General features: G+C 37.4%; 2 protein-coding genes across 5 annotated transcripts in view; both read left to right on the top strand.

Moving 5' to 3' along the window:
* The window catches only part of SALL3 (spalt like transcription factor 3), a gene marked incomplete at both ends in the record, with an annotated part of 19,643 nt that extends 17,703 nt beyond the window's left edge, over positions 1-1,940 (top strand). Inside the window, 2 exons of one of the 2 annotated variants that reach the window (XM_082282242.1) lie at positions 179-519; positions 1,509-1,940. In XM_082282242.1, coding sequence (XP_082138368.1) covers positions 179-519; positions 1,509-1,940 — 773 coding nt within the window. Of the gene's footprint in view, positions 520-1,508 lie in introns of both variants that reach the window. The other variant, XM_082282241.1, reaches the window with a different exon arrangement.
* A 41,979-nt stretch (positions 1,941-43,919) lies between these two features.
* Positions 43,920-198,393, top strand: ATP9B (ATPase phospholipid transporting 9B (putative)). Of its 3 annotated transcripts, XM_082288842.1 has the most exons (30): positions 43,920-44,039; positions 59,538-59,711; positions 68,547-68,697; positions 72,101-72,214; positions 75,774-75,882; positions 86,104-86,162; positions 92,455-92,506; positions 108,140-108,234; positions 116,294-116,374; positions 122,704-122,779; positions 129,043-129,119; positions 148,952-149,112; positions 160,403-160,545; positions 168,894-169,006; positions 172,593-172,841; positions 180,827-180,988; positions 181,592-181,684; positions 182,840-182,923; positions 183,479-183,649; positions 185,045-185,143; positions 187,677-187,766; positions 188,227-188,371; positions 188,697-188,761; positions 189,139-189,294; positions 189,448-189,512; positions 190,692-190,800; positions 192,414-192,471; positions 193,155-193,358; positions 195,784-195,816; positions 196,622-198,393. In XM_082288842.1, the coding sequence occupies exons 1-30, from the start codon at positions 43,945-43,947 to the stop codon at positions 196,756-196,758; spliced, it is 3,420 nt and encodes a 1,139-aa protein (XP_082144968.1). In that variant the 5' UTR covers positions 43,920-43,944; the 3' UTR covers positions 196,759-198,393. The 3 variants fall into 3 exon arrangements, with proteins under 3 accessions (XP_082144968.1, XP_082144970.1, XP_082144969.1); XM_082288844.1 differs by lacking the exon at positions 181,592-181,684; XM_082288843.1 differs by lacking the exon at positions 195,784-195,816.
* The last annotated feature ends 17,981 nt before the right edge of the window (positions 198,394-216,374 follow it).

Raw genomic sequence — 216,374 nt, 5'->3', positions numbered from 1 at the left:
CCTTTTGCTTGTAAGAGTGCATTGGAAATTCACTACCGCAGCCATACTAAAGAACGTCCATTTGTTTGTACAGTCTGCAGTCGTGGGTGTTCCACTATGGGTAATTTAAAACAGCACTTACTGACGCACAAATTAAAAGAGCTGCCTTCTCAGTTATTTGAACCCAACTTTACTCTAGGTCCCAGCCAAAGTACTCCTAGCCTGGTCACCAGTACAGCACCTACCATGATCAAAATGGAAGTGAATGGTCACAGCAAGCCGATCTCTTTGGGTGAGGTTCCCTCGCTTCCAGCTGGAATCCAGGTTCCTGCTGCACCACAGACAGTGATGAGTCCGGGGATCACCCCTATGCTGGCACCCCCCCCTCGCCGGACTCCCAAGCAGCACAACTGTCAGTCGTGCGGGAAGACCTTCTCCTCAGCAAGTGCACTGCAGATACACGAGCGCACCCATACCGGTGAAAAACCGTTTGGTTGCACAATCTGTGGTAGAGCTTTTACCACAAAGGGGAATCTTAAGGTAAGAGGCCACATGAAACTGTAAAGGCTTGGGGAGGGGGGTTAAAGAGCACCGCTCTTGAACTCAGCAGGTTTTAGTGCTAAGCGTTTGTCCCAAAGACAGGTGAGAAGCGAGCTTCAAGGAAATGTTTGCTGTATGGTGGCGGTCATTACGCTTCCACTGTGTGGAAGATAGGGACTGGAAAGTGGCTGTGCAATGATGCGAACTTTAAAACTGGTTCCAGGTATACGTGCAGGCATGTTGCAGCTCTCTTGACAGATGTGATGGCACACCCAGTCAGCTGATGGACATGTTCTGAGAGTTCTTATGGACCATCAATGCAAAATAACCTTGCTATAAACCAGAAACACAGAGCTTGCTTGGCTCCTTTGGTGCCTCCCCAATTTCTATTTTCTATTCCGCTTTGCAGCCATTGCAGAGTAGAAAGCTGCTTCTCCCAGATTTACAGTGGGTTACTACAGGAGTGATGGCTCCTATTCCTACAGTCTGGTTAGCCATTAGAACGCAGCCTGGGAAAGACATTTTAAATGTCATTTTTAATAATACTAAACTTAGCAGAGTAATCAGTGCTTCTGACATGAGATAAAATATGAAAACAGACAAGATGAAAAAAGGGAACGGGCAGAAAAAAACACCCATTTCCTAGTATGAGTAATGCCCTTGGTAATCTTCAGTATGTGAGGACTTCCAGCTTGCATGTGAAATTGCCTAACCCAAGAGAGTATGTACCCTTTAGTTTTGCAGTGCTGTTTGTTTTCACTGAGAAGAAGCAAATGCACATTGAAAAACTGCTATGGAACTGGGTTTTCTTTGTGTGGGCTGACTGGACCTTAGAACTGTGTCTTAACTGGAACTGATTTTTTTTCAATACGAATTAAAAGGCTTTTTTTAAAAAAAGCGAGCACTACTGTAAGTAACAGCATTTCAGGCTAGACACCTCAGCAGAATGTGCTAACTTGGGGGTGCTTCTTGTCCTGTTCACTCTGCAGGTTCACATGGGGACTCACATGTGGAATAACGCCCCTGCACGCCGTGGCCGACGCCTCTCTGTGGAAAACCCCATGGCTTTGCTCGGTGGCGATGCGCTCAAGTTCTCCGAGATGTTCCAGAAGGATTTGGCAGCTCGGGCCATGAATGTTGACCCCAGTTTTTGGAACCAATATGCTGCAGCTATCACTAACGGACTTGCTATGAAGAACAATGAGATTTCTGTCATACAGAACGGAGGCATTCCTCAGCTCCCAGTAAGTCTAGGCGGGGGCGCCATCCCGCCTCTAAGTAACCTTACCGGTGGCATGGACAAAGCTCGCACAGGCAGCAGCCCTCCCATTGTCAGTCTGGACAAAGCAAGTTCTGAAACGGGAGCCAGTCGTCCATTCACCAGATTTATTGAGGATAATAAAGAGATTGGCATAAATTAAAAGCATTCATTCCGAATAACTGTTGGACCTCTACTCGACACAACTTGTCCTGTTCCATGTACAGCTTTTGAAGCTAAGCATTAGTTTCCTGACCTAAATGCATAGGTTCCCTTTAAAGTTTTACCCATAGCAGAAATACATAACTTTGTGGCTGCTGAAAAGTTGTCTTGCAAGATCTGCATGGTACTTCTTTCAACAGTGAGTTTGACTGTTACTGAGAACTTTGAAACCTTTTAATTTAACAGAAAACAAACAAACAAACCAGTCATGGGATAACTTCATTAGAAACAGAAAGAGGCTAGTCTACATTCACTTTGCTTCTTACAAAACTTACTATCACCTGAGAAAGGGGGGCTTCATTATGGCATTCTGTCACACTTATTTGCTGGTTTTGTTCAAATTAGTTAGCAACTTGGACTATGTTTTTAGGAATCTTAATCTTAAATAAGTGATTTAGTACCCCAATGCTGTGTATTATTACAGTATCCTTGTCTGTAGTATTTATAATGTTAAGATTATGCGGGTAACAGACAATATACTAGCCCCAAACTTAAATGAAGCTTTTGTACTGCAAAATACATCTGGCTATGTGATTTTTCTTTTTTCTTTTTCCTTTTTTTTTTTTTTTTTTTTTGTTAAGCAAGTTTTGTTTTACTATGAGTAAGTGGTTTCTTTCAATGCAGGCAAAATTGTGAAGTTTTATTGGGAAAGATAGCATGCTTTTCATGTGCAAGTACCTGTCAGTAACAAACCTTTTTTATTTAAATATTTGTAGCTGCTATGTGGACAGTTGTTCTATTAAATGAAAAAAAAATGTAGTGTGGATTTTAGCTCAATGATTGGAAAACAAGTTACAGACAAACCTTAGCACCATAAATTATTCACAACATTATAAACAGTTGTGAGTAAATACTCCGTGTTATCAAAGTTGTACAATAAAAAGGTAATGTTTGTATAATGTGGTTGCAAACTCTTAATTTATACTACTGCACTTTTAGTATTTTGTATTAGGGAGGTTTGTCTATAATTTGAAACTGAACAAAGATGTAAACTATTTTATAAATAGTACTTTGACTTAAGGAGTAAGGAGGAGGACCCTGATGCAGTTTCTTGTTTTAAGGTCAAACAATGAGAGATCTCTATCAACTAAGCAGAAAATTGCAGAGAACTGTCAGATCCTTAAGAAATATGGGGACTGCCATTTCTTAAATGGAAATGATTCATTTAACTTTTCTACTAAACCCACTCAAAAGTGTGACCACCCCCGACAGAATTCTGATACATTTATCTTAGGAGTGTGATATTAATACAAGTCTAGGATAGAGGAAGAAGTACATTATGTAGGTTTAATTTTCCTGTAATCTGTTCTGTCTCTTTCACACATAACCATGAGAAAGATGCTGGCTGCCTAATAATAGTGGGAACAAAAAAAGAACTTTTGAGCAGCGTGAGCAGTAGTAACACACAAATGTTCTGTATTTATTTCCAACTCTGATTATCTTTTCAGATTGCTCCAAAGCACAATGTACTCTGATTAATCAAATATAATTTTATGGTGATTGCATTGTTGGAATTACACTGAGTAAACAAAGGGAATGGTTCCACTCATAAGTTAGGCTGGGGATGCTGAGGAGACTGGGGCTTAATCAAAACTTGAACAGTAAATGTTTTGTGTACTACCTCATTTTTGTGCATTACAACATGGTGGAGTTGACACTCTGAACTTCCGTCCAGCAGAATTGCTTGAGGGACATTATGGGTAGCTGGGTAACAGCGCAAGGAGTTTTATGCCCCTGAAGAATGAATCAGACAGTGAGGTCTTCTCAGTTGAGACTGAAAAATAGGACAATCTTTCTTATACAACAGAAACCATTACTGTAAGAGGATGGACTATTTCTGCCATCATATAATGGAGTGAAAAGAAGTTCAAAGACTTATTAGCTGTTTGTTTCTATTGGAAATGAACAATGAACTCTACAGCTCCATTTTCTACAATGATGAGATAGAGATATATAGATATAAATATATATCTATATCTGAGCAAAATTATATATCTGTAACACCTCTACAATATAACACAATTTTTTTGCCACAGTGTGTGGGTGGTTAGGGGTGTTTCCAAGTGTTAAAAAAAGAAAACTGAGGTGGCTTAATGTTGCTGTATTTCAGCAATTGAATGTTTTTATTTATCTGTGTAATTTTTGGTGTGACTTTTTTTTTGTTAGTATTTGGTACCATGTAGTGTTATCTCTATTCCCTAAAGGATGTGTATAACTTAAAAAACAAACAAACAATAAAAAACAAACAAAAAAAAAAGAAAGAAAAAGAAGAAAAAAGGAAAAAGGAAAAAGAGAAAAAATATGTAAAGTGTTGTAAATAAGATGGTTGACGATGGTACAGTAAGATTGACCCCATTTTGTATTCAGGGTTAGGCCATTCCTCTCTGCATGGTGAAGAGAGACACTATTTTTATACTGTGATACCATGTAGGGCTAGGAGCCTCCCTGAAACAGCTGGGAATTGTTACCTAGATCCAATATTTTTTATTATTAAATCTTGTTGGCTTGACACATCTACTGATTGAAATGGATGTCTTAGTCTAGGTTACTATTTTTGTCATATGGAATTGAATAAAATGCAGGATGTAATATTATTTCTGAATTGCGTTCCTTGATTAATAACAGAATAAGATATGAGACTAAGGTCACTTGTGGTAGATTGGTGTCAATGACTTCTAATTGTTGCTTCTGAAAATCGGAATAAGGTCGACACCGTATATTCAAATGCTTTTCTAATTTATAGTAGCAGTGCAAAGGGATAGAATTATTAAAATCTGTTTTCCAATGAAAATAAATTTTAAGAGCATTTATCCCAAGGCAGTAGAACAAAAAAAGACAAAAAAAATATTTTGGAGGGGAGAAAACAGACTTTGGAATGACTACTGTTTGAAATTGACTGCTTTCTGAACACTTATCATGTACTGTCTACTGAAAAAGCCTCCTTTCCAGGTTGTTTAAACATTTGCCTAATATTCATGATACACTGAATGATAACATTTGGGAACAAATTTATCAGGAGCAGTTCAAATTCTAAAATTAGGAAAAAAAAAAAAAAGAAAAGGAAAACAATTGACAACTCGCATCCGTTCATTCCAAATGACATAATCTATACATTTAAACCCATGGTTTTGTTTTGTCTTTTTTTCCAATACCCTCAATTATCAAAGCATGTCTAACTTAACCAAATTATTTTTTCACATTGATTTAAATGAAAGTATTTACATTCTTAAGGTTAGGCATGTGGTTAAGAGTCTCCTGCAAAAAAGCTGTATGTTCAAGTAACCTCCAAGCTGTTATATTCCAGTGGTGAATGCCTGCTGCATTTAAAACAGACAAAAGATAAATAAAAGAGAAAAATCTGTATTAATCATCTTTCAGTGGCCTTGTTATGCAGATACTGTGTTTTATAAGATGAACCCAAAGAAGGTATGAGTTTCCTCAGGCGACTCAACAACAACGATAGGTTTGTGCTTTTCTTCCTCCATGCACGTCCCTGAGTCTTGCTGAGAGAAAACATGATATGCAAAAGAGAAGAAAAGCAAAGGAGCGCTGATAGCTATGGTTCTGTTCAAAACACAAGAGGAAAATCACCTGCTTTCCCCTCCTCCCCCCCCAGGAAAGGATGAAAGCAGAATGGTATCTAGTTTTAAATATGTATGGGGGGGGGGGTTTATCATATGAAGACAAGACATTAAATAATAAAATATGCTACACAGATGAAAATGGTCAGAGTCTGTTGAATTACAGATGTCTAAAAATGGAGCCATTGTAGGAACTCTATATATGATCAGAAAAATTGCCCATTATGATTTTTTAAGGGGAGGGTTCCAGCAAGGCTTTCAAACTTTTTGCTTCCATTTTTCCCATGAGTTATTAGAAAGAGAGCATTTATGACAAATGATTGCATAACTAAATTTTTACCCAGGTGGTTTTTTTATTTTGTATATATTAGCCCTCAATATATTATCTGTTCCTTTACCTGTTTTGTCTTTTCTCTCTTGGAAAACACTTTGTTTTTCTAAAGCTTCATTTGTGCTGTATTTGTGTTGCCTTTAATTTACTTCTCTGCATGTACTCTGTCATTTGGAAGATACTGTGGTTTATTTTTTCCTTTTTCTCTAATTCTGCAGAGGTCAAAAGAGCTGCCTGTTTTTTACGTCTATGTGTAACACTAGCATAATGAGTGATGAAGTCTTCAGTGATGTGATCAGGTATGTGCATAGCTCACAGGATTTTCTGACAAACATGCCATTCACACTCCTTCCTGCAGATGAAGGCATGAAGCTCATTAGTGTTGCTGATTGAGGGCAGCCGCAGATGGGCAGGAGGATGGAAGTCCTGATCCTAACTCCACTCCGCCTGCTTTTACACCACTGAAGCTCTACAGCCTTTAGCGGAGATACTCCAGGTTTATTCTGGTGCAAGAGGGACTGCTTCCACGTTCAGATGTCTTGCTTTACTTTAAACATTTTCAAAACAATGGCTATCTATACAATATTTTAAAGTATGTCTAAGCAAAAGCACTCTGGACTTTATTTTTAAAAAGAGGGAAAAGAGAATACGTATATTTTAGTACATTCCACAGGATTATCCCAGTTTTAAAGGAAGTCCTGAAATCTGAATCTAAAATATATATGGCTGTGCCCCTTAAAATATAATTTGATGTCATCATACTAATATTCAGCATATTCACATAAATGAGTAAAAGAACCTGTAATTTTTATGCATAAAAGAATGGGAGACTCTTGCTACAGTTCTGCTACACAAGGTATGCATTCAGAGGGACATACCTTCCCTTTGCAGATATGAAAGTTATCATCAGATTTATGAAAAGAAAAATACGTGTTTGTGCATGTCACAGGACCAATATATAGTACTTTATTTTTTCAAAGGGAGAAAGTCTCAATCAATTGACAAAGCAACTAATATGAAAGCCAAGAGCTTTGGGCCGTGACACTTAGGTTATTTTGAGGATGTGGGCAAGTTCTATATTAGGCTAATATTTTGCTTAAGAATGACATACTTCTGGGGCCTCTGGGAATCAGGGAATCAGGCCTCTGGGAATCCCCCTGCAGCATCAGCTAGCACCTTGTAGTATTGGGATGAGTTGCCCCATTAGTAAGATGGGGTAACACTTTCATACCTACCTCACAGGGGTGTTGTGAGGAATAGTTTTATGTTTGTACAGTGTTTCAAAGATGGAAAATGTTTAATATTATCACTGATTTTAGAGACTTTATAGTATATGTACTATTATTTATTATTTGTACTCCAGTAGTACCTATGAGCTCCAGTCAGGACTGAGAGGCCTTACCCTACATGTTGTACACTCACCTAGTTGGGACTGACATAAAATTTTACTTAGTAACATTTTTCAATGGAGATATGTCATTATCAAATACCTATTTGATTACTATAGTGTTTAATTCAATTATTTAGGTATTCAAATTGATTATCAGTTTTAGGCTATGGCAGAGAATTATCTGGTATCACGTTTTGTTTTGAGCTTGTATTGATTTTCAGAAAAAGTGCACCAATTTTTTATGGATACTCTACAATCAAATCTTGCTATCAGTGGAATTCTACTGTACTTTTTGCTATTAAAGCTAAACATTAAAATACATCTGTGTGTATACATTATTATACACCAATATATAATATATATACCTATAAGCATGTAAGTTTTAAATTCCTTTAGCAGCTTAGATTAATTTCAAACTGTGTGTGACATATTTTGCACAAGCATTGCCGATTTCAGATGCGACTTAAACATCGTTAAGTGGTGTTGGCTCTCAGTAAAGATATAAAAACTGGAAAACACGACAACAAAAGACATATTGTCACTATCATATTTATGAAGGCTTGTAAGGAAAGTGTCTAAGTCTCAAATGTATTAAAAACCTTCAGTAAGTCATAGAAGTCTTTACTTAGATTATGTTGGAATAAACTACTATATCAAAATGAAATCACTGTATATAAGTATGTTAAAATGAATAAATAATTCCAAAGGTAATGCCTGCTATCATTTGGATGCTGAACAGAAAGTAATTTCTTTCCCAGATTGGCAAACTATAGTTAATATTTTTTTACAGGTATCTGGCTTACAATACTGTGTTAAACAGCCTCTTTAGCATCTGGCCATGTGCTAAATATATTGGCTCAATTAATTCTATTGATACTCCTGTGTTTTTTCTTTGATTGTAAGGAAAGTTTTTTGTTTAGTTTTGATTGAGCTGGCACCAGTGATGTTAGTCTCACTGATTTCACTCAGGCACATCATGGAGTAAAGGTATAAGCAATGGTAGGTGAATCTAGTCTAAAGAATGTCTCTTTCTTTTCCTTCTGGGTATTTCTGACATCTCTCCATCACCCCACTCCATGCTGGTTACCAGCCAACATGTCGTAGGTTGTTGTCTTCCTTGTGTGTTGATTAGCACTCGTGGCTCAGCCCATTTTATGGAACACTTGGCACTTGTTCAGCTACAATGCACACTTCACATGGGACCTATAGATACACCAACATGAGTATCATATTTAATGCAGGCTGCTGGTGGGGGCTGCAAGTAAACACCTATGCTGGAAGTCGTATGTCATTACCTGCGGTGTGCAGCGAACAAAATGGGCACATAAAAGGATGTGGTCATCAGGAGGTTTCTATCACTTTATATTCTCAATAATGTGCCTGATATAGGAGGATTGGTTTTGGTTTTGCTTTTTTAAACAATCCTTACTTACTAAAACCAATGGGCTTTATACTAAGACATTAGCTAATGCATCTACTGGGTAACAGAATCAATTTCCCTGTGCACTTCCGAAATTCTCTTAAAAGAAAATTCAATTAAATCTTCAAACAGTTTCTTATGTACCTTGTGTCCTTGAATGTGATATCTATTCCAATATTTGGCAAGAGTTTGGGACAGTCCATAGTATTTTCCCATACACTGGGCAGCCCAGATCTCCACAAATTACCCCAGGTAACGTAATGACATATGCCAACCAGTACTACTCATTACATGGAATTTTTTCAATGTCTTATCGTGCAACTTATTACAATAGCTGAAACTCCAGCCTCACATAAAGTAGCTTAAATGAGCCTGGTAATCTCTGCAGTTTACATATTTCCTCTTCTTCAAGCACTACTATCTTCATGAAGCAGTTTGCCACTGTTTCCTCTGTGACAATGTGTCTTCTGATTCTTTTCTGCAAAATAGTGCTGCTATGTTCATTTCTCTGGCTTCATTGTCTCTCTGTACACGGCCATGTACTTTACATGTTTTCTTTTAAGTTGTGTTAGATTTGCTCAGTACACACATCTGTCCTTGTATCATGTTGAGATTAATTTCTTTTTTAATTTTTGGGCCAGGTCGTATTGTCCCTACTCACACCTCCATCCAATTCCAATTAATTTCTTTCATTGGGACTATGAGTAGAAGATGCTGCACAATGAAGTAAAATTCAGCACCCTGAAACTTTGAAGAATTTTAAGATGTTTATCCAGCTGGGATTACTGCGCCCTCACATGTTGAATACTCGAGTTTATTAACCTCAGCTCTTGGGCCTGTTATACGTACAACTAGTTCCACTCTTAGTTCCTTTATGTCTGGAGACTCATTCAGGCTGATCTTGGTTTTCCACACTTTTTAAAAAATAGCAGTATATTACCAGTTGTTAAGGTTGGGGAGCTCCTGAAACCAGAAATATAATCTAGTCAATGTTGGTCTGTATGAATGTCCCAAACAGATTTTCAGCTTAACCCTACTCCATGGTCTTAGAAAAAAAAAGAATATTTTATTACTTCTAAAGCTTACCATAGGGCTCCAAAAGAGAAATGAAAATGACCCTTAGCACATCCTGGTAAGTGCAGCTGTAAAAGGACTCATGTTTTTTACTGAGCACAGAATTTCTGGTTTCTACAGAATCATTCCTGATTTACACTGGTATGGGCAAAATCAAAAGGTTGTAGTGACTGTATCATCCCTTTTTCATCAGAGCAAGACACTTGTCTCTTTTCTTAAACTACAAATTTTTCAGTGCACTTTTTGTGGCACAAGTCACAGTACATACTGGAACAAGCATGAGATAATCAAAGTATATCTATACTTCTGTATGTCTCAGACCTGTTCCCGTTCTAGAGGCCACCTGTACCAGCAGAAGCTGCATCTGTACCATTTCAAACACTGGTTCTCTTGGCAAGTTACATTCAAAGGGAATATTGGGATTGGCCCTTGCCCCCAAATCCTGCCTGGATGTTGAATGGGATTGTGTCTCTCAGCCCGTGTCAAAGCTTCCCGTGAAGATGTTGCAGTCTGATGGGGCAGTTCCTGGCTGCCTGCCCTGGTCCTGGTCAGCTCGAGGAGACCATCAAAGCCTATGAGGACAAACATTTCTCTCCTGAGGAGCAAAGTGCACTTTTAGATGGAGTAATTTGCTATCCTGCCTTTATGTAGTCATACTTTTAAAGTATCTGGAATGGACTCTTTATCAGAGTGCTCCATTCAGCATCTTTCTCTCTTGCCATTAGAAATTTGACTCAACTTATGTGATTTCATAGGTCCCATCTCATGCTCCTGGGAAGCTGGGCTTCCTCCACAAGCTGTCATGTGCGAAAAGAGAATCTCTCCTTATAGATTTTCTGAGGGGGTTCTCTGGACTCAGTGAAGCTGCCAGAACATCTTTTAGCACCTGCTTATTCATTATTTTATCTAGGTATGTTATCTAGCCCACTCTTGTTCCAGCATAAGAATGTTATTCATGGTTATTCAGGAATAATATTTCCTGAATACTTATGTAGACAGAGTAGTCCCTTAAGTAATGAGGTCAATTAGGCTAAGATACACTATGTAGCAATTCAATAACAAAAGTCCTGGGAGGCAGAGGGACAAGAGGCTTGCCAATTGCTAACACACAGTATGCTGGATGACAGCTAAAGACACCATGCTGTGGCATATTTGGCACATGCTGGCCTTCAGTTATGCCTAGCAACTCCCAAGGTTTGAGCAGTTCCTTGCTAAGGTTTTAATCAAGGGAAAAAGTAGTATGGTGTGCAAATTAGTAAGACAACAGGCTCCATTCGAAATCTCTTTGGGGATGTTCAATCTTACAGAATACCAGCATCCAAGAAAATCAATTTATCTTCCATTTTTGCCTAAAAAAATGTCAATAGACAGTTTAATTTAGCAATTCACTACCCTGAACACAGGGTATTGGATTCAGAACTGTAACTTAAAGAAAACACTCTCAAAACTTGAAACGCATAAAATTTGACAGATTTGAATTAGGAATCACAACGAATTCAGCATTTGGTCTGTATTTCTCATTTCTATTGTTAAAATATGGAAATATTTATTCTAAGAAGTTCGGTTATCTGCATTTTAAATGGGCTAAACATTCTACCATGTTCTTGAAAAAACCTGCCTCCACTATATATTCTTTTGAGAGAATAATACATTGCAAAAATGCCTAGAAATCTTCTTTGGCTTCTCCTGTAGTTTAGTGAGATTACTATTCTCAGTTTTCGTTTCAAATTCCTTTTGAGGAACCTGTCCTGTAAAATGTTGTTCATTTTTTAGAGAAAATTCCTTCAAGATTCAAACCCTACTTCAAGTCATTATAATGACTATTCAAATGAAAACAAAACCCAGAACCTAGCAACACTACACTAAAATATGGAATTGAAAGATTGTTATGCCAATTCCTCTGAGTCATCTGCTTTTCAAGCTCCTGGTTTTGTGATACCAATGGGATGCTGCCTGGCTGAGCATTGAGGATTCTTCTGCAGTTTCTGAGGAGGTGGCTGCCAGTCAAACCTCTTGACTGCTGCTGGGGTTAAGTCTTCAGAGGCTTGAGATATAGAAACACATTTCTTAGCATTGATTTTTATGGAGAATGTTAAAATGTAAAGTTTCACTCAAATGCTTCAAATGAATTACCTTATTATAATTGTCTTGGGCCACAGAAGCAAAGGAAAACTTTGGGAAATTAAATAAGAGCCAAAACCAGATTTCAGCTGCTGCAATCATGCCACAGCTTTGGAATCTGTGTTGATATGCCGTTCACAGTCTACAAAGGTTAGAACTTGCCCACTGAGTTAGGATCCTTGAGCCATACCATACCTGATTGCTGAACAAAGCACCCAGTAAAAGCAAGACCCTAACAGGGTATCAGAAAACAGAAAAAAGCCCCTGTTTCTCCACTGCAAGACAGAGATTTGACTGTTCTCCTGAGCACTTAAAGTTGATGTACTATAGTTTTCATGATTAGAGCATTACAGTAGAGCTGAAACTCTGCCAGTGATTTCAATATGGATTTTTTGTGCTTTGTTTTTAACTCATCTATATGCCAGTTCATTAACTTGAGGTAAGCTTTTCTCAGCTTGTATTTGACTTCTGCTATCATTATTCTTATAATTGGCTTCTGTCCATGCTATTTTGTACACTGGCAAGTTGTAGTGTTCTGTTCACAGGATGTATTACTGAATAACTAGTTGTAATGTAAGTGAAAGCATTCAGAGAAATCACAAACACCCATCACATTGCTGGTTTTATATGTTAAGATGTCAGATATTGTACTCCTTTAAATTCTTAGCTTTGGTTGAATAGGATATATTTGTCTCCATTTTTTTCTTTCCATGTGCACCCATAAGTAGGGCACAGCCACTAAAATGACCATGTACTCGGTAGATGATTCTCTGTTCTAAAACCAAGCTCCCACTAGCTTGTGCCCCAGCCTGAAGTTTGTATTTCTCCCAGAGTGATATAACCACATTATATAGTCCTCCATGAGTTATTTTGTGGTTAATATGTAGGAACTGGGACAGCAGGTTTTTTCCTCTCAGAATGATTTGGAGATTTTAGTCACTTATTAAAACATTGCTACCAAAATGACCAGAAAAGGTTGTTTTAAGTTGCAGCAAAAGCTGGAGGCAATACTTGGCATGTAGGCAGCCTTACCACAGCACAGGAGTAAGTGAGCAGAAGACAAGAACCTTGCTCGGGGGGGGAGGGAGGGAGGGATGGAGGGAGGGAGGGAGGGATGGAGGGAGGGAGGGAGGAAGGAAAGAAGGAAGGAAGGAAGGAAAGAAGGAAGGAAGGAAAGAAGGAAGGAAAGAAGGAAGGAAAGAAGGAAGGAAAGAAGGTGGGTGTAGAGTGACAGAGCTAACTGGACTGTTGTGCATTTAGTAAAAAATCTGTTTGTATATAATGTTTTCAAAGAATACAAGACAGAGGTAATACACATATTGTATTGCATATATTATATATATGTGCATATATATTTTGTGCAGACTGCAGGCTTTTCATTAACTGTTTGATTTTGATCATATGCCTCCAGACAAATATTATTTACAATTTATTCCTTGTCTTCAGTATTTCAAGCTCTGAAAATCACTCATTTTTAATTATCAGCCCTGTTTTTTCCTCATTGTCAAACTTAAAAGCTATAATTGCTCCACTGACTGCTATAAATGTTGTCCTATTGCAAGTTACAGTAGTACAGTAACAAATTACCTGGGCCCATTCTTAATACATAAGGTGTATCTCAGCTAAACAAAGCTCTTATCTAGGATAATCACCATCACTTCAGGACTCATTGCCTGCGTTCTGATATCATAAAATTGGCCCTTCAGCCCTACTGGAGGCTCAGTTGTTGCTTCAACTGTAGTATTTGATGGATGTGTTGTAATTTGTCTTTATTTTCTTTGAAGAAGCTGGATGGACTTACTGAGGAAAATTCTTGAAACACTACTGAACACAATCAGGGAGAGACAGAGGATGGGCAGACCAGTGGAGTCCAGCAGAGCCTTTGCAGATCTGCTCCGTTTGTATCTTCCACAGACTAAAAGGCTGAATGAAAGGCTTGAAAGCAGACAGCCATGCCTGAGGGTGATGGAAAAAATGTCATAGGGGTGTGGGAAACTCAGCAGACCTTTCTGCTTCTCAGTTAGTGAATTGTCTGGGATGATGGTCACACCTAAAAGGCTGCTGTAGGTAGAGAATTGAATGTAACACAGCTGATTTTGTTCCTTCAAGCTCATTTAAGGGTATTTTTCTACTTAAAAGGTTGTTGTTCAAATAAAAGCTTTTGTTCAAATAAAAATTCGCTTTCCTGAGCTGGGGTGGGGAAGAGACTTAGGAGGAGGTAGGTCTGCCCCAAAGCCGTAGTTGAAACAGATCCTCGTGACCTTCTGCATATGCTCAACACAGCAGCTTTCTGAGGCCACTGCCAGCTCTAATAAATGCTCTCTTCCCTCATTCATTCAGCCAGGGTACAAACACACCCAGAACTGTTTCTGAACTGTTTTGAGCTTCTGCAGTTCCTAGTGTCTGCACAGGTAGGGTAAGAAGGTGATGAGGAAGGCTTGCATCTGTCCTAGAGAACAGGGCAGTAAAGGAGATCTGAGGTAGGGAAGCAAACATTAAGGAATATCTATCCCTATTAGTTGGCATGGCCCATTTTTGGGCAGGAGGTGAAGGCATTTCTTCCAACATACAGCTCATTGCTGTTAACTGCCTCTAGGCTGATTTCTGACTTTCTGACAGTATTTGAAACTAATCAGGAAATACCACTGATGGAGAGCAAGGCTTTCCACTCCTGTAGATCTTCTTCCCATGAGGAATGGACTGTAACTGAGCCTGTAGTTGCATTTGGTTTTATATGGTGCTAAATACACTTTAAAATAGTGACCACATACATAGCTGAGAAGCGGGGAGCAGGATGTTGGGAGAAACTCATACCTGTCACCTCTAAGTCTCCCTGGGTCTGGGTTAGTTTGCTTTAGAGGCATAATTCACATTGCTGTTGCTCCCTGCTGGATGAAGTAGTTGGGAATTTTAAAAAAGGTTGAAGTTGGATGAAATGAAAATACTCATTCTGGACAGATGGAATAGATTTACTTATGGAAATTGGTCAACCCTGTTCTTGCACATGTGCAAGCGTATTTTTTACCTGTACTCAAATCACACTGATAGATTTTAAAACTGTATTTAAAGAAAGAGCAAATAACTGTTTAACTACCCCATTTCTGAAACACCTGTATTTTCTACAATGACGACTTGTTTTCCTATGCCAACAACATCTGAATTCAGCTGTCTGGGTTATGCTTTCTTCTGTGTGCCTTGTTTATGCCAGTTTTAGAATCGATTTGCCTATCTAATCCTACTGAGCTCCTGAATTTGTGCACATTTTCAACTCTCCTCCCCCACCCTTTCTTCCCCCTTTAGTTACTACCTGGTTTGTGCACCATTATAACTCCACTTCTGCTGGTTTAATTAAACTTACCTATGGAAAACAAAGACATGAGATCTGGCAGTCAGGGAGCTCAGGGACACAAGGTGGTCTGTTACTGAATAAAGTGATGCTTGAGAGGTGCTATTCTTTATGCATCATCGTGATCATCAGATAAGGAAGAATCATATGACACATTGCAAGAATGCTTTGAGGAAAGTGAAATTCTAATCCTTTCCCAACATAATCATAATGATGTAAATGTATCCTTTTATGTGGTGTAAAATTGATTTTTCCTTCCTGTTAACAGCTGCACAATTTCTGTTCTGCACACATTTTTCTTCAAAACTGCCTAGCTCCCTCTGAGTACATTGTTGTTCTTTCCGTCATCCCTTCTTTAAACTCATTCATTTTTTATTTATTTTATTTGCCGTCCTGACCCTTGGTAAGGTTAAAATGATTATTCAGCAGTTGTGCACTGTTGAATTACTCATCTTTTGTTCCATGGTCTATTTTGTTGTTAGTGTACTCCATAGACGCCTTTGACTCAATTATCGCTGATATTGTTAATCTCTGGGCTACTGAGATGAATTCCCAAACTGTATAAAGATGGCATTGGTCTTTTCTATTCTTAAAAGACTAATTCTTTTGACAGGAATCCAGGAAACTTCAATCTGTGAATGAATAAGGTAAAAAGGACAGAGCAATGATGTGATACTTTTTATCACACTGACATTGTAACTTGATTCTATTATAACTTCTCTTAGGAATCTGATATCCTAGTCCAATAAAAAGTATGGCAGTCTTTATTTTATGTAACAAAAATCTAGCCTGTTCATGTACACTGCTGGACCTTAGCTGTCAGAATGTGGTCAAAGGAGTGCAAAGGGTTGTGCTCTGTTCTCAGAAATAACTCATGTGCTTGGAAGCATGAGGAGTCCCAGAGATGTCCCATGATATGAAGAAATTTTACTGATTTACCATCTTGATAGGGGAGGGGGCAAACTATTGTGCTGTTGAGTTCTCACGGGAAGGCAGGTGTGCTAAAATAGAAGTGTCTCACAAACTCACTGCACTTTTACAGCACTTGAACTGAGGTAAAGCCTATGGTTTGCTTTAGAGGCTCAGTGAAAGGCCTCAACATACATTTGAGCATATGTGCTTGGATCAAAAATGCCAAGAGCAGCACCCATCAGCACCTCAAGGGGGTGATCACCCATAAATACCACCTGCTTTCAGCACCAAATGCACTCCAGTAATTTAACACTGTAAAGCTAAAGCACATGAAAAGTAAGTAAAAGGAGGATTTTTCCATTTAGTCCCTGACCTAGTTGTGGATTTAATATCATAATTTTAATGCTAATGTGAATGTTAATTGTTTAAGCCCACCTCTCACTTTTCTCCTACTTTTCTGGCCTTCCACTCCTCAACCTCCCCATAGATCTGATTCATGCCTATTCTATGTTTACCTGCCACATCTCTCCCTAATCCTTGCTCGTCTCTCACATCCCCCCTAAGATCTGACACTATACTCAAACCTCACACCTGCCCTTGTACTGGAATGTCTCACTCCCTTGCCTCCACTCACACTAGTCCAGGAGAAGTCAGTCCCTTAAACCAAGATTCACTCCAGTTGCAGAACTTCCAACTGGATCTTCTGAGCAAACTTGTTATGGCTTTAGCCTGATTGGGTGGCTCAGATAGGACTTAGATACATGGCATGAAGGAGATTATTCAAAAAGGAGGATTAGACAGATAATAGCTAAATTGGCAGGGAGGCTAATCCTGTGCATGTGCAAGAGGGACAACTTAGCTGTTAAGGGACTTTTCCCTCTCTCATCTGTGGGGCTGCTGGGATAAGATAGGTGGGGAGGCCTGCAAGGCAAGGTGGGTGTGTGGAAGCAAGTGGGGTTTAGGTGTAGCTTCAGCAGCTCTGAGTCCCACTGTTGGCCTTCACAGCACTCCTAAAATGGGGGTGGGCCTAACCATTTAGAGAAGGATACAGATCCTGGACTAAGAGCCATCAGTCAACTCTTAGTATTTAAAAAAATACACATGGATAGGTTTGTCTGTAATGTAGATATGCATCCATTTGACTTTCTAAGGTACTTGATGTCTGCACGGCTGTTCCATCTCTCTGAAACAAATTTACTGGGCTACTATAAAGTAGCTATTTCCAGTGCAAGTGCAAAACCAGCCAGGAATGTTCTTTTTATTTCTTTTTTTACTTTTTTTTTTCTTATTTTTTCTTTTTTTTTCAGTGGGGTGGCAGCAACAGAGGTGGTAATCACAACAATAATATGGAAAAGTTTCCTATTTAGTCATAGGTACCTCAATCACTTAGGACATTCAGTAGGGCTAGAACATTGAGACTTGTATAGACTTTTCAACTGTCTGTCTTTGACCATAGCCTCTTTTTATTTAGTGTGACTTCTTTACCAGTAGTACTGATCAGAGAAGATTTTATTTGTCTAATACTCTTTGTTTGTAGTTTTAGGAATTATCATGATTTGTTTCTCATTGTTTCATATTGACTCTAGTTCTCTTTTCCCCATCTCATTTTATTTCCCTTCAAAGGATGCAGTGTCTTTTGTTTTGCCATATTCTCTACATTATTCAACCCTACTTTCCTTCAAATACTCTTGAACTATCACACAAAATCATATTTGTTTCTTTTTTTTTTTTTGTATTTGGCTATTATCTAACTTGTGAGTGCAGAGGTCCCAGGTATCAGCTGTGGTATTTTTTTTAGTGGCAACTCTTTTTGCCTTTCAGATAGCTGACCAGCTTGCATAAGAAAAGAACTAAAAACAACTCAGATTTCACTCTAAATTTTTAGTTTATTCTAACTGAAAAAATATGTGCATTTTAGCTTACACACTTCCATATGAGAAGCTGTCAGAGATCCTGAAAAATTAATATTTTAATAATTTTTATTATTATTATAATTATTATTCATTTCAGGGCAATGGATCTAATCTTCCAGAGTATTTTAACATTTCAGCTGACTTCAAATCAAGTTTATCTTTCCAAATTCATACCCCATAGATCAAAACATTGCCTTTAATTTGCAAGGCCTTGCCCTGTTTGACTACATTCAGCTTTTGTGAGCTAACCAGTTGCACTGGAAATGCAGTCATGAAGTCAGGTATGTTTATGCACTGTTTACAGCATTGTGTGGTGCTATTTGCAGTTAAACTGGGGTTTTGAATTTTTAATACCTGGAAGAAGGACCAAAACCATGATCTTCAGAGAGAGACAGAGATGATCCAGACACAGGCTCATAAGCTGATAGTGAACTGCCTCAGCCAAAAGATGCATGACCAAAGTCGACTAGAGCAACAAAATTACTTTCCATGCATTTGAGCTTAAAGATATAATTGCATCAAAAAGCATAATTAAGCTCTTGTCACTTACAAGAAAGCCTGCGAAGAATAGGACCCCATGTTAAGTTAGGCTGTCATCTCAGAACTCTGTGCTTCTTGTTTCTAAAAAACAGAAGGGCTCAGTATCTCCATCCACTTACTTGTGGCCTTACTTTTGTGCTGTCTTCAAGGGAAGTCAACGACTTGATAAATCATCAGAACCATTTCCTAGATCACCTTTTTTTGTCCTGATCAGGTTGAATTGTCTTTCAATTATGACAGAACTGCAAACTGGAGTGAGGTGCTTGCATAAAGATAGTTTTTAAAATGTAAACATGATGGTTTCAAATTTAAAATATGTGCCAAATGAAGCATATTAGGTTGTACTCCTTATGAGTCTCATTTACTTCTTTGCTATTTTTTTCCTAAGTCACCGGCTCTTTGCTCATTCAAGAAATAAATACATCTAATTATTGTGATGTGGAGAAAAGAGTTTCCATTTTTGAAGTTATCCTGACTGACAATAAAACAGCAGTTCTGCTCAGAGAAAATAGCCAAAAGCATTGTAATTATTCTGCTATTGCATTTTCTATGTGCTTGTTTTTGAACTGTAATTATTTACTTCATTTTTAGACTTGCCTACATTTACCCATGGTCAAAGTTTTCTGCTTTTGTTTGAGTCACGTCACATTTAAACATTACTGAAAATATAAACACAACTTCGCTTCAATTACTATTTTCCTTCTTTCCTAATAAGGCTTTTTACTTCTTCATTTTGTGGCTATTATTTGCTCCCCTTTACCTGCTCTAGACTGTTTCAGAATTTCCTCTTTGTCCCCGTGCAGCCCTGTCTCTTTTTTTGCTGTGTCCTCTTCCACATAACTGTGGGCTGCAAACTGTCTTTCTTCACGTCTTCCTGCTTTTATCTTAGAGCCACTGAGCTGGCAAAATCACCGGAGCCCACCCACTGGTGGCAGAGAGAAGCTCCACTCTCCATGCCTTGATCCTGTATGAGAGGAAAGAAGGAAAAAAGCTCCAATGAGTTGCTTCTTTGTGTGTCTTCTGTGTCCTCTGTTCTCTGTCTGCCTCAGTTTTGTGGCCTCCTTGAAGTATAGATTTGTTTGGGTCATTGAGATAGGAAAAATCCTATTAATGTATTGGCACATTTCAGTGAGATGATTAGTCTTGGGGTGGGCTGTTTTGGGATTTTCCCTACAGTTTCTAAACTGGCATTTAAGTAATATATTATGAGGCAAGTTAGAGACTTCACTGCTAATCAGAAAGCTTAAGGCATTCCCGTCCACATGCAAAAATATTAAACTTGCAGTTCTTTTATTAAAAGCCAGAGATACATCTATGATGGTGCTGAACAACTCAGCCCAAGGGAAAAAATAAGATTAATCAATACATTGTTCAAAACTGACCAACTCCACAGGGTACAGGATTGAAATCAAAAATATTTTCTGATCTCAATACTCAGTATACAGGAGATAAAGCAATAATGAACAGCAGTTATGAAAGATAAAGCTTTTGGGGGAAAAAGTGGATGAACTAGTACAGTTAAGCTGCACACGAAGTGTTGGAGTGATTGGTGTGCCTGAATGTGCTTAGGGCATAGCTGAGGGCTTAGACCCAGAAGGATTTTTTACAAGCTGGCTGAAAGAGTTATTGATACAAGCCAATTTAGCTGCCCCAGTTGTGCTGGCATCTGTCAGGAGCCTTCTTGCTAAATAAACTTCTACTTCTCCCTTTCCATGTACTGTGCTGGTGGGTTGTGAAATTGTTTTTGTAATAAAGAGGCTCCTTAAAACATCAAGAATTGCTTCTAATCTGAATTACCAAAGTTCCACTCTGGGAATATATATCCAGATTACACTATGTTACTTTTGAAGAGGAGACAGATGTTCATGGCTGTGAAACAGATATTTCAATATATTGGTTTTCTCCTTGTGCAGTTCACTACTCAGCCAGACTTTGGGTACAAGGCAAGAGGCATATGGACAGATTTTAACTCCTGATGAAGCAAGTACGTTTACACAGGATCAGTGAAATTGAGATTTCTGTATTTTCAGGAACACATAAATGAATAAATAAAAAAAGATCCTCTTAGAATGCTTCATGATGAAGCAGCAAAATATGGAATTAAAACATCCTGTAACACAGTGGTTCTATTTCTTTATGTGTTACCTTTATTTAATTATTAAAGTAAGATTCAGAGGAAAGATGCATGCCAAAAACGTCATTCAAGGATGAAAAGAAGGAAAAAAAATACATGCTCTGGGAGTCACTTCCCATATCATCATGTCACAGCTGAATTTTAGTTACCTGAGACAGATTTCAGCAAGCAAATTAACAAGCAAGACCTCCTAAACCATATATTCCAACCATAACTGCTGTTTGCAGTCCTTTTTTTTATTGGATATTCTCATGTGCACATGGAAATTTATAGGTAGTCCAGTTGACTATAGGCTTTTTTCACTTGAATATGACCTCTGTGTTAGGGGTATGGAAACCTCCTGAGGTACCTGCCAAAGGAATTAGCACAGGGACAAGGCCAGTCATCTTACTTTTTTCTTTTTATTTCATAGGGTGTCTCCTCAATCTTGTATTGCAGCTTAGTAATAAGGAGTAACTGACATAATGATATTATGATAATTACATCGTGTCACCTCCTATTCATCTGCCTCATAAATAAACCTAATCTCTCCTGGCATCTGATCACTTGCCTGTAAGTCCTTCCAGTTTATTGTATTTTTGCCCTGTTTTGTGAGAAGTGCTGACAGACAGTAAGCAGGATCAACATTGAAGGGCAACTACTGATTTGTAGGATCATATGATGGGTGTCTTCTAGAACGTGTCTTCTATTCCATCTCTTAATACTTCCTAAAACACTGTGGTTTTGTTGGTGGTGGTTTTATGTTCATTTTTAACTTATGGCTGCATGTTGAGCAGATGGCTTCATCTGAGCCACACACAAGAATGTCAAGGTCTTTTTCCTGAATGTTTACAGTTAATTTAGAAAAGTCCAAAGCTCCCACTGAAGTCAATGGGGAAAATCAACAAGAACTGCTGAGGAAGTCTCAGAGGCTGTCAGGATGCTACAATCTAACAGTCTTCAGGATAATTTGGAAAAAAAAGAAGGCAGCTTCTTTTTCTGAGGTACAAGCTTATTAGAATGAGAGTTTTGGTAAAGCTGGTTGTATGGGATGTAGCTATCCATTTCTTGGGAAAGGGATAATGTAATTAGAGAATTAAGCATTATAAATAGGTCACAAAACTATGTTTCCTCATTCCACAGACCAGAAGGACGTAGGACAAAACTTCCACAGCTGGATATTTCAGCATTCTTCAGGAGGCACATGGAGCCATTGGTGTTAAGCATTACTGAGAATCACACTTTATTTAGATGACTCTGCATGGAATCAGGATCCATTTTAATTATTTGGCTTTTGAGGTGTTTTCCCCTGGGTCTAATGGTATTGTTGCTGAGACAATGATTCCTTCATACAAACCAAGGAAAAGTAACAGAGGGCAGCCCAGCAGTAGGACCAGGACCATGAATAGGGCTGTTCCCATTACTCACCTCTTTCTCCAGAAAACCACACATGGAAGATGTACAACAGCATAGGATATATTTTGCTTAAATCTAGAAGTACGAGGTGTAAACAGCTAAATCTCAGCTCAGCTTCAGTTGTGGGAAGCAGGTACTAATTGGGTGCAGTGACTGATGTTTGGTACCTGTGTGGTCTTGGCTCAACTAGATGAGCAAAGGCATCTACAATACGGGACTTAACAATCCTGCCCTAAGTTAATTAATGACCAACAGTATGTGAAGAGCTCTAGATATACCCATGTCTTTGTCATTGCTGACCACATATGCAGCTGAAACTCCTGTAAGATGTCAGTAATACTTCAGTAGCTCATGCAGTCCTTATGGGAACTCTCTTTAGAGTTTGAATAGAAAGCATATCATCCTCTATTAAACTCCTTTTTTTTTTTTTATTGTATTACGGTGTTTGGTCCCTACATCTCATTACACTACTCCAGAACTATTTCTTTCTGTAATGCTTTTCCATGGCAATATAAATCTATTCCAAGTGGTAAGTGGAATTTGCATGAACCTAAAATTTTGTGAAATTAATCTAATCTATGCAGTTAAAATACTACTTTTATGTGTTGTTGCAGTTTTTGTTGTGCAGGTACAAACTGAGGTTGTTCGTTGGAAATAATTTGGCATTGCAAAAAAGGCCTATTGTTTCTCTAGCTACCTTACCAGTAATTTATGCAGATTGCTTTAAAAACAACTACTTACATGCATTATGTGCTAGAACAGATCTTTTCTGAAAAGTCCATTAGGGAATTAGAGAAAACCATATTCAGTTACCGACTCTGTTGTGCGAGTCGATGAATAATTTGACAGTTTTCTTTTTGCAAGCTTCTATGTTCGTAGATAACCATTCATCTCTAGTGTGGGTATTCTTCCTGTCAAAATGTTTCTTTTGCAATAGGAGTTTACTTAGGGAAAAACAGGGAATTCTATGTCCAGCTGTCATAGGTCAGTAAACACTGAAAGAAAAGAAAGAAAATTTCTAAGAGGCTTTTGATTTCTTATATTGACATAGCTAGATTGGGAGAAATCCTTTAAAATCTTACTAAGGGTAAGAAAAAAACCCAACATGTCAACTTTTCAGACCAAAGGATAAAAGAAATCTCATCAATAATTAAAACATATATGAACCAACAGTAGCTCAATGACAAAACCTCTGGTTTATGAGGGGCAAAGTTAAATGATAAAGCTAAGTTCCAAATAATCAGGAGGCTACTGAGGAAGGTTTGTCTGGTTCCTCTGGTCATCTCTCGAGTAAGAGCCTTACACAGTAGTCTGTCCATTTCCTTACACATACTAGGATTGTCTAAACTAAGAAGAACAAGAAGCATCAAGAAATGTTAAATAACAGATTGAAGTCACAATAACTTTTTTTTGAATGCTGGCACCTGAAGAACCCAGATGGAAAAATCTGATCTGGCTGTGGTCAGTCCAAGAGGTAATGAACATGTTTGTGTTGATTCATCCTTCTGGCCAAGAGGACAAGAAGTGGCATTTTACTAGTACATGAGAGGCTTGATTCTGTGTCCCATACATATAAATTTAGCGCCATCTGAGATTCCCTCAGGTATCCCACCTAATACCTTTGGCCCACCACTTCAGCAAAGTTTAGATCTCTCCTAGTCCTGCACCATGTTTGCTGGGCCCATGTAGAGGTCTTGGCAATCTTAGGCACCACTTGTCTGTTTTTAGGAAAGTGAACCATACACAAGGTGATGGCTGGAGCAGCTCTTTTTCTCATCCAGTTTTACATATACATAAACTATACGCAGTTTTTATGTGTGTGTTTTCCAGTGTGTTTTATGCAAAGGACTGAAGGCGACATGTAGCTGAGGAAAGTGCTGGGTGATGATAACCTGAACTGCCACAGCTGGTTTTGCAGGGAAGAATTCAGAGCTTCCTCTGCTGCTAATTAGGAAGGGGAATGTGGTGCCATTCGTGGGGGTTTTTTAATTATTTTAATGAACTGTTGGATAGTAACAGCTTAGACCATTACATCATAATGTTGCAACACTCAAACATTGTTTTCAACAAGGGGTCAAAGTATTAATTTTTATTTAGGGAAGACAAAGACAGGTTGACAGTTTACAATATTCCTATGCGTTCTTCATTTGGCTAGGTCCTTAGTTAATTATAACCCTAGGGGAAAAACAATATCCCTCTCCCAAAGACCCTACCATTACCCCTAACTATTAGCATATTTTATACTATCTATATTCAGGGGAGATAGAGGACTAAACTGAAACATGGATTCAGTACAAACAAATATTAGCTTTATTTGAAGAGATAATATTCTCCAATGGCTAGACTCAATCCTATTGACTACTTCCTGCTCTTTTGCCAAAACTCTGATGTCTCCCAAGAATCTCAAGCTTGAATTTCTAGTCAAGGTATTAATTAAGCTGGATTGACTTTAAATGTCTATTGAATACAAACTTATATCTGCCTCACGTAACAGCTTTGAAAGGACTGGTCCTGTGATCCTCTACCTTCATCAGTTCTTTGGACCTATTACCTGTTCAGAAAAGTATACAAAACTTAGAAGGCACAGGTGGATGGTGTTGATGAGTAAGTATCCCAGTTGTCAGGACTCTGCTTCCTGGCAGCTCCTCCAGCACAGGTGCTTCCTGATCTATGCTGCTGATGGTCAGGCTGGGCTGGGGATTGCTGCTTGGCATATTTGAACCCCTGATTCTGGGTATTCTTTTTTCTTTTTTAGCCTCCAACAATCTTGTTCTGTATCTAAATGTTTACTATCCAATCATCTGATTTTTGGTCAGGACTTCAATGGTTCCTTGCTGACAATTTCCAAGGCTGCAGAAAGCTGACAAGGGGGTCATTAGCACAAATCCATAAACATCTGCTGTGATAGGCAGTTTTTGCCGAAGATAGTAAAATTGGGAAGGAGATAAAGCTGCCCCAAAGAAGTCAAGAGAAGCAGCACTTCATCTGTAAAAGAAATCAAGCCCTGCTGGGAACAAGGACTTTTCCTTCTGTGTTCAGATTGATGGTTCAGCAGTCTGGTGCCTGAGCAATCTCCTGGAAACTGAAGCTGAAGCAGGAGGGATTTGCCTCTGGAAGAAGAAAGATCAGAACTTAATATCTTTTCTGCAAGATGTTTGAGGAAATACAAGAGCATACATACATGCATACTTTACATACCAATCAAGGTGCAGTCATTTATATATGTTGAGGTTTATACAGCTCATCTGCCCATTGCATGCTGCTAAATGTTAGGTGATGATAGTACATAGTGGTCTGGTACAGTGAATTTGATATCCTTCCTTTTCCTCCTACCTGATAAATCTGTGTGTGCTGAATGCATAGAGATGCTTTTGTCTAATCCATGAACTATGTGCTAGGGAAGAAAAGGAAGGATTAGACTAATTTCTAAGTAACTGGGATGTCACTCAACTGAGTACCAGATCAGTGCTCAAGTCATCTCCCCCAGGTGAAAGACAAAGCTTTTTATCCACCCATGTAGCACTCAGTGACTTACTGGAAAAGGAAGTGAATTGGGAGAAAATTCTCTGCAGGTTAAGTTTATTCCCTTAGAGATTAATGAAAAAATTAAAGATCATGGATATCTGAACATGTCCCATGCCCCTCAAATCAGCCTTCTAACTGCACAAGAGATCCTACTCACCTCAGAAATGCGGAGATCATGGAGGAGGTAAGACAGGACGAGATAAAAATATGATGGACCACTTTGCAGGCACACTGAACAATTGCCTCATTCAGTACAAGTGGATGTAACTTCAAGCACAAAGTAATGAGAAATTAAGTGATGTGATCTAGGGGAAAGTTAGCTGGCAAATAATTAAAAAAAAAAAACTTGTTTCAGAAGACAGCATATTAAAATATTTACCTCTATGGATTACCATTGCTGCTGTTTTCTTTCTGTGTTAAATAAGTATGATAGGAAACCTAGAAAACAGCATCACCTATTTAAAGATACAGTACTTATAGCTGGAATTCTCCATGCAAGATCACTATACTGGAATGGAGGACAGCCCAAATGAAACTTTCCACTCACCTCCAAGTGAGGACATATGAAATAATTCTTTTGGACTCTCGTGTTATTTTTTGCCAAAGATTATATAGAATAATCTATGTAATTACATAGGATATAATTATATAAGCAAAAATATATTCATTCTATAATAATATAGAATACAGAAAAATACATAAGAAGAACTTGGCCCTAAAAAATTATGAGAACATTACAGAATCCTTTAAGTTAGTCTCTAGTGAGGGATGGCCTCTCCCTGTGGTATAAAGAATCTACTGTCAGTTGTGTACTATTTTGCAGAACTTTTAATCAAAGATTTCCACCATGGAGAATTGTGAGGAGGTGGGATTTTTTTGCTTGCTCACTGCAAAAACATTTCTGTTGCTTCTAAAAATGGGATTAGGGAAAACACATCACTTTGCCCATTTTAACTGTGAGTAGGATTCTTTCACTAAGATGTCCTTATGCTCTCATGGCGGGAAACAGCGATTTGAGGCTCGATGTGGCATTGCAGCATTTTCTTTCAGGGATGTTTCTTTTGTCATTATGGTACATTAACTGCCCAGATATGACCATATTACAAGTTCCTAGAAAATGTCTGTCCTCATATGCTCTTCTCAGAGTTGTCAGGCTGGCTGCTGCCTTTGTGGAAGGGCATGTTTACAGTGAGTATGCTCTAGCTTTTTACAGATGTTCTTCCTGGGTCCTTTGGTACCAAAAATGAGATCAGACACATCCCCTCTTGCCCTTTCATATCCTTCTCATGTACAAAGGAAAAAAAATGCCTCAGTGGAATAAGAGGGAGAAAGAACAAGTCCTAGACTAGGATGGTAAAGACAAAATGAAGTGGGGTAAGGATCTGAAAGGTTAAACTGTCAGGCCTTGGGGAGACGCTGACTGAGAGAGTAGGGGGGGTCTGGCATTGAGGACAGAAAGGATGCCTGAGACTTAGTAATGAATTCAGAGGCAGGACGCAGGAGGATATTCCATCCACGTAACCTGGGAGACTAGAACTAGCATGTCAGAGGTGAAGGTTAGCTGGGAAGAAGAAGTGTGGAGAGTCTAGTAGAGTTGCCTGACCATTAGCTAACCCAGGAGTTTTAAGAAAAAATAGTCTGTGTTCTGTGTAACTAAACATCATCATAACTTGTATAGAGCTGCATTAAGACTGTGGGAATTTGGAGGTCAAATGATGATGCCATTTTTTTGCTTTATTAGACTAATAGAGAAAGGCTGAGATTTTGGTTGGTTCAGTTGGTTTTTTCTTTGTGCAACTGTGAAAGGGAATTTGTCTTTTTTTTTTTTTCCTGACAAGCATAAAAAGAATTCTACTCCTCAAATTGCAAGCATTTATGAGGACTCAATGAAAACAAGAGCCTGAAAAGCCTAGGAACACTTACAGTGCTTGCCTTGGAGCATGTGTTACACCCTGCATGATACTCACCACCTAGAGGACTGGTGTACCACAGCACACACAGATACCCTGCAGTGTGGTTGCTTCTGATATTTATACAGCCTAGAAAACACGGAGACTCGAGGGAGAAATGATCACAGAATATAAATACTTTCTGGTAGAATACGGAGCAATGGCCTGAAACTAAGAGAGGAAACATTTAGACTTGCTATTAGAAAAATGTCCTTAATGGTGAGAGCAATTGGGCAGAAGAGCAGATTATAATGAGAAGAGATCAAGGAACTGCTGCTATTTTAGATTACATTAGGCTGAGAATAACAGCAAAAGCCAACAATACCTGTGCAAGCTCACTTTAAGTGTTTAATACTTATAAAAGGTAGGACTTTTAAATACCAACATACAGTTATTATGGATTCTTTTTCTTCTGATTATTTTTCAAAGCAGTGGATACACTACATAATGTTTGTAACCAAAGAAAATGGATTGGGGGAAAACCATAGGAAACTGAAAAAATGCCTGATGAGGTTCTGAAATCTCTTCACCAGAATGAAGATACAGCACATATACTCATGGTATCTCTTGGTTACCACTTCTGGAAAACTTAGAACAATGTTAAGTACTGTGAACTGAACTACCTGGGAGAGCTAAGCCAGTTAGTGACAGGAGGGATGTGTTCAGCAGTAGCCAAATCATGTGCAATCTCGCTTTTCCACTAGGGTGAAGCTTTGCAGCTCTGAAACCTGACTAATCTATCATGATGGATGCCTGGAGGAGTGGTCCTATGGGGCAAAAAAAAGACTAGGTGTGTTGTAGCACCAAAGAATATGTTCAACAACTTTGTCATTTGAAGAAGGCAGACCTCAGAAACCTTTGCAACACTAATAGGTTTTCTCCTGTTTTGTGTGCAGTTTATTGCCTCTTGCATATGCCTTTGTGTTGAGTCAGAATCTTGGTCATGCACTAACACTAAATTATGACAGTAGTAGTAATAAAAATACTACATAGTTATTACAGTTTTGGCTTACAACATGATCTAAGAGGACTAATTACATTATTTGAAACAAAGAGAGGCAAACATAATACACAGTGCAAGATGTTGCAGAAATAAAATAATAATCTCATAATGTTGCTTTGTTTCTGATTTTTAATAGCAGGCAACATCTGGAATAAGTAAATGTTATCTAGTTTCATGAAGAATTGGAAAGGCTACATACCAAACCCTTTAACAATTGAAAATAATGAATGCCTGTGGAAATATTTTTGAGTTATGACAGAAAGGAAATTTTTATTGTCCTTAGCTACTCATTTGCACTGTTGATACTAAAATTTAAACCATCTTAGCACAAAGTCTCTGAACCAAAAATAAATAATCACTGACTGAGATAAACAGTGAGATGCCTGATTGAATCTAACACCTGATAATGGTATTGGGATGCTTCAAAACCCCAGCAGATGTTATGGTTCAAAGAGGATGTTCATAAAAATATGTACCTATATATCCTTTGCAAAGTATTTGTGTCTTTAGGCAGCATCTTATATCAATTACTATCCTCTAAAAGAATGATGAGGGGAAAGTAACTATGGAAGTTAATAAGCTGCAAAGGTAGTTCTTGAGCTCAGAATGTATTTTTCAAGAGTAATGTTTCACTGAAGATGTGATGATCCAAAGTGCCTCAACTTTTTGTTACATGAAATATATGACGGCACAGGTACTTCAACTGTGTGTCACACCAAGCACAGGAGACTTTTATTTAACCTTCACCATCCATTGATTACCTGCCATATGTTCTGTGGCGCGAGCTGACCTATTCATTTTTATAGTTTAAAAATACATTTAGGGCACACATTTTAAAAAATATTTTGTTATTGTTAAGACTCTATGCTTAATTATGCTATCACAAGTGATACAACAAACCCAGTGAGGATTTCAGCATCACCACACAAAAATAAACCTATACCTGTGTCATGTAGTCTTGGAAGATTAATTGATAAAGAAGCAAAATTAGCTTCTTCTTATCTAGACTGCCCCTATTTTTATTTTGAGGAGTAGGGTGTTTTTAAAAGCCATTCAAAAGATCTGCTCCATTACGCTGTGGCTTTGCAATAAAATCCTCAGTGTGGGACACAGGAACAGCTGTGCTATCTCAGAAGTATCTTAGTAAACCTAAAATTGCCTCACACAATTTTTTTTCCCTTTGTCAGAAACTTGGATAATGTTTCTGAAAGCTGTTTGATTTTTCTTTTTGTTTTCTGAAAGCTCTTAGAAAAATACTTCATCTCTTCGTTTTTATCTGTGGGATAAACTTCAAAATATGTACTTAAGTATCCAATTTTCCATCAAAACAATTTTATCTGTACACTTCTGATAAACCTAGTTTAGAACCACAAACAATCATATTTTCCATGAACCAGAAGGGGACCAAGGTAGTATTTCTATTTGCAAGGGCAGAACTCTGCTAATGAGGAGTCAAACCTTTCTTTCAGCTTCTCCCTTCTTGCCTTTTCTTTGTAACTGGGAATCTGTATGCAGCACTGGTCTGCACAGGAAGCAAAATACTTTGGTTTGTGCCATTGTGAAAAAAGCACAAGGAAAAAATGGTAAATCAACACCTCATCTTTTGATTCCTTCTTAATAAATAAGCACTCTTACCCCTCAGAAGTAAGGTTTAGACACATCACAAATGTAGATAGAAGATGATGAGAGATTTCCCTGGCTCAGTTACTGGAGCCAGATGCAGCTCTCAGAAGAGAGCCGGTAAGTAGCAGATTTTCTAACGAAGTAAGTCCACAAAATGTGCCAGACCACAGGACAGGCTTTGGGTATAGATAAGAGGGCACAGACTGGGTAATATCTGCCTTAACTCTTGAATGGGAGGGACAGAATTAGTTGAAATACTGGCAGTGGTGCATCAGCTACAGGGACTGAATCCTATTGGCTCTGCTTAACCAACAGAATTCAAGGAGGGGTGTCTTGGCCACACATCTGAGAAGGGAGGAAGGGTGTAACCTTGTGCTCTACAGAGTTGTGTGCAGCATAAAATTGAATTATGATAACATAAACCATAAGAACAAATAATTCTTGCAAAATAGTGTCTTCAGGATAGCAGGACTGCAACTGCAACAAGGCGGGTACAGTCCACAGTGTCTTGTGAATGTTACATCGACTTCATCTAAAACAAGATATTTTAAAAATTTTTCCTCATAAAATGCGTATGTAGTTTTAAACAAGTTCATTCACAGGGCAAATTTAAGAAGAATATAAGCAAATGTCTGCAGTACACTGAAACTCTAAAAATAATAATAATACAAAATTCAGCACTGCAAAGCTGTTTCCTGCCTCCTGGGACCCAAACACTGAAGAATCGTTGATTGCCAGATCTGTGCAGCAACATGATGAGACTGGCGCTTTGGGGCTACATCTCTTTGTAGAACTGCATTAAAAAGAGCAAGGGGGTTATTTTGTCTTTTAGAGCAATTACTATTTTTGTCGTGGCTTTATAAGATCAAGATTAACACTTAGAGAGCGTATACATGTGTGTTCATTACTACCACCATAACAAAAAATGTTTCTGAAATATGCAGTTGAAAAACCCCTTTTTTGATTATTTGTGGCATTTTTACATTACTTGGGAAAAAACCCTACTCTTAGAAAATAAAACCTTAGTTTACAAAAGAAGATGTTTGCACATCATGGAAGAAATCTGCTTTGAACATCCTCAATCATTTTGTAAGTGACAAAGAGAAGCCATAATCTTTGAGCAAATGAAATGCAGGAGGCTCTTCTGGTGATGGTTTCTCAGAGCAGCCTAAATTTGCAAGAGCAGCATTCTTCATCTTCAGTTTCTTAAATCATCAAGGAAGACCTCAGCACTGTCCTGAAACAGACAAGAATGCAATATGTTTGGGTTCTTTCTACTTTTTGCCATTTATTTACTACCAAATCATCAGTTCATGGGAACCTGTTGTTAAGAGATGGGATTGCATGAATGGAAGGCTAGAATCCTCGTGTCCTCTTTCCCTTCTTGAGAGTGTGCAGCCCTGCAGGATTCGAACCTACTCATGGGTCCCATTTGCCCTGAATGCACAGCACACTTGCTCCAGAGTATGATTTCAAGACTCCATGTCTTTTGGTCAATCAGTAGTGTAGCATTTCTAGTCTTGTGGCTGACTGGATAAGACAAATGTCACATGAGTTTAGCTCAGTCTTAACTATTTGTTGAGTGAAGGAAGTATGGACAATTTTCCCTGTTTGCTACTTCTTCAATGCAGTACAGAATGGGCATTACCTATGCCAAAGTTCTCCATGAATCAGAGGCAGGAAAGAAATGAAAATACCATAATCACCCCTTTGGAAATGCTGGAAGATTTAGACAGAATAATTACTGAAGCTGGAATTTAGCCAGAATGCTGAGTCTGAACACATTTCTGTTCCAAATACTACTGTGGATTCTTTCCTGACTGCATGTGGCCAGAACCTGATTTTTTGCATGTGTTACAGCAAGCCGCCATCTCCTTTCATCCTTGTCCTAAATTAAGAACGACATATTACATCCAAATCATAGACCTGCATTATCAACAGCTCATAGAACAGTCTTCAACATAATCAGTGTAAGTAATTTACCAGATAAAAGAATGTTAATAGCAAGTACAGTATAATTTATGTGGACACAAATTGTACCTATCTTTCAGAAGAAGAAAGGCACTGCTGCGTACAAAGAGTGGATCAAGAGCAAGGTCAAGTGTAAGCACTTCTGTTTAACATGCACAGCCTGAAAACAGCAGGAAGAGCTTTCAAAGACAGATGGAAATTATACCAAATAAAGTTATTATAAATAATTGCTGTTTTTATGCTCCTAGTGGGTTTGATATGAGAGGCAGTTATAAATTGAAGACCTACTCTTTAGAATGCATTTGATGAAGACTTCATTTCATCAAAAGGGTTGAAAGTTTACAACTTGTAATACTAAAAGGAAGTGGACACTTTAGTTAGCTAAGTTTCTTAGCTAGTGTGTGTAGATATAAATAAAACACTGGTACAGGAGATTTTGTACACAGTCCTTGCATCTCAGTTGTACGTGTCTTAAAAGCAAACACAGGTGAAATTTTGCCTTTGGATTTATGGAGCATCTTCTCTTCGTGAAACTACCAGTGCCTAAAATGTACTAGGAATGGACTAGACTGTGAAAATTAAGTATTTTCTTGATACGTACCAAGGCTTGAGATTTGTTAGCTGCACAAAATATCACATTTGGCCTATTTTTTTTTCTCTCCTCTTTATAACTCTATTTCATAAGATTAAAGGAAAACATTCAGAACTATCATGCTGTATCTTCACAGTATCTAACAACAAAACTTCCACTTCTCAGGGAACCTGCTCTTTGCATCATGAGGGGTTTCCCAAATCTACTTGTTCGGAAAGGGAAGAAGCCTCTGGCTCTTCACTCTTGTGGTAGAACATGGACTTTCTGAAGCACAGGAGAAAATGGCACCTTTTTAACTGGCTTTCAGAAGGTTCCTTGGGTGATACACAGTTTCTAATTGATCTGAGGAATGGTTATTAAGAGTTGAAACTGCACTCTGTGTTGCATGGAGGTCACCTCAAAAATGTGTTGTCTACCATTCTGAAAACCTTCATACTTCAGAGATCCCCTATGCAATACGGTGGATGGGGCAGATTTCTGTCTTATGAAGTTCCATAGTTTTGAGCAAGGTAAATAAATCTGGAATAAGTTGGCAGACAGATGACTTTCCGGACAATATACTAGACTAGGACTGAGGCAAAGTGAATTTTTCACTGGATTTCCCATAGACTTTTTTAGTTCATTACTGTTCAGCTCTGGTCCTATGTCATTATGCTGTGGAAAAATTCCAGCTCCATCCCCAAATTTACTTGGGAAAAGTAGGGAATAAATGAGGCCAGATGTGTCACTCTGATAGTACTTTATCAGCACATATCAGCACATTTGCTTCTGGGTATATACTAATTTTCACTTCATTTTGTTCACCTTCTTGAGTCAGCCCTGTGTCCAAAGGCTTGTGTCTCAGGCTTGTACCTTGGGAGCTTTGCACAGCTGATAACATAACTCATCTGGTCAATTCTCCTAAGTCTATCCAGACTTTTAGTCATGCTCAGACCAGCAGTGAGGGTAAAGTGGTTTTAACAAGTGGAGGAACAATAAGAGATGTCAGCGCTCTGCAGCATTTCTGATCCCAGAAACATTGCTGGTGATATAGGGATGCTTTAGCTGACGTCTTTTTCTTGAACTACATGCCATGGCATGTAACAAAGGCAAACTTTCCAAACTTCATAGACAGAACAGGAATCTCAGTCACCGTACAGCTGACATATGGCTATACACACATATATATAAACACACTCACATCTATACTGAACAAAGATAACTGAATGGAAGTCAGCTATCCACAAAGTCCCCTTGTAGTTAGGTCATGATACAAGCTCTGTTTTTCACTGCCCTCGGTTGTGTTCTTGCCTGAGCTCACTGCCAAAAACTTTTCATGCTGTACCCACAGCAAGGAAGCAAAGAAGACAGCAGAAAGGGTCCTTGCTGTAAAGACACGAGAAGCTGACCAGGGTGACTGAGGAGACATTGAATTTCAAATACTCACATGCACCCCATTCACCTCACAGTTAATGTCTATGGATCTACAAAGCCTAAGGCTACAGGCCCATTCTGAACTCAGTCTTTTATGTACCCCTGCACTTACATTGTTCAAGTTTCAGAAAGGGCAAAAGGATACATTTCTCCTCTCATCAGTGATGCTTCCATCTCAGCAAAGTCTTCAAATTAGACTCCTGTAATAAAATCCATTTTTTGTTCTGTTAGAGGCCTTGTTGCACGTTACTAGTAAATAGGGAAATGCAGTGTAAAACATTCATTTCTGTTTTCCAGAAGAAACATCTTTGGTCTTAAAACAAAGTTACATTTATTTTCTTGAAAATGTCATATGACATTTGCAGGGCACCCTCTCTTTTTTCTCATACTGATCAACTTGCATCTTTCCAGAAACCAAACTGGATGCAACTTTAGATTACACATGCTTCCTAGAAGATCAATATTTAATAGCAATGTGTATAATAATCCATAAATTTCGTAGAGAAAAAGGAATAAGCCTATGATCTCGGCAGGACAGTCATTATGAGTCAGTCCTAATCCCAACTGAGTCTGCTTGTGGGCAAATCATTTTAATTTGTATTGCCATACTGCACCAGAGGTCTGTGAAATTATTTTCAAGCACCTCTCTCATGGCCTGCAAACAGATTACTCAGATCTTTCCTTGCTTTAAATGAAAAAAAAGAAAGCCAAAAAAAAAAAAAATCAAGAGGATAGGAAAAAAGAGCATATAATCCCCTCCAAAACGTCCATCTTCAGCATCAAGAGAAAATACCTGTCTTGTGGCACTGACAGAATTCACAGAAGAGAGTGTGGCTTTTCTTCTTTTTTTAAACAGGAAACGTATGGGAGAAGAACACTTCACTAAGACTCCCACTTTTCTGAAGAGCTTCTTCCTTACCCTGCTTTCCTCTTGCCTACAACCTTCTGACTCAAAGGTGCAATGCACATCTCTCTCTCCCTCTTTCCTTTCTTTTCAGCCTTCAAAAATGAATTAATGAAATTTCCCTGCAGTCTGTACAAGACATGGGCTCTTTTAGATTCCTTTAATAGAAAATTTATTTGGGGGTTAGAAAAATCTTTCTTTTTATGAGAAGGCTGAAAAATGGCAAGCCACAGCTGGCTGTCCAATCATAATTACTGTTGCACGTACAGACTGCAAAAGAAATTCATGCTGTTCATTCCCTCAACTGTTTGTTTCAATCTTGTTTTGTCTGTTTGGTTGTTGCATCTTGCACCTGTAATTCTGGTTATATAATTATTTTCATTAACATCATGGACTATGACTCCATGCCTCTGGAATCCAAGAAATTAAATCCTGATGACTTCAATCTAAATGCACTTCAGACCTTAGATACTATTTTAAAACAATGGACTAAAAATGGATATAGTCACAGCCAGTTTTTGTGGATAACCTATATACTCTGCTATATGAAGTACATATTTCTTTTCAGTTTTAAGGCTCTTCACAACAACATTATCTACTTTCAAAAACCACTGTGTTTGGCTACCAGCTCTTCCAGATTTAGACAAGTTAGAATCAGATAAGGATATTGGAAGTTGCAGGTAACTCATGTTTGTAGACTGATTGGTCTTTATCCTAGTACTTTGGAGACAAAATTGATTTTCTTTATCCAGTATTATTGAGGGCAATCCCGGTTTCAGTTTGCTTTGTGGAAGGAAGCCGACCCTTCTTAGTTCTGAAAAGAAGCAATGAATTTTTTTTCCATTTAGGGGAAATTTCCCAAGGAATGGGAGAAAATGTTTGCAAATAATAGAAACAGACAAAACCCACTGGAATTACCTGTTGATTAGTGATGGGAAACAATCTCTCAGTGACAGAAAAGGAGTTGAGCAGGAACAGATTGCTGCTCACTGCAGTACTGGGGAAGAAGGTAGAGGAAGGACACAGAAAGAAAGAAGACACTGAAAGTGATGAGGTGGGAAAATTATTTCTTCAGCTCATGTTGAGTTGATCTGAAAGTAGCTGACATTCCCAGTACCAGAAAAAGGGTATGGTAACAGTCATGAGGCTAAGAATGTGCCAAGGATAACTGCATGAGCTTCTACAAGGCAAAGCATCCCAACAAGCCCATCAACCCTACAGCCTTTGAGAAGAGTGGCTTGAGAGTTGCTCAGTGGAAAGGGGCTTAGGGGTGCTGGTAAACAGTGGCTGAACATGAACCAGCCTGTGCGTAAGCCAAGAAGGCTTACGGCATCCTGGCCTGTATCTCGAGTAGAGTGGTCAGCAGAACCAGGGCAGTGATTGCCCCCCTGTACACTGGTGGGGCCACATCTCAAATCCTGTGTCAAGTTCTGGGCCTCTCACTGCAAGAAGGACATTGTAGTGTTGGACCGTGTCCAGAGAAGGGAAACAGAGCTGGTGAAGGGTCTGGAGCACAAGTCCTGTGAGGAGTGGCTGAGGAAGCCTACAACATCTACAACTACCTGGAAGGAGTGAAGTAGGGGTCAGCTTCTTCTGCCATGTCTCAAGTGAGAGGACAAGAGGAAATGGCCCTCAGTTGTGCCAGGGGAGGTTCAGATTAGATATCAGAAAAAAAGTTCTCACTGAAAGTGTGATTAGGCTCTGGAACAAGTTGCCCAGGAGGGTGGTGGAGTCACTGTCTCTGGAAGTATTCAAGAGCTGTCTGGATGTGGCACTTGGGGATATGATTTAGGGGTGACTATGATAGTGTTGTGTCACTGTTGTACCAGGGACAGTGAGAAAAGTGGCATAGACTCCAGTCGAGAGGAAGGGGATTTTTTTATTAATTTCCAAACTTGTTTATATAACCTGGTTCACTTGAATGGCTTAAGGTTATTGGTCCTTTGACCATCTACCTCTTAGAATGATTGGTTAAACCCTACAACACCCATTTGAAAATATTTCTCCAGTCAGTAACATAACAAACTGCATAAGAAACTGCAGCTGCAAGATGAAAGGTATTGGTTTACAAAAACCTCTCACTGTTCCCAGCTAGCGTGCATGTGAAAGCAAGACTTCCACAAGGATGCTGGCAGAAAGCTGGAAAATTTCTCTGCGATCAAGCTTTCAGTATCCACAGTGTTGGGATGACAGTCAAGCTAGATGATCTTGAAGGTCCCTTCAAACCTTGATGATTCTGTGAAAATAATTTTTCCTATATGGATAAAAGATACAAGAAAAATCAGTATCAAAGAGATGTTTAGGTTCTAACAGAAACCAGATCTGATTGGCTAAAATGTCTGAGAAAAAACAGGTTTCAGAAGCAAGTCTGAGGCAAATAAAATTTTTTTTATTATTAGCCTAAGCTGATGGTTGGGACTGACAGAGAGAGATATCAGAGAAAGAGGAGATTTCAAGTAATTTCTGACTTCTGAAGGAAACGCTTTACAAGACACTAAGAATTTTGTCACTTATCATCTGGGAAAGTTTTCCTTCATCTACTCCTTTACAACTCCCAGAACGAAGACCCCCCTAACCCCACATGAAGCTTTTGGTCACTATTGTATCAGAAACTGCAAAAGGAAATCAGATCCAAGCAAGTCTGATACCAGCAATCACAACTGGATACTTGAGTTTACACTTGGGCCTTGTTTGTCCTTCCATGACCTTTTCAGAAGCTCTGAAACAACACAAAATTTGTAATTAATCCATGGGAGTATTTTTCTTTCAGTTTCAAGACCTAGTTAAAGCAGCTGTATTTATTTACCTGAAATATCAACAGCATGGATTTGAAAAAAGAAACCCACTGAGAACACTCAAAAAGAAAAAAGGGTCCTTTGAAAGCGCTGGTGTGTTTTGCTGTTAATTTTGCACCACAGATCATGGGAATATTTTATTGGATATTCTCTCATTTTAAGAGAAGATCAGAAGTTGGTAATCCATCTTAAAAGTTGTGAGTCCATGGGGGTTTTTTTCTTCAATTAGAAATTGAAATCTAGCATTGAATTTACATACATTAACAGCATGAAAAAAAATTAAAAGGCATGGGATTTTGAAATGTATATTGAAGCAATTTTTAAGTTATAGGTTAACTTAACTGAAGAGACACTGTAAAAAATTACTAGATGGTTCTCAGTGAAAAGTTGTTGTGAAGATGCGGTAAAATAATGAACATTGTACTTACCATTTTCTCCTTTTGTTTCTTCACAATCAACACTTAATATCTTAAGTGAAAGCATGACATATTTCTATCAGAAGTCACCAAGGTTTACCTTTGTTTCTAAACCAATTTTACTTAAGTACTTTAGGATTTGCACTTTTTCTGCCTCAAGTGTTGCCAAGCAAATTGGAGAAAATGCCCTTTCAGCCAGACCTGTTACTAGAGATGTATCTCTAGTAAAATCCAAAATACAACATATTTTGGATGATACAGTATTTTTCTGACATAATTGGAGAAGACAGTGCTTGGATTTTATTCTGAACGACTGACTTGGTGGAATACAGGTGAGGTTGACACAGGACTGGAGTGAAGCCAGGTCTGTGGGATGCATATTTTGGTAAGGATGGACTACAAAAGAAGGAATAGAGATTTGGCAGCCCATAAATCCTGCAGGGCTGCAGAGAGATGACATTTACCAAAGAAAAGACCTTGAAAGAAGGTCTGAAAGAAATGTTACAGCTGGGAGCACAATAAATTGACAAACACTGAATGTTGTGAATATTAAAAATAAAATGCGTAGAAATAGAATTTTCTTCTAGCTATGTAGACAATAATATTTTTAATATGTGAACAGCATTTTGTTGCCAGTGTTTTTATAGTACAGTAATATTTTATATGATTACTTTTATTTCTTGTTGCTGTTTTTAAACTCATTTATTTTGGTGTATAGCTGAATTGCATGTGGCTTCATTGTCTGAAGTGATTTTTTAAAACAAGGATCCTTTCACAGAAAACAGAGTCTCCAATTTTGTTCTTTCGCAGAGCAGAGTAACATTTTGTTACATTCTACTGATACAGATTGAAGATATGAGGGCACTGCTATTAGAATTATTAAAACTGCTAACTGTGGCTGGTTTAGTTCCCTCTATTTTGTATTTGTTTTGCTCCCTTTCTCTGACAGTGTTAGAATTTATTTGGTGTAGTTTTTCTTGCTGCCCTCAGCTCTTCCTACAAGCAAAACTATAATCTTCCTGTGTTACTGTGCTTAGGTCTTGCCAGTGGTTTTTTTTTTTAAGTCTCTAGGTGTTTTGGACCAATTTACAATTTGATGAAAATTTGAAGACAGATACAAAGCAGGTTCACCACTGATGAAAAAGGTTACACAATTAAAATAAAAATACAAGGAGGTTTGAAGGATAAGACAAGAAAATACCTAGTATATAAGTAATGTAAATTTTGTACCATGTAACACTACATGAGGCTTACTGAAACTTTTTCTTTTGTTTTATATTCAATGATTTTAGTATCACTTCCACAGATTTACTCTAGTATAAATGATTTTATAATTTGTCTTTGAGAAGGATAGAAAAGAATGAATTAACTTCAAACTGCCGTTTATTTCCCCTGTTACCATAGCCCAGACTGGATACATAACCAGGATTAGGAGGGAGGAAGGACTTAACCTTGAACATTTACAACAGAAGTAGAATGGTAACAAAAGTATAAATTATTATTAAATACCCTCTGGGGATATCTGGCAGAACTCATTACAGATAGGTTCTGCACCTGTAGTAGATACATGCAACAAATGCAAAACAGTTTCCATGCCAGCTCATTCCTAGTCAAACCAAGAGTTCACAAGATCCATAAATCGTAGGTTCTGAATCTCTGCCACTTGTTAGAAATGCAAAAAATATGCAAAAAAGAAGCACAGAAAGGATGATACAGAAAGTTTATTTCAGAGTGGTGCTATATTTACTTATAACAAACGCATGTTATCATGATATTTAAGTTACAAATGTTACTTAGCCAGTACTTAACGTTGAAATCAATCCCTGAAATAAAAAGCTTTTTTCATAAAGCAAAACAACACCTGCCTGAAATGCCTGAATATCAAAATCTGGATCAAAAGCAAGTTTATTCTGTGACCTTTCAGTATTTCTAAATAGGAAAGGAAATAATATTTTGAAAATGCAGGGACATTTTCTAAAGGCATCTTGAAAAGTCAATACATAACATACACCAAAGTCTCAATTTTGCATGATGAAAACTTTTACATAAATGTTTAGAATTTTCTTTAAAATACAAAAAACAAGATTACATCATAATCTAGAGGTAGAACTGAATGATAATACATGCTACACAAAGATCCTGCACTTAAGAGCTTCTACCATTTTATGAAAATAGTGGTGCAAAAAGGCAATTAGAGTTATCAAGAAGGTGAAATCATCATAGATTTCCAGCAACTGTCTTAGCTGCAAGCTTTAAACATATATTTGAAGTAATCAAAACAGCATGTATTTAAAATGATAAATAATCCATTTTGTCACTCTCTTGGCCATTGGTTTACTAAAAAACTAAATTTCCTCTTCTTAGAAGGCTTTGTGTTTGAAATCTTCTCTGTAGACAAGTAATAGTGAAGGATTTCTTTCTTAAAACCTTAAAGTAGTCATAAACAAAATAATGCTTTATAGAATACATGAGACTCAGTAAGAAATTAAGACTCTAAAGGCATTTATAGTTCCTAATGATTGTCTCATGCTGGGTCCTTTACAAATCTGACAATAATAAACCTTTCATTATACGTGCTCGATCATGTATTTTTCCATACATATGGAATTTACAAACACACACATGTAACAGACTAACATTAGAGATAGTTACAGGCCAAACAACCTGTTAAATCACCAGTAATATAACCAAACAACCAGAACCAAAGTTCTGCACAGACAAGAAAATTAATCTTACGTTACTAACTTGTGAATGAAGTGCTCTCTGTTCAGTTCAAAAACTGCTCTTCCATGGGCTTAAATCAATTAATAAACTGAAAGCAACAGCTTTAATTCTCTTGGCATCAGTGACCTGCAGTAACTTCCATAGCCACATGAGGATTCTGAATGTATAGTTGTTAATATTAAAGTTTAAAATTTTAAAGTTGGGAGATGCACAGAATTGCAGTAACAACAGTCATGAAAGCACCTAGGACTCGCATAATTATTACCCTGAAACTCAGGGCTGTGTTTAATTATTCCAACACATAAATTACAGCCGTCACTGCAGAGCAGGCAGGAGACAGGCAGTACCATACACGCATCACAAATGCTATGCAGTGGATGCAACAGCAACGTGCCCTTCCAGCAGAGTCACGCACCCACACCTTGGGCTTTATTACTAACTGTGTAGAAGGCACCTACAAGAGGGAAGTAACCCTTCTCCTCTGTCTGGTACCTGTAGGACCTTATCTGGGTTACCATGTCCAGTTGTGAGGAGCCAATTTCGTTTTGATTTGTCTCAACACTGCTTGTCAGAGGCATGTGGAGGAGGGGTTGCACATGTGCCACCTGCAGAAGGCAGCTAGAAGATGGAGGAAAGCCTTGTCTCTGAGGAGACTACCTGGCAAACGTTTCACCTCACATGGGACAAGCAGTCAGCAGGGGAACACCAAAGACACTGTCCCCTTCAGAGACATTCTCCAATCAGACGGCAAAAGGTCTCCACCAATGGACTGCAGTGGAACATTGGACCAGGCCACTGGTCTCCTGTCAGCAGGCAGACTTTTGGCTTTGGAGTTTTTGAGTCTTGTTTTTGGGGGGCCTGCTGCTGCTCGCTACTGCTTGCTGCTGTTCATTTGTTGGCTCGCTTGTTCCCTCCTTTGACCTGGCCCCACCCTGCCTTTTGGCTCTCCTGCCCTTGCTTGCTCTTGCTGGCCCTTGCACCTGTCCTGCCTCCCTGTGTCCCTGACCGCTGCCCTGCCGCTTCGCCCCACATCCCTACCTGGGCTCCGATCAGTGCCCTGCCCTGCCGCCCCGATCCAATCTGTCGCTGTGATCCTCTCTGCGACCCTGTCCATGGTCATTCTGAAGTGAGTCTAGGCAAGGGTGACCAAGATGGCCAGGGTGCTGAAGAATATGATGTATTAGGAGAGGTTGAGAGCTCAGCCTGCACAGCTCAGAGTAGAAAAAGTTAAGAAGACTTTGTGTCTGAATAAAACTACTTGATGGCACAATACCAAGAAGATGGAGCCCAGACTTTTCTCAGAGATGGATGGTGATGGTTATGGCTGATCCTGTGTTTCCCAAGTTGGAACACAGGAAACTTTGAGTACTTATTAGCAATTTGTTTATCACAAGATAAACACTGCAACAGGTAGCCCAGAGAAGTTATGGAAACTCTGTGCTGTCCTTGGAAGCGTTCAGTACTTCACTGTACATGGCCCTGAACAACCTGATATTAAAAGTAATGTCTTGGAGCAGGGGCGTGGTCGAGGTGATGTCTAAACATCTCTTTCAACCTAAATTACAATTCTGTGATTCTACTGGTGAACTGATTCTGATACCATGAACATTACAAGGATTAACAGAGTTAAAAAGTGAAATAAATCTTTCCCCTTTTGTCATTTCCAAATGTGACCCTTTGAATACCCAGCAAAGTCCTGTCACATAGAAATGCCCAGCATAGATATTTTTCCCTTCTATTCCTATATGAGCCTTCTGTGTAATTGTTCCCATCTCCCGGTTCAACTTTGAGTGTTCTGTGCCTGTTGGTGAATTCAGTATCCAGATAATACTCTTGAAGTCATAATTCTACTCAGAAATTTGCACTTGGAAAAATTGCCAGCGCTCCATAACCTTCACTCCAGCAGATAGGAGCATCCTTCATTGTAAGCTGTGTATTGTGGTGCCTCCGTAACGACCATCCTTCTCTTGGTCGAAGATAGAAGATACACCGTAAGGTGCAGCAACACTTTGGTCTTCAGTGTCTGGGTCATAAGAGCAACTTCATTTAGCAATAGGCATTGAGAAAAAAAGAAAATTATTTTCTTTCTCCTCTTGTGGAAAGTCTTCTATATTTGTAATGGTGTTAGGCCTTTTGCTCCCCCACAGCATCTGATTCCATGGGAATACCGACAGAAAACATCCTACAATAGGTCTATAAACACACCTATCTTCAGGCTTTTGCTGGTGGTGACTTGTGTATCAATCCTGTGAGGTCCCACAGACTGGTTCATCATCCCTGACATACAGGGACGTATGTATGACCCTGAGACAATACCTGTCTCTGTTTAATGGCTGGAGAGCATCACTTGCAGATATGGTACTTCAGAAGCTGAATAATTATGGAATCACAGAACAGGTCAGGTTGGAAGGGACCACAGGGGGTCATTTGGTTCAACTTCCCTGCTCAAGTAGGGTCACCCTAGAGCCCATGGCACAGCACTGCGTCCAGACGGTTCTTGAGTATCTCCAGTAAGGGAGACTCCACACCCTCTCCGGGCAACCGCACAGGAGAGGTCTTCCTCATGTTCAGGTGGAACTTCCTGTGCATCAGCTCCTGCCCGTTGCCTCTTGTCCGGCAGCACGGAGCAGAGCCCGGCTCCCTCCTCTCCGTTCCCGCCCGGCGGATCCCGGCGGATCCCGCTGTCTGAGCCCTGAGCTCCGCCAGCCCCGCGGAGGCCGTGGGCAGCACGCGCCCACCAGCCCCGCGCGCGGCCCGCGCCCCACCGCCCCGTGTTTACCCCGAGCCCCCGCCCCTCCTGACGTCACTGGGCGTCGGCCGTGACGTCACTTGCCCGGGCGGTGCCCGGCGGGTGGTGGGGGGGCGCCCCCAAGATGGCGGACCAGATCCCGCTGCGCCCGGTGCCGCGCAGCGCCCAGCGCAGGGCGGCCTATTACAGCAGCGCCGCCGCGGCGCAGCGGCACAGCAGGTACGGACAGGGCCGGCGCGGCGGCTTCTGCCCTCCTCCTTCCCCTCTCCTTCCTCTGTCCCCAGCCGCGGGCGGGGCGGCGTGCGCCCCTCGCCCAGCCCCGCTGCCCTGCGGGGCTCCGGGACCGCCCGCCCGCTCCGGGGGGAGGGCGGGAAGGGGTGGCGGCCCCGCCGTGGATGGCGGAGGGGGGTATTGGCAGTCGCTGGCTCCCGCAGGCCTCCGCGGCTGTGGCCGCCTCTCCTGGGCCGCTGTTCCCGTGTCCCGGCGGCGGGGCTGGGGCCGGGACGGGTTGTGGTGGCGGCGGGAGGATGCGCAGGGCGCCCTCGGCCCGGCTGCTCCCGGTGCCGGCCCCGCGCCCGCGGGTGCGGCCTTCGATCGCCCGGCCCCGCCACCCGCAACTCCGCGCAACTCGGGTCCCTTGCCAGGAGTTCACTTAGGAGCGGGATTCCCGCGGCGGGGGGCTTGTTTGGGCGTCCTTAGGAAATATGTTGCGAGCTAGTTGTTGGGTGCTAGCACGGACACCATTCCTGAGTGTGGGAATTAAAATAACTTCAAATTTCCTGAAAGATATACTATTGGGCTTCAGCAATTTGGAAAAGATGGTTTAAAGGACTGACATCAAATTGTTTCCAGGCAAAAATTGAATGTTTCTTCGCTTCCCATTATTCTGGATTTATTCTAAGTATACTATTGTTTTGAGCAAGGAAAAACTTTGCTCCATAATTTTGGTATCTCCACTGGATAGCCGTCTTACAATGGATGATGTGATTATACTTACTGGTTTGAGGTTTCTTTCCTCTTTTTGTTCTTGTAGAGCATTGGCTGTGGATACAAGGACTGGAGGGAGCAGTTGTAGGATCTGAAGTAAATGGACTTGCTAAGAACAGAATAGTTGGTGCTGTTGTTCTAGTTCAAATACAGTGATAAATCTGTTTCATAATGAATAAAATGTATTTCCTTCTTTGTCTGGATGGGATAACTAACAAGAAAGGTTAAAGTTTAAAGGTGTGCAAAATAGGTTAGGCTTACATTATGTTGTCTTGATTCTTAAACTGGACAAAGGTTTTTTTATGAACCTTCACAAGTTTGTAGGACTGTCTGCCATAGTAGTAGGTTTTCCCATCTCACCAATTAATACTTGAACATCTGACAATTTGTAGTAGGTTTGTCCTCTGTCTTGAGGTAGGGCAGTGTTACCATCATTATCCCTATTCCTTAGAGAATTGAATCAGAGAAATCTCTCACTGAAGTTTGTTTTTCGGTAGGTGCTGTGCTCAGGAATAAAGAGGAGGATTAGATAGGCGTAAACTTAGTCCAGACTGTAAAAGGTACTGGGAGTTCTGTTGTAGGTTAACCAGGAGTGTTTTGGTGATTTGAAAAATGCTTTAGATGTGATGGATTGAGTCCCTAAGTCACATGGTTACACAGGTTTATTGAAGGTGTCATTGTGGTTCTTTATACAAACTGTTTAATCGTGGCTTTATAAACAGATTTGGCAAGCTGTAGGAACTAGCAAGGAACTACCAAGTCATTACAAATTTGCTTCTTGCTCTCTGTCTTTGATCAACATTGCCCTCCAAAGATTGTGGGTTACATTCCTTCTAATTTAGATGACATCTTTCAGAGTTACGGTCTTTCATAATCTGTGTATTTAACTTACTGATCCTCCACAAAAGTGATTATTTATCTTTTTCATTACTTTTGTGCAACTTTTGGTAGGTATATAAAAGCTTTAAAAATTGACAGGCTCATTTATTGCATTTCTTTATTTTTGATCACTTGATTAATCAATTGCTCATTTGAGCTCTTAGAGTTAGAATACTTACACTAGCCTCTTCACTCACTTTATTGGTTTTATTTTTGATAATGTGAGTTGAGTAGGTTGGTCACTCTCCTTCAAGAATACCTTGCCTTGGCATTATGAGAGCACCTCTGGGAGGTGTCCTATGGACCTGTAACAAAACATGGGAATGCTTGCGTAGAGTCTACCACAGCTGTCTTGTGTAGAGTCTAAGGGGAAGTACAGCAGTGCAGATAGCCGACTTGTAAGTCTTATGGCTCTAAGCTTGTAATTGAACTACCACTTCTATGCCTTTATTAATGATTCATCATGCTTTTCTAATCTTTATCTTCAGCACAGACTCTGAAGAAGCCTTGCATTCCTGTGGAAACTGCAGCAAAGGTCCTGATGTCAGATACTTATGAGAGTGTTCAAGTGAAGTCACTGAGGTCTCTGATATGCAGAAACCTATCATGTGCATGTATGCTTGAGGATTTTGCCTAAAAGGGTGTAATCATCTTGGCATCAGCATATCTCTGAAGATGTCTAGAAACAAACACCCATTAAAATACACTAGAGTTGGTATATGGGGTTTAATCCAGTGCTGTTGTTTCTGGACCTTCAAGAGTCTTTGATGTGCTGTGATTTATTTCTTCAGTGAAGAATTTACAGTCTTTTGGAAATCTTATACACACATCCTTAACTTAATTGTGGTAGTGTTTTTCATTCCAGTTGATTGTCCTGCTGCTGGGCAACATCAGTTAATACAACTCATCAGTTGCTAACCTTTATTGGCCTCACAGCTAATTTATAGGATGACTTCTTTTGCTTGAGCTAAGCAGTCTGTAGGAGTCTTTGCCAGTGTTGCTATAGTTTGCTTTGCAGTAAGGACAAAGACTTTCATACTCAGGGTTTGCCTATAGTGCGCTTTGTGCTTTTGAGATTTATTTAGACAGACTGCGCATATTTTAAAGCTGGAATATGTTTTCCCACACACACCTAAAGAAACTTCAACAATATGCACACTTCTGTATAAAATTGTAGCCAGCTAAGAATCGTGAAATGTCCTGGGATGTACTTTATATATAAATAAACATGACAAGACTAATGTATTTTATATATTCATACTGTATATGTTAAGGTATGTTAAAAAAAAAATTAAAAATACATATTAAATGTTACCTGTGGTTCAATGAACACATGCATGTTCTGCTTTTATTTCTGATGCTTAAGGGCAACTTACTACTTTTGCAGTAGAAATTGAGTTATTACATTTTCTGTCATCTTTATCTCAGATGGACAGAGAACTGTTCATGTGCTGCCATTAGCAATTAGGGAAATCCATCTTGGAGGAAAAGGTTGTTCAACTTAAAATTAACTTGAAAAATCCTTGCTATTGTTTAGGATTTTCAACTTGTATAGTTGTAAAAAGGCTTGGGGGAAAAGCCGATTGGTTCAGCACCTTGTCCTTCAGCTTGAAGGTTGTTATCTACAGGAAAATTAGCTGCTGCTTTTTATTTACATGGTGAGGGAGAAGGAGGACCAGAGAACATTCGGGTTCGCCTTAAATGTGCAGTGAGGCTTGTTCTCATCTGTTAGACTTGTTGTCCTCAACCCCAGAGTAATCAACTGCTGAATGCAGGAAGGAAGTTGACTGTGCTGTGCTCGTTGTCACGTGACGTTGATGGCAGGAAAACAAGAAGCCTGGTGGAATTTTGAAGCTGATAAGGAACTAAACCGTAGTCAATCATCATTTATCCATAAACAAAATAGCTGCTTTATTCATGCTTGCTGCTGTCAGTGTATGCTTGTGTTTAGCCTAATAGGGCTGAGGTGAGAGGTGTTGGGACTCCTGAGCTGGTACCAGAACATCACATCTTACCAGCTTTCCCTTATGTGACATACATTTACTTGCACTCCAGATCCTCACAAAGGTGGTGTCATGAAAGATACCCAGTCACTGGAAGGAAATCTCTTGCATGATTATTCATGGTATGAGCCACTGTAGTGTATTTATGAATGGCACTACTGGATATATGAGGTGGTTGTGGCAGGGTAAGTTGTGGAACAGATCAACCTCTGTTGCTTGTCTCTGCAGTTTGCCACTGATGGAACAACTCTGTTTTAAGGCAACTGACTATACTGTTGTTTATTTATTTTATGTCATTAGCAAATAAGAAAATTGCACAAGAAGGAAAAAAAGAACCAAATAATAGGGTAATGTGTCTTTTGTACAGATAAATGCAGGATACTTGGTCCTTAACAATTGGTGATCTGTAGCTTATTTAATGTGAAGTATGTATAATAGAAAAAATGAAATCTATTCCAGAAAAAAGGAAATGGAAGTCTGGAGAATTTGAAATTCAATGAGAATTCACATGCTTCCCTGATACTTGCAAACCAATTTTTGTAGTACACAGAAAATAAGATGATTTAATGTAGTAATACTGTTCTGATGCTTTCCATTTGAATGAAAGCTGTTCCCAGCAATCTTGTAGTCTGTATGGTTATGATTTCTCAGGGTGTTTGACTAGGTTCCACAGTGAACCACCAAAGAAGAAATAAAAATGTCAACAGACAGTACTCAAGGCTTGTACTGTAATTCTGTGGGGTTTTTTCACTTCTGGGATAGTCTGATGTGAGCTTTGTTAAAATACCTTGATTTGTGCTGCCTTTCAGTTGTTTGTTAGAACTGTGTCCTAATTCTAAACTATGAAGTGATTTTCACAGTCTAGATGTTATTCTTCATATTCCAGTGGGTTTTGATATTTCATGTGTAATAACTAAGAATAATGTCTCCAAATAACTGAAAATATTATTTGATGAGGCCATGCAACAATCAGATCTTTTAGGACCTAACATCTCTTGTAGAATGGCGTTCACAGAAAGTTCATGACTTATATTGGTATAACTGTGGGTCTGGAAAGCCTTGTAAAATGTCCATAATTGTTCAAAAAACCCAAATATTGATACATATCAGTGGAGTTTACCCATCGAATGGGCTATATGCAGTGATATTTGGTATCTTGTACGGTTTTCTGAAATGCTGCTAGTTCCCGTGAATCTCCTCCTGGGTATTTCTGAATGTTTAGAACAAAAGTTCTTACAATATCTGGGCAGAGTTTTACAGGTTTCAATTTCATCTTCTCCCCTACACACCTGTTAATTGAATGGCCCTACATATTTCATCTTGAAAATGAGCTTGAAAATGATGGATGAAGCTGAATGACTGACAACATTGGCATTAATTTGAATTTTAATATAGCGTCTGTGATAAAACATTCCAAAGATGGAACTGAATTGACTTTTGAACATCTGTGTTTTAAAACTGCTGTTGCAAAGTGACAGTAACTTCTTCAAACATCTGTTGTTTGACCGGAAGCAGTAACTTGTTAAGTCCAGGAACATAAACTGTAAATAGCTATGTTACTTTTTTTGTAAAAATAGCATTGTTAACGCTCTTCATTCTGCTACTCTGGACATGATCACAGAAGCTCCTGGAAGTTAATCAGCTGTGGGGGTGTGTAGGAGTGGGTACTTAAAACTTGTTAATTCCCTACATGTGTACTGGTACACCTGCACTTCCTTGTGGACAAAGCTCCCTAACAGCATCCCGGTTCTTGTGGTGCTTTGTTTAAATCAGAGTTCCTGTCTTGTGTTTTTTTTCCTCTGTGACAAGCAGACAGGAATGGCAGCAAAATGGATGCGTCATTACAGATGATTTGTATCTGCTTTCTGTAGGACAGAAATCTTTGCAGGAGGTAGCAACTCAAAGTGAGATGTATCAGTTGTTACTGTGATACCAAAAGTTGCGAATGTTACAGGTTCAGCTGATACTTGCTGGAAATGTCATGAACTCTGAACAAATAAATGCGTTATTCCTGGTGTTTCAGGCTACAGGTGCTGATCTGTAGATGTTGTAGTGTATTGGGAATGAGAACACATTAAATTACACAGCTGTATGTTATGCTGATATATTCAAATACATATATATTCATTCCAAGACACCTCTATCTTTTGTTTCAGCATAAGGAGGAAAGGATCAAAGGCAGTGTGAAGAAGTCTCACTAGAATAGTCCTTAGGAGAGTTGTCTGTACTGTTATGCCATTTTTACAAAGTGGTTCAATCATGTATGTCCTTTTGTTCTTCTTCCAGGAGAATTCTTGCCCCCCCTTTTTTATAGACTCTACCTGAAATCCAAAGTGTTTGTCTCTTTTTCATTTAAAAAAATTCAACATTGATGTCACTGTCTTGCAGGACATACTGCCCTTTGTCATTAGCCTTTCCTGGATTGTGGTTTTGGACAGGTATTTGCCCCTGTTATTTGGAACTATATCACTGAGTGACTTTTAGGTTTAGTCCGAGATCCCATCTCTGAGTTCTGATTCTTCCAACAGGGTTGTTTGCATGGCAGCTTTATACTTAGGATGCTGTATTTGTGTAACGGTGGTTGGGTTGGGTCTGTTTTCAAGATCTCAAGTTATAGAGTACCTCTAGTGTTTAGAAAAAGGAGTAGTTCATGTATTCACATTCCTGAACTGCGTTTTGCTTTCTTTGCTGAAGGCTTTATTTATAGGATAACACTGCTGGTTGGGACTGACATGTAATTTAGGATAGGTGCAGATTCTGGGACTTCTGCCTAGGACAAAGGTCCAAGGAGTTTGATGTGTAAGTTTTGAAAAATAGTCTTGCCATATGTTAATATTTTCAGACCTTGTATGCAGTGTGTGTTGTCATTGTTAGTTTCTGTGGCTTTTACTTTTCAGAGCAAAGTTTAATGATTTAATGTTGCAGGTAACCATATGACGTGCATATAAAGTTGCTCACATTAGCAACTGTAAAATAATTTTACAAACAATGGCACTTTCATTGGTGTGATACCTGAGAAGTAGTTTGTCATATTTTATCTGCAGACACAAATTTAGATGACATAGGAACTTTAGGTGATTTTAGTAAAAAAGTGATTTTTAATTGCAGTTCTTCAACTTGGCATTATGTAGAACTGTGCATTTGGAAAAAGTTGTCTTTATGTTTTTCTCTTCACTAGTAATGCTCTTTCACACCAAGATAGGTGTACAGACAGTAATAATTTTTAGCAGTTATTCTTTCAGTAATTATTCTGATCTGAAGCGTTTTAATCATTAGGCAAAAAAAAAAGTTTGAGAACTTCAAATTACTATTGCAGATGTTGCTGTTGTTTGCATAGGCACAAGTGACTGCATGTTTAAGCTATTGCTTTTGCATGCCTTCCTGGTTTGTATCTATAGTATCTAAATACAGTGATTTGTATTGCTTGGGCAGGCATTTGGATTGCTAAGAACAGGGAGAGAAAACAATTGATTGGGCTACAATGTCAATAACAATACCCAGTGACAATGATAAAATGGCCCCGTTGTTCTAATCAATGACATACCCTACTAATTAAAAACAGGGTTCTGGTGAATGTAGATGATGTTTCCTAAGGTCCTGCTGTGTATCTAGGTGTTTCTGGTATCTGTTAAATACAGAGACTCACTCATCTTGTCACGGGTTTCAAAAGGTGTTGTATTAGGGTATGTCTAGTGCTTTGTAAGGTGAGCAAGGGGTAATAAGGACAGGTGCCTTTTTCCATGGAGGCTTCATTACACAGATCTTTTCAATTTGCTTCTTCTGTATATTGTTCTAGTAAGAAAGTGTGATGTAGGAGAGAGAAAAGGCACATAGAATTCATAATATTTGATTTTTGTAGGTGTCTGGTGGAACCTGTAGTTTTAGTATCTGTTGTAAGCCATTTTATAAAATCTACTTATGAGAGGGAGTTGCTGTGGTAATAACTTCGTATTATGCTGGTAGGCCTTTATCTCAACAGATAGAAGGGTTTTTCCCTTAGTTCTGCAAGGCAGAAGATAGCAGATTCTTGTTTGTGGTTTTTTGTTTGGTTTTTGTTTGTTTGTTTGTTTGGGGTTTGGGGTTTTTTTTTGGTTGGTTGGTTTTAGGGTGGGGTTTGTTGTTGGGGTTTTTTTTAGTTGTTTGGTTGTTTTTAATATTGTTGTTTTATTTTTTGTAGTAATAGTAGTAGTTCAACAATGCTGCCTTGAGGTTTTCCAGATTATGTCTCTGTATCATTTGGGGCCAGGGGGACAGTGATTTATTTGGTCTTATTGCAGAGTTTGATCTTACTCATCTCAGTGATGCAGTCAGTAATAAATTTGCCTGCATGCAGTAGAAATAGTTTTTCCTTCTGTCTATTTTGTTGTCCAGTGGATAAACATGCACTATGACAAGAGCATTGTACTAAGTTTTCAAAGATCCTGGATATAAATGTTCAGCTCTACAAATATCCAGCATCCTTAAAAGCTGTCCAAATGTATTTTCTTTTTTTTTTTTTTTCTTTTTTAGTATTAACTGTGGTACTCTATAAAAATTTGTAATAGCATTATTTTGTGTGAGTGTGTGATTTTTTTTATGCCAGGACCTGCATTCAGAGACTTCCCAAGTAACACTGATTAGGGGTGTACTTGCATTAGAGGCACAGCTAAAGCTGAATAGGGACATATAGCGGCAAGCTCTAATCAATTTAAAAAACTTCTGATATAGCTTTTCTGTGTTTTTTAGGAAGAGGTTGGAATAAATTCTTTCAATTTCATGTGTTTAGCTGTAGAAGATTTTTCCTTTTTCAACTTCTGTTGTAATCTAGGAACAACATGATTGCTTTGTAGTTTAACAAAATTTGCTGCTTTGTGAAGCATAGAGGTGTTTGAAATTAGAGGAAAATGTAACTTCTAATTCTTAGAAATTAAGGTAATATTTGAGGAAAATAAGTACTTGTAGTTTGATTTTTCTTGGGTAACTTTCTAGCAAAGCAATTTGTTTTATGAATACACTGGTTATTTGATTAAGAGGAAGGGTTACATGAAAATACGTTGTATAGTTATAAACATGGTTATGGATGAATTATCCTCTCTTAATAAAATTTATGCAGCTGCAGTTTCCTGGGAATTTTTTCTTTGTTACAGGACATGATCTGAACAGTTTTGTCAGTGATACGGGCAGTCTGCAGCAGTTGCTGATTTGGTGGGTCATCCTTTAAGAAACAATTCTTGCTCTTCGTATGGATATACCTGTCACTTTCGTCATTTTTTCTCCTATTGCTTCTCTACAATTTGGCAGATCCTGCCTTTGTCTTCAGACTTGGAAAGCGTTCACATAGGTTGGAGGTAGAGCAGGATATGAGTGAGACAGATCATGCAGCTTACTCTGTCCTCTGCCTGTAACAGGAAGCAGAGGGAGTCCTGTGGCTGCCACAGCCACTCAGCCAAATCACCAGCTCTTTGCAGGACGGGACGTGGTCACAGTGGTGGGTGGCAATAGCTCAGCTGGTCTTTCTCAGCTTTTTTTACTCGAGACTTTTTCCACTGCAGCCTCTCTTCCATGCTACTCTGCATTCCACAGCCATCTCCTGGGTCCAGTTCATGCATAGACTCATGACCATGCATTTGTTTTTCCTCCCTCACTAGATTTGAGAAATACTGCTTTAAGACATCAGCTTTGTTTTTCCGTCTTGTGAATGATGGTCTATAACAAAAGTAACAGCTGATGAGGAACAAATATTTATGCAGTATCTGACACAGTGCTTATATTTCTACCTGGGTCTTTTAATCAAGGAGATAAAAAAAAATCTTCATAAATACTGCTGCTGCATTTGTTGAGTGAGTAAAACCAGAAAAACATGCAGCCACAATTGTTGTGTCTTGCACCTTCCTGCTGCAGCCTTGAATATTGGTCTTTTAGAGTAATGGAAAGCTGGCAGAAAACACAGAAAGTATTATGGATCTAAATAGGTAGGCAAGTTAGGTTTAAATAACTTAGAATGGCTTCCATTACCTGTTACAATACCTGTGAAACTCTGCAGCTGCATCTGCTCTGGCAAACAGCCATCAAAGTGGAATGATGTAGGTACATGTGACTTGAGGCATCATTTTCACAGCAGATATTTATATCAAAATTTCACTTACAAGTATTTATTGTACATGACTTCCTTTCAGCTAAATCCGTTAAATTATATTCCTAATAGTAGTCAGATTTTGTGGAAAGTTGTTTAATATTAATGTTCCCCTTTTCTTAGGAAACCATATTTTGTAAAGATATTTTGTAAATTCATACCTGATTTAGTATCAGTCATGCTGAGAGTTTTGATGTTTTCACTCTGGCTTCTTTATTCATGTTGCTTTCAGTGCTTCCCTATTTAATACAAGTTTCTAGGATTATACTTAATTGATTTGTCACTCAAGGAAAATCAGCACTGCAAGCAATTAAGTGCACAAAAATACTAGGTAACAAAGACACAAAGATTTTTGTCCTCATCCTAGTTATGAAAAATCCATTATTCATTATCTTACTGTTTTTAAATACTGAAGTACAGTTTTCCAACACAATAGCAAAATTGCTTTTGAAACAGAATGAATTGCTTGCCAGTTCAGAGGCTGTATGTTGAAGTCAGGCTTACCAAACACGATGGTGCTTATGCTCATTATCTTCACTACTTGGTGAAGCTCCATGTTTGAAGGTGCAAACCTAGATACCGATGGTGGGAAAAAAACCTTGTCTTTAATACAATGATAAACAAATCTTAAAGAAATTATGATTAGAAGAGCAATGTATTCTGCAAATATTACCACATTTACAAAATAGACTTAAATGTTCAGCATATGTGTGAATTTTTCTCTGTCAAATCTCTCTCCTGTGATTCTCTCGCTTTAGTGTGTTCCTTCGACAAAGATTTTACCATGTTTACTGTGTTACTGTTGTTTATAAGAGATACTATTTTTCAAATCAGACACTTGTTAACTTTGTATGGAAGTAAAAGGGATGTGTTACTTTTTGATATCTTGTATACTCCATTACAGCTGGCAGACTGTGATTTCACTGGGGGGTGTTAAAATACATCATTAATTGGATGTCCAAGAGCAAAACACAATGCAACATAAAGCTCTCTGTTAAAACCGTGCTAATGTAATTTACAAATTTAATTAGAAAAGATTATAAAAGCATGGAACAGGAGTATGTTTAAACGCACGCCTGTCTTACTGGAAGTCTAAGAATAATGTAATATCTTGAGTGTTCTCAAGCAGTGGTTTTATTACCTAGTGTTGATCTAGTCTGAGAGCAATCAATGTAATTTGGGATAATATGGATGTTAACCTGTAATAACTCCTGTGTTTTGTGAAGAGAATTTTTTATATTTTTTTCTTAATGTCCATTAATAATAATAGCTAGATTGTCATATTAAATTAAATATCAGATACAGCTTATTGCAAACAACATTGTGAAGATCAAGTTTTTCATGTTTGTTTTAAACTTTTTTTTTTTAAGTGGGTGCTCTTAGCAATAATTTGGAAAGCATTTTCTGTGCCATATTCTCACATAACTTTCTGGGAACTCTTAACCTTTAATGTTAGCACAGTTTAATCTAGTTTGAAACTTTGGTTGTGTTTTCTACAGTGTGGTGGTGCTTTTACACCATTTGAAACTGATGAAGATTTCTTTTCACAAGGTCTAATAAGGTTCTGATACTCAGTTGACTTGAAACTGGGTGTGAGAGGTGTTTGTTTATTATTATTCCTAGTTATACAATATTTTCTGATGTGCTCGGAACACATCAACATCCCTTAGTGGTGTTCCATACCAAGTGATTCCAAGGAGGTGTAGAAATCAGGGCATTACCTGCCAAAGAAAAGAGGGAATGTCTAGAAGACTTGTTAAACAATAGTAGGTTTGGGGGTCTTTGTTCCCCTTCCTTATTAGAGTTTACTTCTTAACTGTGTTGATACCAATTTATTATATAGCCAGTGTAAAGTATGTGGTGTACCTTTTCAATAGAAATCTAATATTCAATCCTTCTGTTTCCTCCCTCCCTTTCCTGGCATCCAAAAAAGTTAATAACTGCTTTTAATATATATTCTTGTATACAATAGGGCTCAACACAGAAAATCTAGGGTGAAAGGAAATGGTTTCAGGTTTTTGTATTAAATATATAGTGAATTGAAAAAATGCAAGCCCAGTGATGGTGCCTTGATGGTGACATGCTCATTCCTCGTGTTTGTAATATTGCTTTTAAAAAAGATACCGGCTTTGTCTATCAAGACTTTCGACTGAATGACTGCTCTATGTCAGCAGAACTCCCTCCTGCTCAAGCAAGGCTACCTAGAGCTGCTTGCCCAGGATTGTGTCTAGACAGATTTTAAATGTCTCAAAAGATGGAGATGCCACAATCTCCCTGAACAGCTCATATCCGTGCTCAGTCATCCTCATGTTAAAAGTGTTCCCTGATGTTGGGATGGCACCTTCTGTGTTTCAGCTTGTGCGCATTGCCTCTAGTCCTGTGACTGGGCACCACTGAAGACAGTCTGGTTCAGTCATCTTTGCAAACTCCCTTCAGGTCCATAGACATTAGTCAGATCCTGCATGTGCCTTGTCTTCTCCAGGCTGAGCAGTCCCAGCTCTCTCATTCTTTCCTTGTAGGAGAGATGCTTCAGTCCCTTCATGATTGTCATGGCCCTTCATTGAACTCCGTTCAGCATGGCCATGTCTCTCTTGCACTGGACAGAGTGGCCTCCCTGGTGCTGAGCTGAGGGGAAGGATCTCTTCCCTTGATGTGCTGGCAGCACTTTGCCTGATACAGCCCAGGATACCGGTACCTTTCTTTGCAGCAAGGGCACAGTGCTGGCTTAATGGTCAACTTGGTGTTCACCAGGATCCCCAAATTCTTTGCTGTCAGGCTTTTTCCCTGGAGTAGCACTCAGCATATAGTGGTGAGTGAGGTTGTTCAGGTGCAGAACTTTGCAATTCTTCTTGCTGAGCTTGTGATGTTCCCGTCATCCTGTTTCTCCAGCCTGTCAAGTTTGCACTGGATAGCAGCATATTCATCTGGCCTGTCATCACTCTTTCCAGTTTTGTGTCGTCTGCAAACTTGCTGAGGGTGCATTTTGCCCCATCTTCTACATCATCCATGAAGATGTTAAACAGGACTGGAGCCAGTATGGATCTCTGGAGTACACTGGCTTAGTGTACTGACCTCCAACTAGACTTTGTGCCATTGACCACCACCCTCTGGACCTGGCCATTACAACAGAATTCAGTCCATCTCACTGTCTGCTCATTCAGCTACTACAGCTTGTCTATGAGAATTTTATAGGAGATAGTGTCCAAGGCCTTACTGAAGTGTAAGCAGACGCTATCCACTGCTCTTTCCTCATCTACCAGGCCAGTTTTTTAATCTTACAAGTTTATCAGGTTGGTGAAGTAGGACTTCTGCTTCATGAAGCCATGCTGACTACTCCTCGTGATTTTCTCGTCCTTTTTTTTTGGAAAAGGTTTCCAACGATGAGCTGCTCTATCACCTTCCCAGGGATTATGGTGAGACTGGAAGGTCAGGGCAGGTTCCCTGGGCCCTCCTTGCCCTTCTTGAAAGTAGGAGTGGCATTGCTTTCCTCCAGTCTTTAGTCACTTCTCCCAATTGCCATGATTGATCAAAGATTTTTGAAAGTGATATTGCAATGGCATCTGACAGGTTCCTCAGCACTTGTGGGTGCATCTCCTCAGGGCCCATAACATTTTAGTATTTTTATATATAAATGTATGTAATATAATAGTAATAATATGTATACTATTACATATTATATTAATAATATAAAATAATATGTAATATATTAATTATATTAAAATATATATTTTATTACTTATTATATACATTCTGTTATGTATATGGTATTCATATTCAGTTTGCTTAAGTGTTCCCTAACTCATCTTCCTTGCTTTAAGCTTTCTTCCTGCTTTCTGAGACCTGGGACTCCTGAAATTCAGTCTTGCTGATCAAGACTGAAGCACAGAAGGCATCCAGTACCTCAGCCTTTTCTGTGTCCTGTGTAACTGTATCCCCTGTCTTATTCAGCAGTGAGCCGACATTTTCCCTAGTCTTCCTTACCTCACCTGTGTACTTAAAAACTTCTTGTTTTTGACATCCCTGGCTGGGTTCAATCACATTTGGCTATAGCTTTCCTAGCTTTGTCCCTGGAACCTTGGACACTGTTTTTGTATTTCTCCCAGGTTACCAGTCGTGATTTCTACCCTCTGTGCACTTCATTTTTGTGTCTTCATTTTTGGACTGCTACTTGTTTGTCCAGTCAGGGCCATCGCATTGAATGGGAATCTCTTGAACTTGGAGTAGCTGATCCTTGAATACTAGCCAGCTTTTTTGGGCCCCTCTTCTCCCCAAGACCTTATTCCATGGGACTCTTTCAAACAGTTCTTGAAAAGGCTGAATCTGTTCTGAATACCAGGGCTGTGACCTTGCTTGCCACCTTCCTCCCTGCTCTCAGGGTCTTGAACTTCACCATCTTATGGTCACTGCAGTCAAGGGTGTGTTGACCTTCACACGCCCAATGAGCCCCTCCTTGCTTGGTGAATATGAGGTTCAGCAGAGCATCTCATCTCATGGGCTCCTCTTGAGTAATTAGAGAAGGAAGTTGTTGTCCAAGTGCTGCAGGACCCTCCAGGACTGCCTATGTCCTTTTGCATTGTTCCTCCAGCAGATACCAGGGTGGTGGAGGTTCCCCGTGAAGACCAGGGCTTGAGAATGTGAAGCTGCTCCTCTATGTCTGTAAAGGGCCTCACCTGCATGCATTTCCTGTTCAGATGGTCTCTAGGAGACACCTACTAAAATGTTGCCTTTACCTGTTCTCTCCTAACCCAGAAGTCTCATCCATCCCTTGGCAGAGCTCCATGCACTCCAGCTGCTCACTCACATAAAGGGAATGAATTTCCAGTTTTGTTAATTACTATTTTAATATGGTTTGGGTTTAGGTTGCTGTGGAGAAAATGGGACAGTTCCAGGATTTGCCTTGTAAGAGATGACTGTAAATACAGCTTCATAAAAATTATACTTACCAATTCTGAGTAACAGTGCATCTTCTTTCAATCATCTTCCCAAAGGTATAAAAGTATGAAATGAGTATGAGTATGAAAGTTAGTCAATTTGCATGCACATAGGGGAATTTTCTTACTGACTATTCCAGTGTTTTGTCTTAGCTTAAAAAGCATTCCAGACATGTAAAATTAGAGTGGATAATAGTTTCTGGGGAGGAAAGGGCCATTGTTAGCTTAATGTTGTTTCCATGGGTCCCACAAGCAGATCTTGACTCACTGAAAGTTTTTGTGTAGAATTATAAGTGTAACTATAATGTTTTTGTAATTAAAACCAAGATACTGATGAGTGGTGTAGAAAGTGAGGCTCAAAGGCCTGCACACACAAGAAGAGACATCAGGAAAGCAGGTTGAAGAAGCACGGTGGAAATATAAAGTCTGTACTTCCAAGAAAACTCAGTCACTTGTGTCTGCTATAAGCTTTGTGAAGTAACTTCTGTTTAACAAAATCTTACAGAGAATCCTTTGAAAAGTAGGAGGTTGCAACTTTGCATGCACAGATTATATAAAAAACAAGAATTTCCCTGGAATTATTTATACTAGGATTGATTGCAGGCCTTTTTGCTGTATTACATAATTTTAACTAAAATCAGAGTATCTTGTTAATGTGTTAACAAAAATGCATGAGATGCTTAGATGAAAATACCTCCCTAATAAAATTCCATATGGCAAAAATTAACTTGTTACTTTAGGAGATCCCAGTAATAAAAAGTGATATATTGGCTGTTTATTTAGTGCTTTTATTTCATTTTGCCAGGTACCAAGTGGAAGATGAGTCCTCTCATTTGGATGAAATGCCACTGATGATGTCAGAAGAAGGCTTTGAAAATGATGAAAGTGATTACCATACTCTACCAAGAGCCCGAATTTCTCAGAGAAGAAGAGGCTTAGAATGGTTTATCTGTGGCGGCTGGAAGTTCCTTTGTACTAGGTTTGTCACATAGTAGTACTTTTAATTAAAGTTTTTAACTAATTAAATAAATAGTAACTTTGTACTGTGTGATATTAGCAGAGTACAGAACAAGGAATAATTTGCTTATCATGAATCTTTTGATTTATTTGCCTGCATTTTCCTTACTAGGACATTGCCAGCTGTTAAAAAACAGTTCTGAAGAGCTGATGCTGTTGTGCCTCTCCTGTCTGCCTGTCTGACTTGCAAGAGAGAACATGAACTAAATTTGTATTAATCTGAGGTCCATAATTTGGCATGTATCCTGGTTCTCACTGCTACTCAAAACCACATTAGGATAGAGGGGTTAAATCTTTTGCTTTTGCAGATATTATTGTGCTAAGTTGACAATAGATATAAATCTATTGATGTTGCTGTAAGGAAAAAGCAAATTCATCAACTATAATGGTTAGTTAACCCTTCAACTTTAAAGGTTCAGGTATAAATGTAACTTGTGGTCTTGGAGTGAATTACAACTGGAATTAGCTCTTGTGATTTGGTTCTTATTTAGAAACTTTCTGTGCCAAACTCTGCTCTATGCAAATACCTTGCAATAGTAATTTTCTTACTAATTTTTAGCAAAACTTCTAAATAGAGAAATTGCTGTTAGGATTATTAAGGATCTTCCTTTTTATTTAATTTGGAATGATAAAATCTGAGAATCAGTCAAGTGAAGTGAGTGAAGCAATTTCAGTGAATTTAAATGACAAATGCTTTAGCAGATGTTTTTAGAAATGATTTAGATAGAAGTCTTCACAGGTGGTTTTCATGGTGCTTTCAGAGGCCCGTTGTTTTACCTAAGCAAAGCTGCGTTTGTACACCTTCCGTTTTTTAAAATAATTGTTACAAAGCTTTAAAAAACATAATCTGTGTTGATTTCTGTTTTATATAATAATTTAACAAAGCCTCATGGTTTATTAATTTTATTATAGGGATTAAGTGTTTGGAAGGTAGAAGGATGGAAGTAAGGTAAAAAAGTTTACAGAAGTAGTGTTTATATATGTAAATGGCTTTTGGAAGCACTGTTTCTGGTACAGATCTACATTTTAGTTGTTGAAAAAAACATTTTTAAGTATTTAAAGAAGTTGTTAATCTTCTGGACATGTCTTAAAATTGAGATAACTTTCAAACAATATACTTTTATGTGAGTTCACTTCTGTGAGTACTAGTGATTATTAGTTACTGTGGTTATATTCCTGTAAGTTTCATGAAAATAGGCGAATCAGTAAAGACTGCACCCTGACATGGAATTTGCAGTGTTTGGATAGAGACAGACAAGTGCAAGGTGAGTTTATGTTGGAATTAATTAAAGATTGTAAGAGAATGTCACAACAAATTGTCATTAGTGCTGAAGATTGAAAAATATCGTGTTCCTGCTTGCTTTTTAAAATTGAGAGGTACATCTCAGCTTTCAAGCCTACAAACTTTCAAACCTGTTCTTTCAGTTACTTGAATCATATCTGTGATGGATTTTTGAGAAGGAAAAGAGAAAGAAAATTGTGCTATGGTTTGGTTTTGGTTTTTTTTGTCACGCTCTATACATATTTTACTGCTAGTGTAGGTGTGTAGAAGGAAAAGTCTTCACTAAGAAAGAGGCTTTAGGGGAGTATGACTTCTGCTTTGCTGATTTCCTCATCTGAATTTGGACACAATAAAGAGTCCATTTGGTCCTGCATTTATACCTACAGGCATTTTAATCACACCAATGTTCTTTATATCGGAACATCATAGCAGATAATTTTCATTTTTCATGGAAAAAATAATGAAAAAATGATGAACTGATTCTAGCAGAAGCTTGAAATTTCAGTTGGACATTAGCAGACAGAGGATACTCTCACAGGAAAGCTGCAGATGCTTGCTCAGATGAGGTATGGAAAATGTTGTGGAAGGAAGGTGAATCCCGTGGTATCTTATCTACTGGTCCAGTTAGGCTGGATAGAAATCTTGTCTTGGATGAGCATTTCTGAGTGAATGTGTAAATACCCGTCCTTGTAGTAGGGAGGTTTCATCTGGGCTGAGAGCATTATTGAGGCTTTGTAATTGATAAAAGTCAGGGATATGCTGTCAGTGTAAGTTATTCTTTTTGGAATGGTTTCTCATTATAATAGCACTTTACAAATTTTTGCTGGGGCCCACAGGATAGGTGAGTTTTTGAAATGTCATTTTGCAGTTGATAAAGTTACCTAGGATCATGCAAAAAATCATGCAGGAGACTTGGAGGCTATTGTCATACCTGCGGTATTTACTTACACTATGTAGTAGAATTAGTTACAGTGTTTTTATGGGGTGTAAGGTATTGGTTTGGGATACAACCGTGTGTTGCCTTCTTGAAATTGAGAGGAAAATGTGAAAAAACAATTTTCCTGTGTGTTGGTGTATACATGGTATATGAACAACTGAAACTTATTTTCAGAAGACAGACAGAGTTCTCTTAAGTGTAATGTTAAGATTAAAGCAGTCTGAGACCTATTCAGTTAAACAGAATTTAAAATTTCACTTTGTTTATATGGAAATCAGTACCTCATACCTGCACCTGGGTGAGGTTGAAATCTCAACTTCAACATCTAGAATTTCTTTTTGTGCTTCAAATGAAATTGTAAATTTTTCAAAGCTGTGACAGAAAGATGAACACAACAAAAGACTAGGCGTTAGTCTGGATCTGAGCTCAGGGGGCCCCAGATTTCTTTTCGGTTCTCAGTCGAAGTCTTGTGTTTGTGTTCAAAATCACTTTACTTGTTGCAAACAAACAAAAACCTCCATACCCAGTGGGGGTTTTTGTCTGTCTTGCATTGTTAAGATTAATCTCATTTTTGTGAGAGGAAGTTTTCCATCTCTTACTTTGCAGCTTTAGGATTTTATATTCTATAGATTTTTGTTGCTACATTACAAACTGTTACTTTTTAGTTGAAAAAGTTTCACCTGTTTTGCAGAAGCAAATATGGAAGGTTTGACAAAGTTCTGTGTACTTGAAAAATGATTTTACAGAAATCTTTTATTCAGCTTTTAACTTCAGTTTAGACAATAGACTTGTCGATCAAAATGGAATGGTGTGAACTTTATTTGCAAATCAGCAACTCTTTAAAGAGTTTTCACATTTGCAAGAAAAAAATCATAATTAAATCAAATGTTGTCTTTGATATTGGACAAACTGAAGGCTTAATTCAACCCATATAACTTTTAACTTCAGAAACTGCTTATTTCTTGCTTTCATAGCACAGTTAAAAGAAAACTTTGTGATAAAGCATCTGTTTTGTGGTTGTAATCATTTCCCCTTTAACTTACAAATTCTCTTCAGGCTTGTGAAATTATAATGCACATAGATCAATACTCTGGAGCTCTTTGGGCTGGATTGATTTCTTTCTCATGAGATTTACATTCCACTTGTTATCAAAAACCACTTTGTCCCTATGAAAATGGTGCCATTGAATGGCATTTCCATATGAAGTGAAGGGGATATCAAATGCTCGGATTAATTTGGGCTCTAAGATGGCCTGTACGCTTTCAATTAATCTGCAACGCATTTGTTATGCAGAAGCATGGGAAAATGCTGATCTTTTGAGAATGACATGACCACTGTGTTGCTTTTGGCCTGATTACTGAAGCTACCTGTTGAGTACAATAATTACAGTATGTTTTCTTTGCAGAACTAGTTTCTGCTACTTAAAACCTAATAAGGAAAAGCTGACCCTTGCAGACAATATAAAGCTTTTATATTATCTTTCCATTCTGATGAAAATGCTGTTTTGTGAAAGATACTGGCAGTTAAGCTTGTAGGATAAAAGTAATGAAAAGAGAAAATAAAAAAAGCCTTTATTATTAGAGCTGTAGAGTCAGTTGAGACTTTTACTTTAGCTTTTGACTTGTAGAGATACTCTCTATTTATGAAAAAGTTAAGGGTTCTTATTTAACAATTACTTCAGATTCTGGTTTGTTGGTGGGGAGTTTTTGTGGTTGGTGGGTTTTTGTTGTTGTTTTTCATTTAAATATGGTATTGATTACTAATATGAAGACTGTGGTTATTGTTCCTTCACATTAAAAAAATACATTAGGAAGCAGGTTAGTAAAAAGCTGTTTAATAGATATGCCTTGAAGTTCTTTTATAAATCAGGTAATTTTTCATATATACAGTCTTATATCGATATAGACAACATGGCTTATAACTAGCTTAAGGAAAAGACTTTCTGTACATGTGTTGAATTTTCTAGGCAAGGGCATTTGAAATACAAACTTAAATCAGTGAACAAGGGTGCACTTTATTTTTTTTTTATTGCTGAATCCCTAGCATAATATGTGATTTTACATAAGAGTTCAGAAAAATCTGAATTGTGTCTTGATCATGCTACATTTTACATTATGTTTCTAGGCTCTTTGAAGCTTGGAGAATGATACTCTCGTTTATCATACAAATTTACTGAGTACATAAAGCCCATGAAAGGGTCTATACCCTTGCTCAAAAATATTTTATGTATTGGGGAATGTTAATTCAAGAACAGATTAGAAATGTGCTGGATGTTGATAATCTGAGTTACAAAAATTTGGGGTAGACTTCATTGGTGTTAAAATTTTTAATTAATGTAAATTGATGAGGATTTCTGAGGCCAGCATGTCCACCTTGTATTCTTCCTGGGATAAAGCAGTAATTGCTGCTGAGACTGTAAATAGCAGAGTCTAACTGATTTCTATTTTAACAATAGTAAAGCTCATCTGAACCATGACAATACTGATTTGGGCATAAACTGTAATATTTTCATCATCTGTGACTTTCTCACCTCTGAGAATTTGACTGTTGATAGCTCTGTGTCAGTCAAATCCCTTTTATCAAAGTTATTGCAGTTGTTTCCCAGTCAGACATCACTCTTGTGTCTGTACTTCTTGGCATTTGCTAATCTAATGGTCATGATGGTGTCTGTTGATCTGTAGCAAAAAAAGTAGTTTCAAGGAGGGGAGACTCCATGGCAAAGAAGGCAGCATAATTATGTTGCTTTAGATGAATGTTTAATTTTAGCAAGAGAAGTCCTTAGTGTCTGAGGAAATGATTCTACAAAAGAGACTGTGCCTAATCAAAGATTCAGTCTGTTTACAGTTCAAATTCAAAAAAGGATTGAGCAATGCAGGATTTCAAACATTGTCAGGGAATTTCTATCTACAGGATTGTAGGCAGAGCTGTCATGCCAGCTCACTTTCTCCAGGAAAAAATTATTTTCCTTGGAATTTTTTTCCTACAGATCTGTCTTTACACTTCTCACTGTATAACTAAGGTGTCTCTTCTGTGTCTCCACACCCTGCCCTGGAAACTAACAAGTTTAAAGCTTTAGTGCCGTGAGCAGTTTATCAAATAAAAAATCAAGTTGGCACTGACTGGAATCATTCTGCCTTCTGCTGCAAATATATAAACTGCATTGTTTCAACTATTTTTACAGCTTTTTAGAATTTTAAAGGTTGGGGATGGATATAGCTGAAAATAATCCCCTTTTATTCTGCATTAGTTTACAACTGGATCGATTTGCAGGCCTGGTTTTCCCATGCAGTTGCCTGAGTTTTTGTGCCAGCACAAGGGAAGGAGCAAGAATCCACACCTTTGTTAGGGGAAGAGGGAGGTAGTGGACATCTCAACAGCAGCAGGATCTGTTCATAGCCATTAAACTGATTGTGGAATCATGAAATAGCAAGACTGCTGTTCATTTCGGTTTAAAGACAAGTTTAAATAATTATATTTCTGATTTGTATGTTATTAAATAACAGGGCTGAATTTTGAAAGTAGAGTTAACACTGTTAAAATTTTTGTGATAGAATTAATTTTTTGTTGCTATTTTAAAGTGACTGGAGAAAGCTGATGAATGGACTTCTATTTGTAACAAAAATAAAATGCATGTTTACATAGGATGAAACCAAATTGATGTCTATTCCATAGTGAAAGTTCTGGGGAGCAAATCTTAAGAATGCAGCGTTTAAAATTGAAGTATTTTAAAGGTCAGCTTGTGACTATTGATGTAGTGGTATTTCCATAGCAAAGTTCTTGTTGCTTTGAATGATTTCACTATTGCATAACCTTTCATTTTCTTTAAAAAGACCAACAACTTTGAATTCCATTCTTTGGCAAAATTAATTTGTTACAAGCATGGGATAATGTAGATTACATACAAGAACACTTTAATTGGGATTGTGGCAATGTAAACTAGCTATCAGCCTTCCTTTCCTGCAGTATTTGTGTGTTTCATGATTCTGTAATTGTGAATAAACAGACTAGGAAAGAACCTTAAGAGCTTTCAAGTTGATTCCTTGCCTGTACAGAATGAATTATATCTATCGCTGATGTCTGGTCTAACCACATCTTAGAGACCTGCAGCAATTCCAGCCTTCCTAACTCTCCTCCACCCCCGTCATTTAAAGACTTTACTCAATATCTGTCCATGTTGTGCCCACCCTGCTTATTGATCTGCCACAGTTGAAGGTCTGTCATTAGTTAATAATGGTGGACCTAGAGAATAATTGTCACTTTCCTCTTTGCAGCTGGTTCTTACATACTTGAAACCATATTAGGTCCACACTCAGCCTTCTGTGAACAGCTCTGGTTTTTTGGTGTATCTTGTAGTCAGCCTGCCCTGCTTTCTAGACCTGTAATTGTTGCTCTTGTGTGTGGTCTCTGTTTTCCCAGTAGGCCTGTTTGTTGAAATTTGGTATTCAGAATGGTCCTGTAAGCCAACTGAGATCATGCTAGCACTGATTGAGAGAAAGGAATACATTCATGACTAGCTACAAGTATGCTTGTCCACACTGAACAGATGTCTTTTTTTTGCACATGTATAATATTCACTTGCAGTAACCGAGCTGCTGCCTTTTTGAGCATTTTCTGGTTCTGCATTTGTGTAGTTGATTATTTCTCTGTAAACTGTGTTGCACTTGTAGCTGTTCAACTGCATTCTATGTCTTCCAGGTAGTTTTTGTAATCTGTCAAGACAGCCTTGAATTCAGATCTGCGCTTTTCATGTGCCCCTCTCTCTTCTAGTTTTTTGTGGTCTGAAAAATGAAATATTCAATAGTCAATTACCCAGTAAGTTCTAAATAAAGCTTTGCAGACCTTCACTGAAATTACTTTGATTTTATATAAGCTACTCTGCAATTATGATTTTTCCAACTGCATCAGTTCCAAGAATATGTTACTTTACTTTTCTTATGTCTTGAGAGTTAAATTTTATTTGAGACATAGAATCATAGAATGATTTGGGTTAAAAGGGACCTTTAAAGATTATCTAATCCAGGCTCCCTGGCATGGGCACAGACATCTTTCACTGGATCAGGGTGCTCAAAGCCCCAGGAGTCAATAGCAGACATGTGCTCTGAAACAGTAGTGCAACTGGTTCTTCTCAGAGTGAAATTAGTTCCATTTTAGAGTTTGTTCTTGACATGTCAGTGTTGGTTGTGACTTCTGTTGTCTTACAGGTGTGTACAAATACATATGAATAGGTTGACTGTATAGAATTAATCCAGTAAACAGTGCTGAGGTGATTTGATTGTAAATTTCCCTCTTGATCTCAGCCAAATCCTTTCTGTCGGTTTGAATAAAATTTGTAAGAATTTCCTAATGGTTGTTATCTTTTTGATGCATCAAAATATCAAATATGCCAGTATATTTGAAAACCTCACTAGAAATTGTTTCTCATTTAAACTTCATCCGCTGATGTAGCCAAAATCTGCTGTTATCAGCTCTGTCAACTGCAGTAGGTGAAGAACACGGAAGGCCTGTCTGCACAGTGTTCCTGATTCACTTGCCTAAAACAGACTCCCAACATGACTGAGGCACCTCCTCACTGTATTAAAAAATAAATACAGATAAATTCTCATTTAATGTATGGGATTGTAAACTAAGTATATGCAGTGTACAGCGAACCCACTTTTCTTTGCAAATGGTTTCTGGATATCTTTCTGCCTGTAGATAGTACTAGCAAGTGTTAAGCTGATTACATTATGTGAGTTGAGTCACATCCATGTTTGTACCTTGTTTTACGGCTGTTAGTAAAGTTTCTTGAGCCTCAGAGGCATCATTCTGTTTGCCAGCCTTTTGTTCCTCCTTGTTGTGATCTCTTCCCATCATTCCTGTATCCTTGCCCAAAATACAGTTGTTTAAAGGTTGCTGTGAGGTCTTCTCTATCTCACTGCTCATGGTTTAAATTTCTTCAATAGATTTGTAAGCTGGTTAGGCAAGGATGCTCTTCCTTTCTTCTGTGAACTGAAGTTCCCCCATTACAGGTCATTGTGCAATCTGCATTTACATAGTGGGTTTGTTTTGAATGGTTTTGTTGGTTTGGTTTTTTTAAATATATGACAGTGTGGGGTTAGCAGTGGTATGGAGGAAACAGAAGATTCGCAAATTATGTGGAAATTGTATCCAAAGCTGCTGAAATCTTTTGAACTGTATTGAACAGAAGCCTTATTTCTCTTCAATCATTAGCATAATCTGAGTGTTAGTAATCCAAGATAAAGAGTTTAGCCAAGGAACTACAAGGTACAATGCAGAATCTTATTAACTAGAATTTTTTGGATCTATTTCAGGGTAAGGTGTAGTGAAACTTGTCATTGTATTAGGATTGTCTGCAAATAATGTGCAAGTGTTTACATATGTGTATATCTGGATGAGCTGAATACTCTGTAATTGCCCTAAATTTGAGAAGTTAACATCATGCGTTCTTATTTACATGTGGCAAACATTTTTAAGCCTGTTTTTCGTAGGTATTTGCCTTTAGGGGTTCCAGGTTTGGAAATTGTGATGTCACGTAGTATATTTTTAGTTTTAAAATAAGCAATTGTCTTTCTTTGCAGTTGTTCTGATTGGCTCATAAACATTTGTCGAAGAAAGAAAGACCTGAAGGCTCGCACAGTGTGGCTTGGGTGTCCTGAAAAGTGTGAAGAAAAATACCCAAAAAATGCCATAAAAAATCAAAAGTACAACATCTTTACCTTTATACCTGGGGTAAGGCCACTAAATGTTTTCTGGTGTTGGGCTGACTGTATGTTCTGTAGTGTTTTTTGACTACTCCGCAAAAAGATAATTTTATTTGCTCAGATACTTCTTTTTCTTTCTATATTTGTCTCAATGACTTCAATGAAAAGTAACAGTTGAGAACAAGTTTGCATTTTTATTAAATTGTTTTGTTTTCAAAGGGATATGTACTTAATTGCAGTCTGAGTGGTTGGAATTCAATGAAGCTTTTGAAATTTGAGATGGGTTTCTTTGCACTTTTCTATTAATCATTAGAAATTTGTAATCCTTTTTAAAAAAGAAGCACTTCTGCATGCACAGGACTGACTTCAATTGAGGAGTAAATAGTCGAAAATCACAATTTAGTCCCATGGATATTTTCTCATACTCCTTGCCATTGAAAGTATAATAAATAATGAATTCCGAAATGGACAGCTCCTTAAAGGACAAAAACAACTAACATCTTCAGTTTGTGTCAAAAGTAGGCCTAGTTTAGTACTTTTCAGGGTTGAATTTGTTATTGCAGTTTTTTTGCAGGTATTTTTGACTTTGAGTGCAGTTCTTCAGGAAATACCTCTGTTGTGGAGTGGAAAGTTTTTATGTCACTTTTTTCCTAAGAAGCCATATTGTACCTTAATTTCAGTTTTTTGTTTGTCATATGCACTGTGCATATGAAGACAAAAGAGACATTATGGTTTTGTCTAGTTCATAGTTTTAAAAAAATTTCTTGTTACAATGAAATTTAGCAACAGAGAAACAACTTTTGAAACTTAAGTAGTTAAACCTAAAAATGTATCCTACTGTGATATTAGAAATTTTAGTATTACACTTTCGCTCATATTTTTACAAATACCATCCAGAGTTCTGTGTCCCATAGAAAAGCTGAATGTCTTGTACTTTTGAATACCGACATGCTTTGTCTTAAATTTTTTATTTTAAGTGATCATACTGATTTGTAAGAGTATTGATTCTATTCTTCTGGCCTCTTTAGTCCAGTGAATGGCAGGTGTTTTCTAATGCATTTCCTTATTAAAACAGCAAAAAAAATTAATGGCCTTGTAATTAAGACTGATCTCCTGTCAGGAAAATAAAATGTCACTTATCACATGTGGATAAAATATTCTCATCATTATTGGACAAAGTAAATGTTTTCTTCCAAAGTTTAAATTATTAAATACACTGAAATTGGTTAAGCCACATATGCTTTCCAAAAGGTCACAAAATTCATTAAGCATATAGTAAGGCATTGATTATTGCAACTAGAAATCTGCAGTGAAGATTACAAATCCTGAGCAAGGTTCAGGTTCCCTATAGGGATTAGCCATAGTTTGCAATTCCCTATTGTGAGAGAGAATGTTTGTTCTTTCTTGATATTTTCAAAATCTTGGGTTTAGGCCAAATAAGATTTTTAATTTGGTGCTAGTATTTGAAAAATCATCAGAAACTTCAAAATGAAGTGAGATCCTAAATGTAAAGCCCAATAGTTGGTGAAAATGAAGTGTTCTCAAATTTTAATTTTAGACATAATTTAAGACTTTTCATTGATTAGAATAGTGTGTAGCTGTCTTTTTTTTATGCTGCTTTCCTAGAAGTTATTTGTAGGGAACATCCCTGTATTGGTTCTAAACCCGTAAATATAACAAAGTCATAAATATTGACTCCAGTGATCTACTCTCATTAAAATTTTCATAATGTGAAATTTTGTGTTCTCTTTTATGGCTTTTTTAACATTGAAGCATGGGTAATATTCAATGATTTCATATCCAAATACAAACTTAAAATAGTGCTTAGATTAACAGAATTTTACTTGCTGGCTAAAAGAGCTGTAACATTTCCAAAATATCACCTAATTTCTGAACATTTTGTAAAATACTTGCTGCTTCTCCCTTTATACCAGTCTTTCAATTTCCATTTATAGTTTCCTATACATCTTGATACAGCTGCTTAGGAATTTTGCGTGTGTTTCCATAAAACATACCTTCTGTGATGGGCAGATTTTGAAGATACCTCTCCTGAACTTCAAGGCAGTAGTTTTATTAGTTTTATGTAGCTGGAGACTTTTCAGTTTGCTTTACTGGACTGAAGTGCTTAGCGTTGTATTGAATGAACTGTCAGTGGTCTGTCAGGATTCAAAAGATTTGTAGGAAGGTGCTTTTTAACTTCCACCTTCTCCTACAAGATTTACGCCTCCTAAAGTAGTCTGTGGACTTTTCTTTGACCTGGTGTATCAAGTTTTTGTAAACAGTTAAACATATTAGCAGAAATGAGTGTATGAACTTCACCAGGCTCAACACAAGATGCAGGTTCAGCCTGAAATACCTTCATTTTGGAAGAAGGCTCTGATCTTTCCGACAACTTCAGATTTTACTTTTTTACCTTTACAGTTCTATTGGTAAATCATGAAATAGCATTCCATGCTCTGGAAAAAAATCTAATGCTTGGAGGCTGTTTAGGTAGTCTTTAGCTGAACTGGCAGTTTTGAGGTACCACCACTTTTTTGTGCCTGCCAGAAAGACACTTTGAAATGAACTTTCCTGAATATTTTTTCCTAGAACAGAGGTTTTTACATAATTAAGTAATAATGTTGGACTGGTAAAAGCAGTAAATATGAGTCAAATAACTTTGATTTTTATGCAGAAGTCATTGTAATATTAACTGAATTTTAAGATTAAAAGATGGAGACAATCTTTAAATGTGGCTTTTGGATCTCCTTTGAATGTTTTATCTTTGAAATAATTGGTTATTCATTTTCTGAAGTCTCAGTGTTCCAAGTTCAGTAACCACTTCTCTTAATGTTGCTGGAGGTGCCATGTTACCCTGGCTTACTGAAGAAATATGTGAAAGTCTTTGCAGATTCAAAATTCTATGAAATGAATAATGTTCTTAGCATTGTAATTATGACCAAAGCAATCCTGAGAACATGCACTTGCTGAAGTGGTGCTTTTAATTACCAAAGGAATCTCTGCATCTGTCATTGCTTTGGAATATGGGACAATGTATTCTGTGATAAGTTTACTGTGGCTTCACTTAAAAGTTGGCTAATTAGCTCTGAGTTTAGACCAAATCTTTGATTTATTAATAAAGATATCCTAGTACCTGTATTTAAATATTTGCCCAGTGATCTTGATACATAGTCCAGTTTTCAAAATACAAAAGCAAATTGCAAGGCAATATTATCAAAGGATTTTTCTCAACAAAAATAGCAGTATAATATTAAATAATGTAGTAGTGTGTGATGATATATAATATATTGTTCCATATAAGTACTGTAATAGTGCCATCTATAATAGTATGATAGATAATGCTTTTATATCTCCTATCATGAAAAAGTATACTTTATGTATATTATGGGTACAGATTTTAAGACATTTATCTGTTTTCTTTTTCATTTTAGGTTTTATATGAACAGTTCAAGTTTTTCTTGAATCTCTATTTTCTCGTCGTGTCCTGCTCACAGTTTGTACCAGCACTGAAAATAGGCTACCTGTACACATACTGGGCTCCTCTGGTAAAGAGAAATATACTATTAACTAGAAGTTTTGGGGTTTCAATGTCAATGAAAGGTTCATGTCTATGTACATTGCATAAACCTGCAACTGCTAAACTACAGCGGTCAAAGAACATAAGAGAAGTAAAATGCTTATTTGAAAGCTGTTGTTTGATAGCCCTCCCTTCCACTCACCTACTGTGTCTCTGCCCCACAGGCTAGAGGTCATTTTTGTTAACTAGCTAGCCTGAGTGTGTAGTGCTCTGTTCTGCCTGCTGGTCATTCAAGAGTTTAAAAAAACCAACAAGCAGAAAAACCTCCAGCTACTAGAGAAACTTACTGGGTAACATAAATAATTTGTGTGTTAAATATCTTTCCATTTATTGTTATTTTGGTGACTATTTAGTGTTTTCAGACTAGGTCAGAATTGTGAGCATAAATTTTTTGCATTCCTTCTGTATCAGTTTTGATCACAGCCTTTTCTCACAAAAATTGAGATAAAATATTTTAAGCCATGGATAAATCAGGAGGAAATTGTGCCTTGAAAATAAGTTACTAATTAAACATGCTTCTCCTACTCAATTACCCTGCCAGTCGCACTGGCTTTCTTTTGATACGTCTTTTTATTATTGAGCCCTCTCCAGTATTTTCTTGGGAAACTGTTCAAACAGCTTCTGACTCAGGTTTCCTACAGTTTGAAAACTGAATTCTCTTCAGAGGAGACCCTTTTGGTAGTCTGCCAGCTGCATTGCCATGATCTGGAATTATTTTCTTATCTTAACCAGATCATTACCTTTTCTTTCATCGTCTTCCCAGTCCCTCCACACTAGGTTTAAAGACAGGAAGAACAAATGCCTTATGTTTTGAACTTTTTTTAAAAATTGGTATTTTTCAGTAGCATTTATTCTCAGTGGTATTCAAGAAGAACTGACATGCTGACTGCTTGAATAAAGGTCGTTCTTAACAAGTCAATAGAGTAAATATTCTGGATTGATTTCATTGTTTTAATTGTTGTAACGTGTCCTTTAAACTATGGATAAATGGAGACACCGTCCTGGGTGTTCTTCCCACCTCTCTTCCCAGACAACTTTTTCCTTCTGTTGCAACAAAAAAACACTTTCAAGACAGAAAGCTTGTTCAACAGAGAGATTTAAAATGGATATTTACAAAGTCTTTGTCACTGACACAGAAAAAAAGACCTTGTCTGGAAGTTGATCTGTTCACCATGATGTGCTGGGTGCAGCGCTATGCATTAGTGGGGTAGTAAGGAAAAAAATCCAGCATCTCAGCCCATTTCTACCCTGCTCAAAGAAGGGAGAAAATACTGTATTTTGCAAACACCAGTAATCTGTTCTGTATAGATATGTTTGTCTCATTCAAGGGTATTTTGAATTATGTATCCTGGTTTTCACACACAGCTTGAAAATACCAATATGTCAATATCTTGTTTTGCCAAACTCACTTGTTTCTACTTTAATAGCTTTTCTACTAATAATCAACCTCCAGGTAAAAGACATCAACTGAATGTTGAGCAAAGCTAAGTATTATGAGGAAAATACAAAACATTTAAGTCAGATCCTTTGGTCTGCTTTTGCTGCTTAACAGAAAAGTTTAGGTTTTTCTGAAGGGTGTGTAACTGCTGCTAAAGTAATAATCAGAGGAGTAGCTATGACTTGTATTTTGTCTCAAAATTTTAAAGGAAAATTTTTTGCCCTGATACTTAAAACCAAATGAATAGAAGTTGACTATTGTTAGAAGGGTTTTGGGTTTTTTTGGTGGTGTATGTGGATTTTGTGGGTTGTTTTGTAAGGATTTTTTTTTGACTTTTGTTTATTTCAACAGTTTTTACAGCACAGATACACTGAGATCAAGCCCCAAAGTTCTTAAAACAAGACTGCTTTGCTAATTTATTGTCAATTGCTGTAGGGAATGGACTTCTTGTTTCTACTCCAGCATACAAAGGTTTTAAAGCATACAGGTTTGATTGTAAGAAGTACACTAGAGATACTTACCTACTTAAAGAAAGATGACAGGTTTCTTTTGTTAAACTGGCTTCACAATTTCAGCTCTCCTTTGGAAGAATATCAACTTCCTTTGAGCAAATGAGTAAAATGAGAAGCGTCTTCCTTAAATTGTTCCTCATAGTCATAGTCAGCTGTACTCAGCTGCTCTGCACAGGGCTGCTAGAGGAAATTCTTGCAATTAACACCTTGCATTCTGTGTTTTGATTGCTGTCTAGTAACAAGGTGTGTGAAAATGACAAATATATTTAAAGGTGCTTCAGGAGTGCCCTTTTTTATGCTGCTAAAATATCTATATTGTCAAAGCATATGAAATGGTGCTGTCAGAAAGGGGGAAAATCTGATTGTTCATTCAATTATGCCCTGGGAGTAAAAAGAGAATGCTTTTTGCATAGGCCATTTTTTGTTCTATGTAGTTGCAGTATAATTGTAGCCAATGTAAACCTGAACAAACAAGTAGTGCTTAACTATAAGGTCACAACTTATATTAGAATAAGCCTTGGAACTTTGGTCTGGAACTGCGAAACAGCCCTAAAATCCATGGGAGGATTTTAGTCAACACTCTTTTAGGAAAGCTCTACACCTTCACTCCTTTCATATTGCTGGGACATGAGGGGAAGGTTGGCAAACTGTCGAACTTCTGCAAGAGAAGTCTAATGGCATAAATTTTCTTTTATAAAGTATTGGTGGTTGTCTGAAGCTAGATAGATAATGCAGAATCTTATTTATTGGTGGATTTGTTAACATTTGAATTTTGTATCCATCTTGTTTATAATAATGAATGATCCTTTTACTGGTGAAAATTTTATTTCTTTTTCACTGATGGAGAAAAACTCAAGTGCTAAGTCGAAGCCAGAAGATCTGATCTGAGGAGGTTTAGAGAGGTAGAGAGGAAATTTATGTGCTTACCCCTGAATTGTTCTGTGTTTTTTAGCTTAGGACCCTTTCTAGCCAGGGACCATCACAGCTGAGTGAAGCACTCTGTGTGCTTCCAGTAGAAGCCGCAGGGGCACTGCCCTGTGAAAGAAGCAGCTGAAGCATTTAGACACTTTTTCAGAACAAATGCCCTTTGTCTATATTTGTGATGTGTTGCTAAATAACTACGTTAAAGATGCAAAATCATTAAGCTAGCCATCCATTTATCTTTTTTGTGTATTAGGAAAAACGCAACTTTTCAACATTAGAATTGGAAACTTTTTAAATGTTTTTGTAAAGCCCTAAAGTTTGTGGAAGATAAGGAAATATGTATGCTTATTGAAACTAAAGGCTGTCTTTAAGTAATCCAAAACATTTTCCTTTTTTGCATTTCAAAATACTATCTCATTTATGTGTACTTGGACATATAGTTACTCTAATTATATTTGTACAATGTGCAAGTATGATTTGGTTTTTGCTTTTCAAGATCCTATTTTAACTTACTGAAGAAAAGACTCAAATCTAAATTAAAAAAAGAAAAGTAAATACTCTAAGCACATGTTCTTACTCTGTGTAGTGTTCCTACTTGTCTATTTCTATTCTAGCACTGAGAATTCTGAATTGCATAATTGTATCTTTAACAGGGATTTGTTTTGACGGTCACAGTGGTACGGGAAGCTGTTGATGAGTTCCGACGTTACAAGAGAGACAAAGAAATGAACTCACAGCTATATAGCAAGCTGACAGTACGAGGTTAGCAAAACCACTCATATAAATCCTTAAAATATTTCATCTTTTTCTTATTTATACATTTGCAGGCTTTCAGTTCAAAGAAATAACTAATAGTTTCAAGCTGTAGAACTCAGAATGAAACTGATATTGAACTAAAGAAAGCATGTGATTTCCCTTAGAGAAATATGATTGTTAAACTTGGCCTTTTTATAAGAAGTTTTATAAATATTTGGTTGTTTGTCAAAGAAAGGTGTATGACTATAATTGTATATATTTTTTAAGAATTCTGCTGTTTAGTACCGTTACTTCAAAGTGCAGTTCACCTCTGAAACTGATGATGAACTCAACGACATTGTCTACCATGTATCAAGAATGTAGAGGAAATAAGGGAGCAGTAAATAATTAAACTAATTAAAATTCACTAGAGCCTTTCAAATTTGGTGGATATATTTGTGCCTAAGAAAAGGAAGGTGTATTGTGAGTCGGCTTCAGTATCAAAAATATTAATTTGAATTTTTGCATGTAATTTGAAATCTATTTGATCATGCAATATCTGGAACAGCCAGTTTTCTTTCGTGAAAGGAGAAATCGGTTATGACTTTTTTTGGACTCAACACCTTTGACAGGTTTTCTTGAAGACTTTTAAGGAAGTGAAGCACTTCAGGTGCGAAATGATGAATTTGATAGGATATTGTAAATTTTAAACAAGGGCATAACAGAGAACTATGCATTGCTCTTCACTTATGTGCTTAGCATGTTTTACTGATAGATTCAGAAAAGTGCCTCATAGAAAGGTGCCAAAAAATAATGAATAACCTGTTATCAAATCTAATGAATAACCTTACAACACGACCTTGCTATTACCGTCAAAAGGTTTTTTTCCTCTGTTGAGGATTTTCCTTGGCATAAAAATTCTAAAAGTGGGAAGTTAAGGAATGTGAGGTTGCACCTCAAGCACTTAGAGTATATGGCAGACATTGTGCCAAATGTAAACTCTTTTTGCTTCTTCCCAACACACATTTCAGTGCACTTTTTAGTATATATTGGTGAGTATTTACTGAAAGTCAATGGGAAGAGTAACATCACCAGATCTTGGAATCTTGTTTAGAAACTAAACTCTTGGAGTAGCTCCGGATAATATTCTCTCCAGAAAAAATGGATGAAAAGCTTGTAATGTAACACAAGTATGTTCTGTATGTTCCCATTTTTTTAAGTAATTGGAAGGTAAACAAACAGTCACCAGTCTCATTAGTGATGGCATAGCCTAGCAGCTGAGAGGCATTCATGCTGCTTCCTTGCAGTATGGACGTTTGCATTGTTTTCTGGAGTTTCCATACTGAAGGGAGCAACTGTAGGGAATACTCTCGTGTTCTTCCTTTCCTTATCAGTCTGAAATAGTGTTATCCACATTTAGAAGTACAGCTCTTGAAGTTTGGCATACGGGACAATTGGCATAGCTGTAATTTGTTTAACACAAGAGTATCCAGATCTTTTACAGTTGTTAATACAGTCTGTTAGGAAATGGACTCTTAATGGTTTTTGTTTCAGAGTTGTAATTTAAACTGCTAGTTGGCCTATTTGTTTTTTAGATCTGTTATGGTAGGCCACTGAACACTCACCTTTGAAACAGATAATACAGTCCTACCCTACTCAAAATAGTGTTAGTAATCTGAAATTCTTAATTCAGGAAGCACATATACAGTTTATAGTTACCTTTGTGATGTAAATGTCAAGACTGACATTTGCTCTTTTAAGAGCAAAGTTTGGTGCATTTTGTGCTTCTCTTTTTTAAACTTATGTTTAGAGTTAATAGGCATTTAAGCAGCATTTAAGTAGAAGTTTTGGAATTGCAATTTCCTCTTTCCCTGCTCATGAAATATTTTGTGAGGGTATATGTGTTTGAAAAACCCTTCATTTTGTGGCTTCTCCTAGAAATAAGGAAGTTGTCAATGAAAATTGGATTTGGTCACGTTGAGATGACTGTCTTCTAGATAGAGAATAGAGACTTAAAAGTAGTATATAGTAGTATATAGGTAAAGCCCAGCAGCTATATCAGGAACTGACACATAGCGAGCAGTGACTTATTAAAAAGAAGCTTTTAAAATGCCCTTTTTAAAAAGAGGAAAAAAAATCAGCATTTACCTACAGGAGTGTTTGTCTATTTTGACTTTTGGACTTTGGTGTCAGTGCCATCATGAATTCATACTTGATTTTTGTTCTGTTTTGTGTGTTTTTTGAAGACTGATATTCTACAGAAGTAAAGATTCGAGAACTCTGCTTACAATGAGCTCTGAATCCCATGTTGAAAATTATGTGTGATCATTGAACTAACATCATTTTGAGTAATGACCAGTTTTATGAGTGAAAACGTTACTGTGCTTACCACTCAAAACTGTTGTACTATATGTTGCCACAAACCCATATATAAAATTATGAGTAAAATCGTGATAAATTGCCCTTTTTTCCTAATACAGGATTCTTCCATAGAAAGGTGTTCTGTGAGATATAATTATGATACAAAAAAATGGGACTTCTTCTGTGATGATATTAGACCAAAATTTTTTACGTGTTTGAGAAGGATGTAGGTTTATCTTATTTATCTGTGTAAATTAATAAAATCAAGTACTATGCTTCCATGCACTATTTTTAAAAGTAACTTTCAATATAATTACTTAATTTTTAATATTGACAGTATTCTTCAAGTGGAAAAATTTGGTTAAGCCTACTATACTAAAGTACAGGCTAACGGTTTGGAGAAAGAAGGCTTTGTTACTTGTGAATGAACAAACTTGATACTGATTTAATTAAAAGCCTGAAAAATGATGCCACTCTTAAGAGTCACTTTTCAGAGTGGAACTACACTTTATACTGCTATAGCATCTTTTTTTTCCCTAGTGGTTTTATGACTTGTGCTAGTTATACAGTCTTTTATTTGAAATATTTATTTTTTTCCATCTCAAAGGTAGAGAAACTGACAAAGAGATGTTAAGCAGGTTGCCCATGCTCCATTTGGACAGTAGGAAAACTTAAAATTAACAAGGTTCAGTTTTCAGTTTTGGTGTATAAAAATGAAAATTTAATGAAAATCATTTCTAGCTAGTTTTTTTCCAAATTATGTGTTTACTAAGGAAAATAAACATATTTGTAGCAATAGAAGTTAGTGGGATCTAAATTATGAGTAATTACTTCCATAAAGATAGTGTGGGTAGGCTGATTTTTAAACTTTTTTTTTTTTTTATGCAGTGTTGCAGTAGATTAAAATTGGGAAGTCTGTGACTACCTAACAGGCTTAACTTTCTGTTGGAGTTTTCCATAGTCTTGGGAAATCCTAAACATGTAAAACATGTGAATGCTGTCTTATGACTTGTATTTTGCTAGTGTAAGAACCACCAGCTTTTGAATATAAGGGTATTCACACTAGGAACTCTTGGAAGACTTAGAATTTCTTTCTAGTAATTCAAAATCGTGAATATGTATTCATTTTAATCAGTTGTTTTTCATAATAATGATCTGTTCAGAGCAGGAAATCAAGGGAGAATGGGACATCTCTTTTAAGTGTTGCTTATTTGTAGTTGGACAGCTATTGGCCAGATTAACATCCATAGGCTACTTTTGATTCATGAGATACCCAGTGATACGCAGTTCCCTATTTGTCATGTGACATGGAAAAGCTCAGACACCCCTTGTTGAATTTGCAGCATGTAACTTTGCACTTTTTGAGCTGGCAAATCTGCTGAATGTGAAGTTGGAATTGTTTCTATTTTTTCAACCCTTCATGGCAGGTGATGAAACATGCAAATCAGTAAATGCATTGAATTACTTCTCAGTAAGCAAGTCAGTTAAGGCCACCTGTATCATGTCATGAGATTCTTTTACCTTGTTTCCTTGATTATGGTATGAAATACATTAAGTTGTTCAGCGTATGAGGCATTCTGCTGTCTTAATCTTATTGAGATGTTTGCTGCAAAATCTGCTTTGCTGCATATGAAAGTCTACAGGTCCTTAATAGACAGTTTTCAGTCAGCATTCAAGTTTAAATTGGAAGGAGGAATTGAAATTATCTGACTGTTGAAGGTTCTGTAAATTTAATTGCATTTTTCTGTTTCAGACCAGTTCACCTGCATATCCTTCTGTAGAGTAGAAAACTGCAGTGGAAAAAATATTAGACCTGGGCATGCAGGTTTGGGAGGACTTCTGGTTTTCTTACCTAAGGGACCATTATACATTTGACACAGTTTCTTGTCTTACGCACTTAGGTATGACCAATTAAGTGCCTATAAAAGACTGCTGTTCTGCAGAGGAATCACCTTCAGTTTATAAACAGGCTATTATCTATTTCATTAGCCTGTGAAAAGCCAATTGGATAATAAAATTGTAAAGCAATTTTAACAATTTTTTTCTCCCTTTCCATTCTTGAAGTTGGCAGTTCTGAACCTTTCCTAGTTAGGTTTATCTGTGCAGTGTTACTGAAGTTTCCGAGAAAAAAAGATCAAGAAGAAAATAAGTCACTATAATAGTCACAAGTACAAGTGGCAGAAGAGGCCTGCATCTGTCACTTTATCTTATAATGTTTAACATGTTGCAGAACTCTCACTTTGCAACCTGCAAAGCAAAAGAAAAACTGAATTTCAGGAGAGGTAAGTTTAATGAAATAATTCCATCCAGGCTTCAAATGTGAAAGACTTAGGTCTTGGCTGTATCCTTAAAGGCTATTAAGGAATGTAACAAAGTTGAAAACATACATGTAAAACTGTGAAATTAAGAAAATACCAATAACCAGTAATTGCTATACAAGACAAGAAAGTATGAAAGCAAGTATGTTTCTTCCGGAGACCTACAGTGATTTCAATTTTTTGTTGTTGTTGTTAGAATTTCAGCTCTTCAAGAACAGGTTGTCCTTCTGGTTTGAAAAACCAGTGTGTTAAGAGACCACACTATATCTGAATCTAGAGGTACAACATTAGGTCTTTATTGCTTGCAACATTTCAGACCTACTCATGACTTTATTCCTGGTATTCAGACCATTTGGAACAGATGAGTTTTTAAAAAATTGTACAATAATTTTTATCTTATTTTTTATAAAAAAGTTTTATAAAAATTGTATAATAAGTTTTATCTTATTAGGGAAGCAGTACTAAAAACAGAAACAGAACTTGAAATTTTAATGCAAGAAAGAATTTAAAATAGAGCCCAGAAGAGAGGAAAAATCAAGGGGACTGCTATTGCTTCTTTTTGCAGCATTGAGGAGATTGGATAAGAAAGAATTTTACCCAAGAGGAGACAGGACGCATAGGAGAGAAGCTAGGAAGCTTTTTTGTAGAGTTCTACAATTGGTGGTTAAAGACTAACCTCGCTTCACTATGTAAGATGGAGTTTGAAAGAACAACCTATGGACAGCACTTGCTCTGAAAGATGAGCATCCTCACCTTGGACTCACTGTAGCTTTAAGTTTTTCCCCACTGCCTGCCTGCTCTCTTCTCCTCCAACTCCCCATTATGTTATGTGTACTCTAATTATGCCGACAGTTCAGGCTAATAGATATCAGGGGAAACTTTCATATAGTCTATACTGCCATCAGTCAAGAGTTTTGTGTTCATGGGTTAGAGACAAGCACAATTACTAACTCCACAAGCAGTACTTTGGACAGTATTCAAGGTACCATGGGTAAGATGTAATATCAACTTAGAAAGAATTTGAAAATGCTGTTTTCAGGAGTGTCTGTTCTTTCATGAGTGGCAGTCAGGTGGTAGAGTCACTTTTTAATAAAAAGAAGCATAGTTTATACCCACATTTTGTTTACTTCATCTCATTTTTTTGTGTGAAGTACTTGTTAGCACGTATGAGATATTTATTAGTTTTTCAAATCATTGCAGTTCATTTAAACTGGCTTTATCTCGGGACTATAATGACTTACTACAGACACATTTCAGTGTTCCAGTTCTGCGTAATTTTATATGTTGCTGTAGGCAAAAGCCTTGCGCCTTGGTGGACTATAAAGTCTGGATGCGCAACCACTTCTGACAGCTTTGGACGTTTTATTGGTAATTACACAGATGGTGAAGTGTGTCTTGCTACGGAGATGTTTTTAGAGAAAAAATAGTTTGCAAAAATAATTTATGCAGTGAATAACATTCAGTGTCTCTTTTTTTCTAAATGCATCTTCACTAAGATGTAGTATTGCTTTATTTTAATGTTCTCTGAAATGGTATCTAATGAGTCTCATTTTTGCTAGCCTAAAAGAAAGTGTTATGTGTTGACTTTTCAGAATTTTAAGCCACTTTTTTAATTACAGCCACATTTTACCATTTAGTTTTTAATGTAATATATCCTGCCATTCAAATTCATTGTAGAATTGTCCTGTATGTATGTAAGGCCTTTTCCTTACTTGTGAAGATGTACAGGATGATCTAACAAAACATTTTAGTGTCTAATAAAGAGAGCATTCTGTTCTGTCATACTAAGCCACCTAGAAAACAGTCTGATAAGGAAACTTTTCAATTCATTACGTGAAATTCCTGGAGTTGCTAGATTAAGTACAAACAAAGGTGCAGTGTGCGTTCCTCTTGGTGTACGTGGCACCAAAAGTCTTTATGTCTGCTCTACATCATGTTGTACGTGAACATTCTACCTTCTCTTGGCCTCTCAGGCTTAGTGTCTTTTGGTCTTTACTGTAGGTGCAGTTAGGGCCTGACTGTGGAAAATCTGGTTGATTTTCTAATCTAAGCTGATAAAATTGCCAATAGTTGCATTTGGTTAGTACCTCTGAGTAGTTTTGCTTATACCTGACTGTACAGGTGGTGTTGATCTGATACTTGTCATAGCTCATACTAGAATTTTTGTGGCTGTTATTGCTATAATCAGGTGATTGACTGATAAATTGATGAAAATTGTTAGCAGAAGAATGGAAAACAATATAAGAAATGCTATCCTTTTGGTAAAGCCATTTCCTTTGTTAGAAAACAAAGTAACATTACAATGTTTCTTCTGGTATATACTATCCACTTCTAGTCAAAACTTCGGAATTTTTAAGGAGAATTCACAGGCTTGTGCAGGTAAGCAGGTGAAATATGTTGGGTTTGTGTCAGACTGTTCTTTTAGTGGTTGAGTTTCAGTATTAGTTACTTGAAATTTTAAAAAAATAAAATCTTTTGATACATTGACACTAATTTAATTCCCATAGGTGTCTCAAAATTCTTGTAGAGAACTGCTGATGTTCTTGCTACAGCTTTTTATACCTTCTGCAGTCTTCTGCTACTTCCTCTACCCTCACAAATTTATCTATTGAAGATAGAATTTGTCTTTGTAGCGGGTTGAGTTCGAAACCGGGCGGAAACACCAATTAAATGTAGTGGTTTTGGTTCAAAATATTCATTACTTACTTATTTTCCTTCTGTGAGATAAGAATTAGGAGAAAAGCAAAGCAGGCACAAACCTTAAACAGTTGCAGTAAAATGAAAGAGTTTTATTACTAATAGAATTAAAAGTAAAGAGACAATAACAAAACAAAATTAAAGCAAATCCCCCCCCCCCCCCCCCCCCCAGCACTTCTCTCCTTTTACCCAGCTCACACAAGGGATAACAGAACATGGGATGTTAGTCAGTGTTCCAGTTCTTGAAAAGTTTCTCTCTTATGCTTAAGGGAAAAAAGGGTTTTTCCTTCAGTTGCACATGGTTCCCAAACTGCCACTAACAGCAGATCCGCCCGGAAACAATCAATCTGCTGTGTGTAGAACATCTCTCCCATGAAAAATCTCACAGTTCCTTCACACTGCAAAACATGGGCCATCACATGGGGTTATTCATCTTTTTAAGGATAAGTTCTTTTGGCCTGCACACAAAGGCTTTTCTTCGCCACAAGTCTCTAGCAGCCTCTTACTACTTCTATATAGCCTGGCATAGGCACTCTTCACAATCTTCACAGGCACACGAAGATACTCCATCCCCCCATGTACTTCAAATGGATTAAAGAGACAAACAGTTTGTGGTATTACAGTTTCTTACCACGGCATGCAAGAAGGTTTCTTTTAAGCTGCGCGCCAGAATCGCGGCACCGCCCTCTTTTCTCCCGTCGCCATTTCCAGCTCCGTCCCACGGGACTCACTTCTCTTTCTCTCTGACTGAAGCCGCCATGCTGAAGGGTGTTCTTGTTCGGCCTTTACGGTGGGGAAAGCCTCGCTCCCTTTGTGCTGCTGGCTGCGTGGTGTCTTCTTCAGTTCAGCACGAAGTGTGCTGGCTGCAGACAGGAGGCTCTGCCGGCTCCCGTTGACTCCGCCGGCTCCGCATGGAGAGGAGAGGGACCCGCCGGTCCCCAGAAGCCGCGCTGGATGGGTTTAGCCGTGAGCAGTCCATGGCTGGGTTTAGCTGTGAGCAGTCCCTGGCTGGTTTGAGCTGCCTGTGGCTCTGGGACAGTCCCCCCCCAGCCACCCAGGGTCCGTGCCACAGCATTGGGAAAGGGGGAAAGGGGCAGTGGCCCCGGCATGGCCCAGCGGGGCCGGGAGGCTCAGAGCCCCCCCCCACCTCCCAGCAAGCGAGCTCCGACAAAAGGGGAAGTCCCGCCTTTCTGTGCAGTTTAAATATGTAAATTGTGAGAAGCGTAATTGGTCTTAAAGACTGTCCATCAACTCAGGGTCAACCCAATACAGTCTTATATTTGAGAGCGGAGGACAGAAAATGCTTCTGGCAACTGAAAAATAGAATTAGTGTAAAAGGTCATTGTCAGTAGCAAAGTCTGGCTCTCAGAAGTAACTTCGCAGGCAGGCCAAACAAAAATCGTGATTTTCCTGACATTGCACATTTTAGAAGTGCTGTTTTAATGGAAAATGTATTAAATATTAGCTGTATATCACAGGAATACATCTATTTTTGACTGAATTAGACATAAAGCAACTGCTGCTTTTGCTTGAAATTTTAAAGAACAAGTACTCAAAATAATTACTCATAATGTGAGTCTTACTGCCTTTTATTAAATGTATATAAGTATAACGAATTTTGATCTCTCTTTATTGAGAGTTGTAATGAGAAGGTCTCATGGATTTGCATCCTACCCTAGGTTTTTTTGCTATGCTTAGAATAACTGAGATGTGACTGCATTGACAAATCTGCTACATAGTATTTTTGATTAAACTTCAAACTCAGTTTGCTTCTCATTCTGTGCTTTTGTGTGTCTTCTGTTCTAATTCATTCCACCTGTTATTTAGAACTCCACCACCTTATCATATTTTGATATACTTGCCATCCTATACCAGCTGACCAGATACCTGCTGCTTGGAATCATGATAGTATTTCTGTTGAGGAAAGATCATACTTACAGGGGGTGTGTTTCAGCTCAGCAGGCTATTTAAATATGTGTGTGTGTTTAGATCCTCAGGGTTTTTTGGGTTTTGGTTGTTTTTAACTTTTTTTGGAGTTGTAGCAGGAACCTGGGACTAGAACTCCTGAATTCTAATGAGATCAGCAATAACATATTTTGGGCAGTAGCTTAACCTCTCTGTCTCAGTTTTTCAGTCCGTCAAATAAGAATGTTAAAACTTAACAGTCTTACAAATATTAATACCCTACAGAATGTATGGAAATTAAATTGGAAAATGTGCTGTATATATTTTTGAGTGAGTTGTTCACAGCAGTTACTGAATGGGCAGCTTTAGAGAACGAAAAACTTCTATTTCAGCTTTTGATATTTTACTTTTCTAGAATTAAATCTTTAGGCATTTCTTTGACTTCAGAGAGATTTACCCTTTTTTCTGCTATAATTGCCAACAATATCAGACGGTGCCAATTACATCAGGAGCTTTAGTGGTCAAGCAAAGTTACCTGTTAGTAACTGGGCTGTGAACAACAACTCATGTGTGAGAGAATGCTTCATGACTATAAACTTAACAATTCTTGTCAGACACAGAAGTGCTGTCTAGTAGATGTGAAAGATTCCTTTCTCCAATTTTACAGCTCTATTGCAGATACCATAGATCAGGCTTGAGCATCTCCCATATGTATTTTTTCTTCTAATACTTCTGCAATAGCTAACTGGTTACAAAGCTGGAATTTTTTTAACCACTGAGTTATTTATTCAAACAGATGAAATGTATTTATCAATGTGTTCAGCAGAGATCTGTTTTGTATAAATTATAATATTTTCACTAAACAGTAACATCTATAAATAACACTTGCATTCTGGGATTTATATTCTTGTTATTCTTTATTGATGTCTGCTTAAGTTGATTACATTTCTTTTTTTTTTTTTTTAAGGTAAAGTGCAAGTTAAGAGTTCAGACATACAAGTTGGAGACCTCATCATAGTGGAAAAGGTTGATACTTTTAAAATATATTTTAGAGGCTAAAGATTATTAACATGCTAATTATCTTCTGAAGAAAAATGTATCAAGGTACTTATCTGTGAAGTCCTAACTAGCTAGTATTTTAGTTCAAGTCCTGTTTGAGAATCTTCAAGGAAGTCTAGTATAGAATTAATTATATTTTAATTGAATGTTTATATTTTATGAGTAGGCATATGCTTAAATCAATCTTGGGAAGGGAATACAATTACAGAATTTACTGCCCTGACATGTGCTGTGCTGAATGTTTTAAGATGTCTCCTTACTCATACACTCCTTCTGGTGGTTAGGTCAGTGTTTTTCTGTCCGAAATTTTCAGGGATAAGCTTTATTTATGTGTGTGTGTGTGTGTGTGTATATATATTTATATATTTGTATTATTTAAATATTATATGTGTCTAACTATATATAATTAAATAATAAGAAAGTTTATATGTTTTTTAAACGGACCAAAAGCTTTCCAGTTTGTTTGCAGATGGTGAGTGAGAGCTGTGAATTCTTCTTTGCTCTATAGTAACATTATAATAAAGATTGTTTCTTATTTCGGTTGCCTTTCTGGGCTACTAAGAAATTACTGCGATCTTAGAAGTCAACTTAAATTTGTTGTCAGAGGTAACTATTTTTGCTTAAATTAATTCTGGAAAGGCGACTCACTTTATGGATGCCTGCAACTAATTCCCATCACACTTGGTATTAGAGAGCTAATCCATTGAAATGCTGGAAGGAGGCCTCAAATTGAAGCTTGTATCTGCTTCTGCTTGTTTTGGAAGACTTCTTTTTCCTTCCTTTCTATTTCTTCTGTAGTTAAAAGAAAAAAGCCTGTACACCCAAGTCTCACTTGGCTTGATGCTCTCAGCTTAAAAAATATATATTTTCATGTAGTTTGCACCATTTCTTGCTTTTTTCCTGTTCTTTTTGTCTGCTCTGTGTATGTTATAACTTTTTGGGCCTGCCTGAGTAGCAAGTACTAGGATGCACAAAATAGGCACTGGTATGTTTGGCCTTTACATTTGTTTTGCCTTACACCTTGTTACCTTAGTATGCAGGTGGAATTGGCTTGCAGGTTCTTGCTTCTGCCTATTTCAGAACTTCTAGGAGACTATTTGCTTTGATTTTTATTAGTGAACTTTTTTGGGCCTTCTTGGACTCTAAACTTGGAATTAATTATTATAGAGTGTAGGGAAGACTCTAGTGGCTATTTAGGTAATCTGCATTCCCTGAAATTCACTGAGATCCATTTGTCTGTTGGATTATACCAGAATTTGGAAAACTGGAGTTACTTTGGGGATCAGTCTGTCACATATGAAGTTGCTCATTAGCATCGATTTTAGCAGTATTTGCAGTAGCTTAGGACTTCTTATGTTGTGAGTACCTGAAGTTTCTAATGAAAAAAAAAGTAATGTCCAAGGATTTAGGGAAGTAATGAGTAGTGTGCTTTTTGATGATGATTGTAGTCAGGTATCTCAGTAAGATGCATATAATGGTTTGAAAGTTGTATTTCAGCTTCAAGCTCCCTACTGCTGCAGTAGAGCTGCCTTTTTTCCTTTTGACCTAGCTGGGAGTGCCTTCAGACTAATGAAATTAAATGTTTTCTGGTTCTGTTGAGGAGTGCATTTTGTTGGAGCAAGCAGTTTTCAATTTCAGAGTATGGCTCTTAAGCCAAAGAACCAGTCAGGAGTGAAATGTTCAATTGCTCACTCTAATGGCAGAGGAACAAGTTAACATTGTATTTGACTGGTAGATGCATCAACAGCATTTCTGCAGTGAAATTAATGACTCACTTGAGCTGAAGATCCATATGTTAACTAGTGAGTGCATCACAAATACTAACAACTTAAGTGAAAGGCTTTTCTAGATTTAAACTTTGAATATCCAGTGATTATTGTCTTTTTTTTTTAATAGTCCTAATTAGTTTCAAAGTATTTTTTAAGTGACTGTAATGTGCTTAAAATAGTTAGGTTCAAGTAATACATCTATTGTTTCAACTGAAAATTTCATATTGCAGTATTAGTAGGCAGGATGAAGCCTGAACAGATGAAAATACTGCCTAATTTTAAAAGCTGAAAGACATTCATATCTTAGCTAAAAAATGGTCCCCTGCCTTGACCAGTCATGCTACTTCTAGATGTTCTCCTTGGCTTGTGTTAAGATACATTCTTAGTTTCCAGTGGAAGCACAGATGTGCATAGTGTTCCTAAAGAAGACAATTGAAGGGATGAGTTGGTGAGTTCAGATATTGTTATTTAGACACTGTACCTTACTGACTGTTTGGAATACATTTTGGAGATGTGAGGAGGGCATAAAACTTAATAACACATTTAGTTAATAATAATTACACATTTATGGGCCAACATTTAACAATAACAACACATAACAGTGATTCAAGGCATGAGAACAGTAATGTTTTTTCTTAAAACCTTGAGAGCTTTTCTTGGAGCTGTAAAGGTACACAATTTTCTTCTTAATCTTGGGTGTAAAGTGAAATCAATCCAGTATTTGCAAGGATTGCAGTTAATGCTAACATGTAGTACTGCACAGCATGCCCATCCAAGAAGACAACTGGGAAGTGCCTCTTCTATTTATAACTCAGAAGCGAGCAGGAGTATTTTAGTTAATGAGAAAAGGACGTGGTTCGTTGCATGAATGGAGAAGGAAGGACAGTAAATGCAAAATTCCAAGGGTCTGTAGCTATGCGCAGTTGACAGGTATTGGAAGGCTGTCTAGGGAACAGGAAAAGTTCATGTAAATAACAATTTCATTATAATAACATGGGAAAGATATAAAAGTAATTTGAAAGGTATGAGAAGCAGTATTTTTTGAGTGAATATTGTAGCCTGTGTTGCAGGGAAGTCTTTATGGGTTTTCTTGTTTACCAGTCTGGCTGGTATTCCTGGATGGCATGGAGTTACTCATGGGAACCTTGGTGCTGGGGAAGGACTTGCCTTGTATTGACCATTGTCTGTCTGTAGTTAGATCTCTAGGACTGAATCTATAAGTCTGCAAACAGTGAGATAAATGGAAACCCTCCTTTTCTGGAGCTCTAATTCTGCCCAGATTTAAGAAAAACAGTGTATTCAAGTAATTTTCATGACTTATGTATTCAAATTTCAGTATATGTCAATAAACATTTCTGGTATCATCTCCATGGTAATTGAGATTATGTAGTTTTTTCATGGGTTTCTGAATGCTTGAAGTTGTATGTGTTGTCATTTTAACTTGTTCTACTTTGATAAATATGACATGAGAGGGCTGACATGATTGACATACTGCTGCTGTTTGACTGTGACAATGTACAACAGAATTTAATTTTCTCCATAATGAGATGTTAAAGATTTTTGTAGCATATTTGCCATCTGTTTGTGTGTAGTCACTCTTTTATAGTGACTAGGTATGTATCTGCAGGGCTATCTTTGCTCTCCAGAGTCAGCAGTAATAGTGACAATGTTTTTGGTACCTAATATTCCTGCAGTATCTTTCTGCCCACTTCCAAAATATGAAAAACCTGATCATAAAACAAGATGTCAATTTTAAATACTTTAAAGACAAGTCAGTCTCTAGCCTTCTCTACATGGTAGGATACATTAAGGTATGTTTATGCAGAAAAGATTACATTATTTTACAGGCAAGAAAAACCAGCAAGAAAGAACACAAAAGAAGGCAAAATCAATATGCATTTTTTGTATTAAAATAAGAAAATATTCACATGACTAATTTGATCGCAGTCTATAACTTTCTTACTGGGGGACAGAGGGGAGGAGTTGCTGATCTCCCTCTGGTGACAGCGACAGGACACGAGGAAATGGAATCACAAGGGCATGCAGTGACAGTACAAGGAGTAACAGCTTTAAATTGAAAAAGGGTAAATATAGATTAGGTAGTAGCCAGAAATTCTTCACTGCGAGGATGGTGAGACACTGGAACAGGTTGCCCAGAGAAGCTGTAGATTCCCTGTCCCTAGAAGTGTTCAAGGTCAGGCTGGATGGGACTTTGAGCAACCTGGTCTACTGAAAGGTGTTCCTGCCCATGGCAGAGGGTTGGAACAAGATGATATTTAAGGTCCTTTTCAACCCAAACCATTCTATGATTCTATGAACGAAGCTGTGTCAGGGGAAGTTCTGGGAAAAGGCTCATCACTGAGAGTCTGGTCAGTCACTGGAACAGGATTCCCAGAGAAGTGGTCATGGCACCAAACCTGTTTGAGTTCAAGGACTGTCTGGATGTTGCTCTTAGTCAAATGGTTTAGTCTTAGGTAGTCCTTAAAGCAGCAGGGAGTTGGACTCTGTGATCCTTACGGGTCCCTTCCAACTTCAGATGTTCTATGATTCTGCCCGGTTTTGTCAGGCATGAAGTATCTGAATCTTGGATATTCTGTGCCAGGTGAATGTTTCATTTGCTCAGTGTGAAACATGTCGTCTGTGGAAGTTGGTAGTGACTTGTAGATACCTCCTTTGTATTATTAGAACTTCTGTTAAATTCAGTATTAGATCATTTGACTGTTATTCTTGCAAAATTTTTGGATGGTGGTGAAGTGTTTACGCTTGTTTACAAGTAACTGGAAGTTTGTAGGCATGAAGTCAGTAACCTGAAACTTGTGTAATGGATTTATGTCAGAGCTGGCAGGGAAGCTGCAAAAATGTATAGTTAATCTATATTAAGACTGGACATCTGTTTAATTGTTATTGTCATTTAAGGACAGAATTATTTCATTTTGAAGTTGCCTTTTCCTTTTTCTGTTTTTTTCCTTGTAATAGGTGCATAATAATATAAAGTTAATCCTTTTTCTGCAATTTTTTCCAAATTTGAATGAGATATTCCCAGTTGAATCTGGGCTCATGGTGGATAATAAATTTCACTACATCCTTAATTATTAGCTCTTATTAGGCAAGATTCAAAAAATGCTGTGCTAGTTACAGATGAGCAGCCTCTTCAAGGTGAATACTGTTGGCATACCAACAAGTGAATTCTATTTGTAAAAGCACAAAGAGTTAAAATGGGAAATGCTGCAAATCAGGAAATATTAATGGATGAAAATGTATCATTTTAAGTTATGCAGAGGCTTTTTTGCTACCTATATAGAATTTTTTAGGTAAACTAAAACATGCATCTGTTTTCTGACGTTTCCCAACTTCCTCATTTTCCAAGCTTCATCTTTGCTTATGATAGTAGCCCTCTCTGTAGCCCTTTATGGCCCCTCTTTACTGAACTTTCCATAGAGAATACAGTTGCAGTTGCTTCCAGTCCCATTTATGAAATGGTTTTTGGAAGCTAAGCCCATATAAAACATACTCTGGCAGGTACCTTGGGCAGATCTCTTCAGATTACACTATTCCAAATGGCACTGTTGTGGTCAGATGCTGATCTTGGGCAGGTTTCTTTGGATTAATGGAAAACTTTGCTTTTTTTCCTTTCCAGTCCTCAGATTTTGATATGTTGGTTATTTTTGCTTTCTCTGGTGTTTCATTCTTAAACCCTGTATTGGCCATGTGGTGCTGGTAGATGCCTTGGGAACAAGTGGAGAGAGAGCTGAGGATTTGGGTAGTCACGTAGCAGATAGCATGTATGTGGGAGGATGGTATTGTTCATTTTGTTTAACCTGTGAAAGCTTAGATTGGCCCTTCTGTGATCAACAAATAATTGAAAACTTGATACAGGAAGTTCTGTGCTGGAAAGGGAAATGGCAGACAGGTGCATCTGATTGTGCATGTGGTTCTATGTCTTAGATAGTGAGGAAGAGATTCTGTTCATTTTACATATGTGGAATAGGAAAATGCTGTTCCCTAATATGCTGTTTCCCCTCTGTGTGTTTGTGTGTGTTGGAAGAGAGAAGAATGCTTGGTGTACATGTTTGCGACTTGAGTGCCAAGACAGATATTTTAAATTTGCCTGGTTTTTTTTCTATTATGTGTGCTAACTCAATGTCAGAGTTTTGCTCAGTGAAATTATGTTTTAAGATATTTCAATTAGATATTTATGTACTTGAAGTACTGTTTTCAGTCAAGAAAATGTGAATCTGTTCTTCAGGTATTTATGATTCACTTATAAGGAGCATCTGAAAGGATTAGCTGTTGTTTGCTTATGGTATAATTTTTTGAAAATATTGATTTCTGAATTGCAAATGCTGAATGTAAAGTACTGTGAGAAATCCTATTTTAATTGAGTTTCAATCCAAGTGTGACCTTTGATGATAGATCTTACTGGACTTTTGATTGGAATTCCCTTTTTTCCTACTTACGAAAAAATAAACCTTTTTTTTTTCTTCTCTCAGAATCAACGAATCCCATCTGACATGGTGTTTCTTAGAACCTCGGAAAAAACAGGTATGTTTTGACAATTCACATTGGTTGCATGACAAGATGGTGGTTGTGGTAAAATTTTAGATTGTACATTGTGGCCAATTTGAAATGGTTAAATAGATTGATGGAACTCTACCTCCATCAGATTAATGGGAGAGAGTCCATACGTGACAAACACATTATGCTTGGACTGTAAACCAGGAGTAGTCTTACTGTGAACATGAGACTTCTACAGATGTTTCTCTACATGGATGATTTTTTATGAGCTGTTTTAATAAAAGGTTTAAATATTAAAAGTATTAAAAATATTTATAAGACTGTACTTGATAAGTATGATTTGATATTATTTTAAATTATTCACACCAGTCATTGTCTTGCAACATACATTTAAATGTCATCTGATTGTCTTTCAGTTATTAAATTGAAAAAAACTAAAATTGGAACCTACTAATAGATGTTTAAAATAACTATTTTTGGAAAAACTTATTACAGTTATCTGAATTCCTGAAATAACTTTTTTAGGGGTTTTTTTGCTTCAAAATAATACTACCTTTTTGGTCAGTCAAAAAAAAAACCCTAAAAAACATGAATTTTCTTGAGTGAGAGAAAGAAAAGTGCTGCTTGTTAGCTCTGTTTCTCTTAACATGGTGATAGAGGAGTACTCTTAATCTTTAAGAAACAAATATCTCCTTTACAGGAACCCTATAAATTACAGCTGTTTTGTAAAGTTTAGAGATTACTACTGGATGCCCCTGTGTATAACTCAAATGAGTTTTCCTCCTTTATATTACCATTTATCTTCAGATCCTGAAGAACTGTCTGGTATTTGTCAGACACTACTAAATTTCACAAAGCTAATAGCTGTGATATTGGTAAGCCCTGTATTAGTGGCACATAGTATTTCACTGTGGCACTGGAGTTCTATCATATATTTCAGATAAAAGCCTAGATTTGTAGAGATCATTTGAAAGAGAAGACAAAAATATTTCTGATAGCCTACGGAATTCTAGTAGAGCTATATATTTGCTAAAAGAAGAAATTACTGTATATTGCTAATGCTGATTAGATGCAGTGATCATCTATAACTAGCCTGGAGTGATAAAGTTTTCTTTCTTTTCTAGTGGTCTTATATAAGCTCCATCTTTGTTAACCACCTCTGGTTCAGGATACAGGGGCTTTTCTTTTTATTCTCTCTCAGAACCATACTTTATTAAAAAGCCTAATTTTCTATTAACAAGCAACATGTTAAGTAGTTTTATTGGTGCTGCACTTCTTTAAAAACAAAACAAGAAAACAAAACCACACAAAAATAATTTCCTAAACTTCAAGCATATGACAGTAATTGTTTTTTGACTAAAGAGTGAACACTTACATCTGCTGTTTCTTCCTGATGTTGCAGTTTTGACTGATTTATGCTTTAATTTATAGTTGACACTTTTAAGTACTTTGTGAAACAGTTTTTGCATGGTTTTATGTTCTATATGTAATTTTATCTTCTGTGTAATAAAGCAGTTTAACTATAGCTTCTTACTATAAATCTATAAAGTGTAGAATTTGAACTAATCTCAAAATCCAAACCTTCATGTAAGCTTCTTTTGGGGTAAAGTGCTGTTTTCCAGTTTCAACATTTACATTACATATTAATGTAGTCTGCAGTACTGCAATATCCTCCATCTTCACTCAAAAAAAAGAAGCAGTTTGAGTTATAAATGGGCAGTTTACAAAGTTCTTCCTGAAACTCACCCCCACAATGACTTTCACAGTTTTCTAGGATACTTTTAACTCTGTGTAGCAGAAGCTGCATTCTTCAGGATATCAAACTTATTTTGATAAAACTAGTTTCTTATTAGTTGTGTTTTCCCTTTCTTTATCAAATGCATTGTCTTTTAGCTAGAATGATCTCTTCAAAGATCTGATATAATAGCTTGATGTTACTTGTGTGCCTGTATCTAATTTCTAAGATTCCTATGGTTTTTAATCAGACTTTTACAGAAGTGATAGTCTAAAGGCTCATATTGGTGGGACTTTCTTTAGTATTCATGTGACAGTCTGTAACATTGGTATTCCTCTCTTTCATGAATGGAGGCGGCTAGATGGCTGTTTGTATTTTGAGTTAGGATTACTTCCCGGGGGATGGAGCAGGTGGAAATCATTCCTCAAATGTGAATTCTTTGCTGCTGTCAGGCTCCCTGTAAAACAGAGGTTTCCAAAAGATTTTCATTGACTTCCAAAATAAATTAAAAAAAAAAAAATTAAGCATGGAAAACTTATGGAATAATATATTGGAGTTTTATGTATTTGAAAAAGTAGGAGGGGATTATTTATGGCTGAATCTTGGTTTTACCCATTATATATGGCAGAAGTGACAAGCTATTTGGATGATTTGTTCCATTTATCAGCCTTCCACCAAATGAAAGGAAATGTTCATGCTGAGCTGGCTGCAAAAGATGGTTTAAAGGTTATTTTCATTTTCTGTATAAGCAGGCAGCATGCCAAAAACAACTGACTACCTTAGTGTAAAGCTGTTATGCAAATGTAGGCAAGATCTCTGTTGCACCAACACAAAGCTCCTTTGTTGAAATTAAACTAGATTTTAAGTGGCCCTTAACAAAACTTTCAGGATAGTTTTTAATTTGTTTGGCATGTTCTTTGCATTTCACTTGTCTATATACCATCTCAGTCAAAAATCAAAGGCTAGACAGGGCATTCCAGAGAACATCATATAACTTTATAATTGTCCACAGAAGCTGCCAGCTGAAGCATGTGTTAATAACTTCATTATGGGAGTATCAAAGATACTGTGTGTGTAAAACACAAGAAAAATTTCAAAGATAAACTCTTTTCTTCTCTAAGCTACAATCCTTGCACTCCACATTGGCTGTGCCTTGGTGCAGTGACTGGCTTCTGATCCAGGTCAGGTATTCCTATGCTAACACATGCTCTGGCATGAAATGTGTCCTTCCTGAGAATCTGGTGCATGTGTTTGTAAGACTCTGTGTTTCTGCAATATTTGTACTCTTTTTACTTTCAAATGTGAAATTCTGAAAGGAACATGGACTTTGTAGGGTGACTACAGAATTTCAAAAAAGAATGAATGAACCTTAATTTTTTTCCAGACAAGCTCTTTATTTACATGCTTCTAATAACCTCAGATTCTTATTATTCATGGTGAAAAGCTGGCATATGCAGTGGCTGGTTCTGAGCTAAGCAAATGTTGATTTTAACTATCAGTTTTTGCTAGGTCCTAGAATAGATGACTGTTGGAGCTAGCAGCTTGGCTTTTCTTTTGTTCATATGGCTCTTTCATCCTCTCTTGTTACACAGAAACTCAAGGAACATCCTAACTTTGAGATCTTTGGTCTGCCATACTTGGTTGAAATTGGCCAGAAGTCAAAAGTTACTGGGAGAAAGATGGCATGGCAGAATAGCACTGTAAATGGAATTAGGGCTAAGAGACTAATTGCCTAAGTCTGCAGCTGGAATAGCCAAGGGGTAAAAAGCTTTAGAGCTTGTGATGTGCTCCACAGACACTAGGACTGCAAAGAATTGTTTCTATTCTGTACCACTGCTAACTACTTAGGCCTATGACAGACTAATCACAGTGCTGGTAGGATACTGACTTTCCTTAGCAGCTTTTTAGGGGGGTACGAATTGCTTAATCTTAGTTAAACCCTTCTTACTTTTCCCAAGGTCCTCTTTGTCAGAGATAATGCTTTGTGATGGTGTGAAAAGTAGAGCTGGATTTTCTCTTCAGCCTTTTCTGGTGAAATTGAACTTCCAGAGGGTGAACAGGAAGTGGTTTTACTGGTCTGCCTCAGCTTTCCTGGCCATAGTATTTGAACCTAGCGCATATCTTCTGTTAAACTTTTTGGTAGACACTTGATTCCATGTAGAGTAACAGCCACTACTTCTGGAAAAGTAGTTTGGATTTTTTCTTCCAGAGAGAGAGTACTGCATTAAAATATTCGTCTTTTGACAAACTTGTAGAAGTTTGTGAAAAAAAAGTGCATATGTAAGAAGTCTGGTAAAATAAAGTCACAAACTTATTTTAATACCTCAGCTGCTGTAGACTTCTCAACAGCTATCAAATTGACAAAAGAGGTTTTTGTTTTGTTTGGTTTGGTTTGGTTTGGTTTGGTTTGGTTTTATTGTAGAGGTGATACTCTGAAGAGAGCAGCTCCCAGTGGGTGGTCAGTTCAACTGCTGTCAAGCATGTTCTCATGCAAAGGTTTTTATCATAAACCAATTTTGTTACTGTTTGTCCTTAAATTCAATACATAATAATTTACTGGTGCGGACATTGCAAAATACTGTCTGCCACTACAGCTGTGCAATGGAAGCAGTAGGGAAATGGAAAATCATTTAAAAATCTCACAATCTTTTGTGGAGAACCTTTAATTCTTTGCAAGGGAATGCGGGTTGTACAGTTGCTACGTCCGGTAATTTTCAGGCCAGCGTTACATTGTTCTGGTCCGTGCTCATCAGCCCATTTCTCCAGCCGGTCAAGGTTCCCCTGGATGTTTCTTCCCATTGCATAGATCAGTGTTTTGAATTCCACTTATGAAACTGTTCAAAAATGGTATATTTACTCAGACATAAAATACTAGTTTCAAAGATGTTTATACTTTTGAGAATTGTAGCAAAAAGAGTAATGTCACTTGCATTAAAATTTGTAGTTAAGAGTTTTCAGGATTCCTTACTTGTAATTACTTTAACAACAATGGTATAAGTAAAATGTGGGAATAAAACAGGAAAATAATTTTTAGTTTGAGGCTTTGTAGCAGTTCATTTCTGTAGCAATATAACTCTCAGATGTGATTTTTATTTTAAATGCTAACCACTTAACTGGCATAAACTCTGCAATGCAAGTACAGGCTTAAGTAATCATTCATGCAACTTGATTTTCTGTTAGAAGGAGCTGTGAGTTAACCAGTAAGGGCATACTCCAGAGTCTACCATCTAAAACAAAGTCTGCTCATTAAAGAAGTTTTTTTGAAAATGATGAGTTCTTGAGCATTTCTGTACAAAAAGAGAGCATTATGCCACCAAATACGTTTTACTTGTTTAAAAGATCTAGTTTTGTAGATCTTAAAAAGCAAGTATTAGTAGAACATTTATGTCAAAGAATGAAACTCCAAACTCACTGCAAGGAAAAATATAATAAAGGTGATGCTACTACTATCTATTTATTCTGGACAATTAGGAGTAAGTGTTCTACAAATAACTTAATTGTCTGGGCCCCAGCCTGTTCTGGAACTTCAGATATTTGAAAATCAAACCAGAGGAGAAAATGTCAGTTTGGAGTTCTGTTGTGCAGCTGATGTCACTTTTTATTTCTTCATAAAGCCAGCTATTGCAGAATAATAAGGCTGAAGGAGTTGCATTTGTCACACATTCTGGAATTTTCTATTATGTTTAGAAAACAAGTGTTCTAAAACTTACCTGTCTGGAAACTAAAATGCTTTGAAAATCTATTGCTATAGAGAATGATAAATGGCTAGAGTTAAGTTTTGCACATACGGCCAGATAAAAGTTTATCTTCAGGGCATGAGTAGCTGCCAACAATCTGTCCAAACTACTTTAATCTGTTTCTCTACTTCAGTTCCTATTCTGGTTTTAGCATTTGATTTAACTCAGGCTTGAAATGTTTTGGTATCTGCTTTAAGCCACTGAGTAATAGTGATTGGATGTGATCAGCTACTTGTTTAAAATATAGTCAGATAGTATGAATGTTATGTGGTGGAAGGAGGAGGTCTCAGCAGGTATTAGGTTCCCAATAGTATTATACTCTCTCTATTAAAACTGTAAAATTACACAGTAAAATATTATTTGAAGACATGATAATATATATCATTCCCTAATTACTTTTATTTTCTGTGCATACTTGTCTGATTAGTACAATACATGTTTCATTAGATTTGCAGCTAAATAAGCATTAACAAAGAAATATTTTAATTTTTTTTCTGTATTTAAAAAAAAAGACTAGTAAGAGTTGAGAAAATTGATCTGTAATTGTGTTAGGCATAGATTAGCCTGTTCCTATTTGCCAGTGATAATGCATTTTTCCAGAAATTCCCAGGGGATTTGGTGGCTTGGCTGGAATAGCAGTTCGAATGTCCCAAAATCCCAAACAATCCCCCCAGTTTGGGAAACAGCGTAGTGAAACTGAAGGTGAGAATCATCAAAGCAGATCCCAGAGGCAGGGCAAGTCAGGCAAATGACTATGTATATCAAGAACTGATAGACTGGTTGGTATGTTGTCAAAGGCAAAAATAAAAAAACAAGATCACTCTTGGCAAAAGTAGGGTTCAGGAATTCCTTGTGTAGAAGTTTGTAATCTGTTGTCTGTAAAGTATCTGTTCATAAGAGTCATACCATGCATTATGTTTGGGGTTTTTTTTAAGGTACTGTCTCCTTTTTCTTCTTTTAGATTATTGAATTTGGCATGGTTTTATTTTCTTCTCTTACCTGAAGGCTCTACTGGGAAAGCTGTTAGTATTACCTTGATTCTTTGAAATGATTGGAACAAGTCTCTTGGTGGGCCTCATCTTTAATGTGAAAAAGGAATTTTTGCATAATCTACAAAGTTCTAATTATTAGGTCTAATAATGAGGAGCAATTTGAAGTAGATTCAGAGTTGTCTCGCTAAAAATTTAGAAATGATCCTCAAATCTATCTTAATGCATTCATGAGCAAAGGATGGCTTGCACATGTTCATTTGATTCTGACTTTCATGTGGGGCTTGAGATGTGTGGCTGGCCGGAGTTGGAATGGAAACTTGCATAGACTTGAAATACCTCAGTCTAGCAGCTCTCTTTCCAGTGATAGAAGACCTAACTTGGAGCAACCTGTCTTGTAAGGAGTACCCAGCTGAGAGGACTGGGTTTTCCATGCAACTGTTGTGGTCCATGTTGCCATGCTGTCGCTGCTCTTGTATATATGATGGCTAAATATTAAAATTCCCTAGGGTGTAGCACCATGTCCCGCAGCCGTAGGGAGGAGGAGAGAAGATCCAGCAGGCAGGAATTGTGCAGCAAGATTGATTTATTTAATTATTTTACGAACTCCTTTATAGACTTTTTTCTTCATAGTCTAATTGGACCAAGGATCAGCCACCCCTTGGGGGTGATTGGCCAAAATCCCAAAACATCCATTGTCAAAATATTTTTCTACTGTACTATAAACAAGGTTTCTCAAGGTTGCAGGTGTTTCATTGTTTATAGAACTCTGCTACTGTCTTCTGTGAGAGAGAAAAGTCTCTCACAGACTTAGAAAATAGCAAGAAAATCCTTGCTAGCAGCATTTTTTATCCACAGCTAAATGCAATTTAGCTCAAATATTTAACTTCAGCTACAGTTCTGATTGAAGGTTTCCATTTAGCTTTACACAGCCTTCTTCTGTCTGTCAAGTAAAAGGAAATTGGAAAAATTATAAATCCTCTACTTTTTGCTTTAATGAAGTCCAGTGTTAAATCTTCATAGCTGGGTCTGTTGTTTCTTCCTGGTTCCCAACAGTAAAGGAGAATGTGCTTTTCCCTGCTAAATTTTAATTAAAAATTTAGCCTCTTGTTTTTCACATGCCTATTGTAACCTGATGGTTTTGTCAACTCCTTTGACTTGCACTTTTCTGTGTTTAAGCTTTATGAGATACCAAGCCTTTTATTCCTGCTTCTCCTGATTTAGTTAATGGAATGTCCTTCACGTTGATTATTATTGCTGCTGCTAAAATCTTGGAGGCAAAACATGCTCTCAGTGGATTCTGGTATATTTGGCCATATGCTTTTCTCAGCCTCCTCTGTGAGCTCTGCTTTCATCAAAAGAGGAAATACTCCTTAAGTCTTCTCTAAGCACTCTTCTTTGAGATGTATATGTATTTTTTGTATTACTGGTCTTTAGAAATACTTAAATGCATTAGAAGGTTGATGGGGACAGTGAGTTCTGCTGTGCTGTCAGAGCTCTCAAATCATGGAGCTGTTTAGTCACTATTCTTATTTTATCTGAAAAGTGAGAATTTTTTCAGTGTTCTAAGCATTGTCTATGGCAGACTTTTTGATTTAGTCATTACTCTGAAGACGTAAATAATGCACACCATCTTTTTTCTGTATCACTGGGTTTCTGCAAAAAGAGATTGCTAGTATGCATCAGAAGAATAATGGAGCAAGGTGGTGCATCAAATCCTATTAAATGGAAAAGATTAATGTTTTCGAGTATCCTTCTGTATATCTCAAAATAATATAAATCAGTAAGCTAAAATTTGAGAATGTGAATATGAATGTAGATTTTTTTTTAACTTGAAACATTGTTTGCTATATCTGAGAATTCCATAATGTTTTAATAGCGATAAAAATTCTTAAAGCATACTGAATCAATACTGCAATTCAAAAAAGATGCAATGTGATCAAGCTTGGATTAAAAAACGTCTGAGTTCTTGTCAATAAGGAACTGTGATGAGTTTAAGGGTATCATATTGACTGTGTATTAATACATGGTATCCTATAAGACCATCAGCTGATTGTTTAGAATGTAAATGAAACTGTTGATGGATCCAGTGACCGATGGCTTAAATTCCAATTAATCAATTGCTTCATCGGTTTCTTAATTCAGATCAAATATCTCAAGTGCACACAGTTCTTCCCTGGTCTTCAGAGAAATTAATGCTTTTAAACTAATTTAATCAGTCTTCTATAAATGTGCATCCTCTGGCATGGTGATGTAGCTTAAATGCTTAGGATGTTTCAAGTGTCTTGTGGTTTTGTTTCCCCTTAGAAGCTATCATAATTGAAAACTTTTTGTTAGAGTAGTAAATGACACTCTGTACTCCAATATGTCATCTTGGTGCTGCTATTCACCTTGTCATCTGCTTAAAATTTTCATGCACATAGTCACTTAAGTAATATAAATGATTTAAAAATTAAGCTGTTTGTAAATGATCTGGTGTTAGGTGTGCAAAGTCAGTTTTACTTTTGCTGGGTGCATTCTAGTAACCCATCTCTTTCAATGTTTTTCACTTAAAGCAGAAAGGCTGGTAATATTGCCAGAAAATATAAAGCTGTTTATGACACCGCAGTTCCACATGCCCTGTTTCCCACTGACCCATCAATTAATTCATCAACACTTGACACAAGCTCTTCACTCTGTCACTTACACCAGTTGATCTTAATTTGATTGCCGTTAAAACCTTCCTTTCCTGGTAACCGTTGTCAATTATACAAAATAAAATCAAGTATTCATAAGTAGTCTGTAATAGGATATAGGTAGACAGATTTAATAATTCAGTTTTGCTGAGGCTTGAAAGGCATTAGTTTTAGCTGTTGTTCTCATTTGTAAAAAATTCATTGGATGCAGCTCTTGAGAGAGAAGGCAGACATAATTTTATTTATTTAGATTTGACAGAGAAGAACCCAGACATGCAGTGATGGTTTAGCATTATCTCTGTTTAAGAATAACTGACAGGAATTCTTATCAGTTACATATTATAGAAAGTAAATGTAATTTACTTTCATGGGTTTTTTTTTTTACTGGTTTAAGTGCATACATTCTAGGATTGGTTTTTGACAATATCTGTAATGGAGTGTGGAATTCAACCCTGCATTTATGCAGGAAGAACAATACCTTTTCAAGACTGGGGTGCCTGGTCTTTAATATGCTTGTAAAATATGCATATTCCTGTACATCTTCTATATACAACTAAATTATAGTTGCTTCCCTCTGATGCATCTTCATTGCAGTATAACATTAAAATGTGTGCTATGGCATATTTGAATTATACCTGTAAGTTTACTTTGGTCCTTATTGGCAAGTCGACTTTTTAAGCTTGCCGATAATTGGCAAAAAATTTGCAAGCAGAAATCTATTAATTTTAATTTTTTCTGAGAGAACATTAAATACAGTTTTCAGAACTTCTGTGTTGATTAACTTCTTATACACACTTTTTCACTGTGTACACTGATGTTTGTAACAAATACCACGTGTGGGTTGAGCGGTAAGACTGTGGAAGGGATTTGAATGTACTTGTGAAATCTAAAAATGGAAATATTTAAAAAAATAATTTCACTTGTAAAATGCTGATTAAAAAGGCATAGTCAAAGACAAGATCTGCTCTAAGTGATTGCTCAAAGCAAGAGCAGAAAAAGTGAAGGATAGCAGTGTGGAACTCCTTTTATAATGTGTCATTTACTTTGTCGCTTTTTAATGCTAGTCAGAATGAGTTATTCCTTAGTGGGGCTTTTTTCCTGAACTGAGAATCCTCTTGTATCTCACCTCATGACTTAGAACTGCTTTCTCAGACCCTTCTTCCAGGCCAAGAGCTGGGAAATGAAAATTAAGTTTGGACACAGGACAGGACAAGTTGGATAGTTAAGTTTGTTATGTCAAAAAAACCATCTTAATTTCTCATGTTGCTATTTGTCAAGAAACATGGCCAGTCCTGGAAAGCAAGTATTAGCATATTTTAGCTTTAAGTATTAGCATATTTTCTAACCTTCTCTTTGTAAAAACAAAGCCAGTAGACTTCATGATCAAGAAGGAAGCAGAGAGAAAGCTTTTTCTTTTCGTCATGCTACTCTACCTGAACTTTTTTGCTTGCCATTTTCAGTCTGATTTGCACGGAATTTCTGTAAGTTGATGCATGCATTTTGAGGTATTTGGATTCAATTATGCAGTCTAGGATTATTCAAGAGTATTACTGCCTAACAAAGAACATTAGGTCATACTTGTATAAATGGTAGGATGTTCTGTGTCTGCCTGGTTATTTAAGGACACTACTAGGCTACTAAGAAAAGTTCAGTAGTATACAGCAGAACAGTCTTTGCCTAAAGCATCTCTGAAAGAAAAATGTCTATGATATGCAGGAATGTATGTAATGTAACAAAGGAGATGCTACAAATAACACAGTTTTGATTCTGCAGCAAACGAAATCAACTTCTCCAGGGCAGTTGAGATTTCCTTTCTACATGTATTTCAAATATTAAATCCCAATGTAATTAAGATGACATGATTTTTTTTTCATTACAGCTTTCCATTAAAATCGGGTGATGCAATTTTATGTTGAATAAATTATTTTACTTTTGTGAAGTAATTGCTCTTAGTCTGTCAATACTTCTATTTTGGATTTCCTGTGTTAAATACACTTTCTATAAAAACTACTTGTTAAACAGACTGAATATTAAGCTAATTGTTTTAAGGAGAAATTATCCATCTTTCTGCTTAACAGAAACAACAACATTTCCAAATCAAATAAAATAGGAACAAATAATTTAATTAATACACACCAAATTTTCTTTTCTGAGTGACTTTCTTAATAAAGCCCAGAAGCTAGAATACATTTAAGAAAATATGTAACATCCCAAGTAATAGCTTGTTTTCAGAAGCCTATTTTATAAACTGTATTTAATAGTCTGGAGTATGTATGTAAAAATAAAATTTTCGTGCTTGATAGTAACACAAGTTCATATACATTACTATAATTTCAAGAATTTAAAGACATCCACATATAAATAAATTAATACATAAAATATGATTAGCAAGGTCAGTAGTAAAACAAAATGTAGATTAGGTTATCTGATGATGGTGCATAGTATTAACTAAGAGAAAGCTTATGATGTAATTGTGTTTTACTTGATTAAGAAGCTTCCCTTTCTGGTTTGGTGAAGAATTTTTTCCCTTTTTTTTTCTCTCTCCTGCACTTTTTTTAAGGTGAAAATAAAACCAGCTTTCTCGAAGGATGATCTGTATTTAGTTTGAGAATTTTTGTTTAGGGCCCTTTTCTTCAGGATTCCTAGAGGCAGGTAGGTCACTGATGCATGTGCACATGTACACCATTCCCAGAAGCATTTGATGCGTACACGTCCTTCAGGTATGTTCTGACTGAAGCCTTAAGTCCAGCACACACTGAGGAAGGCGAATTCTTCCTGCTTACTTGGTATTAACGGTACCTTTGTTTGACAAAGCTAGGCCAGGCATATCATGGCCCTAAATTAGTGCCATCATAGATGAACTTTTTTATTTCTACTTCAAAACACCATAAAATCTACTGAAATAAACATTGTTTTTCTTCAGCATTCTACTAGCACATAAAATAGCTGTAACGAAAGATATTTTTATCCATAATATCTCAAACATAAGTAGGAAGTCTGTTAATTATTATCAATGTATCCTTATAATGTGAAGTTACATAGTTATTTCAAGTTCTTAAAATTATTTTCATCTGTTGTATTGAGGGGCGGGTTTTCCATGGAAAAGCAACTTTAGGGTAAATTCTGGACAGAACTCAAATAACTGAGCTCTTGCTAAACCAGCAAACCAGAATTGTAGTCCCAGGACTTTCCTAAGCATTCAAGTTTGAAAGTTTCAACTGAAATGGTTTCAAAAATCAGTTTAATTGCTACTTGGGCAGCACCTTGCATGCACTTGCTCTACAGTGATTTCTGACTGTCTTCAGCTGATTAGGCTAAATAAATATTACATACCTGTAAAGTAGTTTAAATGTGCTTATGAAGTTTGCACCACTTTTGATTAATGATTAAGCTATTTAGGCCCAGTGGAATTTCCTTGAATCAACCTTAAATTCTAATTCAGATAATTGCAAAATTTTCACTTGAATGATGGAAATAAGTCGGATGTTCACAATGTACAACTTTGTCTACTAATTTTGAACAACTGTATAGTTATGGGAAATGAGCATGAGTCCCTCACTGTATAAAGTAAAAGTTTTAATTTTGTGCATTCTTTTTTATACATAGCCTTATGAAAATTTCTCATGTCCAGTGTGTAATTAAATTTTTCTTTTTCTTTTTTAGTTTTTTCTTTTTGTAAACAGCTACTTTTGATTGGTAAATACTTAAAATGCTTAATGGTGTGTCCTTAAAGGAGCACAAACGTTAAAAAATTTCATTCTGTGTGTGCTGTAAAATAATTGTCAGGTTCAAGAGTTATTTCTGTATTCAGAAGGAATGCAACTCCTGACAGGTATAGATCATTTGGAGATTTCTTTTTTTTTCTGGCAAGTCATATTCAGGTTAGAAATGTTAAGAGGTTTTTAACACTGGCCTAAAGCATTCTGCTGAAGTATGTAACATGATTTTTACAACTTTTTTGTGGGGGTTTTTTGGTTTTAATTTTGTGACTGGGGGAGGAGGGTGCAATGCTTCCAAGCATTTTAAAATGAAAAAATGAGAATACTTATTTTTTTCAAAAGACTCTAAATTTTAGAAGTTTTGTGTACTGCTGACTCAAATACTTCTCAAAGTTAAGCTACATGTGGCTTCCACAGAATACACAGTGGGGAATATTTAGTTTTACAAAAATTCAAGGTTTTTGGTAGGGGTGAAGAGTTGTTTTTATACTTTCTAATTACATATTTAATCTTCCATGTTTATAGCTTAGTTAAGCCAAGTTACTTTAGAGAATAAGTAAAATTACTTAGTCAAATCTACTGCAATATTTGAGGTAGAGAAAAGGATTGTATTGTTTCGGTTTTGCTTTTGTGATCACTATTGAAAGCTGACTTGGCAGAAAGCAGTCCCTTTTTCTGGATAAAAGGGAAACAGGCTATGAGATAAGTTATTGATGAAATTAACTGCTGAAGTGAAGAGGAAATGCAGCTGGCCAATACATGTCATAGTGTGAGCTCTATTAAATGAATATATGTGCAGTCAACCATTCACAGCAGCCACACTGGTCTTGAACTGCATTGATCTATAGTATAATTCTAAATGAAATTGATGCAAGAGAGCAACCATTGACAGCAAGGGTAAAGAGAACCATGAAATGTCTTGTACAAGAAAAGTATGATGGAGGTAGGCTCATCTATGCCATGGACAGGAAGTGCAGTGATATCATGATATTTCTAGGTGTTCCTAGGTCCTTCACACTTCATTATAATGCAGTGGATGTCACTGACTCTTCAAAAACTGCTTCATAGTATTTTATTTCTAGAAGAAAATCCATAAAGAATTCTGTTAAGAATTTAAAACCAGCTTTTCAAGAACTTCAGACACAGCTTTGTAGCTTGCATCTCTGAGCTTTGGGTGAAATTTAGTTGTGATAATGTTTTCTGAGAGCTGTTTATATTAACATTTAAAGGTTTGTTTATTTACAATGCACTTAATATAAATATAGCTGTTACATGAAAGAAGCTTTCATGTAACAGCTATATTTATATTAAGATTACATGTTACATCTAAGATCCTTTCGAGTCTGTTGTGCAAAAACGCTACCTTTTAGTCAGATACAATTTCAGGTGACTTCTCTCTCATGCATGTCCTTTCAGATGGTCAGCTCATGAAACTGCTTAATTTGCAGGCTTTGATGGATAAACCATTATGTTCTGTTAGACTTTACTTACACCAGGGTCCACGTGTCCTATAGAATAATCTCCCTCTTAATTTATGTTCACTGGTAGGTACCCTTTCTTGACATACTGCCTTGACACATTCTAGCAGACTCTCTTCTTGTCTGTCATAAGACTCAAACCTGGATAAACTCCTTTGCAGTGTTTCCTTCCACTTAATTGCTACCACATCACTTCTAGGGGTAAAATTACTTCCTTAGTTTTTATTGGATTGGTTGAAATACAGAAGGAAATACGGGTGTGTTTATATACATGTCTGTTGAAATTTATGAATAACTTGTAAAATCTATTCTTTTCACACCCATAGCACCCAGTAACAATAGTGTATACTGTTGTTTAGCTGTAGTATAAAGGAAATTGTAAATACTACTTCAGAAATATTTAAGGCTTCTCTAGTGTAGCAATTGTGAAGAGTGTTGCTAAGATTTTACCACCTTTTTAAAAGGAATGGTAGTTAATTTTGTATTTTTTAATAGATTTGCAATGCTTCTGTGAGGTCCTTTTTGCATCTTGAATTAATAATGTTTGTAACACTACAGACTTGACAGTATCAAACTAGTTATGGGGGTGAGGGGAGGTTCTGCAGTGGTCTCTGTTTTCTGTTCCTTCAGTACTGGTCTTCTGTCTGTACAGCACACTGATTCTCTTCAGTGTATGTCAGTCTGTATCTTGAGCTTCCCTCATATCTTAAGTAGTTTGCATGTGTCGACAGGTTTCTTTAGTCTTGGATCACTGATTGTTGCAGATGATTCAAAATTACTTATTTTAAGTATAGTACATTCAGATCCACGTTGTTTTGAATGCTGTCCATGTTAAGGACTTATTTAAATTTTTTTTTCAGAGAAGCCAGGAGACAATAAGCAATGAAAGTTTGTGATGTCATACCAGCAAGGAGAAAAAAAATCACAGGCATCAGTTAATTATTCTGTTGTGTTGGAATTGTACAAGTGACAGAATTGCATGAAGAAATAAAACTAAACCTATTTCAACTCCAGTTGGAGTTGTATCTCATGATAATAGCATTTGAAATCCTGTTTAGAAACTCTGAAGAAACCTGTAAAATAGAAGCTACCTCCATTCATAAACAGACATATTGTTAATTTTATTGGAAAAACTAGTAAATTGTGTGATAGCTAAACCATTCCTGGAAGAAAGCACACAAACACTCCAAAATACAAAACCTTTTATACGTTGCACATTATTTAAAAATGGTTGTAAATTGTGTTGTTTTCACGCTTCTAAATGTTTTAACCCAAACTGAATTTTTGAAATTAAAATAATAATTTGATGTCTCTTTGTAACTTCAAGGTTCATGTTTCATTCGAACTGACCAGCTGGATGGAGAAACAGACTGGAAACTGAAGGTTGCTGTCAGTTGCACACAAAGATTGCCAGCTTTGGGGGTAAGCATTCTCTTTGCTTTTAAGTTGTCTTCTATATGTGCATATATTTATCTGTTATCTAAAAGATTGTTACAGTTACATAAGTATTGAAAAATACCTGTTACCGGCACCTTAGTTTTTACAATAAATAAGACAACAGATATTCCACTGGATGCTGAACAAGAAGTTGGTTACACAAATATTCCAGGTTTTCCAACTGAAAAGAAACTGAGTCAGAATTGGATTTTTATCTTTTAACTTAGTGGTTCTCGGTGTTGTCCACACTGAGATTCACACTCTCTAGAAGCAAATCACAGTTACAGTGTTTTCAACCAAGTGTTAGACTGCAAGTGCAAACTATTCTTGTCTCAGGAACCATTGCTTTAATCACTTACTTGTGAGCTTGGGAAACAATAGTCTGCTCCTGGAAGGTGAAGTGCTTTTTGTTGTCAGCATTCTTTCTGGTCTGACTAGGAGCAATGTGCAGGTTCTTGCAAGCAGGGCTCTCTAAGAGTGGCCTGAATGTGGGTATCTTTTGAGTGCATATATGTGTTGCGTCACAAGTAAATCTAAAATCATGAAAAGGGACACAGGTGTGTGTGCATGTATATATACACATCCAAAATAGACACATACCTACAAAAGCAAATGTAAAATTGTATAAAAGTCTCCTTTGCAAGAAGCTGAATTATTTCCCTTGCACTGGGAAAGCTTGCTGTTACACAACACTGGCAAGTTGGCTTGGTATTCGGAGATCTCCTTTGACAACATATTCAATTGACAAGCTTGTGGAAATTTACCTCTACAGAATTTCTGGTGTTTTGACACTAAATCTTTTAGGTGTTTTATTAAAGGCAAATATACCTTGAGTGGACTGTTTATATTGCATCTCAATAGGAAAAGTATTAGATTATGTGCCAGATCTTAGCAGGCCTTCTGCAGTTACACTTCCAGAAGTTGAGTTGCTGCCACACTCATATTAGCAAAAAGGAGAGGTTTTTTCCTGTGTTCATATTCTCTGACTATTGGCTTCACAAGTGACAGGAGAAGGAAAAAGTAGTTACATTGCACTTCAGAGGATTGAGAACAAGGCTTGGAACTAAAGGTTGGTCATGCCAAACAGAGATGCCAAGTTAGGCTTCAGGTCATGAGTTCTGGTCCAAGAACAGACTTCAACAAATATTCTGTAACCTGCAGTTTGGTATTTGTAATAAGGCTTTTCTTGTAGTTCTTAACATTTAATCATGGCCTTCTCATGTTCTCTCATTAAAAGAAAATCATATCCAAATTCGAGACAGATGCAATGTGTTTGACTAAAATACAGTCAACTTTCTATCTTGCTTTTATTTATTTATTTTTAATTTAGTAGTACTTTTCCAACGGTTACACATGTTCAATTTTGCTGTTATGTTTTGTTTGTCTTTTTTTTGAAAACATCACTGACCACAGTTGCAAGTACTGTGCAAAGCACTGCCTCAGAGTTTTATTTGCTGGTTATAATTCTGATGTTTTGAGATTAGACAGTTTGGTGTACTGAGGCTGATGAAATCTGGAAAAAGTTACAATGCAGAGGCTTCTCTGCCCTATCCTTTGGAAAAGAAAAAACCTTTTTCATTAACTTTTTTTTTCCTAAAAAATCCAACTCCATGTTTGAAGTTTTTCCCTTCTTGTTAGGAAGAAAGTATGGAATTAGCTTTCTAGCTTTCATGTTAGGTGGAGCATGAAGGTTTTGTACTGTAATTTTTATATTATGTTTTTTGATTTTTATTTTTTTTTAAACAATTATCAATAGACTTGACAAAGCATTAAGCGTCTATGGAGATAATACAAAATTATGGTTAAATCTGTGCAGTATGATTTGGAGAACTAAATGATTGTACTTTTTTAGACTGGTAAATCAGAAGTGGTTGAAGTTGGGATGTCTGTATTTGAGTGGTGGGACATGCAGCCTTGTCATCTTGCAGACATGAAGGTTCGCTTCAGATGGTGGTTGTTTTGGGTGTGAAGGGGAGTGAAGGCAAGATATCACCAGGAAATTATTTGTGCATCTTAGAAACAATATAGAGGAGTCAACTCTACAATATAATAACCATTTCTTCCTTCGTTGTTTCCACTTAGAGCTGTTAACCTCACTCTAACTGATTTGGGCTTCTTGCAAGATCTTTATACTCTCCCTCTTGAGCTGTAGGTGATAACCTGAGTTGTATCATAAGTGCGGTTAATCAGGAGCTGCTTCCACTTAACACATGTTTCCTGGCTACCAGCAGCATATGAAAGCCACCAAGCAGTTGATGTGCCTCTGCCCTTTCTCACACCACTCAGTTATTGGTGCTTACCCTTGCTAGACAAGGCTTTGTTTGCATTAAGCTGACATTTCATCCTGAAGTAACTGATGCTGGGTGTAATACTTCCTGCCAACTAAACTAAAATACTTCGAAACTTCTGTACTATGGGGTTTGGTCAAACCACTTACACTTAGTGGTTCTTTATTGAGCTCATTTTAAATGGCTGCTCCCAGCAAGCCTTAGACTGTTTGCAGTGCTCATGTTATACATCTACTTCGCTCCTAAGCCCCATCTGTCTGTGACTTACATTGGTGGAATGGTAGCCTAATGCACCCAAATGTAAATGGTTTTTAAAGGGTTCTCATATTTGTCACAGAAAACAATGCTCAGTGCCTATCGCAGAATACTATTTCCACTCCTGTGGAAAAGCACATTGGTAATTCTTAGATTTCTGCAAAGACACTTTTACCTTTACTCAAATGACAGTGATATGCAGGAATATCAGTCATGTAAAGAAACTCTGTGGATAGACAACTTCAGAGATTGGTATGGAGGTCTAAGCAAGCTATGAATATCAAACTAACAAAAAATAGCATTATGAAATTATTTTACTGTAAGCATAATTTTTGTGCTTTATAATAGGGTCAATAAGCTATATTTTTATGTGGGCCCTACAAGAAGTCAAAATGCAGTGTCCAGAATTATGTCTTTATAGTTACACGGTTGGGTTCCTTTCCTGTACAGCATGCCAGGCGGATCGTGCAGCGACCCGCCCAGCTGCAGCGTCCGGCAGTGCGGCCCGGGTGCCGCTGCGTGCCCGGAGCAGCCGTGGGGCGCTCGGCGCTGCCGCCGCGCCCGCTCCTAACCCGGCCGTGAGGGCCGCGGGGCCCGGGCCGCCCCTGCCGCTCGCCGCCTCCGCGCCGGGACCCGGTCCTCCCACCTCGCTGCGGGAGTTGGGGACGGCCACACAATGCCCAGCTCCCAAGGTTAAATCCCTGTGGGCATGTGATGAGCCAGCACCCGGCTGCTTCTCCCCGGCAGAACCCGTGCCAACCGGGGCAGCGGGGCACAGTCCCTGCGGCTCTGCTCTCTCTGCCCCTGGGCTGACGTTTCGGGGTGTTGCCGGGTAGATCACGGTATTCCAGAGACTCATCACACGTGCCTGCCACAGTGGCTTCTCTACAGTGGCTTCTCCACGAGTGTGTGATGCACTTTCAAAGCTGAGACTCACAGTTCATACTTCCATATTGAAATATATTTTTAATAATTAAAAAATATAATTTATGCAAATTGAACATAAAATAGACTATGAACAGTTAGCTGTTGTGTTGGATAGAAAATACTCTCTGTAATTGTCCCTCATTTTGATTTCTTTAGGTGTAGAAACATAGTCATTAAGGTTGGAAAAGACCTCTAAGATTGTTGAATCCAGTGAACAGCCCCACTGTGTTCACCACTAAACTGTGTCCCCAAGTGCCACATCTACATGCCTTTTGAACACTTTTGAACACACAGCCTGACCACACTTTCTGTGAAGAAATTTTTTTCTAAGATCTAATCTAAACCTCCCCTGGAACAACTTGGGGCCATTTCCTCTGCTCCTGTCACTTGTTACCTGGGGGAAGAGACTGACCCCCACCTTGCTACAACCTCCTTTCAGGTAGGAGAGTGAGTATCTTGTGTTGGCATGATCTGTCAGCCGTGTCAACAGAGCAGCACTGTAATCCTAGCCACTGTGACACCCAAAACAAATCTGCAGACTTTCAGAGCTTTTCTTAAAGAACGGATGACACCACCAAGACAATCGGTACAGATTTCATTGTCTTTCTAAAGCACTTAATGTGATCAGAGGATTAAAATTTCAGCAAGTCACTTAATGATGGCTGTGCAGCAAATATGGTAACACCTAGATTAGGTTTCTTGCAGTTTCATCGTACTAGGTGGGACAGTTCTGGCAATACATGAGTTCTGAGGCATTTTTCTTTAGCTTGTGTGATCAGCTATATTTATTAACAGCAGTGAGGTCACTGTAATTTTAAATAAATGGTGACTTGCTGATTTATATCAGAAGATCCATACAGCAGTAAACAATACCATTTACATTTAATTAGTTTTATTGAACCAAAGGCAATTTTATTTGCAATGAACTACATGTTATGATTAAGAATGTATTTTAATGATCTTTAAGTAAGGTGAACAAATGTTGCCCTTGACCTAATAGAGGAGATTTTTCTATGTTATTGATAACTGTGGTGATTTTTAAATTGTGAAATGCAAAAGAGAACGTTTTCATTATTGTACCATCACAAAGTCATTTTCTGACTTGCAGTGTAGAAGGATGAAATGCATTCTTCTCAATTATTATTTTCAAGTATGAGATAATTAAATACATATCAGTTTTTTAAGAAAAATCTCATCTACTGTTATATAAGAATAATTTTTTTACTTTAGATTCAAGCCTTTCATGTAGTTTTTTTTTAATCTAGAACTGTTAAAATCCCCACCCAAATGTGTTTTTTGTCTTGAGTAAGAAAATAACTAAGGTCATTTGCCCTTATTGCATCCTAAAAGAGATGTAATTTTAGATGTAGAATACTGTTTCCATTGAAGGTATCAGTAGAACTATTTGACTTCAGTGAATCAGCAGCTCAATATATTAGTATGAAAATAAGTCTTTATTGAAGCTGAGTTTCACAAATCCCCCATTAGTGAAATCATTAATAAAAAGTAGTTGCCTTCTATAAAAATAATAGAATCAAATCCTTTGTTTAAGGTAATTTCCCTTTCCCCTGCTTTTATATAAGGGAAAGCAATGACATAACCTAACAAGGTAAATTTTTCTTGCCTATTGACCAGAAATGATATTTACATGTACTGTTGCTTACAAATCTTGATGTCTTCCTCTTAAAGTCACCCTCATGACTTCTTTCAAGACACTGAGAGGAGAAATTCACAGCTTCCATACTGGAAAAGCAGCACTCGGTGAAGAAACACCTTTGTATTACAGTAACCTTTGCTGGTTGTTGAATGGAGTACATAGAAAATTTGTCTTCTGTAACTGTATCATTCTTCAAGTTTTTGTGTCTTTACCTTGTATTATAAAATTACTGTATTTTGTTGGCCTGAGAATGGTGTCCATTTGGAGTACAGAACACTTGGCTACAGAAAATAAGAATCTTTAACTCTTTTCTTTACCCTATTAATGAAAAAAGTACTTCAGAAGTCTACTGAGCACAAGTAATAAGGTTTTATGTCTTTCTGGTACTCATTAATGAAATGCCAATGGGCTAACACCCTAGATTTCCCCCAGAGCATCATTATTTTTAGTTTTAGGAAAAAAACCCCACACACTTCTGGAATACTATGAGAGTTGTAGCTTGTAGCATTTCAGAGTAATGCAAATAATGGTCAGGGAATGTGCAGATCTCAGTTTTTCACAAAGATAAGTAAGTTTGTTTCAGAGTTGAAATTCAAAAAGGAAAAAAAGGAAAACACAAAAATTTAGGTGTTAAATCAGAAATACAAAAGGGGAACTAATACATAAAAAGATACCAAAGGAGTGTGGTAGATAGAAATTTTTACATTTGAAATGTAACAAAGGACAACATCACAGTAGAAAAAAATAGAAAAATTAGAAACCAGAAAAATACATTACTGTACAAATGCCAATTTACTTTAAAAAGGTGGATATTTCTACTTTCTTTTATTTTAATTTTGCTTCCCACTAAGGCGTTCTTTGGAAAGAGAGAAGTTGACGCATTTCACTAGCAGTTTTTATTGTGTGTATGAGTATGTGTGTGGTATTAGTTTTCTTCTGTGCTATCCACTACTGAGAGACTTTCTTTTTCTTTGCATAATAAAGCACATAATAGCTTGGATTAGCTAAATTGTAGGTGATAACAGATTGGAAAGAAGTGAATGATGAAGATATAGGACACTACATGTGTATTAGTTTCATATGAATTATTTCTCGTGAACCTGTTGAAAGTAGGTTGGAAGAACAAGGATGCAATGAATGAACTTTGTGTGAAAGATTTCAATAAATGCCTAGTGCTTTAAGATAAAGATAATTTGTGAGATTCAATGTTCAGATTTCATTCAGGTTTTTAAAACCATATGAAATATAAAGTGTGTGTGTTTTTTGCAAGCTATGAGAGAGTTCTTGTCTGCAGAGTATAAATATAAATGCATTATTTATAAAGCTACACATTTGTAAACTGAAGTCAAACATATTTCGTAAATGTACATTAGATTTTAAGAAAACATTCATTTTGGTAAGGAAAAACAAAAAAATAATGATATTTATCAATCTAGATATTGTGTCAGAGAAACTGAATGATATAAATATGTTGGGCTTTACGACATTAACACAGGTGGATAACTGCACCTTTAGTTAATTTTTGTACTGTTCAAATTGTGAAACATTCTTACATTCAAAATTATGGGGAAAAAATAATGGCCTACTTTTAAAAGTAACATTTGAGCCAAGATGTGGTTATATGTCCATGAAAGAAGCTGTGAAATTAATTCTGCTTTTGAAGGCAGCACATTCTAGATAGCATGAACAGGGTATTGTACCTGTGTAATTTGGTCCCCAGAGATGGTGTTTGATTAGCCTTTTGCAATATTCATCTAGTAATAAAGGATGGAGATAACCCAAATAATTAGGTACTACATACAGTGGGAAGGTGTACAACCTTGCATTTGATCAGAGGTTAGAATTCTTGGGTCGACTTGGACTTGGTATCAGGCATCTGCTCCTCTCCAGAGTAGAAATTGGGTTGTTGTGGATCCATGCATGAATGGTCAACTCCTCTTGAAATCTCTTAGCTGCTGTTGGTCCTGACCATCTAAAAAGCAGCAAAAAGTTTGGGTTTGTGATTGAAAAAAGTTCTTTGTATCAGGGTTTTAGTCTGTAGTATTCTTTCTGTGGAAGGTGGATGTTTTAGAACAATTATCTGGTGAAATAATTGTTTCAGAATTTTAAGGTGAACCTCCCTGGCCCTCTAGGGACAGCTCTTAGGATCTAACACTCCTCAGATTTATCACTTTTTTTTTGTTTGTTTATACTATACTGCCATCTATTTATAGAGTAGTATCTTTGGAGTTTCCTATTCTTCTTAGTTTTAGGATAGGAACATCCATGGATTGTTTGCTGTCATGATTAGTGGTACCACATATATTAGATCAAATTTTATCAGAATAGTTTCGATGTATACCTGACTTTAAACATTTGAATAATCCTGTTGATGTAGCCAGGCTTTCCTGAAGCTGATGGGGTTTTCTTATGGAGTTTTCACAGAGGTGCTAGAGCATAGAAGAGAACTTGAATCAATTTCATTGTTTCCTCTTATACTCGGTTGGCTTTGTCCTTGCTGGAAAAGTACTTTTTTTTTCAGTTTCATTAAAAAAACCCAACCAACAAACAAACCATCCCTTCTCCCTCCCCCACTTTATCTTTAAAAGAACAAACATCTGGAAAATATTTTAAGATTACACTATTATTAATTAAAATGGGGTTGTTAAAAGAAAACAAATTAGATAAAATATATAAGTCATGTTATAAATATAAACCAGTTTACTTTGAACTATCAACACATTTAGGATATCAACTTGAATCTGATTCCTCTATAGCAAGATGTACTGGAAAAAAACACCATGTTTCTTAGTTGGGTAAAAGTGTGTGACCTTAGTTTCGGGTGGGTTGGTGGGGGTCATAAACTGAAATCTTTACCAGGTCTTCAAAATACATTATTATATTTAAGTAATATTAAGTAGATTTATCTGTTTTACAGGATCTCTTTTCAATCAATGCTTATGTTTATGCTCAGAAGCCACAGCTGGATATCCACAGTTTTGAGGGTACCTTCACACGGGTAAGTAGTGTATGTAAATACAGTTCTACTTCCCTATTTAGTACCTCAGTGTACGTGAAATGTACACTTAGTGTCAACATTGTATCAGATCTTTCCTTGCCTTTACAGCATTATTTTTTCCTTTTTTCCTGCCATGACAATACTTCATATAGAAGATATCCTGTTAAACATGTATTGCAGAAAGCTAATGCATAAGGAATATCTGAAAAAATCAGAATTGGAGAGTTGAATATTTGTTGTTTGACATCACTTTAATTTTTTTATGTGAAACTCTTTGTGAACAGTATACTTTGTTTCCAGGCATCTAATGTATTGTTCATATGTCAAAAACTGACAAGTTGAATAATAACAGTAGCCTGAGACAATGCATCTGCTAGTTTATGTGCAATAAAAGTGTGCTTTTTCTGCTGTAATTCCAAAGTTCAGTTTTCTCAAAAACTAAAATAAAACTAAAAGCTACTTATGGGAGCTTTTTATTGAATCTCTTCCCCAGAGATAATTATATTCAAAACTGATTATGAAAATAACAATGCAATATCTGTGACTTGTTTCTGTTATTTTCAAAAGGAGGCCTGCTAAAGTTGACCCTTTAAAGCAGTGTCCTAATAGGTCGTAATTAGTTTTTTAAAAATATGTTTACAGCTTTGTAGCAGTATGTTAGCAGATATAGTGATTGTTCTGTTTATTTTAGCCAAACTCAGTGGTGTTAGACTCATTCCTCTTGATAGTTTGTTTCTAAAATAATTTGATAGAATTAACTGCTGGGGAGGTAAAGAGAAGGGGTTTTTTGCCCGTGACACAAATAGGTAATAGATTTTTTTCTGTAATTGGAATTCCAGTTCACAATTGTAAATACACTGATGAATGAGATATTGCAGTTGCTGGCTCTCAAAGACCAATTTATACCAGTTACATAGTCCACGCTGCCTACAAAGTAAATGTCATTTGTTCACACCTTCTAAAGCAGTAAGCAACAGTGTTTACTTAAACCTTGTATTGACCAATTGTTCAAACGAAACTTCTATTAACAGCTGTAAATTCATATTATTCCTCTCAGTGACTGTGCGCTTTCCTAAATATATATTGAAGTCTTTGGAATCTTTAACAACTCTGGTATAAGTAATTGAGACATTGGGAAATCATCACAATCATCCGTGTTGCGGGTTCTGTTTGTACACGTCTTAAGAGCTGTATGATTCAAACATCCTGATATATGTAAATAACTGTGGTGCATTTTATGGTTTCAGGATTGCATATATGTTTTTCTGGATGCTTCAATAGGAAGGATAGTTTAAACTGAATTTCTGTGTAAAGCATCTGAGGGCATTGCCCTCAAATTTAGTTTACAATGAATCACATTAGATATTTTTTGAAGGTTGGTTTTTGTTAATGGTGTACCTTCTGCATTGTGAAGTGTTGTTTTAGGACACATGTTTACTGATTTATCTTTCTGCTTTTGCTGTGAGCCCTTGCTTCTTACAATAAATCCGTTCTTGCATCTAATTTCTATTTTATGTTAAAGCAAAAAAAATTAGTGTGCTTAGTGATGCTAATGCATACATTTTTTCTACTTAAGCATTGATGTTCAAAGAATTCTTCCAGGGGTAAGTTGACAGGGTAATAGCACATTGATTTTTCTTTTTCTTTTTTCCCCCCATTATGGAGACAGAGTACTAACAATGTAAAGGACAAACTTAGATAATTTCAAAGTGTGCATCCATAAAACAAACGAGAAACTTGGGAGCATGGCGCTGGAGTTTTTATGAGTGAGCAAGTTCTAAGTACAAATCTATCCACAAAAAACCTGAGAGCTGACAGAAGATACCTTTTGCAGAACACCTGCATAACCATGTCAAGAGGCATAAAAGCTTTGCTGTACTCTACTGACATCTGCCAGCTTCACATGAAGTTGTTTTCCATTGTTCTCCATGGATTTTGGTGTGTTACATGCAGTCAGTGCATGAAAGTCCTTGCATGATCATGTCTGGCCCTTAAATAATGGCATAAATTAATTCCTTTCCTCCTTTCACATTTACTAAGACAACCTATCAAAACACAATAGATGAACTAAATTAGTGTTTTGTGGAAATTTATGAGACAGCTTTATTTGTTCTCAGGGCATCATCCATGTCTTGGCTGAGCTTATTTTTAAATAATGGTGTACAGAACAAGGATGTAAACAGATATAACTACTACAGTTTCTCTTCTGTCTAATGCTCCTCTGTAGGCTTGATAAATGAGGGAGCTATTTTATCAATGCTGAAAATCTGTAAAAAGACAATAAACAGTAACCATACTTCTTAACCCAACTTTTACCAGTTAGAGCCTAAAGAGTACTCTGGAGCATTACATCAGTGTGTATTGGCATAGCCAGTATTATTTAACCTTTGCTTACTCTGTATAGAATCATGGAAAGTCTCTCTTGCTTTTAACCTTGGCTGTTTTTTGTTTAAATTTGGGTTCTTCTTTCACTATTCCCTTAAGAATATTTTCCTTTTAGTTCTTCTATATTGCAGCTCTGTGCTGTCCCCCTAGTCTCTTCATCTATTTTGGGAATATATCTTAATTTTTTTATATTCTAATAGAAATCTTAGAAAACAAATGCCCATTGAGTTTAGTTCAACTACTTCAATAAGCTTTTTTTTTTTTTTACTATGGTACAGAACTATGTTATATAATATATGTAATTTTTTCCAATATAGCATCTTGTCACATGCTTTAAAAAAACTACCCTGATGCAAAACCTGGTGCATGTAGCTGTATTCATTTCTGAATAGAATCTCTGGCCTGATGCTAATTATACAGATGTTTTCTTGGATAAGTCTTGTATTTTAGTAGAGAGAACGTTAAGTCATTTTTTTACTTCATGTTTGCTGTTAAAGAATTACCTCTTTTGAAGCAATAGTTGTGTTCACTTCAATCTGGCTTACTTTTATGTTGCCACTGAAGGGAATGGTATTTTGTTTTGCTACTCCTTTTGACTCCCCTTCCTTATGCTGGCAGTAACAGCTATACAGGCAGCTTGACTAGGGAGCTAACGTGTGGAACCTAATCTGACCCTGTCCAAAACACATGGCAGTAAGAGGAACAAAGCCAGAAAAATTAACTGTGGGGTTGGTGTGGGAAAGGAATCTCTTTCACTGATTCAAGTAAATTAATTAGTGTGTATTCTGCTTCCCTACAAAAGTTGATGGGGGTTGTTGTACTGCATGCTGTAATGCAGGAACAGGGCTAGAAAAGGTCAAATAGAAGTGGTACACTGGTTCATTCAAGGATTAGGTGTTTAGTCTCAAAGGTCTCTCTTGTTATTTACAAAAATTTCTAAAAAGTTGTAGCTTTGAAACCTTTTAAATGACTCCTTGAAATTTGTCATGATCCTTGGTCAGCTGTATTATAAATTCATGAAAGGACTTTATGACATTAATTATGAAAGGGCTGAGAGTAGGATATATTCAATTTTTATTTCACTGATCATCTTTCCTTTTTCTCTGCACATGCAAGAGCAACAGAGTAATTTCTGAATAAGAACTGTAGACAATTTAAGCCTCTATGATCAATGATGCACATGGATTAAAAAACTGAGCCTGAATATGAAGCTTGAATATAATACTGAACTGCACTATTCTGGTAATTAAATTAATTCAGAATTCAAAGACCAATAAACATACAGCTGCCAAATGAAATTCAATCCAGCAGACCTTAAGTGGAAACTTTGTCAGCTGGACAAAGAAGCCCTTGTATGTCAAATTTCTGCTACGAGAGCGAGTGATGGATTTCATTTATCCGAAACATTCATTGTTCTGTTTGTGTCAGAAAATTTGCAGAAATTTCTCCTTAACACCTGTCTGGTCTTACTCAGGAATTGCAGTTCTTGTCCTTCCCACTGCTTCCCTACCATCTCTCCAGAAGTAGAAATAAAAGTAGTGTGAAACAGCTAAACTCATAACCCATAAATGCACCTTATATTTTTCATTTGAGTAACTTATGAGAAAAGAAAAATAAGGTTAAGTCATAATCTGTTTGGGCATGGAAGGTGGTGGTATTTGGGAAATGGAATGAACCGTAGAAAGCTGAAAATGTTAGGTGAGGGTATAAAGACATAAAAGTATCATAATGAAATAAGCAGAAGATAAGTGATTGACCAGACCATTCTGTGATGAGTATGAGTGGAGAGAGAGCTCATGTGATGTTTTCCTATTTCGAATGACCTAAAAAAAGGTATTTCACAGTGGTAGATATTGGACAACTGACCTTTTCCTGACACTGTTGTCAGCTCTCCCCAGTCATCACAGGGCTTTTGATTTTTTCTTGTAATATGGAGGAGTTTCACAATTCACAGTCTCAAAATCTGCTAACTGAAGAATAAGGGAAAACAAAAGATTTACCTGGCTTAGTATCCTGTTCTTGACAATAGCCAGAAACAGAGTGCTGGGAAGGAGAATACAACTAGAGTAAGGACACAGTAGTACCTCCTGAAAAGTGTCATCTGTCTCTTAACTCAAGATGTGGGAACTTCCTGAGTTAAAGCTGGTTTCTCTAAGTAACCTGCAATGAATTTTCCTTCTTTAAACTTACCCATGAACCTACGTAACCTTTTAACATTCAAATAGGAGGAAGTTGCACAGGTTAAGTACATATTTAAGAGTGATTGCCTATTATTTTAATTTTACTGAGTTTATGACTTCTTTCTTCTTCAGTAAAAACAAGCACTATCTATCCTTCCTTTTTAGGTGCCTGTTTCATAGATGTCTGTCATATTCCCCATTAGAGGTCAGGTTTGTTCTGTCATATCTAGTATGGAAGCTATGTTGACCTCCCTTATTGCTCTTTTTGAACATTTTCCAGTTCTTTTTACTTTCTGTTTGGAATAAACACAGAAATCATCACAGAATCCAAATAATTTGGGAATGATTGTAAATCGAACCAGGAATCTAAGCATTATGAGTTAGGAGTAGAGCAAATAATTGTTGCAGTACTAATTCCTTGGGTAAGAATCAAAAAATAATTCCCCTTTATCTTAATTTAAGGCTAATCTTATAGAACAAGGATGATTCTTCACAGAATCACAGAATATTCTGAATTGTAAGGGACCCATAAGGATCATCAACTCTTAAGTGAATGGCTGGCCCATAATGGGGATTGAAGCTACAACCTTGGCAAAATTAGCACCATGGCCTAACCAACTGAACTAATCCCAGGATCGTCAGAATATGGATCTTGATTCAAAACTTGTGGTTTTCTTCTAAGGGCTAATTCCATATCATCCCTCTCTTCCCCTCTGTTCTTGACAGAATGGTTCTCCATGCCTTTTAAACAACGATTTTTCCTCGCTTAGGAGAACAAGAAGTATAGTTTCCTTGCTATATAGGGATCTCTTGATGTATGCACAAAAATTTATGTGTTTAGGTGGAGATTTTTCTTTTTTTAGAAAAAGAAATTTCTATGCAGCTCATCCTGTCCTTGGTGATTTCAAAATAGAAATGAAAAATGGGCATAGTTTTGATTATTGATGATATGTAGAATTTACTGTGTACTTTGATAAATATCGTCCCCCCTTTCCTGCAAAATGTTTAGCACCAATCTGTAATTTGATCAAATACGCTTGATTATCCTACCTCCTAAAGTTTCCTTTAGTTGTAAACAGCACATTTTACAGCTGCTAATGAGTAACAAATCTGTACATGCTCCAAATTGATTATGAGAGATTGTGTGTTTACAATCTGTGGATCATTATGTCTTGGGAGGACAGAGGGGAGGAAGAAAAGGGGAAATTTAAAGTAATCATGGAAGCAGTTTTCTATTGGAAGTATTTTCCCAAGAAGTATGTATTTTGTAAGTGTGTGGTAAGATAATACAAGACTGCATTTCGTTTTAGAAGTCTAAATATTTTTCCCTGAAGTTTATATAATGTTGATCAGGTGCAAAAAATGATGATGACCATAACTTACTATATGAATTATGGATTATTTAAATACAGAACATGGTGATAATTTTTGGGAGTTACTGTTCATGACTCATTTTAACTGCATGCTATAACATACTGTTCTGCAGTTTGATATATCAGAGGAAAAGAATATGTTACTTCGAAAATAATTTTGACTAGTTCTTTTAGTATGATTGGATGAAAGTAATATGAACTTCAAACATGATTTCACTTTTTGGAAAGTTATTTGTGTCTGTGTGTGTGCAATGAATGCTGTTATACAGTGATTGATACAAGGATGCAAGCTTGGATACAAGGATCCTGTGTCAGTTATTCAGATGGTTTGACATGGTTCTTAATTTTTTGTGCTGGTGATTTACTTATTAGCTGTTCTTATTTTTAACAGGAGGACAGTGATCCTGCAGTTCATGAAAGCCTAAGCATAGAAAATACATTATGGGCAAGCACTGTTGTTGCTTCAGGTAAGTGCTGCAATACAAAGCTGATAATGTATCTAAATACTTCCATGTCAGTGTATCCTTATTTTTCAAAAGCTATTAATATTTCACATTGTAAAATACTTTTATCTTCCAGACTATTAAACTGTTGCTTTTCTGCTTTCCCATTACTTTCATCATGCTGCTCAAAATATTTTCATACATTTTTAATCCCTTTTAATAGCTTGGAGCTTTTTTTACTTAAATTTTGCTCTTTCAGTAGTGCAGTCCCTTGTAGCCCACTGAAGTCACTGACCTTTTTGATTTAATTAAAACTTCAGGTTGTAAGGTGCTCTGTTCAGCTCACAGTGTATGCTTTTCCCTGCTGAAAAGCAAGGGTGGTTTTGCTTTTTTTAGGAGTTTTTCTTTTATGTATACTCTGTGATTAATATCTCCTATTAGGCAAAATCTTAATCAGAAAGAATAGATAAGTTATAAAGTTATGTAATTTTAAAGTACTGGGATCTAAAATTACAAATATTAGTACCATTTCATATATGTCCCAGATACTATAAATGAGTACACATTATTACCAAGATGCTGTATTCAGACTTTAAGCCATTGTAACTTTTTGGTTTTTAGAACAGAAATTTATTTTCTTTCATTTTTGCTCTATGTAAGAAAAGTCAAAAGGACTGTGGTTATTCTTCTGCATGAAAAAACTGAAAATAAGGAATTGGGAGAGCATCATTTCTGAAGAGAACTAGGATTTAAGATGGGGAATCTGAACAGCCGGGAAAAGGCAAGAAAGGGGAAGAAAGTAAAGAACTCTCCAACTAAATTATAAATTAAGTCCCTGCTATGAAGACTTCTTACATCAGTGAGGGGCCTGCTGGAAGGCTGTGGGGAAGAGATTAACTCTGAGGAGGTAGCAAAGAAGTCTGTGACTGACCGCTCCTTTCCCAAGTGCTGAAAAGATAGTTATGTTCTTTGATTCTTAGTGGTGTTTGGTTTGACTGCACTAGAAAACTATTCTCACTGAAACTGTTCATGGACAATGCCTAAAATTGTCTTCAGGTTTTTAGCTTAGGTAGCCAAGATCTTTAACTTCGTACAAAAAGACACTTCTCATGAATTATAAATTTCAATACTGTGTAAACTTGGTTTGAGTTTGCTTTTCCTCAAATCTAAGTATGGAGGAAAACTACACTCAGAGTGTGCATTTGCAAAGTCAGTAATTCTGAATCAGTACATTTGAATTTTAATTGAAAGCTGTTCATGTTTTCATTTCCATGGTAGATGATTTTGTTTAGAAGTATAGCTATTGACTGATTGCTCTTGATCTGCTACCTAAAGTTGGCACCCATATTAATGGAAACAGTGCTCCTTAAAATTTGTACCTTAAGATAAGTTTGGGGTTTTTACTTCTGAGGTGTCTTGTGAAAGTTTAATTATTTATGAAGGACTTTAGCTCATTATTAATGATGGCAGTAGAAAAACATAAGATAATTCTCTTGTTGGAAGATCGTTTTGAACATTGGAATAAGACTTTAAGGCAGACTAAGGGCAAACTCACTGAATAATACAAAGTAAAAATATTGAATGGCTCTTCAAGACTGCAAGCCCTTCTGAAGGAGAAAATAATGTGATCAAGAAATTAAAAATGGTTTCATGGTGTGCATACAGAAGTTAGCTTGAATTCAGGTACCAGAGAAAAATAATTTCCTTCGGTAACTGATTTTGTGACATTAATTATATCTAACCTTTGGCATATCATTCATTTCACTTACGTCATTTCATGTATTAACTACAATTTAATATAGTGGTAATGTTCTTCTGTCATGTAACTACTTCTTGTCCTGTATGGCAAAAATCCAGATCTTAAGAATTACTCAGGACCTCAGTGGATGTAATTTTAGCATTTGATAGGATTAGCCCTTTAGCAAAAAGTAGGAAATTATTGCCTTCAGTCTGTTGCTTATCTAATAAGGCATTTATAAGTTCTTAGAGGTACACTGTGCATATAGTCATGAGGAAGACCATAAGGTAAAATACCTAGCAAATTGTTAAAATTAAATGTTCTAGATCTGGTTGATAACTGATGTATCATTCAGTTGTTTCCATCTCACTTCCAAGTCAAATGTACATGACTAAGTTATAACACTTGATGCCAAGGTAATTAAATTTGTTTGGGTTTTTTTTTTTAAAGTAGACTTCATAACTGAATTTCCAAGATTTGTGACAACTGAAAATCTTAATAAAAATACTGGTCACTGTCTGACTGCATTATAGGCACATATAAGCTGTCTTTCTTAAACCTGCTGTGGAAGGATATCAAAGGGTGACTCTGCCTACAAAAGTTTGCAAGCATCTCTGCATTCCCTTCCCTACTATGATCAGTCACAGCCCTTAATTATATCTGAAGAATGTAGTGGGAGATAATGCTTGTGCATAGCTTCTACAGACAAGTGACACTAGGATTCCATGAAAACAGAACAATAAACAGCCCATAGCATGTGAAAGTCTGCAGTTTTTCTACTCTGTAGACAGCTACCTCACCCACACTTGTATCTGATTTCAGTGTCCTTAGTGTCTAGGTACATGGTTTTGTTACACACAGGTATTTTTTCACCGAGAAAGTCTGTGATGTCTGTGTGCAGGCCTAATAATTCTGTTACTATTCCACTTTGGTTCAAGAGAGGGGGTTTGAGGCCTGTGTCCAGGTAGTGGGGGGTAGAGTTCTGCCCCACAATGTTTCCTGTACATCTCTTCGTTTACCCTAAGACTCTTCAGTATGACAGTCTTTAATGCCGTCTAGCTTGGAAGGCTGCTTCCTCCTGTGCTCTCTAAGCAGCCTAGTCATCATCTGTTACTAAGCCAAGCAAACTTGTTACTCATTGGGACCCTGTTATGCCCTTGCCAACCCCCTTGTAGGTTGTTAACAAAGTGTTGTGGGTCCACCTGGCACTATTATCTTGACATATTACTGACTGATGGTGTCAGTCTCAGGAGTGGAGATAGAGAGCTACATCACTGATGCCCAGGAAAGGAATATGCACCTGAGTTGCAGATACAAAGCCTTATTTAATTTTAAAAATGGTTTTGCATAGGACATACAGGACAATTGTTGGGTGAGGGGGCTCTCCTCCCTGTGATTAATAGATGCTGCATTTCCTGACACTCCTCTTTGACGTATTACAAAAAACAGATTGCATCAGGTAGGATAGCCCACTATGTCCAGGACAGATGCCATTGCTATTTGTCAAGGTGATACAGAGGGTCAAGGTTAGGCTGGGAAAAGTGTTTGGGGAATTATGTGGGGGAATACCTCAGAAAACTTGAGCTCTGGTTGCTGATGGCCTGACAGTTCTAGAAGAGAGAGACCACAAATCAATAATTTTGCAGATCAGTAACAGTAAATTTAAGTGTATAAAGATTTCAAAGAATCTTATCAACTGCATCTTGAATGCAGATTGCCAAAGCTCATGAAAATATCAGGATACTACAGTAATGGATTCTACAGAGAAAAAAAAGCACCTATTGCTAGAGCAGTAAAAGTGACAAGAAAATTATTTGCTATAATTTAAGACTTTTCTTCATGAATTTTGGGAACCAAAAAATTGATTCAACAAAACTGTGTAATTCCAAACAACTCAAGAATAAACTATTCCATGTCATTTTTATATCAAAATACAATGTTTAGGAGAGTGAGATTACTCAAATTTGTACATTTGGAAGGCAGTTACTTTCCTTGGATTTAGTATGTCTCTTTACCGCTTAGAATAACAATAAGCTTAATGGGGGAAAAAACGCATTTTACCACACCTAATATATACCTAGTTTCAAAATTGATAGTTTAGATATTTAAATGGAGATTCCTAGTGATAGCCAATCTGCAGAGTTTTCTGCCCTTTGCTGTGATGCTCTGACAGAGATCTGGTGACTGTCTGTATGATGTTTATCCTAACCCTAGAAAGGACAAAGATTTATATGCCTGGATCACACTGAAAGCCTCTGTCAGGGATGGAAATCAAAAGCCTTTCTCTCAAGTCCAAAGCATGCAGTCATCCTTTTGCTATTCTTTAATAAGTGAGATAGGAAAAAATATTCTGACTTTTCTACTTACAGTCAACATTCCAGCAGGTTTTTAAAAAGTAGCAGTAAGGCAGAGTCTCTGTCATTCTTAATATCTGTATTATCACTGTGGAATTAATAACAGTGCCTGAAGGAAAGGCAATTTTGGTTAGTGAAAACTTGAAAAACTACTGTCCCTGGAGAAACACTTTTAAATAAAAACAAATAATTTAAACCACTGAGTATTCTGAAAACCTCTTTGTTTATCTTCAGTTAAATTACTTCTCTTTCAAATCATATGTACCTGTGGCATCAGTGACTGTGGTGTTTGTGTTTATTGCAAGCTTCAGTAGATTTCTTTTCAGAAAGGGAGAGAGGAAGTCAGCAGTTAAATTTTAAAATGCCTCAAAAGGTCCACTACAGTATGGACTCTAGCTTTTTGTTCTCCACTTATGGTAATGATCAGTGTGGTTCAAATGCTGAAAAAGATAATGCAGCTTTCTGAGAAACCTGCTGAGATACCTATTAAGAGAAGATTTGTATTAATGAAATTTCATCATCATTTTGGCAGGTGTTGGTCTTGTGAAGTAACTTCAGATAAAATCAGGACAATTTATATAACTGCACAGCTGTCAAAAGCAGTATTTTCTGCCAACTCCTACATACGATTTTAATTAATTTGAGCGCACCCTGGTTTTTCTATGGTTCATGTAGTGCTTCGGAGATACCAAAATTTATATGATCACACACCAGATTCAGAGTATGCCTAACTATTTATGCGTTAATTCTTCACAAGTCTGCTTTTATTTTTTTCTGGCCCACATGTTTGTTCTAGTGGTATCTTGTAACTTCTCTTCCCTTCATTAACCACTCCACTCGTACCAATCAGTGACTGCCCAGTGTACATGAGACCCAGTTTGCAGAGGCCCCGTACATAAAGATCCATGAGTCACTGCTTTTAATAAGCTGAGGCTTGCAGTACAGCTGTGCTTCCAGAAATCCCAGATTGGATTCAGTTCATTTTATTGGACACCAGAATTGTCCCTGGTGTGACCACTGTGGGACAACACTGAACCCATGAGTTGTGGTGGGGGTTTTTTTGGAGGGGAAGGATTGGTTGCTTGGTTGGTTTTATTTTCTTTTCAATTTTTTTTTCCTTATTCTCTTCCCCATCCCATCATTGGTGCTCTGGGGAGGAAGTGAGTGAGCAGCTGCATAAAAGCAAGTTGCCATCTGGAATTAAACCAGGACACATTCTTATTTTTGAGTAAATGCAATCATCTTTATTGCAAATGTCTTTCACTATCATCTTTTTTGTGTTTGGGTGTTTCTTCGATTTTTTATGACCTGTTATGCTACAAGAGTAGTGGTAGCAGATCTTACATGTGGCTCTGATTGCCAAAGACAAGTTAGGCTAATGTCAGACAAACATGTAATACTTCTACTTTTTTTAAAGTTTTCTGAGCAGGGAGTTTCTGAATAGTTATGTTTATTATTTCTTTATAGCATAGTGACCACCAAAAAAATGACGTTATTGCTTGTACTGCCATAAAGCCATTTCAGGTCACTTAACAAAGTAATAGAAATAAGGGGTTTTTCTTAAGGCAAGAAAGTGGTATAGTGGCATATTAATAAAAAAAATAGAATTTTATTTAATATAAAAATTTACTTAGTGATGCTGAAGCCAAATTTTCCTATACCATGCTGTAAAAATTGACTAAAAGACAATTAAAACTTGGGGATCATTTTTATAAGCTAATAAAGAGAATATTTGTGTGACATTCTATCAAAGTAATTAATTGGCTGAACCAGATTTCACATCATTATAGATGGCAGAGGTAGCAGGCAACTAGTGTATGATGTGTTCAGTACCACTTTACCACTTTACTCATTTTTTTATTACCTGTGCAGTTATTTATGCTGCCCTAACTGCTGAAAACAGTTGGAGGAAATTTTAAGTTCAAGTACAAGTTTTTAACCAGTTCCATTGGAAATACTGTTCCCATAAAAAAGAAGGAAAGCGTGTTATCATCTTTATGGGTGTTTATTGCAGAAGTTAAAATTATTCTTCATTGTATATTCTGAAAAAAAGCACTCACAGTGTTATGCATAAATGTTGCGGCTTTTTCATACAATTGATTTGTTTAGGGAACTAAATTAGTGCAAGTTTTAATTTGGAAAAATTTTTTCTTATTTACTTGACACTTCTGGGTTTTTGTTTGTTTGTTTTTCAGGAACTGTAATTGGTGTTGTTATTTACACAGGCAAGGAAACACGAAGCGTAATGAACACATCCAATCCAAAAAATAAGGTAAGTTAGACTTACTCTGGGATTGCCAGATTCTGTTCTCAGTAAACTTAAAGATGGATGTACCTAAACCCAAACTCTACAAGTTTTTACTGTGATATGTTTCATGTGTGCTGAACTGTCTTGAATTTTGGTACAAGAAGTGAATTCTGCCACTGGCTCCTTTTGAAAGTAAAATTATTCTTCCTTTTGCTAGAAGTGTTAGAGGTACTAATGGAGGCATTTGTCTTTGAAGTATCAATGTGCATCTTCAGACTCAAATAATTCTGTCTCACAGCTACATATTAATTTTCACTTCTCCCAGATTATTTTACTGTAAAGTATTTCGCTAAAGGTACATAGTAGTTTTAAGGAGTGTTTATAACAGACTACTTAAGTTTATTTGGGCTACCAGTGGTGGTAGAACAAGATAACTTAGGTTCCAGTCAGTACCCAGAACACACTTTCAGGGATTTTTGCAAGCAATTAAAACATTTTCAAGAGATTTTTCTGTTGAGAAGATACCAGAAGTTTCAGTGCTTGCCTCTGTGCAAGGTTCTTAGAGTTCTAAACAAAGCAAATAGCTCTTCACTTAATCAGTAATGTTTCTATTGTAATTTGGGGAGCGCCCTCAATTTTAAAGAAATAAAACTTCAGCTGCGTGCTGTACCTTACAACCTAGACCTGTGTTTTGTAAGATGATAATTATATTAAGAAAGGAAAGAATGATTGCAAGAGGTTTAGAAAAAAAATCAACTGTGACAGGTTGCCATTTTCACGCCATTCATATTAAGTTGCTCTGAGTAGGAACATCGAGAGTGAAATGATAATACAAATTGCTTGAAGCAGTTATTGCAGTCCCCTGAGTGTATTGATTTGTGTTTCTAATAAAGAGATGCTTTTAAATGTCTCATTGACTGAGACAGGTGATATGTACCATTACGTGGATTAAGATGGCCTTCTATTCTTTTGATCTTTGTAACATGCATTTAAAATAATAGAGTAAAATGGAATCAGAATGTTTGTGGTGTATGGTTATTTTCTATTCTACCTGATACAAAGATGAGCCCTTTAGTAACAGAATCTTCTTCAAGAATTCTGAACAACTTCTGACTAATAAATAATTCTCACAGGTGTTTAAAATGAAATTATTTAATGTAGTAAATTGATAGGAGAGTATGCATAAATGTAACATGCATTACCCAAATTCAACAGATTCTGGAGGTGTCTTAGGGTTTTAGTAAATGTTAAATTTTTTGTGTGTGACTATTTCAACAAAAATACTGGCATGGGGATTTTGTCTCTGTGGACTAAGCAACCTTGTTTAAAGCAGTAACCAACATGTAAGATGGCCAGTAAGGATGAATTTGGGAACTGAAAACAGAAAAAGACTTATGGCTCTCACAGCAGAGTAAGTGATAAAATGGAGTACTGTACTGTAAAAAATCGTTGTCATCGTTTATAAGATACAGTTTTAGCTGTACTTTTCTGTGCAGTCTGCATCTTACTGTCTCTTTCTTCTACCATAGGATGAGTTTGGTTTGCATACTTCTGTATGATAAGATGCTTGCTGCCTGTAAGTGATATTTTGCGCTGGCTAGCCATGCAGAAGGTAGACAAACAGAACTCAGTTCATTCCTCCTCTGTGTATTTGGGAATCTCCCTATGTTTAGTCAAGGTTGACAATAATGGTTACATGTTAGGTAGGGTATGTAGGTAGCATTAGGAGCCAAAAGGAGGGCAAAGGGAGTCTAAAATAGCCTTTGAGAGTAGAAGATACATTACAGTTGAGAGATTAAGGATTTGAACATTAAAAAAAAAGAAATTTGCATCCAACTTGCTGAAACAAAATTAAATAGATCAATTGTGCTATTGCTACAAACTTGAGAGGAAATAAGTCTGCTGCCTTTTCTGCTTTAGGAAAGAACTGTTTCAAATACTGTTTGAAACTGGTTTTAAATGGCACATTGTCTCTCTCTGCTACTCTTTGAAAACAAATAAAAATAGCATTTTAGAGATTTTCCTGTAAAATCTGTTGATACACTCTTGTTGGGAATATAGTTCAATGATGCTGGTGTCTTCTTTCTCTGAGAGAAAGAAAACACTGAGATCTAAGATTCCCAAATTACCGTGTCAAACTGAAACTCCTATGTCCAAAAATAAGCAAGAAATACATGGACCTGACTCTTTTATCAGTCCTCTTTTCATTGAAATACAGATAAGTGCTACAGTTGTATTTCTTGCTGGAGAGTAACATTACTGCTGTACTTTGTACTATAAACTTGTTTTTTCTAATGGTAGATATTTAATTTTCCTTCTTAAGGGTAGATGCTTTTTGAATGAACCAATATTAAAATTTAGAGATGCAGACCTGCTCTATAAACACTCAGTGGAAGACTTAAACTGAAATAAGTTTAAGAAAACTTGCATAAGAAAAATTGTGAAATTTATGTACTTGTTCAAGCATGGGATTTATCTGTATGTTAAACTTAGAAGGATTTATTGTGTTTGCTGAAGTATTTAGTCATTCAAGCAACAATTTTCTTAACTTAAAGTCAACACTTACTTGTTTTATTACAATTGTAAAAATTGTTTCATTGCCTAAGGATGCAGACAGTCTGAAAAACACAAAGATAGAGAGCATAGAATTTTCTTAATGGATCAATTCAATATGTTTTTAATTCCAACAATATAAAGAAAAATTATTTCTGGCAAGGTTTAATTTCAGTCTAAAATGATATATGTTCTGTGCTTCAGATAAATGTAGAAGTGGTAACATCAACATTATAGTGTAATGACTCTCTGCATTTTACCTCATTGGCAGTCACATCAGCTTACTCAGGAATGCAGTTCCAGCCTTTAAAGAAAAAAAAAAATCAGATTGAATTGTGCTCCTCACAATGCTGTAATCAGTAATCAATCCTATTTGGATAGATATTCTTAAACCTTGGCTTTCTGGATGAAGTTGGACTTGTCAATGCTAAAGGTCATTTACAGGTGTTAATTAACCAAGAGGGAAATTAACAAACTAAGGTTATTTATTTATTTTGTCTGGCATTTTGCAGTGTTCTCATTCTTACCTATTTCAAGAGCAGAACAGTTTTTTGTTATCTAAATTCAGAGTTGCTTTTGCAGTTTTGGTCTTCATAGAAAGCAAGGCTGTTAGTGCAGCCTTTCTGCAAATGTAACTTGTTTCCATCAATGGAAACAGATTTTGGGGGTGAAGTTAAAATAGCACAGTGTCCTTGGCAGGAGATGGAAATAAATTCCAGGTAATGTATTTTGTGTACTAAGACTGAAACATTAAAATTACTTGGACTTTGCAATATATATACACCCAGAATGTACACAGTAATGCATCCAAACAAGTAGAAATTATCATAAATGAATCTCCTGAGAAATTGGTAGTCTCTCTGAAGGAGTTACAGCATGTAATCTGCCTAGTGTGCTTCAGATTAGTATAAAAATAGTTTTAATTTTGCTAATCCTTATAAGCGGCATTCGAAACACTTTTTTTGTCCCCTTATTTTATGGAATTCTACATCTGCTGTTAAATTTTAACATCAGAAGTAAAACTTCATAGTAACCATTTAGTGTTCATCAAAACAGTAATACTGTTTTTACCCTAATTCTTAACTAGCTTGAAAGCTAACTACTTTTGTGGTTCCTGCTTTTGTTGCTTGTTTGCTGTTTTGATTTGGTTTTTTTAACAAATGAAAGTCTCAAAAGGGTAGTTGGGTTTTTTTATGTGTATGTGTTGCTCTTGATTATTTGAAAACAGCCTTGCTATTCTAGTAAACTGAGGCAAAATCATTTTACTGCTCACTCGCTCTCTCTCTCTCTCTCTCTCTCATTCTCTCTCTCCTCCCTAAAAATTTCTTCCTGGTGTTTTGTGACCAAATTTACTTCACTGTGTTTAAAAGGCTTTTATCTGTGCTCTTTCTCCCTTTTTTATGAGGATGATTTTTGAAAAATATTTGCTAAAAAAGTACACCTCTCCCTCCAATTCTTTATTTGGAGTGAAATGGAGTGGCTGGAGCAGATTCATGTGTTCCCAGAAACTGATGCCACACTTCACCAATTTCCCTGTTCAGCATAGCTTTTTCAATACTCAAAATACATGCTTCTCCTGCCTTGACACATTTTTTTGAATGTCAATAAATTAGGTTGTCCAACATCTTGTTAGTGGCTCTAGTAAGCCATTCTTATCTGTTCCACCCCAAAGGCTGACATTTCTAAGTCCAATTTGCATTTCTGTTCAGAGCTTCATAAGGGCATTGACGTTATCCTGCTGCTACATTGTTGTGCAAGAGCCCAGCATATTTTTTTTACTAAATTGATAATTTGATATTCATAGTCTGTTTGAGAAGAAGGGCTTTCTCTGGCTGTATGTCTGAAGGGTCAGGGTAAAAGTAGAGCAGTGAAAATTGTTATGTGGCTCTTCATGGCAAATGTTAAGGATTTATAAGAAAAATGTTTATGCCACACTTTTTATTGGAGTATTTTGTGCTGTAGTTAATCCTCCTAAAAACTTTTCTTTGTATTGGATAAAACTGAAAAAGCTGTTACTTACAGGTAGTATGTAGTCCCCATACTTCGTTTGTGCCTTGACACAGAGCTTCTGTCCAAGAAAGTGCTTAACTACCAGCTTCCCATGAAGTACAAGAATCCCTCTCTTGGTGTACAGGAGAATTCGTGGGGTCAGGCCACAAGGAAATACATATAATAGTGTTGTTGATGCTTTTCTCTCCATGTGCTGTCATCTCTGTGCAAAGGAAAGAGAGTAGCACCTTGAAAAGCCTGGAGTGTCTCAGCAAGAAGGATGGAACAGTGTTAGGTAAGGAGGAAGACAAAAGGTATTTTTCTTTAAAAGTTTGGAAAGAAAAGGCTAAATGGCAGAGGAGGCACCTTTGTTGTTCCAAAATTAGAATGTAGGAATATTGATGCTTGGAAACAGTCAGCGGAGTTTTGGCAAACCAAAGACAAAATTTCTGTGTCCTTTACTCTGAGACGGCAAGAACATCTACCTACTATAATTACCTTTAACTCCATGAACTGAAATAGCAAGAGTGTCAAAGTGGGAATTTCAATCCTTAGGTGACTAGTATGGAAAAAATGTAATTCCACATAAAGAAGCTGAGGTTTTCAGTTTTCTTTCATATATAGAAAACTGGAAGAATGCTAGATTTACACCATGATATTAAGACAATAAGAAAACAGTAAGACTGAATGTCTTGATTGACTTCACTGAGTGTATATGTAGACAGAATTCACTTCATGCAAACAGTCTGTTGTACTGGGGGTTTTTGTTCATTCCTGTATTTACAGTACGCTGCTTCTTTTCAGAGACTTGGTGGGGTACTTTTATCCACATTAGCAATGCTTTTCATATAGCAGTGTATATATTTTTATTCTCTTCTTTACAGTGTTCTCAAAAGAAATAAAATGGTAGTACTACAAATGGGAAACTGAGGCACGAGTGATAAAGAGGTGGGGTGGGGGGAGGGCGGAAGAGCCACAGAAGAAGCAGGAACTGAGAGTGGTCAGTTTAAGGTATTCAACTTCATTTCTCATCCAACCTAGTGGAATGTTTTACAGTGCTCTTAGTTTGTAAAACTGCTAATTTTGGGTTTGTGTGCACATGATGTCTGTGGGTTTGCGTGCACATGATGCCTGTAGCCTTAGAGTAAAGTTGATCTTAATGTATTTTCTTGGGCATCTCAAAAATATTAGATCATCACTTGCTTACCTACTTTGCTGTTACATCCCTGAGCTGGAGAAGAAGTTCTTCCATGATGTGGCCTGCTATCAATTCATAAGTTAAATTGCAGAATAACCTATGCCCTAACTTCTAATTTGTTCTGAAGCCAACAATTAAATATATCATGCAATTGGTATACCAAGGCATGTGAAGGTCTTTTCTGGCTGCATGTAGGTAGTGTGGTGCACTACATTGCTTTGTGGTGTCTGAGGCACTCAGCCTGAATGCTGCACAAGCTGAAGAGGTTGGCTGTGCTGTGTTATGGTACTGCTGCTTGGGACATGGATGTTGAATCACTGTCCTTTTTCAATTGGTGCCACTTTCTGTTTACAATCCTACTGCATGGCAAAGTATGGGCAACAATATACAGTTTAGTTCTAAACAAAATCATTGCTGTACAATAATATACAGAACAAGTGAGGGAATGGCTCTTTGGTAGTGAGAGAGAATTCTCGCTGTACTCTGTGTACAGTATCCTGAGTTTACTGTGTATTTTACAGTTGATGGCAAACTCTTCCACTGATTTTGCAAAGCCAAATAATTTGTTCACAGCTTAAAATTCTTATAATGTTAGATTCATTCCCTATTATAAGACTATAGAAAGATAAAAATTGATATGTGCCTGAATGTGAAGCCAAAAGCCGTGTCTAACTTGGAGTCCTAAATTCTTGTGATTTTCATCAAGAATGTTACTTGATGTTCTGTGATCTCTCTCTTCTGATTTTGGAGACTCCATTTAAAAAGTTGCTTGGAATTTGGTATCTTAGTATTTTTAGAACATGTATAGGTTAGAATTTATCTCAGTAGTTCAATGTCATTTCACACTGGTGTTTAAGGAAGGATCAGTGGTGAAGTATACCATTTCTGGAGTACTCTTATTATCTATTAAAATGGATTAATCTCACAAAACAGAACAATTCTTAAAATTGATCAAGTTATGGAATAGCAACAACCTGTTACTTACTCAGCAGAAATTACATGTATTTTACCTGTAGCAAACTAGGCTAAAATGAATGATTTGTGGTAAAATAAAGAAATCATTTGAAATGTCATTCTATAGGAGACAGTGCAGAAGGGAGACTCCCTGCACAGTTGGCTTGTGTGGAGTATCCCAGTGAGCTCTCAAAGAGGCAGACCCTGATGGCTATTTCCTCTCAGCTGCTGTCTCCACTGCTGCTAATCATCTGAGGGAGTTTGCTCTTACCTTTACATTGCTCCTTATGGCTTTGTTGCCTTTCAGAATTTAATCAGGCCCTTGGCAAAATGCAGCTGCTGGGAGGGCGGAGCAAAGGGCGCAGCCTCTCAGAGGGTACTTGGAACCTCATCCCATGGCTTAGAATTGCACCACCTTCAGAAGGCTCTACGTGTGAGACTTTGCTGGCAGTGAGCAAGCCAAAGTGATGGCAACTAAAATACTGATGTTGTGGAAGGGGGCTGTTGTGTGTTTTCGTACATTAGTGTTATATTCTGTGCACTGGATATTTGCTAATAAGAGCAACGTACCACAGTGAGCACTTCTTGGTGTGTTTTTTTTTCCCTTACTGTGTGTATTTTGTTGGAAATCTGAAACCTTATTTTTGGAATTATTTTTTCCTTATTAAAGATCCATGCAAACATGTTTCTGAAATGTACAGTTCCAAAACTTGATGCTGCAACTGTGTGGAAAGTCAGGTGTGCCTAAGGTCTTTAAGAACTCTAGTTGTTATTAGGAAAAGCCTATATAATTTTTCTTTTGCATAATTTTTGTGATTTCTGCCATTGTTTTCATATTTTTCTGAATAAACTTAATTTTTTCCAATATGGAAAGGAATTATATAAGAAGGAATAGAGATATTAGTTTTAGTGATGGGTAAGTTCAAATTATATTAATTATTATTTTTTATAATTATTATGAAAGAGGGATGTCCTAAATGTCAGAAACTAGGATCTTTAAGACCTGCAGAGCATTCTTAAAATAGATGTTCATTGGATTTTCACAGCTTGTATTTGGATGCTTTACAAGCATTAATTATTGTTTACTCTTATTATTGGATAGCCTTCTTTTTGTGTAGAGCAAGTATAAAAAACAATCTTTTGAGGTTTTCATTTATGTGACTCAATAATTTATGCAGCTGAAGTCTGATGTATTTCTCTAAGTACTGGAGGCTCAGTAACAATCATGATTCACATGCCTTGAAATCTCAGTCTACAGTGATGGATATCTAGAGAGAAAGGAAAGTTCTCTCCATACCAGGACATAGTATTTGTTTTGATGTAGGCTGAACATAGTGATCATAACTAAGATAATTTACTGAGTTGTGTTTGCACGCTTGAAGTAACAAGCTTGTCATATTCTTAACAAATACAATCTTTGCCTCTCTTTTTTACCTCAGTTCAGAGAGCAAGCCTGTGGATGCATTTAGCACTAAAATCAGCATTCCAGCTTGTACCAGATGAAAATAATGTGGTTTAGATTGTGGATTAGTTTGTAAAGAGTGGATTGCTCTTTATATTTTAAAAGCTCATTCCCTTCCCATCATATCTTTTGGAATGTATCCCAAAATACTGTTTATACAAAACAGCACTCAGTTTCATTTCTTTTATGATTTGGAGACATTGTGGAATCTTTTCTTAATCTCATAGTCTCCAAGGAATCCACTCAAATATTTTCTTTTATAAAAGCAAAGATAGATGACTTGTGACTCAGCTCAAGAAAAAAAAATAAGATTCTTACTGATGCCTACTGGGTTTGAAGGATAGGCTTTTTTGTTGTTGTTGTTGTTCTGCCTACCATGTAGAGCTCTTTTTCTAGTTTAAGTTTGACAGTGGTTGGACAGTTGTTATCTCGGTTTTTTTGAAAGAACTGTCGAAAAACTGTTTGATTCAGTTTGTCATGATTCCCTTCTATATGTATGGTCTCTGTTTCATGATGTGATTCAGCCAGCACCAGTCCTCTGCTTTGTATTCAATTTACCTTTCTTCTGACTATCTTCCCCCTTGACTTGTTCTGCTTCTCCACCCTGTTACTCTGGTCTCTCTAATACATTTACTAGTTCCACCTACCCCTTTCTTTCTTCCTTTCATCTCTTTACACATCTTACTCATGCTTGTTTTTTCTCTGACAATGTAGTACATTTGTGAAGAAGAAAGTTTAAGTCTTTAATAAGATGAAATTATCAAATAATAATGTGTCACAATTTGTTTACCTTGAAAAATGCTGTCTTGGTTAGTGTGCACTCATTTTCCGCAGGTTCACCTCTTCAGCTCTTATCTGCATCCTTCCATGTGTTCCTCCTTAGCCTGTCCAGCCCTGTCACCTTCCTTTTAGAGCTACTTTTATCGCAACTCATGTATCTTTCATCTGCTTTGCTATCGAGTTGTTGACTTCAACTTGTGAATGCATGATTGATTTCTTAACAGTTCTATGCATGGGAAGGGATTCCCCATAAGCAGTTGAGTAGCCATTTCACTGACCTTATCTAAACATACTTTTGAAATTCCCAAAGGTTCTCTGGCTGTATGTCCACCTCTTATTCTCACTTTTGGGTTTTTGTTTCAGCTATTACTGTATCATTACTTTCTCCTTTGTGCTCAAATCAATTTGTCAGTTCCTTGGCTTGTAGAGGTAGTTTATGCAGTACCTAGTGCAGGGCTGTGCTCCATCTTAGGGGATCTCACTCTCGATTTGCAGCTAAAAAAAACTGAAGGAAATTCATGTGTATTTATAAATTTGGAGGTTGTGGAAATTAATTTTTGCAAATAAGATACGCCTAATTGTGTTTGAGCTGTGAAACAGTACTTTTGAGGCCACTGGCAGAAGTATGGAGGGGTACCCATTAAAGTGTTGTATTCCATGTATGCACCTTCCCCTGGCCTTTTTTTCCTCTTGCTTTGAAGCACGTATTCAGAAGAAAAAGTGTGTTTATGTAGCCCTTCCTTTGGGACACAGGTTTGAATCGTTCAGCAAATACATTAGCTGATGTTCCTACTAGTTTTGTAATGACTCTGCCTATTGTGAGGTTAGGATATGCTCTGTATGCGGTGTTTTATTTTTAAATATATTTAATTCTGTAAACACTAGGTGAGCTTTTAATGCCTTGCATAATATTTTATATTCTATTTTAACTTTCCAATTTCCTTGGAGAAACTGAATTATTAATTTCTAAGTATTGAAGAGTTTTATAGTTGTGCTACACAACAGTTTCCTTGTGGAAGGTCTGCTAGCTTCCAATGACCCTTAGCTGCCATCTGGTACAAATTCAAAGTGCTTCTGTCATCTGCTGCTAATTGCTGTCACCTGCATATTGCAGTCACTGAGCAACTTGGATTGCAGTAAAGCAGGAGGCATACTGCTTTGTATAGCTGCAATCTATCCATAATACCCATGATTTCTTTATTAATATTAATTTAATAATAAAACAAGTACATGCATCATGAAATGGTATGAATTAATATAAATGACATTTCATGTTTATTTTAGCAACTTTCAGGGCTTAATCTGGCATTCAAAAATGTGAGTAGATTTGTATTAATAATAAATACATTTATTATTTCAGTATTCTTCAGCCTGTTCATTCTGCTGAAATTGTTCAAACTGAATCTTACCGAAGAGTTCTCTAATCTTTTTTGTAAGCTGATAAGCTTTAGTCAGGGTACTAGCCTACAGCACCCTATTATATTAATGTATTTTACTTGTAATTTAGAGAACAAGAAGAATATCCTGATCTGAAGGCTAAACTGTCCCCTGTGGCACTTGCACAGCTGATAATCGTGAACTAGAAAGATGTGTATATCAAATAGTTTACAAAATGAAGCCAGCTGTGTTTCCCTACATACTGTGGCTTCCTGACATGCATCATTAAACCTTATTAGCTACTTCCTTTTACAAAGATTCTTGTAGTCTTGAACATTGCATATTAACATTTTCTGCCCCTCCAACTGGAAATTATTTGCTTTATTGTAGAGTGTCAACTTGCTCTAGTTTCTGATATGCGTTCTAATTGGTACTTTAGAGTATAATCATAGTGAAATACCACTCCGTGCATTTCTTTATTTGGAAAATTAATACAGACCTTTTCACTTCATCTGTCAATCTGTGCAACTTTTCACACAATTCCCAAGTGTTGGGATTGCTTGCAAACCATTAAGTATGAAATGGTTCATAAAATGTCTTCAAGAAGATAAACACAAAAAGAAGGAGTTGACTTCTCTGGTAAGGTTTTTTGTTGTTGTTGTTCCTTGCTTAATAGAAATAAGGCTATTTCAGCTGATACATTTAATGATGTAAAAAACCTCAAAAACAGTGATATTATAAAGTTATTTTTTGTTGTTCAGATGAGGTTTTGTTTAATAAAACCACCATCCTGCATACATGCACACACACCCCCCACTTGATTGCTGAATTCCGATAATGAAATTCAGCTCTTAAACCTTAGGAAAGCAGAATTTTTTAAGTATTATGCCCTCTGTGGGTATAAACAGATTTGGAATTAAGTACAAAAATCAAAATATGCATTATGTATGTGCATTTGTACATATTTACAGCTCTTTGGTATATTTGAGCAGAAAGACAATTAAATACTTCTGATCTCTATATTATGGACAATATTATTCCACAACCTTTTTTATTCATATGATCCCAAGGATAATGTCAAAGCAACATGTTCTGTTGAATTGTCTTAAAACATATTTTATTTTAGGACAGGAGGCAGTAGTAACACAGACATTATATAAATTTTGAATAACATGTAACTGTCTAGAGAAAAAAATTAAGGAACATCTTAAAATCCTTTTTGTTGATATTCTTCTTCTAAAAAGTTTGTTATTTGTTTCAGAAGGACAGTTTTATTTGTAAATACAGCAGTGCATTAAAATTTACCTAGAAATTCTAGAGTTCATGTCATAATTTCTACTACATATTTGAGTCTGAAAATTGATGTTTTTTACATAATGCTAGTAAGAAGTTGTACATCAAATCTTATCTAGAAGTCTTCATTGAGAAGATTTATTTTTTCTGTTCCTTAAGTAGTTGTGGACATTTGCTCTGGATGTATTTTGGGTATTTCTACTCAGACTCAAAGAAGGTTCACTCCCCTTTCTTTGGCGTTTTCCCCTATATTCTGACATTCAATTAATCTTTAAGGAGACTAACTGCTGTTTTCCCACCGTATGTAGCAGCTTTCAAGCTCCTCTTTAATTTTAAAGTGAACATAAAAAGTTTTTATTTCAATATATATCTCAGACTTTTTGAAACATTTCTTCTCAGGTTTCAGGCTAACAGGATTTTATACTCAGGGATAGCTAGGGACAGAGACAAAAGTTTGATGCAGTCAAAATACTCTGTCTTTTTCTCAGTTCCTTTCTCACACATTTTTCCATTTATTCTTGAACACTATTATATGTAACTATACATTCATATTCCTTATGAATAGGATTCAGATGTAAATGCTTCCAGATAAACTTTGAGATGCTTTGTGTTGTGTGGTTGTTCATTTTTTTTTGTTTTACCTGATTTCCTGTGGAAGAATACCTGGATGGTTGTGTTTGTATTTGGACCTGTGCTGAGACAGGTTTAATGATGGAATTGGAGTATACATAGCAGAGGAGGAGGGAAGTTGTAGAAATGCTCCACCAATTAATGAATCACAGCATACTGCCAATTTTAATTCCTCATTCGAGAGTTTTTATTCATTCTCTTGCATTTATTGGCTAATCCATCTTCATAAAGTTGCCTCAGTCACTTTAATAATCTATGTATTGTATCTACTGTATTACTTTATTTACATTTCCATGTAAGAAAGGTTGCAGCTCTGATTTCCGTCTACTTCTATGACATAAGCACCAACTTAATGTATCACTGTTTCTCACTGAAGTTTTTTTCTAACTTTCATTAACCTTTAAAATATCAACGTGTAATAAAATATATGTAATTTACATGGAAAGACATTTTCACATGCACCTCTCAATTTAAGCTTGAGTAAGACGGAAGGAAAACATACCCTTTAAACTGTCTTTAAACTTGCTTTCGTATGGGATAAAATAAAGTTGTGGAACTTTAAGCTTAAACTTTCTGGGTTCTTGGCTTCATTCATTTAATTATATTCTTAATGAAAAATTGCTATGTGTTTTGATAACCTTAGCTCTGACCTCTCTTACCCTAGCCCTTTGTGAGATTAAACTGGTTACAAAATGTAATAATCTCTTCTAATAGCTTAATCTAGATAGTCTCTGAGGAGCTGAGTTACTAACACCTTCTTTTTAATGTGGAGTAAGGAAATGTTGGATTTCTTTAGGTATACATTTTCCAATATTCAATTTCAAAGATGTCTTTGAAAAAGCTGTAAGGTTCCCATACCGTTTATGAAATATTATTAAACATAGTGTGCCATATATAAAACCCACAAATTCAGTCCCTACCATGACAATACAACATTTGTGCAGTTTTCTGTATGAAAAAGTTTTTTAGACCAGTCAGCCACATGCTCTGAAGTGTAGGTATATTATAATTCCCTAAATTTACGCAAATGGAAGAACTAGCTGTCAATTTGTTAGGTCCCCTTTGTAATTGTTTTTTCTTGAAGGAAGTTGTACCTGTTACTGAGCTATTTATTTTTTTTACATATATCTCAATTTTTTACTCTTCTTTTTTTTTTTTTTCCACAAATTCTACACAATAAAAGCTTTGGAACCAGTTCTCCCTGTGCTAGTTTTGCAGTTATTTTGGTACAGCTAATTATCTTAATCTGTGAGAGAGTAAATCATGATTTTTTAGTCTACTCAGATCTGAAAAAATGCCATCTCCATTGACAGTGTTTCAATAATAGTGTGTAATGTGTAAAGCTGCTTATTCTGTATTCTGACCCTTGAAAGACCTGATTACGTTATAGCATCCTTAGAAAAGTCTTGAGTTGAAGCTGATGATGGCTGAGCTTAAGGAAGATATAACAAGCATATGTAAAAGCTACCTATGAAATACAAATCTGAAGACAGTGTTTCAGTGTAAAATCGAGCACCTTTAAATCCTGCTCTTCCCCCGCCCCTGAGAATTCCATGTCTTAGCAATATTGATTGGATATAAGGAGGATTGGGAGTGCTTAGAAACTCTAAATGTCTTCTGTGCTGTGTACCTAGATTGTTTTAAATTGAAAAAAAAGAAAAAACAATGAATTAAAGTTTCACTGTGCGAATGCTTTTGGTTGTTGAAGTTTCTGATATGACTAGTTATCTTAGATTATTGAAGCAATTATTCTAAATTGATGGGTGGTCTTGAGAAAATGTTTACAACTGGTAGCTTCTACTAGGAGAGTATGTTTGTAATACAGCGCAGTCCCTGTATGGATACCAGAATTTAAGGGGCTGTTAACTTTTTCGATTTAATGTGCTCCGTACACGTTTTAATCATTCCCGTTTGTGACAAATACGTAGCGAAGTCAGAGAACATATGGTCGCACAGCATCTGAGTAGTGCTGCCTTAAGGTGCCAGACTGTGACTGTATAGAGGTGTATGAAGTGTAACTTTTTGCTAAGGAGGAAATAGAATAGTCTGAGTACACACTCCGAAGTGTCAAAGCCGAGTAATTAACTCTGAGCGTTTCTAGCGGAACGCGGTGGGAGGCGGCGCGGGCGGCTCCGTGCGGCACAGGCGGGCGCGGCCGCCCTCTGCTGACCAAAGCGCGCACGGCAGCGCTGCCCGCCCCAGCCTCCCCTTCCCTCTTCGGGCAAACGGGAGCAAAAGCCAAATATCCACGGCTTGGCTTCATTGCTCTGCGTGAAGAACAAACATCAGATTGAGCAATATTTAGAGACAGTGGTGTAGTTTACCAAACCGCGAAAGTGTTAATGAAACCCAGATTTATAGTCAGCAGGATATTAAGAATGAGTCGTGTTCAGTTTCTCTCATTAGGATCACTTGAAACAGAATGGTCTACTACAAATAGAGTAAATCGTTTGCCTTTAGGAAAACCAGGATACAATTGAAAAAGAAGACACACTTGGGAAGGTTATGAAATCTGTGACTAGCATTTGACAAAACAAGTGCCTTACTTCAACCAACTGAGCCCTACTGAAGTGCAGTTGTGGAAATGGCTCACTTACAGTTTTTATTACAGTAGACAACTAGAGAGGGCTAAGCACCTCTAAAATCCTGGAGAGGACTCTCGAGCTTCAATTTGAGTATCTAAACTCAGATGATGTTGAGTCTGGAAAAAGCAACAATATAAAATGGATGAATAAATGAGGCAGAGAGAAAAAGAACTGTTTGAGTCCTCTTTTTTTTTTTTTTTCTTTTAGCATTATAGGTATTGGTATCTACAAAAGGGAATTCTGCTTCTAAAATGATTAGTTTATTTCAAAACACATAAATATGCATGTATGAATAGTGTGTTAAGGTAAAGCCAGGCAAGTCAGAAGGGTAATCTCAGAACATAATAAAAGTATTCTGCTTTTAAGAGCATTTAAACCTCTGGTTTTGAGTATGCATCAAAACACTACAAAACATGTACTTGAGCATCTCTTTCATTGGAAAGTGACCATGTATTTCTTCTTGAGTTTTAAAATTTCTGCTGTTTTCAATGCCTATGCATAGGAGATGGACTGATTTATGTAAGAATACAGACAAGTAATTGTAATTAGTTTCTTTGGGGATACAATTAACAATAAATATCTAAAATTATTTGTTGAAATCAGTGTAGAAATTATGTAATTCAGTTCCATAAACCTGCAGTATTAACATGATACCAAATATTTCAGTTTGCTCAAAGGTTCGGTTGCATGAAGGATGAAATTTTTTTTTGCTAAAGGAAAGACAGAAAATGTTACTGGAATCAAATTAAATGTTTTTTGGTAATCACTTCTGTATAAGTCCAGTGGAGTGGACTAAATAAGTAAAGTTTATTTCAGTTTTATGAACTTAAGTAGACCAGTCCTCCCCCTTAATTATTGGTCAATTCTGAAATGAATAAAACCTGTAAAAGGTTCTAAGTGCTTCAGAAAATGTTTTCAAGGTTTCATTGGTGCTCTTGCAGCTAAACCAGTAATTAAGATGTTTGAAAATTGATATCAGAAAAAGCACGGACAGGTGACTTTTTTAACTAAATGGCCACTTTATGTACTTTTGTGTTTTCTTTGCTTTTCCCACCTTTGAATCTGCTGGTTAAAAGAATGAGAAAAATATTGATTAAACAGTGTACCATACTGTATGCAAGATTTGGTAGGTTTGACATTAATCTAGTCAGGTTTGTAGAGAAACATATTTGTGCAGACCACTGCTTGAGTACAGTGAATTAAGGCACGATGCTTGCTAAACCTGAATTTGCTTGTTTTGATTCATATATTATCTTATCCTAATGTGGTTACCTGGATTGCTGAGCAGTCAAGACTTTGAATCATAGGAATTAGGAGACTTATGAAAGAAGAAACACTTACAGATTCCAAAGTTGCTCTTTGTGGTTTTAGTGTCAAAGATTAAGGTAGATAGGTAAGGATGTGTCTCTTTATTTAGCCTTTAACCACAGATTAGTAATCTATTATTCCTAGGGACTAGGGAGGGTTTAACAGATTATTGAAGAAAGTCATGGGGGTTTGGATAAATGCAGCTGACTATATAGTATAATCTATATAATTTTTTTTATAAATGATGGAAAGCTACTAATCATTTTTGTTAGGCAGACCTTGTTTTTATCAACCTGCAACTGAAAGATGTATTATTTGAATTTTAGTATTTTTAAATATTTACTGTTAAATACCTTTTACAGCTAAGTGTAGGATACAATTAATGGAAAAATACATCATATACTAGTATTCAAGGCTTAATAAATTAAGTTCAGAGTATGTATTAAGAATAGGAAAGAAAATTTTTATGTTTGTGGTGCAAATTAAAACCCAAGCCCATCTCAACATGCATACCATGAAATTTCATTGTAGTCAATGTAGTGTTTGGCAGTGCAGAACCAGGCTGATTACTGAAATATAATTACCTTTGTGGAGGAATTTGGTTGCAGGGGGAAGTCTGTCCTAACACTGTGCCTTAGTACTTCAATAGTATTAAAGTAGGGCACTTAAAGGCTATTCATGAGCAATTATTTCTCCTGCACTTTAAAGTGTAATTGAATAAAAATGGCTGCACAAGACTATTTTGAGAAATCTTTGCCATTTTGTAACATTTAATTATCAAATTTTTCATTTCAGTATTCTAGCATTTTAAAAGTTCTCATTTTCAAAGTAATATACATTTTATAGTGTTAAAAGAATTGTTCTATTGCTACAATAATAGCTCCAGAATATAACCTTTCCTAAAAGTTAAGCATCTAGGGCAGCAACAGCAATATTGTTGTTCAGGTTGTACTTCAGTAACTGTAAAAATTCTTGTCGTTTTCAACTTTTTAATTAAATTAAGATTTTTCTCATAAGGTAATTAATTATACCTTGTGGTCTAAAATGTGAAGTGTAGACTTTGAGTCATTCCCTCATTCAAAAATGAAGTATTTTAAAAACTTGTCAGCTTTTTTACCATGCAAGTAGACAATTGATGATATAAGCCATTACTTTATTGAGAACCATTAGCTATTTAAAACTCTGTGCATAAATTAAGAGGAGCTAAATGGATTTGTGGTTGTTGCCATTAGTAGCATTTTAAATTATACAGGCAATTATTGTGTTCATTTTCATTATCGTAGAGCAGCCCCCTTGCAAAACTATTGTGGTTTTCTTAGACATTATGTACAAATTTTCCCTTGGAGATTAAAATTTCCAGTGGTGTATTTAATTTTGTTAAGTTGTTTCAAATAGAACAAATATTATGACAAGTAGAAGAAAATTTGTTTTACTAATATAGGAAATAACAATAAATGTAGAAAATTACTCCAATTCTTAATTCTTCTATTCATCTATTTCTATTACTATTTTCCAAAGAAAAGGAATAGCTTTCATAAGATGGCATATTTTACAAATGCTTTGATACAATCACAGTATAGTTAAAATGAAGTTTATCCACTTTTCCAATATTTAGATGAATTTTAGAGAATGTTAGTGAATTTCTACATGAAATTTATCTGGATAGTTCAACAGTGTTTCATTAGTCGACTGCAGAAATTGTTTAAGTGGAAAGCACAGAATTAAACTAATTAAGTATCTTCTAGTACATTGGAGTAACTAAATTTTGGGAAATGGAGAATGCATTTCTATTAAAACTTTGTGTGCCTTCTTAAGTAGGATTTTGCAATTGCCTTCACTTTCTATAGTAAAAAATAATATCAAAATTTACTCTGGCCAATAGCATGATCTGTATTAAAAACAGTGGCATTATCAGTAGCAAAGCATCAACTTTTTCATTGTTATGATACCTCTCTAAACACATTTTTGTTGGATTCCAAACTTAAATTCACATCTGTCTTCATCAATTAGAAAGGTATTAATGCTTTGAGTTAGCTACATATCAGTGTGCAGTGGACTAAATTTAATGTTTCTGTCCAAAAAGTGGCATTCTTTCCAAAGGAGCTCTTTATTCATTTCTGTTCTGGGGTGGGGTGGGGTTTTTATGGGGGTGGAGAGGGGAGAGATAGGCTTTCACTACCATGATGCAGGGGAAAAAAAAAGTGTGAGGTAGTACTTATGCATATTGCAAGACAGTGATTCTTTATTTTATTACAAAAAAAGACCAACTCTAGAAGGCCAGATTAAATCATTCCTTTCACTTTTTAATGGGATTTGGATGAATAGAGTAAAATATGCACTTTGCATTCATTGATAGCATCTTTAGGTTGAGGTAATTGAGTCTTTTTTCCCTGACTGAATGAATAATGACTTCATCTGATCCTCAGCGAGGCCTGAAACTTAGGCTGCCTTTGTCAACGCAAAAAGATCTGGGCTTTGAAACATGCTCTACTTCCCTGGCTTCATTTTTCTTCATTTTAATCCAAAAACCTATTTTTCTCAATAATTCAAGCATAAACTATGTAGTAGTTGAAGCAGCGGAAATTGCAAGATATTTGTCCTCGTTGTGCTGCTTTTTAAATGCAGCTGATAAATCAGCCGCTGTGGTCTTCAGCTGCCTGGTTCTCTAGGGAAGGGACAGCCCATGTGTAAGCAAGATTGCTGGAATTTTTAAGAACTATATTTAAAGTGCTTCTTTTGCAGAATGTTTGTTATCTAAGGAAGTGTTATGTTTTACTGGTCTTACTGGCAAGACTTGGAGATAAAAGGGGCATCCGTGATGGGGCCTAGGAAACTCTTCCTGACATAATTTTCCCACATATTTTACTGACTACTAGAGCATCCCAAAAAGTGGCGTAAAAATACCCTAGCTTACATCATACATTATTGAGATGGTGAGAGTCTTAGTTACATAGCTTAAATATATTTTTTTCATGAGAAACAGTGGGTGAAAGATAGCCTCTCCTAATGTTTTACTTAAAATGTTTCTAAATCAAATACCTTTTCACTCATGTAGTTGAAGCTCTGTTTTACTACATTGGTTAGAAAATGGATATTCCACTTGATTGTTGTTTTTATTATTATATTGGATAAGTGAAAGCTTCATACAATTAAAAATAATTTCTGTGACATTGGTTCAGATTTACGGAGTGGGGTGAGAGCACAGTGACAAGTCACAGTGCACTTGTCACATGAGTGAGAAGTCACAGGCTCTGTCCCATGTGCTTGCTCGTTCTTGAATCTAACAGGGTTTTGATATTCTAGCAGTCAATGAGCTCCCTACAAATATAATACCCAGTGCCAGTATTTTTGCTGCATGCATGAAGGAAGAAAATTGTCCCTGCTTGTGTGTTCTTCTGTAACTGTCTTTCCTCCTTGCCCTTCTGTGTTCCTGTCCTGGAACAAGGAATGGAGGAGGGATGTGTCAGACTTTAAGGCGTTCAAAAGGCTTGGCTGGGACAGTTCACATTGGTTCTGGGAATTATTATTGCCGCAAAACCAGGGAACATGTTTTATGTGCAAGCATAGGAATAAAAATGCAGTTATCAAAGTTCAGTTAATTGTTACAAGTGCATGGATTTTTAGTACATAGGAATAACCAAAGCAAATAATTGCTAAGTGTTTGCACTGCAGAAGCATAATTTTAAGAAATACTCCTGAGTAACTTGATTTATTCTTCTTCCTCCAGGTTGGCTTACTGGACCTGGAGCTGAATCAACTGACCAAAGCCCTGTTTTTGGCTTTAGTTGCACTATCAGTTGTTATGGTAACTTTGCAAGGATTTGTAGGCCCTTGGTATCGCAACCTTTTCCGGTTCCTCCTCCTGTTTTCCTATATCATCCCAATCAGGTATGTATATGAATGAAAGCAAAATACAGTTTTCTAATTTCACTGAATGTGGCTTTCTTGAAATTTAAACTTGCTTCTCATTGCAAAGGAAATTGATCTTATCAGGAAGCTGAAGGAGAAGGTGCTAACAAATCTGCTGATTCTTGAAGGATCACTGTACAGAAAACAATACTGTTGTATTTTTTTGGTATAACGTTCATCTTGCTGGAGTAATCAGGATATCTAATCCTTTGCTAGCATAAATGTATTAATAAGGATACAATGTTGGTATATTTGAGAAAGTGGTTTCAGGAAGCATGCAATTAAATGAACTGCTAGATGCATTATGGAATTTTATTTTTAATGCCTTAAATACTAAAAATGTTCCATTTCTCTAGTTAAAATACAGACTTTTTACCCCAATAATGATTAATTTAAATTGAATGGCTGAATAATGTAGGTGCGCTTTTACAGTGAGAGGAGTTTTAACATGTGTAACCAAGTAGAGACTTGCCCTGAATTAATTAATTCATTAAGCATGAGTACTGTATATTCAAATTGCAGATAAACTGGAACACGAAATAATATCCATGTGTGTAATCAAGTCGTCTGTGGACACAGAAGTGAGAACACTGACTCTGAAATTAATTCTTTTCTTTGCATGGGTATTGCCTTTGCAAAGTGGAAATGCTGTTTCTTGTTAAAATATCCAGTGTTTAGATTAAGGTAATTTTTAATTTTAGATGCTCTCTAGAACTGTTCAGTTTGAGATACATCATTCAGTAAGCCCAGTGATCAGCCAGAGTTAGCAGCATCTAAACTGTAGCTAAATTTAAGACCTGTCCCCTCAGGCACACACACAATATTTAAGTTCACAAAGTAAAGGAAAGAAAAATAACAGGAGGATTTCATTAGGCCTTTTAATCTAAGATTACATTACTTATGTGTTACTGTGTTTTTTAAGTATATGTCTGTGTGACGGAAATTGTATCATATTTGACCGATGGGATACACAGGAAGCCTCTGTCTTAACATTTTATGACTTAAAGGACTTTATTTTTAGAGTACTTTTGTGTTACAAGAGAAACTGATTCTGTGAGAAGTTGAAGGTTCTGTCAAATCTGCTGGAACCACAATTTTGGAGTATCTTTCTAAACACTGTCATTGTCGTAACTCCTTTACTGCTTGTATGATGCTGTTTAGTCATGTTGCCATTCCCCCCCCACACACACACAGTTACTGAGTATTAATTTATCCATATGAAGAGACAAAAAGGGCTCCATTCAAGTGGTTAAGTCTATGTGTTACTGAGAGATCCACTTTAAAACTCCCAGGGGAGGGGGAAAATGAGCTAAGGATATAAAAGATCACTTCTAACTAAAGGATAACTTTTAACCATTTTATTATCTTTGTTACTGGATACAAGAGGACTAAGACCATACAGGTGTTGTAAGTAAATTTGGCTCTATATTGGAAGTTCAACACAGGCCATTGAAAAAACATGTTCACTAAGCAGCTAATTTTCAATGTAAGAGTTGTTTAGTGGACTTGTGGAATAGCTTTTCTCCAAAAATAATTTCTAGCATGCATCTAATCCAATTTTTCCATTGTTTGTGGGAGATGATAAACAAACTAAAAGTATTAAAAGATATGATTAGTTTAATTCATCAGACAGGAATCTATCAGAGAATGCTTTCCTTCCTAGAGTTTTATCTGTTTCTCTACCAAATTTTCTTTAACCTGGATCTTCGTAAATATAGGGTTGCTTCCCAAACTGTCAGCAAAATGAGCAACTCAGTCATGAGTGTTTGAACTCATGAACTCAGCTGTTGTTCTGACACTTCTCTTCCTCTCTTCAGTATGTTAAGCATGGAAATGACTTAATTTTGAGGCTGTATTTTGAGTGTAAACTCTCAAAGATGAAAATTGGAAAGCAAATGACATTGAAGCACCAGGTGTTGTGTCCTCTCATAATTTTTAAAATACCTATATGGGGGAAATAATGAACTTACAGACGTAAAGGAAACATCGGAGATTAGGATTCACTGGTAGAGGCAAAGCATATCTGAACTCAGGCATGCATGAAATGTGTTGATTGATAGTTTTAGAGAATTCAAGAAGTTTCTAATTGTGGAGCTTTTTTGCAGTTCTGTTTGGCTTTTGGTTTGCAGAGCAAGGGAACTTCCAGGTATGCAATAAAAATAATTTTTCGTGGCTAGACATGTTTGGTGAAAATCATCAGGAAGGTGATGATAGAGTTAGTAGAGCTTAACTGATCTCTGTGCAGGCTGTCCTATAATTAATAGGAAGAGGAACTTTTCAGGTGCTTCAGAAATAAGCTGGTTCCTTGTGATTCAGCTGCCTCCTAAATACTCCTTCAGATCAGTGTTGCTTTACTTTGTCCAGGGTATTACCATGGGGCATGTAAGACTTCAGAAGTATAGACATAAAGCAACTGTAAAAAAACCAACAGCACAAGAAAACAAAAGCGACCCTCATGTCCAAAAAAATCAGCCCCCAACATTGCACACATTCTGTGGTGTACAAGGAATCCAGAAAAATGGAGAAGAAGTAGTAATAAACAGACATTGAAAGCTTAGCCCATCTTTAAACTGTTTGTAAGTTAGAATCATTATGCACAAAATGTTCTGAACAGCCCCACACCCCCAGAAACCTTTGGCCCTTAAAAGTGATTCTGTCATTGATGTTTTCTTTTCCCATATGGAGAAACCATAGCCCAGGAAGCCTCCATAGGCAATCTGCTGCCCTAAAAAGTCAAGCTATTTTAATTTCCTAAGATTTATCAGGGAAGGAGGATATAAAGCAAGTCCTTGACAGACTGTCCAAAACAAAATGAATCTCTCTAAGATTATCTTCGCTCATTATCTGAGTTTTTCCATGTTCCTCAGAATTTTTAGGCTTTTTTCTAGTTGGCTTTAGCTAACTAGACTATATCACTTAGTGCAGTTGTCACATAGCCAGCTACCAGGGAGCATGTGTCCTCAGGTATGTCCATGCTGCTGCTCTTTGTGATACCAGCGTGGAAGTTCTTAGACCTGTGATGTGCCTTTACTTTTTTAATAACAAGGTGCTTTTGTTGAACAACGTGTATTTTTTTGGATTGTCTGGTTTTTTAATTACAAGGGTCAGAGCGCAATAACAGTCATGGTAATGAAAAGCCAGCATCCTGGGTGGGGGAAGATTTTTTTTAATTTTAAGTGCAAGAGAATAGAAGAGATTTTAATCAATATGGGATGTGAGATGAAAATTCTGATGCGTGTGTATATGGGCATAGGAAAAATGTTTAGACTGTTAGAAAGCCTTGTCACAAAACAATTCTGTTATTTTCCCTGGCCTTGAGTACTAACATGTCTTTTTATGAGCTCACTTGAGCTATCATAGCAAATGGTTCAGAAAGCCCAGGCCAAAGAAAAGGCTTAGTGACAGTACTGCCCCACAGACTGGATCCTCTAAACCACCAGTGGACTTTGTTCATTCATTGTCCAATCTTCTTCAACACCTCAAAAGACAAAGTGAGTTGCACATTGTGTTGAGATCTTTTATATGGGGTTTGGTTGGTTGGTTGTTTTTTTGTTTTTTTTTTTTAAAAAAAAAGTAGGAAGGAAAGTTTTTCAGTATAATTTTCTCCAAACAATGTTTGGTGAAATTGCTGCCGCATGTACAGGTGTGAGTCTTGTAGCTGTACGTGCTTCTGCTTAGCTGTTAAGAAATGTAGAGGATTGACCATAAAATGGTAAGCTATTGACTGGGCATCTGTTAAATATGTGTATCACCCAGGCTCTATATTTAGTAGCCGTTTAAAGCTGGATTGACAGGGCTTAATCAGCCATCATTTTAGAAGGATCATTTAGTTTTAGTGTGAAGAGAAGCTGAAATGTCTCTTGTTCTTTCCTTTGGACACCCCAGGGCTCCTAGTCACTGAGCTGTTCTGCCAAAAGAAGCTGTCCCAAATGACTGGAATGAACTGCCTTACACTTAAGTAGTAAAGTTTTGGGGCACTACATGGTTCCTGGCTGGGTTTTTTTTTTTCCTGGGTCTTTAAAATAAGCAGTTAAATCAAATCCTTCAAGTTAACGTCTGTTTTCAGGGGCAGTGAGGGAAACACTGCTAGGAGGTCTTATGTCTGAAATTCATTAACAGCCCCTCAAATCCCAGATCATATGGACGTGGATTTCTGTGTTTTCCTGAGATCCAGCGAACTCACACCTATGCAGGCTGTCTAACAGCAACAAGCAGCTATGCTGCTTTCAATCATGCTGTAGTTTCTGCTGTGTTGGTGTTCTAATCTGTATCATGTATAGATGTGAGAGTATCAGTGTATGAAGTCTCACACAGCGAGACAGAATATGTATTAGATACAGATGCAAAAGTTTCAGTGTGGAAGAGCTAAACAGCTGCTTCTGAAGTGGCTTAAGCAAGTGGTTTAATACACATTTAGTGTATTGTGCCTTAATACCATATCATGATACATAATGCAATCTCTGTAGAGACTGAAAAACGTTATGTGATGCTTCATGACATTTTGCTAACTAATTTTGCAGCAGAAGTTATGGTGTGTCTCTCTTGTGCTAAGTCTGTCTTACACTGTCCAGCATGGTGCCATACTACTGCCTGAGCTAGCTTTGTGCTTCTCTTAAAATGCCTGATATTCGTGCTACATAGAAAAAGCACAGAATCATAAAATTATTTCGATTGGAGAAGCCTTTTAAGATCATCAAGTCCAACTATTAACCCAGCACTGCTAAGTCCACCACTAAAACATTTGCCTAAGTGCTACATTTGTGGGTCTTATTTTTACCTCCAGGGATGCAGACTCTACCACTTCATTAGGCAGCTAGTTCCAATGCTTGACAACAATTTTGGTGAGGAAATTTTTCCTAATATCTAATCTAGAGCTCCCGTGGTGTGACTTGAAGCTGTTTCCTCTTGTCCTGTCACTTGTTTCTTGGGAGAAGAATCCACTCCCCACCTGGCTACACTCTCCTTTCAGGCTGTTGTAGAGAGTGGTAAGATCTCCCCTGAGCCTCCTTTTCTCCAGACTAAACACCCCCAGCTCCCTCAGCCACTCCTCATCGGACTTGTGCTCCAGACCCTTCCCCAGCTTTGTTGCCCTTCTCTGGACACGCTCCATCACCTCAATGTTGATCTTGTAGTGAGGGGCCCAGAACTGGACACAGCACTCACAGTGTGGCCACACCAGTGCCAGGTACAGGGTTGATCACTGCCCTGGTCTTGCTGGCCACACTATTGCTGATACAGGCCAGGATACCACTGGCTTTCTTGGCCACCTGGGCACTGCTGGCTCATGTTCAACAGCAGCCAATCAGCACCCCCAGGGCTTTTTTGCTGGGCATCTTTCCAGCCACTCTGTCCCCAGCCTGTGGAGCTGCCTGGGGTTGTTGTTACCCAAGGGCAGGACCTGGCACTTTGCCTTGGCAACTCCCATACAATTGGCTTACCCCTCTGTAGGTCCTTCCTTCCCTCCAGTGGATCAACACTCCCACCCAACTTGGTGTCCTCCCCAAACTTACTCAGGGGGCACTCGATCCCCTTGTCCAGATCATTATTACAAATATTATAAAACAGGACTGGCTGCAATACTGAGAACAATCAGTCTAATGAAGAATTTTTTAAACTGATCTATTGCAGTAAAACTTCCTCCTTTCAAATCTTCCAACATTGCCTATTTGCTCCTAGTTTTTCTTCTGGTTTTAAACCTATGGTATTACAGCAAGTAATGCTGAATTTGTGTAGAATATAGGGAAAAAAAACATGTTTTAAATATTATTTGTGTTAGACCTCTAATGTTAATATTGTCACCTTTGTATAAGAGGCCTAATGAAAGACAGCATCTGACCCGGTAAATGTGATAATAACAAAGAAACATTTTTAATAGGAAGCAGTTATTGCTGCTCTGACCTGCATATGCTACATCCCTTATGCAAAGGTACTTGTTTGACATGTGTTTTATTTGTATTTTTCATTCTTCTGTGTTTTGAGCCTGTAAGAAATTAATAGATTAATTTTTTCATAAATTATTCCCTAGATTTCCTCCTGGATTTTTAAGTGCTATCTGTGTTACAACATGCAGTTATCTGTATCTGGGTTGCATTTGGCCCTTGAAAAACTTCATGTGCCACAGTCGCTATAGCAATACAGGGTTGATATATGCCACAAATACTTAATCATAATGTGTGGGGTTGAGTTCTCTTTTAAAGTCACATTCGCTGCCAGGGTTTTATGCAAAGTGCTGTGTACACCTTCCTTAATTTTCTTTTATATGCTCACATAATAGACAAAATTTAGAAAATTTAGTGCAACAGAAGTAGTGAGACCAATTACGAAGCAAACAGGAACACAGTTCTGAGGCTGTTCTTGCGAATGTCAGACAGATAGCAGAAAAAACTAAATAAAAAAATATATATAGTGGACAAAACACAAGGGAATATTCCAGTTTCCTCATCAAATAAAATATAAGAGATGGGGAAATTAAAGGGATGACCTATAGGTTGATTTTTATCTGCTTAGATCTTTATATAATATTGTGCTTAAATGAAGTAACTTCTGTTTTGTTCAATTTTTATTTGTTTAGTGCCAGTTAATACCGGTTACTGGGCTCCAAAAAATCACTTTCTGTGAAGATTAACTTTCCAGGCATGTTGAAGTTAAAATATTTTTGGTTGCTTCTTGACCAGTAATTTTAAAATTATTCCTTTTTTTTTCTAGAGTGTGAATAATGCATGTATCTGTGTATATTTTATGGCTGTTTCAAGAAAGTAGGGATGTGTTAAGAAGGTTGGGGGTAGCCGTGGGGCATTTGGTACAGTTTTGGATAATAATGGGACCTAAATATCACCCTCAGTATCATTTTCACATAGAAGGAAGTCCTGAAAATAAAAAAAGACTGTATTTCTTTATTTTAAAAAGTGGATACCACTATGGGTACTCATACTGTATTTGGAGTTGTGGCAGGGTTTTTTTGTTACAAAACTCTTACATATACAGAACTGCTCAGAAAGTTAGAAAAAAACCTACCATTAATTTTGATTCAAAATCATACTTGAATTTTATTTGGCATGATACCACTTTGTTCACAAAATTGTCCTTGCTAACTTCATTAGGTCTTGATTGCTTTTCACCAAGTCATGAATGGTAGAATGTTTCTGGAGTTTTTAATTGTATTTGTCAAATTTCCTCAGTGGAGGCCCTTGCTTATTGGTAAATTTGTCCTTTTGAAAAAAAAACTAAAATCAGACACCTTTAGAAGGGGACCTAATATCATTACAATTGATGAAAAAAATGAAATTTAGTAGTCCTGTAAATAGGAGTGTTTAATCTAAAATGCTGGTGGTGTTTTTGAGGGAATCAGTGCAGAACTATTTGGTTTTAAAAGCAGAGTGGATTCTGAAATGTTGTGTTATTTCTTTGTTCTGAAGCTGAGTTGCAGAGAATGCCACCCTGGCTCTTGAAGGAATAAATCCCCAGGTTGAATAAAAATTGCCTTAGGATTGCCTGCTCTAGGGTAACTAGTGCTGAGGTGGGGAGACAAGAAACAATTTATTACTGTGTTTGCTAAAGATGCTCATTCTCTGCAACAGCCTTCAAGTTGCTGTATTAACATACTGTGTCTAAATACTGCATGTTAATTGGTTTGCTAAAAATTAGTGTTACTAATGCAACAGTTGCTAATGTTACATTGGATGCTGTTTTGTGTGTTTTTATGAATAACTGATGTGTTTGAAGGTTGTTTAATTGGATTAAATTGAGAAGAATTTGCAAACTAGTGAATTTAAAATGTTTTGATTATATAATGCAGTTTCCTAAAGTCTGTGAAGAAATTATGAGAAATGATAGCGAATATTATCAGGCACTGAAAGTAGCTTTATTTTGAGTAGGGCTAGTGTCTCCTTGTTTTAATATGTAAAAATTCTTGGACTTTTCAGTCAAGTATTTTTATCCATTCCTGTGAAGCTCTGTTGGAGAGGTTTATAGTTTCAAAAGCAAACTCACTATTAATAGGCCATCATCATTTTTAGTATTGCATCAGTTACCATAATGTACTAAGCAATTGCTACAATGATTTCAAAGACAAAGATTTCCTCTAAGACAAAAAGCACCAAGTGAAGGAAGTCAGAGAAGGATACAGTGTACAAATTTTAGAATTAATAATAAAAAATTAATCTATAGCACTCATTTTTATTCCTGTTTAATTCTTTATTCATCTTAACAATTCAAGCATGTACCCAATATCTTTCTGTGTGCCAGAAGCTGTCTCGTATTGTCCTAGTCATTGGGGAGACATTATTTCTCTATAGACCAGCAGTGCCAGCATTCTATTAGGTTCACCAGCATAAAGGGGGTACATTCTGTTCCACTTAAAAGTGCATGCTGGAAAGCTAGAGTAATTCCTAAAATGCCTTAATGCTTTGAAATATGGATTTCTTTTCCCTGCTCAGTAAGAGAAGTTGGAGTCTTGTTTTTGTTTTCTTTTTTCTTACCTTTAAATTGTATTCAAGTATATGATAGTTAAATGCATAGAGTGTTTAGAACATCAAAACCAGGTGATACACATGCTTATAAAAGGTGCAAGTGAAGATACGCACTGCACTTCAGCTTTGAGAGACTTTTCTGATTTAATCTTACTGAAGCACAGTTTTTCCTATCTGAACAACTTTGTAGATCTCCATTGGCAGAGCAGCTATGTGAATGTCTGAGACTGCACTGCTTAAATAGAGTGTCCATCTCAGAATTCCTGTCTTGGTAGTCTAGGCACAAAAAAAACTATAGCCTAAATGCCTCTTTGAAGTGGGGTGGTGAGCAGCTTTCATCGTTCAGTTAATCCACCTGCTCCTGGCTAGAGCTCATCTGTTTTTAAATAAAGTAAGTGTGCTCGTGTTTCTCTTGTCAAGCTATACAGCATCCTTTGTCCATGATTGGCTAACTAGCAGATTCACATCCCTAAGAGGAGTAAATCTTTTGCTGTTCCTTTGGTTTCAGTGTGAGGTGTATTGCTTTGGGTTTCATATTTGCTCTGAAAGTTAACAGACAAGCATAATAAGAATACAGTTTGCACAGTACCAACTCTGGATTGAGTAAGATAGGGTAGAACTGTAGTTAACCACTGTAAGGCAAGTGTATTCCAGTATTTTTCTCACTATGCTGTAGCATTTTCAGTAAAAAGAATCTGTAGAGTCCTCCTGTTGTCTGTCCTTTTGTTACATGTATGTGCATGTCTGAAGACAGATGAAATTAGGGAAGATATGCAGGACTAATTGGGGCATATCACCAGAGAGAACGGCGATTTTCAGATGATGATGATTTTGGTGGGAAAATAACAGGTAATTAAATCATAAAATACCATCTTAAATGGTCAAGAATCTTGTATCTAAAAGGTATGTTTCTTTTTACACTGCAACATGTGTTGTCTTCTGCTGTACAAATTCAGGAGGTAGGGGATGTAGAATAAACTTTTTTTCAGTGTGTGTTGAAATTTCAGATGCTTTCACAATCCTAGTTAAATGCATCTCTTCTTCATGGAATAGTGCAGATTGTGACTCACTGTTCCCTCCGCTGTTACCTCAGGTAATTCACAATCTGTTGCTGTGATTCCAAGATGACAGATTAAAACTCCTAGTAGCTGCTCATTTTGTTATGCTGTAAAGTCAAGATGATGTCAGGACTGTTACAAAAAGGTCTGAAGTGCGTTTGCAGTATTTTGACCTTGATAGGTACCTTTGAACAGTTTTATGAGTTACGTTACCATAAACCTGTTGCTTAACTTGGGGCTCTTGAGTTGGCAGATCAGCTACAAATAGTTCACAGATCAGCTACAAATAGTTCACAGAATCACAGAATATGCTGAATTGGAAGGGACTCACAAGGATCGAGTCCAGCTTCTGGTCCTGCGAAGGGCCATCCCCAAGAGTCACACCATGTGCTTGAGAGTGTTGTCCAAACACTCCTTGAACTCTGTCATGCTCAGTGCTGCGACAACTTCCTTGGGGAGCCTGTTCCAGTACTCAACTGTCCTCTGGGCAAAAAACCTTTCTTCTAATATCCAACCTAACCCTCCCCTGACATAACTTCAGGCCATTCCCTCAGGTCCTGTCACTGGTCACCACAGAGAAGAGATCAGTATCTGCCCCTCCTCTTCTCCTCATGAGCAAGTTGTAGATTGCAGTGAGGTTTCTCCTAAGTCTCCTCCAGGCTGAACACACCAAGTGACCTCAGTAGTTCATGTAGCTACTGTCCTACCCATTTTTTCAGTATTTCTGTTACAGCAGAGTCAAGAGAAATTAACACATGCCTATTTATTAGCCACTGCTCCTCTGACATGATAGCAGGAACATGGTGAATAGCTAAAAGAAAGTAGCATTTTAATGGTTTAGAACAAGGTGGATAGAGTTTTGTGTTGGAGCATTTTATTATGGGGAAGAGCAATATGACTAAATGAGTGAAGACTTTTTTATTGTAACATAGGAATACAAGGTGCATCTTAGTTCTTATATGATGTGGGCATGGAAATATTAAAAAATGAATGTACAAAGTGAACTGGAAAAACATACTTTTGATTTTGGGCTTCTATGTATAATCAGTAAAACTTGCTGCAAATTGCATATTTTATAGCAGAGAGCTACCCAAAGATTACTTCATGACAACATGCTATCACATGAGGGTGCATTTTGCTGGTTCAGCACTTTTCTCTTTTTGCAATGGACCCTCTGTAGCAACATTTTGAGAAGGACAAAAATATTGTTGATTTGTTGGGAAAGAGAAGCTGACAAATATAGTTGGACTATCCTAAAGAAAAAATGTTGTTGGTTGTTTTTAAAAAAACAAAAAAAAACAGTGACTTGAAAAGGTACAAAAATATTTGTAATTTCACTTCATAAAGAAAACATAGGTGGTGTTTGGGTTTTTTTAGTAGATAAACACTGTGACTTGAATAGTGATCTGTTCTTGCTATACATTACCCATCTGTATTAGAGCAGTAATGTAATTATGTCGAGTCTTCATGAAGTGTTGCAATCTGTCTCATGCAGAATGCATGATACTGCATTTGTTTGTATTGCAATATCTTCTAAAAGTCTGGGATGAAGCCTGAATTTCTAATGTGATATGTACTCTACAAACACATAAAAAAAGCATTGTTCCAAAGTTTTGGTGCACATAGGTTTAATATCTTTTTTTTTTCAGATATCCTAAAAAGAGCTTCTAGTTTTATTTTTATGGTTATAACTTTCACTTTGCCTAATATTCACACTGATTATGGTATAAATTTCCTTTGCAGTTTACGTGTGAACTTGGACATGGGTAAGGCAGCCTATGGGTGGATGATTATGAAAGATGACAATATTCCTGGAACAGTTGTTCGAACTAGCACCATACCAGAAGAGTTGGGACGATTAGTTTATTTACTAACGGATAAAACAGGTATATGAGGTTACCATTCTGAAATATGATAACTTTTATAAAATTTCTAAACATAATTCTGTACTTGAATATGCTAATGTAAGAGTAGATTTAGACTACTGATTCTTGTTTCTCAATAAGATTTTACACGTTTGCCTAAGGACTTTTACTTGGTAGGTCAGTACTTAGATGTTAAAGTCAGTATTTGGTAGTACTCTGATTTATTCCAGTGAGAACAGCTCTTCTGTAGTAAGACAACACTGTACAACATGAGTAAGAGTACCATGTGTCTTCCTCTGAAAAGACTCTGGAATAGCACACAGGATGCTGGTTTATTCTGCACTTCATTGCTACTGCAACATTGTATGATAATAAGTTAAGAATGGCCTTTGAGAAAGCAAGTCATTTCCAAAACAAGTCATGAGATCAGCCTCCAAAATGACATCTGCTGTCCCAGTGAAGTTAGTTGCTCTTTATGCTACCAAGACCAGTTCTGGAGCTGCTGAATGATTTCACCTTCATAACTGTAACCTGTTACTGTATCTCACCTGGTATACTGGAACTCCCAACCCTTACCAGGATAATAACGTAAGTACTGAGAGTGTGAAGAAGTAATAGCTGGTGTTATGCTTTCCTATTTCTTTCTGAGACTGAATAAATAATTTCTGGTAGATATACTGGGGTGGTTTTATAGAAGCTTAACTTCTGAACTGAAAAAGTTTTTCTTGAAAAGCTTGAAGAATTCTTTTAGTGGTTTTAAGTAAAATATAGTTCAAAATCATGAGAAGCTGCTGGGGAGGGCAGGGGTTGGCCTCTGTTATACTGTTCAGAAAGCATAATACACAATTTATATCTCCTTCTGTTTGAAATAGTTCTGTGTTCCCTCCCATGCTAACACTTCCATTACTGCATATTTGAAATGAAGTGTAAATATAATGTATCGTCACATTTTCAAAACACACTTTCCTTTTTTCTTCTATAGGCACATCTGTTATCCTATATACATCGGAATGCTGTTCTTCTATTTTGTAAAAGAAAAGTATATTGCTAATTGTAGTGTGGTAGTGAATGATTCTTTTAACAAGTTTTATTTCAGTTACCTAATGATTTGTATGCTATTTGAAACTGCTTATTGATTTTAATTGCACCCTTCATCATGATAATTTATGTAACTTTGAGTGCTGTCACATTGAAGACTTGAAATACATAATTTATAGCATATGTTTGGAAAAAGAAGTACTTTCAAAAATAATTCATTTTCAAAACAATGCAGTAGATTTCACTTACGAAGTGAACTCCAAAGTTAGTTACAAAGCAATACTTTCTAAGCAAAACCAATATAGACTTTTTAAACTTTGCTGGTAGAGATTCCAGTTACCATACCAAACTGGAAATGCAGTTCAAGTGTTGAGGTATTCTACTTATAGTTAAACTGCACTGACAATCTTAGGTGCTGCTAAATAAAATACTAACAGTTTGTTTGCACAACTCTACAATGCAGAAATTATATTCTGTCTCTGATGCTTACTACCCTGTTTGAGAGTTAGAGGATTGTTTGAAAAACCAACCAAAAAAACCTGCCACTGTTCTACTTTTAGGAAGACAACCCTTATACTTAACCTAATAGAAGAGTGATTAAAAACCAAAGTTTTTCTCCTTTAAAAAATCCACAAAAAATTTAGTGATACTGGATTTTTCAAAGCAGAACTGTGGTGTTACATTCATGAATCTTTGAAAGGATACATTTTATTGACTTGTATATACAAGGTGAAACAACCCTGTTATGCATCTAATTGGGGTTTTTTGTTTGGTTGGGTTTTTTTTCAACCTACATCATGCCTCTTGCAATCACAATAGTTCTGTTTAAGAAGCAGCACAGAGTGCATACTTAAAAGATGCTAAATAGACAAAAGACTTTTACCAGGAATTTGTTTTATAGCGTTTGGATGATAGTTGGTGTTCCCCCTCAAAGGCTTTTCAGAGGACTGAGGTCTGCTGAGCTGTGGTGGAAGGTCTGAATCTGTACAATAATGATGTAAAAATGAAAGTAAAGGCCATATTCTAGGGCAGTAGCTTCAAAGTGTTCTGGAAAGAAGCAGAGTCAGCAGTCTCACCCTAGGCATTTTTACCCGAGTGTCAGCTGAGAGCTGATGTAAGTGAAAATAAGCCAGGAGTCCTGGAGATGTCACCAGATTCACACCACTGACTGTGCCTTGCAGAGATGGGAAACACTGCTCTGTTTAATAATCTTAAGTGCCCCGCAAATTTTAAACTGTTCTTCATTCTGGACAAACACATCGACAATGTACTTTTTACCCAAGTATGTTGGTAGCTGCTTCCAGTTTCCTTTCCTGAATACATTTGTTCTCATTCTGCATTTTATGGTAAACATGAAACATACTGTTAGGTAATGAACAAAGTCTGTACTCTTAATCCATGATTGACATTGCATGATTATACAGTTTATAAGAGCTAGTCTCAGCACTTTCTCATTTGAATTTTCATTTCTAGTCATAGAAACCAGTTGATTCTGTTCTGTCCACTTAAGGCCTGGCTGTCAGAGGATAAAGAGGGGAGTCAGTTTTGTAGCCTTCTGCCCAAGTGGGTGCTACCAAAAAGCAGCACTAAAAGGCTGATTTAGTTAAATGTAAACAGGTGAAGTTTTTCTCAATACTGAAAAGGAAAGGGAATCCAGAGAACTGTCTGCAAAAATCTTATATTGTGGTCCAAGCTTCACTGGAAATGATTGAGAATTAGTTGTTGAGTCTAAGGAGCATTGCATTACTAACATAATTGCAAGGTAGTCCTTTGTATGATTGTAAATTGGGTTTGTGCTTCATCAATAAGCTTTTTGACAAGAAGCGTCCATCACAGTGGCTCTTTCATTTGCCACAGTATAATAGAAAATGAAGTATCCCAATAATTGCATTATAGTTTCCTTATTGTGGGACAAGAAAGCAATGTGGTATAATTAGGTTTGATTGGAGTGCATGTTTCCGGTAAGATCTGAAATTAATGATGTTGCTATAGTGACACATCTGCGGCCACCAGTGCGTGAAACATAAAGTAATTCATTCGACAAGAGAAGACATCTGTTAACTGCAAGGATGCAGAGCATATTGACACTGACCAGAAATACTAGACGTTATGTGATAAATGAACAAATGATGCTGAAACAGGAGGACAGATAATTTGTACTTAATCTGCTGGGAGAACTTTAATCTTCTCACTGGTTGCATTTGACAATGCCATTGTTTAAAGAACAATGCTGCAGAGAACTCATAAATTTTAAAACTTAACTCAGGGTGCAGCCTATTAAAGCAATACATTAATTCCTTTGTTAGGGAGTTTTTATCTTCATGTAGAACAAAGCCATTACTAAAAACACCAGTAAAACAACAGGTTTTTTAGGACTCACATTTTAATTATAGCAGCCATTACCCAAAATGCCATGCTGTTCGGACTTGAATCTCATATAAGTTTGACAGAAAGGCGTCATCCGTTATGATGGTGGGTAGCAGTTTGCATGAGCATGGTATCTCATCCTCTCCAGGGTAAAAAAAACTCTAATGGTGAAAAAAAATAATGATACTTCTCAATATTTAATGAGAGTTCTTGTTGCTTAGGATGTGGGATAGAAAACCTTCTGCTATTCACAACAACTACTGGTGTGTTCAGCTAAAGCAAACATGTAGTCTTCCAAGTGTAGTTACTTACTAAGGCATGCACTTGTATTTGGGTTCTGTAATTAACTTTTTGGTGGGTGTTTGGACCAAATGAGGTATGTAACAGATAGCCACATTGAACAGATGAATAGAGCAATGGGATTCTTGAATTTTTTGGAAAAGCCATGTATTAGAGGTTGGTGTATATGGACCTTTTTGTTAAATGTGCCTAATGTAATGTACTATTAGAACAGTGAATTTCAGTAATTGTTTCTGAAAATTAATCTTTTTAGTTATACTTTGAGTCTTCACCTCTTCAATGTAAGTAACTAGAGAGAAAGAGTAATTTAAAAAACGTTGATGGAATAACATCTCCTTCCTTTACTTAGATGGATATATATTTATGCTCTGCCTCTGAGATTTTTAGTACCACTAGGTTTGCAGGGTGATTAGAGCAGACTAGATGCAGAACATTTTGATGGAGAGATCCTACAGGAAGATTCCAACTAAGGAATCCTTACTTTTTGTCTTCTGTCGAACTTCCATCCACTGAAAATATCCATTGAGGATGGATGTTGCTCTTACACTGCTGGATACACAGGTATTGTGCTTGTGGGAGACAGAAGGCACAGAGGAAATAGGTACTGAGTGTCATGGTTTAGGGGTGGTACTCCCTGATTCAGTGCCCCCCATTTACCTGTTACCTCTACTGTGACCTTCTGCCTTGAAAGATTAGGCATAGCTCAGCTCTCTTGTCTTTGTCCTCATTCTTAATGGGTTGCACTGGGACTTACTTGGTTTGAGATTTTGTGGTGGTTATGTTTATGGAGTATTCGTAAATGGAGCAGCTGAGCGAACAGACATACGCTATGTATGCTTACCATGAGTTTTTTTTCATTTTCTTCTTATATTATAGACCAGATAATATTTTTTCCAGGGTTCACAGAAAAAACTTGTATCTCCAGATTGTTGTCAACAGCCTAATTACTAGACTGATTAGGCCTGATCTCCCTAAAAGTTTCCATAGAAATGTTCAGATTTACACTGACTTTTTATCTGTTTAAGCAACTAGCTCAAACAAAGTACTCATATTATGTGAAGAGTTACTCTTCCTCTTAATTTCTCACAAAGTTACTAATTTTTCTGCTGAACATATTTTCTTGCTCCTTCTTGTTTTGGACTTTTTAGATCGCTGGTATTGGTCCAAATTGCCAGCTAGTAATACAGGATCAGAATGATCTGCATCTGCTTCTCAAAAAACAACAAAAAAATCTCTGCTGCTCTGTTGTGAATCACATCTGTTGCCACCCAAGGAATGATGCCTTCAGGACTTTTTCCTTAGAAATTAATTTCCTCTTTGCCTGCTTTACTCTGTGTTTAATGATACAATTGTAGGAATGAAGGGGGAAAAAAAGCTCTTGGCTTCATTAAAGAACACACTAAATTTTTCTCCAGCAATTCTATGCTAACTTTTTTGTCAGGCTATTTTCCTTGTGTGGTACCTGCATTCCAGAGCAAAGTTCAAGAATGTATAATAGTAGTAGTAGATCATATGTTGACTAATGTAATTTCTGGAAGCTTTTCTAAAATAAGCTTTTAAAAATCTAATAACTCTTTATATTAGAAATGTCCTGAAAGTGTGGAATTGATTACTATGTCTTAAAAAAATATTGTTAAAAATAGAAAGTTCCTTCACTGTTCTATAGTACTTACCACCTTGAGCAGACTAAGAGAACTTAGTTTTGTGTTGTTTTTCTTGTTCAAAAAGTGGGCTATATTAGAAAATCTGCCTCTAGATATTGAAATCTTTGCTTCTGGGGGCGTAAAATACAAGATGTGTTTTTCTGTCATGGAGTATTAGTCTTCAGCTAAAACACTAAAATCTAAGACAGAACTGCTGCTAAAGTTAAAATATGACTGATTGGCACTATGTAATATATGGAACTAGTTGTTGGGAATGTTTCTGTCCCATTTTGGCCTTTCATTCATTAGAAGAACTTAGAAGTAAATTCTTAATTTGCACACGTGATGAAACTGTATTTCCATGTGGATGGCTGAAAAAGGTGTATTTTGCTAAGGTGGGTTTTTTTCAGTAGCTTTTGGGAGGCCTTTCATAACTTCAGCTACCCCTGTTTGTCTAACAACACATCAGGTTTATTATGGCTGTTCTTGAAAGTCTCATGTTAGTCTTGAGAAGCATGAGCAAACTGGAATTGTTTCTTTTCTTTACTTCTGTTGTAGTTATTTGTCATGGGTATTTCCTATTAACATAGCTGATAAAAAGGACTGTGTAAGAGATGTATAAGATGCAGATACTGAATCAGGATTTCCGGAATGTTTATTTCCATGTCTTTGTTGATTCTTTTTCCTCACCTGTTTCTCCTAAACCTTCTTCCCTGGCTCCTGTTGATTGCAAGATAGGAAAATCCATACTTTTCTGTGCAGAAGCTTTTCTTCTCTGCTTGCTGAGAAAGAGGGGGTGGAACACACAAATTTTCCAGCTATCTACCTTTCCCTCACCAAGCATGATATGTTGGACTGATTTAGTGCTGTCAGAAGAAATAATCTTTCCATATAATAATCATAGGGCTGATTTTGTTTCCTGCTCAGTTTTCCCAAGCAGCAATTACAGAACTAGTGGGAAGTGGGTTTGACAGTTGCCTGCTGTCTCACCCTTTGACTAGCATTTACTTTCACAACTCCTAGAGTGAGGCTTTTTAATTCAAAGGCTTGGCAAAGTCAAGGGCAGTGAGAAGGTATTAGCACGCCTGGAAAGTTAGGAAGGTGATAAAGATTGGCTTGGAAATTTCTTGCACTGAATATTTTTGCACAGTGTGTATGTTTTGGTTTTGCTTTCTTTTGGAAATGGAGATTTTAGTCTCTCATGTTTATTGGTGGAAATTTTCATGTTTCTCATGTGCAAACTGGAGATTGAATTTTTCTAGTCTCAAATCAAAGTAAAAAATGTAATGAAACTTAATAAAAGGTCTCAATAAAAGTACAGCTTCTAAAGGTAGAAAAATGGGTTTATGTGATGACTGTAAAATAAAATAATTTTGTTTTCCCATGTATAAAAATAACCAAAAATTTCCAATTTGCTAATTCTAGAGATCTGGAACTTCGTCTTCCTGGGCTGTTTTCCAGCCTTGGGGATGCTCAGCTTCTCATGTAAATTTTTAATAATATTATGCATATTTTGTAGAAAATTGATGCGTTTCACATAAACCTTATTTTAATTATTTTTTAAAATTCAAATAATATGACTATAGAAAGAAAAATCCTCAACAACATGTAAGGATAAGGAAATGGGAAGTGTCATTATTTAGTGGTAAAGGGGAAATTTGGAATGATCATCTTGTACTGATAAAACAGAAAGTCAGGGTTTGATAGTGCAGGGTGGTGGTCCAACAGTGGAGATGAAGTGTCGCTGTACAGCTATCACCAGGAAGTGGGAGTGGTAGACATCTCAAATGCAAGTGTTAAAGACATGAGACTTTTACAGCCCTAATGAATCTTTGAAGATCTCTGATAGTTCTAGCCCTGGTAAGTGCATAAACTGGATGCTAACTGGCCAGATAGCGTTGTTTTGCAGATAATAGTTATAGCATATATCATGCTTTTAGCCTTTCCTCCTCATGTGGCTTACCATGTATTTTGGCATACTGGGATAAAGATGTGAAATAAATAATTTAGATAAATAAAATTAATATGAAATATTTTATTCCACAGTATTTGTTTCCAGTTAATTTTCTTATACTCCATTTTAAAAATATTGTAGAAGCTTCAAGAGTGTCTACTCTGGAACCATGTTCTGCTTTTTTTTTTTTGATCAGTCATGCATTTTAATGACAAAAAACTGTATGGTTAACTATAGGAATAGCTTTATGCTATTTTTATACTTTCTCTGCCTGAGTAGCCATAGGAAAAAAATTTTAGGAAGGGCCATTATCAAAATAATCTTTTGTGAGCTGACCATGGAAAGCTAGGCAGTAGTGACCCCTTTCTGCCTCACATACCCCATCAGGCAAGGCTGAAGCCCCCACCGTTCAATTAGAGGTTTTCCAAACCAGAGGACGTGACTGGTTGGCAGAGGTGGATGCAGTGTCAGTCTGACTGACACCCTGTCGTTTCTTAAAAATGTGAAGTGGGCACACAAAACACTGATTTTGTTCATTCTGCCTAATTCCGCTTGGAGGCGGTATCTGTCAAATTTGGAAGTAATGTTAGGTCTTAATGACTTCATCTAGACAACACGGGGTGTGCCCAATTGCCCAAATGTCTGCTTTGGTAAATGAAGTGTGGGAAATTTGTATAAATTTTTGGGGTTTTGTGGGGGGTTTTTTCTTTAGATTTTCTGATACATGGTGCAAACTCTTGCACTGACTTTTGAGAGTAAGTTCCGTCCACATACTTCAAATTCAATTTTTTGTATATAAAGAAAAGGTTTTGTCTCTTCAAGTTTGCATATATAGTTATTGGCAAAATCAGCTTGCAGGTGGAACTAGTGATTTCTTCCAGAATTACTAACCCTGATCTTTCTCCACAAACGTTCCTTTAATTAACTAAATTGATGCTAACTCGTGATTCATTCCTTCTTTCCAAAGGAAAGATTTTTTTGGGGGGATGGGGGAAGGGGGAGGAGGTGTTTGTGGCCATCTTGCAGTATTTTTCACTGCTTTGTGATATACTTCTCCTTTATTACAGGAACACTTACACAGAATGAGATGATATTTAAGCGCCTCCACCTAGGTACTGTGTCCTATGGAACAGACACAATGGATGAAATACAGAGTCATATTATAAACTCTTATTCACAGGTATTTCATACATCATTTGCATTTAGTATCGGAGGGGAGTTTAACAGCATTGAAGCATTGTTGTTAATGATGATGTCTGGAATTTGAGATGTTATGGAAGTTATCATGTGTAGGTATCTCTTGAAAAATATGATGGAAGGGAAAAATGTGAGACAGTACATAGTTCTCTCCTGATTCCAAAGTTCCTCATAATACCCGCTTAAAGGGATTTACTTTTCTGTTCTCCACTAGCAGAAATCTCTGTTAACCTGTCTGTGCAGTGCAGTCTTTCTCCTGCCAAATCATCTAAGAGTAAGCTATTCATTACTGAGACTACAAATTACAAGGAAGTGTCCAGAACAACATGAACAGTAATTATATCTTTGAAGATACTCATCAAGAATAGACATCAAAAAGCCACATTAATTGGTATAACCAAATGGTGTAACAGTAGTTGTCAAAATAAAACTTACACAGGTATTTTTAAAATTTGTTTTTTTAAAAAATTAAGGTGATTTCAAACAGCATAAAACTGGCAGGGGGAAAGTGTGAGAAAATTGAAAACTTCATATTGCTTGAGAACAAAGTGTTCCTGTGATGTATAAGAGTGCGTGGTCTGGAAAGTGTGCAAGGGGATTGTGACTCCCTGTCTCTGTGTGGGTCAGTTGTGGGATGAATGAGGGAGGAAGGTGGAATTCTGCAAGCATTACTTGCATTTCCCATGTATGTAAACTCTTTGGGTGCTTGCTGCAAACAAACTTCCTAAACACCTGATTCTACTCTGAGATTAGGATGAACTTTGTGCTTCATTTTTTATTTCTATTCTTTGAACCAAAAATTAGGAAAATTGACAGAGAAGGAAACAAATGAAAGGTTAACTAGTATTTCCATGTTGTTTGCAGATAATAAAAAAAATTATATAAAAGTTCTTTTCCATAGTTAACTTGGATACACAAAATGACTGCCTGACCCAGTTGTTTGTAGACTGACCTCCTTGTCTGTGTCCTCATTTTCTCTTGTAAGAGGACTGTAGGATCAAAAATTGATTGGAATATCTAGCTGTGCTGTGTTGTGAACTATGGCTCCCTTCTTATTTGCTTAAAATAAAAATAAAAATTTAATATAACACCACACTGGACCCAGTTAATACTTTGTAGCTTTTGGGAGGAGAGACAGGAGGGAAAAGAGTGATGAAATGTGTAAGTTTTAAGTTTGCAACTTAAATTCTTAATTATTTCCTATCTATACAATTCAACAAATCCCCTTCTTGAATTCTTTTCCTTGGACAAATCTATTTCAGCTTAAATTTTAGTAGGTATTGTCATGAATAGTAAGTGAGATACAATAATCATGCCTTGGAAATGAGATATGGAGCTCTTTCACCTAAAGATCAGCAGTCTTAATTTGGTTCAGAATGTGTTACTGAAATTAACTCCTACTGACTAAGGGTATAAAAATCACCCAAACCTGGTTTTCTTATAATGTGTCATTTGAGTAGTCACAGTAACAACTGTAGCATTAAATAATATTAACTGACAGTCTTAAGCTGGCACACCTTGGTCTGAGTTTGACAGCTAAACACCAGTCTTCTAGGGGAGGCATGCTCACAAATACTGTTTTTATATTTTGCAGTTAAATATGCTATCTGAAAGAATTGCACAATTCCTGGAATTCTTACTACTTACAGCTTTTACTAATTTACTGTAAAATTTAATGAGTGGTAACCATGGTTACAAGTTTTTAGTAACTGTAACATACTTAAAATAAGAAATGTGAGGGAACCTTTTCTTCTCAGTTGTGGGGAAAAGATTACCAAAACATAGGTCTGCTATTAGTAGATGATGAAAAGAACCTTCTTGGAACGTCCTTTTTATCAGCTTTATATAGCACTACTTTATGTTTAAATAATGCTTTAATTATGCTTGTGTTAGTAGCAACTCGTTAAAACAGAACAATGATGGAATCTCAGTAACAAACCAAACAACTACTAAACAATTGTTTCAATCTGAAAAAGTATAGTGAGGTTTTTTTATTTAATCTATGATAATGGAAGATGCTGGTTAGCTAGGCAGTGGTTCTTGTGTGACATTGATTTTATCCCTTGTTTGTGTTCTGTTTTATTATTACAGTGGACCTACTAGACTATTGTCATCTTAATGTAACACACAAATCTATTATAACCTGATTATATTTCCCCACTGGAAGCATTTTGTGATAGAGGGCATAATCTTTAATGGAATTTGTGTGAAATTAAATTATACAAGCATCAATAAACATAACATAATTCAGAAGGAGTAAATCAGCTTAATTTATTTGTGACTGTAATGGCATCAACGTTAGCAGAATGCAAATGCAGAGGTTTAAAGCAGTAGCTGAAAAGCAGTGCCAGATGAGCAGAAAGTTAAACCCTTTATTAGACAACACTGTAATTTGATGGGCAGAGTGTTCACGGTTCAGCAGATTGCAGTCGGGAGGAAAAAAGCGTGGATTCTGAAAAGGTTTTCTGGGTTACATTGGAATGAGCAGAAGAGCCTGTGGTGGTACTGCTGATATATTTAATGTGCTGACTTTAAAAAATCCAACGAAAACCAATAATCACCTCCCCCCAACCCCAACTTATTTTGCCTAATTATAAACGCATGGCACTTTTCAGAGGAAGATTATTTCTGTCATGTGCCTGAGCATTTCTGAAGGATAACTTAAAACAGTGCTAGCTTAATGGTCATGCAACAGTAATGTGATCTTCAAATATGTGTCAAACTGTTACTTTGCATGATTATTTTATTAGATTATTGCAAATTACAAGACAAAAACGTTTCAGCCTGCAGCAAAAATATAGAACTGCCTTAGTTTACAAATAATACAGAAATTGTGTAAGTTATAAACTAAATCAGCAATATTTCTATTTTAATGACTCCTAATGTTTATACTTTAAAATGATCCTGCTTTTGTTCTTCTGTTCTCTTCTGATCTCTTCTTCTGATCTCTTCTGATCATCACAAATGTGGTGATCTTTTAATATATAGGGATTTAGGTGAAGATCTAAAAGAAAAGGGTTTCTTTCCAGTTTGATGGCACAGCTGAAGAAGAACAATAAAACAGCACCCTTGAAATTTTGTCTCAATGTTTCTGAACTCATCCAGTTGGTGGCTGGTTTAAATACTTTTTTTTAAAAAAGAAAAAATAATTCATAGAATGAAAAGACATGAAAGGACTATTGTGATGGGTCACTGAAAAATGTAAAATCTGAAGTGAGGTAGCAGGGGTTTCTGCAGAATCCAGTCAGTCTATTCAGCCCTTTTCCAGCATACTTGTTTTCATTTCACATTTTTCAATTGTCTTCAGGCTCTGTTATTGAAATTTGACTACAAATGCAGGGGGATGAGCCCATAGTTATGTATCATTTATTAAAAAAAGTAGATGAGGCTTTTTAAGAATCACAAGCTGAATGAGTTAACAGTACATTATATAAAAATAAATAAATGGTTACTAGCTTATCACTTACCAACCTTTGTAAAGGGAACAGTCAGATATAGATATGTAAGTATTCATGTTTTGTTTCCATTTCTGAACTTTGGTTTACTATTCATTGTGTTGGGTCTTAAAGGTCCACTCTCAGAACAGTGGAAACAGTACGAGCTCAACGCCATCCAGGAAGCCTCAACCATCTGCACCCAAAGTTCGAAAGAGCGTCAGCAGTCGGATACACGAAGCAGTGAAGGCCATTGCACTCTGCCACAATGTGACCCCAGTATATGAATCCCGGGCTGGTGTGTCTGGAGAGACAGAGTATGCAGAGGTGGATCAGGACTTCAGCGATGAAAATCGAACTTACCAGGCTTCCAGCCCTGATGAGGTTGGTATGCAAGGCTGAAAATATTTATATGTCCTAAAGAACAGTGTAAACTAAGTTAAAAACAGAAGAGCTGTGAAATAAAAAGGTTTTGGGCAGGGGGTTCTTTAAAATTAAGAGTAATCTGTTTTTATCTTTTCTATATCTTCGGAAAGATATAGTGTTTCTTTGTTGCATAAAAGCATTTTCAGTTATTTGACTAAAAGATCTGTGAAGTCAGTGCTTTGGGGTCAATACTGTATTGAGGATTGCAATTAAAGGTTTATTATTAGGGTTATTCTCAAAACATTAATCTATGTGTGAATTATAATATGCTATTAAAGGGAATATGAAACTGTTCTGAGGGATGGACAACCTGATACATTAGCTAGAGATGCTACCAGGTACTGGAATGTATAGATTCTTAACAGGAAAAAACAAACAATCTAACAAAATGCCCAGAAACTAACAAACAAACAAAAAAAAAAAAAAATCAAACCTCAAATGCTTCTGTAGAAAAGTTTTTGAGCTTCAAACTCTAGGCAGCTTCATAATCTTCAAGGTTCTTTCAAAATTGCATCAAGTGTAGAACAAATTTAAAGCACCATTTCAATAAAAACATGCCTTTGACTTCTATTGAAATCCAAATTTTAAACAAATCCCACTGTTTTCATTGGTTTTGAGTTATTGTTCTGAATAATCCTATTTTGGGCCCTAAATTGATTGCCTAAAATTCAGTCTAAAAAGATACTAGAAGAGAGAGGCAAAGCTCATGTTTCAAGATACTGCAAAGAGTCCACTTTATAAAAATGTGTGTAGTTGATAAAGTGAAATAGAGAAATACACTGTTTTGAGGTTGGTTTGCATCTGAAAGTGAGCAGGTTGAGGAGCATCTTTGTTTTAAAGAACTTCAAGCATTTTCTGAAGGTACTGTTGTTGTTGCAACCCCAGTAGCTTAGTCATAAATAAAATAAGGTTGCTGTAAGATGTGAAGAAGGGAGTATGTACCTGAAAGCCTGAATATTTTTCTATCCGTGCAAGTTGATCCCATACAAGACAATATTTCTTTCACAAACTTCATCCTGCCACAGCATAGTGTATTATTCATGGTATACATTTGGTTTTCATGTCTAATATGTCACCATATGTAATGCTTACAAAACTTGAGCAGTTCAAACTGCAGGCTGTAAATGCTAAAAGTAACAAGCCTATAACAACTGTTTTTAGGAATGCAAGAAATAAAATGAAATCTGTCTTCATGTAGTACCAAACTGGCAGACATTACATGCATTTTAGATGCCATAAACAATTCACAGTGTTAAAGGATTGTAGAATATAAAGAAGTGGCTGGTTCTTGATGGCTGAAAAATGGCTGTCAGAACGGTTTTAAAAATAAAACTGTGCAGGACTTGAGATGCTGATCTTAGTCTAAAATCAATAATCCATAATACTGTATGTGGTGTTGAATAGTGTGAGCTGATCCCCATTATGAGTTGAGAATCCTGGAAGGGCATTGTTTATGTTATGTAGTTGTATAATTTGACTTGTATAATGCACACGTGTACAAATTTTCATCTGCACATGCATTCGTATTTACAAAATATTTCAGTTTAATGAGCCTGTGAGGTACTACTGAGTGTAATGAATGACTGCATGAGCAAGGATCTGCCTATGAGGATATGATGACAACTATAAATTAAGTAAACATTCTGCTTTAATTGCCAAAGATATTACTAAATCAGGTGAGGATATGTGCAGTTGAGAGAGACTATGTGAGTTTTTTCTCCTGCTCGCTCATCTCTCCCTGTGGGCTTTTGTATATTTGTTCAGTTGTTTGAAAGCTGAAAATGCTACCATGAAGAGCAATTCTCCTCCCATATTTCCTAAAGGAAGTAGCTGTAAGACTTGAGAATTATACAGGTGGTGCCCTGGGAAGAAGTAGGGAATTTGACCTTGGAAAGACAAAAGGAAGGAAAGGGAAGTTGATAAAGTGCTAATATAAGAGATCTGGGACTCAGGGTGGAAAACGAGGTGGAAGAAGATATCAACAACAAAGAAACTGTTCATGCTGCAAGGGAGAGAATGCACAGATATCCTTTTAATAATGTTTTTTTTATCATTTCAACTCATATATTAAAACTATATGGCAGTGAAATGAAATGTTTACATTCTAAAGCAGCCTTAAATTTCCTTTTTGTTTCTCAAAGATAATGCTTGAAACACTAGTAAAATTATCATATTGAACAAATATGCTGTAATATAATGAGAAATTGATGTTAAAATGAAGTCTTTTTAAAAGATGAAGCCACAAAAAGCACGTAAACAGCATAAAAATTGCAGCATGACAGAAAAAAGCCTAGGAGTTGAAAGACTAGCAGGTCTTTATCATAATTTTTTAAAGACTTCTATTGATGCAATGTTTGCAAATCACTGGAGCCTAAGGAAAATAATGTAAATGGTTCATTATTTAGCTTATTGAACTTTCCTGCAGTTAGGTTGACGGATGATGCCAATGTTTCCCAATCACCAAAGTACCATTTTAAAAGCATTTTTTATTGAATAAAGTGCTTTGAATATTGCACCCTGGAGCTTTATTTAGGAAAATGGTTCAATTGATGTTTTCTGTTTAACCTCAGCACTGACCTATCACAACATATTTGGTTAATAAGCAACATTATCATTTAATAGACTTAACTGGTTTTATGCATTGTACTTTCTCAACATTGCAACTCTGTTCTCTTAGATTTTGTTTATGGATCTGGCTTGATTGCAGTCTTTTGTAACAAGATGTTATTTGCACAGTTGTCTGTTGCATTATATAATATTGTGTGATCGCACCATAGGATGTAAAGAGCAGAGAACAGTATGTAAGTATAAACTATTCTTCCATGTAGGAAGGTATAATAAACAGCTTAGCAATATGCTCACTACACTACACACTTAATGAATTGACTTGAGGAACTCTTTTGAAATTCCTCATGTCTGTATGTGTGTACATCCATATACAGATATAATGTAACCATAACAAAGTATGCACATTTAGAAGTAGGAACATTCATCATAAAAGATGTATTTATCTATTGTTAGAGTAACCTGAGATAAGTAACTGATTTTGTATTCATAATGCAAACCCTACTTATGCCAGGCTCTTTGTTTCTTATGATAAGTGATCAATATTTCATTTTCTCTGAAAGAGTGGAAAGTTTCATTTGTCTGTCACTTGTCCTCTACAGCTGTAGCATAGCAAACAATGAACATTCACTGAGAACCCATAGGAAAAAACCAAAAAACCAAAAAAAAACCAGCTTTGACTTGGCCATCATAGGTGTGGGTTCAGCCCATTTGTAGAAAGCCAGCTACCTTAATGTAATGAACAATCATAAAAGGATATAAGCTAAGTAGGCAAAGTGATAGAGTTCAAAGGTCAGAGACCCAAGCAATTCAGGGCATGCTATGAACAGGAGCCTTTGAAGACCTTTGCTCCCCTTGGTCAGAAAAGGTTGATCAGTCATGATTTTTAATGACTGCTTACTCTCATAAACCAGCCATTTATTGGTTATGCTTTGTCCTGTGCTGTTATAGTCTCAAGCATTTCTAATTCCAGGATCTTGAATATTTAAATACTACCTTAAAGTGTGGTCAGTTATTTAATTCCAACGTTTCTGTCCAAAGACAACAGAGTTGCTAAAATTAATTACAAGGATACAAAGCCAATCATTTAAAAACAGACAGGGAAATTATATGCCCTTAGTGAAGCAGCTTTTGTGTTTACAAAAGTAAAGCTGTAATGTATGAGACATGTTGTATTGTTTAATTCATTTTACTGTGTGTGCTTATTGAAGCAAGACTAATTGTGTTGTTTTGTCAATGTATTGTGAAAAGCAAATCACTCAGTAGCATAAAACCATCACTTGCATGACCTTCGAGACCCACAAAGAATAACTACTCCATAGCTTGTCTTGAATATTGATTGGTAGTTTTTTCACATGATCAAGCTGTATTTTTAAGTTAATAATTTTATTTTAATTATGAAGGGTTTTTTATGAAAAGTGATGGACTGCAAATGTTAGTTATAAAATCATTGTTTATAAATATAAACAAACCAGCACTGATTGGAGACACATAGGAGTTGTTGAACAATCCTGCTGGAAGCTGTTGGGAACACTCAGGCAGTGGGGAAAGGAAATCTCACTGCTTCTTTTCTGTTTGCAAAGCAATAGCCTTAACTTAAAAATACCACATTTAAAATGCCTGTATACCTTATACAACAGTCTGATTTTGAATGCAGATCCTATTGTCTGAAGTGAAGATGCTCTTAAATATTCTGAAAGAAGTCTAGGTGGATTACATGAGAATTCTTCTAAGCAGCAAAACTAGCTTACAAAATTTCCATCTCTAGTCCTTCTTTCTTACCCTAAAAATTGCTCCCTCATATATGCCAAAACCATTGAAGACTTTATTTATACAGGTTCTTTTTTGGTTAAAATGGTCAGATTCACAGCATGGCTCCAGGAAAGCTGTGAGCACAACTGTGGTGGAACTCCCAAACTGCCCTGTGAGGTGAAGAACTGCCAGCTGCAACCATGAGGCAGTGGATCTTTTTCTTAAACTAATGTTATCTCAAAAGAGAATATTGTACATGGAAAGTGACAATTATTTGGTCATAAACTGTTTTGAGCAACAAGTACTGTAAATATTGAGCAGTTCAGTATTTCTGCTAGGGAGCAGAAATGATAGTCTGGCCCATAAGGAAAGGAAAGCAGGAGCTGGGCATAATAGCCAGGCTGCTAGAGGCTATGGCCTTAGCAATGAGATATCCAAGTATGATGAAAAGAGTATGTCCCATGATGGAAGCTTCAGTCAAGAGTATGTATTATTGTACAGGTCAACCCTAACCCAGTGCATAAGCTGTTTGATTTGATTTGGTTCCATAAATGAACATTTCTAAACAAATGGGATGATTATGTCCCCAAAACATGGACATGCGGCCATGGTCTGTAACAATGGTGCTTTTGAAGTTTCGCCTCTTCATGTCCCTCTGGAAATGCACTCTTCCGCAGGCAACTCAGTAGGAAACACCCTCCTACTTAGAGAAGTTGCTTCCACCTCCTGAGCTGGTACTGCTCTAGGTGATGTTGTGGGGTGCACAGTTACTGCTTGATTTGAGAGAGTTTCCTTATGAAATCGCTGAATTTGACTTTGAATGGAAATCTGTGCCCTGGTAATTGAAGTATTTGATATTTGGGGCTGTGAACTATAGAAGCTCAGAGGGTTGGGTGGCTTCTAGTGGGGAAACACTGCTGACAGAAGCAACCAGAGTTCAAGAGTGGGCATGTGGTAAATAGAAACATCTGAAAGATTTGGGGTAAGGACACTAAATGAGGTATTTCTCACTAGCTCGCATCTGATCTGTTGCATTTCTGTTTCACAATGCAATTATTTGCTACTTTCGCTCCTAATTTGGAAGTTGCTTCTTTGACATTGTCACGTGAGAGGTGAATGGCCATCTTTACCCTTTGGGTTGCTACTGAGGAGGAAGACAATCAGCAAGTTAGCAACCACAGATCTCTCTTAGCCTCCACGTGCATTACCTGCCCTAGGAACACTACACAGTTAGTTGGTTCACTGCATTCCTGTGTCTCAGTAATGGGAAGACCCTTTACCCACCAATGTGCTTATGTCTCCCAGGCAGCCAGTTTCCACAGGAGGGAAGCTTTGTGATAAGCCAGAGAAGATCCATTAAATATTCAAATAAGTCCCTGACCTGGATTCAGGAAACTTGACACATCTCATCTGTGTTTGTGTGTGTCAGCAAATTAATGGTTATCAGCAAGTATTACCATTGCAATGGATTTTCTTTTAAAACAAAATGGTAGCAGCACCATTGAACCTTCTTGTGCTTGTCCAACCTTTCATCACTTTATCTGACTTCATCCATTATGTCAAGCTCTCTAGAAGCCGCAGCTGCTGCGTTTTCTTTGTATTCTGGGGGTTCTTGATTTAGGCACACTAGATTGCAAGACCATTTTAATGTAAAGTTTCAGAAATGTATTGAAGAGAATATACTTGTAGAGGGGAAATCTCAAGAAGAGAGACTTGCCTAAGAATCCTTTTTCTGAACTCTCCATAGCCAACTTTTCAGTATATATGTATTTGTTAAGATTTATAATGTAGATTTTCATGCCATTTGTGAAATACTTGTTTAGAAAAAAATTTCTACATTCTAAAAGCTTCAGGTATTTTAATGGTAAGATCTGGCTGTGTTGTTTTGGATGATGCTCTGATTCAGAGTGATGAGAGTCAAACTTGTCTTGCTCTCAAGTTTTTTCATTGTCCTTGTAGGCATCTGTTGGACTCTTGAGCCTTATTGACTGTTTCTTGTATGGTATTTGCCCTGATCAATTTAAAAGAAAAAATAAATATGCAGTTGTGTATAGGCCAGGTATAAGAATACAAAATGACTGCACTGCAAAATGCTAATTCAAATGGTATGTGAAGCCAAGCATAAATGAAATAATAAACAGATTTGAGTCACCAAATATAGAACACTTCAGTCCTAGCTGCAAAGGGACACAAATAAGATGATAGGGTTTTAGTAGAAAGATGCAATTTACAGGTCAGAATGTAATAGTAACCCTTCACTGTGAAAATTGAAAATTAACCTTGGAAGTACTGGATTGTTTACAGCTTATTGTGCTACTTCTGGTGAAGAAGAAAAGTTTGTAAAAAGGCTTCCTGTAATTTTCAAGAATTTAAAATGGTGCTTTTCAAAGTGTGTTCTATTCTCTTCCATAACTTCATCTCACTGTATTTTCACCTGGTGATGCCTACCCACATGGCACTACTAGGGTTTTTCACATGTTCACACAGGATTTTATTCCCATTTTAAATTTTCATAGAAGCTGTGGTGTTTTATTTGCTTTATGTGAAATTCTTAGTGACCTGTTGAACTTACCTAGGGAATTTTCTACTTGCATGTCTTTTATCAGAGTGCTTGATTTTTATTTTTTTATCTTGCCTGAGATTAATGGCAGAGCCTATTAATCCATAAAAATCCAGGATCCATAAAAATCATGTGAGCTTCATTATAGTTATCTTTCTAGTGATTTAGAAATCTGGTTTTCAGTAATGATTAGCATTTGGAAAGGTAAAAGTAGATTGAGGAGAAGTTTTCCTTAATCAGAAAAAAAATCAGATATGGAATATGTCTTGTATGTAAAACAGTAAAATCAGTAAAGCACTTTTCCTAAATTTTTTTTCCCTAAATTAATTTTTTGAAGGAATTATTCACACAGTGGTGGTGAGAAATATTTAAAGCATAACATAGAAAAATGTTGAATCTAGATGTCATGCACTTCAAAGCAGCAAAATTTTGAAAAAGGGACTTTCATATGTGGGTTTGTGGGATGCAGTATTGTAAGCTTGGTTTCTTATTTGATGTCAGAAGTCATATTACTGTTGAAACAAAGTATTAAAATGATGCAAGTGAGCAGAGAAAACTGAAAATAAGGTCCTTTGCTTACCTATTTACTACCTATTACATTGTTTCAACTGGCATGTAACTGCAGAGGTAATAAAATATTTTATATAGAAATACTCCCAAAGTCTTTTACTTACATAATGGTGTTGATACAGGAATTGTGTTCTCGTTTTGCAAAATTTCTACTGGATGTCCTTGATGTATTGTTGAATGTATATGGGGTATTTATTATAACAGTTATTTCTGAACAATATATTCTAAATACCTCATTTTCAGCAGTAAGTTCAAAAAAGTTTTTATATTCTTCATAAGAAATATTGTAAGTTACTCAAGGGAAACAAGTGATTTGATGTATTAAGATTTTATACTCAGTCTGCTGCTGTTCACTTTTTTTTTCCTAAATTCTTGAAAGAGTTTAGACTTTCACCCTAGCAACAGTTGTTTGGCTTTAGCCTAATTTATGTAAGTGTAATAGACCTTTCACACTCAACTATGTCTCTTTTTTCCTTTTTTTTTTTCCTCTCTTTAGGTAGCTCTGGTGCAGTGGACAGAGAGTGTGGGTCTCACTCTGGTTAACAGGGATCTGACCTCAATGCAGCTGAAGACCCCTGGTGGACACATCCTGACGTACTATATCCTGCAGATCTTCCCCTTCACTTCTGAGAGCAAGCGCATGGGCATCATAGTTAGGGTAATTTTGGGGGTTTTCCGGGTGTTTGGTTTGATTTTTTAAAAAATGCTGGCAGATCAGACTAATTCACTCCTCCTGCAACAGACAATACCTGAGAAATTCTTAATTTGGATTGCATTTGCCTGTGTGTGGATTCACTGAATATGCAATGAATGCTGCATCATTAAAACACGTATAACAAGCATTTACACTAAGTTATTTGTAAAATTTTAATTACCAGATATTTCAAAGATACAGAGCTTTCTGTTTTGGGTTGGTTGGTATTTGCCACCCAAGAAACAAAATATAAGTTAGAGGGGACATAACAGTGATATTTTAAAATTAGTTCAGGAATGTTGAGAATCTGTTATGCTTGTTGACTTCAGTTAGAACTGGTCCTCTTACATGGAAATAGGAGACATATCTCAATGGAATCAGAGATGACACTGGAAACAGTAACATGAAGTAATAAAACTTACCCACTTCTTGACAAGGTCCTTCATCTTTTATAAATAGGAACCTATTGAGTGCTTCAGAAGGCAATAAGGTTATTGGTAGGTAATTGTTTTGACTGTACAAACAGATACTCCTTCCCCCTCCCCCATTTCTTTTGTAAAATTTTAGGATGAATCTTCGGGAGAAATTACATTTTACATGAAGGGTGCAGATGTTGCCATGTCCACTATTGTACAGTACAATGATTGGTTAGAAGAAGAGGTAAGAAAGAAAATCAACATTTACAAAAATTAAAATTTTGTAAAAATTTAAAATCTAAAATATATCAGATGTTATTGGGGTATGTTTAAAGGAAAATCTGAGGCAATGCAGTAATGGATTTTGAACTACAGTTACACATATCCTGAATCGGTTTTAAGGGATTAAAATTATTTCCCATTCCTGAGTAACATACAAGAAAAGCAAAGCTGGTAGTAGTAGCAGGACATGTTCCTACTTAAAACAAGGAAAGCTGTTTTTCATTGACTGACCTTTCACATAAAACCTATTTACTGCTGAGAAGTATTCTGCTATAAATCTGCTTATCCTGACATGCCCTTGTTTGATCAAAATCTGCAGTGAGGTATGATTATGAATTACAGAGTTTGATAAGTCCAAACTGAGATTTTTTTTACCACATTTATTAAACTTCAAATAAAATTGTGACTGAATTTCAAACCTGATTAATATTTTTCACTATGTGTTCTAGTAGGTACCAGCAATCATCTTTTTTTTGACCCTACATACAGCCAATATGTTAATACAATGATTACACCATGTATGTTCATAATGGTATTGGCAATATGAATCAATATCTGCTGCAGGGCAGTTTGATTTATTCGGGGACATGAATAAATTAAACTCCCTCAAGACCTAGCAAAATGTCATAAAAATTACTTTTGGTGATAATGATGCACAATTAATTGTAAAATACTTGTTTAATTTATTTAGCTTTATGAGGTCAAATCAATAAGTGTTTGCACTGGAGAGCCTTGTTTTTCATTAAGGCATGCTATTCCGTGGCTATTTTTAATGTGTAGATGTTTTTCTGATAAGAGATACGTTCCATGGAAAAAGAAATGTACCTCTGTTACGTGCCTCAAAAGTAGTTTTAATTTATTTTAAAGCTTCAACCTAAAAGAAATTTTCTTTAAGCTAGGAGAGGAAGTCTAATTGACTTACTGATAGCAAACCACTTCATTTGGGGGACCTGAAGTATAATTGCTTTTTATCCTGTTTGTGGCTTCTCCAGAGTATTTTAAGAGTCTAAAGAAACACCTAAAGTTATGGTACAGATACACCCTGTTAGCATACAGTATAAAGCATGAACATAGGATTGAATATTTACATAACTTTTCTGTGCTTTGGTTCATTTAGTGCGGTAATATGGCACGAGAAGGATTGCGCACATTGGTTGTTGCCAAAAAATCGCTTACTGAAGAACAGTATCAAGATTTTGAGGTATGAAGGGACAGAGTGATCTTGTGCTTTATCATATTTAATTACTTCAAGGAGAACATTCCTCTTTTTTATTTTTCAAGGCTGCAAAAAGAGATGATTCGTATTTAAAAAATAGATAGTTGAGGTATTGTCCTCAATCTGTTAAAGGCTTTGTCATTCATTAGTGATGGTTCTGCAGTCATATGTAGGATCGTGTTTGCTTTATTATGGGATTGGACAGTGTTTTCCCAGAAGCTAGTGTAATGTTATTTTTGTAGCTTCAGCATGACCTAAAAAATCTACTTGTTCTCAAAGATACGGCCTTTCCTCCTTAGAAGCTGTGATGCCTAAATCTTAATAGTTCTTCTGAAGGCATTCTCTTGAGGTGAATTGTCAGAAGAGCCTTGTATAACATTGGGTATAAAGTAAAATTGCTCTTTTAGTCTTGTTCTTCATTAAAGATATTTAAAGACAAGCATTTAGCCTAATGAATCCATGCTATCACTGAGTGGTAAACTGAATGTATACTTTATGAGTCGTAGCAAACTCTAAGTGGTTTTATGTTTGTGCAAACAGAGTCGATATAACCAAGCAAAGTTAAGCATACATGATCGAAACCTGAAGGTTGCTGCTGTTGTAGAGAGTTTGGAACGAGAAATGGAATTGCTGTGTCTCACTGGAGTAGAAGATCAGCTGCAAGCAGATGTTAGACCAACTCTAGAGATGCTAAGGAATGCTGGAATAAAGGTACTAAAGACATACTGCTGACATAACAGGCTATAATTTATTAACTTTTTCAATCAAGACGTAATTTATATTTGTCTATATTCAGGTTCTTTCAAAGTAAGAAATGTGTCAAGTCCTAAGCTCATTCTGGGCACGAACTAGGAGAAACAAACAAGACACTGTGTGTGAAGTTCCCTTGCCTACCACAGGTTTCATCAATCTCAAACTTACTTGTGTAGGAAAACTACCAATGGATAGATGTATGTGTGTCTCAGTCATATATCCCCTGGCTGTCTACAGCAAACTGTTCTTGCTGACACTAAATGAGTTTGGCACAAGATTTGTGTGACAACAATGTTTTCAGGTTTGGCACTTGTAAGAAGTTTCAGCAAAGATCAAAAGGTGAATTACTTTAACTAGAATTCAGAACTGCCCTTGGGGTTTGTTCAATTCATGTTAAAAGGATGGCATGAAAAGCCATGCAGAAGAGTTGGTTTGCTAGACACCTAACAATTGCACATATACAAGTAGTGCATTTATTTGAGGGAGGGTTTCAAGTAAATATATGAACAATGTCTGAGGGGAGGGGGCAAGATTGTATACATTTTGCTTTAAGCAGAGTGTCAAGCTCTGCTCCAAATAGTTGTATTGACTTTGCATTGGTTGAACTGAGTCAGACACGATGGGATATTTTACATGTGCTACTTCTGCTGGACTTCAGCCCCTCCAATATCTGCTGGAAGGGGGCAGCACAGGAAGGTAAAGCAAACCAGGAGAATTTTGGAATGCAATGACAATAATTTCCTGACACTGGGGATTGAGTCATCTTACTAACAAACCTTGGTGTTAAGGGGCTGAGAGAGCTGTCACACTTTAAGAACATAACAACTTTACCCCCTTAAACTTTACTGCCTTCTCAGTTCTGCATGGTCAGTGGGCAGGATCTCTTCACAGTGTTGGGACTGTAGCTCATCCTCCAATATTTGCTGTGTCATGGCTTGGCTACTGCTTTCTGAGATTATCACCAGGGTCACAGATTATTATGTCACATCATTTTGCTGACAAATGTCATCTGCATCCTCACTTTTCTGATCAGCGTAGTCTCAGAGCCATAGGGAAAGGATTTTATGCTTCCCCTGAGCTTCACTTTGTCTTCACATACACTGAGACATTGGCCCTTGTGAGAAGGGAAGGGGAATGGAGCTGCCCAAAGTAAAGACAGTTCTTTTCTGCTTTGCATACTATTGCAGTAAAAACTGTTTGTTGATTTTACTTAAAAATGCACATATCAGTATATTATCTTGGATAATCTAATCCAAAAAAGTGCCAGAGAAAAGTTGGAAGAGAGATGTCATTTAGATTTGGGGAACAGATGTGCTAATATCCAAGGGAGTAAACTCTTATATTATTTTGCAGATATGGATGTTAACAGGAGATAAACTGGAGACAGCAACTTGCATTGCAAAAAGTTCTCACTTAGTGTCTAGAAATCAAGATATTCACATTTTCAGACCTGTAAGTATAGTTCCAACTTTTTTTGTTGGTTCATCAAAGAGCAGCTAATAGCAGTGTTGCTGTATTTCATTAGTAGTTGGCTGGTTGTTGAAAATTGTTGGGTTATTGTACTGAGTGTCATAATAATGGTCAAGAGAGTAGTACTTAGGTTGTTATTCAAGGCTGTAGATTTACAAAGCCTTTAAGGGTGTTGGCTTCTAGAGTTGTTAATGTGCTGCAGAAATGTTTGTAGCCATGTTTGGGTGACTCAGGTTCAACATGCATTTTACACCCTTCGTAACAGACATAGCAAGATACCTCTAAATAATGATGGAGAGGGGTCTGTGGGAGGTGAGGTGCTGTCCATGCATTTAGGCTGTCTGAATGTCATTCTTGCTTGTTTTAACACTTTCATTGATAGAACTCTTTAGACTCAAGCAGAATTAATCCTGAATGAAAGTGCGAATGTCCTCTGTGTAGACATAGTTCAAGTTGGTATGAGAAATTCTTGTTCATGTCATTATATATGTGTGCATTTTACCAACACACTGTTTAAGTAATCGTTAGAAGTAAACTGAATCTTCTTCTATACATTTTATTTGTGTAGCATCAACTTGACTGAAGCCAAACAAAAATAGATTTTCCAGACGTTGATTGATGCTGCGTGATAAGACATAATGCGTTTGTTTGTTCTAAATGAACCACTTGCACCTACAGAAATAATTATATGAATATAATTTACATGTAAATGTATTTTCTTCTGAAGAGTCAGAATGGCAAATTAGGCCCTGCAGACTACTATTTGCAATTAAATTATTAATGCTTCTGATAAAACTTCAGATCAATTTTTGTTGACCTTTCCATGTTGTAACACCACAAATTAAGTCTTCCTGGACAAAATGTATTTAGTTGAGTCAGATTTTTATTTTCATTACCTTGACTGGTAATAAGAGATCAGCATAAAACTGTGTTAACTTAGCATACACAAAGTTTTAAATTAGTTAGAAAATGCATTTATACAGAATTATTTCTGTGGCTGTACCTGCTGCTAAGAAATTACTACTGAATTAATGAAAGAAATTATCAAGCACTATAACACTTCTATTTTAGTTATAAATTAGAAAGAAAAAACTTTTTGCTACTCTCTTTCCAAAAAGTTGTATATTGTTTTTAACAAAATTGTTTATTCTTAGAAGTCTTCGCTTCTTCAGTTTGTAATTCTGGAGGTATTTACAAATTAAAAAAAAAAAAAAAGCATACTGTTAGGTGAAATGTAGGACAGGACAATTACTGCTCATCAGTGTGCACAAGTGCTGACATCTCTTCATCTCTGCAATGTAGAAAGATTGTACTGGGCCAACACAGTCTGGTGCTCCTAACAGCTGCCAGACAAGGAGCTTTCTCTTTACATGCTTAATTGTGGGAAAGAAGGAAAAAAAATCTGAATGGGGGCATGTGTATGAGTTTTTCTTTTTGCAGGGCTTTTTAATGTAACTCAAATTTTATGGGTAGTAGAGCCCATCTAGAGAGAGAAAGGTTCTTTGAACTGCATCTGACTGGGTAGTTGTGGGTCAAGTACAAAACTTCACATTCAGTGTAGTTAAGATTGATATATCGTAAAAGTTATTTAATCAAACTGTTGACAGAGACAAAATTAAAAGTGTAATCAGAGCTTGTGTCTTATTCTGTGCTTGGAACTTTGTCTAGCATGATAGCTCTAAAATACATTGATATTTATTGGGGAAAAAAAACCAAAATGAAAAACCAAATCAAAAACAAAACAAATCAAACGAACAAAAACCCACCACCAAAACAACGGCAGGAAAAAAAACCCACCACACCCAAACCTGCCAGTCTCCTGAATATCTGGTTATAATTTCAATTTTTCATGTTCTGTTCGTAGCTCAAAACCTTCCAAAATCCATTTGGTAACATTTGACTGTTTTTTGCATTTCACAGCTGGGCCTTTCTGAAACAATTATGTAAATAAAAAAAAAATCTATGATGTAATTCTTTTATATTATGCCACTTGATCTTGCCTTCAGAGTCATGTAAGATCCAAAAGGATTAGTACTAATGAGCATCTTTATGTGCTGTTTGAAATCTGTGCCTGGTTACCCAAACTGAAGGAACAATTAATAGGAACACTTTATGTTATTCTAAGAACATATTTTACTGGTTAATAAACAACAAAAAAAAAGAGGTTTGCTTTGGAAATTTTTCTATTTTTCTGTAGCCCTCCCAGGATTAAAAGACTCAGGCCAGCTCAAAATTCAGATATTTTAATGTCATTAATTCATTACTATTTTAGCCCTTGTGAACTTTCATGAGGAGCCACTTAAGCTGACTACATAGATTTTCCTTGTTTGAGGAATATTTTTTCACTCCATAAGATTTGACATTTATAGTAAAATTCCAGGGATATTGGACTTGCAGTGGGATAAAACACTTAAACCAAGGTTTTTGGGTATGAGTTCTCAAAACCTGATTTGTTTAGGCAGGGGTTTTTTTTTAAAGATAACAAAATCTTTTAATTGAGTGTTTTTTATTGAAGGTTGCCACTCGAGGAGAGGCTCACTTAGAATTAAATGCTTTTAGGAGGAAGCATGACTGTGCCTTGGTGATATCTGGGGACTCACTTGAGGTAAAAACTTGATTTCTGTCAAATTATTTATATGCTTATGGTCAGAAAGTTATGTATCAGCATCTTCACGCTCTTTTTTTGAGTATTTTTCCATACTTTTAAATTGTCCTTAGAGATGCTTCTGCTTATCACTGAGTGCCAAATAGATGATATATGTTCTAGATGGGCATACGTTGCTGGGTTTCTAGTCTTCTGTACAGTAACAGAATGGAATTTGTATACAGCATGCTTTAGTACTGTCTATTCTCTCAACCTCAAAGCATGTTGGCACTCAAACTGACATTCTCTTTGATTTTAAAAATAATAAAGCCACAGTCAGGAGAATCTGGCTTTCTTTTTTTCTGCCAGTTGGATGTTGTACATGGAAAACTTCCTAAAAAAAAAATCTTTATACCGTCTTTTTGTGTTGGGCTACATGTAGTAATATTTTATTGTAAATAAATCCAAATTTTTCCCTCAGGTTTGTCTGAAGTATTATGAGCATGAATTTGTAGAGCTGGCTTGTCAGTGTCCTGCTGTAGTGTGCTGCCGATGTTCTCCCACCCAGAAAGCCCACATTGTGAAACTGTTACAGCACCACACCGGGAAACGCACGTGTGCAATAGGTAACTCTTGGCACAATCCTCGTAGTAAAATCTGTAATAAATGTAATCAGCAGGTGGCACCACAGAGAAACAGCTGAAACAAAACCAGAGAGAATTCTTTACCAACAGCCAGGTATTCTGTAGTTGTGGCACAAAATGCCATTCCATGAGAAAGGTGTGGTTATTTTCTCTATTCTGCAGGAAAAAGTTTTGATTACTGAAGTAATTAATCATAAGTCATAGATTAATTATAAGAATTTAAAGGTATGTAAGAGGTTTCTCAAGTACTGTAAGGCCAGGAGAATAAAACCTCTGAAGAACTGAATATTGCAGTGACATTTTCCAGGTGATGGAGGAAATGATGTCAGCATGATCCAAGCAGCAGACTGTGGAATTGGAATTGAAGGCAAGGTAATGTTACCAGTTTCATTGTGAAATATGTGTCTAATGTGTTTTCTAATTAAAATATTCTGCAAGATTGTAAGAATGCTTAATCTTTAGTGTTTTTACTTCTATGTCTTCTGTTTTATCTTTTTAAAAGCAGAAAAAAACAGTTATTTCTGTGTAGCATCTACGTGGAAGAAGTAGGAGAAGCAATTAAACTTATTTGTTACAGCCCACTGTGTTGTAGAATATGCACAAAAAATTGTCATGTCTCATTGCAGGGTTAATTTTCAAAGCAGGAACAAACTTATCTTTTAAAATTAATTATTGTTTAGAATTTTGAAACTTGATACACATCTTTTACACTGGGCTTCATATTTGAAATCTTTTTCTTTTTTTTCTAGGAGGGAAAACAAGCTTCTCTAGCAGCTGACTTTTCTATCACACAGTTTAAACACATAGGTAGGCTGCTGATGGTACACGGGCGAAACAGTTACAAAAGATCAGCAGCACTTGGTCAATTTGTCATGCACCGAGGCCTTATTATTTCAACTATGCAGGTATTTAAAACTTTGTTTTCTGAATAGTTGAAATCACTATGCCTGTCTTTGAAATGTCACAAAATCTTAATTAACCAGTACTGTTATTTTTTCTATATTGTATTGTTTTGTATATAGAATTATATTAAATATTTAATTATCTGCTTTTTGTAGGCTGTATTTTCATCAGTCTTCTATTTTGCATCTGTTCCCTTGTACCAAGGATTCCTAATGGTAGGGTAAGTCAAAGCAACAGTTACGATATCTGGTAATAAGTACAGCAAGCTAACTGTTTAAATAACACCACGGGTGTGGTGTCATCCACGTTTTCCATACATTTCTCATGGGTGCACTGTCAAAACCTGGGATGAGTGTACAAAGAAAAGTCACACTAGGTTGGATATGCACTATATGAGGGGAGAAGTCTCATTATCAGTTCTCTGGAGAGAGGGATCTGCATAGCCTTAGAAGAAGATACCATAGAACCTTTGCACATACGGGGTGAAAACAATAAGGAGAATCTCGCAGACCAGCTTCAGCTGTCACACAGATTTATGTACAGATTGAACCTCGGTGAGAATCACAGGTTTTTATGTTAAAAATGGAGCTGAAGCTACTATGAAATTTCCTCTGAGAGTGTGCTACCCAATTCTGCCACATAGATTTCCAGTCACGTGAATATGTCCAGCATTGTAGGAGCACCTTGGTCATGTTGCGGCAGCTGCTTTTCTAATATGGTTTCCCAAGTTACACAGCTGAGAGCTGTGCATATGTTCATGTTTGTCCCTGTTCTCTATCCCTACTGACCTAAGAGCTTCTTTTTATTCTCTTTGTAAACAATAACAAATCAACAGTAACTTAAATCTTAGTCAAACCATAGTCTGATTACACCAGACTTTGCAGAGGCAATCAGTAGACTTCTCTAAAATGTTTGCGAATAGTTGTGCTGAGTTCCAGGGAACTACGTAACAAAGTGTGTATCTGGCATGCATGCAATAAAATCCAAAGCCACTTACAGAGCTGTTAAGACTCTTATTCATCCATCTACCTTCTCCATGTTGTCTTTTTTTTCTTCAGTTTCATGCATCCATCTGTAGATGAATTTAAATGTCAGGTCTTTGGACTGGTTGTCCAAAGTGCAAGTGCACAGGGAGTATAGTAACAGGTGATAAGCTTGGGTGATAGAAGAAAGAAATGTTGGGTTTGAGTGTATAAGACCTCTGTAACTTCTCAAAACTGACAGCTCTCAGAACCACAAGAGCAGGTTGCATGTGAAAGCTGTATTGGTAAGCTGCCTAAGGACTGGGAAAAAGAACCAGTTTAATTCCACTTACATAAAAAGAATAATTGAATTCAGTAGATCAGTTTAAAATTATATCATGCAAAAGTGTTAATGTGTCTTCTTTCCTTTCACCTAGGTATGCAACCATATATACTATGTTTCCAGTCTTCTCTCTAGTATTGGATCAAGATGTGAAGCCAGAAATGGCATTGCTATATCCAGAACTTTATAAGGATCTCACAAAGGTATGAATGTCCTCAGTGGTCAGCTACAAGCAAATGCTGAAATCTCCAGTGTGCAAAACTGGGAATTCTTATAACCATTTTCTTAAAGTATTCCAAGCAAGACAGATTGCACAACTATTGCCAGCTTCTGTACTATGAAAATAATCCACAGTACCAAACATTTCAATTGTTTTTATTAATACGTTTGTTCAGTCACCACTGGTTGTACTGAAATAATTCAAACCTGAAGATATGTTGATAAAGCAGCCTTGACTCTGGCCCCAAACAGCTTATTTTTCCTTTTTAATTGGTAGATGAATTTCTGGATTTATTTTTTCCTAACATGCAGAAATTACTGCTGATGTCTCCAAAAACTGTCTTCTTTTAAATAACAAATATTTATAGCTGATATATCTGAACTCAGTCATCCATAGATACTGCTTTCTGTGTGTTTGCACATACTTGCAAACAATCAAAGTTTATAATTTTGTCACCTACAAAAGTGAAAAATCTCAATATTCTGTTTTAATAAATTTTTTGAAAAGCACTTCTTCATCCTTAGCTATCAGCTAGGAAAGTTGTGGTCCAAGGCAGAAGCAGACAGTCTATTTTAGGGATAGTAGATTCTTCAAAGATATTTCTAAAAGTTCAGAAGCAGACTCTAGTTGGAGAATGTCCAAATTCTTCCGAGTCTTTGTCTTTTTAGTTGCACTAAGTTAGCTATTGGCTACGTTAGTCTGGGATCATGCTCTTTCCTCTATTGAAGGTCTTGGTTGTTTCTTTCTCCACTTGAGAATCTTTAAAGTTTTTGAGATTTCAGTCCATGATTAAGCTTAAAAAAGCCTGACCTTCACCTGCTAAGCAGAGTTGTAAGCTTGCCTGTGGAAAGATGTTCACCGAACTTGGAACTTGCTACAGCAATGAAGAAGTGCTGATTCTTGCCTGTTCTAGATTGATCATTTCTTTTGTGGCAAAATGGCTGCTTTGTTTGCCACTTTATCCTTAAAACTGTATCCATTCAACTCTTCAGTTCTAACATACTTCATCAGTACCCTCTCAGAATGCAAGAGTTATATCACACATACAGCATTTATTCTTTGATTTTTGTGCATGTTTCAATCTAACAGTCACAATCAAAAGATTTAAAATTTATTTGGTAGTAATTACTTGCTGAAAATTTGCAGTAGCCATAAATTTATTCTATGAAAGCAAATGGGCAGTTTATCCAACATTTAGAAGTTACTGGTAAATAACTGCAGATTTGCTTAAGGTTTTGGTCAGTAGGTACATAATGCTGTAGTTGTTTTGAAGACTACATTTCACAAATAAAAAATAAACGAATTCTACTGCATTTTTCATTCTGAAAACCAGCCAGAGCATTACAAGCTAAAGTGTCTCTTCTGTTTAAGGCCTCAACTTCTTAGTCCCAAATTTAGACTTTGTGCAATTTCTATACAAGCTTGTAATGAAGAATCATAAAAACAAGTAGAAGCTTTGTAGACTTTATCACTTCAAATACTGCTTATTTTACTTGTAAAATGTCTCTCTAGCAATGAACTATTAAAAATATATGAGCTGAGTAGATTTTTTTTTTTTAAGTTGTGTTTAACTGTCCTCTCACATGTTTCCCTTAGGGAAGATCTTTGTCATTTAAGACCTTCCTCATCTGGGTTTTAATCAGTATTTACCAAGGTAGGAGAGAGTACTAATTTTGCTGAACTGAGAAATTTTTGTCTGCTATTAGCAATATTGTTTTTCAGCTGCAGGTTGAATTCCCAAAGCTGAACATTTCATCAGCAGTTATATATATTGCTTTCTGTTTATCTCGTAAATCGATATTCCTGTAGTGTGCCAGGCTATTCAAAACACAGTGTGATTGGTATTTTTATTGGTGCATGTCGCCTAAAAAAGGACATGTTTTTAATTAAATGCTAATCCAGAAAAATTTTAATGAGTGCTTATCACATTGCATGTATTTACACAGTAGTTTTCTTTCATGGAATGACAGAAGTACTGTTGAAGAAATCTGAATTATGTAATCAGTTAAAAGTAATTACACTTTCAACAATATCTCATTTATTTGCAGCACTTGACAAAATGAGGTTAATTAAGAGTTCATCAGATATATTGCACTAAAAGGTGTTTAATTTTCTAATAGTTTTATTTCAGTATGGCTTTACTTTGGTTGGCTTATTTCACATGTACAAAGTACAGTAAATATCCTTCTTTAAGAAAAATCAGTGTTATTAAAAAAATGCTGGGCAAATTTTCATAATAAGCAATCAAATGTTCAGTGTGCAGTTGTAAAAACTGGTACAATGAAATTTTACTGTGGAGTGTATTGCCAACCTTGTGCACCTCTCCACCCTACCCAGGTGGTATTCTGATGTATGGAGCCCTGCTGCTTTTTGAATCCGAATTTGTACACGTCGTTGCCATTTCCTTCACTGCCCTGATCTTGACTGAGCTCTTGATGGTTGCACTGACCATACGAACATGGCACTGGTTAATGGTGGTGGCTGAATTCCTCAGTCTTGGCTGCTATGTGGCCTCTCTTGCATTTCTAAATGAATACTTTGGTGAGTAAAAGCATTTTAGCAAAGAACTATTTTATATTTTTAATAATGTTTTTCTCTTCTGTTTTTTTTTTCAATTAAGAATAGGTGATGTTTTGAAATGCAGCTTTCTTTATAAGAAATATAACTGAGTTCAAATCAGGCCTAATTAATTTTGTGTTAAAATATTCTCTTACCCTTTTCTCCTAAAATTCAACAATCTTTATCCTGTTAGTATGGTTCATCTAGATGATAAACTTTACTCAAACCACTTGTGCCTTTTCTTGGTCTGATATTGACAGTCCAAATTGCATACCTTAAATTGGCTTGGAGATTTGCACTATTGAAAATAGATATGATTTGTAAAAAATCAGGATCTTCCCCTGAATTGGTGCATTATTTTGAACACCAGTCCAAGTGGGCCTCATTAGATCTAACTCACGAGGCTAAAATTGCTGAAGTATTGTTGGAGAGTGAGGCAGCAGCCTAGCAGGAAAGATACCTTATAGAGGAACCATTGTTTCATAATTATAGTAAGCTTGTATTAAGTTTGCTTTGCTTTAAGTTTTGGTATGTCATACTGCATCTTAAGGTTCTGATTGTTTATAGTTCACAAGATGAAAGAATGCATTTTAACTGCAAATCTTAGCAGTCAAGAATCTGAGCATCAAAATAATACATACTGCTTCTTGGATCAACTTACCCTTTAGTAAAAACAAAATATCTCTCTGTGATTTTACAAATGTAACTTACAGAAATATTCGTAACAGCTTTAATTATACCTCACAAGGAGCAGAATCCAACTCCTTCTCTGCCTTTTAGGGGCTGATGAGTAAGGAGTTGCCCTTCTTCAGTTGTCATTTCACATAGCAGAATTAAGTGTTACATGTAGTTCTGCCTTCACTCTCTCACTTCCCAGGTGTTAAAAGCTAGGGTAGTGTACGTACATTATATAATTATTTATTTAATCAGTAAATGCTTCACTGCCTGTCCCAGTGTTCCATTACTTCCCAGATTTCTCAGGAGTCAAATTTTACTGAAGAAACAACCCTGCTGGGCTTGGTACCTGTATTGTACATGATTTCAGGTTTGCCAGAGCATCCTTTTGTTTTCTCTGACACTGATGCACAGACACATAAATAGAGATTATTGGGCTAATTTTTGAATCTCCACAGTCAGATTACAAATTAAAGGAACAAGCAAGAACAGATATAGGTACTTGCACTTGAGTCCAGACTTCCAGGAACATCATAAAGAACTTGGGGCTTCACCTTTGAAAGTCTGTAGTACTGGTGACAGCCAGTCCTTCCATCCTTTCTGGTGCTGTTCTGTGAAAAACACTTTTAGATGGTGTTCACAGAGGTATAAAAACTGCAGGGAGTTTGTTTCTTGCAAACTTTTCCATGAAGGGGAGTGTTTTTCTCTCTGCGCTCCTGTATTTGCTGGGCAAGTCCCAGAAACTTAGTCCATACATGCTTGCATGGCTTCTTGCAGCCCAGGGACTTAACTTCTTTATTTTTTTGTATTTGAGAGTACTAAAAAGGCTGCAATTTCATGAGATTTTGTAAAGATGTATTTTACTGTGTGTTATTCAACAGTTAATCTGAGAAAATGCCTTTCTCTTAGTCTCACTTCTGCTTAATGCTTGACTCTTATTTAGTTTGTCACATTATAACTGGGGGGAGGGAGCTTTTTTGTGTATGTGATGTAGCATAAACCTAAGTGATGGGTTGCAGTTCAAGGTATAGAACAACTTCCATGGATGAGGAACAGTAATCCAGACCAATAGTGCTTGACTTCATTGGCAAATAAACTCTTTTCAGTGATGTTATAAGGATCATCTCCTTCCAAAGAAATTATATGATGACATAGCACTCAAATTAGAAAGGCAAAAGCATTTGATACTGTTCTACAGGTCTGACTCATGAAAGTAAATTAGTTTTTATGTTTCTGAGTTAATTGCACACAGTGGCCTTTTTAGGGTGTCTATGATAGGTTACATGGGCTTTCAGTATGTCCAAGCAGGCTTAGGCTAAAACTGTGTAACAAGTTTATACATTGACATTTAATATGCAAAGTATTTTTAATGAGGAAAGTTGGAGCAGTAAAGCATTTCTTTATTGCATTTTCTGAAGTGAATTTTCATTCACATGATCAAGTTGTTTATACAGTAAATTATACCTTGAAGTCAAATGTAAGAAATGTGCCAATATATTCACAATCTTTAAAACATGACCGAATATAAAATCTCTGTTTTCAAAGTGTTTTGATTTAATTGCTGCTTAAAATAATCTGATTGACATGTGAAAGGCAATACTAATCCAGTTAATGCTGCTAACATCTTCTTCATTTCCTCTTTGTGTAGCTAACCTGTTTGTTTGGGTTTTTTTCACATAACTTTTGTATTTTCTGTAAATCTATCCTTTCATTTTCCCTCTTTGTAAAACAGGTATAGGCAGAGTGTCTTTTGGAGCTTTCTTAGGTAGGTGAAGTTTAACTTTTCTGGAAGTTTTGGGTTGGCTTTTTGGTTTTTTGATCTTTAAAGATTCACTCAAGAGTAGCAAAATCTTTAATATATGCATTTGTAAATAATGGAAAAAAAATTTTAAAAAATTCTTGAGGTTACCTGAGTTCTGGGATCTTTCCATGATAACTAAGTATGACAAATAGGGGCAAAAAGTAAGTATTTGTAAGTATCACAAATAGGGGCAAAAAAAATTATTAGCAAGGGTAGTGTGCCAGCATTCTTGTTAATTTTTGTCATAAACAATTAGCTTTTCAGTGTGGCTTGTAGCAATATCGCTACATTGTTTTCCCTTTAAATTTTTGGGCTCTAATTTAATCTCTATGATTTTAAGAATCATTCAGCTTAGATGTTGTGAGAAAAATAATCAATACAGAATAAAAGATCCAAACTAGCAAAATTTCTGGTTGGGAACTTGTATTATGGTAAAAATCATTCTTACTATTAGAAAAATAACCTGACTTATTTTTTTTATTATGAGAGAATCTTGCTTTTAAACTGAGATTCTGCTTCCCCTAAAAAATAATTTAGCTGCAAATCAGTGTAAGGACCATAAAGGAACTCTGAAATTCCTGTCTAAAAAAAATAATTGGGAAAAGCAAAATGTTGAGGTTAACTTTCTGTTGCTTTATTGCCCTTTTTTTTTTAATTGGACAATAGCATAAGCAAACAATTAAGAGACTTTTATTGACTTTGCACTGTGGAAGTTCCAGTTTCCATGTTACTGGCTCCCATTACTTATTTTCCCTATTTGTTTCTGCAGATGTTGCCTTTATCACAACTGTGACCTTCCTGTGGAAAGTGTCAGCAATCACTGTTGTAAGCTGTCTTCCACTTTACATTCTCAAGTACTTGAAGCGCAAGTTCTCTCCTCCAAGTTACTCCAAGCTTACCTCGTAAAAGTGATCATATTCCTATGGTTTTTCACTCACACCAGTCTGCAGATTGCATATTCACTGTGCTTTAGTGTCTATGGATTTTTGTTGGACTAAAGAAACATAAAAAAATCAAAAATCAAAAGGGATAGCGTGAATAGAGCACAAAAAGAGGAGGAAACATCTGACAGATACAACAACACAGAAGTACACTAACAACTATCAGAGATAAACTAAATTTTCTTCATGTTGTTTTTTTCTTTCAGTTGTTATGATTATAAAATAAAACTGAATTACCTTTGATTTGACAATGCTTCTGAATGGTTTCATTGCTACTGTAAAGGATCTTTTGCTACTGTAAAGGATTTTTTCCAACTGCATTTATCTTCTGCAAGTTAAATTGAAAATTTTGTTATTTATTACATAAATTTCCTTCTTTAATTATTCTATAACTTCCTAATTCAAGCCCTTTCTTTTAATGTTTATATATGGAAAAGTTCATTCATCCATACTTACTATAACAAACCTAATACCTGTAAATGCCCGTGTCTGTATTAGCAGCTATTATTCCTCATCGGACATTGATTAATATGCACTATTTGAATTATGTACTGATGTCTGCATAGCACAGTATTATTTTAGGAGCTGTTGTCCTATTCTGTGCTCTCCATTTCTGGCACCAGTAAATTACAGATGTGTAATGTTGACAGCAGTTCTTTAAATGCACATTACAGCCAGGTTGCACAAAAGCTGTTTAAAAATTAAATTATAAATTCTGTACATAATTCCACAGCACTTATTGATCTGTACAGATATCAGAACATGGCTGCTCAGTAAATATGTTTTAAAGTTCTTATTCATTTTGTATTTGTAAAACTGCAAATAGTGTCAAAGTACATTTCTATATATGAGAAGTCCAGTAAACCTTGTATTAGCTAATATGTTTAAATTGCCTTGTAATCTGTTTACTTAGGTTACTCAGGTAAAAGAAAATAAGAGAAACACATGAACATCATGGTAGGAAAATCTGTCATCTTCCAAGTTGTAAATGTTATGTTTTTATAACTTTGTTTGGGTGCAAACTTGTCAAAAAAAAAAAAAAATCAAAACATTTTTGCTTGTAAGCTGTCAGAGTTGAGTATCTTGGCTGAATTATGACACTTTATAGCAGCTGAAGATTTGTTCCAGAAACTCAAATATTCTGATGCAATCTGAAGGGTCCAGATCTTGCATACTGTACTGGCAAGTAGGAAATATTAATTTTCCATTGTGATATAACTTTGCTTTCTCAAGAAGTACATATAATGAATTTGGCATAGTCTATTAATCGGTGGAAAGGAACAACGTAACTATCCATGCTTTCTTTATTAAATATTTATGTGTGTGTTTTTAAAAACCACTTAATATGGATGTCATTTTTACGTTTGACTGTATGCCTTTACAATATAGTTCCTCGATTAGTCTCTTTTCCCTTATGCCATTATTATTTTGGATGAGTAATATTTAAGTGATAAATGTAACTACTTCCTGGGAGAGCAGAGGAAACGGCTGCAGAGCTTTTTGGACTCCACCCCACTCCATTAATTTTTGTTTTCGAAGTTTTTCTAAGTAGCTATTTATCTGCTTTTTTTAATTTCCATTCCTCATTATAAAAGCAATAAAGCCTAATTTCTACCAAATATTAGTGGTACATGTATTAAATAAACTACTGAAGTAGAGTTTCCTTTAATTACCCAACATCACAGACTAGACTGCCCTGTCCCTCTGTGAACTCGCTTCTGTAAATCCCCACAAGATGTCACTGTTCTTGCGTATTAGCAGAGCCTTTCTGCATTTGGTGTGGTTTTGCCAGGATACTCCTGATTTACATTTTTAGTTTAGTTCTGTGGTATTTTTGTCACTGATTTGCTTTAGTTTTCTGGTTTCCCCAATAAGTGGTAATTACTTTCAAACAATTAAGAAAAGTCACCAGTGTGCAGTTATTCTGAAATGTTGGTGGCATTTTCTTCAGACTTTTTTGTCTTACACACTGTGGGCTCACAACCATATGCATAAGATCCAGGAGATAAGCAAAAGCTCAGAGTTGGTTGTCTTTCATCTATACATAACATCTGTGACATTAGGCAGAAAATGAGGAAAAAAACAGAAATTGAATTAACAGCATGAAAGCGATAGTGTTACTGTAATACAGCTGTATGAGACACAATCATACCCATGGGTACAGAACTGCTCAGTTAGAACTTAAGGGTAGGTATATTAATTCCCAGCATTAAAACTCTTAAGGTTAGTGTGATAGTAAAAGTATAGGTTCTGTGCACAGCTATAAGCCTTTCAAAAGTGGAGTCAGTTCTCTAAAGTCCTACTTCCTTAATATTTCCAATATACAGCAAAGGTCCAGTTTCAGCTCACATTTATTTTAAGGATTGTGGAAGCCTGATTCAAGTGACTTACCTTGCTTTTGAGGTTCAGCTTACATAAACAGATTTAGGCCTTGGCTCTGCAAGTTACACCCAGAAGGACCTTAGATTTACTTGGTATTAAATAAATGTTTACTTTGTGAGCTCTTATGTCAGACACGTATTTCTGAAATGGTAATCATGTCTCTCTGAAAACATATTTGGAAAACAATTTCAGGACTGGGACAGAATGGAGGAGCAAGGTGTGAACAGGAAATACATCTTCACCAAAGTAACTTACATAACAGTATGTGGACCATGTTTAATAAGCACATGAGCTGAACACCTAGATTTCCAATGTAGTTTGATGGAAGAACAGAGGGAAAGGAGAGATCCTGCAAAAAAAGAGAGTACTGGTAATTTTCTTGTTTTTTTCTGATGCTATTCCAAAATTATGTGTTCATGTAACCACTGGAAAGCATTTTGCTACACAAGGTATTAGTTTGCAAATGGAAGATAAATTAAATCGTTGCATACCTAACATTAAATCTGTAGCACTCGTCCATGAATGTGAGTGTTTACACCAGTGTTTTTATATTCAAACTGAGCTTGCTGACTCATGCAATCAGAATTCAGCTGTTTACTCCTAACCTAATTCTCCTGTTTTCTCCCTAAACTTTCAAAGTAAAAAAAATGTGCCATTGCTTTTGTATATACACTGGAAGTGTTTGTTGTCTTGATGAGCTGCTTCCACTTGAGCAAGCCTGTATTACAAATGTCTTACCTTCCATCTGCAAGAGTGTGAGCTGAAACTTTTCTTCAGTCTCCATTTAAAACATGTCTGAAAGATGGAGCTCTGCAGTTGGGAATCTTTTTAGACTGGACAGCATTTCTGTAGGTATTTAAGCAAGAATTTTGATAGCCGCTTACGCAGTTAAACAGCTGCTTGTCATGAGGATCAGCTTCTGTAGATGAAGAGGAGGTGATTTCCCTACATATTGCTCTTATAGGGTACACTGGAGGGTTCCTTCATCACTGGAGGCTGGAGCTGTTGGAGCCTGATCCACCCTGGGTTGCATATTCATGAGTGCTGGTGAGCTGGTGGCTCACTGTACAAGTGACAGTATAGACTTCCCTAGAGGCTTTGGAGGTGGGCCGTTAACAGAGATACCCCATTGTGACCCCTTTTTCCTGCTTTTGCAGAGCTGCCTATTCCTGGGTTTTATATCAGCAAAGTAATACGAAAGAGGCTTACATCTGTTTCACACTTGCATCCCTTCACATGCCCAGTGCTATTAATGTAGCTCCAACAACTCCTCCAGGGCAAAGGATTTTATTGCAGAGTATGTGGGCTCTGGATGGACAGTTCTCCTTAAAAAATGACAGCCACAGAAGGAGATCAGGCTCTCCTGCTCTTGCCACTGATGCAGAAACTGTTCTTGTAAGTCCTGCTTACACTGACATCCATTACAATTTTACCTTCCATGGAGTTTCTCCTTATTTTTTCTGGCTAGAAAGGAAAAAATTGGGTCAGCAGTCTCTTATAATACTTAATTGAATAACCTTTCTGTATCTAGGCTTTTATTATTATAACTCAATTGAAACTTGAAGGCAATCAAAAAAGCCCTTCAATATGTTAGCCCCCCGTAGGGAGGAAAATCAGTACAAGTGAACAAAGACAACACGGATCGAACATTATATGTAAATAAACAGGAGGCACAATGTCTTTAACACTGTGTTAAAAAGCGTAGGAATTTCTTTTGTAAACAAAACACACTTAAAGCGAGATACTTCCCAACAAGTATTAACTACCCAACAGATGCCCTCAGCAGGGTTCACAGCTGTTATTGCAAGTGGGAATTTGCTCAGCCAATTGCCAACAAAATCCACTTCAAATAGGCAATTGCACTGAAAGACCTATTCACTACTTCATCGACCAAAACCATAGTTTTGATCAAAATATTTTACAGCAGAGGTGGTGAAAACTGAATGCCACGAACAGAATAATGAGAGCGCGCTCTGCAGTGGAGTTGACAAATTCTGCTCTATTCTTCCACCCCTGACCAGGTTTTAGCAGAACTACAGCTGCAGTTTCTCCTGATTGTAGTCTCCTCCTCTCCTCCAGCACGCTTTCAATGTGAGATGGTAATCGGCAATAGTAAACCTCTAAATTGCTCAAAAAAAAGCAGGCTTGAGGAATTTTGCCTTTGGAATTTTGCCTTTATGCATTACTGAGCTATGAGAAAGATCATCATCTGCTCTGTGGAGATACTGTGTTCTATAGCTGTGATGCATGATAAGTATTCATGTGCCTAGCTTTATTCTTCTGGCAGTAAACTATCTTTATTTCCTCTGCTCTTGACAAAACTGCTAAGAATAAAAAGAGCTTTGGTTATAATGATCATGTAGCTTTAAGCAAGCAGTACACAAAATAGACCATTGTAATTCTTATTTGTAGAGCTGCTTTCCATTGTTTCTCTGTAATATACACATCCAGTTTTTTCCATGGGCCCTCTGTGTTTTGCTCCGAGTTCTAAGCATGAATTTGATTTTGCAAAGTAAACACACGTTGTGTGGAAGCAAATTATAGATAACTACTTCAAAAGTCTGTTGAAAATGAATTCCTGGCTGGAAGGCTGGGGGTTGTTAATGGATGAGCAGACCTGTAAGGGCTAAGTGTATGTACATATGCTTTGTATTTATTGCAATTATCTATTGCCTACTTGAAGGAGAGATCTGGGAATTCTCAGTCAAGATGCTCCCTTGGGGAAGAGCTCTATGCTGCATGTGCTCAGTAGAGGAAGATGAGCTGTTGTTTCCCCTGTGTGTAATTGCTGGTTGCTGCCTCCTCTTGCCATTGAATTCCAAATGGATCTGCAGGAACACAGCTACATAGGCACTTCCTCCCACAGTTTCTGCTTCCCTGAGTACTTCTCCCTTAATCAGGGTACTGACTCTTCTATGACAGTCACTTGAATATGTCTGTTGGTTATCTCAATCCCAGCTGAACGGAGTTTATCCCAGCTGTAGAAGGTAATTTTCCATGTGAGTGTCATGAGCAGGACAGGTGACATGGACATGGTCTAGTACATACTTACACTTATCCAAATACAACTAAAGCAATTGTGGACAATCTGTGATTGAAAATAAATAAATACAACAAACCTGTGCACATACAATTTTATTAAATTCTAGGAAGGAGGTGAAGGGAAACAAAATTTAATGGCTTTGAAACTTTTACCCTGTGGCTGTAGTGGTTTTGCCTTCCTTATAGTTGCCTTTCAATTTCTTGCATGATCTTCATGTGAGAAAACAGTAAAATATTTCAAGTTACTGAATTATTAATCTGATTTTTTAAAATATCCTACTTGGAGGGCTTCACATTACCCTCCTACCCGTGCATGGCTAGTTTTAATTCTGGTAGGTCCTTTTGCATAATTTTCTGGTATTATACATTATACATGGAGGGTTGAAAGTTGAAAGCAACATATGAGGATATCTCTGTTTGCTCAGAAATTGGATGTTATAGTGAAGGATGCCAAAATTTAAGATTTAAGAATGTTGAAGTGCTTTAATTTACAATTATTGTATGATTCTATTAAATATGAGGTGGAAGGAAAAATCTGCTGCTCACAGCAACTTAGGTTTTAGATGCCCTTAACTTGTGCAGACTTCAGAGAAAAAACCCCAAACAATAAACCTACATGGCAAATCTTATTTGAAAAAAAACAAAGAACAAAAAACAAAAACATTTAAAGAAAATAAGCCTTTTAAAGTGAGAGTCACACCTGAATGCCTGGAACTACTGAAAGAAATCATGTTTTTAACAACCCGTCTTGGGAACACCTGCCTGAAAGAAACAATTCCAGACAGTCAAAATGCCGTGCATTTCTGCCTAGCTCGGACATCAGTCTGGCCCTGCTTGCTTTAGAAGAGATTTGATTTTTCCTGACCAGGAATGGCCAGGATGGGCTGTCACATTGCACTTGCATTGTCATGTTACCCTGATAACGGCCACCATAGCAAGGTACCTCTGTTTTGGTCCAGCTGTGCCCACTGGAATACTGGGAAACACTGGTGAAAGTAGTCCCCAGCCTGAGCAGTTCTCCAGTTGTTGAAACAACTGACTTCTGTGTAAACTGGTTTGTAGTGCTGGAAGGGAAGCAGGGAGGAGAAAAATAAGCTCTCTTTGTATACCTGAAGCAGATTTGGGGAGAGTGGGAAAAAACCAAGCTGCAGTCACATAACCACGCTGCCAGCTTGCCATCTGTCCAAAAGCAATTACTTGGAGATGGCAGGTGAGGAGGGAGAACAAGGTTATAGCTCAGCTGTAACACAGAGCCAGCCGCAGTCACTGATCTGGTACGCAGCAGCACAGGAGTCTTTCTTCTTGACATGCAGGTAACTCACTCTGCCAGTTCAGACATATCATCACTGTGAGTGATGAAGTTCACTGCTGGAGAAACAGGGAAAGGCTTCTTACAGCAAAGACTGCCCTAGAGGCAGCTACCTCAGGGCATGGCGCACAGATGTCCGAAAGTGCAGAACTTCACATGTTCTGGTCAGACACTGGAAATGCCTTCAGAGGCAAAAGGCAGGGGGAGAAAATGAAAGCATGGGGGAAACTTCATTTTGCCTGAGGCCCAACAAAAACAGTCACCCCTCCACCCTGTGCTACACTGGACAGTGCAATGGAACATCCAGACTGTGCCATGTGGCAGGATCCGTGCAGCCCTCTGCAGCTTCCACCTCCCAGCCCTATGGACAAAGATCCGAAGGCTGCTTGCAGCTACCTTGCAGGAGCCCTGAGCCAAGTCTGTGGCACTGTGTGTCTGGCCCTGTGCCGCCCTGTGCCACCCAGTGCTCGGTGTGCAGGCACAGTCAGCCCCTACGCACAACGTGCTGCTTTGACCCTGCACTCATAGCAAGTCACTTGGCATCACCTGGTGATATCAGGAGGTCTTCCTTGCTCTTCCTGCAAACCATCCTGTTTGTGTTTTGATCATTTGATTGGCCATGTCTTTGCCCTTGCTATTCATCAGCACCTTCCATTCCCGCTTGTGGTGTTCCCCTCTGAGTAACCTGGGTGTCTGGGGCCTCTTTGAAATTGCAGCCTGCTGATCTTGTTGCTGTTGACTCAAGCACAGTCACATCTGCGTGTGGGTCAGGGTTGGTGACTACAGTCAAGACTTCATTTATTTGTGTTATATTTATTTTTAAAGATGGGACACAAATTCCGTGAGGGAGACTCATCAGACAGATCATGTGAAGAGAGTGACCAGGCAGCTGCTTGTGGCTGAGCTGCTTTCAGGCAAGCTGAATTCAATATATGCCAGTATATACTGGCAGTGAGGGAGAAATTTTGGAAGGAAGACACCAGATAGAGCCCTCCAGCGACTCAAGGAAAACAGGAAAAACAAAGGCTTCTCTATAGTCTTTCTTGTTACCTGCCAGTCCTGTTTGAGTCGCAGACATCTCACAGCTCTTCTACTTCATGTCCCTCCTTTTTGGTTTGATACTTTTCCAAGGCATAAAAAAATGTGGGAACTTTATGTCTTCTTAAGGGAAAGAAAAAAGGGGAGCTGCTTGCAAGCCTGAAATACAGCAGTTAATCAGCTTCATAGGACACAAATTTCAATGAGAATATCAAAACGTGAGGCAGGAACTAAGAACTTGAGATGTGAGGTAAGGGGGAAAGCTGATAATTTCCATCATTTTGCCCATACAACAATTACTATTCCCAGTCTGTTCCACCAGAAGTGACTGGTGATATGAAATGCTCCTATTTTTAAGATGTTTGTTTTTTAAGTAGGAGCCTTGTTTCCAAAAAATGCTAAATATTCACTGTACAAGCCTTTAGTCTCTTGACAAACTGTCAACCACAATGCTCAGCTGGAAGGGAATAGACCACAGTACATGAGCAACAAATAGATAATTGTTATTGGTATTACATTATAGAGGCAAGTAGGATGCTGGAGATAATGATACAGGTTATTCAGAGAGAAAGACCCCCCTTTACTCATTAAGAGACTGACACGGGAAGAAGTTTTGCCACCACTGAGAATGCATGGAAGTGAGAAAATACAACAATAATAGTGAGAGACAGTGAGATAAGGCTAGGACTAGCCTGTAAGGAGAAAGGTCCTAGGGCATCCCTGACATGAGTTGGGAGGGCAGAAATGGTACCTGTTTCTTAGAAGGAGGCAGAATTTTCATCAGGGTGGTAAATCTACTGATTTAAAATTTCGGACATGTGGGGGTCTGATAGTATTTACACATGGCATGAAGGAAGGACTTCACTTTTAACCTGAGACTTGACCATCTTCCTTCTTTGCGTGGCACATCACCTTAGGGACTGCTTCACTTGGGTTTGAATTTTTTTACAAGAAAATAAAGTGTGAATTTTTGCTGTACTCAGACGTGATCACTCTAGAAGTTACCTGGTTAACTTTGGTGTAATTCTGTACCTGACACTCAATTTTCTTCTCATCCTCCAGATTACTGCAATCTTACACAAACATGTGCACTGCTGAGTATAGGAAATACACCTACAGGGGCTTCTGTCCTGTGCACAGTTCTGACTTGGTGCCGTGTCTGGGTACAGGTTTGAGCGGGTGCCCTGCTGCTCTGCCCCTTCCCTTGCCCCGGGAGTTTCCCGGCCATCAGCCTTTTGTTGTAGCTGTGTTCCAGCCCGTGAACTGCTCGAACTCTTCTTGTTAGTCTCGTCCATGGAACGCACAACCAGCACTGTCAGAAGTGATTAGTGTGGAATTTGAGCGATAGAACTGAAGCTTCTTAGCACAGCGTTATGACTGAATAGCTGTAAACTCGTTCTAGGGAGCCGGCGGTGGGGAGAGAACGTCTGCACAAACTCTCCATGCCAACCCAGTTTCACAGCCACCAGCTCCTTTCATCCAGTCGGAAGCAGTACCTGCATAGTTTCCCTTCCCGTTCAGCATCCGTGCTTTCCAAAGGTGGGCTCGGTTTCATTTTGAATGATGGATGCGTTTAAGTATATAAGAGTCAACATCCGCAAACACAGGGGGTTTTGCTTTACTCTTTACTTCCAAAGGAAAGTTTCTTAGTAAAGCTGGTGGTTTTACATAAGCCAGAAGGGGGCGGTGCAAGCCAACAAATAAATAAAATTCTACCTCCATGGTCATCAAGCCAAGGAAAAAATCCCTCTTTCAAGGTACGCAGTGCTTGTTTTCTAAAACTGTGGTGTTTCCACAGTATGGGAAAGAAAGTTTCCTGCATGGTTTAGTCTTAAATCTTTAGGCGAGACAGAAATCAATGTTATGGAAAGGGTTTATTTCCAGTTTAGTCACTGTCAAACACCATCACCCCAAGTCCTGCCACTGAGGATGCAGTCTCCACCTGACAGGCTAATTTATTTACCAGTGTGGGTGTTGAAAGGTGAAGGGGTTTCTGCCAGCAGTCCATCCAGGTTGGCTTCAAACCAAAATCTTGGGCATGCAGAGCCCTTGCCCTCTGAGGAAAGTTTGTGGTTTCTATTGAACTTTTAATTGGGTGAAGGGAGGAGAAAAAGCCCTTAAGAGGCAACTACCCCATAAAGCGTTTACTGTGATAATCTCCGGATGGTGGAGGCATCTGGGTCAGGACAGATTTTGTGTCAGGGCCCTCATTAACCACTTTTTGCCAGATTTGCCAACCACCAGTGCCAAGCATCAGAAGCAACATGATCCCATGCTCCTAGCAGGACAGGATGTTTTATCTCACCAAGACACTCCCCTCCTCACCACTTCTGAATCAACAAACTCCACAGGGCTCCTCTGCCAGACCCCGCATTGTGGTGTGGTCTCTGAACCAACATTATGGCAGCCCTTTCCCTGCCTTCTCCTGCCCCACTCCAGGCCTTCAAAACAATGTTCCTGAAAGACTCTCATCACTAAAATGTGAGCCCATGCTTTGGCCCCTGCACAGTTATCTCTAACTGATCTCTTACTACCCTGCCTTTACCCTCCTCTGATCTGCCACTGATAACCAGCCTTAAATACTGTTCATCCAAGCCAGTCCCAGGGTATAAGAAGTCTTTGACTGGGCTTTGTATCCAGGCAGTGGTCACCCTTCAAATGCCTCTGCCAGACAAAGTTTTTCCCTGAGATCACCAAGTCTAGCTAGCCATGAACTCTGAACAGAGGGGATACCCCTGTGTTTGTATGTGCCCATGCATGCACAGTTTCTGAGGTCTCAGTCTGCCTTATCCCATGGGTCACTCTATACCTGGCTCTCAGAGAACAGTGGCAGGAGCTCCCAGCTCTGTGTAGTGTTGGTGCTCTGCAGCCCAGCAGCTAGTGAAGGAGCTTTCCATAGGGAGGAGGAGAGGCTACAGTGGGTGGGAATGGCCTTTCTTGGTCCTGCTAGAAGTTGCTGGCCGCTTCTGTGAAATGGTCTGCATCCACTTATTGGAGTGCAGCCAGAGAAACTTGGATCCAAATCCCAGACTTCCAGACTTGACAGCTTTGACTCAATGTAACTTGAGAAACACCACGAGAATTGCATTGTGGCACAGTCCTTGTGGACTGCTCAGAGCATCAGTGCTGGGCAGCCAAGCAGGCAGCAGCCCTTGAGCAGTAAACACAAATGGCTATCACCTCAAAGACTCACCTCTGGTGACTGATTCTTCAGCTGAAGTCCCAAAGGGAATTTCTGTGAAACAACTCCATGAAACAATTTTCAGGCCCAGCCTTTAGTCTGTCTTTTCACACCTGCCTGCCCTCAGAATCAGCCTGGTGGATAGATCCAGCTCTGGGAGGTTGTTCTGCCGTTGCTCTGCCTCATAGCTTAACAAAGGCATTCCTGTCTGCACAGATCTGTCCATGCAGTTCTCTCTTGCACCACACGCACATCTGTGGGCAGGCTCCTTCTCATACACCACAGTTAAGTGGTTTCTTTAATTTCATAATTTACTCAGTATGCTTAAAAAGCCATCTGAAAATAAATTTAATTGGACTCTTGGAGGAAGATAGTAATGAAAGGAAAGTCCTGGAAGCAAAGGACAAGAGATTTATTTGTATCATTTTCACAGTTTTCTGTAAGTGTTCCAGGGTTGCATTTGATGTATCCGCATTAACTTGGCGTGGAAGAGTCTGCTGGTGAGACCTGAGGCACAATGCAGATGCAGAGCCTGGTGTTGGGAGGTGGTGGGGTTTCACAACACTCGTGGTTTCACTGTTTCGCTGGAGCACGGTTTAGAGCAGAAGAATCATGAGGTGGTTTTTGGCATTTTTCTTAGCAACAAGGAAAAAGATTCTCTGGCTTTGCAGATGGGAGAGTCTCATATTTGGACTGCTGGGGGCTGTGTTCATCCTGAAAAACTTTTCCATGGCTTTTGGAAGGTCCTGCTCTACACTGCATGCCAAGCAACTGCAATGACTTAACACATTTGGTTTTCAGAGACTCAGCTGAGGGATCTTGGATGGAAGTTTGACCCTACTAATGTTTGCAAATGTGTCTTGTTCTAGTTGCTAGTGAATTTGCACTCTCACATACAGCAACAGATGCAAACAAAGAGATGGGGTTCTTCCTGGGACTTTCTGGTTCTGCATACTCATTTAGAAATCAATTTAATGCATTTTAATTGCCTATTTTTCTCCTTGGTTTTCTCTTTACAGCTACACACCAGCAAAAAATAATAAGGTAGAGTCTAGCCAGGCAGACTGCTAATGAGGAAGCTTGACTCAAGAAGATTTTAATTTTCAGTATTTGTTCTTCAAGATAGCTACTTCAGCATGCACGGATGTCACAAAACAGGAATGCTTCTAATGGAACAAAGGCTTTGGGCTTGTACATCCTTTTGGTACAGAAGCAACCAAACCTATCCTTGACCAAACTATAGGAGTCTGGCAATCCCTTTACAGGTTGCTGACCCCTTCAGTCAAATCACCCCAGTAAAGAAAACTCACATTGTGCATGGAGTAAGGTGTGAAAAGAATGAGGGAGATAAAATTCAAGCCATGAAAATGGTGTATTTTAAAAGCCCAGTCTTGCCAAGAGAAGCTTCTGTCTCTGCCAGCTTGATTGAAGTGCTTCTCAGAAATCCCCATGGATATGGGGCATTTCTGTGAGAAACCAGAATTAGCCAAGGTCTCTGGCATACCTGGACAGACAGAGCAGGCAGGATAGCACAGAGTTGTGCTGGGAACTGGGATCAAAGTCAGCCTACCACTGAGATGCCCCTGATTCCACAGCTGGTGGAGCTCAGCCATGACCTTGGCACCACTAAATGCTGTATCTGAATCTTGCCATTGCTGCTGAAGTAGGACATTGCAGCTGGAGACATCTGTGTCACCAACCCCATCATAATCCTTCATCTCTAATAGCACACAGTTCTTACCATTTCATCTTTTAGGTTGAAAAGCTCTGAGTTTCATCCCTGTCCAAGACACCTGCCTTTGGAAAGTCTGGGCTGCTCAAAGTTTGGTGAAACTAATAGCAGAGGAGAGTGTATTTCTTTACACCATTGGACCTTAGTTCACTACCTACTTTACATCAGATGTAAAGGTTGCTCCTCAATAGGGCACAGCCACAAGTGAGGGAATAAAACCTTGGCACCACATTTCATCACCTGGAAAATATTTAATTTCTCCCTCAATACCTCTCATCCCCTGGCTTATCCTATCATGCTGCAAGTACAGGAGAAGGGAGAGCAGCGACTGGTGTATGCAAGCATCTGGCACAAGGGACCATAGTCAAAATTGCTGCTCGAGTAGTCCAAATCCTATTCATAAAGTTTGTGAAGGTGAGCCCAGAAAAGTTTAAAGCAATGATTTCGTGTTTGCTGGAGTTTAACTAGGTTACTGACTCTGCCTCAGAAAATGAGGTCAGTAAAATGTATACAAGTATTGGAGTATCAATATTAGGAGGATAAACTTGGGTTAGGGAAGAGAGAAGTGTAATAAATAGCACCGTGCACCAGAAGAGAACTTACAGGGCAGATCTCCCAGGGCTTGGAGCCGGCACTTGTTCTGTTTAAGAGTTTTGTACAAATGAGCCCAAGGCTGGCGCGATGTGCTGGGTGTCCAGATGCGGATGACATCATGATAGGAGGGGAGGCTGCTGATAAATTTCAGGAACGCACTAGACTACAGGAGGATTTGGAGACACTGGGGGGAACAGGCTAATACAAAGGAATTCAATATTACACAATGGAAAGTTATTCATTTAGGGAGAACCAATAGCACATTTAAATGCAGGTTTAATGAACTAGAGCAGGAGGAAACTAATGAAGGCAAAGACTGCTGGTGCTGAGAAGTGGTAGGAATAGCAGCAGTCTGACAAGTAAATAATAGTGCAGCTGAGATATTGGAAAAGAGGGCTCATGATGCAGCCAGGGAATCCAGGGCTTCACATCGGGTCTTTCATTCCATGTGGCAGTGAGGGTGCTCTCAGCAGTAAACTTGAAGTATGAAAGAGGCCAGTCCCCAAATACAGAGAGGAAGGCTACAAAGGGCACTTTGCTGCTGGCCTTGTTCTGTGCAGTGGGACATGGAGCCTTGGATCTAAAAGGAGATGCTTCCATACGCATGAAAGTGAAGGTGGCTGAATACATATTTGGGCTCACAGGGTACTTGGTTGTGACCACAGCTCAGGACATGCTGCCTTTGGAGTAAATCAGCTCACTCTAGGGCTCCTCTAGGCTGTGGGGGGAGATGCACACAGGCACCAGCTATGGGCAGAGGGTAGAGAATGAGAAGGACTTACAGGAGCCTGTCGCTACAAGCAGACTTTCCAGGGGATGTAGAGCTTACAGGCTAGGCAAGAGGGAAAGGAGACCCTTCTGCAGTGGAAGGGCATGTGCAGCTTTTCCTGATTCCTGACCATCCAGACTCAACCACTGGCCCCTGGACTGCTGAGTGAAGAAACACTTCTGCACATGCAGACGGCCCAAACTTTGTGTCCATCTTCCTGGGTCACCACTTCCATGAAGCCTCCTGCAGCAATTCCACTCCTTCAGATGAAACAGGCTTCTGGAAAAAAAAAATGTTTTGCAGTGCCTGAAAAAGAAGGTGTGATCCCGTGCCTCGGAGGATGGATGAGGTGAAAGCCGCCATCCCCACAGTGTGCAGGAACTGATCTCTACCACAGGTCCCAGTCTGCCACAGACATCGTAAATCTGATGTTTCCCTTCTCACGGAGAAGGGTCTGCTCTGCTGCCAGCTTGAGTCCCTGTGTACCCAACGAGCCTTCCCTTCATTAAGTACTTTAGAATAAGGCAAAAAATGTGTTACCACCCCCTGTACCAGCAACTGGGGAATTCTGAAACTTTAAATATTTCCAGAGGTAGAATACGTTGCCTGGTACAAAACCTTGTCACTATTTCTTGGAAAGTCTGGCAATACTGCACAAGTACAAATAGAGAGTTAGGCATGCTCTTATTTTTTAGCCACCCCGCATTGCACATTCCATCGGCAGGGTCCAGGAAGAAAGGCTGAGCATCGGTATTTTCATTGTTGATGGTTGTTTTGCCGTGTGAAGAGAGCTCCTGAATTGCCATGTGTGACCCCAGCGTCACACAACAGAGACGGAACTCAGCCCACTGCTGGCACCCACCTCAGCTGGGGCAGCTGCAGGGAGGAGATGCTGCACATCGACCCCAGCCAGCAGCAAGGGTTCTGCCCTGTGCCTGCCCACAATCTGGGTTTGTGCATGGGGCAAACTCAAAAGGAAACAAAGGGGCACTGATGCAGTGTGTATCATTATGAAATTACTCCTCTGAAATAATGTCTCAGTTTAATTCAGTCACAGCTTTCTGTATATGGGTCTGGTGTGGCTGTCTGATGTCTGTCTTGATTTTAAAAAGCTGGTGTCTGAACAGATGACAGTAGCTCCAAAAAGGTTTAAGGTCCTTTGCCTGCAATCACTGGCTGCATTCCTAAATTGCCGTTTAAAAAGAGTCCACTAAATCAAAAGACAGGTAAATCAACAGAGCACTCAGCGTTGTAATGAGACCAGTTATAAGGTAAATTACAACATTATTCAAGCACACAAAATTCCTCCTCTGGCATTTGTCCTGCTAAGTGCAATGCACCTTAAAAGTGGTGAAATGATTTCTGGCAGCCTGTGAGAGAGGCTGTGTCAGGGGTATGGGAGGCTGAACCCAGTCTCTGCCTTTGCACCAGGTTCTAACTCTGGGCAGAAGCCGGCCACTGCTCAGGTGTGCTCCCTGCCTTGTTTGAAAGGTTTATGGACGGGTTTTCAAAATGGTGCTGTACCAGCCATAAACACTGGCCATGTGCTGTCTCAGTTTCCAGCAAATCTTGTTACAATTTTCAAAGTAGGGGACTAGAAAGACTTTAATTAGGGCCTTGGTTAGGGAGGCTTGAGACTTATAAATCTTTTGTTACAATGAATGAAATTCTGACCAGATGCTGATGCTTTTGAAGCTGCCAAGACCCAAAAGATGGGCATGTAGACCCTAAGGAGGTGGCCAGTATTATGAATGTTAAAGATGAAAGACTTTAAGGATATAAGGGAAAGAAGCCCAAAACAGGACAAAAATTCTGTGCAGAGCATGGGTGGCTTTTTCTGATATGTATCTTGGATTATGGGATTCTGTGCACTCATTGTAAGGAAATTATATTGGTAAACACTGGACAGAGAGGTTCCCCCCACCCTGCTTTCAAAACACTTTTGTGCAGACAAAGCTGAAAGTTTTCATTTTACAGGACACAGTCTGAAGAAACAATCTGCCCCAAGTCTTGCAAGCAGCTCAGGGTGCCAGTCAGGCACAGCCTGTTGTGCGATGTTACTAACCTACATCCTCTGGTGGGGCAAGAACAAAGGCGTTTTGGTTGAATTAGAGGTTCCCAGAGAAATACTGTGGCTACCGTGTGCAGAGGTTCATGCAAACCATCCCTCTCAGACTGCTGAGGCCCAACGAAAAGGAGAGAAAAGGAAAATGGAGGAGGGAATGCACAGACTCACAACTTCACATAATACAAAACTAATCCAGTGAACACGAATCAGACTCGTCGGTGATTAAAACATTCTGTATAAATACTCTGCAGTATTTTTTAAAAGATAACACTACATGCAAGAGCTGAGAATAGGGGGCAAATGTATTACTTTGCTTGCAAAGATGAGCAGAAAGGGTAAGAAGTGGTCAAAAAGTACTCACTGAAGCCTGCATCACTTGGCTCCTTGCTGGAGCAAAGGAGTGATGTTTGTGGCTGGGAGGAAGCATGTGTCAGATGGCCAATCTGCACAGGGAATGCCAACACAGCTCTGGGATCCACAGGCAGCTCCACCATTGGAGGGTCCAGTCCAGCAATCACCAGCGGTGGGAAGTACTGAGATGCTGGGGCAGTGCTCCTCACATCTGAGAGGAGAGACAGGGGAGGCTCCATTTCTACTCCTACCCTCTCTCCTTCTACAACATACAGCTTTTTTCTTCTTGTGATTTCTCCAGTAGAAGCTGATTGCTGTCAGGGCAGTGGAAAATGGGTGGGAACCCAAAAAGGCTCCATCCTAAGGCAGAGGCTCTGTGGCCTGCTCTGTCCCTCTTCTCTACCAAACTCTTCTCCCAGCCCAGCTGTTTTCCCTTGGGCGAGCTGCAGCGCACTGAGCACACTGTCTCCCACGAGCATCACCTTGCCGTGCAGCCACACAGATGAGTTTCTCAGCCCGACCCGGGCCACGCAAGCCATCGCACGCTGTCTCAGCCGAGGAGGAAAGGTAGAGCAGGGCAGCTGATTAAGCTAATGACTGGATAAGTGCAGCAAGCACCTTGTTTTCAAGCACAGCCGCCTCTGTGGAAGGGAAGAGAAGGGAAGCAGCAGCTGACACCCTCCTTCTTGCTGCGGGACATGTGGATGGAGAGGGACTGCCCAGGGAGCCCGTACAGCTCTCTGTAGCAGACATGGACTGTGAGAAGAGAAGGCCCAGAGGAAGCATTCCTGTGGAAAGCCGGAGAAGGCTGGCTGCATGAAAGTGATGGGGGGAGACATATCCAGGCACAGCACCGGTGACAAGGGAAGATTTCTAACTGGGGTGCATGCCTGTACAGCCCTGTGTGGAGCAGAGCCTGCTGAGGTCCCACCAGTTCTGCTGGGATTTACCCATGAGGGATTAGGACTGGTCAGTGAGGGACTAGACTTGGACAGCAGAAGCCCTGTGTCTGGTCTTAGTGCCCAAACTGGCATGCAGTGATACCCACACGGGGAAAAGAAGGCTAATGGGGAGTGAGGCAGCAGTAGCAGCCACATCTCCCTGTTGTCCACTGCTGACCTCTCCCACATGTGGGCTGTGGTGGTCAGCATGTCATGCCGTGGCCCACGGAGATGCTTGGAAGGAAGCTAAATGGGGAGACCTGCCTCTTACATCTTTCCTAGGAGGTGAAGAAGCCCTACAGAATCATCAGCCCTGCCTCAAAAGTCAAGGGGGAGGCCAGTACTGGTCCCTGCTAACTCATCACCAGAGGTCACTGGAAATTACTCCAAATACTTCCGTAACTTTTTCTTTTTCTTCATTTTTTATCTTGTTTTAACATCTGTGGAAAGAAAACGTCTTAAAGTTCAAAATAATGAAGGCCAATGGTGACCGTAGCACTTAGAGGCAGGATTTAGGCGGGAGATGTAGGGAAGCAAAGCAAACGGGGCCAGCCGGTGTGTGAGCCTCGGTGGCAGCGCAGGACAAGAGATCTGGCATCGGGGACGTGGCTTTTAGAAACGCCAGGGCGCGTTTGCTACAATGATCCACTGAAACAACAGCCGTCTAAAAATAAGGTTGTTTTCTGTACTAAGCTCCTTTTAACTTCGTTAGTCATCACCGGCTCCCAAAATAAGCTCCGTGTAACAGTCTCTCCTAGTAGCGGCTGTAAACAAACTCGGGGAGGCGGGAGAGAGGCGCAGGGCCGAGGGAAGTGGAGGCGGGGCGGCCCCGGGGCGGCCCCGCGGGGCTGCGGGGGCGGCGGGGCCGCGACCAGGGCCGGGAGCGGCGCGGCGGGGCCGGGGCGGGGGTCGGGGGGCGGTAGCGGGGCCCGCGCTGCGCCGCCGCCGCCGGCTGCCCGCGCCGGCTGGCGGGGCCTTGGAGCGGCGCCACGGTGGTCCGGGCAACGGCATTAAACAGGAGGAAACAGACGGGGGATTCCGTCATTTCGGCGGGGAGCAGAGGGGGGCGGCAGGAAAGGAGAGTCCCGCCGAGAGCAGCGCGGCTCTCGCCCGCCCCCGCCCCAGCCTCCCGGGAAGCAGCCGGGATCTCCCCCCCGCCCGGCGGCCCCGGCAGCCGCCCCGGTGGGCCCGGAGCACCGCGGCCCCCCCGAGCACCGCCCCGGGGCCGCCCCGTCGCGGGGGCGGAGGGGGGCGCTCCGTCAGCGCCGCCCCGCGCCCTCCCCGCGGCGCCCCCTGGCGGCGGCCTGGGGTCCCGCTGCTCAGCGTGCGCCACGTCCGGGCGGGCCGCGCCGGGTGCCTGGGGAGGCGGGAGGCCGGGAGAGGAGCCGCGGGGTGTGAGGGCTTTCCCCCTCTGCTTTCCCATTCAGTTTTCATTGAAAGAAAAGTGTCGCCCTTTTGGTTTAGGTTTTGGAGTTTCCCCGCCCGACGGAACGGCCGAGGTCGGTGGAGGGTGCTGCGCTCCTCGCCGGGCGCTCTCATTGGTGGGCACCGTCTTCCACCGCTGTTAAGTGGAGGAGCTCGCCCCGAAGGACCGGCCGCGGGCTCCCCTTCCGCGGAAGCAGATAGGATTTCCTTTATACCGGGTTTATTCCCAACCACACATGGGTGTCAAGCACTAGATTTATGATTCTTTTTTTTTTCTTCGCACACCAGATATGCTCAAAACCACCCTAACTCCCCGCACGCCGTAGTCCCATTCCAGCAGTTTGGTCCCCTCCTGCCAGCTGTGGGGGCAGAGGGAGGACGGAGCGGGAGCGGGGGGCGAGAGGAGCGGAGCTGGAGCGGGGGCGGCGCGGCCCGGGTATCACGGCCGCGTCGGGGGCCGGGACGGGGCATCCCTGAGATGGGAGGTGGGAGGAAGAGTCGCTGTGGGATGGAAATCTCCTTCTCCCCGCTACGAAGTGATGAGACACAACTGTGTTGCTGAGATATTTACAGAATAATAAGAAATAATAATAATAAATCTGGAGAGACTGAAACCGAGTCCGTGGGTCTGTTAGTAATTTAGCAGAATGGGATTTTCCTTTCTCTCGCCTGCCAGTTGATGCTCTTTTCCAAATTTCCACAGCGGGGGAAGCCTGCGATTTTTTACATAATGATTTCAGCATGCGAGG

Source organism: Coloeus monedula (genome assembly GCF_965178545.1).
Source record: "Coloeus monedula genome assembly, chromosome: 1".
NCBI lineage: Eukaryota > Metazoa > Chordata > Aves > Passeriformes > Corvidae > Coloeus > Coloeus monedula.
The sequence above is the reverse complement of the archived record's forward strand: the minus strand, read 5'-3'. Positions and strand labels throughout refer to the sequence as shown.

Coding starts and splice junctions, on each gene's coding strand:
- ATP9B (XM_082288842.1), top strand. CDS start 43,945: ATGGCGGACCAGATCCCGCTGCGCCCGGTGCCGCGCAGCGCCCAGCGC. Junction 72,215..75,773: donor ACACATACTGGGCTCCTCTG/GTAAAGAGAAAT, acceptor TATCTTTAACAG/GGATTTGTTTTGACGGTCAC. Junction 92,507..108,139: donor TAGAACCTCGGAAAAAACAG/GTATGTTTTGAC, acceptor TGTAACTTCAAG/GTTCATGTTTCATTCGAACT.